General features: G+C 36.9%; 4 protein-coding genes and 1 pseudogene across 8 annotated transcripts; 3 read left to right on the top strand and 2 right to left on the bottom strand.

Moving 5' to 3' along the window:
* Positions 1-29,231: 29,231 nt before the first annotated feature.
* On the top strand, positions 29,232-72,003 carry DHX40 (DEAH-box helicase 40). 3 transcript variants are annotated; one of them, XM_058560515.1, is made up of 18 exons: positions 29,232-29,387; positions 30,214-30,381; positions 31,643-31,788; positions 33,472-33,591; positions 33,786-33,854; positions 34,231-34,297; positions 35,250-35,381; positions 45,504-45,603; positions 47,872-47,958; positions 48,094-48,276; positions 52,354-52,434; positions 53,070-53,227; positions 65,975-66,089; positions 66,620-66,728; positions 67,426-67,520; positions 69,929-69,998; positions 70,270-70,498; positions 71,493-72,003. In XM_058560515.1, the coding sequence occupies exons 1-18, from the start codon at positions 29,276-29,278 to the stop codon at positions 71,630-71,632; spliced, it is 2,181 nt and encodes a 726-aa protein (XP_058416498.1). In that variant the 5' UTR covers positions 29,232-29,275; the 3' UTR covers positions 71,633-72,003. The 3 variants fall into 3 exon arrangements, with proteins under 3 accessions (XP_058416498.1, XP_058416499.1, XP_058416497.1); XM_058560514.1 differs by having other exon boundaries at positions 29,233-29,387; positions 33,786-34,013; XM_058560516.1 differs by lacking the exon at positions 48,094-48,276 and having other exon boundaries at positions 33,786-34,013.
* Positions 72,004-81,963: 9,960 nt separating this feature from the next.
* CLTC (clathrin heavy chain) lies at positions 81,964-147,414 on the top strand. 2 transcript variants are annotated; one of them, XM_058560512.1, is made up of 33 exons: positions 81,964-82,289; positions 103,985-104,192; positions 106,963-107,231; positions 107,814-107,975; positions 110,184-110,297; positions 110,727-110,900; positions 114,414-114,611; positions 115,367-115,567; positions 117,688-117,840; positions 118,337-118,459; positions 119,157-119,294; positions 119,517-119,681; positions 119,837-120,017; positions 121,617-121,780; positions 126,638-126,763; positions 127,405-127,547; positions 130,347-130,581; positions 133,124-133,246; positions 134,283-134,428; positions 134,647-134,830; positions 135,021-135,213; positions 135,693-135,850; positions 136,040-136,204; positions 136,330-136,437; positions 136,518-136,685; positions 136,810-136,959; positions 137,047-137,178; positions 137,296-137,406; positions 138,504-138,674; positions 139,049-139,270; positions 140,521-140,541; positions 144,475-144,550; positions 146,377-147,414. In XM_058560512.1, the coding sequence occupies exons 1-33, from the start codon at positions 82,248-82,250 to the stop codon at positions 146,499-146,501; spliced, it is 5,049 nt and encodes a 1,682-aa protein (XP_058416495.1). In that variant the 5' UTR covers positions 81,964-82,247; the 3' UTR covers positions 146,502-147,414. The 2 variants fall into 2 exon arrangements, with proteins under 2 accessions (XP_058416495.1, XP_058416496.1); XM_058560513.1 differs by lacking the exon at positions 140,521-140,541 and having other exon boundaries at positions 81,969-82,289.
* Positions 147,415-151,642: 4,228 nt separating this feature from the next.
* Positions 151,643-158,468, bottom strand: PTRH2 (peptidyl-tRNA hydrolase 2). Of its 2 annotated transcripts, XM_058560519.1 has the most exons (5): positions 157,609-158,468; positions 157,295-157,457; positions 154,797-154,831; positions 152,445-152,838; positions 151,643-152,288 (listed from the first exon to the last, which is right to left on the bottom strand). In XM_058560519.1, exons 4-5 carry the CDS (start codon positions 152,445-152,447, stop codon positions 151,749-151,751), a joined length of 543 nt encoding a protein of 180 aa, XP_058416502.1. In that variant the 5' UTR covers positions 152,448-152,838; positions 154,797-154,831; positions 157,295-157,457; positions 157,609-158,468; the 3' UTR covers positions 151,643-151,748. The 2 variants fall into 2 exon arrangements, with proteins under 2 accessions (XP_058416502.1, XP_058416503.1); XM_058560520.1 differs by lacking the exons at positions 152,445-152,838; positions 157,609-158,468 and having other exon boundaries at positions 157,295-157,549.
* A 2,273-nt stretch (positions 158,469-160,741) lies between these two features.
* On the top strand, positions 160,742-284,829 carry VMP1 (vacuole membrane protein 1). Its single transcript, XM_058560517.1, has 12 exons — positions 160,742-160,867; positions 184,321-184,422; positions 187,542-187,677; positions 188,791-188,881; positions 189,704-189,814; positions 214,210-214,377; positions 222,246-222,377; positions 255,819-255,899; positions 259,249-259,365; positions 264,382-264,443; positions 281,227-281,329; positions 282,420-284,829. The coding sequence occupies exons 2-12, from the start codon at positions 184,347-184,349 to the stop codon at positions 282,561-282,563; spliced, it is 1,221 nt and encodes a 406-aa protein (XP_058416500.1). The 5' UTR covers positions 160,742-160,867; positions 184,321-184,346; the 3' UTR covers positions 282,564-284,829.
* LOC131417291 (large ribosomal subunit protein uL15-like) lies at positions 174,473-174,908 on the bottom strand (annotated as a pseudogene).
* Positions 284,830-288,358: the final 3,529 nt, after the last annotated feature.

Genomic DNA, 288,358 nt, shown 5'->3' with positions numbered 1-288,358 from the left:
CATAATTAGAATTTGGGTGGTGAACATGATGTAATTTATGCAGAAATAGAAGTATAATGATGTACACCTGAAATTTATACAATGTTATAAACCAATGTTACTGCAATAAACAAACAACCAAAAATAATAAAAAACAAATAAAAGCATTCTCAGAGACATAAGGGAAGATATGCCCTCATGAAATAATGAAGAGCCCTTGGAAACTTAAAATATTATAGCAATAGCAAAATATATAATAAATGATTTGGAAGATGAAGTTGAGAAGTCTTCCAGAAAGATGAAAAAAAAACACAAAAAGATCAAAATTGGAGAGGAAAAAAAGAGAAAAGTATAGGATCACTGCAGAATGTCCACTATCTACTTACAATGTGAACACCTCCAATGCAAGGATTTTTTTTTCTTTTTTTTTTTTTGCTGAGGAAGATTAGCCCTGAGCTAACATCTGTGCCCATCTTCCTCTATTTTGTATATAGGACACTGCCATAGCATGGCTTGATGTGCGGTGCATAGGTCTGCTCCAGGGATCCAAACCTGCAAACACTGGGCTGCAGAAGCAGAGCACGCAAATTTAACCACTATGCCACTGGGCCGGCCCCAAGGCAAGGATTTTGTATGTTTTGTTCATTACGTAGAACAAAACCAGACACATAATAGGTCCTCAATAAATATTTTTTAATGAAAGGGGTTGAAGAAATAAAAAAACAGGGAAACAAAGAAAGGAGCAAATTATTAAAGATGTAATGCAAGGAAATCTCAGCACAGTAGGAAATCAATTTCCAAAGTGAAAAGATCCACTCAGCACAAGGAATGGGGAAAAACCTACATCAAGATACATGATTTTGAAACTTTAGAACACCAAAGACAAAGCTTCCAGAGAGAAGAGGAAAACACAGGTAAAGAATCAAGAATCAGAGTGGCTTTGAACTTCCCAAAAGCAAAGGTGGAACTGTATTAGACATCAGTTGGGAGTCCTCATCATGTGGTTTTTATGCGTTCTTTCAAATGCCCTATGATACAGAGAAATCTGCTTCATTCATGCCCAGTGATAGAGACCAATCTACTTTAATATCATGCAAGATTAATCCTTACTTGTAAGCACATACATGAGCCAAATTCTTTCAAAATACTGTCATCAAAGATGATCAGGGGGCCGGCCCAGTGGCGCAAGCGGTTGGGTGCGCGCGCTCCACTGTGGTGGCCCAGGGTTTGCCGGTTCGAATCCCGGGCGCGCACTGCTTGTTAAGTCATGCTGTGGTGGCGTCCCATATAAAGCAGAGGAAGATGGGCACGGATGTTAGCCCAGGGCCAGTCTCCCTCAGCAAAAAAGAGGGGGATTGGCATCGGATATTAGCTCAGGGCTGATCTTCCTCACAAAAAAAAAAAAAAAAGATCAGAAAAGCAAGTTCATGTCTAAAGTTTTGTGGCTTGATATTAATTTCCTCGTGCTAAATTAAAATGGAACCCGTTAACTTTTCAATCTATTTTATGTGCCCTCATTGCATGCAATTGCAACATGTAGAAAATGGAGGCAAAAACTGGAAATTATATAACACAAAATTGATTCTCAAATGTCCCTCCAAAAAAGTGAAAACTAATAACGCTTACCTCTGGTCAGTATTCATGCGGTGACCAGGGCTGGTGATAGAGGGTCCATGTGGCTGCATTGTTGATTTTTGAATGTCCAGACCCTTTCAACTGTAAGTGATAAAATCTCAATCCAATTTAAGCAACAAAGAGAATGCATAGGATCCCAAAAATGGGAAATCCAAGGAGTAGGTCCTGTTTCGACCATATCTGGATCTAGAAGTGCAAATCACATCATTAGATCTCTCCTTCTACCTTTCTCTTTGTGTCTCTCCCTCTTGCTTGTTTTTCTCTGCGTGGTTTCATTTTTAGGCAGGCTTTCTCCATATGGGGGCAAAGATAGCCAACAAACAGTCCTGGCTTATCTTATTCTCACAGCAATTCTAAAGAAAAGAGTGCAGAGCCAGCCCTGATTGTCTAGTGGTTAAAGTTTGGCATGCAATGCAGTGGTGGCCCGGGGTTCAGTTCCCGGGGCGTGGAACCACAGCACCTGTTTGTCAGTGGCCATGCTGTGGCAGCAGCTCACATAGAAGAACTAGAAGGACTTACAACTAGAATATACAACTATGTACTGGGGTTTTGGGGAGGAAAAAAAAGGGGAAGATTGGCAATGGATGGTAGCTCAGGGCAAATCTTTCCCAGCAAAAAAAAAAAAAAAAAAAAAAGAGTGCAACCTTGCTGCCCCAGCATTTGCATCAATCTTTGGAAAGAACTTAAATTATGTCACTTGCTCCCTCATGGACCAAGTGTGTGTCTAGGGGAATTAAATACTTTGATTGGGCAGCCTGGTTCATAAACCCACCCCTGGTTCATAAACCCATGTAACTGACAGGCCCACCAAAATCCCCTGGAGTGGGAGAGTGACAGCTTTTGAAAGGAAAAGATAGAAGACTCCTGCACGCTTCGCCCTAAAAAAGTAACAGATGGCCACTTACATGAGATTTTCCCTAGGAGTCAAAACTCTTCAGGCTGTAGGAGACTAAATAAAAGTCAGCAGTTTTAAGAAGAGCATACTTGAGAAAACTGTCATTTTGAAGCGATGGATGGCTTAATTAGAATTTAAAAAAGAAAAAAACTCAACCCACAGCATTATCCAAATTACTGGAGGTATAACATCCTTGGTTTCTAGGAGATATGTAAATGATTTGCTTGTATTTTTAATTTATGAGTAAATTGGTGCCAGGTTTCCAGCCTGAAACTGAAGTCACATCTTTTTCTATAGAACTTCACAAAGAGAGGCACATCTTAGAGATGAACACAAATCTTAAATTATTCTTATCCAAATATGCCCCAACGTCGTGCCTAATATTTGCTCGTCTTGATATTCTCACAGCCCTGGGTGCTTCAAATCAAATGTGGATTCTTCCTCTTTCTATTTTTATTTTTTTGGTTTTTGTTTTTGTTTTTGGTGAGGAAGATTAGCCCTAGAGCTAACATCTGTTGCCAATCTTCCTCTTTTTGCTGAGGAAAATTGGCCCTGGGCTAATATCCGTGCCCATCTTCCTCCATTTTGTATGTGGGACGTCGCCACAGCATGGCTTGATAAGCGGTGTGTAGGTCCGCGCCCAGGATCCAAACACGTGAACCCCAGGCCACCAAAGCAGAGCTTGAGAACTTAACCACTATGCCACCAGGTGGGCCCCTATTACTCTTTTTAAAAATATCTCCCTTGTAGTACTTTAACACAGCTCTGGGACTTGAGAAAGTGATGGGTGGTTCTGGGAAAACCAATCACCCATCCATTTAACTGACTAGATTGACCTTAAACAAACATTCTTTTATATCCAATCTAAAAATGATTAACCTATTTTCCTATAAAATATTTCTAGCAACAGTGAATCTTTGAATTGGTCTGCCAGAAGCCTTTCTCTTGCAGTCAGATTGTAATAAAACTATAATGTGCTTATAACGAAATCATCTGAAAAGCTTTGCTTCCTTGCTTTTTTTTATGGAGGTATAATTGACATAAAACATTATCTTAGTTTCAGGCGTGCAACATAATGATTCGATATTTGTATCGAATCATATTGCAAAATGATCCCCACAATAAGTCTAATTAACATCCATCGTTATACATAGCTACAAAATTTTTTTCTTATGATGAAGACTTTTAAGATTTACTCTTAGCAACTTTCAAATATACAATACAGTATTATTAACTATAGTCACCATGCTGTACATTACATCCCCATGACTTATTTATTTTATAACTGGAAGTTTGTACCTTTCGACCCCCTTCACCCATTTTGCCTACCCTCCACCCCCCACCTCTGGCAACCACCAGTCTGTTTTCTGTATCTATGAGCTTGATTTTGTTTGTTTGTTTTTTGAGGAAGGTTAGCACTGAGTTAACATCTGTTGCCAATCCTCCTCTTTTTTGCTGAGGAAGATTGGCCCTGGGCTAACATTCATGCCCATCTTCCTCTACTTTATATGGGATGCCGCCACAGCATGGTTTTGGTAAGCGGTGCATAGGTCCACACACGGGATCCAAACTTGTGAACTCCGGGATGCTGAAGCAGAGTGTGCAAACTTAACTACTACACCACCAGGCCAGCCCTGATTGTTTGTTTTTAATTCCACATATAAAAGAGATCATACAGTATTTGTCTTTCTCTGTCTGACTTATTTCACTTAGCATAATGTCCTCAAGGTCCATCCATGTTGTCACAAATGGCAAGACATCATTCTTTTTTATGGCTTAATAGTATTCTATTGTATATATATACCACATCTTCTTTATCCATTCATCCATCGATGAACACTTAGGTTGTTTCCAAATCTCGGCTTTGTAAATAATGCTGCGATGAACATGGGGGTGCATATATCTTTTCAAGTTAGTATTTTCATTTTCTTCAGATAAATACCCAGGAGTCGAATTGCTGGATCATAAAGTTGTTCTATTTTTAATTTTTTGAGGACTCTCCATACTGTTTCCCACAGTGGCTGCACCAATTTACATTCCTACCAACAGTGAGCAAGGGTTCCCTTTTCTCCACATCCTTGCCAACATTGTTATTTCTTTTTTTTTTTTAATAGTAGCCCTTCTAACAGGCGGGAGGTAATATCTTGTTGTGGTTTTGATTTGCATTTCTCTGATGATTAGTGATACTTTGTGGCTTTTTAAACAAAAAAACAACACGTTATAGGGGCCAGTCCTATGGTGTAGTGGTTAAGTTTGGAGCGCTCAGCTTCGGCAGCCTGGGTTTGCAGCTTTGGATCCCGAGTGCGGACCTACATCGCTTGTCAGCCATGCTGTGATGGCAACACACATACAAAAATAGAGGAAGATTGGCACAGATGTTAGCTCAGGGCTAATCTTCCTCAGCAAAGGGAAAATAATAATAATAATAATAATAAACATGTTACAGTACCTTTACTTGCTATATTGATTCATAACTTATTTTGAGTCTTGTCCTCCCACTAGACCCTAAACTATTAAACTGTAAGTTCCTACTAGAACAGGGACCAGGTTTGTATTAGTGCTTAACCCAAGAAACAATTCGCACAGTAACCGGCAAATGGTAGGAGCTGCAGCGATATCTGTTAAATTAATGAGTAATGAGTGAGTGAGTAACATTTAAATGCGTGCACATTTATAGACTAGATACATTTAAACAGAAATAAGTATGACTCTCCTCTTTGCGTGTGATGAGGTTCACAACATGCTACTCCAAAATATAGCACCTTGGCATACTGCATATTTTAAGCTGAAGGAGTTTGAGAACACAGCAGAAGCAGGAAGTCCCCTCTGACCTTCCCCTTGCTCTTCTCCCCTGAAACAGGTCATACAACCCTCATGTGAGACGTGCCCTCCCTATACCCAGAGGAAAGGAGCATCCTTCTCTCTGACGACAAAGGGATGCCAAGGAGAATCCTAACAAACAGGCCTTGCTAAATTTCCTGCAGTTTACCACACTTACCTCATATCCTAACCTATCACATTTCTACACAACCACCCACTCTTCATCAAACCCAGCATGAATATACTCAGGTCTATTTGTTTCTTTGGGTCTTCTTTTCCTTATGAAGGCTCCCATGTCACATAAAACTTAAATAAATCTGTATGCTTTTCTCCTGTTAATCTGTCTTTTGTCACTTGAACTTTCAAACCCAGCCAGGGACCCTAAGAGGGTTGAGGAAAACTTTTTCCTCCCCTGCACTTGTGAAAATAAACATGAAAGAAAGGAGTCCTTTTTCTCTCCGGCCTGTAACATGAACGTACCTCACATTCCTTGGCCCTCTCTGACTCCCCACGGCGGCCACTCTCAAATGTTATCTCATCCAAACAACAGAAACAGCAAAAATCTTGGCGAGCAATACTTTTTTACTGAAGGTTTCAAGGGAGGCAGAGAGGTGGTTATGTCACACACTGCTAGCGGCACCTTTTAAATACCCGTTTGAACCTTTCTCTCCCTCAAGTTTCTCAAACATCAGCCTCACGTCTTTTTCTTTTCTCTTTCTCAAATCTGTTCAACCTCCCTCCCTGTCTTAAGACTCTCATTTCCTCTCCTCCTCCTCCTCCTCCTCTTTCTCACCAAGATCTTCCCCTTTTGGTCTCTTTCCCTTTGTAAAGCAGAACAAGTGGCCCTCTTTGGGCTTCTTCAGGTTGCATCCCCACCTCCTCAGCAAGTACTCTGAAGAGAGGCTTTTCTCAGGCTACACCATTAACAGAAGATGGGAGAGAGGAAGGGATGGCAAATAATTAATCATTTTCCTTTTTCTTTTTCATATTCCTTCTGTTTGAAATTGCACAAAGGGGAAAATTAATTGAGTCTGCAACACAGTAGGGAATACACCAAAATATGAAGCCTACACCCAAGGGGTCTGCAGGGACAATCTTTTTGTACCTAGATAGATTGTCTGTTGGGGCACTAAAAGGATTAAGTGATTTGCCTTGGATTTTGCACTTCGTTAGTGCTAACATGGCTAGTTATAAGTCATTAACAGCTCAAGTTGTTAAAGCTTTTCGGTTTAACTTCTGAAAGAATGTATTGCCAATACTGTATGATTTTTAACTCAATGCTTTCTCATTTAAGGTGTCTTTGTGTGTGTGTGCGTGTGTGTGTGTGTGTGTGTGTGTGAGGAAGATCAGCCCTGAGCTAACATCCATGCCAATCCTCTTCTTTTTGCGGGAAGGAAGACTGGCCCTGGGCTAACATCTGTGCCCATCTTCCTCCACTTTATACAGGACGCCGCCACAGCATGGCCCGACAAGCGGTGTGTCAGTGCGTGCCTGGGATCGGAATCTGGGCTGCCAGCAGCGGAGGGCACACACTTAACCGCTACGCCACAGGGCCGGCCCCTTAAGGTGTCTTTTATTGTCTCCCAGGTGCAAGTTTTCTCCAATTAAAAAAAAATGTATTGCTAAATCCTTCACTGAACTAGTAAGTGCTCAAGATGCAACAGGCCTCCTGCAGCATTTCCTTCCTTTTGCCTGTGTGGGCTGTCAATTATATGAATGTAGGTCTAAGGACTCTGGAGAAGAAATTTTCAGCATTGCACTATTCAAGCAAATGTTCAGTGTCCAACCAAATAGCTAATTCTATATGGGACAAAAATAGATGGAAATGTGTTGTTTGTGGTTCAGCTTAGCTTGCTTTTTTGATTTAGCAAAGAACTGATTTCATTTTTATATCTTGCTCTATTCTCTACAGTGACTTAAAAACATAATCTAGAAACTTTAAAAAGAGTGTCTGTGATTCCCAGTGGCCTAAAATGGATATTTAAAAGAGCCTAAAAGCAAACTATAATGCAATTCACTGTAGTGCTGCTTTCAGTATAATTTGGGTCTTTTTTTTTTTTAAGACATATACTCTTTTTTCACCAATTATAAAAGTAATATGTGTCTATTGTGAAAATTTATAAAACACGTGAAATAAAAATCATCATTAATCCCAAAACCTAAAGAAAATCTCTGTGGACGTTTTGGGATATTTTCTTTCAGTCTTTTTCTATAGACAGGGCCAATTTCAAGGGCAAGGGACCTGTGCAGTCACACAGGACTCATGTTCAGAAGGACCCTACACTTGGTTTAAGTCTCTACTGTTGCTGTCTTGGAATTATTAATAATTTTTGAACAAGAGGTCCTGTATTTTCATTTTGCACTGGGCCCTGCAAATTATGTAGCCAGTTTTGTGTACAGATGTTCATGCACACACACATACTGATTATATATACATATACATACGTTATATATAGGTACATATACTATATACATATATAATATATTTATAATCTGTCATTAAAATTCTAAAATTCTTTGTAAATAATATTTTAATACTTGCATAATATTTCATCATATGGAAACATAATAACTATGTTCCTATTTTTGAAACCTAGATTTTAAAAAATTTTGTACTTTTATAAATAATGGTGAGGAATATCTTTTTATATTATTTTGTACTTTTATAAATTTTGTACTTTTATAAATAATGGTGAGGAATATCTTTTTATATTATTTTTTATTTTATTTATTTATTCATTGGTTTTTTTAAGGAATTATTTTTTGTTTAGGAAGAGTAGCCCTGGGCTAACATCTGTTGCCAATCCTCCTCTTTTTGCTGAGGAAGACTGGCCCTGGGCTAACATCTGTGCCCATCTTCCTCTGCTTTGTATGGGATGCTGCCACAGCATGACTTGACAAGCGGTGCGTAGGTCTGCTCCCAGGATCTGAACCTGCTAACCCCAGACCACTGAAGCAGAGTGCACGAACTTAACCACTACACCACTGGGCCAGCTGCTTTATATTATTTTTTTTTAATTTATTTCTAATTATTTCCTTAAAATAACATCCTAGAAGTAAAACTGAAGGGATAAAGTGATATGAACATTATGGACCTTTGTATTTAAATTGCCAAATAGCTTTCCCAAATGATTATTACTACTGGTAGAGAGCAAGAAACTCCCTCTTTATACCCTCAGCAGCAAAGAATATTATAATTTAAAAACATTTGGTATTGAATAAGTTAAAATATTATCCAATTGTCTGAATTTCCATTTCTTTGACTACTAGTAAAGGAAGTTTTCCAAAAATATATTTACCAGTCATTTTTATTTCTTTTTGGAATTGCCCTAGAATGTAAACTTCTCAACGTGGGTTTTGTTTTGTTTTGTTTTGGGGGTTTTTTTTTGTGAGGAAGATCAGCCCTGAGCTAACATCCATGCCAATCCTCCTCTCTTTTTGCTGAGGAAGACTGGCCCTGAGCTAACATCTATTGCCAATCCTCCTCCTTTTTTCCCCTTTTTCTCCCCAAAGCCCCAGTAGATAGTTGTGTGTCATAGTTGCACATCCTTCCAGTTGCTGTATGTGGGAGGCCGCCTCAGCATGGCCGGACAAGCGGTGCGTCGGTGCGTGCTGGGATCCGAACCCGTGTCGCCAGTAGCAGAGCGCTCGCACCTAACTGCTAGGCCACGGGGCCGGCCCCTCAACGTGGTTTTTAAGGCGCTTTGTGTCCTATCACTCTAGCTTTATCTTCCACCACTCCTCTCCTCCTTGCCCACCCCACCCCCCAATTCTAATCTCCAGCCATACTGAATTTAATTCAATTCCTGGAATTTGTCGTGCTTTCTCTTTCTTCTTGCGCTTTAAACACTCTACGTACAATTTCTGGACATCTCTTCCTATATCTCTTTGTTTGGTTAACTTCTATTTGTCCTTCAGTTCTCAGCTTAAATGTTACTTCCCCTGAAAGCCTTCCTTGACCCTCAAATTAGGTTGGATGCCCTTGCTAAGGGGTCCCAAATCTCCTTCTCCTTTCTCCTTTTAGTAAACTTTTTATTTTGGAATAATTTTAGATTTACAGAAGAGCTACAAAGATAGTACAGAATTCCCGTATACCCTTCACCCAGCTTCCTCTAATGTTAACATCTTACATAACTGTGGTACATTTGTCAACTAAAACATGAACATAGATATGATACTATTAACTAAACCACAGACTTTATTTGGCTTTCACTAATTTTTCCACTAATGCCCTTTTTCTGTTCCAGGATCCAATCTAGGATATCATATTGCATTTAGTCATCATGTCTCCTTAATCTCTTATACTTATTACGTTATAGTAATTATTACATTTTATTCCAATTGCCTCCCCTTCTAGAATATAAACTTTATGAGAGCAGGGACTGTGCACTTTTCACCATTGCATCCCCAGTTCTTATAGTATCCATTGTAAGCAGGTGCTGTATATACTAAACATAAAGCAAGATTTTAAAAAAGAACCTCTCAAAAAAGGAGAAAGCACCTTCCATTTAAGTTGTTACAAAATCTCTTATATCGTGGTACATTTTCTCAGTTATTATTTAGAACAAATAACTAATGGTCAAGGGACACATAATAGCCTGAAATAACCTTATTGAATGCTTGGATGCTTGTAGAGATCATCTGTTGGAATCAGTAAAAATGGAGGCAAAGACATTTAAAACCATTTAGTTATCTGCATTTTAGGGGTTGTGATCTCACAGTTGTAAAGGCTGGATGTCCTTACAAACAATCTTTTAAAAGGAGATGGGGAAAAAAAAAAAAAAGGAGATGGAGATTGAAGGACAAAGGCTTATTATAAAGTTCACTTTCAAAAGCAATGCAGCTATTCAAGGGAGAAGTGGAGCACTTCCCTGGTCAAAGCTACTATCTCTTGCCTGGAACTGCTACAATGGCCTCCTAAATAATGTCTCTGAACACTCTCTTGTCCATCTACAATCTGTTCTCCATCAACATCCACAGTGATCTTTTCAAAATTCAAGTCTCCTACTTAAAAACCTGCAATAGTTTTCCAATTGATCTTTGAATAAAGATCAAAATCCTTAATGACCTACAAAGCCCGAATGCTCATTCTTCTGATCACTCTTTCCACCCTCAGCCTGCAAATCTCAGCCCAAGCCTGACCATATCTGTCCTCCACGTATATGCTCTCAGCATTCAAATGAGCTTTTCTTAATAGTCCTTGTTAGAGTTATAGTTATAACTATAAACTCTATGAGGGCAAGACCTAGGTCAATTTTTGCTCACCTTTGTTTCTCCAACATCTAGCAAACTACCTGGCATAGGTAATATGTAAGCACTTGTAATCAGCTGAAAAAATGAATGAGCCCCTTCCGCAAGAGTGAATTATCTACCCAGTGGTCTAACACAATAACCTTTAATATTTGTACTTTTCAATTTCTGGACACCCAAACATTACTTTGAGTCCTGATATCATGAGAATTGACCATCTAACCTGGTTAAGATTATTCTGCTTAAAAATTCTGGGATCAAATGCCTGTTCAGCTTAAGTGAAGTCTTACTTGGAGATCCTCATTTTTAGGTGTCTATATCAAGTTGGTCATCAATAACTGACATCTGCTTTCTGATTCTCTGAAAAGTCTTTCATCTCCACCTAATTACAGCCTGATATTTACCACATCAGAGCATTTTTTATGGCTTTCCAAATTCTTCCTCTGGTTAAGAACATTTCAGGTGCCCTACTTGGAAATGAGGGCTCACTTTCTAGTATTTCTATCTAACATAGAGAAGGAACATATAACTCTGTGCAGCATGTACATCATGAAATCTCCTTGAAGAATAAATTGTTGCATCTCTGTACCTCACTCAGTTCTGTAGCTGCATACCTCTTGTAAGCATGAAGAGTAATTCGGAGTTACCAGGCAGCTGTATCTCAGTTATATAGAAGGAATTACCAGCTCTCTGTAGTGCGTACTTCATGTACGCTGTGGAGTAAAGCTGAGTTAACAGCAATTGTGTCTCCTAGGGATACAATGCTCTACACAATGTGTCCTGCTTATGCCTTTTGCTTGGAGAAAGTTGTTTCAGAAGTCGTCTTGCACAGAGAAGCCATGATACTCTACATCCCCCAGGCTGCTTCCTTAGTTCTGGCCTCAGGCCTAACCAGAGTTCAAATCCTACAGAACGCTTTCTTCCTAAATGCCCCACTCACATCTTCTTCCTCTCTCTCCTTGAAGGTTGTCATGGTTTGTCTATTTAAAAGATCACTCAGTTTAAAAGAAAACCTCCCTTCTTTATTTTTTCCATAACACTTATCATCATCCAACATGATAAATATTTATTTGTCTATGGGTTTTGTCTGTTTCCCCACACTAAAATGTATGCTGCATGATGCAGGAATTTTTCTGTTTTATTCACTGTTGTAGTCCTAGTGCTTAGAACAGTGCCTAACATGTGTTAGTAGGTGTTTAATAAATATCTGCTGAAGGAATTAATGATGCCCAATCTATAAAATAAAGAATATTCAAGAATAACGACATCATGCATAGAGTTTTCTTCATTTCAAATTGCTGAACAAAATTCTCAAAGTTAAAAAAAAAAGCAACACACTACTTTGGAAGAGAATGTAGGCAGGCAGAAGAAATGAGGTGCAGAATTTAGACTAGAAATACCACTGAGGAGTGAGCACATAGACACAGGCTAGATGTAGCCACATATCACACATGTGACGGGGGCCTTGGTTGCCGGAAATAATTGCCCTGAATAATTTCTGGGAGTTTATGCCATCCCTGATCTGCTTGGTTCTCCTGCCTCTGGGGGCCTCAGACACCTGGCTTTCTTCCTTGCCAGAGAGGTATTAGGAGACGATAGCAGAGTCCCAGGCTTTTTAACCATGGGAGTGGAGTGAGGCAACCTCCTGGGGGTGAGGACTGGGCTGCAGCAGCAGTTTTAGGAAGCTGGTTCCACCCAACTGGACCCATGCAGTCTCTGGCTTCCCCAGAGGCTTCTTCAAGAAGCCGGGGAACACAACTCAGAAATACATGGGAGAAGAATTATTTGCCCTTCTTTCCTGCCCTCCAACAGATTGTTCTGAGACCCATACAGCCTGTCCAGAGATGTCATATGTGACCAAGAAACCAGTTGTATCTCATTGAGAAGCAGGGGCCCTTTTTTCCTATTCTTCCTTCCCCAGAATTGCATTGGTCTCCCCCTCTTCACCTACCCCACCACACAATGAAATGAGCTCTATAAGCTTTATCTCAGGCTATGTTTTCTAGAGAACCCAGGTTAAGACAGAGAAGAGGGAGGAGTTGTCACAATTCAGTTTCAGAAAGATTACACTAAACCATAGATGTACCTTAGAGTTCAAATCTTTCTCTTATGAGCCTTGCTGCAAAAAAAGCATGTTTCTACTTCAAAATAGTTAAAATATTAATATCTAGCAAAAGCCAAATAACCATAAAGTGAGAAATTGGTAGAACTTCAAGTGAGGACTGAAAGGCATGGAGATGAGTTATTATAATCAAAAAGACTCTCATAAAATTCCTTCCTTCCTTCCTTCCTTCATTCATTCATTCATTCAACAAAGAGTGTAGAGCACTAATCTAAGTGCTAGAGTCACAATACTCAACAAGACATGTGGGCCTTTTCCCAAGGAGCTTAAATACTACTGGAGGAGATAAATGGTAAACAAATAAGAAATATTTAATATAATGTCAGATAGTAATAAATAATACGAAGAAAAGTAAAGAGGAGGGGATAGATAGGTAATGAGAAATACCCTTTTAGTATGGTCAGGAAAGGCCTCTCTGGAAGGAAACCTAAGCAGAAACCTGAGTGAATTGAGAGGTATCCATGTGAAGTCTAAAGAATAGCATCCAACGGTGCACACTCATAGGTCATTTGTTAGATTAGCTTTGAACTGAGAATAAATACATAGAGCAAAGGAAGGAGACACGATTTTGCCTTTTTTTTTAATCTCAAAATCATCTAAGCCTGCACCTCTCCTAAATTCCTTTTGGTGTCTGTCGTGTTTTTTATTATTTTTTTATTTTTATTTATTTTTTTGGTGAGGAAGATCAGCCCTGAGCTAACATCCATGTCAATCCTCCTCTTTTTGCCGAGGAAGACCGGCCCTAAGGTACCATCTATTGCCAATCCTCTCCCGTTTTTTCCCTTTTTCTCCCCAAAGCCCCAGTAGATAGTTGTATGTCATAGTTGCACATCCTTCTAGTTGCTGTATGTGGGACACCACCTCAGCGTGGCCAGAGAAGCGGTGCGTTGGTGCACGCCCAGGATCCGAACCCGGGCCACCAGCAGCGGAGCACATGCACTTAACCACTAAGCCATGGGGCCAGCCCCTGCTGTGTTTTTTAAATTAATCAATTTAGGGGAAGTTGAAGATACTTCCTTCTTCAATGCAAGATTGTTTCTAATCTCATTCTCACTTCACACTTTGCCTGATACTATTGTTATTTATTTATGCATGTCATCTCCAGGTAATATGCTATATACTTTGAAAGCAAAGTCTATATATTTCAGTCTTACTTTCCCTGAAATATCATGCATGGTGCCTGTCACAGAGTAAGTAAATAATTATTTGCTGAATTTAAATTTTTATTACCATAGGTACTTTTTGGACAAAATCATCTGACTCCTCAAAATTCCTAAATCTCAAATGAGTGTCAGTTTAGCCTCTTTGAAACTATATTTATGCATGCAGTGATTTTTAAAAAATAAAATATCTGGACTTGCACAAGTTTACCTAACCTCTCTGAGCTTCAGTGTATAGAAATAGGAACAACAATTCTTACTTGACAGTACTTGTAGTGCAAGAATTTATTTATTTTTTATTTTTTGGTGAAGAAAATTTGCCTTAACTAACATCTGCTGCCAATCTTCCTCTTTTTGCTTGAGGAAGATTCGCCTTAAGCTAACATCTGTGCCAATCTTCCTCTACCTTGCATGTGGGTTGCTGGCCACGGAATGGCTGAGAAGTGGTGTAAGTCTGCGTCCGGGATCCAAACCCAAGAACCCCCACTGAAGTGGAGCACACCGAACTTAACCACCAGGCCACAGGGCCGGCCCCTGGTGCAAGAATTTTAAAAAGAACATAAATCTTCTATTATAGGACCAGACACATGGTAGTATTTAATAAACTTGTCATTCAATCAAGAAATTAGGAATTTTCAAGGTTGATCTAAAACCAGGTTATTTGATCATGTAAAGAATGTGCTAGTTATTTAACAGCATTTGTTATTAGTTATTTCCTATAAGGAAACCATGATATTATCACAAGATCCTTTCTTTAATTAGCTTTATTGGGATATAATTTAAATGCAATAAAATTAATAAATTTTCAGTGTACAATTTATGACAAATGCATACAATCGTGTAACCACCACCACCATCAATATGTAGAATATTAACATCACTGTAAAAAATTTCCTTAACACTCCTTTGCAGCCAGTTTCCTCCTTTTACCCCTAGACCTGGCAACCACTGATTTGTTTTTTGCAAAAGGTACTTTCTATTTATTAAGCAAATATTTATGAGGGCCTTCTATTTGGAAATCCTTGAGCTAGATACTTCATAGAATACAAAGATAAGTAAGACACAGTTTGTGTCCTTAAATAGCTTAAAATCTAGCCTAGTTTTATATAATTTTGAGATTATTCTGCCTACAAATAATATGGGACTGACTTTCAATATGAATTATGCCTACTAAAGAGGAATAGTAAGAAAAAATATTGCAAATGATTCCCTAACTTTTGGAACACTGAACAAAATCACATCTCTTCATAAATGCCACTAATTATGATTTCTTTAAAAAGCCACAAATTTATGATTGCGTGTTGTTTCAGATAATTATTAAAAAGTAAACTATTTTTAAAATTAAGTAACATACATCTAGAAAAAAATGCAGAAATCATAAATGCACAGCTTGATCTTTCAAGATTATTTGATGTCAACCTAGACCAGCTCTCTGACCAATACAGTAAAAAGGCAACATCCTGAAGCCTTTTGGTTTAGATACAATAATTACATCATTAGAGAAAGAAAGAGACAAGAGAATAATGTTCTGCGAAGGCTCTCAGAAAATTGTGGGGATAAGTAGTGAGAAAATGGACGGCACATTAAAATTCATGAGGGAATGCCGTTAAAGTTCCCTGAATAACAAAGCGATTATTATGCAGGATCAGGTTTTTCTCTCATCATTACAGAAAGACACAAAATCATTATCATGATCTGCCATGTGTTTTTCCTTTGTTATTAGATGCTGGGACAGGCTTATTAAATGTTCTTTGTTACCCAGGGGAATGGTCACAGTGGTGAGTAATGGTGGCCGAGGTGCACATGGCTTTCTATGGTCCTCATTGTAAGTGCATTTAGCCCAGAAGAAAGGAACAAATGAAAAAGAAGGGCAGAATGGCTGGGTGGGCATTTTCTTGTGATTACAAAGAACTGAGTCTATTCTTAACTTCACTGCCCCTTGCTTCATGCTTACACCTGCCAATTCCAGAAGAGACAAAGCTGATATTTGCATTTGGAGCCTCCTTGCTCAATACAGCGGGGACTACAGTTAATTTCAAAAGGGGTAATACGTGCAAATTGAGGAAGCATATTAACGTCAGGAGAAAGAACAAACTGGAAAAATAATCCTATAAAAATTTGTCAAGTGGGATCAAAAAATTTACCAACACTATAATTCTGATATGCAAAGAGAATATTGCTCTTTATTTTCTTTAATAGACCTAATTTCTCTTGCCAGCTTCCATAGCGGGAGGGAAAAAAACCCCAAACTTTAAGCTTGTCAATTCAAGATAACCTTTTTCAGTTTAAATAGTTGCTTTTGAAAAATACATTTTCTTTTGGGTATGTGCAAAATCTTGCACATTTCTTCCACCTTACCCTTGTTTCTCTTCACAATAGTATCTGGCTGTACAGAAGGATTTGTGACCTCATGGTGGCAAGAGAGAAGGGGCCTCAGATCCCTGTAAAGTCTCAGGATGCAAATTTCTCCCTGCGGCAGAACGGCGTCTCTATGAACTGGTGGCCACCGAGGGCCCCTTTGAGATGTGGCAGGTCTTACCTGGCCTTTGGACGGTGTGCTGGTATCATCACTGGGTCTGTGGTTTAGGCCATTTGCTCGACACACTGCAGCTTCTTAGTTTCCACTAGACTCTTCCCCATGTTTGTGCTCCCTCACTCGGATCTCCTGCAGGCCACACAGGAGCCAGGACCACTGCTTCAGGCTAATCCATCCACCCACTTCTCTCTGTCACTGCTGAGCGTGACAGAGAGAGTGAATCACTGTATTAGATGTTGCACCAAGTCAAATAGAAGCAGGCATGAACCCTTTTATTTTCAGCTTTTTCCTCATGCTATCTAACATATCTTCCTTCTCTAGAAAGTTCCCTGGAGAAGAGCACTCAAGACACAGGTACCTAATTCCTTTTTTCTGTTTCAGGGCCACTCTTCACCCTCTACTCCCTCTTTCTCTCTGAACAGGCTTTCTCTACATCTTCTTGCTTCACTAGAAGAGGTGGGCACTGTATGGCTCCATCCACTTAATGGCAGACAGGGCATCATTTCGGCACTATGAAAGAGACCATTAGGAGTGGATCCTGATAGAGTAAGTTGTCTTCCGCTGCAAGACAACTGGGATCTGGGGTTTACAAAATACTTATTTATTTTCCCCAAATATTGTTCCAGTTTCTTTTTGAGGGAGCATGGTCAATGCTCCCTAATTATATATGCCACAATGTTAAAAAATTATAACCATCAAGGAGAGAAAAATGAAATTTGTAATTTCATATTTTAGGCTGCTCGTTATTTAGTCCTTTTACGAAAACAAAATTTCAAAATGACTTTCAAAATATTCGTATTTGAAGCTTGAGATGGGTTATGTAGAGGAAGAGTACATTCCAATTTTTATTTGGAAGACTTTAATCTCACTTCATTTTTATTTGGCCCCTTCCTTTCTTCTCTGTCTTCTCCAGGATCAGACAAAAATTCGTCTAATTCTTCTGAGGACAAAAGACCCACATTGCCTCGAATCTATGGACAGTCAGAAAAACAAAAATGTAGAAGCACCAAAGCTCCCACACGAAGTGTGTGCCTTACATATGCTTCTAATTCATCCCTTCCTTTAAAAAATACTGAACATTGGTGAAGGGAGTGTTTTGGATGCCTCATAATATGTACAGAAATACAGTCTTGGATCTCAAGGATCTTCTACCTTCAACCTCTCTGTGGTAGTTAGAGGGTCATAGAGATAACCAGAAGACATGTGGTGTGGTATATTGCCTTTCCTATAAGCTATGTTTAGAATTGATATAGAAAAGACAATTTTGTAGTCTCCTTCAATGTCCTCATAACCAGTGAGAAGATGTTTATAAACACTTAATTATTTATTTGCACAAATAGGCTTATTTATTGAGTTTTTCTGTGAGATAATGTTTTGGGAGTTTTTAATGTAGAGTCAATATTGCAGATATACAGAAAAGTATAGAAAATAACATGATAAACATCTATGTGTCCAATAGCAAATCTTAACATGTTGCCATATTTGTTTCAGATCTTTTTAAAACAAATAAAAATTACAAATATAGTTGAAGCAACCGTCTCTCATTCCCTTCCCTACTTACCACAGATAACCAGTATCCAGAAGTTGGTATGTATCCCATGTTTTTATAATTTTACTACATAGGTATGTGTCCATAAGCAATGTTATTATTTTCTGTGTTTAAATTTTTATTTAAATGGTATCATGCTGTAAGTATACTTTTGTAACTTTACTAATATAGCTGAATTTATTTCTACTATCTTATTTTGTGCTTTCTATTTACCATTCTTTTTCTTTACTTCTTTTTCTATACTTTCCAGCCTTCTATTGAGTTATTGAGTTATTTTTCTCCCACCTCTACTGGCTTGGGCATTATACATTAAAAAATATTAACCTTTATTTATTATGGAATTAAAAAGGAGTTTGGTAGACAGATGGGGTTTCAGATTTATTTACATAAAGCTTTACGTGATATAGAAAAAGTATCAGAAAACGACGTTTGCTATTTTCTTATAGGCTTACACAATTTTGAAATCTATCTTTTCTTCATTGTAATTATATATAAGCTTTAAACATTTTTTGTTGTTGTTTGTTTGTTTTATCCATTTTTCCTTGGATACTTTCTCTTTGGCAAGAAGTTCATGGTTGTCAAGCATATTTTCTTCATAGTGGTAAAATTAACAACTTACTTTGCTTCTCTTTTACATTTATAAAAACAATATACACTTTCATTTTATTCACTCAGTGTTTACCCTTAAATTTATAACATGTACACTCAACTAGGTCTCAGATATCATCAGCATCTTTTGAACAATACACAATCGTAGAAGTTTCACCCCTCCTCTCATTCATATTATTATAGTAATTTGGTTTCACCTTTTCAAAAACCTTCTCAACTTAGAATATTTATCATTATTGCCTTTTAACACTAAATATTAATCTAGGTTTACCAGTATTTTTACTAACTTTCCTGTTCACACTTAGTACTTACAGCCAATCCTTTTTCCAGGGTTCAATTTCCTTCATCTTGAAGTATATACTTGAGTATATTTTAAGCAACAATTTATTGCTAGTAAACTATTTTAGTATTTGCTTGAAAATATCTTGATTTCAGTCTCACTCTTGAATGATAGTTTGAGTATAGATTTCTTGATTATTTTCCGTTAATGTGGTGATGCCTACCATTCTATTGTCTTTTCTCCTCAATTTTTATTGATGAGAAATATGCTGATAATGTATTATTGTTCCCTTGTAAGAAGTCTTCATCTTGTTGCTTTTAAGATTTTCTCCCTTTCCATTGTGTTCTATGTTTCACTTTGTTTAGGCGAATATGATTTTAATTTTTTCCTGTGTAGGGCTCAGCGATTATCTACTTAAATATTGCTTCTTTCCTATTCTGTCTATTCTATCACTCTGGAACTCCCTTTAAACATATATTGAGCCTTCTCATTCTATCCTCCATATCTTTTAATTTCTCTTTCGTATTTTCCATCTCTTCATAGTTATGTGCTACATTCTGGTTGATTTCCTCAGCTCTGTCTTCTACTTCATTATTTTCTCTTGATTTGTTTAAACTGTCCATTGAGTTTTTAATTTCAATGAAGATATGTATATTTTTACTTTTAAATGTTTAATTTTATCGTTTTTTCAAATTTCTCTGTTTGTTTTATAATATTCTCTTGTTTCATTATGGTTTCTATTCTTTTATCATTTTAATAGTTTAAAACATTTATTTTATAGTCTCTTTCAGATTTTCCTATTATTTCTAGTTCTCAGAATACAGTTTTCCTGTTTGTTCGGTTTCCTGATCTCTTATGATGGTTTATTTCTTCACATGACATATAATTGTTGTTGTGAGCTCATCTTCAGGAGGGGATGTTTACTCTATGGGAATTCTTCACACCCTGAAAGTGTTCTCATAGGAGACTATCCCCACAGAACAGTATTTATTTTCCTGTAGATCTGCATTCCCTATTTCCAGCATCTAGGAACTTCTCTTTCTTATATTTTATCAAGCATGTGTATGTTTTTGTTGCATAAGGCAAGACTGGATCATTCAGATTTAATCCACCAGGTTGCTGAAAGTCCCATGAAGTAAAAAAGATGAATTTTCTGTCTAATTTACAATTAAATGAAAAGAGAAATAGCTAATTTATTTATTTATTTATTTATTTTTGAGGAAGATCAGCCCTGAGCTAACATCCATGCTAATCCTCCTCTTTTTGCTGAGGAAGACCGGCTCTGAGCCAACATCTATTGCCAATCCTCCTCCTTTTTTTTTTTTCCCCCCAAAGCCCCAGTAGACAGCTGCATGTCACAGTTGCACATCCCTCTAGTTGCTGTATGTGGGATGCGGCCTCAGCATGGCCGGAGAAGCGGTGCGTCAGTGCGCCCCCGGATCCGAACCCGGGCCGCCAGTAGCAGAGTGCACGCACTTAACCACTAAGCCATGGGGCCGGCCCAGAAATAGCTAATTTAATGTAAAGTAAAAATTATGCATCTGTGTAAAGTCTTAGAATTATCATCTAAAATCTCAGCATTTTAGTAATCTCTAGATTACTAAATTAGATTTGTTTCCTTTGTCTAAATTATGTTTCCTTTGTGTGTGTGTATTTCCTTTGTGATGAGATTTGTAAACCCAGTGGCATTGGATAAAGCTTAGAGGTGTTTTGTGAGAACTGGGTATAATTTTTCTTCGTCAAATTTCACATACTAGATGGAAAAGCACTGAAAATGAAATTTTAGACAAAAGCTTACTGTTGCAGCAAATATCTATGTTTAATAAATAGAAGTAAAGTTAGTGACACCTTCAATAAGGAGGCTACAAACAGTTGGTGAAAAGAGCAATGGCCAGAGACTTGGAAAGCTGTACCTTGGACTTTGCTCTACCTCTGTCTAGCTCTATGACCTTGGGCAAGTCACTGAAGCTCTTCAAGTCTCAGTTTCCTCATCTTTAAAAAGGGGGCTGGCACGCTCTACAGTTTAAAATTCCATAATTCTAGATAGTGCAGACATAGATAGTATCATCTGAAAATGCCTCAAAATCCTGACACTGATAAATGGAATAAAATGAGAGATAGAAGAACCAGGACACAAATTGTTCTCTTTAAATAGGGTGTAATATTTGGAAAATAAAATGAAAAAAATCTAAAAAAAAAAGTTGAAAAAACTCTCAAACAAGATCTATCACACATTTTAACTGTATAATTTAAAAGCGTTAAGTCCCTTCCTTTGCCAAATTTTTCTCCTATGAAAAAATGGTGCTTGAACAATGGGACATCTATATGAAAAAAAAAACCCTTGACCCATACACAAAAATCAGCTCAAAATGATTTATTGATAACCTAAATGTAAAACTTAAAACTATAAAAGCTTTAGAAGAAAACATATGAGAAAATCTCTGGGACCTTTGATTAGGCAAAGATTTCTTAGATACTACCAAAAGCACAATCAAAAGAAAAGACATTGATAAATTGGACTTCATCAAAATTATGAACTTCTCTTTCAAAGACACAATTAAGAAAATTAAAAGAAAAGCCGTAGACTAGGCCAAAATATTTGTAAAGCACATATCTGATAATGGACTTGAATCTAGAATCTGTAAGGAACTCTCAAAACTTAATAATGAGAAAATAAGCAATCCTTCCCTCCCACACACAAGTTGGTAAAAGATTTGGACAGACACCTCACCAAAGAAGATGTATAGACTACAAATACATACATAATAAGATGTTCAACATCATTGTGATAGGGATATGCAAATTAAAACCATAATGATATACCACTATCACCTATTAGAATGGGTAAAACAAACAAACAAAAAAACTGACAACACCTACTCCTAGCAAGGATGTAGAGCAACTGGAATTCTCATACATGGCTGGTAAGAAGTGCAAAATGGCCTAGCTCCTTTGGAAAGACAGTTTGGCAGTTTCTTATAAACATACATTTATTATTCAACCCAGCAATTCCACTTCTAGGTATTTACCCAGGAGAAATGAAAAGTTATGGTTACTCAAAAACCTGTATGTGGGGCCGACCTGGTAGAGTAGCGGTTAAGTGCGCACACTCCGCTGCAGCAGCCCGGGGTTTGGATCCCGGGCGCGCACCGATGCATGTCAGGCCATGCACTGGCAGCGTCCCATATAAAGTGGAGGAAGATGGGCAGGGATGTTAGCCCAGGGCCAGTCTTCCTCAGCAAAAAGAGGAGGATTGGCAGATGTTAGCTCAGGGCTGATCTTCCTCACAAAAAAAATAAAAATAAAAATAAAAATAAACCTGTACGTGAATTTTCTTATTTTTTTTTTTTTAGATTTTATTTATTCATTTTTTTCCCCCCAAAGCCCCAGTAGATCGTTGTATGTCATAGGTTCACATCCTTCTAGTTACTGTAGGTGGGACCCGGCCTCGGGTTGGTCGGAGAAGTGGTGCCTTGGGGCGTGCCCGGGATCCGAACCCGGGCCGCCAGCATCAGAGCGCACGCACTTAACCGCTAAGCCACGGAGCCGGCCCTGTACGTGAATTTTCATAGTGACTTCATGCATAATCACCAAAAGCTGGAAACAACATTAATGTCCCTCAGCTAATGAATTGATAAACAAATTGTGGTACATTCCTACAGTAGAATACTACTTAGTAATAAAAAGGATTGAATTATTGATACACACTACAACTATATTCAACTATAGATGAATCTCAAAATAATTATGCTGAATGAAAGAAGCTAGACCAAAAAAGAGTACTACATACTACATGATTTTATTCATATGACATTTTGGATGAGGCAAAACTATAGAGACAGAAAACAAATCAGTGGTTGCCAGGGCCTAGATGTGAAGGAAGAGGTTGACCACAAAGGAGCACAAGGGAATTTGTTAGAGTGATGAAACTGTTTTATGTCTTTATTATAGTGGTGGTTACAAACCATATGCACTTGTCAAAATTCATAAAACTCACAACTATACACTAAAAAGGATGAGTTTTACCGTTTAGAAATTATGCCTCAATAAACCTGGCCACCCCAAAAGACTTCTTTTTTTTTTTTTTTAATTTTATTTATTTATTTATTCCCCCAAAGCCCCAGCAGATAGTTGTAGGTCATAGCTGCATATCCTTCTAGTTGCTGTATGTGGGACACGGCCTCAGCATGGCCGGAGAAGCGGTGCGTTGGTGCGCCCCCCGGGGATCCGAACCCGGGCCGCCAGCAGCGGAGCGTGTGCACTCAACCTCTAAGCCATGGGGCCGGCCCAAAGATTTTATTTATTTATTTTTTCCCCCCAAAGCCCCAGTAGATAGTTGTGTGTCTTAGCTGCACATCCTTTTAGTTGCTGTATGTGGGACGCGGCCTCAGCATGGCCAGAGAAGCAGCGCGTCGGTGCGAGCCCGGGATCCGAACCCGGGTCGCCAGCAGTGGAGCGCACTCACTTAACCACTAAGCCACGGGGCCGGCCCACCCAAAAGACTTCTAAATAATGCTTATCATAGATTTTAATGATAATCCTCAGAGGTATAAGCTCCTTTTTTCTCAAATGAAAAAACTGTATCATAACTGAGAAATCAAAAGGAGAATAAAAATTAAAATATTAAAATGAAATATATTTGCAATATAAAATCTATGTGCCTTAAAATCAACAATACTAAATATATACAGTATTTAAATGATTATGTTAGTAATTTTTGGTCTTTTTCACTTTTTCATTTTATGAGTTAAATGTCAATGAAAAAAATTTTTTTCAGAGAAATAGTACTGTTTCATTTTTCTTTCAAATAATGTTGATGCTGAAGTTTCTCAAATAAACCCAGCTTGCCACCTTCAGGCAAGTGAAAGATTTACAGAGATCATCACCAGAGATAGAACATTAATTTTGCAGATTTCTCAATAATTCATATTAATATTGTGATCACTCTATTAGTGCCTTTGTGAGATTTCCTCTATTTAGGATCTTTCCCTGGCATTTATTAGAATCTTCCCAACTTTCAAAGCTCAGTTCAAATGTCACTAACTCCAAGAAGTCTTCCCTGATCACTCTAGCTAGTTTTTCCTCCTCTAAATATTTTCTCTTTGAATACATGTAATGTCATTGAAGGTAGTGATCATGTCTTACATTTTTAGGCCTCTGTACGGCTACTAAAAAGGGTGCATATGGGCTGGCCCCGTGGCTTAGCGGTTAAGTGTGTGCGCTCTGCTGCTGGCGGCCTGGGTTCGGATCCAGGGCGCGCACCGACGCACCGCTTCTCCGGCCATGCTGAGGCCGCGTCCCACATACAGCAACTAGAAGGATGTGCATACAACTATCTACTGGGGCTTTGGGGGGAAAAAATAAATAAAAATAAGTAATTATAAAAAGGGTGCATATAAGAGTTATGCATTCTTTTACTTACTGAATGAATACATGAATGAATGAATAGGAAGTTAGAGTAATCATTGAGCCTTCATTTGAAAGAGGCCCTATTTTACTAATAGAATAATAAGAATTCCACACATTTATTCAAGATTATATGCATATGTGTAAAGCATCAACTTTCATTGACAATGGCTAGAAGTGTCTCAATCTTTATTAACCACTCAATTAAATTATATCATTGATGAATGATTTAATGACTGCTTTGTGACTGGCTCTGTGATACTAACTCAAATCTTAATATCTGGATACCTGAAAAGAAGATTAAAAAGAAAGAGAAAATGATAAAAAGGAAAGAAAGATGTCTTTTCCTTTTGGACTGGAAGGTGGCTGCTTCTCTAAGTTCTATGATATGACCATCTAATTATTTTCCTCCAAATATCCAAATTGCTAACATCCTATTGGCATGTTAATAGACTATGTAACAGAGGCATGGGGTCCACCAGCACTTCTATCATAGAAAAATTCCCAATTGTTTCTGTCTAGGTCTACCTGGTTTAAGGAGTGAGGTTCTTCTTCATGCTTCCATTCCCTCCAGAATGTAAAGCTCCCCTCCCTCTCTTTCCAGGCCTACATGTATCCAGGACTGCTAAATGACAAACTGGTCATAGGTCTTAGTTTTTGATTTAATTTTAAAGGAGGAGTGGTCCACACTTGAGGATGGCTCATCTTCTTGAATTCCTTCCATCAGAACTTTCTCACATAAGATACTCTTTCTCTTGCCCACTTCGAGGGCTCTTTATTCCCTCTATCAGTTCTTCCTTTCTCATTACATTCTCTCTTCTCTTTGCCCTCTCTTTAGGCCCAGTCTGATCTGTCTGGGAGAGGAAATAATCAGTTCTTCAAGAATGCACAGGAGGCTCTGGTCTTGGCCCTTAGGTTAGCAGTGTTTTTGGATCTTTGTTTCTGCTCTGGTGAGGGCTGGGCAGAAAGAAGCATACTTGGCTTACAAGCAAGATAAAAATAGGGGAGGGAAATACAGAGAAACAATCAGAATCATATTTTGGGATACAAATCTGCCACAAATGCAGATTTATAATACCTACCTTGACTAGAAGTTTGTTCTCTCTCCTCCAGTCCTTCATCCTTTCTCAAAATGTGAACCTGCGTTTTCTCCCTCATCAGTCTCTGTGTTTCAACTCTCCTAAACACACCTTCTAATTGTACCCCAATAATTTCATTGACCAAGTCTTTTTTTGGGGGGGGGGGAGGAAGATTGGCCCTGAGCTAACATCTGCCAATCCTCCTCTTTTTGCTGAGGAAGACTGGCCCTGGGCTAACATCCATGCCCATCTTCCTCCACTTTATATGGGACGCCGCCACAGCATGGCTTGACAAGCGGTGCCTCGGTGCGCGCCCAGGATCCGAACTGGCGAACCCCAGGCCGCTGCAGCGGAGCGTGCACACTTAACCTCTTGCGCCACCAGGCCGGCCGGACCAAGTCTTTTTATTTTATTTTATTTATTTATTTTGTGAGGAGATGAACCCCGGGCCGCCACAGTGGAGCGCGTGCACTTAACCGCTTGCGCCACTGGGCTGGCCCCTGACCAAGTCTTTTTAAAAGCATCATATATACACGGTAGCAATGGCATCTTTTTCTGGCTATTCTTTTCTCTCTCTTTCATTTACCTTAGTTGATTCTAACCAGACATCTCCAAAGGCATTAAGTACATTTTCAGTTTGCTCTCTAATTCTCTTCTCACTCACTTACAATCTGGCTTCTATCTGCTTCTCTTTACCAAAATAACTATTGCTTTGGTCAAATTAATGAATTAAAAAAAAAAATCCATGTACTTTGACACCATTGCTCACTCTCTTTCTGTGACTTCCTGTTGTGATTAGCTTTCTACATATTGCTACTTGTCTGGAGTTTTTAACTTTCTGGATTTTATTTTATTAATATCTTTGATAATTTTCCTTTCTGCTCCAGTTATTTCTTTTAAATTATAACAGTGGTTCTATGCTCTCCTTTAAAATAGATTTAAAAATTCTATTCCATTTTTGTAAATTTTTACTATTAAGCCTCCTTCCTGTATTTTGGATGCTCAGAAACACACTGCTTGGATCCAAGAACATTTTGAAAGACTGCTTATGAAGCAATAGCAGCAGGGTGCAATTCATACTTCTCACACTTCTCTAAATATCATTTCTTTCAGGTTTTTCTTATGACCCAAAGATAACAGGAAATAGATTCGATGTTGTTGAGAACACTGACCTTTCTTTTCAGATTCAACCCACATATTTTTTATTTTTACTCTGCATTTGTATCTTGAGCCAGCCCTGGCGGTCTAGTGGTTAAGATTTGGCGCTCTCATCAGCCAAGCCCATGTTCGTTTCCCAGGCAGGGAACCACACCACCTGTCTGTCCGTTGTCATACTATTGTGGCTGCGTGTTGCTGTGATGCTGAAAGCTATGCCGCTGTTATTTCAAATGCCAGCACGGTCACCTATGGTGGACAGGTTTCAGTGGAACTTCCAGACTGAAACAGACTAGGGAGAAGGACCTGGCCACTCCCCCAAAAATTGGCCATGAAAACTCTATGAATAGCAGCAGAACATTGTCTGATATAGCTCAGCAAGGTGAGAGGATAGGGCAAAAAGACCGGGCAGGGTTCTGCTCTGCTGTACACAGGGTTGCTAGGAGTCAGAATTGACTCAATGGCACTAACAGCAATTTCTATCTTGTTTGCCATTTTAATTTGTAAACTCACTGAGCAGGAAATAATTGTTGATCCTTCAATTTGGAATAGCCCCGAGCACATGGTTGTTAATGGTAATATGTTTTAAATGTCCTTGGCTTTAAAATCAACAATGTTAAACAACATTTGAGTTTTTCACTTTTACTTTTCTTCATTCTTGGTTTGCAGGTTTTATTCTGGATACTTATATTAGGTGGTTCTCATACAAGAATGGAGTCATTCTATTATAGTTGATTTACAAACACTGAAAGAAAATATATTAGGCACCAAGATTTAGATCATTCCATCTCCCACTACAGTATAGGGGTTATTAGTGTGGCTTTGAATCCTGGTCCTATTACTTCTTTGTTCTGTTGTCTTGGGCAAGTATGTGAGCCTTGATTCTCACATGTGAAAATTAGGATAGCAATAACCTACTTCTCTGGGGTTTTGTGAGGAATAAATGAAAAAATTTATATTAAATATTGAACTACTAAGTGCTCAATAAATGGTAACTATCATTAGTTTGAAATGATTCTGTTCATTTTCTTAGAAAGTGACTTTATTATGTCACTGATATAGCTATCCTGTACTGAAATACCTTGCCCTGTACTCACCAATACCTTGTTTGTACTACAACTATATTTTTGCTTTTTTTGGCTTGTTTTTCTTTTCTTTTTTTTTGTGAGGAAGATCAGCCTTGAGCTAACATCCATGCCAATCCTCCTCTTTTTGCTGAGGAAGACTGGCCCTGAGCTAACATCTATTGCCAATCCTCCTCCTTTTTTTCCCTTTTTCTCCCCAAAGCCCCAGTAGATAGTTGTATGTCGCAGTTGCACATCCTCCTAGTTGCTGTATGTGGGACGCCGCCTCAGCATGGCCGGACCAGCGGTGCCTCAGTGCGCGCCCAGGATCCGAACCCAGGCTGCCAGTAGCGGAGGGCGCATACTTAACCGCTAAGCCACGAGCTGGCCCCTTGGCTTGTTTTTCTGATTTGTAATATTTTGAATTTCTAACAGAATCCAGAAGGTTGGGAGATTCCCATTACAGAGGAGAGAAATCTGGCATGTTCTCCTATTACCAGATTTATTCCTGGAGCACCCAGGTTTTGGAAATATAAAGTTCTTAGGAAGTTGCACTTCATTTGGTATCAATCAAAATCAGATAAATTTGCATTTCAGGAGATGTTACTCAGTCCCATTTAAAAGGAGTTGGTAAAAGTACATTTTTAACAAGCACAGAAAAATCTTGGGGTCCAATAACATCTTTTGAAGCCTCGTCAGTTAGTGAGTTAGGAGAGTTAATGGTGAAGTGACAACTTTGAGTTGTCTTCTTTGGCAATAAGTGTTGGTTAATTCTAACAGCAGGAATGGTTGAAAAGTCCAAGAAACAATTTTCTTCTTGCGTTGATTTGTTACAATTGACACTATTTACGAAATTGGAAAGTTCTATTAACAGAAAGATCTGCTCCCCAAAGTACCTTTTCAGAAAAAGTCATCCCACTTCTGATTGTTATATATCTGTTTAACTTTTCAGCTATTGTGGTTTCCAAGGATTCCACATCCATTAAAAGTGAGCTTAATTCCTCTGGAGATCAAATATTCACTCATCCATCCAGCAAATTCAACAAATATTGATGGCCCACTTTGAATCACTTTGCTTGGCTCTGAGCGGACGGTGGTTTTCTAAGTTCCTGTCCTCGTGTCTAGCTGGCGTAAAGGGGAAGAAAATAAACATGGAAATAAATTAAAATGCAGGGTCCTATGAAAGAAACGCACAGCATGGGGGACCTAAGTTTTGGACACTACAGAACTATAAGTTCTGCTCTGCAACTCAGTAGCTGGGTGACTTGAACAGGTCATTTGAGGATGAGCAAGGTGACAATGTGTTGCGGAACGCCGTACTCCAGGTAAGTTCCAGCTCCTCGGCAAAGGATCACATCCACGTTAGGCGTGTGAAGTCAAAAAGCTCTGCAGTGATCACAGTGGCTGAGAAAAGGGGTGTAGCTTGGCTCTTCTGCACACAAGAGGAGAAACAGGAGGGGGCTCTTCCGGACCTTGGCGGAGACAGCTTCGCCACCCGAGGCGCAGCGCACACCGGCAGATGGAGGGAAACCCTCGGATCTGCGCCCGGCCGGGTCGCGGGGGTCGGGGAGCTTTCCGGCCGCCGCGCGCCACGTCATCGAACAGTTCCCCCTCCCCTCGCTTCGAGTCGCACGCGCGGAAGTAAACACCTCAACGTCATCAGGGCGCGTCTTCTCCTTTCCCCTCCCACCTTCCTAGATCGGTGGACGTGCTCACCTCCGCTCCGGGCCAGGTCTATGTCCCGGTTTCCCGCTGTCGCGGGCAGGGCGCCAAGGCGGCAGGAGGAGGGTGAGCGGTCAAGAGACCTCCCCGAAGAGCAGCCTTCGGCTGTTTCCATCGCTGATAGAGGTGCGGTCCGCGGGACGCTACGGAGGCCAACGGGAGTTACGGCATGGGGGCTTTGGGGGGATAAAAGTCCGCCTTCGGCAGGCAGAGAAGAGTGGTGAGGAGGCCGCAGCGTTCTCCTCATCCTCCAAGCCAGAGGCGAACTTTGCGTCCAGTGAGCACTTGGGTCTAGAGGGGGGCGGTCCCAGACCCAAGTTGGGTGAAAACCTTGCCGGGGGACAGAAAAGTGAACCCCAACGCCGAGACGCGTTCTGCTCTTAAACAGACGCATAAAGCCTTTGTTCTCTACCCATCTATACCACCCCCCCACCTTCGTGGGGCCGCCAGCCTGCCTTTGGGTACGGTATGAAGGGAGCCAGTTTCCAGGAGCCAGTTTCCATGGTTACCCACCACTTGGCCTTCTGGGATATCAGTCACTCTGAACAGGGACCTAACTTGAACCATGAATCAGAAGCAAACACAGGTGGCTTTTAATTCAGCCGAGAGTTTTCTACTGTTTTCCAGTTTGTGGTCTGTTGTTTCATAAAATTGGGTTTTGTGCTTCTGTATAGGTATGCTTGCATATACGTTGCCTTGTGCTAGGCTTACTTTGTCAAGTACTTTGAGTCATGCATTAGCATATGCTCAAGTTGTTAGCTTTCACTAAAAAGTTAGTTTGGGCTTATAAATCCTCACTTACAAATTGGACATAGGTGATTTAACTGAGAAGTCATGGATTGATCCCTTCCAGCCCTAAAATTCTATTGTTTCTCTTTTCATTTCTGGGAAATTGATTCAGAGATATCTTTACAGGCCTTTTCATTGCACAATTGTTTTTCTGTTATTACAGAAGATAAAGGATGCACATCACAGGAGGGAGGAACTACTCCAACTTTTCCTATTCAAAAACAAAGAAAAAAGCTTATACAAGCTGTGAGGGACAATTCATTCCTTATTGTTACTGGAAATACAGGAAGTGGTAAAACAACTCAACTCCCAAAATATCTATATGAAGCAGGTAATTTTATTCTGGGATAATATTGTGAGTATTTAAAAGATATCCTCTTAAAAGCTAATAGGACTTTTGTATTGCACAAATGCCCACTATTTATTTTACAGCCCCGATTCTTCTCTTGGCACACCCTTGGGACATCTTCCCTGCTTCTTTATAGTCTTATTTCAGATTCAGAAATTAGTTGAAATGCAACTTTTTCATTTTTAATTACTGTAATAATCCCAACTAGAATTATAGGTAGGTATTGATTCTCTGCCATAGAATAAGTTTGTCTGGCAGTAGACTATTAACCATTGGGTATTGAAATAATTTTCAGGGGAAAGGGATATATTGATATTCTTTGTTGACATTAGTATTTTTAGGTTCTTTCTCCAGATCATTATCAGGTAAATATTCCCTGATTCTGCTAACACCAAGCCAGCTAACAAATTATCCCTAAAGTATCTTCCTCTTCAGTATGGTGAAACTCTGTATCATAAGGTTAGTATAGATCAAAATTGTATTGGATATTCATATAAAAAATTTAAAAAATTTCTTAGCTTACACTAACTTACTCTAATGCATCAAATCTAAGATGCCATCTGTTAAGACATACCACTATTTTACATACTGTTAATGAAGAAAAAATGCCATCAAATTGTAAGATGCATCTCCCTTTCAGAGATATTAAAATAGTACAAAATGCCTATAGAATCTATGAAAGGTGGTATATTTAAACTTCTGTGGCAAAGGTAAATCTATTTTATGAAGTGTGTGGAATTTTATGGATTCCTAGGGATTGAAAATTCTTGGCTTACTCTTTAGAGTAAATCTTTAGACTGAAATTGGAAAAAAACAAACCTAATTAAAATATGTACCTTTTTTTTTTTTTGCTGAGGAAGATTCACCCTGAGCTAACATCTGTGCCAGTCTTCCTCTATTTTGTATGTGTGTCACCACCACAGCATGGCCACCACGGAGTTGTGTAGGTCTGCACCCTGGAACCGAACCTCTGCTGCCGAAGCAGAGCGCACCGAACTTAACCACTAGGCCATGGCCATGGCCCCCTAAAATATGTACATTTTAAATGGTTGTTAATATGTGTTCTTATTTTTAATTAATACTTAAATTTCTATGGTTCAAATGTAATACAGTATGTTGTTAATTTGCAGAGTTTTGTTTGGGAAACACTCGAACAGTTTACATTGATTGACCAGAAACAATTTAGCTCTCATAGGAATCGTTGTTTACATTTTTGTGTTTTTTTTACCTCTGGTTTTGTTAGGGTTTTCACAACATGGTATGATTGGTGTGACTCAACCACGAAAAGTAGCTGCCATATCAGTGGCTCAGAGGGTTGCTGAAGAAATGAAATGCACTTTGGGATCCAAAGTAGGATACCAAGTTCGTTTTGATGATTGCAGTTCTAAGGTACAAAAGTTTTGTTAGTATTTGTTTAAGTACTATAAACTTATAGAAAGAGTGGAGAAAGTTATGAAAGGTTTTAACCTCAGAATTCCATTTATATTTTAAAGAAACAAAAAGCCTCACATTGGAATTAATTTTTGTTGTCTATTGTTAATGCTTTAGCTCTGAAGTGTCTAATATTTATCCCATTTTCTCCTTTCTCAATTAGTTTTTAAGGGACAGTTATATTTATTTTTCTTAGAATTCTCTTATTTTTTTAGCTGTAAGGATCCTTGATATATAACTTACATTTGTATTCTTTTAAAAAAATTTATTGTAGTAAAATATAACATAAAAGGTATCATTTTAACTGTTGTTAGGTGTACAGTTCAGTGGCATTAAGTACATTCACAGTGTGTAACCATTTTCACTATCTGTTTTTGGAACTTTTTCATCATTCCAAACAGAAACTCTGAATCTATTAAACAGTAACTCCCCATTCCCTCCTCTCCCTAACCCCCGGTAACCTCTATTCTACTTTCTGTCTCTACACATTTGCCTATTTTAAGTACCTCATGTAAGTGAAATCATGCAATATTTTGTCCTTTGTGTCTGGCTTATTTAATTTAGCATGATGTTTTCAAGGTTCAGCCATGTTGTATGTTTGTATTCTTGAAGTCAATGGAAAACTGACAATCAACAGAGTCAGTAAGCAAGTATTTATTGAGCATCTTCTATATTCATGGTACTAGCAAGTTTAAAATTGTTTTCTTTTTAATAGTTAATAGTTAAAATTTACATTCCCTTAGGATTTCTTAATCCTGTACCAGATACAAAAGAATTCGTGATTTACGTATGGTACTTAGTAGGAATGGCCATCAATTGTGGCAGAGAATGACTCTCCAAAATACTGTCTTTGCCTTCCTAGTGGTCACTGCTGGGGACTTTTCTTCCTTTTTTTCCTTCTCTTGTTTTATAGATATTACTACTGTTAACTCCTAGCCTTTGGACCTTGTTCTCACCTGTTTTAATGCTGATTGACTGACACTTTTGTTAATAGGAGAATGGGCAGGGAAGAAGAGAGTGAGAGGAAATTGTGCACCTAACCATTTCCTCCACGTTTTCTCCTGAGTCCTCTAAAATAATAGCTCAGAGGGAGATGAATCCCATTTTATTGTTGTTTCTCACAATTTGCTCACCTGAAGCCATTATTGTCTTACCACTTTCGACTGACTTCATTGTATCTCATTGGTCACTTTTGTTGCTTTATCCCAGAACATCCACCTAGTTACTTATCCCTGTCTCTGTATAGATCACAAGTTTCATAATTTACCATCCTTGTTTAGACTACAGTCATGCACCTCATAACGATGTTTCAGTCAATAACAGACCACATATACGATGGTAAGTTCTATAAGATTAGTACCATATAGCCTCGGTGTATAGTAGGCAATACCATCTGGTTTTGTGTAAGTGTACTCTGTGATGTTCGAACAATGACAAAATCGCCTAACGACACATTTCTCAGAACGTATCCCTGTTAAGCGACTCGTGACTATAGTTTTATTTTATGTATTTTATTTAGTCAGATTAGTGTGATCACTTAACGTCTGTACATTTTGGGGGAAATTTTAGTTGCAAAGCTGGGGTGAATTTCTGTGATACTATATATATATAAGTTGATATACTCGACTGTTTGAACATTAGGAAACAGCAATCAAATACATGACTGATGGATGTTTACTGAAACATATTCTGGGAGATCCAAATCTTACCAAATTCAGTGTCATTATTTTGGATGAAGCTCATGAGAGAACTCTAACTACAGTGAGTATTTTAATATTTTGGTTATTAGACAGTTTACTTCTTTGAGGTAGCTTTTTACAGTATAGAGAACTGTATCTTCTTACTTACAATTTAATCTTTGAAATAGGAATTCTTTGGTTGGGAGAGCAAAATATTTAAAATAAGTTGGTTGTTAGGTACACTTGTGACTTATTAGAAATTTGCTTTTCTTTCAGGACATCTTATTTGGTTTATTGAAGAAGCTATTTCAGGAGAAGTCTCCTAACAGGAAGGAGCATTTAAAGGTTGTGGTGATGTCAGCAACTATGGAATTAGCCAAACTCTCTGCATTTTTTGGAAATTGTCCAATATTTGATATACCTGGAAGGCTTTATCCAGTCAGAGAAAAATTCTGCAATTTGATTGGCCCACGAGACAGAGAAAATACTGCATATATTCAAGCGGTACTACTTAGCATCCTTTTTATGTCTTTTTTATATCTATGATTCTAGTTGACTGAGAAGTTTGATAATTCCTTTGTTCCCTATTATTTTAATGGCAGCTCTCATAGGTCCTAGGACTTTTGATAACCAAATTTAATGCTTCTGTGGAACAAGGGGAGGTTGGGGACAGGGAGGCTGTATTTCCACCAGCTTATTATGCTTGTGTTTCTTGCTTTAGATTGTGAAAGTGACCATGGATATCCATTTGAATGAAATGGCTGGAGACATCTTGGTTTTTCTGACTGGTAAGCATTCAGTATCAGGTTTAAAATTTTTACTATTTCTAACGGGAATGTGGCACCACGATAGAGGGTTACCTTTTTTGGGAGATCTTGGTTCTACTCATGTTGCCCTAGCTTTTTATGATTATCTGAATAGTTTCAGGTATTGTATCTTATATAAGAAATATAAGACAATTCTACACTGCCATAAAAAACGCGTCTCATTAGTAAACATGTAAAATATGCTGTCCTTTTAGTAGAAAGATGTTAAATGGTCAAGTATTAATATTTTTATTAGTATGTCTTACATAGAGCTGTTACCACACTAAACATTCCCGGATCTGAATGATTAATTCCATTATTTCAAAAGACATCCTACCAGCTCCTTTCTTCTTTGAGTGGTGGGATGGTACCATGTGATAGCAGTACATAAGGTGTGGAATCCATGTCTTATAGATGTGCCTTTTTTGGAGGTCAAAAATAGAACAGTTAAATCTCAGACTAGTGTGATTCTTCAAGTAGCAGCATCCTGCTAACAGAAATGAGTCATTTCATCGCTCACCTCCTACTCTGCCTTGTACTGATGTCAGAAGTGAGACATTGTAACAATCTCTTGCCTTTTTGAGATTAAGTATTTTGAAATACACCTAAATGCAGTGTCTCCTGGACTAGCTTCCTCTATAGTATTGAACTTTATTGAGTCTTCCTCAAATACTGTGTTAACAAGATGAAAGGCTTGAAGAGTATAAACATTTTTCATTTTTTAGAGATTTCAATTCCTTGGAAACTAATGTTTCTTCTATTTTTAATTTTATTGTTGAGATTTGGTACAACTTGTATGTTCATCTCCTTTAGCTCAAATGAGAGATTTAAAATAACTGTTATGCAAAATGATTTTAATCTAGAAGGCATTTTTTTCATTCTTACATTACTTTTGCTGTTCAGTTGCTGACATTATTTTCCTCCCTTATTTCAGGTCAGTTTGAAATCGAAAAAAGTTGCGAGTTACTTTTTCAGATGGCAGAGTCTGTTGATTATGATTATGATGTTCAAGATACCACTCTAGATGGCTTGTTAATATTGCCGTGTTATGGATCTATGACAACAGGTAATTCCTCACTAGAAAAGAACATTTGATTTTTAAAAAACTTTTTACTGAATAATCACATATGTACAGAAAAGTGCACAGATTGTAAGTGTTTTGGTCAGCGAATTTCACCAACTGAACTCACCTTTGTAACCAACCTTACCTTTGTAACCAACCAACCAAGATCATAAAACAGAACATTAAGAGAACCAACATCCTTTGAGAGAAGTGATTTTTTTCTTGAAGTCTTTTCACATTCACTTTTTCATAAGCCTTGGACACATCCCCCTTAGTATTAAGAGTAGGCTATGTCCTCTCCCAGCAGAACAAAAATATTGTTGGTAATTTTTTGAAATGAGAACTATAATTTCATAAGTAAAATCTAATTTGCCACTGCCACAGAATTTCTAGAAATCATATATCCAGATATATCTGAGACTAAGCACAGTGGATTGTTTTCTTTTTAAGTAGCTACACAGTCCGCTTTTCAAGAATAATGCTGTTCTTTTGTAAATTCAAAAAGCAAATGCAAATTCTTATCGTTCTGATATTTGTTCATAGTAAATGTTGAATGAGGTTTAGAATTTGTTTTCTAAAACTCTTATTACGGAATTTGACTTGTAAAACTAAAGGGAAGTCAACTATAGCCTCCTATTTGGAGTTTGATTGGGATTAGCATTTAATGTAATGTAAAAAGCATTTAAATGTTTTTATATTTTATGTGTATTTTTGTTTTTGTTGAGTTGGTGGTTCTTATTCTTACATTAACAAAAAAAATTCAGGAATATATGTGTTGGTATATAATCATACACCACGTGCTATTCTGGAAATCTCTTTTGTGATGAGATTAGGCCCTTGCTCTCAATATTGAAATCTATTTTTAGATTTTTGCATCTTCAAGGGAATTCTTAAGGTCATTATTAGATATTTAAGGTTTTCGTTGTTTTCTGGAGATTTGATCTATTGACTCTTTTTATAATTTACTTTGTAACTGATAAAGTAATTCAAAACCCATTATGGTTGCTTTGTTATTAACCATTAACTGTATATATATATATTTTTTTCTATATAAAGTAAATTTTATTTTTTCCTTTTTACTACCACATGTTCTGTGTCTGCTATTGCTTTTTTATAATTTTATTTATTTATTTATTTCCCCCTCGCAAAGCCCCAGTAGATAGTTGTATGTCATAGCTGCACATCCTTCTAGTTGCTGTATGTGGGACGCGGCCTCAGCATGGCCGGAGAAGCGGTGCGTTGGTGCGCGCCCGGGATCTGAACCCGGGCCGCCAGCAGCGGAGCGCGTGCACATAACCGCTAAGTCACGGGGCCGGCCCTGCTATTGCTTCTTGTTTAACTTCCTGAAATCCAGTTTTTATACTATTAAAGGTTGCTAGGGAGCTATTTCTCAAATCTCATGGGTTTTTTCCATTAGTTTGTATTTTGGTTTTGTGATAATAATAGGTCTCCTTCTTGAAATGTTGTCCTCTGGGATAACATTTAATTATCTGGTTTTTCTGACCACTTTTTCTCTTAAGTGCTGCCCTCCCATCCTCCCCAGCCTTTGTTTACCTCTAAATGTTGACTGTTTCCTATGGTTTCATCCTTAGCTTGCTGGTTTCTTAGAATTCTCTGCTTTGGAGAGGTTGGCTCCTGAGACTCACCTGTCACTTCTCTGTGGATGACTCTTGAAAGCTGTCTCTAGTTCATTCTCACTCCTGCACTCTAGTCCTTCTAGGTCTCTTCACAGGGCTTTCTGGTCTGTGCATCATATCATCCTAGATCATTCAATCCAAACACGTGACAACTCCTACAGGTTTTCTTTTACTCTTGTCTTGTCCAGATCTTCTTTGCCTGTTTTTATTGTCACTGTTAGAGTTCATATCCTCAATTTGCTTTCCTGAGTTTTCAACATATCCTGCTTAACCCGTTTTCTCTCATTTAGTTTACCATTCTGCCTGCAGTGGTAAGCGTAACCTTCCAAAAGCACAGCTGTAATTGTGTCAGTCTCCTGTTGGGTAGCTTTAACCATTCCATATTACCCACTGAGTTAAAATGCCAACTTAATAACTTGGCATTCATTATCCTTCCACCGTGACTTCAACATGCTTTCAGCTGGTAATTCCCAGTGTATGTGATTTTCTGTGTTGGCACAGATATGGGGCTGGGTGAGTAGAGCCATTACTGAAGGGTTTTGTTTGTTTATTTTAGTTTCTTTTCTGGTTCCAAGGGCACTATAAGGGTGAGCTACTGATGATCCATTAGGAGCGTAATACTATTTATTGCAGCAGTTTATAACAGTGCAAAGAGGCATTCGATAGAGCTGGTGAAGTACTGAGTAATGGATGAGGTGGAGTTGGATGAAGTAGGGAGCAAGTAGCTGGTTTCTGGGATCTTAGGCTTTCTTTTTAAGCCTGGATAATACAATACAGCACTTATTTTCTTTATTATTGCTACTTTGGTGGTTGGGAGAAACAATAGTATAATGTTATTTTCTTTATTTTCTATTATGCTTTAGGAACAGAAAACTTGCACTTGGGAATGAAGAGAGGGAAGAAGGGTTTTCTGCTTGTAGCCTGTAGTGAAGGGGGTTCTAAAATGACCCATACCTGGGTTTAGTGAATAGGTAAAAATTATAAGGTGGATATTTTATATTCGCCCTTATTTCTGGACTAGCCATGAGGGTGACTGACTGTTTTAAAGGGAATTCTTAAAATATCTCCCTAATTGACATAAAAAATTCTTATCTGTCAAATGTGAAGAGGTGCTATGCTATCCCTTCTACTGCCAAGGTTATATGATCCTGCTCTCTGGGCTGAACTCCCTCTCACCCCTACCCTTTGTCATGTTCTGTCAAGCTCAAAATGTAGGAGGTATTTTTGATTCCTTTTCCTCACACATTTTTTTGGTGACTCTGTGTTTGCTATTTCCTTAACTTGAAGTCCTCTTTTCCCTTTTAGTCTCCCCTCTCGCTAGCTAAAATCCTGCTATTTCATTTCATGAGTGCAACTAACTTCATAAAAACCTTCCCTGATTTCCCTCCTCGAGACTGGCTGTGATCTCATCTTGATTTGAACCTCATTGTGCTTTACTGTACCTCTTGTGGCACCTAACACATTCTACCTGGTATCATGGTTGTCTCATCCGCTCTATGAGATCGTGAACTTCTTGAGGGCAAGTACTGTATGTTGAAGAAGTCCGATTCAATATTTGTTGAACTGAATTCCAGATTTTTTACTTTCTGCTGGCTGTTCTGTTGATGTCTTGCATCAAACACTATGTCTAGAACGTTATTCTTGTTTCTCTCATACCTTTCTGCTCTTCGGACTTCCCTCTTTTGTTCAAGATATTGCAGTTCTCCAAGTTTGTCATGCATCTAGGGAAAGCTGAGCCCCACAAAAATTTATGAACCGAAATAGATCTGTTACTTCATAAGTGACAGATATTTGCACAGACTTAGATAATTACTTTTTTAGCACTGAAAGTCATTATCTAATTCAGCCTTCTTTGGAGGGTGAGGTCTCAGATTCTTTTAAAAAGTTAATGAAAGCCATGGCTTCTTTCTCTAGAAAAATGCACATATACCCATATATATGTCTTTGCATAATCAGATTTCTTTATTTTACAGATAGAAGCTAAGTGATGTTCTTGAGGTCACATGGTACATCTGGTTATTTGATAACTGGTTATTTATTCAGTAGTGGGTGATATGATAGTACATATGTTTCCAGAATACATGAAGAAAAGGAAAAGAGCTTTACCTTTGATTAGTGTACAACATTTTAAAAGAGGAAAAACTCCTTATTTAGATTACTGCATAAATCCAAAAACAGTTTTATTTTCTTCCTTTCTTCTTTCTGCAAAACAAAGATATTACCTCATATGGCAAGTAGCTAGAATTTGACTTTGTCTATGACAGTTTCCTTAAAAGATTAGGGGAATAAGGCTAGTGAACTTAACATAACTTTATGTGGAATCTCTCTAAATGGGAAAATATTTCTTTCACCTTATGAAGCAATATATACTTTTAAAAAAAATAAAATCAGCAAAGTAAGAAAAATAAATTTACTCAGATCCCAGCAACATGATTTAGTGATAATCACTATTAATATTTCGAGGTATATTGTTGTGAACTTTTTCTTTATACATTTAAATATATTTTTATCTTTTAGTTTTTTTAAACAAAAAATGGAGTTATGTTATATATGCTCTTTTACATTTTTCTTTTTTACCCTTTGTAGAAATTTTAAAAGTAGAAAAATTTTAAAAGTAGAAAAGTACAAAAAAAAATTCATTCCCCACTATGCAGAATTAACAGTTAGTGTGTCAGCATATTTGCTCCAATTTTCTTTTAAGAAAAATTACTCAATTGAGGGAAAATGATACAGTTTCATTGTAAAGAATTCAAGCAGTGTACAAAGTTACAAAGGTAAAAGTAAAGAAATCACCTCAAATTCCTCCATCCAGAAATAACCATCTTTAATATTAGGAAAAACATTATTCAGACCTCTGTGTATGTGTACATATAGAAGGATAAGTAAGTAGATAGGTAGGTTGATAGAAACAGATTAAAAGTGAGATTATACTATTAGTTGCTTTTCAAAAAAGTATTTAATTTTACTTGAATTTACTTAAAGTTATATTAAACTTCAAGTAAATCTTTTTTTTTTTGTGAGGAAGATTAGCCCTGAGCTAACATCCGATGCTAATCCTCTTTTTGCTGAGGAAGATTGGCCCTGGGCTAACATCCATGCCCATCTTCCTCTATTTTATATGGGATGCCTGCCACAGCATGGCTTGACAAGTGGTGTGTCGGTGCACGCCCGGGATCCGAACCCAGGAACCCTGGGCCGCCGAAGCAGAGCTCGTGCACTTAACCGCTATGCCACCGGGCTGGCCCCAAGTAAATCTTTCTTTACCACATGAGATAATATTTTATAAAAGATTGCTTTAAAGTTTAAAAAGATGAAAGTGTTAAGAAGCTGAGGTTAATATCTTCTTTTTAGATCATATTTGATTGGAGATCTTCTCTGTTGACTCTGATTTGAAAAATGAGAACTTGAGTACTTTTACTCTTCTATATCCTCCCCTTCTGATTTTTGTTAGTTATTTTTACATTGCTCAGATGTATTCAGTGTTTACCATCAATCATTTTACCGTGGTTTTTCCATTCCTAAGTTACTTTTGGTTAATTTTAGATTAGCTGGATTTTCACTTTTTTTTTTTTTTTAACAGAAGGGCTCTTGAGTGTTATTTTTTTTGTTGTTCTTTTATGTTTGACAATGTCTGGCTTTTGCCCTTGTATTTGAACTACATCTTGGCTCAGTTTTTTGTTCTTGGGTCACACTTTCTTTTCCTTAGAACTTGGTAGACGTTGTCCAGTTGTCTTCTGGCATTGAATGTTGCTGTGGAGAAGTCTGAGGCCAGCCTGATTTTTTTTCCCCTCTTTGTAAGTGATTTGCTTTTTCTGTCTGATTGCCTGAAAATTTCTAATTTATCCTTAAATTTCAGTCGTTTTTATTAGGATATTTTTTGGTGTTGAGTGTTTTATATTAAAATTTCCTGCAATTTGATATGCTCCTTTTAAAAATCAACTTTACTGAGGTATAATTTACATACACTAAACTATGCCTGTTTTAAGTATACAGTTCAGTGAATTTTGATAAATGTACATACCTGTGTAACCAACCCCTACAAATAAGATGAACTTTTCTGATGTGCTCTTTTGATCTGTAAATTCTACTGTTTATTTCAGGGAAATTCTCTTGTGTTATATTTTTGAGTATAACTTTTGTCTATTTATTGGTTTCTGTACTTCAGGGATACCAATTATTCTTATGTTGGATTGCCTGTCTTCCATATTTTTTAGCTTCCTTCTAGTTACTTTATCTTTTTCAACTGCATTTACTGATTATCTTAAGCCTGTTCTCTGTGTCAGGAATTTGATTTTCAGCTGTATTAGTGAGAATTCTCAAGACATTTTTGACTCACTCAAAAATGACTTTGAGGGTGAGGGGTAGAGTTTGAGCTGAGCAGTGTTGTATCTCTTTGTTCTCAAAAATACTCATCTTTTTCCCCCTTTGATTGACAGTTTCTGTTTATTGCTTTAAGGTAGGTCCTTTTACACACACACACACACACACACACACGTACGTATACAGACTCTGTCAGACATATTTCTGCTTTGGGGGGAATTGGGGACAAGAAATTCTAAGAGGAAGTTTTTGGTTTGTTTGTTTGTTTGTTTATTTTTTTGTGAGGAAGATCAGCCCTGAGCTAACATCCATGCCGATCCTTCTCTTTTTGTGGAGGAAGACTGGCCCTGAGCTAACCTCCATGCCAGTCTTCCTCTACTTTATGTGTGATGCTGCCACAGCATGGCCTGACAAGCGGTGCATCGGTGCACACCCGGGATCCAAACCCTGGCCGCCAGCAGTGGAGCGTGTGCACTTAACCGCTACACCATGGAGCCGGCCCCCTAGGAGGAAGTTTCATATAATATGTTGTATACGTGTATTGTAGGAGCATTACTGCTTTAAGAGTGTTGAGTGATCTCTCCCCAATATCCTTATTTCTTGGTGGACCTGGAGCATTTTTCTGCCTTTTTGCCAGTTTTTTCCCTCCTGTTAATAACATCCTAGTATCTTATTAGGTACTGGGATAGATGGGGTAAGTTATGTCAGAATCTTTCTTCCTTAGGAAAATTAGGAAATGGAGGTGGTCATGGGAATTGCTACATCTTAATGAAAGTATTCAATCTCCCTCTTCCCTTCTGGAGAATGAGAATGTACTTTAGGATATATGTATTTAACTTTTTTCCCAACCTTTATAAACAAACATAAAACTGGCATGTGTTTATTCTTGTGGAATATGGTTTTAAAGTATGTGGGTGAAATGTAAATGTGAAACAAAAGTGAGTCTTGTCAAAACAGCAGTTTCAGGACTTTTTAATTGATTGTAGTGAACAAAATGGTAAATGAAACTAAAATTTTGCTTGAACTGAAGACTAAAACAAATTAGGTACGTTTAGAAATGGGTTGATTGAAAAACAGACTTGATTATAGATAAATATATTCAGAAGGGACATTTCTAATTTATGTAAAATTTTAGGGTAATGTGGAATTTTAAAGTAGAAGGATCTTTTTTTTTTTTTTTAAAGATTTTATTTATTTATTTATTTTTTTCCCCCCAAAGCCCCAGTAGATAGTCGTATGTCATAGCTGCACATCCTTCTAGTTGATGTATGTGGGACGCGGCCTCAGCATGGCCGGAGAAGTGGTGCGTCGGTGCGCGCCTGGGATCCGAACCCGGGCCGCCAGCAGCTGAGCGCGCGCACTTAACCGCTAAGCCACGGGGCCGGCCCATAAAGTAGAAGGATCTTAATTTGTTATTTATATAATGCATTTTTTATTTATCAATTCATTCAACTTTATTGAGCACTTTCTGTGATCCAGGTGTTGTTCTAGGTACTGGGGGTATTCTAGAATAAAAGAAAGTCCTTGTTCTTATAGAGCTACATTGTAGTAGAATAAATAGATAATAAATAAATGTATAAATATGTAATTTGAACTTTTGTTTGTTGTTAGTGCCATTGAGTCGATTCCGACTCCTAGTGACCCTGTGTATAGCAGAGGGGAACTCTGCCTGGTCTTTTCGCAACATCTTCTCACCTTCCAGCGCTATATCAGATAATGCTCTGCTGCTGTTCATTGGGTTTTCATGGCCAGTTTTTCCAGAAGTGGATGTCCAGATCCTTCTTCCTAGTCTATCGTAGTCTGGAAGTTCTATTGAAACCTGTCCACCATGGGTGACCCTGCTGGTATTTGAAATACCAGCGGCATAGCTTTCAGCATCACAGCAACATGCAGCTACCACAGTATGACAACCAACAGATGGGTGGTGTGATTCCCTACGCAGGAAGCGAACCCAGGCTGTGATGATGAGAGTGCTGAATCTTAACCCCTAGGCCACCAGGGCTGGCATAATTTGAACTACAAAGTAGTATATAATTCCTTTGAACCATCTGGAAGAAATGAGCTACCTAAATCTAAGAAATACCTAAAAAATAAAACACTTTTTATAAGCTGCCTTTCTAGCACTTTGTTACTTGTGAAATTAATTTCAGAATGATGTGGAAGAATAGCAACATTACTCAACTTGGTTTTAAATTTGCTATGTGTAAATCATGGGCAAGTCACTTGATCGCTCTGTGCTTTAGTTTTCTCACCTATAAGATGAGATGGTTGGTCTATTTCCATGATTTTAAAGCTGTGCTCATCTGTGCCACTTCTTTTCTCCCTCATGATAGTTCAACTTTGGTCTGTTTTATATATTGGAAATACATGGATCTTTGTAAGATTTTATTTGAAAACAGATTTTGTACTTTATTTATTTGTAAACAGGTTTTGTTAAGATTTTGTTGGCTGCTGAAAAAAAACAACTTGAGGTTGCTCGAGTAGAAAAAGTGAGTTTTCTAAACAAATACGGGCATATCTCATGGAAATCAAATGCAGCCAGGCATTTAAAAATTTTTTCTTTTTAAAATGTATATATGTACTTATTGTTCTAATATATAAGATAGAATATTAAACACACAAAATAAGTTTAAAAGATGTTATGAAAAATATAAAGAGAAATGCTAATCATTTCTTTTCATACCCCAGTAGACTTGTGTACTCTCTGGAGTGGTTACTCCTAATTTCTGGAGATCACTGGAATAGATGATCCACCCAAATCTCTTGCTTTGAAGTTCCTTGACCTCTTTAGCTTAAGTGATCTTTTCCTTCATCGCACATCAGCTACCCATTCAGCTACCCATTCAAAAGCTTACATCCTTGACTTTGTCATTAACATCATTTCTGATCTCAGTTTTAAACATCTTTCCGTTGATTACTTCATGTTTCTGCCAATTCACTCTACTGTTCCTAATTCGACAGTTTTCACAATGCATTGAGACTTGTCCTTTACTAGCCTTAACTGTCTCATTTTGCCCTTACTATAATCAGTTCCTTGTATACATTCTTTTTTTTTTTTTTAAAGATTTTATTTATTTATTTTTTTCCCCCCAAAGCCCCAGTAGATAGTTGTGTGTCATAGCTGCACATCTTTCTAGTTGCTGTATGTGGGACACGGCCTCAGCATGGCCGGAGAAGTGGTGCGCGCCCGGGATCCGAACCCGGGCCGCCAGCAGCGGAGCACGCGCACTTAACCGCTAAGCCACAGGGTCGGCCCCTTGTATACATTCTTAACTCTCTTGTCCTGTTCTCTTTTTAACCTGGTAGGAGAGCAAGTCTAGCCAAATCCATGTACTTATTTTGCACCCAGGCCTCTTAAGACCTAGGAAGTGCCAGGAACCCAGAAATATGCTCTTGTCAGCTCTCATGGCTGATTCATTCTTTTCTCTCTTTAGACTAGCTTTCTCTCCTCCATGTACATTAGTCACTTCCCTGTGGTTTACAAGTTTATTTTTCCTCTTTGCAAGAGACTAGCCTAGACAAATTGAGCATCTCTTGGACCTTATTCCAAATCCACAGGAGAATCAGATTGGCCCAGTTTGGGGGAGATGTTTTTATCCTTGGTGCCATAAACTATGGCCAGAGGAGCAGGGTGTACCATACTCTCAGCATTGCTCTTGGGGCCCACCCTTCAGAATGTGTGGGTAATAGAAATGGTGTGGCATTACTTGTTTAGAGAGGTAATCGTGAGTTGGGCAGACACCCAAAAAAGTAAAAACTGCTTAGCTAATCAATCTTTCAGGCAGAGAGAGGTCTTTCATCTGTAGTCCATGGATGGGCTTCAGAGAGTCCCTGAACACCTTGAAATTGTTTGAAATTTCTTTTGTGTGTGCACATATGTGCCTTTTAATGGAGAAGAGGTCCATAGTTTTTAAATATTCTCAAAGGGAGCTATGACCTACATAAAGGACTCTGCCATAGGGTTTATTTTAGCAGTTATGATCTGTCAGTCCATGGATCTAGAAATCTTAACAGTGAAAGGTGAGGAAAAAATAGTTTTTGCTATTATATTTTGAATTCAAGGTAAAGAGGTAGAGAAAACATAACTTCTAATGAAATGAGTTTTTCAAAACTTGAGTTTGACAAATGCATGTTGTAAATTAGTATTTTCTTTTTACATATATTTTAGATCAACAGAGGAGAATATTTTTGCCACCTCCACCTGGAATTAGAAAATGTGTCATATCCACCAATATTTCTGCAACATCTTTGACAATAGATGGAATCAGGTGCAACTTTTAACATTTCTTTTAAAGCCAAGGAAGCCACTTAGCTAATCATAAAACATTGAGTTTGCTTCTCTGTGCCCTCCACTGATTCCCTTCTCACGTACTTAACTTGTAATCACCTATAATTTTTTGTAATTATTGATTGCTATAGATAGGAAATGGAGAGGGACGTGCACATAGTATTTCTTTTCACACTTTTTAACTACTTGTACTGGGCAACTTGTAGCTTTCTCTTCCCAAATTTAAAATTATGTGTAATGCTTCATGAGTTTCATTAAATAGGAAGCCAAACTTGTTTTTCTGTACTTCCATTACCAGCATATACCTAAAATGATCTGATATTCCCTTCTCACCTGACAGCTCTACTTGATAGAGTAAGCTTTGTATATCCAAGTGTTTATCTGGAAATACTATTTCTCACTTTTCACCTTTTTGTGAAATGAACTATGATGCAGGTCACTTATTGTTTAGTGTAATCAATGATACCATCAAATTTTTGAGTAAATTTAGTAGAGAAACACTTGGAAATTTTAAGTTTAGACTGATAGCTAATGTGAAGTTCTTTCAGACGTGAAACCGCATCCCTTTTGGATATTTATCTTTTACCCAATATATTTTATATCCTTAATTAAGTCTGTCTGTCTGCCACAGGAAGGTTGGACCTAAATCCCAAAAGATCCTATATATTTCTTTTGGGTAAAATGATCACACAGATCTGAGAGGAAGTTTAATTTCCTCTGCTTTTCTCCTTTACTTTGAAAATAATGGATTCACTAAGGGTTAGGGGAGCAGCTTTCCTGAGTAAATTAACCTCTGTAATTTTCTGTTTCCAGCAAAGGCAAAAGTCATTAAATAGCATGTTTCAGAATGTTCCCTTAGTGAATGATAGACTTACTACTGTTCCTAACTTAGTTTTTTACCTAACGTGTTCTCTATGTAATTGTCTTAAAATGGTATTGTTAAAGGGCTAGCTGGAATCAGATTCTGAACCTGTTAGAATGGTCTAGAGCTGACTTCCGAGTTTGTTTTTTCAGAAGAGAAATTTACATAACATAAAATTAACATTTAAATTCCGCCCCCCCGAAAGCCCCAGTAGATAGTAGTACGTCATAGTTGCACATCCTTCTAGTTGGTGTATATGGGACGAGGCCTCAGCGTGGCTGGAGAAGTGGTGCGTCGGTGCACGCCCGGGATCCAAACCCAGGCTGCCAGTAGCGGAGTGTGCGCACTTAACCGCTAAGCCATGGGGCTGGCCCTAAAATTCTTTTTTTTTTTTTGCGAGGAGGACTAGCCCTGAGCTAACATCCTATGCCAATCCTCCCCTTTTTTCTTGAGGAAGATTGGCCCTGGGCTAACATCCATGCCCGTCTTCCTCTACTTTATACGGGACGCTGCCACAGCATGGCTTAACAAGCAGTGTGACAGTGCGTGCCGGGGATCGGACCCTGAGAACCCCGGGCCGCCGCAGCAGAACACTCGCACTTAGCCGCTGCGCCACCAGGCCGGCCCCAAAATTAACATTTAAAAGTGAACAATTAAGTAGTATTTAGTACATTTACAGTGTTGTGCAATCACCACCTCTATCTAGTTCTAAAATGTTTTCATCACCCCAGAATAAAACCTTGTATCCTTTAAGCAGTTACTCCTCATTCTCCCCCAGCCCCTAGCCACCACCAGCCTGCTTTCTGTTTCTATCTCTGTTTCTATCCATGTCCTATTCTGGATATTTCATATAAATGGAATCCTATAATATGTGTCATTTTGTGTCTAGTTTCTTTCACTTGGAATGTTTTTGAGGTTTATCCACATTGTAGCATGTGTCAGTACTTCATTCCTTTTTATGGCTGAATAATATTCCATAATATGTATATACCATAATTTGTTCATCCATTCATCCCTTAATGGTTAGTGAACATTCAGGTTGTTTCTACCTTTTGGCTCTTATGAATAGTGATACTATGAACATATATGTCTACAAGTATTTGTTGAGTACTTGTTTTCAGTTCTTTGGGGTGTATACTTAGGAATGGAATTTCTGGGTCATATAGTAATTCTCTGTTTAACATTTTGAGGAACCTCCAAGCCATTTTCCACATTGGCTGAACCATTTTACATTTCTACCAGCAATGTGCAAGGGTTTCAGTTTCTTGACTTAACAGAAGTCCCCGTGTAGTTGTTATTTTGATAGAAAAGGAGAACCCAAGTGGTTAAAAATTAAGAAGTTTTTTCTTATTTTCTAGAAACTTAACTTGTTTTCATTCTCCTTAGATACGTGGTAGATGGTGGCTTCGTGAAACAGTTAAATCACAATCCCAGATTAGGGTTGGACATCCTGGAGGTGGTTCCAATTTCAAAGTAAGTGTCTATGTCAGGGCTTTTTGAGAATTGAGAACAATTGATTAGATAATTTCTAGCTGGTTTGGGGTAGGTATTTAATTCCTTAGGAATCCCAGAGAACATTTTGGGGACTTTCTTTTCTTTCTTCTAAAGGAGTGAGGCGTTACAGCGAAGTGGCCGAGCTGGCAGGACTTCCTCAGGAAAATGCTTTCGGATCTATAGTAAAGATTTTTGGAACCAGTGTATGCCTGACCATGTGATCCCTGAGATTAAGAGAACTAGTTTGACATCTGTAGTTCTGACCTTAAAGTGCCTTGCCATACACGATGTTATAAGGTATGTAGATAACTTGAGAAAAAAAGAAAAATTTGTTAGAATGGAGCCAGGTTATTCCTCAGAAGTTCTTTTGAAATAGTTGACTCATACATCCCTACATTTCAAGGTTCAACTAAACCCAAATAAAAGGCTCTTTGCATTGCTTTATTGGGCTTTGATCTCTTGCTCATATTTTAACCTTGGCTTAAATGGGTATCTCATGTTGATGTTTATTTGGATCATTTAGTGACCACTGTTTATCTATAATGAAAGGTATATAATGACCCTAAATCAGTCAGAAATTGTTTTTTTTTTGCAGCATCTTTTGTATGGCCAGCATTGTAACTAGTACTATGAGAGAGAGTAATACTCGGTAGAAGTTTTTTGCTTTCACTAAGCTTAAGTTATATTGGGGAAACAAGATTCAGACACATGAAGCACTGTTAAATTAGTCAAATGTTAAACTATGTAATTAAGTGGTATAGGACACAATATTGTTGTAGGGGCTTGAAATTTCATATTATACATGGTAGAGGAAGTAATGAAGGAAAGTACTGTCTTGGTCTTAATAGTCTGGGGATGTAAAAGTGTCAAGAACTTTGAAAGAAGATGACCATGCATTCTTTAAATTTGTAATAAGAGGGGAAGTAATTATTAGGGGCATCCAAATATGTATTGTATACTCTTGGAAAGCCAATTTAAAAATTTTTTGGATAGTTATTGTAAGACTAGAGATTTTCTAAATGAGAACATAGATCCTAGAGAGAGGCAAGCATGTAATATATGAAATTCTAAGTGTAATCTTAAATGATACCAATGAGAAAGAAGAGCCATTTGAAGAACTCTAAAAGGCCAAATAGAAAGCTTTCAGATGAACCCAGATTTAAAAATAACATCACAAAGGATAGCAGAGCAGCATATAACCAAGAATAAATATATACTAGAAAAATAGGAACAGTAATTACTTACTATCCTCTACACTGAGTTATTTTTCCATCTTAAGTTTTAAGACTTAGAGTATACTAAAAGTCCCCAAAATGGTAGAGATCAAAAAAGAAAAACAAAAAAAAACACTTCTCTCCCCACCTCTTTTTAAGATGTAGATAGAATAAGGAGAGAACCAGTATTTGAGATAGATGGTATAGTATTTATAGATGACAGAAAGAAAAGGGAGTTTTTCAGTTATTATTTTTCTTCCCCTTTCTCATCCATCAAGAATGATTTTAGAACTTGAAAGGTAAGAATAAGTCTGGGGGCTAGCCCGGTGGCACAGTGGTTAAGAATGGCGTGCTTTGCTTCAGCGGCCTGGGTTCATGCGTTTGGATTCTGGGTGCGGACCTACACCACTCATCAAGCCATGCTGTGGCACTGGACCCACATACAAAATAGAGGAAGATGGGCACAGACGTTAGCTTAGGGCCATTCTTCCTCAAGCAGAAAGAGGAAGATTGGCCCTGAGCTAACGCCTGTTGCCAATCTTCCTCACCAAAAAAAAGAAAAAAAAAAAAAAAAGAACAAGTCTAGGTAAGAATGAACTGATGACCAATATGGATTAGGAAATAATGAGAGAAAACCTAATGATCATAAATGAGTTTATCTTGACACTATTTCCGTGGTACCAAAAGAACTTGCAGATTTAATGTCAGAGGTATTGTGGGTTGTTTATGAGAAATTATGCAGAACAGGTTACCAAAAAATTGTGAGAAATGCAAATGTCTTGCTTTTTCCATTTAGAAAAGGGGCAGATTCTGGAAACAACTGCCCAGTAAGCTTGACATTGATTCTTAGTAAATTTTAGCATAGTTTACTAGAAAATGGTTTTAGAGAATTTAGAGATTTATAATAATCCACATGAACCAAAATTGTTCACAAAGAATATGTCATTTTAAACCATTTCCTTTTCAGTTTGAAGACAGGACCATCCACATAATGGGTGCACCACAAGAATTTATTGAATGATAACCTAATGTCTCGTTTTCAATACAGTATTTAACAAGATTACATTTGACATTTTTGTGAATAAGGAAGTGACAGTACTGCTGAATGGAGTATAGTTGCCAAATAGCCAAATCTGGAAAGTATTGATTAACTGCTTAGCGTAGCCTAGATGGAGGTTTTACTTGTAGCATGCTGAACTTTGCTCTTTTCTGACAAGCACTTTTAATGAAAATATTAAATAAAGATATTGAAGTTCTGATTATCGAATTTCTGGAAAATGTCTTGATATCTAATTGGTAGATGATTAAAACCAAGATTTAGAATGGTCTCAACAGGCCAGAACCTTGGCTAAAATCAACAAGGTAAAAGTCTGAAAGGATACATCTTCTGTCCTTTGTTTTGATTGCACATTAAGGATATTCATGTGGAAAAGATCTGAAATTATCAGATCACCACAAACTTAATTTGAACTTGCAATTATTATTCTGTAAAAAACAATTTTAAAAAATCCCATTGGCATAGACTTTGGTTATATTAATAGACTGCAGTGTCCAGATGACTGGGAATTATAGCACTCCTGTTCTATGTTGGTCACGCTACTTTTGGAGTTAGTTTTGTTTATTTTTTATTTTTATTTATTTTTAATTTTTTGTTTATTGCAGTGACATTGGTTTATAACATTGTGTAAATTTCAAGTGTACATCATTATACTTCTGTTTCTGCATGGATTACATCATGTTCTGGAGTTAGTTTTGGACATCATTTTTTGTGAGGAGTTTGACCAACTAGAGTGTTTCTAAAAGATGCTAATTAGGTATAGTGGATCTCTTAGAAACCAAATAATACAAGGAGTGCTTGACAGAATTGGTAATTGATATAATAAAGAGAGAAAAATATTTGTAGTTTTTACAAATCTGAAAGGGCTTTTATATAGAAGAGGTAGCTGACTAGTTTGGTATTGCTCTAGGACAGGGGTCGCAAATATGGTCCAGACTCACTGACCATTTTTGTAAATAAAATTTGTTGGAACACAGCAGAGTTGAGTGATTGTTGAGAGTTGAGGCCATATGGCCTGCAAAACCTAAAATATTTACTATCTGAGCTTTTACAGAAAATGTTTGCTGACTCTTGCTCTAGAAGAAACCAGGACTTGTTGGTACAAGTTGTAGGAAGCTGACTGTAGAACAGTCTATGAGATTTTTGTTTGTTTGTTTTTAAATAGAGCTGTCAATCCTGGAGTAGACTTTTGTGTAAAGTATTAGACCTTTTGTCCTTTGTTGGACCTTTTTCAAGGTGAGAAATGGGAACAGATGATTTATCATCTCAAGACCTGTGGTGGAAAAAATAATCCAGTGCAGATAATATTAAATAATTATTGTTATTATTAAAAAATATATATATATTCATGCTTGGTTATATCCCACTTTGCTATCTTTGTGAATATTATTAATTTTCTTATGTTCATTAATGGTATCGTGGTTGTGTAAGATAATGTCCTTATTTTCAGGAGATGCATGCTGAAGTATTTTGGGGGTAAATTGGTATTGTATTTGCAACTTGTTTTCAGATCAGGAGAAAATAAGTGCATACACATACGTACATACATAAAGCAAATATGGTATAATTAATTGAATATACTTACCATTTTATCAAAGACCATTTTGAGGTACTGTTAAATAATTTGTAATTTTTTGGCCACTTTCAATTAATTTTTCTCCATTGTCTTATAAATTGTAATAAAAATTGTGGACTACAGAACAGAGTAGACTTGATACTGGCTATGAAGAATGGTGCAGGATTACGATAAGTAGAGAGGAATGGCAAGAGTGTTCCAGTAAAGGGGATCAAAAAGAAGTGCTTCTTGAATTAGATAGAAGGGTGTGATTCAGAAAAAATTATTTCCTCGTTTGCTGAACGCTGGTCACAATCATAGAATGCTTAAAAAAATGCTTAAAAAAAAGAAGAGGAAGACTTGAAAAATAGGAGAAGTAAAACCTTTTAAATAAATTTTCAAGTCTGTATAAAATTTTACCATGTTCAAGAAATTAATCTCAGAGGAAGATTAGCATGGATGTTAGCTCAGGGCTGATCTTCCTCACAAAAACAAATAAATAAAATAAAATAAAAATTCATCTCATTTCATATCATTTAAACACACAGGTTTCCCTATTTGGATCCACCTAATGAGAGACTTATTTTGGAAGCTCTTAAACAACTTTACCAGTGTGATGCTATTGACAGGTAAAAAACAAAACAAAAACTCCAACCACAACAGATGTTAATTTCATTTTAAAATAGGGTTCTTAATATTGTCTTTATCAGTAGAAAATGATGTGTTTGAGTTGAATGGATTGTTTTACCTGAAGTTAGAATTTGTCCTCAACCTTTCTTCACCACAATTCTGAATTTGAAAATTGTACCATAAAACTATTTTTGTTTAATATTGGTATTATTTAACAAGCAATTTTCGAGTACCATTTCATTGCCAGGAATTATAGTGGGTACATCAAAATGATAAGAGAGCCAGAGTCTTTGTTCTCATGATTGTATGATAGGGAAAGATTTGATAATTATCATTCTCTCATTTCTTCAAGGACATCCTCTATGCTTCTGTAGTATTTTGTGTCTTTTATTATACTACTTTATTCTGCCTCGCTGTTTAGCTTTTTGGATGTATTGTCCCTTGACAGTGGGAGTTTATCATTTTTATGTTTCTTCTATCAATGACCACAGTGTATCATGTTTCTTATATTGAATTGAATTTCTGGAGCTGATTTAAGGTAGTCTAAATTATATCTGGCTTATTCTGAATGATGAACATTTCATTTGTACACTCTCAAGGTAGAAAGACTTAAGAACTTTTTCTTTCTATTAAGGAGTGGCCATGTGACCAGATTGGGTTTGTCTATGGTGGAATTTCCTCTCCCTCCACATCTGACATGTGCAGTAATAAAGGCTGCTTCTCTGGACTGTGAAGATCTACTACTTCCAATAGCAGCAATGTTGTCTGTGGAAAATGTCTTCATTAGACCTGGTAAAAAGTTTATTGATGAATGTTTTTTTTAAATTAATAGACTTGATTTTTTCGAGCAGTTTTAGGCTTATGGAAAAATTGAGGGAAAGTACAGACACAGTTTCCCCTATTTTTAACATCTTTCATTAGTGTATTACATTTGTTACAATTGATGAGCCAATATTGGAACATTATTATTAACTAAAGGGATCACTGTTTGTGTTATATATTCTGTGGGTTTTGACAAATCTGTAAGGACACATATCCACTGTTACAGTATTATACAGAATAGTTTCACTCCCCTGTGCTCCACCTATTCATCCCTACATTCTTTCCCTCAAACCCCTAGCAACCACTGATCTTTTCACTATGTCCAAAGTTTCGCCTTTTCCAGAATGCCATAGAGTTTGAATCATACAGAATGTAGCCTTGTCAGATTGGCTACTTTAACTTAGCAATGTGCATTGAAGGTTCCTCCATATCTTTTTGTGGCATGATAGCTCATTTCTTTTTATTGCTGAATAATGTTCCATTGTGTGGAATTTGTTTATCCATTCACCTGTTGAAGGACATCTTGATTGCTTTCATGTTTTGGCAGTTATGAATAAAGCTGCTATAAACATGTGCAGGTTTTTGTGTGGACATAGGTTTTCAACTCATTGCTGAATCATATGGTAAGAATATGTTTAGATTTGTAAGAAACTGATCTTCCAAACTATCTTCCAAAGTGTCTGCATAATTTTTGCATTCCCACCAGCAGTGAGTCTGAGAATTCCTGTTGCTCCACATCCTCACCAGCATTTAGTGTTGTCAGTGTTTTGGATTTTGGCCATTCTAATACGTGTGTGGTGGTATCTCATTGTTGTTTTAATTTGCAGTTCTCTGACGAACTCAGGTCTTTTTTAATTGGGTTGTTTGTTTTCTTATTGTTGAGTTTCAAGAGTTCTTTATATATTTTGGATAACAGTCCTTTATCAGATATATCTTTTGCAAATATTTTCTCCCAGTTTGTGGCTTATCTTCTCATTCTCTTGACATTGTCTTTCACAGAGCATAACGTTTTAATTTTAATGAAGTCCAGCTTAACAATTATTTCTTTCATGGTTCATGTGTTTGGTGTTTAACTGAAAGTCACCATACCCAAGGTCATCTAGATTTTCTCCTGTGTTGTCTTCTAGGAGTTGGATGTCTATTTGTTCCAGCTCCATTTGTTCAAAAAACTGTCTCCATTGAAATGCCTTTGCTTCTTTGTCAAAGATCATTTGACTGTATTTGTATGGGTCTATTTCAGGGCCTTGTATTCTATTCCATTGATCTATTTTTCTGTTCTTTGTCAATACTACAGTGTCTTGATTATTGAAGCTTAGTAATAACTCTTGAAGTTGGATAGGGTCAGATCTTCCAACTTTGCTCTTCCCCTTCAACACTATTTTGGCTATTGTGGGTCTTTTCCCTTTCTATATAAACTTTAGAACCAGTTTGTTGATACAAAATAATTTGCTGGGACTTTAATTGAGATTGTGTTGAATCTATAGATAAAGTTGGAAATAACTGACATCTTGACAGTATTGAGTCTTCCTGTCCATGTACATGAAATCTCTCTCCACTTCTTTAGATCTCCAGTAATTCACTGAGCGGGTTTTTTTTTTGTGTGTGTGAGGAAGATTAGCCCTGAGCTAACATATGTTGCGAATCTTCCTCTTTTTGCTGAGGAAGATTGGCCCTGGGCTAACATCCGTGCTGCTCTTCCTCTACTTTATATGTGGGACGCCTGCCACAGCATGGCTTGATAAGCAGTGTGTAGGTCTGCACCTAGGATCTGAACCTGTGAACCCGGAGTCACCAAAGCACAGCATGTGAACTTAAATACTACGCCACCGGGCCGGCCACACTTTTTTTTTGTGAGGAAGATCAGCCCTGAGCTAACATCCATGCCAATCCTCCTCTTTTTTTGCTGAGGAAGACTGGACCTGGGCTAACATTCATGCCCATCTTCCTCTACTTTATATGGGACGCCGCCACAGCATGGCTTGACAAGCGGTGCCTTGGTGCGCGCCCAGGGTTCGGATCCCGGGGCCGCCAGCAGCGGAGTGTGCGCATTTAACCGCTATGCCATGGGACCGGCCCCCACACTGCGTGTTTTTTGATTACCATAGACCTGGCCCTATGGGACATGAAACTGAGGATAAACAATGTTTACATTTTGTTATTCTTGAACTTAGTTGTTTGAAATAAGGAGTTTATAATGTTCCTGGCTGAGAGTTAATTTCTTTTCACTGGTAAAGAAAGATAGTATGGTGAACCTTTGCCCTGTTATAATACATTAGTAATATATTAACCTTTTTTTTTCTAGAATCAAGAGAAATGATAGTTCTGCCCTTGTACCCTTAGAGAATTGTTTTGAGATTTCCACGTCTTTAAACTTCTGCTTCTTTCCTTTCTTGGTGTGTCACTGTGGGACACAACTTAGTCACATGTCAGTTTTGCTTTTTTTAGTGGAGTCACAATTTTTTTTTCAAGGAGCATCTGAGTAGACAGTATATCTTGCCCGCAGCCAAGACTAACAATAGAGTGTGCTATCTCACTGGTCATATCCCTTTATAGGCTGTGAGTGTTGGATCTAGATTGGTTTATTATTGTGATGATTATAATGGAGGATATATTTTTCTATAAAAATACTCTTGTAGTTTAATCAGTGTGCTGCCTATCCCAAATAGATTGTAGTCTTAAGTGTCAGAATTTTGATTCTAGTAATACCCCTATTTGCAATTGTTTTTTTCTGTAAAATACTGTGTGCAATAAATAAGCTTGGCTGATTTTCATTAGGTAGTATCAAAGCTGAAAATACTCTAAAAACTATTACAGAGTATTGAAGTGGGAGTCAAGAGATCAGGGTTCTAACCTGACTCCACTGCTACCTAATTATCTGACTATTGGCCGGGTTTTTCTGGACTTCATTTTTCCTTTGTAAAACCAGGGCGTTAGATTAAGGTAATTCAACTCTAATAGTCTTCTAAGGCCAGAAAAAGGAAGTGTTTTTCCTTGTTGGAATATTTAAATAGATGAAACGAGTCTGATGTTAGCCTTTTTTGGGGGGTAACATTTTATTGTAATACAATTTCAAACTTACAGAAATGTTGAAAGACTAATAAAGGAACTCCTTTATGTCTTTTATCTAGTTTCAGCAGTTTTTAACATTTTGCTGCATTTGCTTTATTATTCTTTCTCTCTCTCTATGTATACATACATTTAAAAGTATGGATTTTATTTCTTTTTCTGAATCATTTGAGAGTAAATTGGAAACATGTTCCGTTAACACAAAATATTTACATGGATATTTACAAAGAACAAGGGCAATCTCTTATTTAACCATAGCACATGTATCAAAATTAGGAAATTTAACATTGATACAATACTATTATTTAGTCCAGAGTCCATATTCAAATTGTCCATTGTCCCTAGAATATACAAAAGTAGTTTCAGAATTGCTACGCTATACCACTGTGCAAGGCACCATATATACCTAGAGTTCAATATTAGCTTACAGTTTTTTTTTTTAAGTAAAATTCACATGTAGTGAAATATGTAAGTCTTAAGTGTATAATTCAGTGAATTTTGTGAAATGCATACACCCATATAACCCACACCCCTGTCAAGATATAGAACAGTTTTATGACTCCAGAAAATTCCCTCAGTTCCCCTTCCCAGTCAGATGGCATCCTGCCTCCCTCTAGTCAGCCATTTTTCTGATTTTTTTTTACATAGTTTTGCCTCTTCTGAAACTTCATATAAATAGAATTATGCAGTATATACTTTTTTGTGTTTGACTTCTTTTGGTCCACATAATGTATGTGAGATTCATCCATGTTGTTGTATGTATCAGTGCTTTGTTCTTTTTATGTTTGAGTGGTATTCCATTGTATGAACATACTACAGTTAGTTTATCCGTTATCCTATTGATGGACATTTGAATTGTTTCTTGTTTGGTGCTATTTATGAATACAGCTGTTTCAGACATTCTTCAGCAGATGTATTTGTAGATGTATATTTTTATTTCTCTTAGGTAAATACCTAGGAAAGAAATTGGTGCGTTATTGAATAGGTGTATGTTTAACTTGAAGAAATTGCTAACCCTTTACCCAAAGTGGCTGTACCATTTTAAATCCCATCAGTGATGTCTGAGAGTGCAGCTTGCACTACATGTCCCCTTAACATTTGCTGTTGCCAATCATTTTCATTTTGTACATTCTATTATATATAAGTGATACTTCTTTGTGGCTTTCATTTGCATTTTCCTGATGAGTAATAATTTTGAGCACTTTTTCATGTGGTTATTGGCTGTTTATCTTCCTTTGTGAAGTGTCTATTAAAATCTTGTGCCCATATTTTATTTTATTTATTTATTTATTTATTTATTAAAGATTTTATTTATTTATTTATTTTCCCCCCAAAGCCCCAGTAGATAGTTGTATGTCATAGTTGCACATCCTTCTAGTTGCTGTATGTGGGACGCAGCCTCAGCATGGCTGGAGAAGCAGTGTGTCCGGTGCGTGCCCGGGATCCGAACCTGGGCCGCCAGCAGCGGAGCACGCGCACTTAACCGCTAAGCCACGGGGCCGGCCTTTGTGCCCATATTTTAAATTTTTTGAAAAATTATTGAATCTGGGAATTCTTTATTCTAGATACAAGTTATTTGTTAGGTATGAATTGCACATATTTTTTTCTCAGTCTGTGGCTTTTCTGTTTACTTAACAATGTCTTTTGATGAGAGAGATTTTGAATTTTGATAAAGTCTAATACATCAATTATTTTTTTGTGTGTGTGGTTATTGCTTTCTGCACGTTAATAAATCTTTTCCTGCCCCAAGATTGTGAAAATATACTTCTTTCTCACATCTCTATTGATATTTTGACCTAAAAGCTTTACAGTTTCTAGCTTTTAAGTTTAGGACAGTGATCCATCTGATATTAAGTTTTGTATATGGTATGAGGTAGAGGTCTAGGTTACTTTTTTCCCACTTGTTCCAGCACATTTGTTGAAAAGATTTACTTTTCCCCATTGAATTGCTTTGGTACCTTTGTAGAAAATCTGTGGACTGTATATTTGTGTGTGTCTTTCTGAACTCTGTTTTATTCCATTGATCTATTTGTCTATCCTGATGTCAGTGCCACTTTGTATTGATTACATAGCCTTTATGATAAATTTTGAAATCAGATAGTGTAAGTCTTTCAACATTGTGTTTCTTTTTTGATATTTTGGTTATTCTATATTCCTTGCATTTCCATCTAAATTTTAGAATCAGCATAGCAGTTTCTTCAAAAAACGCCAGCTAGAATTTTAATAGGGATGTGTTGAACTCTTTATTGGCTTTTTGCTATCTCTTAACATATTCTTGCTCTAGGAATTATAATATACATTTTTAGCCAATCACAGTTTACTCAAAATTAATATTTTATTGTTTCATGTAAAATACAAGAAACTTTGCAACAGTTTAGTTCCATTTACTCCTCCGTCATTTGTGCTCTTGTTATCATAGATTACATTGATAAATATTATAAACCCTACAATACAGTATTATAATTTTTCCTTTAAACCTTCATATGTCTTTGAAAGAAGTTAAGAGGAGAAAAGAAAAATTAAGTCTTTTCCAGAGCTACAAGTAGAAGTCCAGGTATTGGTTTTTAATTTTTTATTTAGAATCCTCTGTCTGCAGATGGTCTGTTGACTCTTAATTTTTTAGTTTTTTAGGTTGTTCGGGTCTTAGGTTTTAATTATGTGTACTTTGTTGTTTTCTCAGGTTTTTGAGGTGGTTTTTGTTATCTTGAAGGCTCTTGTTTGGGACTCACTTCAGCAGAACATTGTTTCAAAGTATACTATATTTGTAGGCACTCAGAGAAAAGGGAGACTTCCCTTTGCTAGCTAAATACTTGGCCTTAGATATCTATGGACATGGGTCAATTCTAATTCTTTAGAATATTGAGATAATAGCCAATAGGAGTATGTCTTGTATTCTGTGCTTTGATTTGGTGAGAAAGTTTTAATTAGGTCTTACCTTTGTGAAGGACTTGATGTCAGTGATATTAATGGATATGAAACATGAATTACCCCCAAAGCTCAGAGATTTATCAGTGTTTCTAAATTCCACACAATGAAAATGTAACTATAAAGCAGTGGCCTTTTCTACTGTTATATCAGACGCAGGATTGAGTTTATTTTCCTTAGATAGTGACATAGGCCTCTTTTGTAAAAAATAGAGAATACATGTGTTGTTACTGTCAGATACAGTACTTTTCTTTGTTACAGGCCAAACAATACAATTTTATAGATAATGTTTCATGCAATTTCTTTTTAAGTCATGTAAGGAAATCGACTAGAAGAAATAATCATTACTCTCTTTTTTATTTACCTACATATTTACTTTTACCAGTGCTTTCTCTTTTTTTTTTTTTTTTTGTGAGGAAGATTAGCCATGAGCTAATGTGTTGCCAATCCTCCTCTTTTTGCTGAGGAAGATTGGCCCTGGGCTAACATCTGTGCCCATCTTCCTCTACTTTATATGTGGGATGCCTGCCACAGCATGGCTTGATAAGCAGTGCGTAGTTCTGTGCCCGGGATCCAAACCTGTGAACCCTGGGCTGCCGAAGTGGAGCATGTGAACTTAACCACTATGCCACCAGGCTGGTGCCTACCAGTGCTCTTTTTTAGTGTCATTCAAATTACTGTCTGATGTCACTTCCTTTCAGCCTGAATAACTTTATTATTTCTTGTAAGGCAGATATGCTAGCAATGAATTCTCTCAGGTTTGTTATCTGGGAATGTCTTTATTTTGCCTTGTTTTCTTTCAGCATTATGAATATATCACCCCGCAGTCTTCTGGCCTCCATCCTTTCTAATGAGAAGTCAATTGTTAATTTTCTTGGAGTTCTTTTGTGCACAATAAGTCATTTTCTCTTGCTGCTTTCAGCATCTGTGCTGTTATATGTCTGTGGTTTCTTTGCTTTCATTCTACTTAGAGTTCACTAAGCTTTTTTTTTTTTTTTGTGAGGAAGATCAGCCCTGTGCTAACATCTGCCAATCCTCCTCTTTTTTTGCTGAGGAAGACTGGTCCTGGGCTAACATCCGTGCCCATCTTCCTCCACTTTATATGGGACACTGCCACAGCATGGCTTACCAAGCAGTGCGTTGGTGCATACCCGGGATCCGAACCTGTGAACCCCGGGCCACCACAGCGGAGCACGCGCACTTAACCGCTTGCACCACCGGGCCGGCCCCTCACGAAGCTTCTTGAATGTGTAGATTAATGTTTTTCATCAGATTTTGGAATTTTTTTCATCCATTATTTCCTCGAAATTTTTTCTTCCCCTTTCTCTCTCTCCTCTCCTACTGGCACTCCCATTAAGCATATGTTGGTGTGCTTAATGGTGTCCCACATTTCTCTGAGACTGCTCATTTTTCTTCATTCTTTTTTTCCTCTGTTCTTTGGATTGCATAATCTCTTTTGATTTATATTTCATTGATTCTTTCTTCTGCCAGATGAAATCTGTTGAGTCTCACTTAGTGAAGTTTTTATTTTGTTTGTTGTATATTTCAACACCAACAGTCAGCTACTGATTGGTTGGAGGTTGTACCTAAGCCCCTTAAGCCAGTGATGTTTTCACCCTTTACTGTTGGATCTGTGTTGTGTGGTTAGGAGACTGTTTTCACAGTTCAGGGAATTTATGAGTTTGCCCTGTGTTCAGCCAAAGACCAGAGGCTCAGATGTTCCCTCTCCTTTTGCTCTTCAGAAGGTACAACCTTGGGCATCTGCACAGTCTTCCAGAACATCAGGACAACTGTAGTTTTAGCAAGTTTCTTTGATCTCTCTGCTCAGTTTTTGGTTGATCTGCCTCAATTTTTTGCTGGTCTGCCTCTACTGGTATCACACCAAGCTATTAGTCTCTACTGATTGCTAGCTGATTGCTCTGTTGTTTTTGACAGTGCCCTGGGGCATAAATTGCTCCATAGTCTGATCCAAGTTAAGTTGGGCACCTTGACAAAGCAAAGTATTACCTGTCTTTGACAATGCTTGTCTCTACCCTCCCCTGGGAAGAACCTCTGTGATATGGAGCAGGAGCTAGGTGTTGATTGGGAACCTGCTCTTCACTGGCTCCTCTACCTGAACTCTCCCTGTAGAGCAGAAGCTTGGGGTGGGAGGTGGTGGGAACTGGTGCTTTAGCTACTACCACTGTCCAGTATGCATCTTTCTTAGCACAAAGCCTGGCAAGACGGGATCTGTGAGTATTCACCAACTGCCGCCTGCCCCCACCAAATACCTGGATAGCTCTAGGAAACTGGGAGTAGTAGGAGCTACTGCTCGGCTGCTGAACTCACTGGAACAGCTCTTCTACAATATAGAAGACTGCACTGTCATCAGCTGTTCCCCCATTCATTAGCTGTTCAGCCTTGATCTTCCCTACAGAGTAGGAGCTGGGGGTGAGGGAAGGGTTGCCACTTTCAGTCTGCCAAGCCTTCTGGAATAGTTTTTCCATACACAAAGCCGGGTGGAGGGGGGGGGGTGTAGTTCCTACTCAAATGCAATACTTCCTACTGTTCCTACTGAATTCCATAGATAAAGTCAATCTCCAGAGACTTTGAATGATTGTCTTGGGTAATTTTGATTCGTTTAATAGCTGTCTCTCTGGGAAAGAGGTTTCACCTAACTCCTCACACCACCGTTCCCAATATATGTGTATAGTTAAAAATTCAGGGCCGGCCCCGTGGCTTAGCGGTTAAGTGCGCGCGCTCCGCTGCTGGAGGCCCGAGTTTGGATCCCGGGCGTGCACGGACGCACCGCTTCTCCGGCCATGCTGAGGCCACGTCCCACATACAGCAACTAGAAGGATGTGCAGCTATGACATACAACAATCTACTGGGGCTTTGGAGGGAAAAAGTAAATAAATAAAATCTTAAAAAAAAAAAAAATTCAAATACTACCAAAAGAATTAAGTGAAAAGTAAATTTCCCCCTCCTAAACATGTCCCCAGGTCTGATTCCTAGAGGCAACAACTGCTGCCAGTTTCTTATTCATACTTAAGAGAGATAGCTCTTGCTATATATACATATATGACCTAGGCTTAATTTTTAAACCTGGATCATCAAGACCTTCAGCTGCTGCAAAATGCAGCTTCAGTTTTTGAGCATGTGAGTCGCTGAGATCTTGTTACACCCAAAATGTGTATTAGCTTTCCAGCTGCTTCTAAGTGCATTTATAATCTTCAGAGGTTAAGCAGTTCTGTCTGGCTTGGGTCTTAGTCATTGTAGATCACTTAATTTAGTTTATTATATACTTATTGGTAAAACTGGTTAGTATTCTCAGATCTAAATTGAATAAAGATTTTAAACATCAAAATGATGATACTGTCAACATTTTTAGTAATCTCTTTTGCTGTAGTAAATTGTGTACACAATGTCTGCAAGTATAGATATTGCTTTAGAAGTCAGTCAGTGGAGTGAGGGCTGTTAAATATTTTTTAGGTGGTAAACGACATTGCCTTAAAATCGAACACATTTAAAATAATGTGGAGTTTGTTTTAAAGTTTTTATTTTAATTATTTTAACGTGATATTTTTAGAAATAAAGGGCACTTTATGTGTATGTGACACTTATATAAGCCTTATTCCTTTGCTTCAGCCCTGAGGACTGTTATTATTGAAACCATTTTTGTGTAACACTTTTGTTTTCTGATTGATTGCCCTATGGAAAGTATTGAATTATCTTCCCAAAGGGAGAAGTTCAGCTGATATAGCCTTGTTTTGCTGCTTCAGCTTCTTCTTTATAGTTTTTGCCTCGGTAGCATCGACGTATTTGCATGAGGTAAAACTGATAATAGAATTTCATCTGGGGAAAGATAATAAATTAAAGAAAATGACAAGTCTACTGGAAAAGTAATTAAAGATGGATAGTCAAACTATGGTTTAGTCAGAGGATAAACTTGCTGAGATTGTAGGAACTGTGTGTGATATGGGTTTCAACTTTCCTGTACATATCCTGAATTTACTATGGGACTCTGCCAGTTTTAACTTTAATTAATTAGGTTATTTTTGAGGGAAGAGTTAGGGAAAAGGAACAAAAATATGCTCTGTCTTTTCTCTGGACTTTGAGAATAATGGGCGGGGGGAGAGAGAGACAGAGACAGTGAGAAGGTAGCAATGTGGGAAGGACAGCCAGAGAAGCAATGTGCTCTCTACATTTTTTAAAGTATGAGCAGGTAGCCACTCGAAACAACAGAGACCCAACACTAACCATGCAGAGTTAATCTTCACAGAATATGAGCTGAGTTTAAAATTGTAATCCAGTAAAATTTATTCATTTATTCCAACATTTGAATAAGAGATGGTAAGCCATCTATGTAAATTACTGTAGCGATATTCCAGCCAAATCAGACGTTTCTAGGGTCAGCTGGAGGCAGAGAAGGGAGGAACTGAACCATAGTAGAAGCTTCTCTGAGGCTTCATAGTCCAAGGGTCCGAGGCAGCTGGGGCTCTGCATTTCTATGGCAGGGAACACCACAATTCAGGGATCCAGGAGCCCTGCCTGATAGGCTTGTCTGCTGACGTTGGGAGCCAGGACAGGGTTGATGCTCAAGTCTGGTGCAGTTTGACTTTTGGCATACTACTTTCTGGGCAGTGGTGATTAGGTGCTTGAAATGAGATGTTTTGGCTTAAAAATCAGTATCCCTGAGAGGTTCAAGACATGGGCATTATATCTTCACCTTGCCAGGGCCATATATATGGCCTGTGATAAATCATCTTCTCTCCCTTTTTGTCTCTAGCTGCTTCTTTCAGTTGTTACTTAGGTAACATAGGTGGAAGCTACTTAAAGCCTGGGAGGGAAGACTTTATATCTTCATTAGTGTTTTATTTAATCAGATTGCTTTCCTCCTGATACCAGGAACTGCTGCTTTGCAGATTCAAATTGTAATCTATATAAGTGCTGCTCCCTGGGATCAGGCAACATGGTGCCTCTGCTAAATCTAGCTGTGATGGGTATACTAAAGGAGTAGGAATTGTATGATGTGGTATAATGAAGGAAGGAGCTCTAGAAAATTTTTAAAAAATGAGACTCTGAAAGAAGATTAGCCTGGGTAAAGTGCTATGTGGGGAACTTAGGCAATCAGAGAGCACACCAGTCCTGAGAGGGATGGAGTACAAAGTCAGTAAATCTCAAAAACTTAATGTTGAGCAAGAGAAACTAGACACATAAAGTTCATTTATACAAAGTTTAGAAATAGGCAAAACTCTTCTTTGGGGTTAGAGGTCAGGATATACTTACCCTTGTGGAGGGGAACAGGTAGTTATTGGAAGGAGAGCAAAAAGAGGGCCTCTGGCATGCTGATAATATTCTATTTGTTGATCTGGGTGTTGGGTACATTGGTATGTTCTGTTTGTGAACATTCATTAAGCTGTACACTTATGACCTATGTAGTTGTCTGTCTGCATGTCAATACATATAAAGTTAAGAAAAGAAAAAGCTTGTAGTAGTTTAGTTCTGCATATATGGCAGTTCTGTCTAATCTCCCATAATTAGGAATTGGATAAATAGGGACTGGTTAAATTACGTTATGTTCCTTATACCCCTAGGGAATACAAAGTAGCTATTTTTGTGTGTGTGTGTGAGAGGAAGACCAGGCCTGAGCTAACACCCGATGCGAATCCTCCTCTTTTCGCCGAGGAAGATTGGCCCTGGGCTAACATCCGTGCCCATCTTCCTCTACTTTATATGGCACGCCACCACAGCATGGCTTGATGAGCCTTGCGTTGGTGCTCGCCTAGGATCCGAACCAGCGAACCCTCAGGCCGCCGCAGCGGAGTGCGAGCACTTAACTGCTGCACCACCAGGCCTGCCCCAGTGTAGCTGTTTTTGAGAATAAATAATTCTATGTCTACTGCCCTGGAGCTGTTATTAAATAAAGGAAGTTTCAGAATATATATCCCATTTGTGTAAAAATAAACCACTATGTACATGTGCTTGCATATACATAGAAAATATCTTGAAGGACACACTAAATAATTAACAGTGGGGCCGGCCCCCTGGCTTAGCGGTTAAGTGCGCGCGCTCCGCTACTGGCGGCCCGGGTTCAGACCCGGGCGCGCACCGACGCACTGCTTCTCCAGCCATGCTGAGGCCGCGTCCCACATACAGCAACTAGAAGGATGTGCAACTATGACATACAACTATCTGCTAGGGCTTTGGGGGAAAAAAAGGAGGAGGATTGGCAATAGATGTTAGCTCAGAGCCGGTCTTCCTCAGCAAAAAGAGGAGGATTAGCACTGATGTTAGCTCAGGGCTGATCTTCCTCAAAAAAAAATAAAAAAATAAAAATAAAAAAATAAAAAAAATAAATAATTAACAGTGGGTAGCCTTGAGGATTGGTTTATGGGTAAATGCAACAAAGTGGAGAACGTTGAACTTTTACATAATTTTTTTTTACTGTGAGCATGTGTTACGCTTATGATAAAAACAAATTTAAAAAATAAATGCCAAATACTATTTTAGAGGCAAATGGATTGGGAGAAGTAATGTTGCTATTCTGGTAAAATCTCTGAAGTGTGGTTAAAAGAAGAAAAGGAGTCGTGGGAGTAATTAGAGCCCCTCCCAGAAGAGTGAATATAGTTCCATCCTTATTCCACCCCAGAGGGTGAGGGGCTTTTAATGAGCTTGAGTAAACAAAGTAAATGTAGGCACTTGATATAAAGTATGACTAAATTGCCTTTCCAATTGTCATTTTAGTTGATCCAGAGTACCAGAAGGAAGCAGAACAGAGACATCGAGAACTGGCAGCTAAAGCTGGAGGATTTAATGACTTTGCAACTTTAGCTGTCATTTTTGAACAGTGCAAATCAAGGTATGTCAGATAGTTCTATGTACTGGAAAGTGTCAGTTTGAAATATAGCTCCAACGTATACTTACTGTGTGACTTTAGACAGTAATGTTCAGTGTGGATGATATTGACCTCAAGGTATTTTTGTGAACGTTAGTAAGATTTATCTGTGTCAGGTGCTTGTTACTTAGTAGGCCTTTATTATGTAATAATAGTTCTCTTCTTTTTTGTCTCCCTAAACCTATCCTGAAAATGACCTTATAGAATTTTGGTTCTATATAAGTAGCTTAGATGAGAAAATGATTGGATATTTGTTAAGGCATACATGTATAAAAAGAAATCCATTTACAAATTATTTTTTAATTCACTCAGAGGCACCTACATTAATTTGTTTTTTCAGATTCCTTAAAGTGCTTTTTCGGTAATTGCACCGGTCTCATAAAAGAGCTGACAGTTGCTTATGGGTTTCTAGTTTTGTAATAGAAATGAAAATGTTAGACTGTCTTTCACTTCTAGAAGATATTTTTGAGATAACCAATAATGTTGTTTTGCAGTGGAGCTCCGGCTTCGTGGTGCCAAAAACATTGGATTCATTGGAGGTGCTTATTTTCTGCATTTCGTGTTGAAGCTCAACTTCGAGAACTAATCAGGAAGCTTAAACAGGTGATTGCTGTAATGGTTTTTATTCTTGAGTAACATTTTGACAAGACCTTTTGAGTATTCTACCCAAAACCATGTAAGTTATGAGGTGTTCTAGTCTGGCTTGTAGGAACAAGCACCATTCTTAACCTTGTGTGAGCACCAAGCACTGTTATCTCTTATCCTTTTGGGAGGTTCTTTTCCTGGCCTTGGCGTAGTGTCCTCACATTCATATGCTAATTAGTATTCAGCTGAACACTTGAGGAGGCCCTTCTGCAGATCTCTGGAGTTCTCTCCCTATGCAGTTCTCTTCTCTCCTGAACTCTTGCCATCTTGGTCTTCCTGGACTCTCAGCTCTGTCTCTCTTTTAACTCAGGGAGTTCTCCAGGTTCCACTTGGGTTTTTCCTTGCGCCGTGGTCCAGAATCTCTCTCAAGATTGATTGTAAGCTGGGGTAGTTGTTGGGCTTATTTCATTTATTTCTCTTACTTCATTTATTTCTCAGAGATCACTCTCTCTTATTACTTGATATACAGTGTTTTGGAAATCTTTTTTCATATGTTTTGTCTCGTTTTTGTTTTTTTCAAGCACAGGGGTAAATCTGGTCCCACTTAGATGCCATATTGGCCAGAAACAGGTGTTTAGAAATGTGGATTTTTCACAATAGGAGATTATTTGAAATTGTTCTGAGATTTACCAGTGTATATATGTTCTTTCTATAGCAAAGTGATTTCCCAAGAGAGACCTTTGAAGGCCCTAAACATGAAGTACTACGAAGATGTCTTTGTGCAGGCTATTTCAAAAATGTAGCTCGAAGGTAAGCAATATGAGCTTGAGAGATGGATAAAGAAATACCACTGTATTTGACTACAGTATTGAACTATTTAATATTAAAGATTGACAGTTTAATTTAAGCGCCGTGATTATGATGACGTCAATTACAATGACCCTTATTTTAACTGTCACTTGTGCAGGGGGAGCTGCAGTGGCTCAAAGAGGGATATTGGAGCTCAAGTGGAATAGGAGGGGAGTCTGTAGGACAGCTATCTAACATGGGGTATCTGTGCCTAAGTTGAGTCACAAGGGTTTTCTTGCAGAGAGGTGGCTCTGTATGGAGTGTGAAAGCCAAACAGATTGAAGGTGTCATCCCTGAGGAAGGGTAGTTTGGTGTGGAGGGTCAGAGCTTGAGTAGGATGGGGAAGGCACTCACATGGCAGTTGGTTGGTGTTGAGGGTCAGAGTCTGAGTGTTGTCAGGAATGGCACCCTTGTAGGGAAAGGGGTAAACGGTGGTGTCGGACATTCATTATATACAGAGGAATTGATCACATAATTAAATATATTAAGGCTAATGGTGAAGGGAGTTAGAAATACTGAAAGGGTGAAAACAAGAATGAGCTCGGTGTTGTTGGATTGGAATTTCAGGGTATCATTATGAACTTACTGTTTTTGGTATAGTTGGATGGATAGATAGATATGGGAATAAAAATAGATGTTACTTTGTATATATATATTTATTTGTATGTGTGTAAATATTTATATATATATATAACCTAGCTCTGAGGGGGACTCAGAGCAATGACACCATAATAGCAATGAATATACTTAGTGCCCAGATCTTGACTTGGAACAGCCACCTGCCACATAAAGGACTCGGGGCTCTTTGGAGAAATAGGGCTGGAAAAGTACAAGATGAGCCTGGAACATCTTATTTTGCCAGCGGGCAAAGAAGTGATCAACGAAGGTTGAGACCATGTCAGAAGTATACAGGAGCCAGCTTGAATAGGCCCCAACTGATCAAATATGGGACATTTTGAGTATCAAAATAAATAATGATAGTAATGGACTATATATAACCCACTGAATAAAATGCGAAATCATGGGTCTATCATCATATAAATTAATTAAAAGTTTAACGACATGGAATTTTTTACATAGTTGAGCACCTCTCCACAAAATTCTCGTTATTTTTGAAGGGAAAAAGTCACTTTTCAGTGGAGAAGCCTGCCAGATGCTATCTAAATCAAGCAATCAGAGTGAACATCATCAGTAACGAAACAAGTCGAAATCATGTTCTTCCTGATAGGATGTAATGAAAACACAGCATCACTTCTGTGATATTCCTGGCAAAGATGCATAACCTGAATCTAGTCATCCTGAAACAGATAAACTCAAATTGAGGGATGTACTACAAAATAACTAGCCTATAATCTTTAAAGGTGTCAAGATCATGAAGGTCAAAGAAAGACCAGGGGAATATTCCAGAATGAAAGAAACTAAGGGGATATGAAAATTAAAGGCAATACATGATTCTGAACTGGATCCTTTTGCTGTAAAGCATATTGTTAGGACATTTGGTAAAACTTTAGTGGGGTCTGAGAATTAGATGTTAGTAATGTATCAGTGTTAATTCCCTGGTTTTGATGGTTGTATTATGGTTATGTAGGAGAATGTTATATAAAATTATGAGGTAATTGGGGATGATCAAGCATAAGGTTGGCAACTAACTCTCAAATGGTTCAAATAAAAAATATTTTTTACTGTACAAATATATACTGTACTGTATAGATATATAAACATTATAATGCAGTCTGATATGGGTTATAGTACTTTATATATAAAGTACTATAGGAAGGAAAGTACTATAGGAAATCAGTTGTGGTAATGATTGAACTAGGGCTATTATTTTGACACGTTTTTGGAATAACATTTATGTAGGGAAGTCTAGAAAAGAGGATAAGAATTTGAAGTTAAGAATATAAATTAGTGGGCCGGCCCCGTGGCTTAGCGGTTGAGTGCGCGCGCTCTGCTGCTGGCGGCCCGGGTTCGGATCCCAGGTGCTCACTGACGCACTGCTTCTCCAGCCATGCTGAGGCCGTGTCCCACATAGAGCAACTAGAAGGATGTGCAACTGTGACATACAAGTATCTACTGGAGCTTTGGGGGAAAAAAAAAGGAGGAGGATTGGTAATAGATGTTAGCCCAGGGCCAGTATTCCTCAGCAAAAAGAGGAGGATTAGCATGGATGTTAGCTCAGGGCTGATCTTCCTCAAAAAAAAAAAAAAAGATGAATTGGTAGAGAAGTTATAGTCACAGATGAATAAATTTAAACCTCTGCTTATAGCACTCTTTGTAGTAGAACATATTATAATTGTGCACTGTAAGACTACTTACTTCATTGTTTTACCTTAGTTCTTGTCTTTATCCTTTGGTTTTTCGGTTTTTAGATCTGTTGGGAGAACGTTTTGCACAATGGATGGGCGTGGAAGCCCAGTTCACATTCATCCTTCCTCAGCAGTAAGTACCTTATTTTTAGTAAAGAGAAGAAATTTGTAAAAGTGTACGAATAAGTAATATACAGATGTCTTCTGCTTTTCACTTGAGGTTAAGTTTAGCATATGTCTACATTACATAAAGCTATAAAGGTATTGGTTAGCACATGACTCCTGTTTGATTGAAGAATATAGGAATTAACTCAGAAGAGTTTGGGCTTTTAGTATTTGGTTGGCCTAATGTGGAATAAGGCAGGTTATTGAGTTATCATCCTTAAATGAATTCTTTTATATAGCTTCATGAACAGGAAACCAAACTTGAATGGATCATTTTTCATGAGGTATTAGTTACCACCAAAGTCTACGCAAGAATTGTGTGTCCAATCCGTTACGAATGGGTGAGAGACTTGTTACCCAAGTTGCATGAATTTAATGCACATGATTTGAGCAGTGTGGCCCGACGTGAAGTGAGAGAAGATGCAAGAAGGAGATGGACAAATAAGGAAAATGTAAAGCACCTAAAGGGTGAGTGAATTACTTGTTCTAGCGATGTAAGTCCAGGGAGAATAAATGTCCAGATTTTCATATAATTACAGAAATATTGTTACAGGGCTTAGAATCTGGCTCTGTCTCCTCAGAAAGCAAAGAGTTGTTGTGAGTCTCAGACTTAATTATTTTGACTTCCTTCTTTCCTTCCAATTAATCATGTTTTCCTTAACCTCTCTGTCCAACAACATTATTAATAACAACAGTATCTATTGAGTTTTTCCTTTGTGCTAACAACTTGCATTACCCTACTGAATTTTCACAATAACCCTATGAAGTAAGTACATACCCCACTTTATAGATGAGGAAGGAATTGGCAGTTTACAATAATTTGCTGAAAATCCCATAGCTAATAATTGGTGAATCTGGATTTTGAATCGGACTCTGTGGCCTTTCTCTTAACCATTATGCCATACTGCTTCCCAGTAGTGCCTTATTTTTATTTTTTTTATAAAATTTTCTGAGTGATTACCTCAGAACATCTTTTTTTTAAGGGAATTTTTCCATGAAATATTAGGTCCCTAGTTGGGAGGCATAAACAGTTGTGGTACTGAACGAGGACAGAAAGCTTATTAATTCTCAGCTCACAGGTACAAAAAGCTTTTCAGTAAAGCTTTTTGAGGCTGATTGATGGAGCAGATTGTATTATCCTTATTTAACATCACTGAGAAATAGAATGGTAAGGAATTTTGCCCAAGATCGTAGAAGAGTCTATAGAAATGTTAGCTACTAGGTGTTTTGTTGCAGTGTATAACTGCACTATGTGCTTGAATTAGGGTCTATTTTTCTGACTCCCTAGGCCTCCATGCTCTTATATTTTCACCATAGACTACATCATTTCTTTTGAAAGGGCAAAATTTAATTTCCCTTTTTGCCCCTTAACATTCAAACATCAGGGCATCTCTTTCTCTTAACATTTCTAGTACTGAATCTCAAAACGAAAGTTTTACTGATTAATTTGTAATGTTTTCAGATGGAATATCAAAAGAAGTCCTAAAGAAAATGCAAAGAAGAAATGATGATAAATCCATATCAGATGCACGTGCTCGTTTCCTTGAGAGAAAGCAGCAGAGGTCCCAGGATCACAGCGACACACTGAAGGAAACAGGCTAAGCAGTGACCCCTCCAATTCAGGAAGTAGGAAAAGCAGCCAGGAAATGTGCTTCGACTTTGCAATTTATGTCAGACAGCACTACCAAGAGGAAGTGGTCAGCAGCTGTTATTAGCATACTAGCTAAAAGCAAATCAAAGCTCATCAATACCAATAAATGGAATTTTCAAGGAAAAGATTGGGTTGCCATAGTCATAGGCAATGATATATGAAACCAATGAAAGACAATACATGTGACATTTTCCTCACTTCTATTTTGCTGGCCTTAACTGGTATCAAATGCTGTCATTGAGATATTTTCAAAGAACATCGAATTGTATTTAATCAGCGTGTATCCATTTGCATTGAAGCATTAAAAATTATTTTCCTTAAATCTCTTTAAGGCCTTCTTGTTGCTATTAGAATAGTATTATATCAGGTATCAGGTACGTGACTATTTCCTTCAGAAGGCTGAACATAAGAGGTTTTTACTCAGCAATACTTAGATGTCTAACCGTTTAACTGCTACAGAGCTTTATAGATATTTAGAGAAAAGACTTAATCAATTAGTAAATAAGAAAATTGCCTATGGCAAGATTCTTTGTTGAATTAATAGTAATCCTTAAATTGATTTTTCTGGGATTATACAAATTCCTTTTTATATAAAAGTATATTGTTTAAAACAGTAGCTATAGCCATTAACCAAAGGACAGATGATATATATATGTTCTTTTTTATCTGTCCCTACATACTTGTATCAGCACCATGTATGTAGGTGTGACAGTGTTCCAAACAGCCCCTCCACCTGGCCTACTCTCTTGCCTCCAGCTGCTTGGGTAGGACCATTTAAACATCTATTATGCCGATCTTGAGATGGGATTTTCAAAGCAGCCAACACTACATCACCAGTGTTTCAAATTGGAACCTTGAGGCTAGTTAGTATCACACTCAGGCCACACTCAGCACTTGCTCACTCTCTTGTTTACTGCCTTGTATTCTAGTTATTTGTGTATTTGTCTGTCTCCCCTGCTAGATTATACGCTCCTTGTGGGCAGGGACCATGTCTTTTTCATCTTTGTATCTTTCATGGCACCTAGCACAGTGCTTTGCACATAGTAGTCACTCAATGTTTGTTAAATAAAGCTATTAGTGTCATTAAAATTCAAAAGGCAGTATAATGTGTGTTTTTAGATATTTTTTATAAAAATTAAGAATCTAAATTTTATTTTATAAGCAACTAACTCGTTTGCAGTTATTTCCTTTGCCATCTAAACAGTTTTCTGTTCAATATTAGAAACTTGAAGGCTTTATTGAAAAATCACACGAGGACCCATGTGTTTGTTCTTAAAGTAAGGTGAGTGGTGATGGTTTCTCTGAACGTTTCCAGCATTGTTAATTTGCTCATTTTAATCTTCAGTACTCTAGACACTGTTTCAGACATTAGTCCTGTTAGTTTCTCTTCTCAGGTATATGTATCAGTGTGTTTCCCTAGATGTCATGGGGGTGTATGTGGATTCTTGGAATTAAAGCTCTTTTATTTCAGTAATCATTTGTTAAGCACACATTCTAAATCTATAGTCCATACTGAAATTTTATCAGTTGTCTCAATAATATTCTTTATATCATTTTTCCCAGTTCAGGATCCATTCAAGAATCATGTATTATATTTAATCTCTTTTAATCTGGAAAAGGTCCTCAGTCTGTCTTTCACATTTAACATTTTTGAATAACATTTTTTACATTTTTGAATAATACTGGCTAGTTAGTTTATAGAATGTCCTCAATTTGGGTTTCTCTAATGTTTCCTCGTGGTTATGCATTTTTGACTGGAATACTGCATAAGTGATACAAAGGATTATACAAATTGCTTTTGATCCTAAAGCATCAAATCTGGAGGTACATGTTATTTGCCGCTTATTGGTGATATTAATTTTGATTGCTTGGTTAGGGTATTTTTTTGATTTCTTCAATCTAGTTACTCTTATAATTAATAAGTAATTTGGGGGAGGCATACTTGGAGATTATGTGAAATAGCCTGTTCCTCATAAATTATCACCTTCTGGATTTATCATCAACTGATGATTCTTGCGTGAATCAGTTTTATTGTTATAGTTGCAAAATGATTTTTTTCTAATTCTTTCCTATATTTATTTGTTGGCATTATATTTTAAGGAAGAGCTTTCTTTGAAGAAGAATTTCCAATAAACAGATGGGTGCTAGGAATAGCATACATCTAAACAGAGAATTAGAAACTCGAGGGAGTATTTGAGAAGGGGGGCAAACAGTCCAGTTTATTTAGTGCACAGAGTATATATAGAAGAGTAATAGGCTGAAAATGTTGGTGGAGGACACATTATGGAAGGCTTTGAAAGCAAAACTATGGAATTTGGACTTATTTTGTACTGTATACAAATTTATTGGAAGGGAATGACATCATTACAGCTTTAAGGTAATTGTGATAATGGTGTCGATAAGAAGAATTGGTTTCTGGGCCGGCCAGGTGGCGCAAGTGGTTAAGTGCGCACGGTCTGCTGTGGCAGCCCGGGGTTTGCAGGTTCGGATCCTGGGCGCACACTGACACACCACTTGTCAAGCCATGCGTGGCAGCGTCCCATATAAAGTAGAGGAAGATGGGCACGGATGCTAGCCCAGGGCCAGTCTTCCTCAGCAAAAAGAGGAGGATTGATAGATGTTAACTCAGGGCCGATCTTCCTCACAAAAAAAAAAAAGAAGAAGAATTGATTTCCATTGAGAGAGCTGTGTGAGAAGTAGTATGAGAGGAATGTTGGATTTAGTTAACAAGGTGGAAGGAGCCTTGGAGGAAATGTGGTGGTTATGGAGAAGTTTGTTCTTAAAAAAATGAGGATTCACCTTCAAATTACTAAATGAAACAAAACAAAAAGAAACAAATGAAGACAAATGTTATCATAGAAAAATGGGCAAAGGACGTGGTCAGTCATTTCATAAAAGAGGAAACACAAATGGTCAATAAATAAGATACTGAATTTTACTAGTAATTTGGAAATGCAGTTGAAAATAATAGTGAAATGCCATTCTTTTCCATCAGATTGGCAACAATTAATATGCCTGAAAAGTGTTGGCATAGAATAAATTACTCTTATTTTAGAGTACATTTTGGCAATATCTAGTAAAGTTGAAGATGTGCACAACCTGTGACTCAGCAAGCCCACCTTTAGATTAATATCCTAGGATCTCTTTGAGATTATATAAATTTGACTCCCATAGATTTAGCATCAGTTGATGATTTATGTTAATAAAATGTTAAATACAGCATTCACAAATGTGTTATATACTCCAATATACTCCAGTGTTTTTAATAGTAAAAAAATGAAAACAATATATATAGCTATCAATAGGGAAATGGTTGAATAAATTGTGATATGTTCTTATGGTTGAATTCTTTACAGCACTGAAAGTGACTTTTGAGACTCTTGATATCTACTTCTAAACTGCTTTGCAGAACAGATGAACCAGTTTACATTCCTAACAGCAATGTAGTAAAGTGCCTTGTAGTCCCTTAAAAATATTATTCTAACTATAGACCCAAAAAAGTGCCTTATTATATTATATATAATTATATTATAAATTATATATAAAATATATAATTTTTTCTAAATATTTATAATAAATTATTGAATATCTCATGTACTTTATTAAATACTGTACCAATATTTAGATATTCAACTCTTTTTCCGTATGTTCAAATTATCTACAGGAAATAAAATTAACTGATTTGAATTTGATAAGGCCAGGTAGTAAATATTTTAGGCTTTCAGGCCATACAGTCTCTTGCAACTACTCTGCTGTTGTAATATAAAAGGAGCCATAGACAATACATAAAGAAATGGATATGGCTGTGTTCCAATAAAACTTTATTTATGGACAATGAAATTTGAATTTGATATAATTTTCATGTCAGAAAATATTATTCTTTTCATTTCATTTTTTTGTGTATGTGAAGAAGATTGGCCATGAGCTAACATCTGTGCCCATATTCCTCCATTTTGTATATGGGACGCCACCACAGCATGGTTTGATGAGCTGTGTGTAGGTCCACGCCCAGGATCCAAAACTGCGAACCCCGGGCTGCTGAAGTGGAGTGTGCGAACCTAACCACTTCACCACCGGACCAGCCCCTTGATTTCATTTTTTTACCACTCATACTTTAATCCAGGAAAGATACTTTTCACATTCCCATTCTAATTTATTTCATTTGAAAGAAAAGATCTTAATTTCATGAAATACTGAGATTTTTCTGGTTTTTCCTTTTCTTTATAGCAGAGCTGATGGGATTGAGCATAATGTCAGGAATTAATCAATTTAAATTGTAATCTTTATTCTCCCAAAGATTTTCAAAGTAATCTGTATTGTTAGCAGTTCCTTTAACCTTAAAATATGAGTAATACAAAACTTTTATGAAGCTATTGAAGATTTTTCAAAGAAAAGAATCACATTACAGATCTTCCTAAACTTATGATGGGGTTACGTCCTAATAAACCCATTGTAAATTGAAAATATTGTAAGTCAAAATGCATTTAATACATCTAATCTACTGAACATCTTAGCTGAGCCTACCTTAAACGTATTCAGAACACTTACATTAGCCTACAGTTGGGCAAAATCATCTAATGCAAAGCCTATTTTATAATAAAGTGTTGAATATCTCATGTAATTTATTAAATACTGTACCAAAAGTGAGAAACAAAATGATCGTATGCGTACAGAATGGGTGTAAGTGTTATCGGTTGTTTACCTTTGTGATCATTTGGCTGACTAGGAGTTGCGGCTCGCTGCCGCTGCCCAGCATCACAAGAGAGTATTCATACCACATGTCACTAGCCCAGGAAAAGATCAAAATTCAAAATTTGAAGTACGGTTTCTACTGAATGCATATTGCTTTTACACCATGGTATAGTCGAAAAATCATACATCAAACCATCCTAAGTTGGAGACCACCTGTACTTGTCCAGATAAAATCTACATGTTTCTTAACCTAATATTACTTGGTGCTGAGCTAAAACATAGGAAATGAGATGAGTTAACCCAAAATATAGCCTAGCACCCAGTTGGGTGCTTTCTGTATATAGTAGGTATTTATAAGTGATCACTGTGCTAACTCCAGGTGTGATTATTAACAACATTAAGTTAGCCTAGGCTTCAAATTAAGGAAGTGGTACAGTCAATAAAGGCTAGAATAGCTTAAGAAGTAGGGTAGATAGATTTATAAGCTGAGTTTTTAAGGAAGAGTAGGACTTGGACTAGAACAAAAAAGGATACAGAATTTGTGTGGTTTGGGACAGGAATCAGAGTTAAAAATTGGAAAGATTATCATCAGTGTCACCTCGAGAAGGGCTTTTTTGAAGGGTCTTGCATCTTCCAGTCTGTAACTTGGGTTAACATTAAGTAGGTCAAATGAAGAATAATTTGAGTGCCATTCATTCTTGCAGAAAGAAAAATTTGCAAGTTGGCTTGGACTGGGGTATTCCTTTTATAGTTTGGGGCACTTATAGACTGCCATTGTGTGCCAGTCTGCTGCTCCATTTAGTTCCCTGTTCAAGAAATGAAATTTTTAAGCCCTCCTCAGTAATGAGTATAATCTCATCTCCACATCTGATCTGATGGCTTAGCTAGATAGTCTGAAAATATAGAGACAGTAAAGGGCTGTCTTTATTAGGTAGTTTTTATTTTCAGCCCGTGGAAAGCTTTATGTTTGAGTGATTGGTAGACCTAACCTAAAGAGATCTTTTTTTGCCTGTTGGTGCTATCAGGGCTGGCTCAGAAATAAATTAAATCAATAAATATGAGGTAGGCTCATATGAATGCTACATATTTTTCATTACTGGAATATTACAGAATGAATAGTAGTTGTATACTGTTCAACATTAAACTCACAGTTATTTGTAATATGAACAACCAGGAAAAGGAAATAACCAGGTTTTTGGTTAGTTTTACGTAATACTCTTTTATCAATCATGACACGTTAAGGTAAGGCATTTAAAAAAAAAGTAATTTCTAGTGTGTCCTAAATTTGGTACATATTCAGGTAATTTGCAGGACTATACAAAAAACTTCACAGTAATGAATCTGAGGCTTTTAAGATTGAGAATTACTTTCCCCATATAATTTTTTTAAAAGCTTTTTCAAAAGATTTTAACACTGAGTATAAGTATTTTTCATACTGAAAAGTGTTGACTGAGTAAATTAGCTTATACTTCCTTGAAACTTTATTACTGAGTTAACCAAAACTTTGTTTACCAAATCTCAGTCCTTACCCATTCTGTTCTGAGGAAGAGTTTACTACCATAACAAGGCTGCATATGTGCATTGCTACTGATAGAACTATCCCTGGAGTGTGACAGATTTTTAAAGTTGCTGTGGGCCGGCCCCGTGGCTTAGCAGTTAAGTGCGCACGCTCCGCTGCTGGCGGCCCGGGTTCAGATCCTGGGCGCACACCAACCCACTGCTTCTCCGGCCGTGCTGAGGCTGCATCCCACGTACAGCAACTAGAAGGATGTGCATCTATGACATACAACTATCTACTGGGGCTTTGGGGGAAAAAATAAAATTAAAAAAAATTTTAAATTGCTGAGAGAACATAACATGTTTGTGGGTCATACTTTGCTTTGAATTGGAGACAGTAATAACTCTAGATGAAGAGAGACAGCTCTACATATTTAGAAAGAAGGAAAAAAATAGCCCATAACAATCATTCCCACACCTTGACCCTCATTGCCCCCCTTCATTTTATAGAGCCTCTCAAGCTTTTTGTGACTTTTGAAAGGGATGTTGTGATGTGGCATCTGATTCCCTATTGATCGGCAGGGTTTTTCTGTCCATAATGCTCTGTGAATCACTATATTTGAACCAACTTTCCTCAGATGACTTTTTAAGGTAATGTTATGAGCCACTTCATTCCTCTGCTTGGATCTGATTTAACCTTTAGAAAATATGGGAGGGGCCAATATAATATTACTAGATTGCAGATTTTATTCCCACAGGGCCAGTCTTGGCTATTCATTGGAACATGCTCAATCCTGACCCAGAATAAAGAGTCACTATAGATCTTACTGCTATCCATGACACATTATAAAACCTGTCTATGAAATTAGGTTTAGGACAACCTGAGCAGTGAATGATATTAGGTGCAGGTCCATTTCATACTAAAATAAAAGGCCATGAAAATTTTTTCATGCTTTGTGTTTTTTTTTTGGTTGAGCTTTGCCTATAATCAGTGCCTTGTACAAAATAAAGTGGGCACTGTGTGTTGACTGATACCTGAGCCATTTACTGGTATTTGATATTCTGCTCTTTATCTAATCCTGCTAGTATTCATATGAGCGGCCCGAGGGGGCTGAAATGTTTCAGAGCTGCTGTATAAATGGCAAAACCACTTATCTTACTTGGGTAATGCTAAAGTATATCCCTCTTGGTTTCATTAAAATCTGAATTTTAAATATTTGGTACTGTGGATTAGGTTTAAAGTTCTCCTTTAAAATTAATCTCAGTGTTTGAGAAATGCCTTTACTTTGTGGCTTTTGCAATGCAGCTAGCTCACGCTCTTTTTAAAAGGTCAAGTTAAAAGGCAGGGGCCTTAATTCAGGGGCTGCTTGAAGATTAACAACTACAGAGGAATCATGCAATGAAAAGTTTTTCTCAGGTGTCATTCTCATTGGAGCTAATATGTATATATATATATATAAATATCATAGTTCCTGTCATAAAATATAAAATTAGGGGCATAATAAAGGTTTCTTATGTAGGTTTTGGGAAACTGGCACTCCTCAAAATAGACAAGCAATGCAGTTTTTGCTAATGGCACTTCCTGTGACTCACAGCAAGGACCTTCTATTGAACATTCTGATAGAAATAACTTCCAATTAAAAGAACGAGACCAATTTTTTATTAATATGGCTGCCTTACTAAAACATTTTCTGAACCCAAAAGCCGGGATGATGATACATTTATAGCAGTAGCCTTATTAAAAGACTTTGTCATAGTTAGAAAAAACCCAGCATTTGTTTTCTGGTTTATTAGGTTATCTATCTTCTCTAACTTAAGGTAGTGCCTGATAACAAAGCCATTCAATTACTGCTCAGGTAACTGTTAACAGTGACTCAGCCTTTGGGGCTTCTAAACCAAGGATTGACAACCTTTTCTCCTGCCTCCACACCATTTGCAAGAACAGCAAACTACTATAAAAAGCTCTTATTACCTCAGGCAAAATTATTGTTAAAAGGCATAGGTTTGGTTTTTTTTTAGTGTTTATCATCTGGACCATTTTTTTCTCTTGAAAAACTTTGGATTTATTAATTTGAAGGATACAGTATTCAAAATGAGCTGGTATATTGTAATCTATTCTCAAATGATTTCTGAAAACAATGCATTAGATTTCCGTGTGATGACACAGCAGTCACTTGAACAGAACCTCAGTGCACTTTTGGTTAGACATTCCATACCAAATATCCAAGCTAAAATCAATTGCTTTATGGATTCTAAATGTACTTAAAATTACAGGTCTGTATGAAAATTCAAGACAGTTATTAATAAAGAAAATTTTGGTGGCACATTCATGATATAGCTCTTGTATCCCAGATTCTGAGATTGGAAATGTAACTTGATTAAGTTACTGCTTTTACTTTAATAAAACAATAACTTCTTTAGATTTTTAATTTAGAATTTGTCTACTTCCAAAAAGGGTTGAAAGCAGCTATTAAACTGGTATTAGAAAGATCATTTCAAATGTTGCAGAATACAGAACATCTTCAAGTGTCTGGCTTAACAAAACAATGAAATTTTGCCAAGCATAAATATTCACTCTTATGACATGGTGGCAAGGCTTTTCTTTGCAGAACACTCTGCTCTCTTACCTGCCAAAGATTCTTCTCTCATCCTCAGTATGTGAGATGTATTTTGGGAAAAACATTAAATGCAATTTAAATGATTAAGCAAACTAAGCAAAACTACATGGCACAAAATTACTGTATACATAATAGGGTTTTATGTTTAACTGAAAAGGGAACTAAAAATAATTGTGTACTTGTTTTTTCTCAAGATCTTTTTGGAAAAATAATCACATCTCATAAAGATGAGAGGCACAGAACTAAATTCTTTTATCCTTTATTGTATTTGTGCTATTATGAAATATTACATCTTATACTTTAGCAATAAAGTACTACAGTTATTAATTGATAATGAATACTGAAGATACCTTAATTATGTTAGAAGACACGATGCTGCAGCTTTGAAGCGCTTACATTCCCAAACACTGCTAATTTACAGGCAATGTCGAAGTGGTCCCACCGAAATACACCGCTAATAGTTAATCCCTTTCTCCAAGAGTGGACATTAGCCACACGAGGAAGAACCTTAAGGTTTTACAAACCGCCCTTAACGTAATTATCTAAATCTTTGAGACTCTTAATTATTTGATGTAGCTAAAAAATCTTCCTGCTACAATTTTGGTCTAATTCTTTAGCGTATGTATGATACTCAAATTCTTTAACACCGCATTTATTACTAAGCTAGACCGATATACACGTCTGCCAAAATGTCCGCAAAAACGTTAAGAAAAACCATCACTAGGCCAGCTTGAGATACCTCATAAATGGCCCTCACTGTCCTTTGAGCCAATTATTTAACATCCGAAGAGACCGCTAGTTCTAGTTAGAATCCAAGTGTCAGCTTCTCCAACCGTCAGAAGGGCGTGCATAAGTGCAGCGAGGATTTTAAATCGCATTTCATTCCCCCCTCCCTGGGATGTAAGAAACCACCCACTGTATGAAACTAGGTGGGGTAAAAGTGCTGCAGCCGGCTGCCAAGACAGCGCTCTGCAGGGAGGCCGTTTCCCTGAGTCACGGAGAGGGCGGGAGGCTGGGCCCATCTGCCCACGCCACGTCCTCTTCGTAAGGGACTCAGTTTAAATAGGCAGGGCCCACAGAGGAAGGGAGCAACACCGCTATTCCTCAAGGCGGCCCAACAGCCACCACATTCCCAGGAGACACCTCACTCCCCTAGAACTCGCTCGGCCTTCTGGTAGCAAACAGCCAACCCTTGCCGACCAGCGTCACGTGCAGCCGGAAGTAGGTGGGTGGGACCTAAAGCGCCCACGGAAATGACGTTGGTGGCCCCTAGTCGCATGATGTGGCAAAATGCAAAAAAAGGGGGGGGAAGGGAAAAGCAGGAGGCTGGGGAAAGTAATGAGTCCAAAAAAGTAGTCCCTTAGATTCTTCTATTTACCCCCGTGTCGCAGAAGTGAGCGAGGCCCGCGGCGCACTGCGCCCCAAATTCCTGCGCTTCGCAGCACGGGGGCGCTCCGTGGAAGGGTACATAAAGCGGAGGGGGTGAGGTGGCTTGGGCGGAGTTCCGTCGCCGGGATCCCTCCGCAGGGCTCAGCCGTTTCCGGAGTCTGCGCTACGCCGGGTTCCGCCATTGCGGCTCTCCTGGCTCCTGGAGCCTCCGCCCCCGACCCGAGCTCTTTCGTCTGCCTGCCAGTTTCCTGCGTCCCCGGAGAGTATCCTGCTGAGCCCAGCCCCCCCTCCTCCTCTCCCTTGGAGAGCCTGGGCAGCCACTGCCCCGCAGCCCCAGTGACAGGAGGAGACCATACCCCCCGACAGCGCCATGGCCCAGATTCTGCCAATTCGTTTTCAGGAGCATCTCCAGGTGCGGCTGGGCCCGGGCCGCGGAGGGCTGTGGAGAGGGTGGTAGGAAGGAACAAGCTGGAGTCTGGGCCCAAGCAAAAAGAACAGGATCGGAGTGGGTGGGAGGTCGGTGCCTGGGGTAGATGGAGGATGGGGGCGCTATCTTGGAAAGCTCAAAGGGTTAAATGATGTGGGGCTTGGATGGAAAGGACGAGAGTCGGGTGCAAAGGGCAGCGAAGCCAGGCCTGGGTGCGAGGGCCTGTCTGTCTTCGCTTCCTGGATGGCAAGAACTGCGCGTACTAACCTCCCCCTCCCTGTTTTATTCAGTTCATTCATTTGGATAGGTTGGGGGAGGGGGGTAGATCTCCCGCGTTTCTTCCCGAGCCAGGATTCTCATCCCCTAGGCTGTCACTTCCCATTGCTCTTCTTTTCCCTTTCCCCCACATAGTGTCTGTACTCAGGAGTTGTGGGGCGGGCTGGTTGGGGAGGAGCAACATTTTTTCTTCTTCCCTCTGCGGCTCTCAACTGAGAAAGGCACCTTCCCTGGGGGCTGGGGGGAACGGCAGTGGCTTGTCTCTTGCCTTCCCTGAGGCGGTAGGAACAGAAGGTCAGTAAAGGAACAGAAGGAGGATAGAATGGGGGAACGTATTTCTCAGGGCGGTGACAATCTCAGAGTGCATGGGTTCAAGGTCCCTAGGGGAACTCGCCTTTTTTCTTTTCTTGATTTCTCTGGGTATTCTGCGGTCTTATCCCCTCTTTGGTTCTAGAAGGTAGAACTGGGTTATCCGGAGGTTATCTTGAGGTCTGGTGTAGTCTGGCAGGTGGGCTTGGCTTGAGTACCTGCTTCAGGATTGCTTGGAATTGAACAGAGCTCTCAGGATAGAGCACACCTGCTCTGAGGTATGCGAGGTTATTTGGTCTGTAATTGGCTTCCTTTTAGTAGGTTCTAGAGTTCTTCCCCATGGTGGTGCATGATCCTGTAGGCAGCATACTGTCTTATCTGGCAGCAGGCCCATGGCGGGCCCAGGCAGGTGATCGTTGGGGAGCTTGACTGAATTAAGTCTCTTCTGGGCTTTTGATTTCCTGGTTCACCAATCCTGGTTTTATTTTGGCTGAAATAATTTATTCTTATTAATTTGCTTTTTTTTCAAATACCCTTTAAAGAGGCCTGCCTCAGCTCAATCTTCTGAAGGGCTAATTTCATAATGATAGAAGATGCTGTGGTTTGACATGATGCCAACTAATGTTAGTGACCTATCGGACACTTGACCATTGAAAGCTATTTTACTTTCTCCCATTGGTATAACATACATAAGGGATTTATTTTAATAAAAAGGTTTAATATTCAGGCTATCAGTAACATTTCATATTTCTTTACAGGTATTACCATCTTGGCTTGCATCAGCAAGAAATTCTTTTCTTTAAGTTTTGAAATGTACTGAATAATAAATATTTACTCAAAAAATGAGTTGAGGAATGCATTTTCTTCAGTTATCTATAGTTGTTAGATAACTCATCTGAAGTAATGGAACACTTACAAAAGGTTAAAAAATGTTAAGTGACAGAATGGACACAGAAGTTATTGTTTATGCTCAATCAAGTTTTAATTGCTGTGGTTACTTCTGTTAAAGTAGGGTGTAGATCAGTGTGGAGGGTTAGGAAAATGTTCTTGGGTGTGAGGCTTGTCCTCACACCAAAGTGCATCTGAAATATCTTTCTACAGACAAATGTTTGTAAAATCATACACAAGAGAAGTAGGTACATTTGCTGTCTACATGGCAGGAGTATAGCACACTAGTAGATCTTATTTCTTGACTAGAGGTGTTTTGAGCAATAGCTTTGCATTCCTATTAAAGAGAAGACAAGAATTGTGAAATAATCCCAAAGATTGGAATCCAATCTTGTCACTAATTGAAGGCAGATTTAATACAGGTCTGATTTCTAAGTGGTTCGAAGTTTCTGCAAATACTTGAGTAAAGCCATTTCCTTCTCAAATAATTTGAAGATGTGAGTATAAAGCAGCTTTGCAAGTATACTTGAAGAATTTAGTAGACTATTTTTTGGAGTATTATGCAGTGCCTAAATTTAAGCTTCCTGTTGTGACTGTATACTCCAGCCGATAATGATTAATTGCACAAAGAGCCCCAATCACCAACCTCTTCCAGGGTAATATATCTCTTGACTTCTCATTTTTATCCTTTCCCCTTTTTTTTTTTGGTGAGGAAGATTGGCCCTGAGCTAACACCTTTTGCCAATCTTCCTCTTTTTGCTTGAGCAAGAGTGGCCCTGAGCTAACGTCTGTGACCATTTTCCTCCATTTTCGTATGTGGGATGCCACCACAGCATGGCTTGATGAGTGGTGTAGGTTGACACCCATGATCCGAACCTGCGAACCCCGGGCTGGCCCCTATCCTTTTCCTTTTTAAAAATTAGTAAAGATTATTTTAATTGGCCCCTTAGGTCTTTGACCTCGGAGCCTCTGCCAGTTTGCTAAGCAGCATAAAACTTGCTGAAACACTTAGGATAAAAATTGGGAACAAGAATTTAGGAACTTGAGTGTCAGGTTAGCTTGTGAAAGCTTCAAAATGTGAACTGTAAATGAATTTATTTTTATACCATATAACTACTTTGGCCAACTGAAGGTTCTGTCATCAAAGCTCAGAACTACATCACATGAATGTTAGTATTTTAAGTTATGAAAGATTTATTTTTTAAAGCATGTTTAGGCTGAGAGCAGTCAACAGATGAGTGCCTATTTGAGCAAGACATTACTAGAGTTTCAGATTCTGAAAAAAAAAACCTAGGTTACATATAAAATGTTGCCCACAATTCTTAATTCTTGGCACATTAAGAATCCTTATGCCAATTGACACATTCCACTATATTCCCAGGTTTTTTGGGTCTGTGATTAAAAATCTCCCACCCTGTTCTTTTCCCTTTGATCCATAAATGCAGGCATGGAATATGTTGCGAGTTGAATGATAGGGGTTCTTGCTATGGTTATTTTGGTTTGCAAAGAGAGAGCAATGCTAAGTATTACTGGCATATGCTATATGCTTAACTGTACTGCCTGGAAGAGGCATATTGCCTGGAATCATGCTGCAGTTTACCCTGGGAATAGCTTCCAAGCTGAAGATGTATCATGTTTTTCAGAATTTTCCTAATGGCTAATTTACTTGGTTTAAAAGGGTGTGGCTAATTCTAGTGAATGTGCTTTCGCTCTGTTTAGGAAATAATTTAAGACATGGAACTATGTGCATGTGTGTTCATTTTAGTGTGTAGTGAAATACATGATCTCCGGAACCTTAACCTATGATGTTTGAATTACATTTAACAAGATGTTTTTTATGTCACTGTTACTGATGTATTTGTTTTGTTTTGTTTTCTTAGTGAGGAAGATTGGCCCTGAGCTAACATCTGTTGCCAATCTTCCTCTTTTTGCTAAGAAAGATTGGCCCTGAGCTAACATCTGTGCCCATCTTCTATTTTGTATGTGGGATGCTGCCACAGCATGGCCTGAGCAGTGGCGTGTAGGTCTGTGCCTGGGATTCGAACCTCCGAACCCCAGGCTACTGAAGCAGAATGCACATACTTAAGCACTGCGCCACCCAGCTAGCCCGTGGTTTTTGCTTTTTGAGAGTTACAGCCCAATAGAATTTTCTACCATGATGAAAATTTGTGCTAGCTACATAGTGATGTAGAGCACCTGAAATATGGCAAGTGTGATTGAGGAACTTAGTTTTTACTTTTCTTTTTAATTAAATGTCAATAGCCACATGAGGCCATTTGCTACACATTGGACTGGACAATTATAGGCCATACTGATGTGCTTTTAAGAGTGAAATTTTATCTGACCATCCATATATATATGTTTAGAACGTTTTGTTAGCTAAAATTAAAACATTCGTTATTTGACAGTGTTAGTTGAATACTCTTTCTTTGGGGAAGTAGTGATGATGAACAATGACTAGTGAATGGAGGGAGCAGCAGACTTGTGAGAGCCTGTATGATCTGTGAACGTGGCTGGGTGCTTTCAGGTCTTCACTTGATCCCCCCAGACCTGCTTCTTAAACAGTTGAAGAAAGTGAAACTCAAAGTAGTGCCCAAGGGAACACCATGTCAGAATGGGATTTGAACCTCGGTCTTCTGACACAAAATATTTCAAAGAAATAGTATGATTGGTATTAAGAGGAGAAGTTATAGCGTATCCTAGTGTGCTTTTTTCTGTTGAACTTTGCCTCAAGAAGTGACTTCCCTACTGGTTTAAAATGTGATTAATGATGTGGTATAGTAGACAGATTGGAGGTTTGGGGGTTGTTGAGATCAGTGCTGTCGAACAGAAAAATAGTATGAGCCGTATATGTAATTTTACATTTTCCAGTGGCCATATTAAAAGTAAAAAACAGGTGAGATTAATTTTAATGTTTTAACTCAATATACCCAAAATGTTATAATTTCAACATATAATCAGTATAAAATTTTCAAATGAGATATTTTACATTCCCTTTTTTTGGTACTGAATTTTCAAAATCTGTTGTGTATTTTATACTTAGAGCACATCTGAGTTCAGACCCTGTTTTCATTGGAAGTATTTGATCTATTTTTAAAGCTAAATTTACAGTTGGAAAAGCAGATTTTGCATACGTAGGTTATTCCAAACATACTTAAGTTTTCCATAATTGAATTGATTATGATTATCAGTTACTATTTAATTAATTTAAATTTTAAAATTTGTCATGACATTTCAAGTGCTCACTACCACATGTGACTTGTGAAATGTGGCTACAGTATTGAAGAACGCAGGTTAGGACTACCTTCCGGGCCAGCCAAGTGGCGCAGTGGTTAAGTGCGCGCACTTTGCTTCAGCAGCCCAGGGTTCACATGTTTGGATCCTGGGTGCGCACCGATGCATTGCTTGTCAAGCCATGCTGTGGCGGTGTCCCATATAAAGTAGAGGAAGATGGGCATGGATGTTAGCCCAGGGCCCATCTTCCTCAGCAAAAAGAGGAGGACTGGCATTGGATGTTAGCTCAGGGCTTATCTTCCTCACCAAAAAAAAAAAAAAAAAAAGACTACCTTCTTGCTTCTTTTTCTCTGTAAAATAGGTGTACTGCCTCAAGTTACTGTGAATGTCTGAGATCATGTATGTGAAAGTACTTGGTGTAGCACTTTAGGAACATTAATTGTTAGCTATATAATTTTTGTCTAGTACGTTTTATTCAGGTGTCTCTCAACCAATGCCACAATATTTTATTTGCAGAGCTAGATTTTTATGGCTTATAAATATTTGGTACTCACCTAAAATTTGAGTACTTACTTGGTGTCAGCCACTGTGTTGGACTAGGGACAAAGTGGTGAACAAGACTGATGGCAGTTTGCATTCTTGTTTGCATTGATTGGTTGGCAAAGGCTGTCCATACATAATTGCAACCATGGATGTTATTGAATGTTTGATATTGTGCAGGATTTAATACAAATATTCCTGTGATACAAATTGGATCCTACTCTGAAACTGTGCCCAAAGGAAAGAAATTTTTGAATTAATCTTTTATTATATCCCTTAAGCACTCATTGTGTGCCATTGGTACATTTCTACTTAGTGTTCCTTCATCAGATATATTTGAGAAACCTAATAAATTGTATCTGACAAAATACCCACGTGGAATACCAGTCAGGCATTTGTTATATATGTTCTTCTATAAGATGGTAGTGTTGAAGTGAGTGTTCTCACTCAGATAAGAAATGAGTTCATAGCCGATATATTAGTCCTCCTTTATGTTAGAATGAGGCTGTTTCTCTAAATTCATTTACATGTATGCCATGCTGAAGCTGCTACGTAAAATCGAACTATAAGCTGGAACAAAGTTTACAGCTCTAGGTGTCTTTTATTCCCCTCTTGGCCTAGTGCCTGTGGCTAATGCTCTTAACTCCAAGGGCTGGCTGGATGCTTGGATCTGAATGTATTATGCAAAACCCATCTGTCAGACTTGGATTTTGTGTCTCTTCTTTTGTGTTACAAAAGACGTAATTTAAGATATTTTGTCCTTGGGCCGGCCCGTGGCTTAGCGGTTAAGTGCGAGTGCTCCGCTACTGGCGGCCTGGGTTCGGATCCCGGGCGCGCACCGACGCACCGCTTCTCCGGCCATGCTGAGGCCGCGTCCCACATACAGCAACTAGAAGGAGGTGCAGCTATGACATACAACTATCTACTGGGGCTTTGGGGGAATAAATAAAAATTAAAAAAAAAAAAAAAAGATATTTTGTCCTAGTTTAGAGGGAATAACTATGCATCGAATCATAATTGTCCTGAAATCTACAAGATCAAAATTAATTGACCATTTAAGTTATTTGAGTACCTACTGTGTGCCAAGAACTCTGCCAAATATTTTATATTCGTGATCTCATTTAATTAGCAAGAGAATCCCTTCAGGTAGGTAGGGTTAGCCTTATTTTGCAGATGGGGAAACTGAAGTTCATAGGAGTTAACTTGTAGAGTCACGCAGCTAGTGAGTGGGTGGTCAGACTTTAATATTTCTTTCAGTGTGACACATTGCCTCATTTGGTGAATGATCTGTATAATCCCAACTGCAAAATATACCACAATTTGTATCTGCTGGGATGTTCTTTGATGTATTCATTCTAGTAGTAGTTTTTTAGGTCAATAGTTTTTATATTATAAGAAAAATAGGGGCCAGTGAACCAACATTTGATTTTCTATAACTTAAACAGTTATTTAGGTGTTTTTAAAGGGCTTTATCCAAGTTCCCAGTAGAAAATTGTGCAGAATGATTGGGATCTGGTTAACTTGTAACCAGGGTTATCTGTATCCCTCTCATAAGGCTGAACTTCTCAAACTTCTCTGTAGATTTTTCCTTAGTGACGAGAGAGTGATTCCAGTCTGAAGTCACTTGTGAAAGCAGGAAACTTCTGCTTTCTATTTTACTATGTGTTCATGTTTTTGTGTTTATACTAATGTAAACCTTGAATAGAACTCAAGGACAACAATTATTCCTTGTGTATTGGGGGGAGGTAAGGAAAGTGGGAGTAGAACATGCTTGCTCAGTTTGAATAGCATAACCATAGAGGGGAAAATGGTTTCAGACTTGTAGGGTTGTGCTTTGGAGGCAGAACTGCCAGTAATATTACTACTTCCTTTTGTGAATCATTGGGTAAATAAGAACTTTTAAGTTCTGAAGTAAAGCAGAAATTAAAGCTTATTTCTGAAAGAATAGGAACTGAGTCATTAAAACCATTTCATCACGTTAAAAAATTTAAATTCTGTCGTGTGCTATTGTGGAAAATGTCTCAGATGTTTAATCCGAAGTCTATCTTTTTCGCTTTTCTCAACTTCCTCATTTATTAAATTAAAATAATACTTTCTGGCAATGGTAAAGTTAGACTATAGTATGTGTTTGTGTTTATATCATAATACTTGGCCCAGACAGACACTGAAATATTAGTTTTTAACCCCCGATGCTGGAGGGGAGTCTCCCTTTATCCAGTTAAATTGGAATGTATATGCCATACTAAAGGAAAAAACTACCATCTACCCAGTTATGGAAGCCAAGATCTTGGAGTTAGACCAGGCTCTCTCCTCTTTCTCTTTTCTACATCCAGTCTATTTCTGGAGCACATCATAGTGATGTGCACTGGGGGTCCTGACTATGCAGTTTTTGATGACCCCCATCTGTTAAAACTGTGGGAATCATAGTGGATGAAAAAGAGGAATTGGGTTGCGAGTTGCTTTCATCTATTTCTAACCAGCTGCTCACCTGAGAAGGGGCTTAAAAATGACCAAAGTGGACAGAGTGAAGCCAAAGACTATCCATATATGCTCAGCTTGAGAAACAGCTGACTTTAGCTACATCTCATTATTTGAGGATGAAATAATTAGGAAAAAAACCTATAGGGAGAACGTGGTTTATAAAATCCATCTCTTTCCCCACTCGCTACAATACTCTATATTCTGCCCTATTGAACTATGCAAATCTAAGGCAGGTTTCTTTTTTTTATTGTAAAATATTCCTCAGGAAAGAGTTTCCTTATACGTATTAAAAACCTTACTGAGTCTCCATATTATTGAGTGCTCTCACAGTTACTTATGTTTTCACTATTCAGTGAAGGCTGCGATAGGCTTGAAATCACCTGGATTGGTAAGAGGTAAATTTAACACATCTTATAAATTATTCCTTTCTTGTAACATCCAAGTTACAACTCTTGGATGTTATAAACACGCATTTTAAATATTCCTCAAAAAAGCAATCCATTAAGGATATGTTTCTGGAGATCATAATCCAAAAACAAGTGAAAAGACAACTCTCGTATTATGCAAATAGAAATTTTAGGCATGTTATAAAATTCCCATGATTGCACCATAATAGATTAAACAAAAAAAGCACTTTGATGGAACGGAGATGACTTTCCAGTGCTAATGAAGACACCGATGTAAAAAAAAAAATACAGGGACCGGCCCGGTGGCGCAAGTGGTTAAGTGCGCGCGCTCCGCTGCGGCGGCCCGGGGTTCGCTGGTTCGGATCCCGGGCGCGCACCGACGCACTGCTTGGTAAGCATGCTGTGGAGGCGTCCCATGTAAAGTGGAGGAAGATGGGCACAGATGTTAGCCCAGGGCCGTCTTCCTCGGCAAAAAAGAGGAGGATTGGCGGATGTTAGCTCAGGGCTGATCTCCTCACCAAAAAAAAAAAAAAAAAAAAATACATGTGAAGAGTTTAAATAAAATGGTTTCTGAAATAAGTAGAAAAAGTTCCAAGTTAATAATTTTATAATTTTAAATAGCTATATAAACTAAATCAAATGACTATTTGAATTGTATATTAAGCATATCTAATCTCTAAGAATTTATAGTTTAACAGGATCAAATGCCTTTTTAAATTGACATAAAAAATCATATAACTTAAAATTAGCCGTTTTAAAGTGAACACTTTAGTGGTATTTAGTTCATTCACAATGTTGTGCAACCGTCACCTGTATCTAGTTTGAAAACATTTTCATCACCCCAAAAGGAAATCCCATACCCGTTAAGCAGTTTCTCCTTATCATCTCCTCCCATCCCCTGGCAGCGGCTAATGTGCTTTCTGTCTTTATGGATTTACCTATTCTGGATATTTCACATAAATGGAATCATACAATATGTGACCTTTTGAGTGTAACTTTTCACTAAACATAATGTTTGAGGATCATCCATGTTGTAGTATGTATCAGTACTTTATTCTTTTATGGATGAATAATACTCCATTGAATGGATGTGCTACATTTTGTCTGTCATTTCATCGGTTGATGGACATTTGGGTTGTTTCCACCTGTTGGCTATTACGCATAGTGCTGCTATGAACATTAACGTACAAATTTTTCTTTGAATACCTGTTTTTAATTCTTTTGGATATATACTTGGGAGTGGAATTGCTTGGTCATATGTAATTCTGTGTTTTAACTTTTTGAGGGATTACCCAACTGTTTTTCACAGCAGCTGCAAGATTTTACATCCCCACCAGCAATGATATGAGAGTTCCAGTTTTTCCACATTCTCTCCAACACTTTTCCAAAGTGTTTTTTTGGTGTCCGGGGAATAGTCCGCTTGGGGAAATAAGTAGCCTCTTTGGGCATATATGGTATTTTTAGTGCTATGGGTTCTCTCCCAAGCTTTGTAGCCTTGCCCTCCCCTAAATCGTGTCCTGCTTTAGTTGCATTTCCATTTCTTCTGAGACACTACGTATACCCCCACATATATCTGGGCTAGGTGTGCATTCCTGTAATGTCATGGCACCGTTGTAGTTGCTGTGTGCCTGTTATGTACTGAGTAGAAGAGACCATGTCTCATTTACTGTAGAATTCCTCTGTGTCTGGCACATAGTAGCTGCTCGGTAATTGTTTAAATGTGTGATTATTGGAAAATCTGCAGAACTAGGAAGAGACCTGAGGAAATACTTAAAAGTTTTTTCTACTAGAACTGGAAGAAAACTGTTTATCATCTGTGGTGTGCAAAAAAACTTGATATAATATGAGCAGAAAGACTCGTGGAAATAAAGGGTTGCAGTAACGGAACATATACAGAAACTGTTGATCCTGAAGGCAATTAGGAGCAGAATTGCTCCTGTGGAAATCAGCATTGTGGAAGAGTAACTTGATTTTTTTGTTGTTGTTGAAGATTTTTAGTTTAGAGAGAAATCACAGAATTAAATACAAGGCCTCGGAGGTGTACGGAATAGGTTACAAATCTAAGAATTATAGAAACCAAAATAATAAGCTCTTTTCAGACAGTGGAAGAAAACTTACCTGATATGGAATTAGTAAGATTAAAAGTTGGGTGTTTGAGACAGGCCTGGGGAAGTTTTAGTACCATTAATTAAAAAAAAAAAAAAATCTGCAGGATCCAGGGCACATCGTCTCCTTGACCAAAAAATCAAGGCAATCTTAGTTTTTAAACACTGCGTGTCAGACAGTGAAGCAGTATCTATAGGGTTTTGAGATAGAAAGGTTTTTTTCCTGTTTTTAGAGGACATGAGCTACACAAATTGACCATCGAAACTTGCTGAGCCTAACGTGTTTTTCCCTATAGGTTGTTACCTCAGTAGTAATGACAAATTTATAGTTTAACACAAAGTAAACAAAGACAATTTCACACAAGACTTGTACTTAAATAACAGGTTATAAAATATTGATGTTAAGTTGCCAAATAATAGATGCTCAATAGGTGTTAATAGAAAACTAACTCGTAGTCATTTAGTCATTTTAATGTTGTTTTGAACTCCCTGATTTTATTGATATTAAATGATTTTGAAATAAGCCTGTAAGTCTTCATGCTGAGTGTTAGTTATTTCATTCACTCAGTTGAACTTGAAATTTTTGGCATTTAGCTTCATGAGGAAATATTGCAGCGACTGAAATGTAAAATAAAATGGTTCTGGTCTTTAGCACCTGGATGCTGATTATGCTTTAAATGATTGATCCAACTGAAAAAATGAGCGATACAGCGTGTCTAATTTGCTAGCATATCTGTCTGTATAGAGTAGAAAAATTCAGGAAAATGTGCAACAGTGATGGGGTTGAGCTGAGTCACTGGGCTCCCACTTAAAAATACATTTCGTGAAGTTGTGTCATAGAATGAAGTTTCTTTGGGCCCTTTACAGTTTTAATAGTAAGGCAACTGACCAGATGTTTTAGTTATTCATTCCAGGAAACGAAGCCCTTGGTGTCTGCCCAGGGATGTTCAAGTCATCTTTTGAAAGTCTTTATGTTGGGCCGGCCCCATGGCTTAGCGGTTAAGCGCGTGTGCTCCGCTACTGGCGGCCCGGGTTCGGATCCCGGGCGCGCACCTACGCACCGCTTCTCTGGCCATGCTGAGGCCGCATCCCACATACAGCAACTAGAAGGATGTGCAACTATGACATACAAGTATCTACTGGGGCTTTGGGGAAAAAAAAGGAGGAGGATTGGCAATAGACGTTAGCTCAGAGCCTGTCTTCCTGAGCCAAAAAAAGAGGAGGATTAGCATGGATGTTAGCTCAGGGCTGATCTTCCTCACACACAAAAAAAGAAAGTCTTTATGTTAAGGCAGCACTAAGTATTTATTATAATCTTGAGCCCTCAAAGTAAGCCTTATTTCTGGTTCTTTGAAAAGAATGTTGGGATAAATTCTGCCTCGCCCATCCCCCCAATACACATGCCTATAATCAGTCATAGCTTTGATAGCATTCAGTTGTTTTGTGCCAGCTGAATGCATTTATATAGGCAAGGGCATAACCTTGGAGAGTCATACCTGTCTGCAAGATTTGGGGCATAAAAACTTCCCTATATTCCCCTGCAGCTTGGTCAAAATTGATATGTAATACTTCATCTAATTGGATTATTATTTTTTAAGAATGAGTCAAATTTAAAGTTTTAAAATTTTCCAGTCAGTAGTTGGCTACAAGTAGGAAAAATTCTCTTTGAGTTTCCTGGTAGTTGACCAAAGCTAAGTCTTAACAGTTCCTGTAGCCAGCTGTGGTTCTTTCTGAATGTGTTCCTTAACAATTTGGAGTGGGTGACCAGAGTCAAAAATTCTCCAAAGAAGGGCCGGCCTGGTGGCGTAAGCAGTTAAGTGCGCGCGCTCTGCTACGGTGGCCTGGAGTTCACTGGTTCGGATTTGGGTCGCGCACTGAAGCACCACTTGTCAGGCCATGCTGTGGTGGCGTCCTGTATAAAGTGGAGGAAGATGGGAATGGATGTTAGCCCAGGGCCAGTCTTCCTCAGCAAAAAGAGGAGGATTGGCAGATGTTAGCTCAGGGCAGATCTTCCTCACACACACACAAAAAAATTCTCCAAAGACAGTGATTGCCTCAAAGGCTAACAGGGAGAAGAAATAAATGTATATATTTAAGTGTGGGGTAAGCAAGAGTTAAAGGCATTTTTATTTGTTGCTTGGAATGTATGGAGCACACAGAAAACAATGGTTGGTATCCTGTTGATGGAAGAACTAAAGGAATGCTGCCTTCTCAGCATTTTTCTTCATTTCCTGTAGAAGATAGCAACAGCAGTTTTTATTTGACATTTTGCTAGTTTCCTGGAAGGGCTCGATGAAGTGACTGCTGTCAGCATTTTTTTTTTCACTGATTGATGCTAGTGAAGGTAGAGGACATTTTGGAACTTTTAAAGGAAATTATGCTGAGTGAAATACTTGGGATGGGAAGTTAACCAAATCTTCAGGCACTTATTTAAAAATATCTGAATTGAGTGACATCCAAGTATCAGCAGGTCTCTCTAAAATTGTTGACTTAACTCTGTTGTGGCAACATCTATTAAGTCTTGATCAGAATATAAGATTCCTTTACAGAAAAGATAACTGAAATAGGACTGTACATAGAGCACTTACAAAATAGCCTCATCTGAATACATACTTCCTTTACATTCTAACTATTCAGATGAAACAAGGAGGAAGGATCTGGAAATTGTAAAGCCAAGCACTAATTGTGAAACCCTAAGTTCTTAGTAATGCTGTCCTAAACACAAGTTTTAATGTATTTTGGTTTTCAGCTGATAAAGCTGGTAAATGAGTTCACCAGTCATTCATTAGGAAGCCAACTCCTTGGGTATACGTATAAAAAAAGTCTGTTTCCAATGAGTATTCCTTTCTGATCAAATGTAAGAACTGCTGGTTGAAATTAGTAGGCTCAAAGCAAACCTCTTACTCCTTTACTTATGTGGTGTTTGTAGGCACAAACACAATTGTGATTGATTGCTGAGATAAGAGACTTTGTGCTAAGGGAGAGTCTTGTCTTTAGCTAATCAAAGAAGTGGGCGTTGAAAAATACTGTGGTTTCACTTGGCTGTATTGTCTTATGCCAGCATTTTCTGCCCTTTTTAATAAATGTATACTATTGGATTAAATATATCCATAGTCCATTTAGTCCTTTTAACAATATTTTTATAGTTTGATCAGTAATATATTCTAATAAGTTGCTGACTCACTAAGTTTCCTGATGCCTTGATATATGAAGATTTTTTCCAGCTGTCTTTAGTAACGTGTTTTGAACAAAGCAAATTGGCCCACCCTAGGTTCGATTATATAGTGTTAGTCGCATGACGTCAGAGCCAATCTGTTTTAGAATAGTATATGTCATGATACCATAGTCTCAGAGTTAGATAACTGTAAAAGGACAGCAATCCCTAAAATTGAGTGCTTATGCGCCCGCACACTGTTCTAAGTGCTTGGTGGGTTAAATCACTTTAACCTTTGATGCAGTACCTAAGTGTGCTTTGTTCCCCGTGGAGCAAGAATGGACACTTTGTCTTTTCTGTTTGCCACATTTACAATCAAATCAAGTTTCAAAACCAAGCTAGGAATAACAACGCCTAAAGCGTTAAAAACTGATGAGCATTTAGATTTCTGAATCTAATATTGCTGAAGTTAAAATTTTTCTTATCATATTTCTTTGATTTTAATACAGTCACTTTCACACTTACCATTTTTTGGAATTGGGATTCATCTTATAAATGTCTACTCTTTCCCTAAAAGCTTTATGATATTGATGAACATCTTAGAAATTGAGGCAGTGGTAGTTTCCCAAGCACAGAGACAGGCCTCTTTTTTCATACTCTTTGAAGAAATTGCATCTTATTACATCTATATTCTCAGTTGCTTATAACCCCCAGGCTTTATATTTGAATGTTCAGTGATTTCTTGAGGGGAAAGAGGCTCCCAGACTGAGGAGATTATCCTTGGGCTCTCACTTCTGCTAGCATTGAACTTTGCAGATTTTTTTCCCCCAAGCCTCCTGCAGATAATCTGGACTCTGAAACCTGAAAATTCTGTTTTCAAGACAAGCTTCTCCTTGTCTTGTCTGAAATCCTTGTATAAAATGAGTGTGCCTCTTTACCCTCTGTCCTTCATTTTTGCTAGAGTTTAGTGTTAAAATTTTCTCTTTGGTGGACTCCCAAGAAAAACTTCTGAAAACAGTGCTCTCAATGTGCAGTGATGGAAATGTTCTATATTCTGTGCCTTCCAATACTGTAGTCATGTGACTAGTGTGACTGAGGAACAGAGTTTTAAATTTTATTTACTTAACAAAATCAAATAGCTGCATTTTACCGGTAACTACCATATTGGACAGTGCAGCAAACCTCTCAGGTCTGATTGGGCAGATAGATATCCAGGGTACAGCTCCTTTACAGAGCATAAACTCTTGCACCTGAATGATGTCACTCTTTGGTTTGATTTGCATCTTTACCTTTTGAAGTTGTATTCTTCCTTCCTCCCCTACAGGTAAATTGGCTAATAAAAGTTTGATCCTTATAATTTAATTTTCAAGTTCTGTAACCTAAAGAAGAGCAGAGATTAATCCTTTTTTTAAAACTTAAAAAAAAAAAAAAATTTGCCAGCCTTCATAAGACTAGGGAGAGCCCTATACCCAATCATCTAGATTTTTAATAGTATTTTGCTATATTTGTTTTTTTTAATTTTACTTAAACATTTTAAAGAAATTCAGGTTATCATGACATTTCACCTCTAAATACTCCAGCATGCATCCTCAGAATATAAGGAAATTTTCTGATAATCACGATATCATTATACCTCCTTATATTTAACAGTCTCTCAGTATCTAAAAACCAGTCCATGTTCAGATTTCTCTGATCTGCAATGTTATTTGGTTTATTTAAATCAGGATCCAAGCAAGATCTACACATTGCTTTCAGTTACGTCTCAAGTTTTTTTTAAGAAATATTTTATTTTTAATGAGTTTCAGATTTATAGAAAAGTTGGAAGAACAGTGCAAAGAATTCCCATATACACACTTTACCCAGATTCACCAGTTAACGTTTTTTACTACGCTTGATTTATCCTCTTTTGTCTGTGTACAGAAATTTTTTGCTGAACCGTTTGAAAGTAATTTGCAGACATGATACCTCTTTACCTCTACATGCTCTAGTGTGTATTTACTAAAAATAAAAAAATGGTTTCATATAATAGCCACACCACAGTTATCAAAATGAGGACATTGACTTTGACAGAATACTGTCATGTCAGGCTCTATTCAGATTTCGTCACTTGTGCCAGTAATGTTCTTTATATCATAAGAAAATCCAGGATCATGAGTTGCGTTGAGTTGTCCTTTCTCTTTAGGTTTCTTTAATCTTGAACTCGATTTGTATTTCAAGACATAGATATTTTTGAAGAGTACAGATCATTTATTTTTTGGAATTTCCTCATTTTGGATTTATCTGATGTGTCCTTATGATTAGATTAGGTTATATACTTTTGGCAGGAATACCACAGAGTCGATGTGTCTTTGTAGTGTATGCATCAGGAAGTACATGCTGTCTGTTTGTTGATACTAGGTTTGATGGCTTGATGAAGGTTGTGTCTTGACAGGTTTCTTCACTGTAAATCTCTTTTTCTCTTTGTAATAAGTATCTCGGGGGGAGATACTTTGAGACTGTGTAAATATCTGTTACTCCTCAAAATTTCATCCATTCAGTTTCATCCATTAATTTTACTATCTTCATCCATTAATTTTAGTATCCATTGATGGTTCTTGCCTGAATCAATTATTGTGATGATTGCAAAATAGTGACTTGTTAAAAATTCCATCGGTCTTTCGCCACTTTTAAGTTGGCTTTCTTCTGTAAAGAACAACTTTTTTTTTTTTTTAAATTTATATTAGTGTGGACTCCTGGATTTCATAAATCTCTTTTAATCTGTAATTGTCCTGAAAAGTAATTAACAGTATAAATATAGTGAAAGGAATGTTGTCCTTCTGTGTAAGATAATTCTGGCCTGTGTAACTTTAGTTACGCATATTGAAGAGCAGAGGTGGAAGAGACTTTGGTTCTTTAAGAAAGTTCTTTTACTTGAGGAGCTTAAAGTTTAGTTGGATAAGTTAACCTGGAATTGTGGGGCATGGGCAGATTAGGAAACATTGGGAAACTTTGGTTTTGGAAAGGTGTAGTATAGGGGGGTGTGTGTGTATGTCTTTGAACCAGGTGGCACTCAACTCTTTTGCACATTGAGGAGAGAAATGCTGTGCCTGCTTTCCATTTTACCTTCTATTGCATAGTCTTGAGCTCTTTAGGATAAAGAGAATTTTTGATGATACTGACCTCATGCCATCTGTTTGCATTTAGCTTTCCCAGCCTGCTCCCTCAGCAAAGGTGTTGGGGACATATTTGCCAAGTTTGTTAGAAAGCCTTAGCAATACTGTTCCATGATGCCCCTAAAAATAGGAATTAAAATAAAATAGGGTTACATAACAGGAACATATTATGTGGTTCCATGTTGCATTGTTTTGAAGATTCTGGTTTCTGCCTAACTTTAATTAGGCAAATTAAAGAGCAGAATTGGAAGTTTTTAAGTGTAATTTCCTTTTCTCAAAAAAAAGCATTTCACAGTGTCTGAATAAGTTAAGCACCCAGAAACCACTAATCTATTATCAGTAGTCAAAAGAAATTCACACCCAGAGTTTCAGCCAAGTTTGGGACAGCTGAATTAGGCAGATAATAAATGCAAATACAAAAAAACTAACCTTGACCTGGCCTGAATACTGGTGTCTTGTATGTACTAATAGTATTGGTTGAGCCTTTAGTATGTGTCAGGCATTGTTCTAAGCACTTGACATTAAATCCTCCAACTCTGGGTTGGGTACTGTCATCTCATATGCTTCAGATGGGGAAACAGATACACAGAGGTAACTAATTTGCCCATGATCACTTAAGTGGCACAGCTGGACTAAACCCAGACATTTTGGCTCTTGTGTGGAATCCACAGAACCAACTAATTCTGGATGGCACTTGTACTTTATAACCAAAGTTAAAAATTAGTACAGTAATTGTCTACTTGAATGAAGAACCTTCTGTGTTTTCTAGATTATGGGCAATCTGAAATACTATTTCTCGCTACAAAAACTAAAATGTAGTTGTCTAACATTTTTCCCAAGGCCTGTTAATCCAAATTGGGGTGAGGAAGGGAGAAGAGGAAACATTTTTGTATCATTTATAACATGTAACTCCAGGGCACTTCAGAGTTTTGGGTTTACTGATTAACAGTAAATCTGTTTATTTTTTGGAATCTAAACTAGGCTTAAGTGTCAAGTCCTAAAGTAGTGCCACTTGCATACCAGTGTCCAAAATCTAGTCTGGAAACCAAACGAGGTACAGAGTTTGGGTGATTTTCTTTAACAAGGTAGCAGTTGATAACTTATATGCTTTTGTGCATGTGCCATTAGTTTTTTTTTTTTTTAAAAAGGGAGGATGGAAATACATACTTTCATATGCATAGGATATCTCTAAGATGGAAAAGTCTCTAGTTGCTGGGGGTGAGGAGGTATTACTGGAAACATGGAGTAGGTGACTTTTCATAGTAATACTCTTGTACAGTTGGAATACCCTGCCATATGCATGTAATAAATATTCAAAAAAGTAACCTTTTTTCTTGGACATAAGTTTATTGACTCTATTGGTTTTTATATCAGCAAAATAAAAGTTGTTTGAAGTTAAAAATTAAACACTTATACACTTCCAAGCATATCTCAAAATAGAATATCCCCAGCTTCAACAGTAGCAACATTTTGCCAATTGAGAGGATGAAAAATGTGGCTGGAATTCAGATATTGTGTATTCTCTGAAAATAGCTGCAAGTTAGACTCTTATGTGTCCTCTGAATTTATTAGTGGTTTGTTCCACAGTCTGTAATTCATCTTCTGTGGTAGATAGCTCATATACCATCAGACCTTTATAATTGACTACTTTTATGGTTGGTATGTGCTGCCATGAAAATAAAATGTTTAAAAACATTATTGCATTTAAAAAGTTTTGATCTATTATGAATATTGCTAAACGTAATTATCTAGTATGATAACCCTTTTATATGGTCCTATTTTAAGAGTGCACCTAAACCGGAATTGAGATTAATGATGGTGACTTGTCCTATTCCTGTGTGTTTTGGGATGTTTCCCTTTTGAAGATAGCTTAGGAAAATATGAGAAGAATTGGTAAGTGCTCTGGGCATTCACACTAAAAAGTATCACCAGTAGGCAAAAAAATCTTACCTTATTTGAAGAGGTGGAAGCAGATGTAACTTTTTGTTAACTGATAGGAATAGATCACTTGAAGTTCTGTCAGTTATCCTAACAACTGGGGAAGGCTTTTTAGGAAGGAGCAGTTTCCTGTTTGGTTGTGTAAATGGGCATCACTTTAGTATGCTTTTTCAAATGTTGAAACATGTAGAATTGGTAAGAGTTTGCCACTTGCCTCTTGTTTAATTTTGTGTTTTTTAAATAAAGGATATATGTCTATTTCACATGGAGTATTTTGAATAGTACTAGTACATTCTTGTTAGAGAAGATAAAAAATACATATGTGTAGCTTTCTTGGTAGAATGTGTTTAATAAGAAAAGAGTATAAGGATTATATAGATTGCAAGCAGTGCAGAAACCCTACCTGTTTTTAACCAAATCTTTGCTTTTTCTGCAAATAAAACAGCCGTGAGGCTGAAGGTCAGTGCTAACTGTTGACAGCATGCTTTTCTTACTGCCTTGATCTGGGGATCTAGCCAGGAGTCAGAAACACAGGTTTCTTGACTTTGCTTTTTTTTTTCCTCCTCTTGACTGGCCTTTCTAATAGTGTTTTCTTTTCTTACAGTTGTCTTGCACCTGCCTCTGAATTGGAGGGGTAAAAAGGAATCTTTTAGAATCATTTGTGGGTTCACTTAGTTGTGTTTGTGGTTTGCATCTTTGTTTTACTTTTAATTTTACTATTTGACTAACACTATTTTTACTCTTTCTCAGACATTGTAGGACTTAAGCTGTGATAGTAGGAACTCAGAATTGCCTTAGGTGAATGCTTGGTAGTGACTTAGAAACATAGAATTCTTATTTTACAGAGTAGTTTAGAAGATAACTTGTTGCTTTTATGTATATAGTTCTAGAAACTCTGTGAACCACTGGAATATTTTCTCCAGTTATTGCAAAGGTAACTGTTGATTAAACTTACAAGTCTGAGGACCATTTACTCGGAAAAATAGATGTAACTATATCCCTCCCCTGAAACTAGACCGACAGCTTGGTTTGTATAAGGCCTCCCTGAAGTCCAACCACAGTCCCTTTGCGTGTTGTTGGGGACTGTTTATGTTTACCTTGCTCCATTATTTGTGGAACTAAAAGTCACTACGAAAGTTAAAGTCAGGAAGAAATGAAAATTAATAATTCATAAAACTTTATTGTAACCAAATTCATTCTAAGTTACGTGTCTCACAGCTTGTGTACTTGCCTTGCATTGCAGCATATACTTGAGCTTGTAAAGCTAGTTAATCTTCTACTTTATTACCACGTTTGTATTAATGGTTAGACAATTGCTTTACTCCTTGCGTTGATATTCAGTGACTAAGTTATTGTAACTACACTTTATAACTGATTGTGTCTGCAATCATTGAGGTATAAAAGGGAAGTGAAAGTAAAATGTAGTCTCTTGATCTTATGTTGTATCTTATTCAGATCCTGGCCTGGCTATAATTAAGCACTATTAGCAGAAGAATTTGACACAAGAAATTAGATAAAATACATTTAACTTGGCTCAGACAGTCCATAAGAGAGTAGTGACAGTGGTGATTTCTGGGGAGAGAAATTGGATATCTGGGGGACAAGGGCAGGAGGAAGACTTGATTTTTTTTTTCTGTGCTTTCTCATTTTTGTTTATATTTTGTTCTGTGTGAATTTATTATCCATTGGAGGAAAGAAGAAAAATAAAAGTAGCCTGGCCAAGGCTAATAAAGCCTTCAGGTAGCCTGTTAGTGGGACTTAATCTGTTATACTACATTGAGTCACCCAGAGTAAAAATGACCCGCTCTGGTAGAGATCTCCATCTAACAAGTGACTTTTGATCTACACTTAATTGGTTTGGATACATCTTTGGAGCCAGCCCTGGGGGTCTAGTGGTTAAGATTCAGCACTCCCGTGGGTTCGTTTCCCAGTCAGGGAGCCATACCATTCATTTGTTGGTTGTCATACTGTGGTGGCTGCGTGTTGCTGTGGTGCTGAAAGCTATGCCATGGGTATTTCAAATACCAGCATGGTCCCATGGTGGGACAGGCTTCAGCAGAGCTTCCAAACTAAGACTAGGAAGAAGAACCTGGCCACTCACTTCTGAAAAAATTGGCCATGAAAACCCTATGAATAGCAGCGTAGCATTGTCTGATAGAGCACTGAAAGGTGCTGGGCAAAGTTCCTCAGTTATGCACAGGGTCACTAGGTGTCAGAATTGACTCCATGGCACCAATAACAAAACCATCTTTAGATCCTCTCTACTTGTTTAGCACATAATTTAATATCTTCCAACTAAATCTGATTCCATTATTTTTCCTGTTAAAACCCTTAAGTAGCTGGCTTTGTCTATAGAATAAATTCAGAATTCTTACTGGGGTACATTTAGCTTATCAGTTTGGCCTTTGCTTACTTTATAACCTTAATTCTCCACTCCGCAAGCCTTTCATAGTCAAAGCGCTTGTAGTTTCCTTAGCAGATCACACTTTTCATGTCTCTGGGCCTTAGCATTTGTTTTTCCTTCTGTGAGCGTTCTGTAGTCTACCTCCTTTGAACACATTCCCTTAGCTGTGGGCCTTCTTTGACAAGGTCCCTCTTACATATCTTTGTCTTGGCAATTTTTGCAAAGTATTGTAACTTTGTTTACTTGTCTCTCTGCTCTTGCTAGTCCACGTTCCTTTGGATCAAGAATTCTATGAAATTTTAAATCTTCCTCTTTTTATGCTGTAACTTGATTTTCAGATTCCTGAAGTGCATTGCATGGGAACAAGTAACTACTGAATGTTAAAGGGGGTGAGAGAGGACAGATTTAATAGTTCAAAGATCTTAGACCGAGAAACATTAATGACCTCAAATCCCTTGAACCATAAAGGCTAGCTCTCAGATGTAACTCTTTCCTTTACTTTTATCTCTGTTTGTTCTGCCTCTTAGTTATAACCACAGGGTTATACATCTCTAGTTATAACTACAAACTATAACAAAAGAACTGAATGCCATATTTGTTGGAAGAACAGAAGGTCCATTATTTGGCTATTAATGGCCTCACTGGAATCAATGTAATGGAGTTGTCACTGTTGACCTTGAAGTATTAATGGTTAAATAAGGATTTGTAATGATGACAATATATGAATATCAAGTCTTTCTAATTCACTTTGTAACATGGTTTATTAATGATTTTGTTTTGTTTTTCCTCCAGCTCCAGAACCTGGGTATAAACCCAGCAAACATTGGCTTCAGTACCCTAACTATGGAGTCAGACAAATTCATCTGCATTAGAGAGAAAGTAGGAGAGCAGGCCCAGGTGGTAATCATTGATATGAATGACCCAAGTAATCCAATTCGAAGACCAATTTCAGCAGACAGCGCCATCATGAATCCAGCTAGCAAAGTAATTGCACTGAAAGGTATAAATATTGTGGAGTTTTTTTCTTAAAACTCTTGCTGTGTATAGTTTATTCAGATACAGTAATTAGGACCTACCATTTTTGGTATGTTGATTAAATTTGGCTAAATAGATCTGCAAAGTTAAAGCTATTACTCAATTTTATTTTAAGTATCTCGACTTTTACTTGGGATGTGTCTGTGAAATGTCTTTTTCCTCATCATAGATCTATTTGGAAAAATTTTAAGTTTTAGATTAAATGAATTTAAATTTTATACCTACAGTGTGATAAGACTGTGCTAAAAACATAATTCCATATACAGAAGAAGTAAGAAACTAGAGATTCATGTTCTGGAATAAAATATACTTTATTAATATTAGCATCTAAATGTTGCAGAATTTTGTTATGATGATAAACTTGGTGTTCATGCTGTGCCTTTTTTATACTTCAGGGTTGTGTTTCATTTAGATTATCAAATTCTAAAAATGGCTTGAAATTTACACTGATTGTTAAAAGTGTGTATACATATAGATGGGTATTAAAGCTTTGGAATCAAGGGTGTTAGAATTTATTTAGACCTAACTTTTTAACTGTCACTGTAGGAAACTGTACAACCTATCAGTATCAGTAACTGTTTCAACCTCTGTTTCCTATCTAAACAGAGTTGGAAGAACCTCTTACTGTCTCTGGGCGTATATTAATTTGTTTCCTTTGAATTTTGGTTGAGAATGTAATTGACCCTTAATAATCCTTAAATGCCTATTTTAGAGTCAGCCAGTTTGTCACCTACCCCAACTGAAAAAAGCATTTAATTGCCTATTTTTTGCTTTGTTGTTTTTCTTCTTGATAGGAGGAAGAGTTCAGGTGCCTAGTAATTTCTTGATAAATTTGCGAGTGAGTTGTTAGAAGTGCTGAAGTTTTTAAACAGACTTTTCTTTACATGATTTAAACTTTGTATTTAGTAGTTATACTGGTTGGAGATTAAAAGGAGGAGGAGAGGACAAGCATGTTCAAACAAATAAGTCACTATTACATGTCCAAGATAGGAGTTGATCTCATCGCAAGGAAAGATGGTCCAGCTTTCACCTAGGACCACATGCTTTCTGGCAGTGAGCTTTTTGCTTCCATTAGACAGTATATTTTATACTTTAAGGTATTAAGCTCCCTTCAGCCTCAAAGAATTTAAATTAAACTGCTTAGCAACTTACACCTCTCTTAAAAGGCCATCATTTTAATTTTCTCAAAATTCTTTTCTATTTTTAATGTTATTGTTATCTTATCACATTTCTTAATGCTTTCTTATGTGTGCAGATGGTGAGTTATCTTAAATTAGATTGTATTAGTTATTGTCCTGTTCTATAAAAAGAATACATTGAAAAGATTGTCAGAGCATTGTATAGTAGCAATATAGATTTGTGCCTCTATGTCTACACTATGGAGTTAAGCTGTCATCCCTTGCCCTCCTCCCCAAACCACCCCAAATACATATACTCCAAACTCTTTCATGTAAAAAAGAATAAAAGTCTAATTATCTGGGGGTTGGGAAAGGCAACAGAGGAAAATAAGTCATTCCCCAGTAGTGTTTCCGTCTGAAGCCAGTTTTAAACCCCTTGGCTTCTTTTTATAAACAGGACTGTAACTCTCACAATTGTTCAAGTTTGGTTGTGGTTTACATATTGTGTGGGATGGGAATAACATTCTTGTTTTATGGAAGAAGTTTTTACACATGTGGTAAGAAGGGTCACGGTATAAAGCTGTATGTTTTGTGTCCCGTCCCATCCGTCCCCTCTTCCCCCCAGTACTATCTTACAATTTTTATTCTTCAGGAGCCAGATTCTCTGTGGCTCAGGAATGGAGTTTCTCTTAGTCTCTAAGGACAAATCTTGATAGCCTAGTGATAGCTGTGGGCTTTGATCTCTATTAATTTAAAACAAATCACTTTTCCGACTGTGATGAATTTCAAATTACAAGTACAAGCCTTTGCATCTGACTCAGTGAACTCTTTAACACTCAAGGCAAATCTCATCCTTCTTTTACTAAATGTTTGCTGTCTTAGTTGGATGAAGCTTGAACTTTGTTCTTATCTCCAGTGTATTAACAGCATCTGAAACTGTCCTCCTTTGTCTCCCTCTCCTTTCCTCCAGCACCTCTACCTTTCCCTTTGTATCTTAAACCAATTAAATGTAGCATGCACTTCTCTTATGTGCTAAGGACTAATCTTGATAGCCTAGTGATAGCTGTGAGCTTTGATCTCTATTAATTTAAAACAAATCGATTCGTACAAGGCAAAGTTAAAGTAGATCCTCTTCCGAAAAGCAGTTAACATAAGATTTAATTGGATGAGGGGGATGACTGCCTTTTAAAAAGTAGACATTTTCCCCATGTCTTTGTATCAGATTTGCCTTGTTCTGTGTACCTACAACTAACTTAGTTTGTATGTAAACATACTTAATTACGAGTATGAAGGTTACAACCTTGTTTTCCATCATTAAGCAAACTGTTCTTTAGACTCCTTTTTAGTTGAGGTTTAGAATTCTGTGGAAGTTCTACTCTCTGTTTAAAATGTCTTTTATTAGAGGTAATATAGTTTTTGCTTCAGATGTAGATGTAGATTGCCGAGTCGCAGCTATCTGTTCAATGGTTGCTGCTCTATCAATGTGACTGCTATAGTTGTTTATTAGTCTCATGATAGAACCATTTTGTTTGGAAGTTACAGAGCTAGTCTAGCTAGATATTAATTTATCCTGAACTTTGCTTTATTAGTGATTCAAATTCTTAATTTTGTTTTTAGCTGGGAAAACTCTTCAGATATTTAACATTGAAATGAAAAGTAAAATGAAGGCCCATACCATGACTGATGATGTCACCTTCTGGAAATGGATCTCTTTGAATACGGTTGCTCTTGTTACGGATAATGCAGTTTATCATTGGAGTATGGAAGGAGAGTCTCAGCCAGTGAAAATGTTTGATCGCCATTCTAGCCTTGCAGGGTGCCAGATTATCAATTATCGTACAGATGCAAAGCAAAAGTGGTTACTTCTGACTGGCATATCTGCACAGGTAACATTTTTATAGTTTTTATTGAAGAAAAGGTCTAGAGAACTAATGTGCCCAGGATGCACAGCAGCACATTTTGAAATTAGGTGTTCTATATTCAGTCCTGTTGAATCTGACTTATTTTGGAAGACTTTCTTTTTTCTTTTTTAAGAAATAAGGGTTGCTGGCTTAATGCCTTTATCCTGACATATAGTTTGGTTGTATTCTTTCCAAGTGTTTTTAAGTTTTACTTGCAGGTTGAATGGATATTGAGTTCCTGTATGAATGGTTTGGAATTTATTATGGATATTAACTGCAGAATGAGTAAATCTTTCTGATAAAAGGAGTAAGAAAACTCCTAATTTTTTTTTAAGACAGTGTAAAGAGATGGGTGTATATGAGGCTCATTTTAAACATTCATTTAGATAATGTTTGGAGCCAAATTTTAAATTAAAAAGTATCAAATGTACTTTGAGAGACTAAATAACAAGGAATTATAAATCCTGCTAGAGATGAATAAAGCATTTTAATTATTTCATTGGTTGATTAATCTGGGAGTTATTGGTTCATTGGGTCCCCAGACTTTTTCTCTTTGATCCTTTGTAGCAAAACCGTGTGGTTGGAGCTATGCAGTTATATTCTGTAGATAGGAAAGTGTCTCAGCCCATTGAAGGACATGCAGCTAGCTTCGCACAGTTTAAGATGGAAGGAAATGCAGAAGAATCAACGTTATTTTGTTTTGCAGTACGGGGTCAAGCTGGAGGGAAGGTAAGTTTTGGCTTTGGAAATTATTTTAGTGAGAACTCTTCTTTGTCTTTCTGCTATTAATTAGTCATCTAATTTCGAAATAGTCTTCTCCCTTGTTAATTTGTTTTTAGCGTTCAGGTTTGTGGTGACTTTGTTTAAATTTTACTTCTAGTGGTACTTGTCTAAAATGAATAATGTTTTCTTGTGATACTTGTCTAAAATGAATAACGTTTTTTAACAACTTTTTGTATCAGCTATTTAAGCTATAGTAAGACTTTATTTAGATTGCCTTTACCAAAGGCCTTAATGTTTTTCAACTTTACTGTGTATAAGATTCATTAGGGTTGCTAAAATGTACATTAGTGTGCCTTACATCTAGAGAATCTGATTCAGTAAGTGGAGCCCATAATCTGCATTTTAAATACCCTAGGTGACTTGATACAGATAGAATGTGGACCATTGCCTTAATCAGAGCTTCTCAACCTGGCTGTACACTGGAATCACTTGGACAAATGGAAGTACTTTGTATGTTAGTGTTCTTAGTTACAGACAACAGAAACAAGGTCTGGTTGATTAGAGCATAAAAATTTAGTAAAAAGATAATGGATAGTTGACAGTAGTTAGGAAGGTTTAGAACCAAACTTGGAAAATGAAGAGGAATAAGGGAGAATGGGCAGTAGCCAGGGCCCCAGCCAAAAGCCCTGCCACAGAACTCTGAGGACTCCGTTGCTACTGTGACTGCACTGCTGGATGCCACAGTTAGCACTGCTGCTCCTGGGAACTCAGTTTGATACTGTTCTCACTACCAGAGTAGAGTCTCTGAAGTCTTAATATTTTTCCGTGGTAAGTAGTTAAAAAAATTAAGATAGAGATTGCTTAAAATATGATCATCTATAGCCTCTCGGCAGGGAGGAAACATTCACAGGGACTTAAAATTCTGCCTGAAATTTCAGAGTAAGAATCCTTGAACTAAGGAATAATCCTACCAACCTCAATATGACAAGGAGGGAAAACACTGATATTTAGATCTGAATTGATGGAATTTAAACAAAAAGACACATAGGTTTTAGAAATTAGATATCCGTAAGACATAAGGCTGAGACATTTTTTGAAAAGTCCTACTGGAAAAAAAAACTTCAGTATCATTTTTATGGTATCTGAAAACCTGTTTATAGGTTCTTGAGCCTATTTGATACACTGTACTTGATCTCTTGTCATCTGCCGTGGCTTTTGAAGGAAGACAATTTTTTCATTATGGCTAGTCATCTTAATTAAGGATGAGACCCTATAGCTGTCATATGGTTTATAGCTTACAAACTGAATTATTTTTTGTCTGAGTCCATTCCTAACATGACTAAGCAAAATATATAATACTTTTTCATTGAAGTTATTTATTTTCTCTTGCCTAGCTGATCTGCAGCATCAGACGTTTTAAACCAAAATGAGATTAGAGAGACAACTGAGCTTAGATGTATACTGTCCATCTCTGTAAGAGTAGATGTGTACAGGCATAGAAGACTTTAACAACTTAAGTTAGGTTTCTATTTGGAAATACTAAATTCTAATTGAAGGCCATGAGAAACCACCTTTGTGGATAGTGTATTACTATTCTGTGTCCTTAATTTAAGGTAGATTGAGGTGTGATTATTTTAGCTATTCAAGAGACTTTTTAAAGTTTTTATCTTGAGATAATACACATTCATAGGAAGCTGTAAAGACAGTACAGAGAGATCACCTGTGTCCTTTACCTAGTTTCCCCCAATGGTGATTACATCTTATATAGCTATAGTACAGTAGAAAAACTAGAAATTGACATTGGTACAATTGTATAATTCTGTCATTTTGTCGTGAGTAGATTAAAGATACATACTATTCCTTCACCACAAAGATTTCCCTCATGTTAACCCTTTATAGTCACACCCACTCCCCTCTTCCCCGGCATCTCTAACCCCTGACAACCACTAATTTACTCTCCATTTCTGTAATTTTGTCACTTCAAGAATGCTGTATAAATAGAATCATATGGTATGTGACTTTTTGAGACGGACGGTATTTTTTTCACTCAGCATAGCGTCTGTGAGAGTATTCCATGGTATGGTTATACCATAATTTAATATTCACCTATCGTAGGACATTTTGGTTGTTTATAGCTTGGGGCTACAAATAAATCTGCTATGATCAATTGCTAAAAGATCTAGGTTTATATAAGTTTTATTTTCTTTTGAACAGTTACATATCATTGAAGTTGGCACACCACCTACAGGGAACCAGCCCTTTCCAAAGAAGGCAGTGGATGTTTTCTTTCCTCCAGAAGCACAAAATGACTTTCCTGTTGCAATGCAGGTATTTTAAACAAAACAGATGGACTTTTTAAATCTCTCCTCTTAAAATCCAAAGCTCCTACTCACAGTCGATATAATTTAAGTGGTCCTTAAAAGAATACCCTTTATTTAAAAATAATTTTATTAGTGAAACTTTGTGAAGTAATACTCTTGCATGTAATACATAAAATGGGTTATCCTAAGTTCAAAATTATGTTTTCTCTTTTGTCTTATCCATTTTATTTATATTCTTGTGTTTTTTGTAAGAGCTTGGGATAGCCCATATTTAAATATGCTGTAAAAATGAGGAAACCATAAATACTAGCTTTTAATTTTTCATATAAGCCTTTTGTCAAAGGTCTAGAATTTCACCATCTCTAAAATGAAATTGGACTAAATTTTCTGTTTGTAGATTAATTATTTTACTGAAGTGTTGATTTTCTTTATACAGATCAGTGAAAAACATGATGTAGTATTCTTGATTACTAAGTATGGTTATATCCACCTGTATGATCTTGAGACTGGTACCTGCATCTACATGAATAGAATCAGTGGAGAAACAATCTTTGTTACTGCACCTCATGAAGCCACAGCTGGAATAATTGGAGTAAACAGAAAGGGACAAGTAAGGAAACCTTGAAACTTAAATTAAGCAATAAAATAAAATAACACTTATTACCATTAGATTTTTTTCCAAAAACTAAATAGTAACTTTGGATGTCAAAATAATATATACCTAAAAATACAGAAGCATATGATACAAAGTCTCTCTTTAATGCTGTTTCAGAGAGAGAAACTGTTTGGCATATAGCCACCTAGGATTGTGTATATGTGTCTTTATTATCAAAAGAAGTGACTCTTCATGCAAAGAAACTATTAGGGTCACATTTGACAGACCGTATACTTTTTATAGGAGTTTTCTTCCTGTGATCTCTAAGATTATCAATGACAAGGAAAAGAATTCTTCCTATGTCTCTTTTCTTAACTCTTTAATGTTGGAAGGTGATACGTTACAGTAGCTATTGTGGGGTACCTCGAAAGTTACCCAATTAGATAGGGAAAATATTAGCTGTTCTGAATTTGTCGCATTTGACCTCTTCACACCACCTAACAAGTGATCTTTTTTCTGTATTTTCTTAGTATTTTAGTGTTTTTCAACCCAAGCTATCTTATTTTCTAAAAAGTAGTTAAAATTTCAACAACAATACTGTTATTGGTCTTGCCTTTTACTAGTTTTCCTCTAAATTAGTATATTTCCCAAATAGTAAGCAAAGGAGGTAGATAGGTTTTTTCCTCCTTTGTTCTGTTAATTTCCAGAAAATAGTATGTATGTGAAGAGGCAAATACTCTAGGGGAAAGGGAGTCTTTCCCTACCTCTCCGTCCCCTACCTCAGCTCCACACCTGGTTAGGTGCTTCTGCTTTATGCCCCTAGAACTTAGGTAGCCCTCCCCATAACGCTTAACCACGATGAATTACAATTGCTTGCTAAACTGCTTCAGTCTCTATTCTTCATTAGGAAAGGGGTTTTTCTTTGTTTAATTGTATTTCTATATCAGTTGGTATCTGGCACAAAAGCAACTTTAAAAATTCAGCAGCTTTCATTTATTCAGTTTTATGTGTCTCTCTTGGAAAAATCAAGAATAAATTGGCCTTTTGGTGAACTAGATTAGTGATAATTTAATAATCAATGAAGTTGTCAAGCCAGAGACCTTTTTATTTCCCTACTGTAAGATACGGCTTAAACTGAACTATCTTGAATAATTTCACCATACATATTTGATACTCTTAAGTCTGATTCTGGGAACTTATTGATTATTCCGCTGCCCTTCCCCCACAAATTTCTATGCCAGATGCTTTGAGTAAGGAGATGGGTATTTAAAGTAACGTTAGGCCTCAGGGATTTTCTCTACTCTTTTGATCAAAGCCAACTACAGTTGGACATATGCCCTGAAGGAATGAATGTGTGGTTTCTGTTGGTTGAAAAACCAAAGCGATCAAGATGACATTATTGCCAGTATCTAGCTTAAATTCTTTTTTTTTTTTTTTAATTTTATTTATTTATTTTTCCCCGAAGACCCAGTAGATAGTTGTATGTCATAGTTGCACCTCCTTCTAGTTGCTGTATGTGGGACGCGGCCTCTGCATGACCAGAGAAGCAGTGAGTCGGTGCACGCCAGGGATCCGAACCTGGGCCGCCAGCAGCTGAGCGCACGCACTTAACTGCTAAGCCACGGGGCTGGCCCAGTATCTAGCTTAAATTCTGAACTTGGTAGAGCTGAGTACTTTAGAAGATACAGAAACCTTCTCTGTACCCTGTAGATCTTAAGTACTGGTTGCTAGAAATCTGCCAGGACAGTCTAAAAGTAGGATAAAGATGAAACTGGATGTGTTTGGGGAAGACTAAGGTAGAGATCAGGAGGAAGTTTCACAAAGTGTAGTTGGAACTGGATCTGTTCCTCTTTCTTATTTTTCCTAGGAGATAAGCATTAAATTAAGGGTGGGGGTCAGGAATGCAAATAACTATAAAGTAATTCCGTCCTTTAAAATATGTTGTAGGGGCGGGCCCCGTGGCTTAGCAGTCAAGTGCGCGCGCTCCGCTACTGGCGGACCGGGTTCGGATCTGGGCGTGCACCGACGCACCGCTTGTCCGGCCATGCTGAGGCTGCGTCCCACATACAGCAACTAGAAATATGTGCAACTATGACATACAACTATTTACTGCGGCTTTGGGGAGAAAAAGGGGAAAAAAAAAAAAAAGGAGGAGGATTGGCAACAGATGTTACCTCAGAGCCAGTCTTCCTCAGCAAAAGGAGGAAGATTGGCATGGGTGTTAGCTCAGGGCTGATCTTCCTCACACACACAAAATAAATAAATAAATAAATAAAATAAAATAAGTTTTAATATGAAGTAGAAGGACACTTTGCAGATACAGGATAGCCTAAACTTTGGGGATGGGGGTCTGACCTGTGGAAATGAAAGAATTTTGGAGGTTATAATTTCTTCATTTTCTTCAAAAGAAATAATAGATAACAGTGTATCCTGCCTGTTCTATCTATTTGATTATAGAGTTCTCATATTGTATTAGTTTCTTCTTGATTTGGGGGCAGAAATTTCCCATTTTCATTTATTTAACAAATATTAAGCATATACTTCATGCTAAACACTGCCTGGTGCTAATAATACAGTTAAATGAATTATTAAATAGTATTCCACACAGTCCTTTATGTGGAATAGTGACTAAGAAACAGTTAGACAAGAAATTATAATAGTCTGAGAAGTGCTGTTGTGGGTAATGTAAGTAGTTTAAGCTGCGATGTATAACCAGCTCTGGCGTTGGGGAGAGGAACGGATGCATAGTGAAGGGCTCCCTTTCCCCATGGCAATTGATAGTAATTCAGCTTTTAGGCAAGGAGGGCAGCATTCTATAGCAATGACTTTTTAGGAGGACTGAGGGTGGGTAACTATTCTCCAAATAGAAGCAATTAGAAATTGCTCTTTACTGATGCCACATATATTAAGCACCTACTGTATACCTTGCATTATATTAAGTGCATGAGGATTTGGTCGTCCCTCCCCTCGTTGAGTATATAATCTGGTCTCTAGGAATGTAAATTTAATTAAAGAAAATTACGGAAAAGTTGTTGTAAAAAAACAAAAACAAAAACTAGAGTTAAAGGAATATACCTTAAACTTCTTCCAGGCCAGCCCTTAGATTTCATAGCTTCTTCAGAGTCATTTTCTGTAGGGTGTCAAGATTGTGTTCCCCAAGAATCTATAAACCATATGGAATTGTCTTTCAGAGCTCAATTAAATGGGAGCCTTAATCTTTGATATTAACCATATTAAGAATGAATGGTAGCAAAGCAGTTAGAGTTTGGACAGTATGGAGTAGGGAGTTATTTATATTACAGAATGGCCATATTTTAGGAACCCCCAAATGGCTTTAGTACTCCTTAGTCTTCTCCTGGCCTCTTTTTTATTCCTTTTTATTTAATTTATATATTTTTGGACAACAGGAAAGCAGCTGTAACAATTTCATTACCTTTGTGACTCAGTAGTAGTCAGCTCTAAAGAGATTTGATATCATTCATATGCAAATAAATGCACTGCAGCTGTTCATTAATCTTTAAATTGTAGGTTCTGTCAGTATGTGTGGAAGAAGAAAACATAATTCCTTATATCACCAATGTCCTACAAAATCCTGATTTGGCTCTGAGAATGGCTGTACGGAACAACTTAGCTGGTGCTGAAGAACTCTTTGCCCGGAAATTTAATGCTCTTTTTGCCCAGGGAAATTACTCAGAGGCAGCAAAGGTGGCTGCTAACGCACCAAAGGTAAATAGTTATGAAGATGAAGTTGACATGATTGGATTAATGTTAATGTGCTCTATTTCTAATACTGTTAGAAGAGGAACCAGCTTTCCACATATAATCTAATCTTTTAGGTTACATTTTCCTGTAGTAGAATATAAGTTACTTATCAGTGCCTCTAGATTTGGTTAATTACTTTTCTGTGCTCCAGATTTGATTAGATTTTTAAAACAGAGTGTTAGAAGGATATGTAGATCTATTACATAAATGTAATAAAGTTTAGTTATTTACTTTGTAACACTGTTTGACCTCATCAATGATAGCTATCAAGTGTATTCCAAAAGCTGAAGGTTAAACAGATCCTGTTCAAATTATGGTAGGAAGAGTTGTCTGAAATTGAGCTGAATTTATTCTCATCACCTTTGTATTATGTTGGACTGAATTAACGTTTTACGTCCTGACCAGCATTATGAAATTGGCACTTAATGTTAACCTGGAATAATGGCTAGCTATAACTACTTTATGATTATGCTTATTTTCTTATACATTGGCATTGTAATTAGGTTGGTATATTTCTAATTCTGAATAATCTCTTAACATTGAACCAGAGGTGTAACAGATGTTGACTGAATCTTTACTATTCAGTATATTGAAGATTTGAAATTTAGTGTTAGTAGATGGAATCATGTGTTTAAGATTGATCTAAGAGACCCATAGAGTTATTAGTGTGATGTTGGATCACCTTTAAAAGGAGTGTTTAACATTTCATTTTCTTAAAGGGAATCCTTCGTACCCCAGACACCATCCGTCGGTTCCAGAGTGTCCCAGCCCAGCCAGGTCAAACTTCTCCTCTACTTCAGTACTTTGGAATCCTTTTGGACCAGGGCCAGCTAAACAAATATGAATCCTTAGAACTGTGTAGGCCTGTACTTCAGCAAGGGCGGAAACAGCTTTTGGAGAAATGGTTAAAAGAAGATAAGGTACGTTAGCTTTTGTTAGCATACCTTTGCTTTGATTGCATTAAATACCATGGTAGCAAGTTAAAAACATCTAGGCTGCACCAAAACATCTCCGTCCGTTATTTATTGCATGTAGGAACAGAACAAGAACAGACATTGCATGAGATGCATTCACTTATTTCCTTTTCAAAATATTTATATTTATGGCATATCAAGGCAGGATATCTTTGTTTAGTTTTCTTAAATGGAATCCAGGATTCTTGCTTGGTGGTTAAAACTACTAACCTGGAAGCAAATTGCTATCCTGTTGCTTTAGGAAAAGCTTAGTGTGAGGCAGTTACTTCAGTACGCATTCATATTTGTCAACATAACATTCATTTGAACATAAGAATATTTTCCTGTCTTCCACATCCCACACTTGACATGCACAGTAGTTTCAACCATACAAAGATCATATCTTTTCTTTTAGAACTTCCCAAGTATCATCAAAATTGTGGTATTTGCTGTTAGTAACCATGTTTGAGTATGCAAGGGAAACGTGTTATATAAAATGTTGGATCATAGATATGTCAATAAGACAGCAGGACTGTCTAATTAGCAGTGATAAAGATTCCCAAAGTGATTTCACAGAGTGTTAATGGGCATTACATGGAAAGGTATTTAACTCAGTTTCTTGAAATTTATGTAAATATGAACCTTTAAAAAATGTTGTTAACCAGCTTTCTTTACTGTGGGATTTCTCTACGCCTTTTATAGTCTCTCAGTACTTACTAATTTCTTTTTACACAGAGCATCTAATAAATGGTACTATGTTTTCTAGAACACATTATGGAAAATGTTGCTTTTATTTGTAAGGTAACTAACAAATTTAAACAGTCTATTAGTGTTATTATTCCTTTCATACCACTGTAAAAAGCCTTTCTGCACAAAGTGGCAATATTGAATTGCCATGCCTTATGTCGCTGTCAAGAACTGAGGTGGTACTGTTTAAAGCACTCTGAGTAGTGAATAACTTTTAATGTTGTTATACCTTTCAGCTTTAGTGTATATTGGTAATATTTTTACATTACTAATTCTAAGTCCTTATTTCTTGACCCAGCTTCTGGCAATTTTATAGGATGCTGGAGAATAGTACTTCAGAGTTGGAATGCTTGGACAAGAGTCTCTGCTGAAGAATAGTTACTAGCCACACTAGCGAGTATTTGAGACCATCTAGTGTTTAAGATAAGGGAGGATGGGAATAGCTAAGGTAACTGAGTTGACCTGTGTAACAGTGTGAAAGCTTTTTGGGTGTCGTTACCTTTTTTTTATGAATGGTCATATGGAATCCATTAATGATAAAAGGGACACTGGTCAACTCTCCATTGGCATGTTCAGTTCAGAGGTATAAACTCAGATAGAATTTCTTACTTCTTGGTACTGAATATCAGTGATAAGGGCTATTCTCTGACATAACGATTAAAAGAAGAAAATCAACTCTAGTATATAAAGCAAAACTCTTTTAGGGAAGCTGCGTTCCAGATTGGGCAGCTCACTAAGGCAGGTTGAATAGTAGCGAGGAGGGTGGATGCTTGTATACCACCTATGACCTGTGTGAAATTAGTGTCCTTCTTTACAACCTTAAATCCAAAAGTCAAGAAGATACTAGAGCTTAGATCCTTCAGACATACAGATTATACCCTAATTTTAATAACGATCCTTAAGGTAAGCCTCATCTGGCTCCTTAAATATAAATTTTCATTTGATAACATTACATTAAAAGTTGTATTATTTTTGAAAAATTGGGACCATGTGGGTCTGATATCTGAATATTATTCTTAGTAGTTAGAAGTACAAGATTCTGCTTTTTAGTACTGTTATTCCTAATAAGGTAGTTGATAATATCTATAAGTGTGAAGTCTTGATGGACTGGTTTTTATTTTTAAATAGGATTTGTGGAGAAGTCTAATGAGACATTGCTATGAATACAAGATCAAGAGTCTTTACTAACCACAACCCCTGCATATTTATAATATATTCTGGGAAAGTTGAGTAATTGAGTGCCTATCATATTAATTTTTATTTATAGTAGAAGTAGTATCAACTGCTCATTTATAAAACAGCTCATGGATTACTAAACAATCTCTTTTTCCTTTGGACAGCTGGAATGTTCTGAAGAACTGGGTGACCTTGTGAAATCTGTGGACCCTACACTGGCACTTAGTGTGTACCTAAGAGCTAACGTCCCAAATAAAGTCATTCAGTGCTTTGCAGAAACAGGTCAAGTGCAGAAGATTGTTTTATATGCTAAAAAAGTGAGTTCAATGAACCAAATTCTCAGTGTAAATTCATTAAAACATTAAGAGGGCAATTAGCCTATAGTAATTCTCAATAACTTTAATAGTGAATTTCCTTAAATTTTGAGTTGCTTGGAAAAGTATAAAAACCCTATCTTAGCTCTCACATTTAGAATTACACTTTTTCAAAAATGGAAACAGTTACTCTTGCATGGCTTATCAGAATTTAAGAGGGCAGGGACGTGTTTAACCTGGTAGAATACACTTTTTGAAATGGTCATTCATTGAAAATAAGCCAATTATAAAAACTTACAACTATTCATTCAAATATGTTATGACCAAGGTATCTATTTGCCTAATATAAGCCAAAGTCAAATTGAGCATCTTAAGTTAAAACTGAATTTGTACTTTGACTAATAGTTGTATATTAGCAAGATTCTATTGTAGAAAAAGCCTTTAAATGATATAAAAATGAAACTTTGCAGCAGGGTTTAAATTTTTTGTGTATTTGTAGGTTGGATATACTCCAGACTGGATCTTTCTGCTGAGAAACGTCATGCGTATCAGTCCGGATCAAGGACAGCAGTTTGCTCAAATGTTAGTTCAGGATGAAGAACCTCTTGCTGATATCACACAGGTAGAGGCATTAAAATGTATTCTGTAGAAGTTGATTTAGATAGAGAATGGGGTAGGGGGGATCTGAGTTGACACAACTTTAGAGAAGAATGGGTTAACTTTTTAATTTGTAGAAATTAGAGCTATGTCTATCTACGTGGATAAACCTCAAGTGTCTTACCAATAAAAGCAAGTTGCAGAAGAAGGGACAATAAGATACCATCTATATACAGTTTTAAAACATGCAAAACAAACACTGTCTTGTTTAGAGATGTATATGTATTAAAAATAAGAAAAATATATGGGAATAATAAAACACAAAGGTTAGTTGCTGCCACTGGGTGTGGGGAGAAGGAAGAGATGCATGTATGAAGTCAGAGTCACAGACTCCTTCATATTTATGCTTTTGTATATTTTAATTAGTTAATCAAAATTTTAAATCTATTGATTTGATTGTATTTTGCTATTAAATAGTATTTTAAAATATTTTGTGGTGGTTTTTACCAGAACAAAAAGTAACTCCAGAAAACAAAAATTTATTCCTAAATTGTGAAATTATGTTGTCCAAATAGTATTCTTTAAATCTGGGATTTGGTCTGGCAATTTTTTTATATGTAAAGAAAGATAATGTTTAATTTCTTTTCATTTACATACTGTCAATATCATAAAGCAATTTTTAAACATCTTAAAACAATTTCCTTTAAATCTTTTTTTTGTAGATTGTCGATGTCTTTATGGAATACAATTTAATTCAGCAGTGTACTGCGTTCTTGCTTGATGCCCTGAAGAATAATCGTCCATCTGAAGGTCCTTTACAGACGCGGTTGCTTGAGATGAACCTTATGCATGCACCTCAAGTATGTGTTTTCGTGCTTTTCAGGCATATTTCCAATACTGTTTTAGTAGTTATTCGAAGCTTCTTAGATGCCTATTCCTCATTTGAGAAAATTTAGCTAACATTCCTTTGTACTCTCTGTCCTTGATCAATTCACTATTGAATCTTAATATGTAATCTGCATATAGACTTACTGATATAAATGGGGTGGTAAAATAAACTCATTCTATTTGTGGTTTTATAGGTTGCAGATGCTATTCTGGGGAATCAGATGTTCACGCATTATGACCGGGCTCATATCGCTCAGCTGTGTGAGAAGGCTGGCCTACTGCAGCGTGCGTTAGAACACTTCACTGATTTGTATGATATAAAGCGTGCGGTTGTTCATACCCATCTTCTTAACCCTGAGGTATTTCAATCTCTTACTTAACAACAGATGGTGTTAGTTATGATTAATTGGTATACTGAAAATGTGTTTGTGGTACTGAATGATAGTAATTTCATACCACCGTTAGGTTCAACATTATTCCATTTATTTATTTACTTATTTGTTTTGTCCTCTAGTGGTTAGTGAATTACTTTGGGTCCTTATCAGTAGAAGACTCCCTGGAATGCCTCAGGGCCATGCTGTCTGCCAATATTCGTCAGAATCTGCAGATTTGTGTTCAAGTGGCTTCTAAGTATCACGAACAACTGTCAACTCAGTCTCTGATTGAACTTTTTGAATCTTTCAAGAGTTTTGAAGGTAATTAGGAGTTTGAGTAGTTTTTAATTACCTAAGATAGGCAAGAGGGGTATTTATGACAACAGGCCTGTTGGAAATTCTGTCTTTCTACAAGATTAATTTTATGGGACAGTTTTAAGTTTTATTCAATAAATGTTGTCAGACGTCTTTTACGTCAAGTCCTAGGGGTGTGCAGTGAACAAGACTATCTGCTTGGGTATTTTATAGGTAAATTAAAGGCAGAATTTTAAGATAGAAATATATGTAGTAGCTTTATCATACATATAAGATGAAAATACTAATGATCAAGTATAGTAAGATTTCATGCTTATATCATCTGTCTCTTGGAATGGCAAATGTTTGTAGTCAAAGACATTTTGTGACTTGTTTTCTCAACCTCAGCACTATAGACATTTTGGGCTAGATAATTTGTTGGGGGTGGGGGGCATGGGGTCAGTTGTCGTGTGCATGTGGGATGTTCAGCAGGATCCCTGGCTTCTACTCACTAGATGTCAGTAGCATCAGCTCCACTGGTTGTGACCACCAAAAATGTCTCCAGACATTGCTGACTGTCTCCTGGGAAGAAAATCACCCCCAGTTGAGAACCACTGCTGTACTAATGTAATCACTGTTGTGTGGCTCTTAGGTTCATTAAACTTCTGGTCTCAGTTACCTTTTCTTCCTTCTTTTTGTAGTATTGCTCTAGACAGAGTAAGAAATTTCTACTAGTTTTCTTGATTTTCTCAGTTTCTGCATGTTAACAATGCACTAAATTTATACTCTTTTTATTATTCATTTAGTACAGCAGCCACTTGCCACATGTAGCTATATAAATTTAAAGTAATTAAAATTGAATACAATTAAAAATTAGGTTCTTCAGTCACACTAGCCATATTTCAAGTGCTCAATAGCTGTATGTGGTTAGTGGCTACCATATTGGACAGTGCAGATAATCAAACATTTTCATCATTGCAGAAAGTTCTATTGGACAGCACTGCATTAAGTTCTTTTCAGACTACTTTTGTATGTTTCCTATTAACTGCATGTGGAAAAACAGCTGCTATAAGGGACTTCATTTAAAATTTCTCATATGGAGTGCCCGCCCTGATGATCTAGTGGTTAAGGTTTGGCACTCTTGCTTTGGTGGCCCGGGTTCGTTTCCTCGTCGCAGAACCACACCACCCATCTGTCAGTTGCCATGCAGTGGCGGGGGCTCACGTAGAAGAACTAGAAGGACTTACAACTAGGATATACAACCATCCGCTGGGGTTTTGGGGAGAAAAATAAGTAGAATTTCTCATATGGAATAGGGTATGATAATTAGATTTGGTATTAGGTAGCTGCCTCCTAACTATTTCTCAACTATTAGAAAACAGTGGATTGAATTATCTGTTCTATAGGGATTGAAGTGCAAATCCATTTTGTTGAACTGATTACTAGATTAATTAGTATTCTTACTGAGCTTTTTGAGCAACCAGTTTTTATTTGGGAGTGTTCAGTATAACTTTTTTTTTTAAAGATATAATTGACATAACACTTCTTTAATTTCTTAAATATTTTTCAGTTCTGGCATTCTCCAGGGTGCACCTGTACTTAATTTCAATTATTTGTTTTTTTAAGGTCTCTTTTATTTTCTGGGATCCATTGTTAACTTTAGTCAGGACCCAGATGTGCACTTTAAATATATTCAGGCAGCTTGTAAGACTGGGCAGATCAAAGAAGTAGAAAGAATCTGCAGAGAAAGCAACTGCTATGATCCTGAGCGAGTCAAGAATTTTCTCAAGGTAAGTGGTTTTGAGTAATGCATTTTCTGGTTGGGTTGAAGATCAGCAGTTCTCCAAGGATTTGATCATAGTTTTAAAATGTTTTTTCCACAAATGTGAAATTCTTAGCCTTCTCAGATTGTGTGCTGAATTATTTCTTCCAAATTTAATACTGTGTGGTTTCCTTTGAAATAGGGAAGGAAATTGCTAAGTAATACTTAGGAATGACCATCTGTTTAAAAGAAGAAAGAAATTGCACTATCTCAAAGGAATTTCCTTTCTTTCACTTTAATTTCTGAAGAAAAATTTCGGAAAGTGGTTGTAGACTCTCAGTGTCATTTTAGAATATCGTCTAGGCTCCTTTTGAATTTTGATATCAGCTTGCCCTCCGTGTCATTTTAAGGAGCCTCTGTTGTATGCAGAGGATTCTGTTGTCTAAAGGACATAGATTTATCTCTGTCATCAAATTAGCCTGCCTTAAGAAATTAATCGTGTATAATTCATAAATCAAAGATAAGATCAAACAGCTTTGGGATACATGAATTTAGTTATAGAGAAGTAAGAATTGCCTATGTTAGAATGAAGAGTAATGGTTTAAAGATTCTTAGCTTATTAAAACATTCCTAAGGGCAGTTAATTTTGTTTAATGTTTAACTTACTTTAGGTTTGTTCTCATACCTACTAGTTACTTTCTGAGGAAAATAAAACTTTAAAATTGACAGTTGTCTATAAAAATTAGGAAAACTAGAAAATTCATATTAGCCCCCAATATATATATTTTTATATATTTTACATTTGTATTTTATACATATGAAATGATTCCAGAGACTGTATATAAAGTTCTTAAGTATTGTCTTCTGGAAGAATTTTAGATTGAAACTAAAACCAAAATATTTATTGTGTAGTTCAGTAGAAAAAAATAGGTTTTTCTTACTCCTACACTGGCATAATTTTTAGATAATCTATAGTTGCATTAGCTGATTGTTCTTTTGAAGAGCTTAATACCTGAGCTCTAGATTAAATAGCTAAACCTTTAAGAGTTTTAGTGTAATGAGATGGTCAAAGTGCTGAAGTCGCCCTACATTTTAGATTGAAAGATAAACTTTTCCCCCCAAAGTATAGCTTTATAATGTCTTGGCCATCATGAACATTCTGAGTAGCCTGACTAATATGATTTGTTTGAACCCAAGACTTTCTGGTGTTAAAAAAAAAAACCTTCCAAAGTAGAAAGATTTGATGCTCTGTGCTTGACTAGTGTACCCGTAACACCAGTTCAGTTCCTCCTTTGAGTATTAGTACTGTTTCCTTTTTTTAAGAATACTACTAGATTCTTACACTGATTTCTTTTTGTTTTTGTTAAGCTCTCAGTTTTTTTGCTGCAGGTGTAATTTCTTTAGCATTGGGTTTTAATATTTGAGTTATCATATACATGTGAAGTAGGACTAAATTAACTACGTTCACTTAATTATGCTCTTCTTGAGCTTCAAAAAAGATCTTCTGGATACTAGCATGGTGCAGCCGTAGGTTGCTTAACCCATGAAGCCTAATTAGATGAGGATTCCCCTTCACACTTGTGAATTAGGTGCAAGTCTGACAAAGTAGGGGAGTGGATGTGGATTATGGGCTTTTGAACCAATCAGACCTGGTTCAAATTCCATTTCTTTTATTAGCTATTGTTTATTCATTCAGTATATGTCTAGCTGTTACCTCAGGCAAATTAACTAATGTACCTCAGCCTCAGTTTCTTCAACCACAAGCTGTGTTGATCAAGTACCTTGAATGCCGTAGGTGTTCAAGTGATAACCATTGTTAATAAGCTGTGTTGATGGGCCTTGGAAGTAAGGTAGAGTTGGCCTACATGTGATTTCTTATTAGGCAAGTTTTGTTTCTTTTCGGTTTTAAGTTTTTCTTGACTCCTTGAAGGAATTTTAATTTCAGCCTGAGTTGGAGGTAAACCTAATGTCTTATCTTTAAATAATCTGAGATGGGGGCTCAATACTAAGATGCTACTGTTGTGTTCAGCCTCACCCCAGTAGTGAGAATGAACGTACTAGACCATTGACTCACTTTCCTTATTGACCTGTAGCTTGTAGCTGCAATGCCGCATCTCGTCATCACTATCATTAAACTTCATTTTGGAAGTACCAGCTGTGTAGTTGACTGGTGTTGTATGTAAACTCTGTGATAAGAAAAATACTTTTCTGAATCTGGTCTTGAACATTCAGGTGCCAATTATGTGCTAGCCACCAGGAATACAGAGATTGGTAGAAGATGACTAATCCTTTAAAGTAGCCTGTGAGCAGGATGAAATGGTGTCATTAGTATCATTTGGCTCATGCCCTAACCTTGTAGAACTGGAGCTTCCCATAGACAGCATGGAACTGTTCTTCAGACCCATCATCTGCTTCTTGCTACCTTTGATCTTATTTTCTATCATTTTTCCGTTCCTGGTTTTGCTTCAACCACATTGGCCTGCTTGCTATTTCTGGATCTTCCCAAACCCTCTCCTGCCCCAGGGCCTTTACTTGTGCCCTTTTCTACTTTTCTGTCAGACCTTCATGACCTGCTCCCTTACCTTGCTTTAGATTTCTGATCAAATGTCCTGAGAAAGGATGTCTCAGATTACCCTATCTAAAATAAAACCTATCCCTATCTCCTTGTCACCTCCCCCATATCCTGCTTTATTTTTCTTTATAACACTTAACACTATGAGACATGGTCTCTTTCCACTACAGTATAAGTCCTTTGAGGGAATGCATACTTTATTCCCTGCAATATCTCCAGTATGTAAGAACAGTGTATACAAGGTCACTAGGAGTTGGAATTAACTTAACAGCAATATCAGCAAGAATATTAGTTACATGAATAACTTCATGTTTAAGAAAACCTCTGGGCCGGCCCAGTGGCTTAGCGGTTAAGTGCACGTGCTCCGCTGCTGGCGGCCTGGGTTCGGATCCCGGGCATGCACCGATGCACCGCTTCTCCGGCCATGCTGAGGCCGTGTCCCACATGCAGCGACTGGAAGGATGTGCAACTACGACATGCAACTGTCTACTGGGGCTTTGGGGAAAAAGAAAGAAATAAATAAAATTATAGAAAACCTCTGAAAGTATTTATATAATTTCAGTTTTGATCTTAAAAATCTTTAACCATAATAACTAAAAGGTAACCTTTTAGTAAATAGTTTAAAATATTAATAACATTACTTTCATGTATGAAATGGTGCAAATTTAGGCAATCAAGAAAATATCCTAGTTTTTGTCTACCTTTTTTTTTTTTTTTGCTGAGGAAGATTAACCCTGAGCTAACAACTGTGCCAGTCTTCCTCTATTTTGTATGTGTGTTGCTGCCACAATATGGCCGCCAATGAGTGGTGTAGGTCCGTGACCCGGAGCCGAACCTGGACCGCTGAAGTGGAGCACACTGAACTTAACCACTAGGCCAGAACAGCTGGCCCAAGTTTTTGTCTGCTTTTTCAGTCTTGAATTTTCCTTGGGAATGTAGTATAGTTGTCTTTGCCAGCAGAAATCTTAAACACACATGCATGAGAATAGAATACCTAAGTAATCTTAGGTTACTTACAAGTGTGTTTTTCTCCCTAAGTGGTAAAATAAAGTATGTAATATTTTATATGTATATTAAACAGGATAAAGAAGATTAGTGTGTTGATCCACTAACTTTTTGATGTTCACTTAGTAGGAAAAACTTGGCCTACTGAAATCTTTTGCATGGGTAGATTAAACATTCTTTCTAGAAGTGATTTTAGCAGCTGTTAGAGTTTCCATGGTGCTAAATAATACTTGCTTTAGACTTTCCTTAATGTGAAAAATCTGCAGCTGGACTTCCACTTCAGATTTACAGCCATTTTGGTTTTTTGTTCAAGATTTCTCATAACTCTCAGATTTAGTTTGGTGTTCTCTGAATACTTCATAGACTAATCTTCAAGTTATTTATAATTGAGTGACTGATATGCGCTAGACTCAGGAAGTATTTTATTCGAACCTTGCAAATAATGTTCTTAGTGGCTGTCATTGGGGAAAGTTCTGTCCTGCTTAGTTCTCCTTCCTTAGTAGACGGTCATAGAGGAATCATTTATTGAGGAATGTTTCACTGTGTATAAATGAATTCCTGATGGAAACTGTTGTTTTTTGTGCTGTACCTTGTGTCTGTGGAATGTAACAGGACATGTATCAGGTAAATGCCCAGTATAGGTCTTGCCTACCTGTCTCTAACATCTATGTCAGTCTATAAGTAGGATTATAGCTTGGTATTTGTAGTGGTAAAAGCAATTGGCAATTTAAAGATATCTTTTCTTTAAGTGCTTTTTTTTTTTTTTTTACCTTATTATAACAACATATGGTGTATTTATTAATTCATGGCCATCACCATCATGCTGCTCCTTGTAGAGTTTGTTATAAGTGTTAGAGGTTAGCCAAATAGATTGGAATTGGGGAAGGGTAAAAAATAAGTCATTAGTTTGAAACAAATGTGAGCCATTTATGCCATAATTTTGACAATGTGACTGTAGTTGTTAAATCAACTCCAAATTCAATTGTGTTACTATTAATGAAAGTCCCCGTGTGATGATTTTATGTCTTGAGTGCCACTGGTGGCTCTCAGATCTTAATTTGTTACTTTTTTTGGTAAAGAATGTGTGTGGGAACGACCTGGTATTTTGCTATGAATCTAAGTATTGCTTAGTAAAAATTTCCTGAAACTGGGATGGGCACTCTCCAGCTATTGGGGCATGATTCTTTAAGAGAAGACCCAAGTTTATGTGAACCTCTCCCACCAGTGTAGAACAGATTGTCATATTTTTACATAGATTTGATACCTCACAGAAGGAGAAAATTAAGGCTTCTTTTTTTCTTTTTTCAGGAAGCGAAGCTAACAGATCAGTTACCACTTATCATTGTGTGTGATCGATTTGACTTCGTCCATGATTTGGTGCTCTATTTATATAGAAATAATCTTCAAAAGTATATAGAGATATATGTACAGAAGGTAAGTAATACTTAGATAACTTAAAAATGTGATCTTATTGTAGATTTTTCTTATACTCTCTAAATCTTCATCCTTTTGAAATTCTGTGCCCAATGGGAATGGTCTGCTGCAGTGGCTTTCAACATTTTTTTTTCCCCAACAGAATCCTTTCTTTGATTAAAATTTTACATGTATGCGAAGTATGTAAAGTAGAATATAGAACTGCTGTAGTTGAAAAAGTTGGGTGGCCTACACCCTACTTACTTGGTAGCCCCTGAGGTATCTGTAAAGAGGCCATAGACTCCAAAGTGGTTTTAAAACCATCTTAAATATAGACATTAGAAACTTTGCCTTCTAATTCCAGAAATAGAAAGGCAGTTTTGCTCTCGTGGAGGACTTTTTTCCGACAGTCTTCCATAGTCATTCTGTCACTTGAGCTTCTTTGGACTTATTTATCCTTTGGAGCAATGCTGAGGTAATTAATTAACCAAGCCAGACTTCCTGCTAAATTCCTCTGTCTAGTTGAAAATTTAGACTCAATTTGTTACTGAATTTTAAAACTAAGTTTACAAGAGGGAAATGAGAGTTTTTTAAAACTCATTTGTGCTTTGCTTATTAATATCATAATGACATTCTTCTATTTTTTTGTTTTTTTACCATAGGTGAATCCAAGTCGACTTCCTGTGGTTATTGGAGGGCTACTAGATGTTGATTGCTCTGAAGATGTCATTAAAAACTTGATTCTTGTTGTAAGAGGTCAATTTTCTACTGATGAACTTGTCGCTGAGGTTGAAAAAAGAAACAGGTGTTGTACCCTTTTAACCTTCATAACTGGGATAAATTAGTAGTCTCTCTTAGCATGGTAATGGAAAAAAACATTAGCTTTATCGGTTGCCTAAAAGCTACTCAGTAACACATGGACCATAATTTCCTGGAGACACCTAATTGAGAAATGATAAGCGAGTTATGGTGCTGAAAAAAATCTCTTTTCTGAAACATTACAACTGTCATAGAAAATATGTTAACCTGCTTGGTCACTTTTTTTGCATGTTTGTAATTACAGCTACGTGGTTTGACTTTATGTCAAACTGTGTAAAAAGCCCCCCTGTATAGTTAGATATGATACTACTATATTTAATAACTAATTCTTTGGGGGCCAGCCCCGTGGCTTGGCGGCTAGGTGCTCACGCTCTGCTGCTGGTGGCCCGCGTTCGGATCCCGGGCGCGCACCAACGCGCCGCTTCTCCGGCCATGCTGAGGCCGCGTCCCACATACAGCAACTAGAAGAATGTGCAGCTGTGACATACAACTATCTACTGGGGCTTTGGGGAAAAAATAAATAAAAATTATAAAAAAAAAATTCTTCTCTGATAAATAGTATGATGTTTCTTCAAGTATAATGAGAGAAAAGAGTTCCCTTTGTAACTCTGGGTTAAACTTATATTTAATTTGAACTTTAATATGCTAATATGAATTATAGATTTTCAATAGAGGAGAATACAGTGTAAGTGCGTCTAATACTTATACCACGAAGTCTCTTTTTTAATGGGGATGTTTTGATGAACTACTGTTCAGAAAGTGCTGATATAGTAAATGAGGTTGGTGGATTGGTATATCAGTGGGAAGTTACTCTAGCTATGAAAAGACACCAAAAAGGCCTATGGCGTTTAATTTTAACCTGAGTTGGTATAGGTGTCTTACTAATGGTATTCATAGAATTTGTATTTGAATGTTTCAAACATGGAAAAATTCATTTAAGGACAATGGAGATATAGAATATAATACTAATTTTAAAAGTTTGAGCCTAGTTTGAATCATTATAGGTCGTAACAATTTAACATTTAGAAAGAGATTTCACGGGCTGGCCCTGTGACTTAGCAGTTAAGTGCGCATGCTCCGCTACTGGTGGGCACCAACACACCGCTTCTCCGGCCATGCTGAGGCCGGAGCAACTAGAAGGATGTGCAGCTATGACATACAACTATCTACTGGGGCTTTGGGGAAAAGAAAAAGGAGGAGGATTAGCAATAGATGCTAGCTCAAAGCCGGTCTTCCTCAGCAAAAAGAGGAGGATTAGCATGGATGTTAGCTCAGGGCTGATCTTCCTCACAAAAAAAAAAAAAAAAAAAAAGAAAGAGATTTCAGTTGTCTTAAGTCTAATACTGAAAACAGTCTCATTTATTGTATATTCCAAGCAAATAGCCAGATAGTTATAATTAGACAATTGGTCTTTAACTGACAAATTATATTGTAGTAAACTAGATTCACATCCAAGTCACTAGTCTAGATGTGCCTTAGCTAATCTATATTCTTTCAGTTGACATGGCACATCTGCTTGGGTTGCACACGTTTGTAGGAGCTTGATTTTTGCCTTTATTAATAAAGCTAAGTGTCTTTACCCTAATAGGAGTGTGTTCCTAATAACTACATGAATTTGATAGGCAAAATGTTGGCCTACTGCTCTTTCTCTTGGTGCTTTTGATTTTTTTTGTGTGTGTATGTGAGGAAGATCTGCCCTGAGCTAACATCTGCCAATCATCCTCTTTTTTTTCTTTTTCTTTTTCTCTCTCTTTTTTTTTTTTTTTTTGGCTGAGGAAGACTGGCCCTGGGCTAACATCCATGCCCATCTTCCTCTACTTTATATGGGATGCCGCCACAGCATGGCTTGACAAGCGGTGTGTTGGTGCATGCCCGGGATCCGAATGGGTGAACCCTGGGCCGCCGCAGTGGAGCACGCGCACTTAACCGCTTGCGCTTGCGCCTGCGCCACCGGGCCGTTCCCGAGTGGGTGCTTTTGATATTTAAACCATGGTAAAAGAGTGTTGGTCATCAGGACCATTGAAACATAAGCTATAGCTTAGAGAAACCATGACCCTTAGCGGAGTGATCATATGAGCATTAGAATAATTAAAACTAGAGCTTCTAAAGCTACCAGATTTTGTTCCCTGTATGTATTTAGGGTACTGCCCCGTTTGGCTGTGGGTAATGTTGTATGTTAATTGTGTTAAAATTGAAAGGATCCTCAGATCATCTGGCTTGTTTTCTAATACCACATCCCCATCCTACCCCTAAACAAAATTTTTCTAAAGTCTAGATTTTTTGTCCAGTATAAAAAAGAACAATCTGTGAATCTATAATCTCTTCTTTATATATCCTATCTAGATAACGTAGCAGATAGGTCTGGGGGAGTATAAAGATAGTCTTTTTTTTTTTTTTGTGAGAAAGATCGGCCCTGGGCTAACATCTGTGCCTATCTTCCTCCACTTTTATGGGATGCCACCACAGCATGGCCTGACAAGAGGTGCCTCAGTGCGTGCCTGGGATCCAAACCCGGGCCGCCAGCAGCGGAGCACGCACACTTAACTGCTACGCCACGGGGCCAGCCCCCTAAAGACAGTCTTATATACCTTCTGTGTTAGCTTGGGCAAATCATTTAACCATCTTTGAGTCTTAATTTCCCAATTTGTAATAGGATTTTTGAGAATTCAAAATAATGCATGGGAAAGCACATTATAGACCGTAAGGTACTTATCTAGTTAGCATGTCAAGAGTGTATTATTTATAATACAGTATGTGTGTGTGTGGTTTTGTTTTGTTTTACTAGGTTGAAATTGCTTCTACCTTGGCTAGAGGCCAGAATTCATGAGGGCTGTGAGGAGCCTGCTACTCATAATGCATTAGCCAAAATCTACATAGATAGTAATAACAACCCAGAGAGATTTCTTCGTGAAAATCCTTATTATGACAGTCGTGTTGTTGGAAAGTATTGTGAGAAGAGAGATCCACATCTGGCCTGTGTTGCTTATGAACGTGGCCAATGTGATCTGGAACTTATTAATGTGAGTACTACTAGCTGAATGTGTAGAGAGAAGGCTGCATTTTTTAAAAATCTTGTTATATAATGTTAAATTAGTGAATTTTGAGAGTTTCAGGTAATAATGGAATATTTTTGGAAGACACATGCTTTTTTTCAAACTTTATTTTCTAATAATTGTGAACTTAAAGTGGCCAAGATAGTAGATCAAATCTGTATTCACCTGTTAACATTGTAACCCCACTAGTTTTATCACTTGTGTTCTCATACGGTTTCTCATACATACATACATATATATGTATAAGTATACACACATATCTAATTTTTTAGCCATGTGAGAATAAGTTGCATACATCATGGCCTTATACCTCTTCAGCGTGTGTTTCCTAAGAATAAGGATACTCTCTTTCATAACCATATTGTAGATACCAACTTCAGTCAGTTTGACACTGATAGAATTCTTTTTAAAATCTCTTTTATTCCAATTTTGTCAATTGACCCAATAATGTCCTTTAGAGCAATTTTTTCCGTCCACTTCAGGATTACATACTGCATGTAGTAGTCATGTCTCTTGAGTCTTTTTATTTTTTATTTTTTTTTTTTGGTGAGGAAGATTGGCCCTGAGCTAACATCTGCCAATCCTCCTCTTTTTGCTTAGGAAGACTGGCCCTGGGCTAACATCCATGCCCATCTTCCTCCACTTTATATGGGATGCCGCCACAGCATGGCTTGACAAATGGTGTGTCGGTGCGTGCCTGGGATCCGAACTGGCGAACCCCAGGCCGCTGCAGTGGAGCGCACGCACTTAACCACTTGCACCACCAGGCCGGCCCCTAGTCTTTTTAATCTGAAATAATTCTTCAGTCTTGTCTTTTATGACACTGATATCATTGTAAAAATAGTCTTTTTTTCCTATTTTTAACTTTTTTGAGGTGAAATTCACATAATGTAAAATTAACCATTTGAAAGTGAACAGTTCGGGGCTGGCCCCGTGGCTTAGCGGTTAAGTGTATGCTCTCCGCTACTGGCGGCCCGGGTTCGGATCCTGGGCGCACACTGACGCACTGCTTCTCCGGCCATGCTGAGACCACGTCCCACATACAGCAACTAGAAGGATGTGCAACTATGACATATAACTATCTACTGGGGCTTTGGGGGCTTTAGGAACTGTTTACTATAAAGTAAACAGTTCAGTGGCAATTAGTACATTCACAATGTGTAACCACCGTGTCTATCTAGTTCCAAGTTTTCATCACCACATAAGGAAACCTGGTAGCATGTTCTCCCCGCTCCCACCCCGCTCTTCCTGGCCCCTGACAACCTCTAAGCTGCCTTCTCTGTGGATTTACCTATTCTGTATATTTCATATAAATGAAAAGTTTCTTTTTAAGAAATAGAATGTTCTTCATTTTGAATTTCTCTGATGGTTCCTCCTGATTTGATTTAGATTATACATTTTCATCCAGAATATTGCTTAAGTGATATTTTGTCTTTCTCCTGCTATTATATGCAGAAGCACCTGATGTCCTTTTGTCCCTCCTTTGTAGAGTCATCTTTATCAAGTTGTCATTTTCTCCATTGTATAATTATTATATTTCCCCTTGCAGATATAAGTAGTCTGTGAGAAGATACTTGAGACCATGCAAATATCCTACTGCATCCACCCACCCCTTAATTTAGAACCTATTGATTCTTCTTAAACCATTCTTAATGTGTGGGTTGCAAAATGATGATTTTCCAACTCCAGCACCATCTCCACATTTATCAGTTAGTGGTCATGTATTCATGCACTCATGAATTCCTGTTTTATTCAGTAGGTTATAATCCACTACTGTTGTTTATATTGATTCTCAAATTGTCCTAGTTTTGGCTGATAGAAATCCCTTCTGCCTGCCTCCTGTAGCTTTGTGTCATGGTTTCATTGTTCTTTGAGCACTTCCCTATTTTCTGGCACAAAAAGTTACACCATGCTCCTTTTATGCCCTCCTCAGCCCTGGAATCAGCCATTTTCCCAAGGAACTCTGATCCCTTTTAGTGAAGAATGCCATTAGCAACCCTGGGCTCTACGTGTATTTGCTTCTGGGATCTTTTAGTGGTCAGAGCTAGGAAATATATGCATCTCTGTACGTACATACATTCGTATACATATGAATATATACACATAGAAAAATAAACACAGAAGAATAGCTAGTAAACTGAAAGCTATGAAGGTGGACTAGCCCTACCAGATATTAAAGCACATTACAAAGCCTCTATAATTAAAACACAGTACTGGTGCATGAATAGACAGACCAGTAGACTAAAATATGAAGTCCCAAAATAGATCCACCATCGGGCTGCTTTTTGAAACTTCCAGAAATGAATAACTATGTTTTTTTCTGTTGGTTGAATTTTAATAAGAAAAATTTGGTTGTGACCTGTTGAAGATTATATGTAAAAGTAATAGATTTTTTCCTATAAATCAATACACAGAGTATAAAGGATAGGAAATAAGCCTTAAAAGTAAAGTCAGTCTAGAAAAAGTCTTTACTTCTTACCTTGAAATTAATCTTTGATATCTTATTTAGGTTTGCAATGAGAATTCCCTCTTCAAAAGTCTTTCCCGCTATCTGGTACGCCGAAAGGATCCAGAATTGTGGGGTAGTGTGCTACTGGAAAGCAATCCTTACAGGAGACCCCTAATTGACCAGGTAAAATTGGCACATGTGTTTAAGGCTTATCTTTTTAACTATAAATAAAACCTTTTCCTTCATCATGTACTGAAATACACTCAAATGGATCATATTTACCTGTGAGAGAAGGTAGTAAAAAGTAGAAGAAAATAAAAATTATACTAAAAATGTATCATAAATGTTAACAAAAGTAAAATACATTTGTCCCTAGAAAATACATCCTAAAGAGATAATTTAATTATATAAACTCTCAATTCATCATAGTTAAAAGGAAAATAGCCAATTAAATATTTTAATAAAGTGATTAAGAATTGCTATTATTAATACCTGAGAAGTGACTAAATTGATTGGAAACATTCAAGACAATGATAAGTCAGCAAAGGATAAGAATTGATGAGAAAATACAGAAAACCAAGTAGGTAAATGTTCAATCTCCCTAGTAGGCACAGACCTGTGAATGAAATGTGGGCTTATAATTATATAAAATTGAAAACATTTATTTAAAACCCTAAAAATTGAAAGTTGTTGTAATGGTTCTTAAATTCTACTGGTACAAGTATAAATTTGGAAGAGAATGGATTGAAGGCTATTAATTTTTCATTCCTTTCTAGGAAGCATTTCTAAGGGAGATTCTCAAGTAGATACAAAGCTTCCTGGAAAAAATATTCATGGCAGCATCTGGGAACCATGCAAATAGCCAAAAATAGAGGAATTACTGAGTATATGATGCCACATCTATTTAGTTGAATTATATGTAGCCATTAAAGTGATAATGAGGAGTGGTTAGTATGGATAATGTTTAAATCAGGGAAAAGATAGAAATTATATAATTAGAGTGATTTTTCTACAGAGTGGAAAGTACACGAGGTATAGGTATATGTGGATTTGTTTAGAAAGACCTTTGAGTGGGTGGTAAATTTAAAGGTGTTTTTTTCTCCTTCATTCTTTTTTACTTATTTCAAGTTTTCTACTGAGAGGCCAACTTATTCTTATTAGATAATATCTTCAAAACCACCTTGATTCTCAGTGCTTACTCACTGTACATCCTCTGTAGGTTGTACAGACAGCCTTGTCTGAGACTCAGGACCCTGAAGAAGTATCAGTAACTGTCAAGGCTTTTATGACTGCAGACCTTCCAAATGAACTCATTGAACTGCTGGAGAAAATTGTCCTTGATAACTCTGTATTCAGTGAACACAGGTATGCTGTGAGAGGGGTCCATTGGCTATTTATATTCAGTCTTTGGTTATGGCCTGTCAGTTTGGGAAGGAATTAAGAGACAAAGATTAGAGAATGTTGTCTGAATTCTCTCTAATACTCTCCTCTTCTCACCACACTTCTTGAGACAAAAAACTCTTTATAGCCACAGTGTTTATTCTTTATGACTAATGATTACATTCAAATCTTTTTTCTTACAGGAATTTGCAAAACCTTCTCATCCTCACTGCAATTAAGGCTGACCGTACGCGTGTTATGGAGTATATTAACCGCCTGGATAATTATGATGCCCCCGATATTGCCAATATTGCCATTAGCAATGAGCTCTTTGAAGAAGCATTTGCCATTTTCCGGAAATTTGATGTCAATACTTCAGCAGTACAGGTAAATCTGTGATTATCTAAGTTGATTTACTAACTAAATGTAATGCCTTCTCTTGATTCAGTGTATGCATTGTCCCGTGAGGATATTTCTATGGCAATAGAAGAGCAATAAAATTTTAACCATTTACATGTAATTGCTATGTAGTAAGACTCATTTTACTGTAACCCTAATTCAAAAATTGGTTGCTTAGGTCTTGATTGAACATATTGGAAACTTGGATCGGGCGTATGAGTTTGCTGAACGCTGCAATGAGCCTGCAGTTTGGAGTCAGCTTGCGAAAGCCCAGTTGCAGAAAGGAATGGTTAAAGAAGCCATTGATTCTTATATCAAAGCAGATGATCCTTCATCCTACATGGAAGTTGTTCAGGCTGCCAATACTAGTGGTACGACTTCTTGCTTTTATGTGTTTGTGACCTCAGAAAATGTACCTAAGCTATGTGCTTAAGCTAAGCATTAAGATACCTGTCTATTATGAATTATGTAGGAGTTAGATAACTGCATGGTTACCTGTGAAAACATTTAGCCCTCCATCTTAGTCTAGATAAAGAGAGGCTGCATTTCGTGGACTCATAAGGTCCATGGGAAAGATTAGTTTTCTGTTTTGAAGTTTAATAAAATTCTGATCGATCTCTAATCTTATAACTGTAAGGAAAAAGGGAATTTTAACTATTCATTTGGCCGATGATAATACAGAAGTGTAATAGAAGTTTTGCTATTTTAGATACATTTCACTGTTTACATTTGTTATTCTCTATAATGTTTCCTTGAAAAGGAAAGTAATAGCAATTCTCTTTGACTTGGGTGAAAAGATAAATGTTGAGATGTTAGTGCTTGGATTTATTTTTTCTTTTTCTATACCTAGGAAACTGGGAAGAACTGGTGAAGTACTTGCAGATGGCTCGTAAGAAGGCTAGAGAGTCCTATGTGGAGACAGAATTGATATTTGCATTGGCTAAAACAAACCGCCTTGCAGAGTTAGAAGAATTCATTAATGGGCCAAATAATGCTCATATCCAACAAGTGGGTTTCCTGTTCAGATTTTTTTAAAGCACGTAAAAATAGTTGAGCAACTTTATTAGCTTAGTAGGGTCAGCATATCACAACTGAAGATTTCTAGGGAAAAATATTGTTTTTCAGTATTAAATTGAGTTGTGACTGTGGAAAGAGGACTGACTTTAGGCTTACTGAAAATGGATTGTCTTTTTCCAGGTTGGTGACCGTTGTTATGATGAAAAAATGTATGATGCTGCTAAGTTGTTATATAATAATGTTTCCAATTTTGGACGCTTGGCATCTACCCTGGTTCACCTGGGCGAATATCAGGCAGCTGTTGATGGAGCTAGGAAAGCTAACAGTACTCGAACATGGAAAGAGGTAATCTAAATACCAGTTTGAGTGAAGAATTAAGATGCTATTCAGAAATGTTCTTTAAACTGACTAATTGAATTAACCAGCCATGTTTACATTTGAGTTCACCTAATTGAAATGTTTTATTGTAGGTCTGCTTTGCCTGTGTAGATGGGAAAGAGTTCCGTCTCGCTCAGATGTGTGGGCTTCATATTGTAGTACATGCAGATGAATTGGAGGAACTTATCAACTACTATCAGGTAATGAACAGGAGTCTTTTTTATTAATTAAGACCTTTGCCACATATTCTTATCTTTAATTGCTTATTTCCCTTATTTAGGATCGTGGATATTTTGAAGAACTGATAACCATGTTGGAAGCAGCATTGGGACTTGAGCGAGCTCATATGGGGATGTTTACGGAATTAGCTATTCTATATTCTAAATTTAAGCCACAGAAAATGAGGGAGCACCTGGAGCTGTTCTGGTCTAGAGTGAATATTCCTAAGGTAACCAACTTTAAACATTGTGAGGCAGCTCTATAGCTAAAACTAATAACTTTAAATTTTTTTTTAAGGCTGTTAGCTAGAATTAGAGACTTATATCTAAAGCAATTAAATTTTTCTTATGCAGGTGCTAAGAGCTGCAGAACAAGCTCATCTTTGGGCAGAATTGGTGTTTTTGTATGACAAGTATGAAGAATATGATAATGCCATAATTACCATGATGAATCATCCAACTGATGCATGGAAAGAAGGACAGTTCAAAGATATCATTACCAAGGTATGTACCTTCTTCAGAAGGTAAAGTCTTCAGAAAGAGAAAGCTCATTAGGAAATAACTCTGACTTTTGGATTTTTCCCATTTTAGGTTGCCAATGTGGAACTATACTACAGAGCAATACAGTTCTACTTAGAATTCAAGCCTCTGTTGTTAAATGATTTGCTGATGGTGCTGTCTCCACGGTTGGATCATACTCGTGCAGTCAATTATTTCAGCAAGGTAATGATTTTTAAATCTTCAAAACTTCATAGCAAGGAACTAAGACATACTTGGATTACTTTTGTCCTTGGAACTTGAATGATGAGCTACATTTGTAACAAACTCTTTATTTTAAAGGTTAAACAGCTACCACTGGTGAAACCATATTTGCGTTCAGTTCAGAACCACAACAACAAATCTGTGAATGAATCACTGAACAACCTCTTTATTACAGAAGAAGATTATCAGGTAAAATCTTTTGGTTCTTGGGGCCGGCCCCGTGGCGTAGTGGTTAAGTCCATGCACTCCGCCACTGGCAGCCCGGGTTCCGATCCCGGGCGCACACCGATGCACCGCTTGTCAGGCCATGCTGTGGCAGCGTCCCATATAAAGTAGAGGAGGACAGGCACAGATGTTAGCCCAGGGCCAGTCATCCTCAGCAAAAAGAGGAGGACTGGCATGGATGTTAGCTCAGGAGTGATCTTCCTCACACAGACAAAAAAAAAAAACTTTTGGTTCTTGCATATATTCTCAAAACTCAGGCTATGATTAGGTTGTAAAGTTGGGTATGTTTTACATTTTAAAAAGTCCATTATCCTGTAGGTTTGTAAACAGTAAGTACTTGTATGCCTAGGATCTAAATTTAGTGAGGTTTTCAATATTCACAAATCTGACTTCTAATTAAGTGCCAAGTTTGCAGAATTTTGCTTAGATCTTGTCTAAGTTAATGCTTTAGAAAAAATGTTATGGTTACTTCATCCCTAAACATTTAGATTGTAGTTAGGGTCGAAAAAGTCTTTGATCTCTTAAGTAATCCATAAAACTTATTTGGTATTAACTGTATTTATTCACTACTTTTCTTGCCCAGTACCATATTAGCATCTGTCTTGTAACAAAATTTCCCTTGTGAAGGATTTCAAACACAAAAAATGAGAGTTAAGGTTGAGCTAGTTGCTTTTCTTTCTTTTACTGTCAACATGATTTTCTTGTAGGCTCAGATCCCATGCTGATATGTATGACTGAATATCATGTTCAGTTGTATCAGGAGTTTCCCTAGAGCATAAAATCTTACCCTCCAAATTACAAATTCTCTCAATTTCATAACCATTCGAGTTAGTTCATGATACTGAAAACCTTAGAGAAAACTGCACCTTTAGAAATTTCACAGTACCTTCAAGGACTTTGAAGAACCTTGATACTTGTTCAGATTACAACTCTGTGGTTTGATGCTTGAATCTAGGCTGTCATATTACTATAATGGCTCACTGATCAAGAAGTATAGAACATAAATTTTAAACTAAAATGAAACACTGATTTGGCATTTGTATGGCTTTTTTTTTTATTAGGCTCTGCGAACATCAATAGATGCTTATGACAACTTTGATAATATCTCGCTTGCTCAGCGTTTGGAAAAACATGAACTCATTGAGTTTAGAAGAATTGCTGCTTATCTCTTCAAAGGCAACAATCGCTGGAAACAGAGTGTAGAGCTGTGCAAGAAAGATAGCCTGTACAAGGTGGATAAATTTGGTGGGGGTGGGGCTATTAATCCAAGTACTAGGTGATCTGTGTTAACTCTAAAATGGTGTATTACAAGTGATTATGGTCTATAAAAGTATTAGTTTTGTGAATATGAGAATTACCTTTAGGCCCCCATTTGAGGAGATGGTAATTAAGTCAATTTCTTGAATCTAGGGGCTGTCTTATGTTTATGTTACACCTCTCTTTGTTTAAAAGAAAAAAAAAATGCTTTACCCTGTTTTTCCTTTTCTTTTAAAATTTTAATTTAAATGATATAACTGAGAGGGTTTTTTTTCCTTCTGTATTACTTGGTTTACCAGTTCAGTATGTTTGAGTTTAATGTTTGACCTTCATACTTTCCTTTGAATAGGATGCAATGCAGTATGCCTCTGAATCTAAAGATACTGAGTTGGCTGAAGAGCTCCTACAGTGGTTTTTGCAGGAAGAAAAAAGAGAGTGCTTTGGAGCTTGTCTCTTTACCTGTTATGATCTTTTAAGGCCAGATGTTGTCCTGGAAACTGCATGGAGGCACAATATCATGGATTTTGCCATGCCCTATTTCATCCAGGTCATGAAGGAATACTTGACAAAGGTAATGGCACCTCTTGAGTATATTCTGAATTAATTATCTTGAGGATATGTAAAATTCCATGGGCATACTTATTTTTCTAATATTTTTTTTCTAGTAGAAGTCATTTAGTTGATCATAAAATATTCCTTCTCTCCAGAAATTTTTAATATCTGACAAATGACATTGAATGGAAAGCAAACTCAAACATAACTTGTCAGAATGTTTACCCTCAATGTGTTTCTGAGGGTGAATAGTATTACTTCTATATTGTATGTTTGGTTTTCTTCTTTTTAAACATTTGATAAAATTTTTTTTTTTCAAAATAACATCTTTCTCAAATCAGTTCTTGTAACTCAAAATGTCCACAACTAGTAGTGTAGATTCCCTTTTATTTGGTTGGTTCTTGACTTTAATATGTATGCCCATTTCCCCTGGGGAAGCTACATATATATTCTTAGCATCCTGTTAATCTTTCTCAATGTTTTGATAGTTTAACCCCTAATTTAAAAATATCATAGGTTAACAATTAATGACACATTTCCTAAAAGCGCATAAAACAAGCTGTGGGGGTATAATCCTCTTATAAAATTCACTTATTCATCTTAGTGTCCCTTTTTGGTGTTAGAATTTTTTTTACTTACCCTATTCTCAAGTTACTAGCTTGCTTGCTATAGAACATTTTAAAGTGGTCTTAAAGGATCCGTTTCGTTAAAGCAAAACTTACTTATTAAAATCAGAGTTTCACATCTGATCTCTTCAGCATGCCTAAGTAAAGGGGGAAAAAGCACTAACAACCCCCAGTACACTGAATATTTCCTTAGGCTGCCATCTAATTAGATGCCATTGTGTTCAGTTATAATTTTGTAAGAATTAACATTTTCTGTGTATAAACTTCTGAAAGTCCAATGTAAGAGAAAAACCAGTTGCCTTATCTTCGCCATAGCGAGAACAGCTTCTTTCCTTATGCATAATGCCAACTTGTGAGACCTGGCTCTAAGCTTCTGTTAACCGAAGTGCTGTAAATTTTACTAGCGATTAAGCTGCTTTCTTTCACACTGACTCTAGCATAAATTCTTCTGCAATAAGCTCTGAAGTTAAAAAAATATATATTCTAAAATTTGCTTCCAGTATGCCCTTTATTTTCACTTTTCTTATACCTTTTTTAGTGGTTAGATGTTTCTCCCCTAAACTTTTGTTGCTGATTCTACCTTTTTATGCTCAATATGGAATTTGATTTTTTTCTAAGCTGCACCTTCTGAATTCCTTTGCAGGTTGATGCAATAAAGGAAAAGGTGAAAGTTGATTCTTTTCCATCTTTAAGTCTGGAGGACTAAGTCTAAGGAATTTGCATGATTTTTTTTCCTTCCTTTTCTACACTGCTGCTGCTGCTTTTTCCTCCCCAATAAATTTCCACTAAAGCCTCTGCAAGTCCCTTGAAACATAACTACAGTAGAGCTATAGGACATTAGTAGATGTTTGCTACTAATCGGCTAATAGGCCTTAGGAAGGGCAGGAGGCTAATCAGTAGTTGGTTCACAGTCTCTCTTAAATATGTTATTTAAAACTGAGCATGGTGAGTTTCCATATTAATTCCAAAGTTTCAGGAAATTTCTCTTCCCTGTCAGGGTATCTGGACCATAATAGGATTTTCTTAATACTCTAAATAAATTGAAACAGCCTCTGGTGTTATTTTGTTAGCTTGCCTGACAGTTGCTGAATTTACATATGTATATACATGCCCTAAAAGGCTTTTTGGTTTTTTTTTTTTGGTATCGAAGGACTGTGATCCAGTTTCTGATCTCTTGATTCTTACTAATTTTTTGCTGAAAGTAGATACAAGAGATACTAGCTGCTTCCGAAGAGACTTTCCTCATGTTTCTCCAGGTGTCCAGTTCTTATGGTGGTAGTCCATATTAAATAGGAATCAAAACTTTTAATCATGAGAGTAGCTTGCTATAATTGTTGCTAAGCAACATGGATTATTTCTGTATATAATGAAGTAATATTAACATCTACTTTCTGTAATAAGGCATACCTCTGAAGCTACCTAAAATTTGCTCTCTTATTCATCTGTTGGCTTGTCCAAGGTGAAATTTAGGTACCTTTTGGTTGCTGCTTCCTTTATTGGCTTGTCTCCATCCCAATATAAATGAAACAAACTTACAATCTTATGTCTGGTATCAAATTGTGGTAAGAAAGGGTGGGACGGTAAAGGAGAGTTGAAACAAATTTAAAAGAACCAAATTGGAGTCACCATTGGAACTTAGGGCAAACCTGAGTAAAATGCATTGTGTGTGAGGCCCTTCAGCAGCTAGTAAGCAAGGCAGTTAGAAAGCGTGTGTGTGAAAAACAGGTAATTGAACTGCAGTGTAATGCATCGTTTTAAATCAAGCATGTACAATAGTCATTGCAATTACATCATACTACTTTTGAAACTCTTAAAGCATTGCTGTGGGCTGTGTGTGTTTCTTGAGAGCCTGTATAGCAACAGTCATCTTCAGATCTCACTTCTTGCTTCAGTACTTTTGCCTTTTTTTCATGCACACATACACCAAAATAACTGACTGCATGTTAACTTTTCCTCTGCAGCATATTGCAGTCTTTGTGGAAAAGCCTTTTACATTTTAGTGAATTTTCAGTAGCACAGATGGAACTGAATTCAGTGACATGCTTACCTGTAATTTTTCTTTTTAAATCCAAGGATCAGAAACTTTTGTTACAGCTCTTAACAAAAGCTTGTGTTCATAAAAGCCTTCTCTGCTTTTCTTATTTGAGCAATCTAAATTGGGTCAGTGGAAACAAATATTGGATGTTGCTTTTCCAGAGGCTGTCCCATTATATAGAAAAAGCAAAAATTTTTGCTTAGTCTGATGCTACTCCTTCAGAGTTCTTATTTTTTGTTTTTTCCTATGCCCAACCTGCCTATGTCTCTGCCTGGGCATTGTGATATTGCTAGCTCTTCTGTGTCTTCAGTGTACTTCTGTAATAGGACTTGTCTCTTCAACATCTGACTCAGACATTAACTTTTAAACATGAGTTCACTTGAGATTCTTTTCCTTAAAGGTCTGGAAATTTATTATGCAGTGGTGGCTTTTTTGTTGTTGCATTTTTCTTCTTAGAAGTTATTAATGTACACTCATCCGTATATTTTTTTGTATAACCTCTTTAGCTCACTCTTGGATACTGTTTAGGTTAGCAAACTCCATCTGACCCTTGATGGCACAAACTGTGCTTTAAAGTATATAGCTGTAAAAATTTTTGTTTTAAGTTTGGATGCCAAACAGTGGGTATTTCTCATGGTACTTATACTCCATAGTAGTCTTTAATTTGATATTGGGGTAATTCGTAACTCATGAACACTTAGGCTGTAAAACAGGAAAATAGTATACAAAAGCAAACGAACCCATCTTCCTAGGGTAGAAAAACCACATTTTACCTGAAGGTATCTACAGTCTGCCTCAGCATACTTTTCTCAGATTTTGTTCCCTGACACATTAGGATGGATTAGACCCATATTTATGATGTTTAGTATGAAATAATTAAAATATTTATAAAATACTGTCCTAACCTTAATGGCATATTTGAAGACTCAGACTATTTTATTTTATTTTTTGTGAGAAAGATCAGCCCTGAGCTAACATCCATGCTAATCCTCCTCTTTTTGCTGAGGAAGACTGGCTCTGAGCTAACATCTGTTGTCAATCCTCCTCCTTTTTTTCCCCAAAGCCCCAGTAGATAGTTGTATGTCATAGTTGCACATATTTCTAGTTGCTGTATGTGGGACGCAGCCTCAGCATGGCCAGAGAAGCGGTGCGTCAGTGCGCGCCCAGGATCCAAACCGGGGCCGCCAGCAGCGGAGCGCGTGCACTTAACCACTATGGCACGGGGCCGGCCCTCACTCTATTTTAAATAGTTTCAAATAGAAACTAGGGGCCGCTTTAACCTTTTTAGGACCTTTCATAGCTTTTTCACTGAAGTCGGCATGTCTTTTTTTGTGAGTGATTTTTCGCTGTTGACCTTTCTGAAGAACATGCAGTGAACATTCATAAAAAGTTCCTTCCTGCACTCTGCCCCCCATCTCATCCAGCACACTTACGACTTTTAAAACCACTAGTAATAGATAACACTGAGATTTGAAGTTTAGTTTTACTTCAGGTATGATGATAGACCAATTATAAGGCTTTGGAGATTTCAACTTTTAAATATAGTTTAAAAGATAGTATAGTTTAAAAGGTAAATGGAAGTTGTACAGTGGAGATTGCCTAATCCCAGTGTCCTAATGTCACCTCTCCCCGGTTCTTCACGGAATTACAGAATCAAATCATTTTAATGTTAGTCCTAGAAGAAAGTTTGCAGATGATCTCCTTCAGCCATCTCATTATATAGACAAGGAAATTTGAGAGTCAGTGCAGTGGTTTGCCAAGGTCACACAACTAATTAGTGGAAGGACCTATGTATTGCAGCTCCTTTTTTTCACCAATACATTTGGACTCCTCTACAGTATTATTTCTGTTTGATATTATCCACTTTAGAGTAGCTAGCATATAATAGCCATTTACTTCTTTGGCTTAATAAAAGCAAAAAATTTCTTCCTCAAAGAAGTTGGGGCAAAATCAGGCATTCCTAGGTGGTACTTAGAAAATAGAGCATTAAAACATGCGGCCTGTCTTTATATAATAAAGATCAAATATGGAGCCATTTGAGTCTTAAACTTCAGTCTGTACCTGTAACCAATATCGACAGAAGCTGTGCACAATTGGCAAAAGATAGCTTATTCTGCACAAGTACCTGTTCACTCATCAGACTCACTTCACTTTTTTTGAATTCCATTTCCTTTGGGGAGGGAATTTTTGCTGGGTCGTGAGTTCATTATTATTACTATTATTATCTTTGGTAGGGTTTAAACGTCATTTGAAAACGTGGTTCCCTCTCGTTATCTCCCTCCCTCAGGCCGGCTGCATCCTAGCATGCCCAGTTTTAGCCTGGCGTGAGCTTTTATGGCATTTATAAATCCCTCCTTCCTGAGGGTTTATAATGACAGTGCTAAAAATCACCTTGACTCAAGTGTGAACATTGCCATTGAATTTGAGGGGGCCTGAGAATGTTCTTTCTGGTCTGTTTTATTTTGACAAAATTTAACATACTAAGGCTTTTCCACTTTCTGCCATAAACCTAGGTTTAGAATACTTTTGAGGTGCTAAGTAATACTGCCTGTTTTTCTCCAGGTGGATAAATTAGATGCTTCAGAATCACTGAGAAAAGAAGAAGAACAAGCTACAGAGACACAACCTATTGTTTATGGTAATCTCTGTCTTTTTAACCTCACAGAAATATAGTAGACAAACTTTCTACTTTCATTCTTTAGGGATTCTACGTCAAAATAGAAATATAAACTTGTAAAGTGCAAAAGCCTCGCTGAGTTAAGGAATAATTCCCTCTACCGTCATTTTTTTCTGAAAACAGTTTGAAAGCAGGCATTGACATTCAGTAAGAAAATCTTAAATGCAAAGATAATCTCAGTAGTCACTTAAGATCATAAGTTTTCCTATGGCCTGGTCACTGATTGATTTATTCATAACTTACTAAAAACTTATTCATAAATTACTAAAAAAGAAGTATTGATGAATTGAATTTTCAGAAGTGTGAAAGGTGAGAGATTATGCCAATGCTGTCTTTATTATGCTTTATGTAAAGAGTACATCCTCTCTTTAGATTCTAACTGGGACAGAGAACTGGGTCGAGTTTCCATTTGAGAACTTTCCAGAGAGATAGGATAGTCAAACTCTCAGTGAATGTTTAAAGCATTTTAATTTCTTACACATGCATGTCTGAACTACTTCCCCTTTCCATTTCACTCTTGCTGAACAAATTCATTTGAAAAATGAATTTGAAGGGTATAGGTTATAACACTATAACCAGGTGTTCTTTGGAGGAGGGCATAAAATTATGGCCACTCTATCTCAACCTGCTAAAGGAAATGATACTATACAAATATAGCATTATCTCCTTTTTACCATAGACAAAAAGGACTTTGGAAATTTAGTGGACCAGGGTAGTTTTGATCAAGTTGGAGAAGATATAGTAGATTCTTAGGGATGGGAGCAAGATGTTTGACATATTTGAGATAGGAAACAGTAAGAACAAAAACAGGGTGGGTTAATAATTTGGGGGCATCTACTGAATTTGGCTTGCCCTCAGGGTGTTTAAATGGATAGTCCTTGTAGGCAGTTGAAAATGGGGTTTGAATTTCAAGATAGATGTCAATATCACGGTTAGAAGTGATTTTTATAAACTGCTAGTTTCCAAAAAGAATTTGCTCACTAAAGACGGGTTTTGGTTGTTATTCAGAGAAAGGAGAGACACGAGGTCACTTGTGCTGGGAGAAATCTTGGTCTAGGTTTACATTCTAGTGGGAGATAGAGTACTTTTTTGAGGGGAGTGGGGAGAGGTGTTATGTATTTTCTCCCTCTAAATAAGCCAGGTTCTCTACAGATTGTTTTCTTGGTGTGGTCAACAACTATTTAAACTTCATAAGAGTATTAACGTAGTATTTGAAAGAGGTTGTATGCTTTAATGTATTTCATACCTAATGCATAGTTGAGTGGGTCTTGTTATTTTTGATTGCTTTCTCTAAGTTAGTACTGGATTCTTTGCTAGAAATGTGTTAGGTTTCATTACCATTTAGACATGCTTAAACTAGAAATGTAATTCTAACTTTTTAAGTTGAGTTGTGTTAAAAGCATGTCCATTAAAAAATTAAGTTTTCCTGTGCTGATTATATTTCACCAAATACCATGGGGTGATAGGCTTATTGGCAGATGTCTTGCCCAGTCATGTCAAGCATGCATGTGCATATTGCTTTAAATGATATCAAGTAACATAGTTACTGTTAGAGTTCTGGCCCTCCGCCCTGCACTGTTTGTTGGCTTTTTTAGGCAGGACCTTTCTTAGCGTGACTGTCATGCCAAAATTGTGACAGTGAAAAGTGCCCCTGCAAAACTCATTCTAAATAAGTTGTGATTATGTCACTAGAGTAGGGGAGATTGGAGTGTGATAGTTTTACAATACTAACAGTTTCTCCCACCTCCTTGTCCCCTACCCCTGCTCCTTTGTGTTTTCTTCTTTAGGTCAGCCCCAGTTGATGCTGACAGCAGGACCCAGTGTTGCAGTCCCTCCCCAGGCACCTTTTGGCTATGGTTATACTGCACCACCCTATGGGCAGCCACAGCCTGGCTTTGGGTACAGCATGTGAGACGGAAAGCTGATCCTGTAGTCACCTATTTTCGTACTGAAACATCGTCTCTACCCACTTCTCAGTTTATAATGGGAAAAACAGGCACATGTTCTTGTAACCTTTATTTCATGAAGGACTACTTTTTGTTTCTAACTATAAACTTTGATCACCTATGTTAAAAGCTTATTTCACATTCCGCATCATTTTAGAATTTATTTTCAAAGGGGAATAGTTTCAATGTTTTATTCACTTGCGCTTTTTTTCTTCCCCCTCATTCTTTGAAGAACTGCTTAATATTCAATCTGTTGTGAAGAACCTGATTTGCACTCTGTAGTGTTTAAAGAAAAAAAAAACTCTAATATTGAATCTCTTAAATTTAGTGTATGTAAACAGCTTACAATATGTATTGTCTAAATGCATTTAAATCTTTTATTCAAAAAAAAGCTAAAGCAAAAATATTGGTATGTGACCATGCAAGACTGTCAGTGCTAACAAAGACAACACTAATCAGCATATCCTACATTGGATTGCAGTGCTCTCCAAATTATTTGAAAAATGCATTACAGACAACTTGCCTGACTTAAATGAGCATAAAAGGCCCTCTAACCTATGCAGGTTTCCTCATTACGCATATAGAAAATGCTAGTGTGTTTTTGCTCACTTCATATGTAACAGGTGCCCTTATATTGTGCTGTATCCTGTGCTTTTTCTGTGGGACCATTCCATTCAGGAACAAAGAGCACCATGATTCCAATCTGTGTGTATTTACTAACCCTTCCCTGAGGTTTGTGTATGTTGGATATTGTGGTGTTTTAGATCACTGAGTGTACAGAAGAGAGAATTCAAACAAAATATTGCTGTTATTCAGTTTTGTTTGTGGAATTTGAAATTACTCAAATTTAAAATAAATTACTGGACTGTGGAAATAACATGTAGAATGGCAGTTTTAATTAAATACCTCTCAAACGTAAAGCAAAAAAACCATGGTTTTGGTAGTTTCATATTGGATACTGAGGCAGTATCGGGAGGTGTGAAAGCAGAAGTGGAATGAGGATTGGGACATGTGAAAACACTGCATTACATCATGTACATTTGTGTAGTTAATAAGGTACATGCAGTAGTCCTAACCAGTCAGTACTATAGTGGGCTGCATTTTGGCTAACACCATCATTTTAAAAAGTGGCACTTTAGGTTTTTATCTAAGCATTTCATTTAAATGAACAGATCACAGATGTTAAATTATAGTAACTGGAGATAAAAGTATATAAGCCTGTAGTTAACATGCTGTTCCTTGCCATGAATTGTAAGGGTCCCCAAATTACGAGAAGTTTAAGTTGATTTTTTTTTTTTTTTAACTAGTAGTTGTTTGAACCCAACCCTTTCTGCTTATGGCTAAGAATGTTATTTTAAATTCATTTCACTGTTAATCCTCAGTAGAGTTAGAGAGCCCCCTACCTAGGCTTGTATTGCTCTATAACTCTAATATTTCAGGCAAATGACCATAAGCTCCACAGAAGGGTTTTTAAAAACTTAGAATTCCTGCCCTTATCCACCTTTCATTCCCCCTCCCCCCGCATTTTCCTATAGGAAATTATAGTATCAGTGGGAAAACCCCATTTCCTTTTTTGGTTTGTCATGGTGGAAACATCTTGCTGTTCAGGCCCTGTGTACTTCTGTTTCTGCTGGATCTCTGCCCCCTTTCTTCATTGTAATCAAAATCAAGAGGGAGAACAGTAATGGTCCTTGGGAGCTCACTGTTTTCAGAGTCAAGATTTGTTCTCCTGGACCTTTCCCATACTTGCAATCAACTGGTTTTTATCAATGGAATAATAAGTCTCTCTTTTCCCTTCCCTGATAGAAACAAGTTTAAATACCTTTTTTTTTTTTTTTTTGGTGAGGAAGACTGAGCTAACATCCGTTGCCAGTCTTGCTCTTTTTGCTGGCCCTGAGCTCACATCCATGCCTCCTCTACTTTGTATGTGGGATGCTGCCACAGCATGGTCTAATGAGCAGTGTGTATGTCCAGGCCTGGGATCCAAACCCGTGAGCCCCGGGGCACTGAAACAGAGCGTATGAACTGAACCACTATGCCACCGGGCTGGACCCTAAAATACTTTAGTAAAGGTTTTCTTTTAGCATACTTAAGAAATTTTTTTTAAACAACAAAAAAGCCCCATTTTAATCTGATGCTATGTCCTGTGATACTGAGTTGCCGCTTAAGTACCATCTATAATGGGCTACACGGTCGGTCATGCATTGCTTGACAATGGGGATACGTTCTGTGAGATGCATTGTTAGGCAATTTTGTTGTTGTGCGAACATCATGGAGTGTACTTACACAAACCTAGATGGTATAGTCTACTACACACCTAGGGTACTAATCTCGTGGGACCACTGTCGTATATGCAGTCCATCATTGACCAAAACGTCATTATATGATGCAGGACGATTCTTAAATAGCCTTTTCAGATACGGTGGTTAGTTGAAATGTGGAATCTTAAACCATAAATGAGAAGTTTTTATTAAAATCCACTGATCTATCTTTACTTTGATCTTTTACCCATGCATGATTTGTACCTTCATGTATAGATTGTGTGGAAAACACTGATTTCCTAAGTTACACAGTTCTAAATGTTGACACATTATATTTTTAAAAACCTTATTTGTGAGGAACACTAATCTTATGGGAAAAATCTTAAGTTTTGAGAAGCTTGGAGGAGAGGCAGATACAAGTTTTCCAAAATACTGTCAGTTGTTTTCCTTGAAGTGATTGGCTTATTTAATTTGTGAGGAAATATCTGCCAAACACCTAGATCTGGACAGCTAGACTTTGTCACTTCTTGCAAGTAAAAATGTTTCATGACAAAAGCAGCTGGTTCAGCTCACGACTCAGCCACACAAGTCTTTTTCCTCAAGACAACAGTCATACTTCGGAGTGCACCAGAAGTGTTTGTTACACAGAATATTAAGGCAAATAGTCAAGGGTCAAATTTAATGATAATTTTGTTACTGCTTCAAGGACATGTAAGTGAAGCTTTTTTTTAGTGTGAGTGTAGGGCAGTGAAAATTACAATGACTACTTGTACAAATAGGTGCCCCTGCCTTGATTTGTGAAAGGTCCCAGCAGTTTTACCCACCATTGCTTTTGTATCATCGGTGCAAATGTCAACACAGTGAAGAAAAAAATAATGTTAGTATTAGGAAAATAGTTTTGACCCCCAGAAATTGTCTTAGAGGCCCCAGAGGCCCCACAGGTTCTGTAGAATAAACTTTGAGAACTATAAGACTATGAACCCTATAAAATAAATACTATGTACAGATGAACTAGAAATAAGCATCACATATTTCCAGAACTTGTATACTATTCATCCTAGTAGATATGCCATGACTTATTACAATTACTTGAATCAGCCACAGCAGGCCATCCTGTTGGGAATGCGCTTTGAACTTGGAGCTATCAGTCTCTGAGGCAAGCCTCAGAAATTACCTGAGCCAGAATCATGCATTTAGGATTGATTTCTCTTCAACTCAGTTACATACTGTTGCATCACTTTCGAATTCAGTATAAACATTCTATTTAGAAACAGTTGCTACTGTGGCATCATTCACAGTTGCAACTTCTCCTGTGCTGTCATATATATGCCAGTGTAAACTGTGAAACTGACCAAATATCAGCACCTTTAAGACTAACTGGCCACAGTAGTCTTTAGTGTTCTGCCCACAGACTCCACTGACCTTAGACTTTGAAGTTGTGCTATCATGCTGCTTATGTCGAAATTTAACTGCTAGCTGATGCTAATTGTTGAAGTTAACCATGGAGAGTTGGAGCCACTTCCCATGTGGCTGTTAGCAAAATTCGCCCTGGCATCATCATAGTTCTTAGGGATATACTGAATTTAGAAATACTGTCGGGGCCGGCCCCATGGCTTAGTGGTTAAGTGCACGTGCTCCGCTACTGGTGGCCCGGGTTCAGATCCCGGGCGCGCACCGACGCACCACTTCTCCGGCCATGCTGAGGCCGTGTCCCACATACAGCAACTAGAAGGCTGTGCAACTATGACATACAACTATCTACTGGGGCTTTGGGGGGGGGGGAGGAGGAAGATTGGCAATAGATGTTAGCTCAGAGCCGGTCTTCCTCAGCAAAAAGAGGAGGATTAGCATGGATGTTAGCTCAGGGCTGATCTTCCTCACAAAAAAAATAAATAAAACTGTAAAAAAAAAAAAAAAAGAAATAACTGTCAGGATCCTCCTAAAAGGTTTTCAGGAAAAATGGCTTTTTGCAAGAAGTCAGAAAGCTATGTGGCTTTTCAGAGCTGGAAACTTCTTCATATTCTGGGCAGCTGTATGGTAATTATTGGAATTATGTCATGCTAAGTGTATAAAGAGGGAAATAAAAGTGCCCTTAAATAATTGAATTGTCTAGTTCTTTAAGTTCTAGGTAAAGAAACAGTGAGATGTTGGGATGACACTACATTCACTTCTTCCCAATTACCATAAACTCATACATGGGCCCATTACCACCTTCAAGGTCCATACACGTCACTTCACAAGTTTCAATGCCTTCACTGTTAGGAAAGGGGGGAGGCAAAGGAATTTTTATAGGCTATGATATAGAACCTCTGCGGAGAACATCTGGCCAGTGTTGGTCAGGGGAAAAGAACATGAAACACCGCACAGGTGGGTTATATCAATGCTATAAAACCTCAACTCTGATACATAAAGAAAAAATCCAGGAAGTTACATTCTAAACCACAACACTCTCACTGTGGATGGCTATAACATGATCTATTAATAATTGTGGGTGGCTATACTATATCTATTAATGAAGTAGGCTATCAATCATGCAAAAAGTGACAGCAGGAAAACAAACGGTAGTTTGCATTCAATGGGAATACCCTTGAATCCCTGATCCTCCGAGGGGTACAGCAACATAGTCTCGGGGAAGAAAAAGAGCTCAACACAGAAACCTAACCACGCATAGGAAATTTTCCTGTTCATAATCTAATTTTGTTGTGACCTGTTTCTCTCATCTTAAATATTTTTGGTTTAGCACCTATCACTTGAACCACCAGGACCATTTAACCAACTTTTTTTTTATTTTTACCCAAGGTAACTTAACTATATCATGCCAAGTACATAATAGAAGAACACAGAAATGGATTTTCATCTCAAGAATACTGAAGTTGGGACATTCAACTTTTATTGTTAGAATTTGACAGTTTCAAACACTTGTGGTGGTGGGACCATCATACAAAATTCCACCTAGTAAAGTTTTAGGTGACCAGTGACTTTGTCAATTAGGTCTGCTGGTCCTGGCCCAATTCCTAGGACAGTTCGAGAGCCTGGTGCAATCTGAGTACGTCCAGCATCTTGGATTAAACTTACAGTCAGTCCCAGCATTTTTGCATGGGTCAATAATTCAACCAGAGTTTCTTCATCAGGGGCTTTGACTACCACTTTGGGCTGGCCACAGTATTCCCACTGTTGAAGCAATTCAGGGTTTCTCCTTTGAATTTGCTGGTAGGCAGAAACAGCAGCATGAGAGCACTGGGCAGCCACTTTCCCTTTTCCCATCTTCAAGTCATTTCGAACCACAAGAATCATTTTGTACTCCCCACTCTCTCCTAAGATGCTTGCTTCAGTTCCAGTCTCCATGTCTGTCTTGCTCACCGAGCTTTTGGGGGTCAGCCCAAAGTGTGCACGGAGGCCCCAGCCCAGGAACATGCCACAAACAACTCCAGCAGCCAAGCTGAGTGCACCAGGATGAGCCAAATATTCCATAACCAAGGATCTGGAGAGCATCTTAAAGGAAAGGAAAAAAGCTCACTATCTAGCAGTGAAAAGTTAGAGGCTTATCAGATAAAACACCCTGCCAGTATATACAAGCAGCAACATTTTAAAACTATATGAGGTCACCCAGGAAAAAGGCAAAACATATTTTGGGTCTTATGAGTGTACCATTTTTTCTCCTCTGTGTACTAGAAAAGATTCAAGAATACAGGTGAAGGGGGCCGCCAGGTGGCGTAGCGGTTAAGTTCGTGTGCTCTACTTTGGCGATTTGGCGTTCGCAAGTTCGGATCCCAGGTGCAGACCTACTCCCCACTCATCGAGCCATGCTGTGGTGGCATCCCATATACAATATAGAGGAAGACTGGCAACAGATGTTAGCTCAGGGCAAATCTTCCTCACCAAAAAAAAAAAAAAAGACAACAGGTGAAGCAGTTTAGGTCATTTTGAATCTCAAAGTGAAGAGTATCTCTGGTTCTTGGATACAACAAAGCTCTGTTCCTCAGTCTTCTCTAAGTCGTGTGGAGAAAGGAAATGTTCTGTTTTACCAAGATGCCTAAAGGATCTAAAGAAACCAAAAATAACTCATCCCTTTTCTGGAATATAGTGCTTATTTGTGTCTTTGTAACGCAGTGGGTCTCAATTGGGGATGGTACCAACCCCTCAGACAAGTTCCTGGCTGTCACAATAATGGGGCTAGAGTGAAGTGCACTGCTGATATTTACTAGACCTGAGCATGGAATGCTAAAAGTCTTACAAAGTGCAGATTTATCCCACTGGACATTATTGTAGGTGAAAAACTGTTAATACTTGAGACTATTAAAACCTGAGTTTGATATATGAACACAAAGTATTTTTTGCATAGTTTTAATATACACTGAATTTACCAAAAGTGTAACTATCATATAAAACAAAGGAAAATCATCCTTTATTATTTTAGAAATTCCTGTTACCCCAGCAAAGCTGTTCATGGTATTAGAGTCACCACTAAAACACCTATATCAGTCTACATTTGAGACTGTTGGATTCATAATGCTTTCTGTGTATGTATAGGCACAAACAACCATCAGTTTTTTCTTTTTCTAGTGGAATAGTATCTAAGCATCTATATATTGAAATACATGTGTTGTATGTGGGACGCTGCCACAGCATGGCTTCACCAGCAGTGTGTAGGTCTGCATCTGGGATCCGAACATGTGAACCCCAGGCTGCCGAAGCAGAGTGCGTGAACTTAACCACTACACCACTGGGCCAGCCCTGTTTTTTTGTCTTAAGATGGAAAGATGAGGGCCGGCACAGTGGCTTAGTGGTTAAGTGCTCGTGCTCCGCTACTGGCAGCCCGGGTTCGGATCCCGGGCGCGCACTGACGCACTGCTTCTCCAGCCATGCTGAGGCCGCGTCCCACATACAGCAACTAGAAGGCTGTGCAACTATGACATACAACTATATACTGGGGCTTTGGGGGGGAAAAAAAAAAAAGGAGGAGGATTGGCAATAGATGTTAGCTCTGAGCCGGTCTTCCTCAGCAAAAAGAGGAGGACTAGCTGGATGTTAGCTCAGGGCTGATCTTCCTCGTAAAACAATAAATAAATAAATAAAACTGTTTAAAAAAAAAAAAAGATGGAAAGATGAGTATATTTAAATGTTGAGCATATTTAACTGTCAATGGATAGAGCCAGGGAAAACGTAGGTAGATGCTCAAGATAGAGAAAGAATATTTAACTATACAAAGCACTACAGGGCCAGCCCTGTGGCTTAGTGGTTAAGTGCTCGCACTCCGATGCTGGCGTGGCTTAGCGGTTAAGTGCTCGCACTCCGATGCTGGTGGCCCGGGTTCAGATCCCGGGCGCGCACCAACGCACTGCTTCTCTGGCCATGCTGAGGCCGCGTTCCACATACAGCAACTAGAAGGATGTGCAACTATGACATACAACTATCTACTGGGGCTTTGGGGGAAAAATAAATAAATAAAAAAAATTAAAAAAAAAAAGCACTACAGGGCCGGTCCAGTGGCACAGCGGTTAAGTGCGTGTGCTCTGCTTTGGTGGCCCGGGGTTCACAGGTTCAGATCCCAGGCACACACTGATGCACCGCTTGTCAAGCCATGCTGTGGCAGTGTCCCATATAAAGTAGAGGAGGATAGGCACAGATGTTAGCCCAGGGCCAATCTTCCTCAGCAAAAAGAGGATTGGCATTGGATGTTAGCTCAGGGCTGATCTTCCTCACAAAACAAACAAAAAAACACACACAAAGCACTAGGGTGGGAGGAGACCTAAACTCCGTACAGAGGGATTTGGTGTTGCAAAGAAGGGGCACCTTTCCCAACTTGACAGTTTTAGATGCAGGTAGGACTGTGGATTTGGAGGCAGAAGTTGTTCCTTGGAGGGAGGTATACAAAAGTCAAGCTGGAGTTGAGAAGAGGAAGACTGAAATAAAAGTTGCAGCAAAACACGGCAGGATTGCAGAGGAATGTTGAAAACACGGTTAAGATTAACGATGATTTTATAATGGTACCATACTGACCTCTTGTGATTTTCTCCAGCAGTACTTAGCAGCCTCTGTATAAGTACAAATAAAGAAGAGATGACTTCATACTTCACAGAGAAAATAGAAGCCAAAAGACTAAAACCACCCAATCACTGCCTCCAAACATACAAACAAATCTGGCCACATTCTTCATTCATCCTCCCCTTCTATTACAATGGATAGTTGGATTTATCCAGGTTTGAATTTTGCTAAGAGTAAGCACCAGGACACAATGGTGTAAGGGAATTTAGAGTGAGGGCTAGAATGTTTGAAATGACAGACCACGAAATTCATATTCTTAGAGAATGATTTAAAGACAGGACGGTGATATAGAAGGATATCCATATGCTATTAAAGAACAAGTGTGATGAAGTAAGCTGGAAAGGCAGATGGCTGTGGTTAGAGAGATGCCTGGGGTTTTATTCTGGAAATGGAACATTGTAAGGTGATACAAATTCCAGAGTGTAGCTACAGGAATGGGTATCTGAAGTATAGTCAGAAGTGTGTCACTAAGCTCATATGCCTTCTCAGTTCTTTTATTTTTATGATATATTGCCGCCTTCCTTCCACAAATATTGATTGGCCCTGCTCCAGGGTCTAGGGGATACAGGAGTGCACAAAGCAGGAAAAGTCCCTTCTCTCACAGAGCTTACTTTCTAGTAGTGGTTTGGAAGTGGCCCAATCCTAATTTTGAATTTCCTTCATTTTATTTTAATAAAACTTCATGTTTTCATAGCTCAAAGCTCATTGATACTTTGAATGTATATGTCATTTGATCCACATAACTGGGAAGTTAGGATTATTTCTATACTGAAAATCAGGAAACTGAGGCCAAGAGAAGTTAAGTTAAAAAAAAAACAAATGTTTGCTGGCTTCCTATGTGCCAGGCACATACCTTGTTAGGCTAAGTATATAGTGATGAACAATACAGGCCACTGCCAGTTGTTCATAGATGGGTGGAGGAGACAGACAAATAATTACAAGGGTGGTGAATGTTATGAAAAGGTGTTGGGAAGTACATAAAAGGCTTTAGCTCAGTTTAGGAAGTCAGAGAAGGTCTCCTTGAGAATATGATACTTAAAATGCAACAAACAGTAAGAGGATAGAAGGAGGAAAGATCATTTCAGGCAGAAAGAACACCAAGTGGGAAAGCCAGAAGAGAAAAATATGGTATGTCAAATGACGTGAAAGCCGTCTAGATAGCTGAAAGATGGAGGGGAAAAGTGGCAGAGAATAAAGTGAGAACGAAGGGCAGGATACAAATCATAGAAGGCCTTCTACGCCATGTTAAACAGTTTGGAATTTACCCTAAGGACAATGGGAAGCTGCTGCAGGAAAATGATTGTTTTCTAAAAGATCACCTGGGGCTTCAGTGTAAAGAATGAATTAGAAGTTGGCAAGAACAGGTACAGGGGATCAATTAGGAGACTGCTATAATGTAATAATCCTAATAGTTAATAATTGCGAAGTATTTTGCTATTTATTAGGCATTGGCTAAACACTCTATAAGAACTGTCTCTTTTAACACCTAGCAGTCCTTTAAGGTAAATATATAATTATTATCCCCATTTTTCAGATGTGGAAATTGAGGTACAGAGACTATAAGTAGCTCACCCAACTTCACAGAGCTGGTAAGTGGTAGTCTGATTCCAGAGTCTGTGTTCTTAACACTACTCTATTTTGCCTTCCCCAGTAGTCACGATGAGATGACAGTCACTTGGACAACAGTAGGGGCAATAGGAAAGGAAAGAAGCAGCCAAGGCATGTCTCTATGATTTGGTGACTAATTGCAAGTCTGGTGATACAAGAAAGGGAGAAGTTTAGAATGACACTTAGATTTGAACAAATGGAGAATGGAGGTACTATTTACTGATGAAGAGCATTCTGGTGAAATAGCAGGTTTGAAAGTAAAAGATACTGCAATCAGTTTTAGATTATTACATTTGGTTTGACATCCTGGTTAGAGATGTCCAGCAAAAAAGAAAAAAAAAGGAGATACCATTTTAGAGGTCAGAAGAGATAAGCTTAGGCTAGAAATACAGATTTAAGAGACTTTAACATATAACCGAGGTCACCAAAGTGATGAAAGTGGATGAGACCACTGGGAAAAGTATATAGAGTAAAGAAAGAGCTAAAACAGAATCCTGAGGAAATGAACATTTAGGGACACTCAGGGATCAAAGCACAGTGATGTGGAGTGGCCATAGGTTAAGAAGGTCACATATGGTAAGCTATCAGCACCTAGTTTCAGTCCTCTTTCACTGGCATGCCTGATACGCTGACAGGGCTGTACTGACATAGTACTTTATGGCTCTAGATGCCTCTGCAGCCAGAAAAAAATTTTTTAATTCTTATTAGAACACACATTATCTCATAATGCATCTGTCATTTAGTTACAACATGATGCTTACATATTAGCAGGACTTCTCTCTGATAATGTAACAACCAGACTCCAAATTGAACGAATATTCAATTATATAAAAAAGTATACTAACCTCTATGTCAACAATTAGAAGGATTCTCTGCACCACTTTCCAGTTCACAAAGTAACCAAATATCCCATATACTAGATTTGGGTATATCTGGAGAAGGGAACTACATATAGAGGACTATAATGTGTTGGATGACAAGTTAAACCCTTTACTTCCATTATTGTTGCTATGAAAATAAAAGGAAGATATTATTAGCCTCATTTTAAAGATGAGAAAAATAAGGATCAGAGAAGCTGCTTATTCACAGTAACATAACTAAAAGAGCAATATAAAATATACTCATTTAAAGGTCATGATAGAAAACTTCTCAACTTTACCTAAAAACTACACCAAAAAGAGTCAATGGAAAAGAAAGCAGAGGGGCCGGCCCCATGGCTTAGCGGTTAAGTGCACGCACTCCCCTACTGGTGGCCCAGGTTCGTGTCCCAGGCGCGCACCGACCCACTGCTTGTCTGGCCATGCTGAGGCGGCGTCCCACATACAGCAACTAGCAGGATGTGCAACTACGACATACAATTATCTACTGGGGCTTTGGGGAGAAAAAGGGAAAAAAAAAAAGAAAGCAGAGAAAGTTTCAGAAATTTTCAAGTTTGTTTATTGCTTCTGTCTCATATCTCATGAGGTCTCTAATTCTAAAATGTTAAAATTAATACTAACATCTTTGTTCTTTAGGATGTTCTAATCTCATCAGCCTAATCAGATTATCATCTAACTCCTCTAAAAGGTGTTTCAGCCTGTCCCCTTTTCTGTGTATCTACTATACACATATTAATAAACCCAGTGCTTGAGACTAAAGTAAAAATATTCATAGCCTAACAGATAATCCTGGGCAATGATGGCACTGCAAAACAAACATGTCCTATAAAAACCTCCTCCTGGTGTCTCCTAATTCCTCTGCCAGACTGAACTCCCTTTCACTAATGCTCTTGACCCCTTTACCTCCTGAACCATGCTCCACCCATTAATCTGACTCCACTGGCTACTGCTCCTTGGTCTTTTCTAACCTAAAAAAACTTCTCCAAAATCCTCTTTGACCCTTAAACCACTGCCTCACTTTTCCTCTTCCCTTTACCTCTACACTTCAATTACCTGCCTCCCTTCCCTACTCAATGAAATTGCTAAGGAATCAGACACTTGCTAATTGCCAAATGTAGTTGCCTCATTTTAGGCCTCATCTTGAGTTTTCTGCACTACTCACTGATAACTTTAAAAACTTTCCTCCTTTGAATTCTTTAACCCAACTTGCACCCCTTCATCATCCTGATAATAGCTGATAGCTTTTTTCCACAGTCTCCTCAGGCTCTACGTCCTCTGTTTGCCCCTGATGTTACATGTTACCCAAGCTTACACATTTGGCCCTTTTTCCAGTCTATACCTACATCGTCCAATATAGTAGCCATTAGCCAAATACAGTTATTTACACTTAAATTAATTAAATAAAAATTCAGTTCTCTAGTTGCACTTAGTCACACTTCAGGCGCTCAGTAGCTCATCAACTTAAAAGCAGCTAGCAGCTACTCTATCAGACAGCGAGATACAGGATGTTTCCATCACTGAAGAAAGTTGTACTGGACGGTGCTGGCCTATATACTCTCTTTCCGGTCAATCAATCAATCAATATTTATTGAGGGCCTATTGTGCACCAGGCACTGTTCTGGATCCTGGAGATAGAGTACTGAACAAAAAGCAGTCCCACTCTTCATGGAGATAACATTCCAGTATGAGGAGGCAGACAAGTAGTTTGTCAGATGAACCATCTCATTTATTCCCAAATCATCATATGCTGAGGATTCCTAAAGCCTTTCCTGGGTTCTAAACTTGAATTTCCAGCTTCTGCTAGATATCACCACTTAGATGTCTATGAAGTACCCTAAACTATGTCCTAAACTGAACTCAGTATCCTCACTTCCCTCTCAAACTTCCTTTTTCTGTATTCTTGATTTTTGAGTAACCCTGGACTTTTCCTCCTCTGTCCTACCACATCCGGTCACCAAACCTTGTGGAATTTATCTGTCTTAAACCAATCTCCTTATCTACTACCAGTGCCCTAATTATCTCTTGGCCAAAAATTAACTTCTCTACCTCTAATTTTTCCACATTTGCTTCACCCGTGTGTGACCTAGTTCATCCTAGTCCATCTGCCCCTAAAATTATACTTCTAAAACACAAATCTGATTCCATAATTTCCCTACTCAAAAATCACTGGCTAAATGCCTAAAGAATAAAACATAAATCCCTTAGCACGAATTCAAAGCACTACACAATGCGGTTATAAGCTACTTTATCCTTCTAACCCGCTCTTCCTGCTACATACTGTACTATCCAGCCACACCAAATTACTAGGTCCTTTCAAGCAGCAATCTCTCCCTGAAGTTATTTTCTATTTTTCTCCACTTAAACACACAGTCACAAACAAAAACATCCTTTTCACCCCTGAAGGCGTAGTTCAAATGACACCTGTCTCTGAAGTCTTTACCATCCTCCAGTCAGTCTTTTTTTTTCCCCCCAAAGCCCCAGTACATAGTTGTATGTCATGGTTGCACATCCTTCTAGTTGCTGCATGTGGGACGCGGCCTCAGCATGGCCAGAGAAGCGGTTCCTCGTGTGCGCCGGGGATCCGAACCCCGGGCCGCCAGCAGCGGAGCGCGTGCACCTAACCGCTAAGCCACGGGGCCGGCCCCAGTCAGTCTTAATTATTTACTCTTCAGAGCTGCTGTAGCACTTATACATAACCACTGTACATCATATTCTCAGTGTCTATACAGTGCCTGGGGTATAATGTCAAAGGATTAAATACTTCTCTCGACATTATGTCTGTGTGACACAGGGGGGCAAAATTTTCGATCATATTCTTAGAAACCTTTTCTGTCCTCGTAAGACTCAACAAGTTGATATGCTGTAAGTATTCAATAAATAGGACAGAGAATGTAAGGCCTGCCTGGTATTCTCTCACAGTCGAGGCGAGCGCATCGACGCTGCCTGAATAAAGGCTTTCCCTAGGTCCTGGCCCCTTCTTTCAAAGGACGACTGGCAGAACAGGAACAGAGGATCCAGCGACCACTGGGCGCAAGACAGTTTAGGAAGGAGAAGATGAAGGGGGGGGGTATGGAATGAGGTGGGAAGAAATCTTCCAGCTGGAGAGAGAATGGTGATCGACATCCCTCTCCTTCGCCCTGTGAGGGGCCAACCTACCTAGAGCACCTCTCCTCCGCCTCACTCGCGCCTCTGCGTTCTTCACTTCTCGGTAGCGAACACGTTTCTATCGTGCGAGCTACCTCTTCCGGGGTCCCTTGACAAGAAGTTCCGGATCAAGCACCGCGCAGAGAACAGTCATCCTTCCTCTCGCCCCGCCCACAGGTCCCGAACCCAGAGCCGAACTGAAATCCCGCGACGAACGACTTAGGTTGCCGAAGGGTAAGGGGAACGTTTCTCTTTTGGAGGCGGTCTCCCGGGGGGGAAACGGACCGGAAGTGACGTGAGAGAATTCCGGTTGGCCGGATCCCAGCGGCGCGTGTGAGAGTCGGTCGGGAGCCGCTTCCAGGATCCTGAGATCCGGAGAAGCCGGGATCAGAGCGGGTAGGTAAACCAGCGCAGAGAATTAGGGACGGAAGTCTGAGACTGTCCTCAAAGCTTGGCTTCTTCCGGAGCTCTCCTACTTAGATCTTGCAGGATTGGGGCACTGTGCAAGCAGTGTTTTAGGGCGCTGCTGACTCTAGATCTCTCAGTCTGGCGGTAGCCGGGTTATTTGGGACAGCTCCCCGTGGTTGTCCACCGGTGCACTGAACCCGTGCACTGGTCTCCGGATGATTCGCTCTTACTGCCGCGCACTTGGAAGCCGTTCGAAGCTTCTGTAGAGTACCCGTCTGCTCTTCCTCCCTGGGTGTCTAGGACCTTAGAGTAAATGGAGAAGAGCTTCCCTGCTGATGACCAAGCTGTTTCTCAGGATGTCAGTTTGCGTTCTTGTCCTCCCCAACCACTAGCGCATGATGCTAAATGTACCCGCTTTTAAACAAAATTCAGGCGTGCAAGTGCCATCTAAAGCGTTGGTGGCCAAGAGGGTGGGGCCTTCGCTCCGTAGATCTCTTGCGGAGGAACTTCACGTTATGTCCCACTACTTTCATGAGGAATAGGGTCCTCTGCGTTTTCCAAATCCCTGACTCCTCCGACCCGTGTATTTCATTACAGTGGAGGGTTTGCAATAAAACGTGAAGGTCGGCTTAATCGCTAAAATTCCAGGAAGCCGTATGTGGCCCTGCTAAGATTACTTATGACCTCCAGTAGGTTTTACACTATTATCTTTTGTTTTCCTGCAACTCCATGCAAAAATCTCATAATGTATAGGCTCTGGCACTGTTTACCTATCTCAGCAACATAGCTCTTTTTCCTAACTTTAATGTTTTTCAGTTCTCTTTCGGGGCTTGTCAGAAATTTTGTAGACACATTGCACTGATTCTTTGGAGAAGCTTGTGCAAGTATTTCTAGTGTTGTAATGATAGAGAATTTAATGTTCTGACTGCTAATATCTATTAACTGTGTTATCATTAGTTCTGATTTTAGTTGTGTATTCTTAGTATAAGTGATGACAGTGAGAAACTATTATTTACTATTATTTACTAGGCAACATTTTATTCTTTCTCGGTTATGTTTTTATTGACCTTTGAAAGAGAAATGATGGTTCCCAGACAAATGTGGCCAATTTGTGTAGGTGTGAAATGATTCTACAGTAGAAATCTTTTATATTTTACTTCTTTGCCTATATTATTTTAAAACACTGAAGCATTTTTTTTTCCTTTGAGGGATGTATCCTGCTTGATTAGTAAAGTTTAATTTCTGTGACTCACATTCCAGAATAACTAAGTTTCTGATTTACTTCAGTAAATGGTTTAATGCCTTTTAGTGGTTTACCTATAGCTACTTTAATCAGTTTGTTGTTTAATTTACATATTGTTCTTAGTTTTGAGTTAGAAAATTTTTTCACACTTGTCTTTGAAATAAGGTGACTAGATTTTTGAGATGTAGAATTATATAAATTAGATGTTATCATTAATTTTAATGTTTGGTAAATTTGCTTATTGACTTTATAACTGCCAAACTTGATCTTAAATTCTTTTTGTTCAATTCAGTTATCAATTCAGTCCGGAAAATCTGGACTGATTATCCAGATTTTCTCATTTTTACAACTTCTTCCTACCTTTGGCTTGAATTACTGCTTTTTAGGATTTTGAAGAGCATTAAATTTTAAATCAGAAGACCTGGATTGAAGTCTGCGCTCCAACACTTACTGAGTGCAAGTTGGCAGGTTATCTAACTTTCTGAGCTCTTCTGGATTGTGTTGATAAACTTACTGCTCATTTTACTTCATAGGATTGTCACAGTGATTAAGTGAGATAGTAAATGTGAAATCACTGTAAAAATGAAAATATGGTGATATTGTCATTTTTACTCTGAAAGCTGGAAATGTATCAGTGCAGAATACTGTTACTTTGCATCATTTCAAAATTTGATCTTTTATATTGTGTGCTATTTATCTGAAAACATTATTACACACTCTTCTAAGATAATCTTTGCCCTACTTTTGAACACAATAAAAGCTAACCAAGAATAGTTTGATACTGTAATCCACTGAATTAGTCATCTTGGTTAATAAGTAGGTGACTGGAAAATGAGTATAGTTTCGCATTTGGGAGTTTAAATCTGATCTGTCTTGGTCATCATGTATTGTCACTTAAGAATTTCCAAGTGCAAAGGAAGCTGAAGTTTTTGGTGCTTACGTATAGTTAACTAAAGGTTAGAAGTAGCCTTATTTATTTATATTAAGCAAGAAACTATGATTTCACTAAAACCTACTGATAGAAATATTTAGAATTAGAAGCAACCTCTATGAACATATAGTGAGATTCTTCTCATATAACAGAGGAGAAAATTGGGACCCAGAAACAATCAGTAATTGGCTTGCCTGAGGTCATATGGCTTAGGTAGGGCCAGAACCTGAACTGGAAATGAGGCCCAAGTGTTCTTTCTGTTCTGCTAAAATTGTCTCCAGCATGTTTATATGGTTTGGTAATATTTCCTGTTTTGCATGACACTGGTTTCTCTTATATATTAAAGGGATCTATATGTATTAAAAGGATCTATATAGTGTATATTTTTTTCCTTTCCTAAATTAGCTGATTTAGTCTTGTAAATTCTAGGAAAACAAAAACACTGTGCTTGGCAAGATTTGCAGTGGAATGGAATAAGGAAAGAGAAAAAGAAGTTAGTTCTATTTTTCAGAATAGTTATTCTGAGTTCGTGCTTCATTGCTGTGAGGTATTGAGGTGTCTTCTTTCTGGCAAGTGGAAAAGACAGAAAGGATCTTTGTAACACATGTCTCTGCTGAGTGAAAGTTGTTGCTAATGAGTAGGAAGAAGCTGTATTAATTTCTTTGCTCCTGCTAAAAAAATTTCCCCAAGCTGCTTGTAATTTTAATATTCTGTGTTAATTGTCTATTAATCTATGTAGTCATTTCTCTAATTATTTCATCCTGGGTAAATAGCTACTGTAGGAAAGTTAATTCTTTGACTTGTTGGGAATGCTTTGCTTCCACTGATTTCACAAAACCTGTTTTGTCCCTCCCCTTTCTTGGAGATTATAGTGCCAGGTGCTTATTATCATTGCTGTTTTGTCCTAATGCTCTTTGTTGGTGTCTCTCTCTCTTTGGTATGGAAATAAACTCCAGATTAGAGAATCTTGAGTAACCTCAGAAACAAACTGGATGAATTGAAGTGATAACTTGTTTGGTGCTATATTAGTTAATAATCTGCTTTCACAAAGACTTGCAAATATTTTGGGGGGTAATTTCTAAAGTGTTTATTGCTTCAAGAAACTCCTTGTTTTGTCTGGGAAAGCAACTTTGTGTAGAGTTTGCTGAACTGATATTATGTATTATGTAAACTCTTATGTAAAGCTCATTTAAAAATGTTATGCTCCTTGAAGGTTTTGGAAATTTGAACAGGAGATACTTTTCTGTGTCAGATAAAAGATGATACTTAAAGCTTAAGGCCTTTTTACATTAAGCAGGGGCCACCCATTGAGTAATCCTATCCCAGCTGGTCTAACTATAATTGCTCAAGAGTTTGGCCTTATCCAGAAATATATAGTCTTTTCAGTAGTTCATTGTTATGTTTTCTTTTGTTCTCAAGGTTCTGTAATAATAACCTTGGTCTTTATAGATTTTTCTGGAAGGACCGGATAGCTAATGTTAAGAGCCAGGGCTATAAAGCTAGATTGCCTTGGTTCAAATTCCAGCTCTACTAGTGCAGTCCTTGGACTAGTTACTTAACCTCTTGCTATCTCAGTTTCCTCCTAGACAGTGAAGTCAGTACCTTTATTGTTAGGGTTAAATGGATAAGTAAAGCATTTAGAACAGTGCCATGATCGTTATCATCATGTGGTCTGCTGAGCAATTGCTAACAACTCTTTCCCAACCCTCTTTTGAAATCATGTCTTTATATTGCTGCTTACTTGATTATTGTTTGCTCATTATTAATGAAGTTTCAATAAATATATATGTATATTTCATTTTGTGAATATTTTACAACATATGTGGGATTCTTAACCAAATGAGGCATTGTAGGCTATTATCTCAGCCTTTTGTGTATTATTGTTAACAGTTTACGTTATCTGTGTAAACTTTAACACAGAATTTGAGAATTGAAATTTGGGAATTTGATGTTTAATGATGTCTTCTAGCACTTACTTTTTTTGCATCAGAAGATCCTTTTTCAATGACATCTATCGCTGTATCTGTTCATTCATCCGATCAGTAAACAAATATCTTGTGTCCTAGGCTTTTTACCAGGTTCTGGGGAAAACAATGGGAAACAAAGACAAAAACAGATATTTTATTCAGGAGCCTGATAGAGAAAAAAATAAATACAGAAGTGAAAGAATAAACATAGTGTAATAAATGTTATGAAGGAAACCAACAAGGGTCTGAGAGAGAGTTAATGTGAATATGTGCCCGTGTGAGACTTTAGCACAGTACTTCTGGAATACAGCAACATGAGATTAGGTAGGAAGCATACTCATGGTGCAGGTTATGTAGAGCTTTGCAGGCTGTGGAAATGAGTTTGGATTTAATTTTGAGTGCAATAGGAAGTCATTCTACAATTTCAAGTAGGGGAGTAATATGATTTATAAGAAGTTCACTCTTGGTCATATGTGAAGGATGAATTGAAGGGGACAAGAATAGAAATGGAAAAAGAAGTTAGGAGTCCATTGCAGTAGTCTAAGTGAGAGATGAAGATGGCCTGAACAAGAGTAGTGGCAAAAAAGTGGAGAGCAGTGGGTGGATACTAAATATATTTGGAATAGGACTGGGTCCTGGATTAGATGTGAAGAGTAAGGAAATGAGAAGAGTCAAGGATGACTAGGCGTCTTGATTTAGTAACTGAGTGGAGGGTTGTGCCAAGTACTGGGAGAGGGAAGGTTTGGGGAGGACCAGGTTTGTTATGAGAAGGGAGATGGGGATAGGGAAGAAAGGACATGTTAAATTTGAGATGCTTAGGAATCATACGAGTGGTGCTATTAGGTATACAGATCTAGAGGTCAGGACTAGAAATACAAATTTAGGCTAATATTTTAAACTATGGAATCAGGTAAGTCACTTGGGGAGATAAGGGAAAAGAGAGGGCCCAGGTGAGATAAAAGAGAACTGGCAAAGGAGGCTAAGGAGTGTTTGAAGAATGATCAGATACACAAAACTAATAAAAGTGGTTACATCTAGCAGAGAGAGTACTAGACAGATGAGGGGCAGAGGGGAGCAAGATTTTTCATTTTTTCTCTTATATAGTATTTATATATAAAAGCATGTGAAGGTTTTTACTTATTTAGAATTCTTTTAAGAAATGGTCAGCTCTGTCAAATGCTGTCCTGTGGTCTAGACGAGGACAGAATAAAGTCCAGTAAAGTCAAATTGGTTGATCTGACTAGCCGCTTCTCTCATTCTTGAGTCTAGTTCCTTCCAGAAGCTTTCAGGTCTCCACATTGCCAAAAGCATTTAATCAAGAGCATATACAAGGTTCTTCTGCCCGTAATAAGTTTTTGAGATCTATCTGTAGGAGATTTCCATACTATTTCTATGGGGTGGAGAAATTTTCTTTAGTTTTTATTAAATAATCATAGAGCTATCCCTAGGATCTCTATACCTGCAAAACTCTAATATTTAAGAATTTAAATATTTGAATTTATCAGTATCCTTAATAACTATTGGTAAGTGAAACATGCCAGGCAGGCTCCTGCCTCAAAGTCTTTGCACTTTTTTTTCTCTTTCCCTATAGTGTTCTTCCTCATATTTTTACATGGCTTTTCTCTAATGTCAGATTCTCAGAGAAAGCTTCTCTATCCACTCTATTAAAAATTGTGCACAAACACATACATATGCACACATATCAAATGTCTTTATTTTTCACTGTAGCACTTATCACTGTCTGTATGTGTCTGAATTTTTGTTCAGTGCTATCTCTAGCATCTCAAACTATGCCTGGCACATACTATGCCTGGCACATACTATGTACTCAGTAAATATTTGTTAAATGAGTAAATGAAAAATTCATTTTCACTGCTATATAATATTTCATCATGTAGCTCTACCCCAATTTATTTATTTGTTCTCCAGACAGTGGACATTTGAGTTGTTTATAGCTTTTTTAAGACCAATGTTACTAAAAATATTGTTTTACGTATCAGCTCTTCACATGTGCAAGACGTTCTTTTGGCTATATACGTAGGCATAGAATTGCTAGCATTAGAGTATGCCAGTATTCAACTTTACAAGTTGTTTCCCAGACTTTGCTGTTGTGATCCTTCCTAATTTTTGCCAAAGGACTACATGTAAGAATGGTGTGGTGGAGTGTAAAATTGAGTGATGGATTGCAGAATAGTCACAAATTCTTCTCATCGTTGTATGCATACCCCTTTGCAATATGATTTGCTTCTAGAGTCTGTTACTCCATTCCTTGACTCTGTCCCTGGCTATGTGACTTGCTTTGGCCAAGGGGACATTAGCAAGTGTGACACAACAGAGGCTTGAAAAGCACTTGCACATTGGGTCCTGTCTTCTCCTACTGCTCTTTGGAACGCTGAGCCCACCATATGAAAAAAGTCCAGGCTAACCTACTGGGACATCGGCGACCATGTGGAGCAAAGACAAGGCACCCCAGCAGAGACCTGCCTAGCTCAAGAGCCGAGCTAGCCCAGACCAAAACTGCCCAACCTAACTTATACAATCATGAGAAGTATTAAATGATTTTTTAAGTCGCTCAGTTTTGGAGCTAAGTTGTTATACAGCAAAAGATAATGGATACAAATGGTATCTCATTGTGATCTTGATTTATGTTTTTTAATTGTCAGTGAGGCCAAGTAGATATCTTCATTATTGGCCATACATATGTCCTCTGCTATGAAATACCTCTTCATGTCTTTTGCCTATTTTAGTTTTGTAGGGTTGTCTTTTTCTTAATATTTTAAACTCTATATAATCTGCCTACTAGTTCTTTTCAGTTATGTGTTTCCCTGGTTTATCTTTTCACTTAAGATATCTTGGGATGAATTTAAGTTTGAATTTCAATGTTGTCTAATTTATCAGTCTTTCCATTATGGATAGCTCTTTTGTGTGTCTTATGAAATCCTTCCCTACGCCAAGGCAGAAAGGTATTTATGTTTTTTCCTAAAAGTTTTGCTTTTTGACTTTTAAATCTTTAATCCATTTGAAATTGAATTTTGTGCATGATTCGAAGTAAGGATCCAAATTTTCTTTTCTTGTATGGATAACCAATTTGAACAGTCTCTCGTTTCCCCACTGATCTATCTTGCCATGTCTGTCATATAGAGTTCCAAATATACAAGAGGCTTTTGAGGGGCCCTCTTTTCTGCTTCTTGATCAGGTTTTCTATCTCCATACCTATATAACACACTTTCATTATTTATTACTATTACATACGTATAAAGAGATATATACTCTGGATACAAGAACTTTGTCAGATATATGTGTTGCAAGTATTTTCTCTCATTCTGTGGCTTACCTTTTTGGTTTTTTAAACAATGTTTCAAAGAGCAAAAGGTTTTAAACTTGATTAAGTCCAATTTATCAATTTTTTCTTTTATGCTTCATGCTTTTGAAGTCCTAAGAAATATTAGTCTACCCCAAGATTGCAAAGATTTTCTCCTGCTTTTTTTTTTCTAGAAGCTTTATAGTTTTAGTTCTTACATTTAGATCTATGATCCATTTCAAATCAGTTGTTGCATATGAGAGATGAGTCGATGTTCATTTTTTCATAAGAATATTGTTATTCTAGTACCATTTGTTGAAAAGACTTTCTTTCACCATTAAATTGCCTTGTGCGTTTGTTGAAAATTAATTGACCATATGTGTGTGAGTCTATTTCTGTATTCTTTCTTCTGTTCCACTGATCTAGGTCTATCCTTTTGCCATAACCACACTGTCATGATTACTACAGTTTTAAAGTAAGTCTTGAAATCAATTAGTGCAAGTCTTCCAAGTTTGTTCTTTATCTAAATTGTTTTGGCCATTCTGAGTTCTTTGCATTTCCATATAAATTTGAATCCAATTATCACTTTCGACTTAAAAGAAAAAAGCCTGCTTGAGTTTTGATTGAGATTGTATTAAACCTATATATCAGTTTGAGGGAAATTGACATAGTAACAATATTGAGTCTTTCAAAGGATGGACATGGTGTATTTCCCCGTTTGCTTAGGTCCTCTGTAATTTCTTTTCTTATTTTTTAGAATAGATCTTGTACATATTCTGTTAAACTTATCTCTAAGTATTTCGTGTTTTCAGATGCTATTGTAAATGAAATTTTTTAAAATTTAACTTTCTAATTATTTATTCCAAGTACATAATAGAAAGAGTATTGGTTTCGATCTTTCATCCTGTGACCTTGCTAAATTCACTTATTGGTTCTAGTAGTTCTGAGCAGTTTTCAATTTTCTCTTATTTTGCCCATAGTTACTTAGAATTCTGTGCATTAACTTCTAAATATGTGGAAATTTTATATTTTTGTTACTAAAGTTGGATGTAATTTCTGGGTTATCAGAGAATGTGGTCTGTGATGCCAATTCTTTGGAATTTGTTGAGACTTATTTCTTCGCTTAATCATAAGTGGCTTATGAAAAAATCTGTATTCTCTAATTGTCAGATGCTGAATCTTATATCTATCCCTCCCTACATTTTGTTTCTTAATTGTGTTATTAAAATCATCTGTCTTTGCTGAATGTTTTGTTTTGTTTTCTGTTTGGTTTGAAATATCAGTAATTAACAGTTGTTTTGAAATCTCCCAATAATGTTGGATTTATCCATTTCTGCATATATTTTTATCAATTTTTATGTTATAAATTTTGATGCTGTATTCTATTAGGTGCATTCAAATTTAGAATTGTTACATCTTCCTGGTGAGTTGAACCTTTTATCATTATATTCTCTGTCCCTAATAATGACATTTGTCTTTTCTCTTTCTATGTCCTTATGAAAAAGCGTGGATTTTTTTTTTCCCCCTGAGGAAGATTAGCCCTGAGCTAACATCTGTTGCCAATCTTCCTCATTTTTTGCTTGAGGAAGATCAGTCCTGAGCTAACATCCCTGCCAGTCTTCCTCTACTTTATATGTGGGTCACCTCCACAGTGTGGCCTGATGAGTGGTGTAGATGTGTGCTTGGGATCCAAACCTGCAAACCCAGGCCGCCGAAGCGGAACACACTGAACTTAACCACTACGCTATAGGGCTGGCCCCTGGATTTTTAAAAAATACAATTTTCAGTCTGTTTCTAAAGTGATGAGTTTAGTCTGTTTATGTTTTTTTTTTGATTATTGACATATTTGGACTATTTGGACTTGTTTCTATCAAGTACTATTTTTATGCTCCCCAGCTTTAGAACACTTTAGCTATCTTTTCCTGATTTATATACCATTGTCCAAATTTCAGATCTTTTAAAAATTATAGTCACAAATTAGACACTTTTATTATTTTGTACAATACTTATTTTATTTACTTTTATATTTCACATTTTATTTTTCTACATTTCTTATATCTCAGCCAATTTGGGGGGATCATTACTTTCTTCTTATAGAATATTCTTTAGAAATTTATTTTTTTAGTAGATCTGGTGCTCCCTCATTTATTGCTTACTATTAATGTCTTTATTTTGGGCACAATTCTAGACTAGCAATTTTATCTCAAAAATCTAATGATATTATTTCCTTGTTTTTTGGCTTTCATTGTTGCTGTCAAGAATTCTGCTTTCAGGGCCGGCCCGGTGGCGCAAGCGGTTAAGTGCGTGCGCTCTGCGCGACGGCTGAGGTTTGCCAGTTCGGATCCCGGGTGCGCACCGACGCACTGCTTGTGTAGCCATGCTGTGGCGGTGTCCCATATAAAGTAGAGGAAGATGGGTACGGATGTTAGCCCAGGGCCAGTCTTCCTCAGCAAAAAAAGAGGAGGATTGGCATTGGATGTCAGCTCAGAGCTGGTCTTCCTCACACACACACACAAAAAAATGAATTCTGCTTTCGTTCTGTTCTTTCAGTTTCAGCAATCTGTCTCTTCTTTTTGGTTTCTTCAGGATCAAAATCTGTTTGCTTTAGTGTTCTGTGGTTTGATTGCAGTGTTTCTGGATAGAATATATTTTTATTTGTTCTACTTGGGATATATTGTACTTCCTAGATTGATGGACTCATTTCTGGAAAAATTAGGCCTTCATCTTTCCAACTCTGGAAATTTTAAGCCTTTATCTTTTTGAATTTACATTTCCTCCATGCTTTCTGTTCTTCTGGGATTCCAATTAAACAGTGGTAGACCTTCTCACTGTGTCTTCTGTGTCTCTTATTCGCTTATATTTTCCATTTTATCTCTGCTGCATTCTTAATAAATTCCCTGGATAGCTCATCCAAGTCACTTCGTCTGTGTCTGATCTGCTGTTTAATCCATCCACTGGTTTTTAATTTCAACAGTTAAATATTTTTTACTTCTAGAAGTTCCATTTGCTTTTCCTTCCCTCAAATTTATTTAGTTGTGATAGTTTTTATTGTGTGCTTGTCTTTGTAATTGCATCCTTTGTTCTGTAAACATTTTTGTGTGTGAGGAAGACCAGCCCTGAGCTAACATCTGTTGCCAGTCCTCCTCTTTTTGCTGAGGAAGACTGGCCCTAGGCTAACATCCGTGCGCATCTTCCTCTACTTTATGTGGGACGCCGCCACAGCATAGCTTGACAAGCCGTGGGTCGGTGCGCGCCTGAGATCCAAACCTGCGAACCCTGGGCCACCGCAGCAGATCGCGAGCACTTAACCACTACACCACCAGGCTGGCCCCCTGTAAACACTTTTATACATAGCTATTCTATAATATATTTATTCTGCACTTGAATCTCTAATATCAATTTTTCTTGTCCTTCTGAAGGGGTAGGGGATGGTGGGGGGGTCTATACTCATAATGGCTTGCTTTCTGGTACCTTTGTGAGTTTATTGATTGATCTTATTCTGTGGTAATCTAGTGGACCTAATTTACAAAGAGGGTTTGCTTCTACTTCTGTTTAGAGCTAGAAAGGCACCTCTGACTTGAGACTACATCAGTGGCCCCTGTGGGTGTAAGGAAGGAAAAATTCTCTATCCTTTTTGGGTCTCTGACTGGACCTAAGAATTAAACTGACGTAAGACAGATTAACAGGAGAAAAGCATACAAATTTGACTAAATTTCTTACATGTAAATGGGAGCCTTCACGAGAGAATGAGGACCCAAAGAAGTGACCAGAGCAGGAAGCTTTTATACCTTTTAGACAAAGAAACACTAAATTTGTGAAGAATTGATAAGACAGAGAGGTTTGGGCTAAGGGTAGTAAATGGTGAAGAAATAACTAGGAAGATAAGGGTTAGTTTAACAGGGTTTATTTGTACAGATTTATCGGCTGCAAATTTGCTGTCTCTGGTGATGAGTCTCTTCCTTCCTCCTGGTACAAGGAGGGTACCTTTGCTATAGGAGTTTTATCTCCTGCTTTCAGGAAGAAAAAGGAGAGTCAGAGTATCCTTCTTGTACCTGCTGTTTCTTAAGCACCTTTAATTCAAAATATTCAATATGCCAAAGTGGCGTTTTTGGGGTGACATATTCTGCTTTTCTTCATGGGTTTTAGCCCAGAGAGAAAAATCACAAATTCAGTTTCCCACCTCCAAAGTTCAGTCTTCCTACAGAGATGTTCCTATAGGAATCTTGTCTCAGGGTGGCCTTGGCCATCCCAATTGCCAGTTGCTCCTACTAGTTTCCTTCCCACTGCTCAGGTTCCCTTCCGTTCCCACCATGCCTTACAACCACCCTAGCTCGTGGACCATCCAGTCTGTCTGAGTCTATTGTATAGTTTGCTTATTTTTTGGAGGAATAGAAGGGGACCTTGAAGACTCCCTCTCCCCTTTATGAGACCAGTGATGTCTCAAAGAATATTCCAATCCAGGGTCTAGTTTTTATGGAGAGGAAGGGTCCCTCAAAGTTCCTAGTACACGTACCTGACTTCACATAATAATCGTTACTGAAAAGTTTAATTTACATTTTCCAAGTGCACTATTTTAGTTTATTATTTTATAGAACCCTATCATGAAGCCATTTGGTTGCTAAGAATTCGTTGATACAAATAATTACACCATAATTTATCTACTCAGTAGGTCCTAATTTTCTTAAGATAGAAATGAAGGTCCTTAGTGAATATTATTGGGAAGCTCTTGCATGTGTAAGAGAAAATGAAACCCAAAATATCCTTTAGAGTGGGCAAAGAATGACAGTTCAACAGTGTAAAAAGTGCTGCAAGTAATTCTGGTTTCAGTTAATGTCGAATGACCAAGTTATCTCCAGTTATCCATCTTAATGGGCGGAGTAGAGACATTACTACCATTTTAATAGATGGAGAACATGTAGCAGGTTCTAGTGTTTTTCCAAACAGTGGATAATAAAAAAATTCTGTTTCATAGATCATAAATTTTAGAATTATCTGGATCAAACTCTTTTTTTTTTTTTTTGTGAGGAAGATCAGCCCTGAGCTAAAATCCATGCCAATCCTCCTCTTTTTGCTGAGGAAGACTGGCCCTGAGCTAACATCTGTGCCTGTCTTCCTCCACTTTATATGGGACGCTGCCTCAGCATGGCCTGACAAGTGGTGTCTCTGTGCGTACCCAGGATCCGAACCCTGGGCTGCCAGCAGCGGAGCACGCACACTTAACTGCTATGCCGTGGGGCTGGCCCCTGGATCAAATTCTTCATTTTGCTATAACTAACCTGAAGCATGTACCTTTGTCATTTGAAAATTTTCTGTGATTTAACTTATTTTCTTATTAATGACTTGTATAGGCCAGTTTATATTCCGCAGGTATTTAGGGGTGATAAAGTAGGGAGGTCTATTAAGCAATCTGAATTTAAAATTTTGTCAGAGAAATACACAAACAGTAATAACCTACAAGGAAATGACCAAAAGAGGCAAAGATGAAGTCATCTGATTTTCATGACAGTCAGTTTAAATAGCGAGAATCAATAGAGATGAGTGCTTTCTTAATTCTAGTAATGAGACACATTTGTGAATACTAGGACAAGCTAAACTTTTGGGACTATTTCTTTGTCTTTTTTTTTATCTGTGACTCCAGAATTCCTTGGTGAAAACTGAAAATGCTCTCACCCGACTGTTTTGTGTAGTAGAAGAAACACTGAATTGGGACTTGGAAAAGTGAGGTTGAACTCTCACTTTGCCATTTATATGCTGCTGAATCGCTATTTGGTGCCCTTTGAGCCCTCAGTTTCTCATTTGTAGAAGGTAAGGATAAAGATAACTGTTCCCTAGAAATAATTCTTAGCATCATCTTAGCTAATCTATATGTAACCTGTAAATCTCTATACGGAAGTAGTTGTTATTACATAAATCCAAAACTCCAGCCTTGGGCTGGGTAGAATTCTTAGACTATTAGTACAGAAAGAAAATAATGGCAATCATTTACTCCATGTGCCTGATAATTGGAGGAGGAAAGAGAGAATCTGGGATGTGAAGTGATATTCCAAAGGTCTCACAGCTAAATCTCCCAACTCGTGACTGTTACTCCTTTTACTGTCTTAATTTTATTTTTTAAGCTGTTAGCATTTAATGAACCTCCCTCCATGTGGCTTCAAGCTACCAGGACACAGCCCCCCCGCCCCCCCCCCCATACACCCTTAATCGTCTCACCTCTTCTGCTGAAGAATTTGACCTTCATGATGACAGGCTGTTTTAGGAGCTTTCCCTACCCCAGAACTTTGTAGTAACCCCGATCGTACCCCATCAGTGATAGGAGCAGCTTCAGTCTTGTTTTTGACAGCATTTACCCATATCTGCTCACTGACCAAGGTCCACAGTTTATCAAGGTTGACAGCTGGGCAGAAGCTCTGCTTCCTCTTTAAGTAGTAATGCCTCATACCAACTTTCCTAGAGTAACCTGGTGGGTGATATTTGTCGAAGTTGATCCTGTGGTGATGCATGTCACCAGCATTGCTCCTGCCTGCCTCCTGGGTGCTTCTGGTGCTTGCCGATGCAGGTTTCCGGGTCTTCCTCAGTCTGGATGGCATGTCGGCAGCCAAGATGAAAGAGCTACTATCTTAATTCTTGACCTTACTCTTACTCCCCCATCTTTTTGGTGAAATTGTTTTGCTAAGATTGCATTGGTTATGAAAAACTGAATGAACCTTTAGAAGTAGATTGAGAGAAAATGAGAAATGGGATTTTTCAAGCTGTAATTTTACAAGTTATGCATTTTTCCCATGAAAATAAAATCGTGTTTTTACACAAAGGAACATAAAACAATATTTTTACATATTGGAAGAGAGAGATGAAGAAACCTTCCCCAAAACCTATCAGACTCTCAAAAAGAGAGTCCTTCAAGTGTCTTTAAGGTTCTATCTTTTTAAAATTTGGATTCTTACTTAAAATTTTATCTAATTAAAAATCAGATCCAGGGCCAGCCCCATGGCTTAGAGGTTAAGTGCACGCGCTGTGCTACTGGTGGCCCGGGTTTGGATCCCGGGCGCGCACCAATGCACCGCTTCTCCGGCCATGCTGAGGCCGCGTCCCACATACAGCAACTAGAAGGATGTGCAACTATGACATACAACTATCTACTGGGGCTTTGGGGCAAAAAAAAAAAAAAGGAGAAGGATTGGCAATAGATGTTAGCTCAGAGCCGGACTTCCTCAGCAAAAAGAGGAAGATTAGCATGGATGTTAGCTCAGGGCTGATCTTCCTCACAAAAAAAAAAAAATCAGATCTGGAGCAGTGGCCTTTTTCAGCAATTTAAAGGCTGTGATGAGTTGAATGTATTTTACACTTCACTAAATTAAATTACACTTCACTTTAAATTTTAGGCCAGAAATATATACCTGCATAACTTGCTAACCCATTATTGGGAGATTTATTGAGATTTTGAATGCTTTTAAATTGTATACTAACTTGGAGTTTAAATTTGTCTAATTCCTCAAGACTTTAGAAAGTTCAAAAAGATTCAGGGAATTTTTTTCACATATTCTCACTCCGATAATGAATTTTCAGAGAACACATTCTGAAACTGTCACAATTGTGTGATAGATACTCTCTGACTCTCAGAGTCAGATGATCTGATAGTCACTCTGATATTGTGTGTGGTATTTGAATTATCTTTCGCTTTATACCCCTGCACAAGTATCAGAGCCTCACTGGTCAAGATATATTACTCTTCGCTTAAATTATTTATTAAGTTTCTGAGAATAAATGGCAATTTCTTAATAGTTTTAGGGAAATCTACAGCTATTTTTGGAGTAGTCTGTGCTGAATGTACTAAATAATCCAATTAAGGATACAGACTTCTGAAAGCAAGAAAGGTTACTGAAGGGTATAATACTCAAATTGGCTGTCTTTGTGTGTCTTGTATGAAGAACAACGTGTTTTATTGAGAAAGCTGACAATAATTTCGTGAGAAAGTAGAATCATTTGAATAGATGATTTTCTTGAAGTGAAAAAAAATAAAGGAAGTATGTTCATTTGATTTTGGAATACAGTGGCCAAGAAATTAGAATCAATGGCTTTACTGCTCTTATTTTCTTTTCCTTTTCATCTTGTTAAATTCTCTAATAACTCTTATATTACTCAGGGAGTTCCTATTTTCATGTCATCCTTAAATGTTTTTTGTGTTGCTCTGGGGAACTCACAGTAATTTAGTTTCATATTGTTTTTGCATTACAAGTGTAGCTGATGTTTAAAATGAATGGAGTATTGTAGTCTTAGCACTGGATGTACAGTCTACAAAGAACCTTTGTGAGCTGATTTTAGCAATATTTTCTAAGCACTTTTGCCAGAAACAAATAAAACCCCCCACATGCTTTAATATCAATCTTTTATTTTAAATGCTTGAGCTATATTTAATACCTGCTTATTTTACAGCCTTATGAAATATTTCTTGTATCTAGATATATTCACAATGAACATTATTATTTGATGTTTGAATTATGTTTCTTTCCTATTTTTGTCTTCTCATCCCATCCACAGACCTATAGAGTTTATTTCAACAACTTTATTCTTACAAACAAAACTAACTTAGATGCATGCTGTTAAATTCGACATTATAACATTCTCGCTGCAAAGTAAACTCCATTGAATGTCAGGAATATGTGTTAGATTCCTGTTTGAGGAGATTTCAATCCTTTAAACAGGCTAGGAATACTGTGGATTTATTCTCACATCCAGGAATTTGTTTCATCACAAATTTCCAAAATTAATGCTACTTCACTGAACTGGGAGAAGTCGCTGTCCTTAAAAATGATTACTTCATCTTACCTTAACTACATAGGCTGGAGCCCTTTTACTCCATAATAATTTTTAACAGATTGTCCTTTTAGTACTTTTCAAAATGTTTGAATGGATGAAAAATAATTCATTTTTGTTATCCAACGTAACAGACTAAGCTTTTTCTGATTCTGTGGATGCTTCTGTGGAAACCAGTTATGCAGGCTCTTGTATAGTATAGAAATATGGAAAATAAGTACCTCTAGGTGAATACTCAGGGTAGTATTTACTATGATTATTTTGGAAAATTGTGACTTCCATGAAAAGGCTGTGGAGAAGCTAACATTAAGTGTCTGCTGTGTGCCAGTCACTGTCAGGACAATTATATGTAACTTCTCTTGAAGTAGAGAAACTAAATTACTGCGAGTCCCCCAAAGCAACACAAAAAACATTTAAGGATTACATGAAAATAGGAATGGGGATATTTTACAAATAAACTCAAATGCAAAGGCTTAAATTACTTACCCAAGGACATGCACTAGTAAGTGATGTTGGTAGGATTCTTTTAGCTCCGAAGAAATAAAGCTACTTTCATCTGGGAATGAAAACAGAATTAGAATACAGTGGATGCATTCAGTCCTGGAGGTGTGGAGTACAGGTGAAATACCTAGTCCAAGTGCTGCTTGGCCTGATAGGGCCTTGAATCAATCAAGACATATTGGCAGCTTTGGGGCACCAAGTTTTCCCGTTTCCCTATAAAACTGATCATTTTATAATGATAATGAGTAAGATTAACAGGGTATGTTGATGCTAGATTAAGTAGTCACTGTTGCAGTTTAAAAACACATGCAATAAAGTATCTAGGTTATTTCTTGGATAAAAGGCTGGCTTACACAGTTAAGTCCACTCAGGACATCTGGATCTTGGTATAGATGCCATATTTCAGTGTCTGATCCTCAGCTTTGTATGTTAGAAATCTGAAGAGGTAAACATATATCTGAATGACGTCCGGAGGATGGAATTATCTAACCAAATTCACAAACCAGAATACTAATTCATTAATATTACCAAGAGAAATATTACTATCCTGTGGTCTGGTTCCCCTTGTTTATACTAATCAGCATTGTATTAGTCTGCTAGGGCTGCCATAACAGAATACCAGAGACTGGTTGACTTAAACAACAGAAATTTATTTTCTCACAGTTCATGAAGCTGAAAGTCCAAAATACAGGTGCTAGCAGGGCTGGTTTCTGATGAGGCCTCTCTTCCTGACCTGTAGACAGCTGACTTCTTGTTGTGTCCTCACATGGCCTTTCTTCTGTGTGCATGCAAAAAGAGAGGTCTCTGGTGTCTTTTTTCTCCTCTTATAAGGACACCTGTCCTATTGGATTAGGACCCCACCCTTATGACCTCATTTAACCTTAATTACTTGCTTAAAGGCTCCAACAACAAATACAGTCACATTTGGGGATTAGGGCTTCAACGTATGAATTTTTTTGGTGGGGGGCCACAATTCAGCCCATAACAAGCATATTCTCTCCTTATAGAGTAATTGTGGCATAATAAGAAATATATATTTGGTCTTTGTCCCTGGTTCCTGACACAAAGGTCCTAAATCCTTTGGAATTTTCCTGAGTAATAGGAGCATCTTTTGTTCTAATGAGGCAACTTTTGGTGGGTCCCTAGATACCTCCATGATGGGGGCTGGTCACCAGAAATACCAAGGCATGATTAGAGGTTTGGAACTTTTGACCTCTGGGGAGAAGTAGGGGTTGGAGATCGAGTTATTCACCAATGGCCAATGATTTCATCAATCAAGTCTACGTAATAGGGCCTCCATAAATCCCCTAAATGATGGAGTTTGGAGAGCTTCCAAGTTGGTGAACACAATCAGGTCATGGGAGGAGGTGTGCCCTGGAGGGGGCATGGAAGCTCCAAACCATCCTCCTATACCTTGCCTTATGCATCTCTTCCGTTTGGCTATTCCTGAGTTGTATCCTTTATAATAAATCGATAATAGCAAGTAAACTGTTTTCCTGAGTTTCTGAGTTTGTTTTAGTAAATTATTGAACTGAACAGAGAGGATTGAGGGAACTCCCAACTTTGTAGCCAAGTTGGACAGAAGGATGGGTACCCAATACTTGAGACTGGCATCTGAAGTGAGAGAAGTCTTGTGGAACTCAGCCCTTAAGCCTACGGAGTCTGATGCCAGCTCTGTGTAGTTACTGTTAGAATTGAATTGAATTTAGGGATACCCAGTTGGTGTCTGGAGAGTTGGAAAATTGGTTGTTGGTATGGAAAAAAACCACACATTTGGTGTCAGAAGTGTTGTGAGTAAAAACAGTTCATGCTAATCTAAGGATTAGTATTATACTAAACCAGGATATAATTAAAATATTATTTGGTGAACATGCAGTAAACAAAAGTGGATGGCAAGATAATCAAAGGCCTGTGATAGTCATGGTGCTATGTGTCCCACAGACATGAGATTTATAGGTCTGCTGCACTGTGCTGGAGATATATTTACCATTTTTGTCTTATTGAACCTCCCTTTTATCATAAAGTCTGCCACCTTAAATTATTGTTTTTTCTTCATACAGTGTAGTTAATAATTTTATAGTTATTATCCCAGTCTAGTAATACCTCCTAGTTTAACATAGAAAACTCACACCCACCCCTATCCCAACTTGATGAGAGTTGAGTTGAGCCTTCAACTCTTAAGTCACATTTGTGGACCAGCTCATAGATTATCTACCTCACTTCTCTTGATTGAGCTTGTCTCTTTCAAAATTCTCAGCAAAATAATCTTAAATTTAGTTTTGGGATTGGGGGTATCTTACCAATAGGTCAATGTACTTCCTACTAATTTGAGACCACCCTGTATCTGGATCCTACCTCCAGGTTTGTCACTAACTTGTTCTGCGACATTGTACAAGTCACTTGACCTCTGAGACTCAGTTTCTTTATCTGTGAACTGTAGGGGTAGGATAGGTTTGGATGCTGTAAGATCTCTTCTGTGATTATAATTATTTTTACAGAATATTCATAAACCATTGTCACATGGAACATCATTCTACTTTGAAAGACAGAGAATTGTAGAGTATATTTAAGGCTGTATGAATAGATGACATCATTAGGAAGAGAATGTAAAGAAAACCCAAAAAGAAGCCTAGGACTGGGCTTTGAAGAACTCCAGGAAGTAGAGCGGGAGGAGCTGTCAATGGAGTAGCCAGAGAAATAGGAAGAAAAACAGGAGAGAGTATTTCAAGAGAGAGTAGTTATTTGTGTTCAGTGAAGGTTAAAAGGTTAAGTTCGGCATGCTCCACTTCGACAGCCTGGGCCTGGTTACTGGGCGCGGACCTGCACCACTTGTCAGCGGCCATGCTGTGGCAGTGACCCACATACAAAATAGAGGAAGATTGGCACAGATGTTAGCTCGGGGCGAATCTTTCTCAGCAAAAAAAAAAAAAAAGATGTGTCCATTGCATTTGGGAACATGGAGGTCATTGGTGACCTCGACAAAGGCAATTTCTTTTGATTTGTCAGGACAAAAGTCATATTGCAATGGATTGAGCAGAGATTTGGTGATGAGGAAGGGGAAACTGTGTTTATGTAGGCAACTCTTTTGAGAAATCTGTCTATAAAGAAGGACCGAGAAATGGGAAATGCTGGATAAAACCTGTTTGCTGATGAGAATGATCCAATAAGGGGGGAAGATTGATGACGCAGAAAGAGCTAACTGAAGGAGTTAAGTCCCTGAGAAAGTGAGTGGGGATGATATACAGAGTGTATATTGACCTAATAGCCTTTGCTGGTAGAGGACACTGCCCCAGTTGCAAAGAGAGGAGGAATGCTAACATGGCTCAAGGTATAGATAATTTAGTAGATTTAATAATAGAAAGACTGGAGAATTCCCTCTCTGCTTTCTTGATGAAAAAATGAAAGTCAGTGTCTGAGAGTAGGAAGGGAAAAAGTTTGAAGAGAAAGAACAAGTAATGAAATAATTTTTAGAGTGAAAAAAAGTTTGTTAGTTCCAGGAATGAGCGTCAATTTGAGGTTTGAGATTTGGCGTCTCAAATAGTAACTGCCACATAATGGGTACTTGATAAATATCTGTTGAATAAATTAGTGAATTTAAAGTGACCATGCAGTTGTGTGATTTTTCTCTAGCTATGTTCAGCTGATCAGACAGACCATAAGGATGCAGGTTGTTCCAGGGGCGTTGCTGCTTTGCAAAGTGTATATGTGATTGAGGAAGATAGGGACAAAGGAATTGAGGATGTTTTCAAGGGAATTTTAAAAGACACAGAATAGTGTAAGGTATTTTCAAATATGGTTAAAATTCAAGAAAGTTTTGATGCTTTTATAAGCTTAACTAGTTAGAACACAAGTGGTTCTTTACTTTGCATGTTTGGCTTGATATTATAGTTCTTTCTTTTGAGAATGGCATAAGTTTTTCAAAAATTGTTTTTAAAACTGAATTTATTTTGTCTGTGAAGAAGTAGACTGATTAAAAGAAAATAACTTAGTTCCCTAGGTTATTTCTTACAAAACAAAATTCCAGACTATTTTGTTTTCTAGAGAATTTTTTGAGTAGGAAATGTCAGTAGGCTGGGTGTTTTTTTAGCATATTGTGTAAGAACATTATTTTCTCAAATGAAAATTCATGTTGCAATATCTTTAAAAATGTCTTCAAATAATTGCATAATACCATTGTTATAAGTAGGAACTCAAATGGACTCAAGTTGTTTTGGATAAAACTTTTTATCTCTTAAAGATGATACTATTGAAAGAGTAGAACTGGGAAATAAGCTTAATTATCACAGTGTTTTGCAGGGGGAAAGGTTTAAGAGTGTTTTCTTTATGCCATAAGCCCTTTTGTGCCCTGTTCGTCTTTGTGCCACAAATTAATTAAATTTTATTTATTATGATGAGGGTGAACGGCTATTCATCCCTAAAATGAGTTGCCTACAGAGTTTGGCTGAATATGAACCCACACAGTTTTAAATATTTACAGAACTTAACTATGTCTTCAAGTTGAATGACTGGAAGATGGAAAATATTTAACTCCTTTGATTTATGGTCCATTTCAAATATCCTCAGTTACCTTTACTAATAAAACCCAGAAAGCGTGATTTGTGGAATAGATTTACATTTTGTGAACCCTTTGTGATGCTCTGGTCTTACATATTTTCACAAAATAACTTCATCTTTTTTTTTTTTTGGAATTACTTGGGCTAGATTGTCTTTCGGAAACATCTTCACAGAAGTATGATTTAAGTTTGCAGGATCAAATTTTCAACTTCTACGAACTCTTCTGAATGTATTGTCCTCTGAGCTCCCATACTTTTTCCCGTAATTTCTTCCTCCTCCTCATAGTTATGACTAGTATATATTGAGTTCATACAAAAAGTGAGACTATATTATTATTTTATATACATTACTTTGTTTAATCCTCATAGTAACCCTTTGATATATGTTGTATTATCTTTATTTTACAAATTAGAGAAATTGATGTTTAGAGAGATTTAGAAACTTACCAAAGCTCATAGGGTAGACACTTATGAAGTTTGAGTTTGAACCCAATTCTGTTAGACTCTAAAACCTGTTTTCTTCCCATTAAGTTATATATTGTATATCTATTTCATTGTATTATATTATAATTGAAGTCTTGTGCTCATCTGGCTTCCCTACCAGACTGTGACCCTCTGGAGGACACGGACGTTGTCTCATTCATATTTATATCTTCAGTGCCCGTTACAGACCCCAGAACTTTTTAAATGAGTCTTGTAGCAGTGAGGCATATGCTATGAAGTAGTTTCTCTAGTATAGGCAATTTCTAGGTTTACTGCTTCACGTACCTCATGCCCTTTTGATGTATTGCCATTTATAGTTATAAACACACGTGTGTGCCCAAACATACACACACGCTCTCTTTCATCTTCATCAGTCTTGTGAAATTGAGAATGTTTGTTCTCATTTTGTAGATGTAGAAAATCAAGATCTAGAAAAAATGAGACTTGGTCAAGATCACACAACTAGTTAGTGGCAAATCTGGGAAGCAAATCCAAATTTTCAGACTTTAAGTCATATAATCATCTACTCCAGGCTATCCATTTATGCTGATGGAAATCTCTACTTTATTTCTCTGTGTTTATTTGCTTATTGAGAAATGAAGGCAACAAAACAAAGATGTCCACAAATAGATTATGTCTAACAGAAGAGACCTTGTGTTCGAGTGATGAATGTGTGCTCTTTTTTCAATCTTTTTAGATAGTCTTTCACTTATTTTCCTTTATGAGGCATAAATTTTGAGAAAAGTAATTATAGTTAGAATTTTATTCAAGGAATAAAATAGCTCCAACTAACAAATATAGGAAGATTGAACCCAGGACCATATCATATTCTAATCACCTCAGTACAAGTCTAGCAGGATTCCTGATACGCAGAGTGTATTGAGGACTCAGCATTGTAGACTATTGAAGTGATATGCTTTCTGAATAGAAAGATTTGCTTTACTAACACCTGAAAGAATGATACAGTTGCAGGCAATCTGGTGTTTTTGTGTAGAATAATTATGTCAGCATAATTTATACATTGTAATACAGGGATTTAAAGTCAAAATTTACACCTATACCTGTATTATGAAGCATGATATAAAGAGTACATTTAACATATCTTAAACATTTAAAAATTTTACCTACTATGCCCATATCATTTTTTTTTTCAGTAGAATTGTTTCCTAAATGAAATCGATCTTGGATCTGTGTGTCAGCGTTTTTGACATGTTTGGTAATATAATCCATTTTTTTCTAATCATGCTAAAATGACTGTGAAAGATTGGTAAAATTTGAGTAGGTAGTGTGTATGGTATTAAATTATGAATTAGAAAGACTTTAGACCTTATTGCTTATCAACATTTGAAGGTGCTAGTATTTGATCTTCTGTGGACAAATTGCCTCCAAATTTTAATCTGGAAAATCACTGGAATAGCTGTTTGGAGAAGGTTTACAACTACATGGCTTTTATAATTTTACTACTTCTATTAGGATTTCTATGCAAATGATTCAAATGTTGATTATAAAAGAGAAAATTGAAGTGTAAAAACATTATTCAAATAGCATGTAGGGTATTACCGCCATGTTGTTTCTGTATTTAGTTTTATTCATTCATAGATGCAAAGCAGAAGTATGTAATGTATCACTGGATTTTATTTTGCTTCATTAGCTCCTCAAGAGTTATTGATCTATGAAATGGCAGAGAATGGAAAAAATTGTGACCAGAGACGCGTAGCAATGAACAAGGAACAATATAACGGAAACTTCACAGGTAAAGTAGGGTGGTTTGGAGGGAGAGGGTCTACGGGTTTAAATGATATCCTTTTCACTGGAATAAAATAGAAATATATCTAATATTTATTATCTTTTGTTATTAAAATAATATATAAGATTAATTATCTTTTATCGTTATAGTAAATTAAATTATGGATTAGGGCCTATAGGGTGATTTTTCACAGTGATAGCAGAAGCAGCCTGGCCACAGTCATATCAGTAGTGCTCTAGGTACAAAATTATTATTTGTTTTTTTTTTTGTTTTTTTGTGAAGATTAGCCCTGAGCTGACATCGATGCCAGTCCTCCTCTTTTTGCTGAGGAAAATTGGCCCTGGGCTAACATCCATGCCCATCTTCCTCTACTTTATATGGGACAGTAGCCACAAGCATGGCTTGACAAGCGGTGTGTCAGTCCACGCCTGGGATCCGAACTTGCGAACCCCGGGCCACCAAAGCAGAGTATGCAAATTTAACCGCTACGCCACCAGGCTGGTCCCAAAATTATTATTTGTTAATCTTATGGTATGGTAAGTATTTATTTGGCTTTGTGTGGTGCTCAATTTTTTCATGCTATTTTGTAACTTTAGAAGTAGATTACAATTTACTTATTACACTAATCCTAAATATACAATTATCAAAAAACTCAGAATGTGATTATTGTAGGTTTATTTTAAAATTTTAGTTTGAGACAAATACATTTATATTTGAACCAAATTTGGAATTTGTGGTAAATTTCAGTATATTTGACTCATTCATACCATGAAAATTATAGCTTTTATTTATATAGATGATTTAAGTAGGAACTTTCCTTTATGTTTTTAAAGAAAATGAAGGTTTTCCTTTTCTGTTAATTGTAATGGTTTTCTTTTTAACTTCTAAATTGTTTGGCATCTCAAACACATTGCAAATAATACTCCACCATGGTAATAGTATATCATAGAAATTCTCTTCTATTGGAAGAAATGCAAGCTATCTGAAATAGTTTTAGTTTGTTTTGATCACTACATTGTCTTGCATAACATATTTTGCAGCACTTATCTGACTTTTGGGTTACTTTGATTGTCAGTACCTTTTGCATCATTTTACCAAGAGTTTCAAGATTCAGAGATACGCATTTCATATGTCATAGTCTCTTCCTATTAGGAGCTTTTGCATGTTATTTTTTCTTTCCTTTCTTTCAACAAGCACATACATTTATATATTCTTCCTCTACTGCTCACCCCTTTGGAATTTCAAATTAGTGTTAGTATAACACACTAAGTATAACACACTGTACCATGGGTTTTTTTTTTACTTAATATTTTCTAGAGATTGTGCTATAACTGTACATGAAGAGCTTATTCTTTTTTATGGCTGCTTAGTATTCCATTGTATGAGTGTACCATACTTGAATCACTCCTCTGTCCTCTGTTTGGTAGCATTTAAGTTGTTTATAATCTTTTGCTAGGACAAATAACGCTGCATTGAATAAACTTGTTCATTTCACTTTACACCTAATCATTCTTAGAAATGGAATTATTGGGTTATAGGATATATGCATTTGTAATTTCCATAGATGATGCCGATAACAACTAACCTTAATTGCACACTTACTGAGTGTCAAACTGTATATATCAATTTCTATATAGACTGCATCATGTTCACCCCCAATAGTCTAGTTTTTATCCGTTGCCATACATATGTGCTCCTTTACCACTTGCACCCTCCCCCTGCCCCCTTCCCCTCTGGTAACCACTAGTCTGTTCTCCTTATCTGTGTATTTGTTTATCTTCCACATATGAGTGAAATCATACGGTGTTTGTCTTTCTCTGTCCAGCTTATCTCACTTAGGATAATGCCCTCAAGGACCATCTGTGTTGTTGCGAATGGCACATTTTTGTCTTTTTTGTGGCTGAATAGTATTCCATTGTATATGTATCCCGCATCTTCTTTATCCATTCATCCACTGATGGGCACTTGGGCTGCTTCCATGTCTTGGCTATTGTGAATAATGCTTCAGTGACCATAGGGATGCATAAATCTCTTTGAATTGTTGATTTCATGTTCTTTGGATAAATAGCCAGTAGTGGGATAGCTGGATCATGTGGTATTTGTATTTTTAATTTTTTGAGAAATTTCCGTACTGTTTTCCATAGTGGCTGCACCAGTTTGCATTCCCACCAGCAGTATATGAGGGTTCCCTTTTCTCCACATCTTCTCCAACATTTGTTGTTTCTTGTCTTGTTTATTATAGCCATTCTGACAGGTGTAAGGTGATATCTCATTGTAGTTTTGATTTGCATTTCCCTAATAATTAGTGATCTTGAACATCTTTTCATGTGCCTGTTGGCCATCTGTATCTTCTTTCGAAAAATGTCTGCTCATATCCTCTGCCCATTTTTGATCAGGTTGTTTGTTTTTTTGTTGTTGAGTTGTATGAGTTCTTTATATATTTTGAAAATTAACCCCTTGTAGGATATATGATTTGCAGATATTTTCTCCCAGTTGGTGAGTTGTCTCTTTGTTTTGTTCATGGTTTCCTTTGCCTTGCAGAAGCTTTTTAGTCTGATGTAGTCCTGTTTGTTTGTTTTTTCTTTTGTTTCCCTTGCCTGAGTAGACATGGTATTCGAAAAGGTACTGCTAAGACCAATGTCAAAGAGTGTACTGCCTATGTTTTCTTGTAGGAGTTTTATGGTAGTAATTACTGTTTTTAATCTTCATTTTAGAGAACAGAAAACTGAGGCATAGAAAGGTTAACTAACTTGCCCAAGGTCACATGACTAGTAAGTTCCACAGCCAGGATTTAGGACCAAGTAGTTTGCCTTCACATTTTGAGCTCTAAACCACTTTGCTCTATGATACGATGCTAAATTGTCCTTCATAGAAGGTGGTCCAATTTAGTATTCCAATAATGTACAAGAAGAGAAACTTGTGTCCTGACAATAAAATAATTGCAAAAATAATGTTAAGACTAGAGCAGAAGCACCTAGCCAGACTTGTCACAATGTGAACCCCATTGTTTGCTTTTTGAGGTTTGTATACAGTCTGTCAAATTTGGGATGGGAAGGTAGATGAATTTTGAAAGTGATTGGAAAAAGTGAGCATTCTCTTTTATCTTCTGCGCTGATGTTTTTCAGACCCCTCTTCAGTGAATGAAAAGAAGAGGAGGGATCGGGAAGAAAGGCAGAATATTGTCCTATGGAGACAGCCACTCATTACCTTGCAGTATTTTTCTCTGGAAATCCTAGTAATCTTGAAGGAATGGACCTCAAAGTAAAGAGTCTTCCATTATCTTTTATATAAACCAATTTACTGATTTTAGAAATCTTCAGCAATCTCCTACTCCCTGCCACCTGCTCTATCAAAATGGATTAATTAAATTTAGAATGTTATAGGAACATATTTAATTGCTTTTCTATAGTTTGAAGAAAAATAGATTAGGGGAGCAAATTGCTATTTGCTCACTGGATTATTACAGTTGACCATTGTCTCATGTTGAACCTTTTATGCAAAGGAGAACACTGAAAGCAAGATTTTTTTCTTCTGGCTTTACCTTCAGGAGAAATCAGGCGCATGTACTTTAGATAGATTGATTCTTTAGTAGGACAAGGTTCAGGAAACGTGGCACTTTTATTGATAGTTTGAGCCAACGAAAAAGGACTCTGCTGTGGAAACGAATGCTATCTTTAAATTTAGTACTTTTAAGCCCTGTTTCAAATTTCATAAAGAACAAGTTGAACTTTCACATGCCTTATCATTAGCTGGCTTGCCATTCCAAGTTATTATCTGTAATAATATCTTATGTTTTTATGGCACTTACAGTTTATAAAACATTTGTAATTTTTTTTTAATTTTTATAAAAATTTGTAATAAATTTTTCAGTTTATTTCATCCTTAAAGCAACTCCATGAAGAAAGTAGAACAAGTATATGATTATTATATGATTATTATGAAATGATTGTGATGATTGTTATGATTTTAAAAGCAAGAAACAATCAGATTGGTTAAGTGTCGTGCTCAAAGTGCAATATTTAAGGGACTCTGACCTGGATCCTCTGACTTGAAGGCCAGTGTTCTTTCCATTATATTATAATGTCTCTCCCCATTAGAAGTTGGGGTGTAAACCAGATCAGTCGTTGGTAAAGGAAAGGCTACGATGGGTTTATGCTAAGAAATTGGGTTCTAAACCCATATATCTTTCCTTTACCCCCTTCGGCACCCCAAGAGACCATATTTTTTAAGGGCAAAAGAGCTCAACCCAGAAAGAACTGATTCTCTACCTGAGCTAAATAACCCAACTGCTTCAACAAGAAATGATTTTGAGAGTGATGAACCCTGAAAATTAGACTGTGAGATATTTCATTTTTTTTTTAATTTGTTTTTAAGATTATGGCATCGTCAAAGCGTTGTGGTGTCTTTTTTACTGCTGCTTGCTGTGCTTATAGCTACGTATTATGTTGAAGGAGCACATCAACAGGTAAGAGGTTCAGCAACTCTGTTTCTATTCTTGTGCCTTCCCTAATCCCAAAAAGTTTTAAAATGGGACTATTGTGAGTGTCATAGAATTTCTACCCTCAACATTTTTAGGCTTGGTTTTGCTTTTTCAGTTTATCTCGTAACTGGTATTTTAATGTCTTACTTTTAAAGCCACATATTAAAAATATTTTTATAGTAGTTCATGGCTGCTCAGTATTTATATTTGGTATATATCATTCCTTTTGACCTTCAAGGATTTAAATATAACTTTCCTGACAGTGTTTAGTCAAAGCAAAATGAATCCTTTACTCACTACCAAAGTCTTCCTATTTTCTATAACATATTCCTGTGATCCATTCAAACAGATATACACATCCTAGATTGAAGGTTAGGTTTTATATATATAAAAAGGAAACTTCATTTGCCTATGGTCTGTAAATACAACAAAACTGAAGAGAAAACAGGACATTTTGTTAATAACTTTAATAAAAATTTTTGTAACTTTTAAATATCTTTAAAGTTTTTGTTCTCATAGTTATCTTATTAGTAATTTGCATTCTTCCTATAAATGTCATTGTAATAGTAGGACTTTAAAGGTCTGGAAATAAAAGCTTTATTCCAATTAGATCAATTTTTTGCCATCTCTGCTCTTGCTTAGTAGAGGAATTAGGCCTCTTCAAGGGGTTTTTAATCTTAATACTATCTTCCTATTGGAAACTTCTTTTAGTTAGTTTGTTTTATTTTGATTGTAGTTGATAAATATCACATTTCTGTTTAAGAATTCTGGTTTTGTTTTTTTCACTTCATCCCTTTTGTTTTTCAGTATGTGCAACGTATAGAGAAACAGTTTCTTTTGTATGCCTACTGGATAGGCTTAGGAATTTTGTCTTCTGTTGGGCTTGGAACAGGGCTGCACACCTTTCTGCTTTATCTGGTAAGAATAACTTTTAATAAGCAAGATTGAAAGAGATTATGTTTTAATTGGTGCTTTTACTTCAGAAGTTAAAATTTTAAGATTTTTATTTAATTACCTTTGTGTTTTATAAGCATTCTAATCCTCAAATCAGTGCTTTAAGTTTGATTTAGAATTGTTTTGTTTTTCCTTTGGGGTTGAGGATTTGAAAAGAGAAGGGAAAAAAAAGCTTAGGCAAATGAGATTGTTTACTTAAATTTAATTCAGCCAGCAAATGTTTTTCCTTCTAGATTTTGGAATAATAGTTCTCTTGCTTATGTAATTGTTGTTTTAATAGTTGAAGTTATTTAAGTGTAGAAAATTCCATGTAAGGCTTAAAACTAATTTAGACAGTTTACTTTCTCTGTTAATCAGCAAACAAGAAATGGTGTCTTCCCTCCCATCCTCAAACACCCTGTACACACCTGAATAGTTATTTTGGTATTCTTATTAAATGTAGTTGATGAAGTATTACATATGTAGAACTGACTGCTTTCTTAAACCCTTTTAAACCAAAGTTTAAAATGTAACCCTCCTAAAGAATATTTTTTTACTTAGTTGAAATTAGAAATATAAAAGGTCAGTTTTCCTTTGAACATTGACAAATATGCTGAAATAATAGCAGAGCTAGGACTAGGAGGTGATGAGCAAGACATCTAGGGCACAGAATTTAAATAGGCACTTTCAGGGTCATGTAAGTGTTGGGTGATGAGTGAATGCCTCATTAAATTTTGTGCCCTGGATGCCTCTCTAGTTTTGCTCTCTTCCTGTCCCTTAATAATATATTAAAAATAATTCCATATTTGAAAACAGCTTGATCTTGTTTAGGGAAAAACAGATGAAAAGGTATCACAGCAGTGGTACTGATTGCTGAATAAAGTTCAACACTGCAAACACTTCCAGTCTCTTTGCTTCAATGAATTAATTTCTGAAGAAGGAGTGATAAGAATTGAGGGATGATTGTTCAGAAAGCTGCTGAATCAATGGTCTGAAGAATAACTTGAGAATTAATCTATAATACATAACTTCTTCAAGTTTATGGGAGTTTAAAACCTGGAATTTTGGAATTCTGTTCATGATTGTTTGTTGATTTTATCCCAAATATAGACATAAATCCTAGGGAAGTAACCCATATCGTTGTTTCTTTAATAACTACATTCTTAGAAGTATAATACTACACTAGAGGTTGAGGCAGAGGGGAAAAGAAGGAATTACAGCTTACGCATTACCTTTCTGTCCTTTTCTAGACCTGCCCTCTAAGATTCCTTGGGAAAACCAGATTAAGGAACTCATTTGTAGCATTTGATTAATTTGGAAATATGTAAAAAGCAACCCAGATAACAGATTCTGCTGAACCTTAAAAAGGATTCTAATGAACCTTATAAATTGCACAATAAATTAGAATAAAGAAATTTGAAACGTGGGAGTTTCATACTTCCTGTTTCATTTCTTATCCATGAGAAACTTTATAAAATGACATTTATAAAATGTCTTGATGTGAAAACATTATTTAGTTCCATTGATCCATGTATCCAGTAAAGGATTTAGAAATATACAAGTAAGCATTTATTGCAAAATTCATTTGAGTGAAAAATCAAGTCTTTGCTTCCATAAATTAAGTAGTTATTTCTGCCACTGATCAGAGTGCAGGTTTAATGGAATATGGTTAGACTTTTCACAAGTTTAGAAGGAATTCTTCAAGAGCTATTTGAAGGAAGATATCACTCTCTCATTATACATACTCAGTACTATATATATTATACTGGTTCAGCAAGTATGACATAATCAAGGAATATCTGAAACTGTGTTGTGTTATGCATAGAAGCTATATAAAAGCTTTGTGGCATTATCTCTGCTCGTAATAAACTGGGGTCCAGGCCACTTTTTTCAGCATTAGGTAAATTTGATTTTTGTTTGTTTGTTTGTGAGTAGCATTTAGAATTATTCTGAATGTCTTAAATTAAATACAAGTAAAATAACCAGATCTGCATTCTATGAATATATAATTCGGGCTATAGTGTAGGAGATAGATTGAAAGTGGGAGAGAAGATGGGCAGTTATGATAATGCTTCTGAGAGACATGGGCTTCCATAGAGGTAGCAGGAAGCATGGAGAAGAAGGGGTATTTACAAAAGATAGTTTGCAGAGAGAAGTCAAGCAGAATAAAGACAAAAGATGGCATAAATCTTTAATATTTCAAAAGAGTAGTTGGAGTGGCAGTGGCATTGGAATGAAACAGGACAAATCTTAGAGAAATTTTATTGGTGCAATTAACAAGATGTTGTGGTTCAGTATGGGGGAAGAAGGAGCCAAAGATAACTGTTGGTTTTTGACTTGAGAGAGGAGATGTTGATACCATTAACTGAATAAAAAACAGTTATGTGTTCACTTGTTCATTCAATACATACTATAAGTATCTAAAAAGAGAAATTTAAAGAGATAGTGTAGGGCCGGCCCCGTGGCTTAGTGGTTAAGTGCGCACGCTCCGCTGCTGGCGGCCAGGGTTCGGATCCCTGGTGCGCACCGACTCACCGCTTCTCTGGTCATGCTGAGGCCGCGTCCCACATACAGCAACTAGAAGGATGTGCAGCTATGACATACAACTATCTACTGGGGCTTTGGGGGAAAAAAATTTAAAAAATAAATAAATAAAATTTTAAAGAGATAGTGTAATTATGTTGCAAGGTAAAGGAGATCTTCACCTGATCCAGGTGGGTTGCTGGTGCCAGTAGCTGGATGGAAAGAAAAGGGAAATTTGTAAAGAACTAAGAATACTTTCTTTTCCTTTTTCTTTTTTTTTTTTTTAATTTAATAGGCTTTATTTTTTAGACTAGTTTTAGGTTTACAGAAAAATTGAGCAGAGGGCCGGCCCCATGGCTTAGCGGTTCAGTCCGCGCGCTCTGCTGCTGGTGGCCCGGGTTCAGATCCCGGGCGCGCACCGACGCACCGCTTCTCCGGCCATGCTGAGGCCGCGTCCCACATACGGCAACTAGAAGGATGTGCAGCTATGCCATACAACTGTCTACTGGGGCTTTGGGGGAAAAAATAAATAAATAAATAAATAAAATTAAAAAAAAGGCTGGGGAAAAAAAAATTGAGCAGAAAGGATAGAGAGTTCCCATATAGCTTTACACATACATAGGCACGCACACATATCTTTTTAATTGTGGGGGTTTTTTTGATAAACTTAAAAATCCCCTTTTTAAAAAATTTTTTTAATTGAGGTATAATTGACATATTATATTAGTTTCAGGTGTACAACATAATGATAGTTTCCTGTATTATTAACATCTTGCTTTAGTGTGGTACATTTGTTACAATTAGGGAACCAATATTGATAAATTATTAACTAAAGCCCATTGTTAGATTAGAGTTCATTCTTTGTGTTTTACAGTTCTATGGGTTTTACATAATACATAATGTTACGTTATCCTCCATTACAGTTATCATAAAGAATAGTTTCACTGCCCTAAAAATACTCGTGCTCCATCTGTTTATTCCTACCCTCCTGACTCCACGACCCACTTAGCAACTACTGATTCTTTTACTGTCTCTAGAAATTTTGGCTTTTCTAGAGTGTCATATAGTTGGAATTATACAGTATGTATCTTTTTCTGCCTGGCTTTTTCACTTAGCAATATGCATTTAAAGTTCCTCCATGTCTTTTTGTGGTTTAATATCTCATTTCTTTTTATTGCTGAATAATATTCCATTTTCTGGATGTACCAACACAGTTTATTTATAATTTCGCTTATTGAAGGACATCATGGTTGTTTCCAGGTTATGGCAATTATGAATAAAGCTGCTGTAAACATCCGTGTGCAAGTTTTTGTGTGGATATGAGTGTTCAACTCATTTGGGTAAATACCTAGCACATGATTCGTGGATCATGTATATTAATTGCTGGTATATAGGAAAGCTTGACTTTTGTGTATTAACCTGTATCCTACAACCTTGCTATAATCACTTAATAGTTTTAGTCCTTTTTTGTCGATTTTTTGGGATTTTGTACATAATCATTTCATCTGCAAATAAAGACAGTTTTATTTCTTCCTTCTCAGTCTGTATACCCTTTCATTTCCTTTTCTTGTCTTACTGCGTTAGCTAGGTCTTCCAGTATAATGTTGAATAGGAGGGGTGAGAGAGGGGCATCCTGCCTTGTTCCCCGTCATAGTGGGAAAGCCTCTAATTTCTCACCATTAAGTATCATGTTAGCTGTAGGTTTTTTGCAGATGTTCTTTATCAAGTTGATGAAGCTAACTTCTATTCCTGGTTTGCTGAGAGTTTTTATCATGAATCGGTGTTGATTTTGTCAAAAGAACACTTTTTTAGACAGTAGTGATCAGAAATGGATAAAAGGCCAATATAGCAAACATATTCAGTATGTAAAGGATTGGAGAGTAATATGTTAATGTTAAAAAGAAGTATGAAGAGAGACCTAGTGTATGCCATTTCCATTTGACCAGATTATCTTTAGTTCTTAGATCTTTTCATTTAGTCACAGGCTTTCCTTCCAGTATTCCCTAGGTATAACAGGGAGAATGAAGAAAAATGAGCATTTACAAAAAATAATTTTCGGAGAAGTCAAGCAAAAGGAAAATAAAAGATGTCACTGGTCTTTGTTTACTTTTCAATCACCTGGTTGGGATGGAAGTCAGATTGCAAGAAGTTAACTACTACTAATACTACTACTAATGACAATAAACATTATCATCGTTACTGTCATTGTAGTAATACTAGCTAAAGTCAATTCTATTATTTTTTACCCATATTTGTTGTTCATTTTTGTGGTATCCATACCGGTGAGGAGATTTTGCCTCCCCATCCTATTGAACTCCAGCCATAATTTGCTTTGACCAATGAAATATGAGCATAAATGATAGGTGTTGCTCCCTGGCAGAAGCTTTAAGGTTTGTCGTACTCTCTTTCACCTACCTATTGTGTCAAGACGGAGCCTGAGTCTCTGAGTATGATGAGTAGATTCCCTTTTCCAGCCTATGATGGATATATAGAGTAAGGGAGAAATAAACTTTGTTGTTTTAAGCTACTGAGATTTTTGGATTGTTTGTTATTATAGCCCATCTTGCCTAATAGACTAGCTAACATTTATTGAATGTTTACTATGTGTGAGGCTCTGTGCACAGCACTTTACATGAATTATCTCATGTAGTCTTCCCAAGAGCCAAGGTAGTCAATAACCAATAGTGTAGCAGATGTGTAGTAACAAATTTCATCAATAAGTATAGACTATCCACCTTTGAATTTTGGCAATTATGGAATAGAGAAAAATAACCAGGAAACCAGAGGCAAAGCAGAATCAAATAAAGGTTTAAAAGTTTGATCTGTTTTATTATTTAAGAAGGTATTCCAAATAATCCCTGGTTACATTTTAAAAACTTAACATTTTCTTCGTGATAGTCGATGAACTTTTATCCTTATAGATCACCACTCCTTTTGTTTTATATCTGTGAAATATGATTGTGTTTGGAAAGTCCTAAGTATATCTACCTTTGTTTATGAGCTTTTACATAATCCTCACTTAGGCAGATGTGACATTAACATTCTCATGTCATACTTTTTTGTGCTCATGGAACAGGTACCTTTTCCATGCGCTCATTTAACTCCTCAGTCAAGAAAACAACTGACCAAGTTAGGAGAGTAGTCTGTTCAGAAATAAAACTCTCCCTTTGACAATAATTACAGTAAAATAGGTGAAAAAGAAATGAAGTTTAACAGAGGAAGAAGACTTAATTCATTCTTCATCATGGTTTTCTTTAGTGGAAATCATGGCTTAAAAGTGGAATAGGGAAATTTTTCCTGAATAGGCAAAATTTCTCCATTACGTTCTTCCCAGTGTGGCAGTTACCTCTTTTGGGAGTATCATTTAGTTAATTAAAGCTCATTGTACAACTAAATGGTGATCTAAAATTGTTACTATATTTCCTAAAATATTAGATACCTATGTATCTGCCTTTAAAATGGAAAAATTATGTTGATTTTTAAGTTCATCAATAAACAATTTCATTTATATTTTTAGATATAATTGAAAAGTTATAACTTAATTCAGATGTCCTAGAAGTCCTCGTCACTTCTTTAAACATTAGAAGGAAGAGTAGTTGTTTGATCCACATTAAATTTAATGAAAATCAACAGGGAAAAAGACTAGTTTGGGTTACCATCAAATTTTGTAAATTGATTTGAGAATAGTGAAAATCTAGTAGTTTGCAGAGAACAGATATCTAGCCACAAGGGAAAAGTTAGATAGTTTATGCAGGCATAATGACTGCTAACTAGAGAGGAGGAGATGAAGGGAAAAGTGAATGGCTCAAGGAGAGTTAGTTGGCCCTCTACGTTAGTTAGTTTGTTCCATTAATTTTAATAGTCAACAGATGACTTCAGAAGGTCTGTTCATTCCGTGAAACACTATACATGTTGTTATGTGTCTTTGCAAAAAAATGCATCTTTCTGGCAAAAAGGACCTGTAGTATTCGGTTCTCCAAAGACTCTGTAACCCATAAAAGGTTAAGAACCACTCTTCCAGAACTTTTTTTCTAAGTATGTCTATATTTGGCTGCCACTAGGTGGCAATGCTAATACAACCAATATATGTACTATTTTTGCAGGTTCTATTCTGGATAAATATGAAAACCTCAAGTAGCTCTACTTAGATGAGAGGCATTCTATTATTTATCTGTATTTATGCCTACATGATACCAGGTAATGCATCTGAGTGAAAATAAGTTTTCCTAACAATTTCTCACATTCGCTAGTTAGTTAAACAGTTATTGGTCAGCCTTTCTTTCCATTGTGACATATATTTACTTGCAGGACATATTCTCAGGGCATGCCTGGTTTCAGATATAATGCCGTAATTCCATCCTTTTCTTTAATATTCAAGAATATGCAAGTGATTGAAGATGATTTTGTTATGGGACTAAAATTTTTCATTCCTGTTATGGGAGGTGATGGGGCATAGCCAGAGTCAAACAGCTGGGCTTGAATGTGTGGTCAAATATTACTATGTGATGTTTGGCAAATTTTTTAACTTTTAGACCTCAGTTTATTCAACTATAAATGAGAATGATAATAATGGTACCTATCTCATAAGACTGTTTTGAGGATTAAATGAAATAACACATGTACACTTTTCAACTCAGTGGGTAATGTATATAAGGTGCTCAACAAATGATAGCTGCTATTTTAATTATTATTTTCATTATTCTTACTCCAATTTTACTTTTAAAGAGCAGTCATTTTCAATTTATATGCTTTAGCTGTTATTCTTAAGAAATTGTAAGCAGCATTTCCCACAGTTGATTTTAATATAGCAGTATGTCATTGCGTAGTTGAAGACCACTGATAATTGTTCCATTTCCAGTGATGATAGGTTATGCAGTTTGGATCAACTCTCTCGAGAAAGTATTTTTAAAAGGTTGATAAAATTTAAAAACATCTTTTTAAAGCATCGTAGAGATAACAAGAGAGCAAAGAATTACAAGCCAACATCTAGGTTAAAGAGGAAACCCAGAGAGGTGAGACTGGCTAAGAATATGCCCGGGTAAACCCACAGGCTTTGGATTCGAACCCTAAGGGGCCACACTTTAAACATAAGGCTGAATTAGATATAAATCAGCCCTTAAAGGGACTGATGCTCAGGCTTAAATTTTAAGTCTGGAGGAAAATAAAATCATCCTAGGCTTCACATTAACTTTATATTTTTTTATGTGTAAGTCTAGCACTCAATCAAAAGTAATCAAGTATCCGAGGAGACAAGATAATTTGATGAAAACAGAAATAATAGAAACAGATCCACAGGGGATCCATTTAATGACATTATTAGACCTGTACTTTAATCCAAAATCAGTGTGTTCAAGGAAATAAAAAACAAGTTTGAGTATTTTGGCAGAGAATTGGAAACTATAAAGGAGAGCCAAATGGAAATTCTAGAATTAAAAAAAAACATAGTAACTGAAATTAAGAACTCAATTAATGTTCTTTCAGTAACCACAGCTAAGAGAGGACTAATAAGCTGCATAATAGGCCAGAGAAAAATATCCAGAACAAAAAAGGAGAGATGGAGGAAAAGACATACTATCTTCAAAGGAACTCCAGTAAGACTGATTTCTTGCTGTCATTGATTTTGTTGAGAAGTTAGCTTACAGTGGAATGGTATCTTGATTTATTTATTTTTTTTGTGAGGACCATCAGCCCTGAGCTAACATCCGTGCTAATCCTCCTTCTTTTTTTTTTGCTGAGGAATACTGGCTCTGAGCTAACATCTATTGCCAATCCTCCTCTTTTTTTTACCCCAAAGCCCCCGTAGATAGGTGTATGTCATAGTTGCACATCCTTCTAGTTGCTGTATGTGGGACGCGGCCTCAGCATGGCCGGAGAAGCAGTGCGTTGGTGCACACCCGGGATCTGAACCCCGGGCCGCCAGTAGCAGAGCGCGCACACTTAACGGCTAAGCCACGGGGCCGACCCTGGAATGGTATCTTTAAAGGGCTAAAAGAAAATAGCTACTAACAGAGGATTCTATACTCAACATGTCCTGTGAACAATGTAAAATAAAGATATTTTCAGAAAAACAGAAATAGTTGTCAACCATCAGACGTGCTCTAAAGGAAGTACTAAAAGATGTTCTTTGAATGGAAAGAAAGTGATTCTAGATTGAAGCCCACAGAATCAGGAACAGATAAAGAGTAAGAAAAGGGTAAATTTAAATTAATATTAACATTAAAAGTAGTAGTGATAATGTCTTGAGAGAGTTAAAATTTATAGAGAGAATTAAAATAAATGATCTGCAAATCAGAGGTGGAGTGATTGAAATTATTCTAAGGTCTTTGCATTGCCCTTGAAAAGGTAGGATAGTCATTTCTATAAGAGTTTAATAAACAAGGATTTATATTATAATCTTTAGGGTAAGCACTACAAGAATATATAAATATCAAGCTAATAGGGGAGGTAAAGATTGAGTAATTTTTAAAAAGCCAATCCAAAAGAGGGCAAGAAAGGAGAGAAAAGGAGCATAGAACAGGCAGGATAATTGGTAAGCATTAGATGGTAGATTTAAATCCAAATATATCAATAATAATGTAAATGGAATAAATGTTCCTTCCAATTGTCCAAATAAATGTAAAAAAATTCAACTATTTGCTATATACAAACTACATACCTAAAATATGAATACACAGAAAGATTAATAGTAAAAGAATGGAAAAAGATGAGCCATTCAATGTCAACCAAGAGAAAGCTTATGTAGCTATATTGAAATCAACATAGAGTATGAGACAAGAAGTGTTACTAGATAGAACATGTCCATTATTAATAATAAAAGATTCAATTCACCAGGAAGATGTAACAGTTCAAATTTGTATTTATCGAATAATATATACTCAACATATAAAAAACAAAACTTGGCAGAAATACAAAGAGAAGGGGATAACTTCCACAAACTTGGAGAATTAATAGGGGAGTGCAGCACAGTTATTGGATACAAGATGAACATATACATAACAGTTGTATTTGTATATGCTACAATAGACATTTGAAGAGTGAAATTTTTTAGAAGGTACCATTTATAATAGCTTTTTTTTAAAAAAAAAAAAAGCAAAAATCTAGAAATAAATCTAATAAAAGATGTGCGTGGCCTCTACATAAAATTGTGAAATATTATTGGAAGCAAAAAGATCTAGATAAAAGAAGGGATATATCATGTTTGTAGATTAGAAGACAGTATTGTAAGGTATTAGTTCTTCCCAGTTTTATCTACAGAATCAGTGCAGTATCAGTCAAAACTTGAGTAGGAATTTTTGTGGAGATTGACAAACTGATTGAAAAAATTTTTCATTACAGCCGCTTTGTAGTAAATCTTGACAACCAAGAGAATATGTCCCTCTATTGTGTGTGTTTCTGTTTCTTGATCTGGATAGAGGATACCTGTGTCTGCAATAATTCATTAAGATGTTTGCATTATGCACTTTTCTGTATGAACTATACTTAAGTAAATATTTAATATACACATTCTTTTTTGTGTGTGAGGAAGATTAGCTCTCAGCTATCATCCGTTGCCAATCCTCCTCTCTCTCTCTCTTTTTTTTTTTGCTGAGGAAGATTGGCCCTGGGCTAACATCCATGCCCATATTCCTCTACTTTATTTGGGATGCTGGCACAGCATGGCTTGACATGTGGTGTGTCGGTCCACGCCTAGGATCCGAACCTGCGAACCCTGGGCTGCCGAAGCAGAGCGTGCAAACTTAACCACTATGCCACTGGGCCAGCCCCACACATTCTTTTGTTTTAGAATTTTATAGTCATTTTTGCCTAAGTACATCTGGGTAATATCTACTGTGGTTACTTTATTTATTTATTTATTTATTTTAATAATTTTATTTATTTTTTTCCCCCAAAGCCCCAGTAGATAGTTGCATGTCATAGCTGCACATCCTTCTAGTTGCTGCATGTGGGACACGGCCTCAGCATGGCCGGAGAAGCAGTGCGTTGGTGCACGCCCGGGATCCGAACCCAGGCCGCCAGCAGCGGAGCGCGCACACTTAACCGCTAAGCCACGGGGCTGGCCCTGCTGTAGTTACTTTAAATTGGTGTCTAACTACTTCCTAAAATCAGAAATGTTACATTAAGATATTCATTTTTCTGAGACTTTTTCAAACTAGGACTGAGAACAAATGGGCTGTCTTACATATTCTCAAAAGATTGAGTTCTTTCATAAAGTCATCACTGTAGTAATTCATTTCAGTTCACTTCAAAAAGCTTGAATATTTACTCTGTGCAAAAGACTCTGAAAGACTGTGTGAATTACAAAAGGAATTGGACAAATAGAGCAGCAGATATATATTACATAAATATACTACAGGACGTTGTGATAAGTACTATCATAGTGATATGATAAATTATTATGGGACCCCTAAATTAGGGGGGAATTCTCTTGGAGGAAGAAGTAGTAGGAAAAGTTCATGAAAATGGGTTCATTGAGGGAAAGGCAGTCAATGCAGAGATGTGAAAGTAGGGTATCTTGGAAAGGGAAAGAAAACCCATGTGAGAAAATAGGTGGTGCCAAATTGTGGAAAGCTTTGAAAGTCAGACTTGGGAGTTTAGGTTTTATATGTCACAAAGAGTTATTCAAACAAGTATTAACATATGTGTTTTAGGAACGTAACTCTGGCATCATTGTGGAGGGTAGATTTGGTGAGGAAGCGACTGAAAGTAAGGAGTAGGAGTAGAAGGCGGTAGTCTGGTTGAGAGGTAATAATTACCTTATGTAAAGCAGTGACAGTAGGAAGGGTTTCAAATTTGGGGGATTGGATAGTGTGTGGGAGTACAAGTAGCTGAAATAAGAAAAACTGTACTAAAAATATGAGCTTCACTTCTAGAAGATAGGCTCTTTGACAGCAGAGTCTTTATTTTTTTCTACTTTGCTTACTGCTGAATCCAAGAAGCCAGAACAGTATCAGGTGCATATCAGGCGCTCAATAAACATATGTTGAATAAATTAATGTAAAATAAAATCTTCGAAAAATCCTATGGAGGGGAGGGGTAGGCAGAATAATTGGACTTCTTTTATTAGGGAAACAGTCTGTCCCTAATATGTGAGTACTGTTTGTGACTGTTGATAAAAAATGGCCTAATCCAGGGGCCGGCCTGGTGGCGTAGTGGTTAACTTAAGCGTGCTCTGCTTCAGCAGCCCAGGGTTCATGGGTTCAGGTCCCCGGCACAGACCTACACCTCTCATCAAGCCGTGCTGTGGCAGCGACCCACATACAAAATGGAGGAAGACTGGCATAGATGTTAGCTCAGGGCCAGTCTTCCTTAAGCAAAAAGAGTAGGATTGGCAACAGATGTTAGCTCAGGGCCAATCTTTCTCCCAGGGGGAAAAAAAAAGCCTGCTCTGTATATAGCTTTTTCTTACTTTGCATAATAGTTTTATATTAAACATCAGTACATCCTCATTTTTATTTCCCAAGCAAATAAAACTGAATATACTCCCTGCTTTATAAACAACATTTTTATATGCTCTTTGCATTAAATTTAGTTAAATTTAGATAAATAACAAATACAGTGAATGATTTAAAATGTGATTTTTTTAATTTAATGTATACCAACATCCTTATGATCTCTGATATATCTGTATAGTAAGGTATGTTATATTTTGATATAAGGAAGGAATCCTTATTAAATAACAAATTAGAAATTAAATAGCATTTGTGAACTGCTTTTCTTCTGATTTTATTTCTTATGCAGGCACATCTTTTTGTTCTTTTATTTAATGTCTATTCCATGAGCAAATTTTGCCTGGTGAGTAGTGCAAGTTACTGATTTCATTTGTTTACTTTACTCATTTTTTTTAATAAGTAGATCAGATGCAAAAAGAGCTTCTGTGGTTGGCAGATTTTTCTAAGATCGCACCTTCTAGGCACTCTTCTATTGGATGTTAATTTCCAGAAATCCATTAACAAATTTATTTTGGTCTTAGCAAGCATGTAGCAGGTTTCCTTTCAAAAGATCCAGGGTACGAGTGATCCAGGAATGCTAATTTACTAGTGGAAATTATGCCGAGTAAAAACAGTAAGTTAATGAAGGGAACATGGCTGCTGTTAACCTCTTTGATGCATCTCTGTGTTTGGATGAGTCAAAATTTCCACCTTAATAATGGTCTGACCCAGGGCTAGACAGCCGAGGGTCAGCACTTTTTCTGTAAAGGGCCAGATATAAATGTTTTAGGCTTTGCAGGCCATACAGTCTCTCTTGCAACTCCTCAGATCTGTCACTATAATGAGAAAGCATGCAAGGACAGTATATAAAGGAATGAATGTGACTGTTTTCCAATCAACTTTTATTCACAAAAACAGGTGGCCGACTGGATTTGATTGCAGGCTATAGTTTGCTAACCTACTTGCTCTAACTCGTGGGGTGACAGTAGTACACCAGAAGAAGGATATCGTGCTTAGGAGCCTTAGTGATTTAGCTACCTTCTAAGGATTTTTGCATGATGTTGTGCATTTGATTCACCCATTTGCCAAAAAAAAGATGATCTTTTCTCTCTTCTGGGTCATAGTATTAGATTTAACATGATGTTTTAGAAAAGAATATAGTTGTGCGAGTGCTTGAGCAGTCTAGAAAACCATCAAGGGGAAAAAACCCACAACTTTTCATGAAGAGAAAAGTGGAAAAAATTATTCCAAGTGAGCTGCCTGATGGCAGCAAGATTTAGTTCTAATTTCATGTTTTAACCATTAGTGTGTGCAGTTGCTAAATACTGGCTTTCATAACATTGTAGTCATTTTGAAAAATAATTTATGGACTAAGTTTTGTGTTTTTTTTGTGAGGAAATCAGCCCTGTGCTAACATCTGCCAGTCCTCCTCTTTTTTTTTTTTTTAATGCTGAGGAAGACTGGCCCTGGGCTAACATCTGTGCCCATCTTCCTCCACTTTTATATAGGATGCCGCTATAGCATAGCTTGCCAAGCAGTGCATCAGTGCGCAGCCGGGATCCGAACTGGCGAACCCCGGGCTGCCACAGTGGAGCGCGCGCACTTAACCGCTTGCACCACCGGGCCAGCCCCTTTATGGACTAAGTTTAGATTGTTGTAAACAATTGGGAGAAGTGATGGGGTTGTTTTATTAGCCACCTTAGAATTATTTGCCATTACTGGAAAAATATGATTTGTAATTCTGTAAACAACCAGGTTAACAAAAACAGGAACTTTGGTACTTGATAATGAGAAATGTATCTCAGACATGCTCTTATATGCATGTACATTATTATTCATCAAGTTACAAGATAAGCAGATGATTAAAGAGCCATTTGTAAGCTGTATGTGCCATTAATGATTTATGAAGTCTGTTCTATTTAACAATAACAAAGAGAATGAACTCTTCACAATTTACAAGTCCCAAATAATTATGAACAGTTTTTGACACTAGGTGGAGCAGTTTCCTGGCGGAAGGCTTAACAAGCGTTATATTATGCGTTTCAAATAAGCCCGGCTCCTAAACAAAGAACTCTAATGAGAACAAAAACTATCAACAATTATTTTATAATTTTAAAAGGCACCCAAATATTGAGCTATAAATAGAAGGCTGAATATATTTTACTGGTAAATTTTCTCTTTGGCATATATTTTAACCATTGAATTCCCTAACCTTTGGGGATCAAAATGGGAGGGATTTTCACAGATTGAAAGCATTAGACTTGTCCTATCTAGATGCAGTTGGGATGTAGAAGAGTTTTGGAAGTATTCAATTACATTGTAGAATAGATTAGGTTTTATTAGAAACTATAACATCAAGGCATTATCATCTGAATGGTATTTATGAGTCATCTATTTAATATGACCATTTTAATAGAAAAAATATTTGGCTCTTTGTTATAAAATAACTACAAAGAAAGTTGTGAGATTTTTGCCTCTGTGTAAGATTCAGAAGCTATTTCTGCTTTAAAGTTTAGGATTATTTCTGGGCCAGTCTGGTGGCTTGGTGGTTAAGTTTGCGCACTCTGCTTCAGCGGCCCAGGGTTCACGGGTTCAGATCCCAGGTGCGGACATACACACCGCTCATCAAGCCATGCTGTGGTGGCATCCCACATACAAAAAATAGAGGAAGATTGGCATAGATGTTAGTTTAGGGCCAATCTTCCTAACTAGAAAAAATAAAAAGGGTTTAGGATTATTTCATCACTAAAATACTGGTAAAAATTATACATTTAAAAAACCTGGGGGCCAGCCCGTTGTAGTGGTGAAGTACGCGTGCTCCACTTCAGCGGCCCGGGCTTCACAGGTTCGGATCCTGGGCGTGGACCAATGCACGGCTTGTCAAGCCATGCTATGGCAGCGTCCCATATAAAGTAGAGGAAGATGGGCACGGATGTTAACCCAGGGCCAATCTTCCTCAGCAAAAAAGAGGAGGATTGGCATTGGATGTTAGCTCAGGGCTAATCTTCCTCACAAAAAATATATATATAAATAAAATAAAAAATCTGACATCTTGACTGCTATCAAATATTTATGGAACACCTCTATATAGTACCCTGTTTCCTTTAATGAACAAGTACTTTATAGTATGTATATAGTACGCTATTATAAAGCTGTTTTCTCCTTAGGTACAGACATTTCTTATAGTTTTTGACTCTTGGCTATTTATTGCCTAAAGTAAGTGTTATTTCGAAAACTGCATGAATGTAGATTGAAATGAAATAGTGAAGTAATTTCAGTAAGAGAAATACTACTGAATTCAAAAATTCAGTAGTAATTGTTTAATATCATGAGATGGAATAATTCTTTTAAAAAATTGTTAGCCAACGTCTTCACTTTTTTTTTCTGCTTGACTTCTGATTATTGCTTCATTGCTCACTTTTCTATCCCGCTGTAAGGCAAACAAAGGGAAGACATTGCCAAAAGTAAGGTTCTGGTGTGACTTGATATTGCTCTATATAGGTATAATGACTCTGGCTATAAGCATGCAGTGACTCAGGGTTCTTGCGGGAAGACCAACAGGCCCTTCTTAGAAAAGTTCTGTTTGCCTTTTTTTTTTGATGAGGGCATGATCAGCAATACTCCCTATCTTTCCCTAAGGAATGACTCATATGTTAACTCTTAAGAGCATCACCACATCAAAAGAAGAAACCAACGTCTTCAGGACATAGGGCTGGGTTTTCACCAGACAAAAGGGGTATGCACAGACTGGATAACTTCCTGCCCTTAAGTCACTATTTATTAATGTGTGCTTAAATAAAAGCTAAGAAGATTCAGTTTAGCTGAAATCTGTTCCCTTGGGTATATGTTTTAAACAATTTATAATAACCTTTTTTAAGCTCTCTCTGTAAATGTGTCGTCCATTTCTCCTAAACACTTGAGTCAACTTTATGTGTGAAGGTTGCTTAGGTTTAGAGAAGAAAAGTGAAACATGTCTTTGTTTATGGATTGATTCAATATAATAAAAATGACTTCAAAGACAGGTCCTTAAAACTTGAAACATGAACTATAGAGTTTATACATTTTTTGTTTTGGTTAGTAATTTTATACTTATCTTAACACTTACTATATAATCTCTTATATAGTCTTACTCTGTTACCTAGATTGTGCAGGCATTATTATCATTATTATTGTTTTATTACTATTATTATTAGGCTTTAGAGGAATGTGAGATAGAAGTCTGATTACATCTAGTAAGTTATTATTAACAGATTCAGAAAACTAAAACCCACGTTAATTAATGCCTAGATTACTGCTTTTTGACATACTGTACTACATTTTATGGAGAGTGGCCAGAGGCTTAATTTGTAAACTTGGGACCTTTTTCACAAAAAAGAATATAAACACTAGTTAAACTTCATAGTTAACTGAGAAGTTAGTTTTATGCTCTAACATTTTAGAATTATTTGCTTTACACTATAACCTTAGATAAGTTGTTTTCTGACTATGATGAGAAAAGCAATGATTAAAAGAATTTGAGGAGTAGAATTCCTGTTTGCAAAAGCATTTCTAAAGTCCCCTAAAAGTTGGACTTAAAGAAAACAAAGGTTTATGCAAGTCATACAGACAACCATTTGTCAGCTCCTTTCCTTTATTTATCACCCAGATATTCCTAGTGAATCACATTCTAGACTAACCACTGACTCCTTTTGTTCCTTAGTGAAGGAGTGTGGCAAACAAATGTTTTCCCAGTGAATCAGCACAGGATTCTTGATTTTATTACCTTTGCCCTAAACTTTCCAGACAAAACTAATTGGAAATTTTGCCTTTGGGATCTCACTTGACTTCTGTGTATGGATGATGGATTAGGCTATGAATTGACATTACAGATGTTGTGCAAACAACTGCAGTCTTTAGGAATGTTTTATCAGTTCTCAGGGAGCCGCCTGGAGTGGAAGAATGTTTGTCTGTCTGTCTGCTCATCTTCCTTACAAAAACTCATATGTACACATACACTCTTAATGTGACATCATATTCTTCATCTTGGTTGATAAAGAGGCCTGACTAAATCAAATTAGGCTCATAATTAACTATTATGACCATTTTAAGTTTTTACTTTTTAAAAAATGTCTCTGGAAGAAAAGGCCCCAAAATAAATCCAACAGTAAAGTTCAAAATCCAGAAAACTGTTATTTTTAATGAAGTAGCAATGCTGCACATACTAGTGTGTCATTTTACTAATATAATTTTTTTAAGGGATTAAGGTATGAATATCCCACACCTTCCGTACAAAGACCCTAATTTGTGTTTGAGGCACCAGGACTTCTTTCTCAAGGCTTATATAGTACTGCATTATTATCAGGGCACTACGTAGAACTTCTGTTCACTAACAGATTAGGATATTTTTGTGTGGTATAATTTCAGGAATGATAATTTTATCTCTTTAGGACAATTGTTTTTTATTCTAAATTTCTCTCAATTAGAACTATAACTAATAGTATATTACTATTCCTGAAGCTGGAGTAAAATTTGATCCCATAGGATTGTCTCTGTTAATTTTTTTCAGTCACCAAAATTAGTGTTTTACACTGCTCATGAAAGAATATAAATTGTAGAACTGTAACTTTTAAAATTTATCTAAAAAGAATATTTTAAAATTTAAAATACTTTTTCCACAAATACCTATATCTGCTCTTATTAGAAATCTTACCCCTACAATCTAACTGTGGTTTTGCTCTTACCCAGACATACTCTTGCTTGGCCAAGCACTATATCTTTTATCCTAGACAAGGCAAAATTATCCCATTATCAAAACTTTGGAAAATATAATGTAATACAGCTCATGAGACTAGATATATGAGACTTTGAACTGAAGCAAAACCAGATGTTCAATATGTCACAAATAGCCGAACTACCTTGTTTTGTTTTGTTTTTATTTTTTTTTTGGTGAGGGAGATTGGCCCTGAACTAACATCTGTGCCCATCCTCCTCCATTTTATATATGGGACGCCACCACATCATGGCTTGATAAGTCATGCATAGGTCCGTGCACGGAATCCGAACGTGCAATCCCCAGGCCGCTGAAGCAGAGCATGCAAACTTAACCACTACACCACCGGCCGGCCCTGTAAACTACCTTGTTGAGTTGACTTCACTTAGAATGACTATAATGCATTCCACCACCACCCCCAAAAAAAGACCCTAAAACCTGTCACTCTGATGAGAGTATAACGTTTCATCACAGTCATGAAGTTCAACCTTCTTATCATTAAAGGGAATTTTCATTGGCAGTAATTAGGAACTCTCAGGGGCTATGTGTGCAGTTAGTGACTGTTACTTGTGACCTGGTCGCTAACTAGGGAATTTATAGGGCTTCCTGTGTTGGGGAATAACAATCTAGGCTCTATATAGCTGTTTAGCTTCCTTTGATTGCCACTACATAGATTAAAGGGCACTATTCTTATCTGGAAAAATTAACCTTTGAAGACCTTCATTTGCCACTTTTCCATAGGAAGTATTCCTTGTATTGATCTTTACCTTGCCACATGGCACATTCTTTTAAATGTGCTGAAGGCTCTCTTTATACCACAACATGTGATCTGTCTTGGTGAATGCTCTATGTGTACTTGGAAAGAATACGTATTTGGCTATTGTTGGGTGGAGTGTTCCATATTATTTAAATCTTCTATATCCATAGTGGCTGTCAGGTTACTTGTTCTATCAGCTAAAAGAGAAAGGTGTTGAAATTTCCAACTATCGTTGTGGACTTGTTTATTTCTCCTTTCAGTTCTGTCAGTTTCAGCTTTATGTATTCTGACACTGTTATTAGGTGCCTACACGTTTAGGATTGTTCTGTCTTCCTGAGAATTAGCCCTTTTATCATTATGAAATGTCCTTATTCATCTCCAGTAATATTTCCTTTTCTGAAATCTACTTTTTCTGATATTAAGATAGCCACTCCATCTTTTTTATGATTATTTTTAAATGGTGTATCTTTTTCATCTCTTTACTGTTGAGTCTTGATGTTTAAAATAGGTTTCTTATAGACAGCATGTACTGAGGTCTTGCTTTTTAATCTGGTTTGACAACCACTTTTTCACTTGTATGTTTGGTCCATTTACAATTAATGTGGTTATCAGTATGGTTGAGTTTAAGTCTACTCTCAAACTATTAGTCCCACCTATTTTTTATTCTTCTTTTCTTACCTTCTTCTGGATTCCACATTTTTTTTTAGTATATACAGTGTAACCACCTTACAATAGTATACTCCATTTTCTCTCTCCCATACTTTATGCTGTCGTTGTCATGTATTTTGCTTCTGCATATGTCACAGTTTTTGCTTTAAACAGCTGGTTATTTTTTTAAGAGATTTTTAGAAGAAGGAAAGGTCTTCTATATTTCCACTGCTCTTCACTCCTCTGTGTATATTTAAGTTTCCATCTGGTATCACTTTTCTTCTATCTGAGAACTTTTTGAATTACATTTTCCCTGGATTCTAGATTGACAGATTTTTTTCCATTCAGCATTTTAGAAAAGTAATTCCATTGTCTTTTGGTTTTCACTGTTTCTTGTGAGACGTCTTATCTATATTTCCCTGTAGGTAATGTGTTATTTTTATCCCCTCTGATTGCTTTTAAGATTTTCTCATTATTACTGAGTTATAGCAATTTTATTATGATGTGATTATGATAATTTTCAGCAGTTTAATTCTGTGTTTTATTTTCTTTGTGTTGATCCTGACTGAGATTTGTTGTGTTTGTTAGATATGTGAGTTGATGGATTGATATTTTTCATCAAATCTTGAAAATATTTGATCAGTATTTCTTCAAGTATTTTTCTGCACACACTCTTCCTCCCCCTTTTCCTCTCTTTCTGGGATTTCAATTACATGTATATTAGACTGGTTGGTTGCACTGAATGAATGCAAATAACTATATTTTTTGAAACTTTATAAAATTGGTGGAGGGTTGAATTTGGTTCATGGGCTGAAGTTTGTCAGCTGCTGCTTTAAATCCTTGAACGTATTTATATTCATTATTTTTAAGTCCTTGTTTGCTAATTCCATTATCTCTGACATTTCTGGGTCTGTTTCTATTGACTAATGTTTCTTCTGGGTATGGGTCATATTTTCCTGTTTGATATCTAGTTATTTCTTACTGGATGCTGGATATGTGGTATTAAATTGTTGATTGTATGGATTTTGTTATCTTCCTTTACCAGAGCATCAATGTTTTGTTTTGGTGGACAGTTAAGTTACTTGTGGATCAGCTTGATCTGTGTAAGGCTTTTTTAAAACTTTGTTATGGCCTATTTAGAGTAGCTTTTACTCTCGGCTCTTTCCAGGATTTTCCCTGAATGCTGAGTCTCTCCACTCTAGCTGGTTGTAGCTCAAGTGTTTCCCAGCCCTGTGTGAACTCAAGGAATTGTTCAGCTTACAGCTCCCTGATAGTTGTTTTTTTCCTGCTAGTTATAGTTTACCTCGCCTTGTGGAAATCTCCCCTTAGCATGCAGTGAAGCTTTGTATGCCAAAGTCTCAAGGGGACCCCCATGAATATTTCTAGAGTTCTTTCTCTGCATAACTGTCTCTTCACTAGTATTCTACCCTACAAATTTCAACTACTCAGCCCCCCTGAACTCAAATTTTCTTCTCAACTCAGCAAGACCACCATGCTTTGCTTAGACTCTTCCTCTTTAGACCACAGATTTTGCTGTAGACACAGAATGTGTCTACAAATGAAAAGTCAGAGTCATCATAGGGTTTCCTTATTTGTATCCCATCTCTCAGCAGTCAGAAGTCCTGTACTACCTGTGGTACATTGTCTAAAAAGAACTGTTCCATATTTTTTGTCCAGTTTTCTAGTTGTTTACTGTAAGAGTGAAAGTCTATACCAGTTACTTCATGATCTGAGGCGGAAAACCCTCAGCCACAGGCCAGGATCCCTAGCTCATACATATCATCTGCATGCTCCCATGAGAGCTGGAACCTCCTGTTCAGTACATTGTGTTATTTTTATGTTTTATGGTGATTCTGTCCAGGTAGCCTTTTCTACTTATACTGTAGCTGTTTGTCTTTATCCCTTGTTTCTTTTGATACATTGCAGTGGGACTTGTAGGTTTTAGAAAATACACTTAAAAGGTAATTTGAATATATGTAACTTCAAGATTTTTTTAATGAAAATTATTATTTTTTTGGTTTTATTTGAATTTTTCATGTAAACTGATATTTATTTCAGTCAAATCAGTTATATTTAGGAACGATTAACCTGTAATACTGAAAAGAACTTGTTAGGTTTCCTATCTGTTACCGTAGTTTAAACTAAAATATCAAGGTACAGGCTAAGTGGGCTCTTGAGCGTGACAAAGGACAAGAAGCTCAGTGATTCGCGTTCACTTTGTCTGGGAACCACCACATCTGCCTCTGAGGCTGAGTAATCATGACTTATTACTGTGGTTATGGAAAGTATATGTCAGTTTAGTTGTGTGAATGAACCATCCTTTCTGCAGGGAAAAAATTCTCATAGGATTGCTGAAAATTTCCCTTTTTAGAATCATTTAAAATTAAAACTATGAATAAGTCTTTTATCTTGTTGGATAATGTATTTAATCTGTCAGGGTGCATATTTTATCTATATTTCTGGAATAGAAATGTAGTTTTTTCCTTGCTATATATCCCAGAAATCTCATTTTAGCATCCAGTACAGTTTGATTTTTGTTCACTTAGAGTTCATTTCTAGAGTTGAGGGGTAGGCTGTTTCTGCAGCTTACAGGGGATAGTTGTGTGGGGATATTGTGGACATACTCTTGAATTTCTTGTCTTTCGCTTACTGATATCACATTTCTCTTTTGTGTTTTCAAACAGTAAAGATGGAAGTTATAGTTGTTTTTTTAAAATTGCATCTGAGGGCCGGCCCCTGTGGCTTAGCGGTTAAGTGCATGCGCTCCGCTACTGGTGGCCCGGGTTCGGATCCCGGGCACGCAGCAACGCACTGCTTCTCCGGCCATGCTGAGGCCGCGTCCCACATACAGCAACTAGAAGGATGTGCAGCTATGACATACAACTATCTACTGGGGCTTTGGGGGGAAAATAAATAAATAAAAATTTTAAAATTGCATCTGATACTTAGCTGTAAATGTACAGTGAGAAATTTTTCACTGATTAGTGACAACTTTAAACTTGTGTTTTGCGTGTGTGTGTGTGTGTGTTTGTAGGATCACAAAATAATCTTTTTTTCTCCTCAACTGTGAAATCTCTTATCTAGTGTGAAATGTTTTATATCTAATATTCAAAGAAACAGTTGTAGATTTCATGATTAATCATAACTTTTTTTTGAAAACCTGAATACTCAAAAGCGTTCCTTTTTTAAACATTCTATAATTATTTTTAAAACTTAAATGTTACCATTTATGGATTTCTATGAATTAAAACTCAAGAAAAAGAGGGACAGACTAAAAATTCACATAAATTTTTTTGGTCATGAAAAAACCTAATTAATTGATTCAGTGCTAAGTGTAAAACTTCATTTTTTAGATTTTATCTAAACACAAAGTACCTATTACATTTAGGGAGAAATGTAGTCTAGGTTTTTCTTCATAACAGCTAATGGCTAGTACTTTATGAGGGCTTACTATACGCCCAGCACTGTTCTAAGCTGAGCACTTTCTAAGAATTGACTAATTTAAACCTCACAATATCCCCAGAATGTAGGTCCTGAGGGTATTTTTTTTTTTTCCTGAGGAAGATCAGCCCTGAGCTAACATCCATGCCAATCCTCCTCTTTTTGCTGAGGAAGACTGGCCCTGAGCTAACATCTATTGCCAGTCCTCCTCCTTTTTTTCCCTTTTTCTCCCCAAAGCCCCAGTAGATAGTTGTATGTCATAGTTGCACATCCTTCTAGTTGCTGTATGTGGGACGTGGCCTCAGCATGGCCAGACAAGCGGTGCATCGGTGCGCGCCCGGGATCCAAACTCGGGCCGCCAGTAGCAGAGCGCATGCACTTAACCGCTAAGCCACAGGCCGGCCCCCTGAGGGTATTTTATTATTCCCATTTTGGAAACAAGGATAGCAAGATTCAGAAGGTTAAGTGGCAGAGGCCAGAACCGGAACCATAGCATCTGGCTCTAGAAGTTATGCTTATGTCCACTGTGCTATAAACTTTGTCTATAGTATGCTTTAAAGTGAATAGTTATACCATGTGTGTTAGAGCAACATGTTAAGAATGTCCAACTGTTAGATCTTATACCTTGTGAGAACTTTGTAAATTAGCATTAGATTTTATTGACATACCTCATTATATTTGGAGTTTTTGAATTTTGGAGCTGGATAAAACCATTAGTCTAATTCTTTTGCCTTGCAGAAGAGTAAACTGAGGCCCAGAGAGGTTTAGTAACTTGTCCCAGGTCACTTATTTTCTGACCCTTAATTTATTGTTCCCCCAGTGATTCTTAAACCTAGGCTATTGGAACCTAACTTATTTGAAACTCTAAAGGATCTTGTTTAAAACATACGGGTCCATCTTCACCGCCCCCCCCCGCCCCACCACACACACACCATGACCATTCAATCAATCTATGCTTAGGAAACCCAGGAATTTATATTTGTAACAAACCCCCTAGTTGATTCTTATGCATATACCTCACCTTGGCGTACATATGCATTTGGGAAGTGTTGTGTTTAAGGCTTTATCACACATCTTAATATTAATCCATTTTAATCTATATGATTATTATTAATTTGTAATATTTCAAAATAAAGGTACAAAGCAGCACAAAAGTTTCCACAGAAAAAAATTACTTTAAAAGAAAAACTCACTGATATTGGTTCCACAGTTTTATTTTTGTTTTAGGATCTCAGTGGCAGAGACAAGTGAGGTAGTTACTTCACCAACTGTTTTTAAGTAAGGACAAAAAGTGGTCTTCTCAAATTATGCCTAAAGGAATTGGGGCATAGGAAGTTTTTATCACAGGGGATAAGATTCTTACAAATGAGAAATATGGATAAATAAAATCAGAATCAAGCTAGAAATCATATGGTTTCCAGGAGCTAGTGTTGGAGGAAGGAGGTTGACTACAGAAGGATAAAGGGAACTTTTTGCAGTGATGGAATGTTCTATATCTTGATGGTTGTGGTTATATGGCTGAATATGTTTGTCAAAACTCATTGAATGATAGACCTAAAAAAAGTGACTCTTACTGTATGTAAATTGTACCTCAATAAATCTGAATTTTTTTTTTTTTTTAAATAGCAAGCCAGGAAGAGATTCTGGGAAGGGTTATTTTTTCAAATTACCAATTGCATCTTGAAATATCTAATTAGATGGATTCTTGTTCATTAAAAGATAAGATTTTTTAATTAATAAATAGTGATTAAGATGCCATTAAATTAACATGTGTATTGATAATTCCTTTTTCATTAATATTTCTCATCAGAGGTTTCTCATATTCGTTTTATAGGGTCCACATATAGCTTCAGTTACATTAGCTGCTTATGAATGCAATTCAGTTAATTTCCCTGAACCACCCTATCCGGATCAGATTATTTGTCCAGATGAAGAGGGCATTGAAGGAACCATTTCTTTGTGGAGCATCATCTCAAAAGTTAGGATTGAGGCCTGCATGTGGGTAAGATGTCCATTTTCATATTGGTCTGAAATTAACCTCACTAGCTTGATACTTTGTTGTCCTTAATTGAAATTGAATCCAAATATATACCAAGTTAGTAGATAATTAATTCATGAAGTCACCAGCTACCTACTTCCAAGTAGCAGAAACCTTTTAGAGCTTCTTCTGTTCGTGAATGACGTTCAGAAGGAAGACATGAAGCCATAGGTACCATGAAGCAATTGATGCCAAGTAGACAACAGCGGGGAAAAGGAGTATAGGCGATGCAACTATACTACTTTGTAAAATTTTACAAATGTTTAGGGGCTGGCCTGGTGGCATAAGTTAAGTTTGCACACTCTGCTTTGGCGGCCCGGGGTTTGCAGGTTCAGATCCTGGGCACAGACCTACACCACTTGTCAGCCACACTCTGGTGGTGACCCACCTATAAAGTAGAGGAAGATTGGCACAGATATTAGCTCGGGGCTAATCTTCAAGCAAAAAAAACAAGGAAGATTGGCAACAGATGTTAGCTCAGGGCTAATCTTCCTTAGGAAAAAAAAAATTGACAAATGTTTATATATTTGGTAAACAAATAGCAAGTGGTTATATATCAGTCCCAGATTGGTAAATGTTACATGTTAAATACTCTGTGTTTATTCTTAGAGGACTCATTTTATTTTCTGAGTTGTTGTAATACTGAAGTATGGTCAGACGTTTCTTAATAAACCAAGCTTTACTGTAGTGGAGGTATCAGACTATATGGTCATATATGGTGATATTACTTTCACTTGTACCAAGTACTCTTTTTATGGTTTGCTTAAGCATATCTTGGGAAGTTTTTGGACTACATGTTCAATGGCAGATGTATTTTAATCTGCACAAAGCATTCTTTTTTTTCCTATATGCCTAAATTCATTCAGGTGTCTATCACTGAGGAATAATTCATTTGCTAAAGACTTCCTATTACCATTTGAATTATTTTTTAATTCATTGTTTGGATTCATTAAGTTATATGTTTCCTGTGATTTTTTTTCCCTAACAGTTTTATATAATATAAAAAATGTGGAACAGATCACTTAAAAATTTTAACTGAAATGATCATGAATACCATGCCCACAGAAGAGGCAGAGTTTTCAAACACATTTAAGTGTTAGCAATTATGTTGTGTTTTAAAAGAATTATAAGGGAAATGCCACACATTGAATTTGTCGAATATGAAAGACAGGAAAAATTGTCATGTTTCCTGTTAGTCTTTTATAAACACTGGAAACAAATTCATTGTACTAGTTACATATGTTTTATAAATATGACCACATTAGTCTTTTGATGAAAAATTATTATTAAAATAACAGAAAATACTTGTAACATGCTAGAAGGGGACTACGTATATAGACTTTGGTTTTCAGTTTTTGTTTTGTTCTTTCAAAAATGATTTACGTGGCTGGATTAACATTAATGGCAATAAAGAAAACTTCCATTCCAGCTGGCAGTGATGACTGCCTCCTCCAAATCCCATAGTGCCTATTGTCTGAAGTGCTCATTTGGCCTGGCTCCATGCATGCCTTAAATTAGTTAACTCGGCTGTTGTAGTGGCTTACTTCCCCAAATAAATTTTAAGCTCCTAAAAAAATACAGACTGTGTGTTAAATTTACTGCCCTCACAGCAATCAGCATTAGGCTTTGCAGATAGTACAAGAATGTCAATAAATACTGATTAATTGGCTGAGTATCTATTTGCTCTTTATATGTCCTTCTTCAAAACTTTTGTCGTGTAAAAAATGTAGCATATAATCAAGTTATGTTTAAATTGGTTTCTATTCTCAACATTTACAATGACAGTCCTTTCCACAAAGGATGCTGGGAAAACTGAATATCTACATGCAAAAGAATGAAGTTGGACCCTCACCTTATACCATATGTAAAAGTTAACTCAAAATGTATCAAAGACCTAAACTTAAGAGCTAAAACTATATAACTCTTAGAAGAAAATATAGAGACAAATCTGTATGATGTTGGATTTGCCAATGGTTTCTTAAATATGACACCAAAAGCATATGCCACCAAAGAAAAAAATAGATAAATTCAACTTCACTAAAATTAAAACCTCTTGTACATCAAAGGACACTATTAAGAGAGTGAAAAGACAACCCACAGAATGGGAGAAAATATTTATAAATTGTATATCCAATAAGGGTTTAATATCCAGAATGTTTAAAGAACACAACTCAACAACAGAAAGACAAACAACCTAATTAAAAAATGGGCAAAAGAATTGAACAGACATTTCTCCAAAGAAGATGTACAAATGGCCAATAAGCACACAGAAAGATTGTCAACATCATTAGTCATTGGGGAAATGCAAATCCAGACCGCAAGGAAATACTTTACACACATTAGGATGACTATTATTTTTTTAAAAATGGAAAATAACTAGTGTTGGTGAGGAGGTGGAAAAATTGGAATCCTTATAGATTGCTGGTGGGAGTGTAAAGTGATTGAGCTGCTGTGGAAAAGAGTTTGGTGGTTTCTCAAAAACTTAAACATAGAATTACCATATGACACACCTTTAATTCCACTCCTACGTAAATACCCAAAAGAACTGAAAACTGGGACTCAAGTATAAGTACAGATTCTTGTACTTCACTGTTCCGCAGCATTATTCACATTATCAGAAAGGCAGAAACAACCCAAGTGTCCTTCAACAGATAAACGGATAAACAAAATGTAATATATACATGTAATGGAATATTATTCAGCCATAAAAAGGAATGAAGTTCTGATACATGCTACAATATGGATGAACCTTGAAAACATGTTAGGTGAAATAAACCAGACATAGAAAGACAGATATTGTATGATTCCACTTATGTGAACTATCTACAAGAGTCACATTCATAGAGACAAAAAGTAGATTAGAGGTTACCAGGGGTGTGGGGAATGAGAAGTTAATGCTTAATAGTTACAGAGTTTCCATTTGGATGATGAAAAATATTGGAAATAGACAGTAATGATGAGTGTACTGTGAACGCAGTTAATGCCACTGAATTTTATATTTAAAATTGGTTAAATGGGACACACTCATAAAAAGTCAATACTACTGAGGTTGAGAAGCCTTGATTTAGAGTGTATTGGCCTTGATTCTTATAGTTTACCCTTTTATAAATTTTATCCCATTTGTGTTCACATCCATATGTTTTTTTCAGGGAAATATCTTGCTTGATTAAAAACTGATATCTGGGGCCAGCCACATGGCATAGTGGTTGAGTTCAGCGCACTTTGCTTCAGTGGCCTGGGTTTTCGGGTTTGGATCCCAGGCACAGACCTACACCACTCGTCAGCCATGCTGTGGCAGTGACCCACATATGAAATAGAGGAAGATTGGCACAGGTGTTAGCTCAGGGCTAATCTTTCTCAAGCAAAAGAAAAGGAAGATTGGCAGCAGCTGTTAGCTCAGGGTGAATCTTCCTCAGCAAAAAAATAAATAAATAAAAACTGATGTCTTATTTAAAATTTTTATCTAATTTGTACTTTGCAAAGTAAAATATCTTTACAGACTTTACTATCATTATAACTATAGTGAATCAGTCAAATCATTAAAATATGTAGTACTTCCCATTATAGGGTAAAGACCTGAGTGAACCTCAGTTTCAGCTCGTTCATATAGGTCTTTGGAGCGCATTAAAATGAATTGTTTGATACTGTTGATCAGTAGGTTACCTTTTTTCAATTTGCATCTTTTTGATCTTCCACAATTTGGCTATATCACCAGTGCAAATCTCCACAAATTTTCTTTTCATTCATGAATTCCAATAATAGTTATTAAGCATCCAAGCACTAGAGATTCGGAGTGAACAAAACTTAACAGGTCTCTTCCCTCCTGGAGCTTTACATTCTAGTGACAGAAATAATTATCATGGAAAAATGTAGATATAAGTATCATAGAAAAATTGTATATATAAATATTGAACAAGCTGTGATAATGCTATGAAGGAGAAATCTACTGTGTAACACAAAAATTTTCCTTAGTCTGTGATTCAGGAAGATTTCCATGAAGAAGCAGTGTTTCAATTGAGATCTAAAGATAATAAGGAGTAAAGTGGGGAGGAGAGATGGCAGCAGGGCAGGGGAGAGAAGAGCATGTGTGATGACTTTCAGATAAAGAACATCACCTTTTAAGGTCATTTGTTTGTTAAGTTCATGGTTTTGTTTTTGGGGTTTTTTTTTGTTTGTTTTTGTGAGGAAGATCGGCCCTGAGCTAACATCTGCCAGTCCTCTTCTTTTTTTGCTGAGGAAGACTGGCCCTGGGCTAACATCCATGCCCATCTTCCCCTACTTTATATGGGATGCTGCCACAGCATGGCTTGACAAGCGGTGCGTCGGTGCGCACCCGGGATCCGAACCGGCAAACCCCGGGCCACCGCAGCGGAGTGCGCGCACCCAACCGCTGCACCACCCGGCCGGCCCCTGGGGTTTTTTTTTTTTTGTGGTAAAATAGACGTAACATATAGTTTACCGTTTTAACCATTTTCAAGTGCATAATTTACTGGTATTAAGTACATTCACAATGTTGTGTAACCATCACCATTATCTACTTCCAGAACTTTTTTGTCATCCCAAACAGAAACCTGTACCCATTAAACAATAACTCTTCATTCCCTCCTCTCCCCAGCCCCTGGTAACCTCCATTCTACTTTCTGCCTCTATGAATTTGCCTATTCTAGATACCCCATATAAATGGAATCATACTATATAGGTCTGTCTGTCTTTGTGTGGTTTATTTCACTTAGCATAATGTTTTCAAGTTTAATCCATGTTGTAGCATCTATCAGAACCTCATTCTTTCCTAAGGCCGTTTTAAAACTGACCTCAAGGGAAACTGGAAGCAAATTTTCTTTTTTTTTGTTTGCAAAACAATCTGATAATTTTACTAGAATTGGTATAGTTATTTTTTAAATATTGCTTGTAAGAGCCCTGAATATCTCACTGGTTTCAAGCTTATCCTCCAAACTTCTGCTTTTAACCTCTGATTCATGTTTGTAGTTGGAATATTTAATAGAAAAGTGATTTTGTTTTTAAAGATTATTAACACACTGATAATACCACGCTACCATAATTTCGGAGTAGTCAGTATATTATAAAAATTTTTGCTCTCCAGATTTTTACCATTTAACTTAAGATTCCCAACATAGAAAAGCAAGATGCTGCTGATTTCCTTGTGATTCCACTTGACAAAACTTTAAAAGCACAAAAATCCAGGATTTTTCTGCTCCCAAAAATCTTTGAATAAAATTGACACTCCAGGAAGATATTGTGTTTTTCTCTTGCTTTTGCATATTTTGTGCATATTGAACTCTTTTCCAATACAAGATGCAAGGACTTTAGGGTAATAAATTGATTTATAGTAGATGATTTTTAGAAGAGCTTTCTGAATTATTGCTTGACTAAATGCCACTTGTCTTTCTTTTGCAGTAAGGAAGCCAGTCTTCTTCTCTTTAATTAAACCTCTGCTGACAGTTTTTAGCGTTCCACAGTTTTGTTTTGGTTTTTTGTTTTGATTTTGCGAGAATTATAAAATTTTGTAAGAATCATGAAATTATGGGACCTCAGTATCTAATTTGAGATAACTGACTAAATAAACTTCTATGTCTAGAATAGAATGTGTTTTGGGGGACCTGCCTGGATGACTATATTTCCTTTTTACTTATTTGCATAAGAAATAGAATACTGACTTATGAGCACCATTCTTGTTCCTTGCTAATATGGGAAAACATGAGCAGAATTAAATTAAAATATAACAATAAATATAGTCAGCCAGGACAGTATGTAGCTCTTGATTTCATTTTAGTCTATTATTACTTCCTTTTTAACTTTGAGGAAACTTGTCATGAGTTTGAATCATATGATTGCTTTCAGAACTATTGAACATTTGACTTAACAGGTTTTAAGAGAAGTTCATGTTTTGAATAAAATGTTGCAATTAACTTTTCTTCCTACTTTTTTGTTATGGAGAACTTTTTAAAAAGTACAGAGAATTATATAATTAATTCAATATGTTATCACCCAACTTCAGCTAATATTAACTTCTGGCTAATATTGGTTTATCTATACCTCTCCTCACTCTGCTTCCAATTATCTTGAAGCATATCCCAGAAAACATATCACATTTCATCTGTAAATGTATCAACCATAGGACTTAAAAAACGTTAGCACACTTAAGAGAAATTAGAAATTGTCTCTTCAGATCAGTTACCAAGTTAGTGTTCAGATCTTTCTGATTGTGTTTATTTCTTTGTTTTTCTTTTCAAATTTATTTGTGGGTGAAACCTGATTATTTGTCAAGTCGTTTCCCACAGTCTGGATTTTACTGATTGTATTCCAGTTGATGTAGTTTAAATACATTTCTCTGTTGCCTGTGTTTCCTGGGAGTTGATAGTTCAATTGAGAGGCTTGAAAAAAATTTTTTTTTACAAGAATACACTTCACAGTCTAGTGTATTTCTATCACAGGGTACAATAATGTCTAGTTGTCTTTATTTTGTAATATTAGCACCATTGTTATATAAGTCCATTATTTTATGGGGTTATAAAATGGGGGTATTCCAATTACATCATTTTTTTCTTTAGTTATTGACTGGAATACTTTTATAAAGAGAAACTTCTTATCACCAGTTTGGTTACCCTGAGATATTTTTCATATAGGTAAGACAGGATAAATAATTTATTCTTTCTCTGTATGTACTGGTTTTTAAAATAATAAGTTGGTTCTCTAACATCCTCCAAAGTTGACAAACATTAACTTTTCTTGTTTAGCAAAATATGATTTGTGTTTTATTCTTATATCCTTCTATGTATATGTTTCTCCTCCCTCCCTTCTCTCTCTGTTATTTAAATATAACCTTATGTTTTTGGCAGTTAAGTATGTTCTTTCTCAGAACTGTTGTTTTACATGTGGATAGTGCAGTTTCACTTGAAGAATCATTGACTCCACACATTGGAATATAACACTGTGGTCACAAAATGTTTGGATTTGATAATATTCCTTGGGATTCTTTTCAAGGAACTTGCAGACAGCTATAGGACAGAGCAAACAGAAAGGCCTAAAGTTGCTTCTGAGAACTAGCAAAGCTTTTTCATTTACTATGACTCAGGGCAGAGAAGGATGGCTCAAAGTTGAGAATTTTCCTAGAGATTATGTGCCTCTTGCATTGTTACCTCTCCTTTATTTAAGCCATTTAATCCCAAACCAAGTTCCTGATTCTTTTACCTTTGTTTTCATCTTTATGTCCTAAGTTGATTGAAAAAAAATTCTCTTCAAAAACAAGAATCCACAAAATGACTGAAGCGTGAGTCACTCAATGTCCTGAGGAAATAAACATTTTTCCTGTGGTGAAGATTTATCCATCCTAATGTTGAGTTTTCAAGGGGCTTCCTGACCACAATTTGTTAAAGTTTTAACTATGCACAAAAAAGTTATATTGGAATTAAAGCAATGTCCTAAATGCCAGAAGATTTCCTAGAAAATATTTATCTAGCAGCTATACTAATGAATATTCATTACCAAATTATTTGAATATTTGAAAAGGAAAAAACTGATGAAAACAACAGAGTATAACTAGAGATGCTAGAGAACTAACATTAATTTAGTGTCAGCAATGCACCAGGGATTGTCTAGGAGTTTTATGTATATTATATTGCCTAGTGTTGCATAAGTCAATATTAGGGCCGAGATTCAAACTCACGTCCTCCTTGTTATGTAGTATATGCTTTCCTCTCGAATACATACGTCTTAACATGCTTTGGGTGATATAGAAAAATATAGATTTGATCTGTTTAGTGTCACTGTGTTGAGAACAGAATCTCATGTGAGTATTTTGGTTTTTTGCATAGGGTATTGGTACAGCCATCGGAGAGCTGCCTCCATATTTCATGGCTAGGGCAGCTCGCCTCTCAGGTGCTGAACCAGATGATGAAGAGTATCAGGAATTCGAAGAGATGCTGGAACATGCAGAGACTGCACAGGTGAGAACAGTGGGGACAAAAATGAATAGAATACTTCATCCCTAAAGCAGTTATGATTAAGGTGAAATTGTGAATAGTTAACTCTGAAGAAGAAAACTGCCAGTGTAAAAACAAAATGATATGTGGTTTGGGATAGAATATTCAGAAAAGCTGAAATATCAAAGTGTTTATAATCTTGATCTTAGAATAGAGAAATGCAGAAAGAGTAGACAAGACACCTCAGACTAAGCTAAAACACCTTACTAGAAGATCAGAGTAAATTAGTGTTGCCAATGAGATTAAGGAGCTGAAACATTCTTTTTCCATTATGTGTTTAGAAGCATTACCAAAGGGGCCGGCCCTGTGGCTTAGCGGTTAAGTGCGTGCTCTCTGATGCTGGCGGCCCGGGTTCGGATCTCGGGCGCGCACCGACGCGCCACTTCTCCGGCCACGCTGAGGCCGCGTCCCACATACGACAACTAGAAGGCTGTGCAACTATGACATACAACTATCTACTGGGGCTTTGGGGGGAAAATAAATAAATAAATCTTTAAAAAAAAAAAAAAAGAAGCATTACCAAACAGACCACTGAGTAAATAAGGGGGACAAATAAGTTGACCAGGCTGAGAGTCCCAAAATAGTAGAACTTCTAAATTAATTTTTTGAAAATAACCTCAAAATAGTTTACCATATTTAGAGGAAACTATTTGGAAACTCCTAATTAAGAAAGGACCATTATGATAAACTTATCCTTTATCAGTGGGGAGAAAACAGGCTGAGGCCTTTTATACCTGAGCACAAACTATATGTTACAAAATAGTTGTTTTTTTATTTGCAGGAAAATTCCTCAGAGTATTATTAACTGTTTGAGTCTCCATCTTAGAGATGACAGTAGAAATCAACTGTGATCCTTTTTATCATAAATAAAAAGGATATAAAAGATTTTTGAAAGATTATATATTAAATACATCTCCCTCCTCAGATTTGTTCATTAACCTATGAAATTGTTTGAAAAATTGTCTTCTTCTTTTGTGTTTGTAAGTGCACTTGTGCCCACACAAGTGCACACACATTTTTTTGAGGAATGAGTTCATAGTTTTCTTCTCAGTGGAATCTGAGACTCAAAAAACCATTACCCGAGGGCTGGCCCGGTGGTGGTTAAGTTCCCATGCTCCGCTTCAGTGGTCTGGAGTTCACAAGTTCAGATCCCGGGCGCAGACCTATGCACCGCTTATCAAGCCATGCTGTGGCAGGCGTCCCACGTATAAAAAAGCAGAGGAAGATGGGCACAGATGTTAGCCCAGGGCCAATCTTCCTCACCAAAAAAAAAAAAAAAAAAAAAAACTATTACCCTGGAGAGGAAAAACAACATCTTTTAATGACAGATGGGCTTTTTTAAAAAGCATTATTAAATGGAAATCAACTAATAATAAGTTACAGTTTTTAATTGAAAACAAAACTTTCAAATATGAACATAGAATAGCCAAATATGAAACAAATGAATCAAAGAGCTACAAACATCTGCTGTGCATGGAAAGAGGCAAGTTATCCTCGTATCTGTTTTGCCTTATCTATCAACCAAATTTTATACCTCTCTTCCTCACATTATAATGCTTATATTAATGCTAATAATTATTACTAATATAAATAACTTTTTAATTATTTTTACTGCTTTTTAAAATCCAGTATCTAGGGGCCGGCCCCATGGCTTAGCGGTTAAGTGCGCGTGCTCCGCTGCTGGCGGCCCGGGGTTCGGATCCTGGGCTTGGATCCCAGGCTCGGATCCCGGGTATGCACCGCCACACCGCTTCTCCGGCCATGCCGAGGCTGCGTCCCACATACAGCAACTAGAAGGATATGCAGTTATGACATGCAGCTATCTACTGGGGCTTTGGGGGGGAAATAAATAAATAAAATTATTTAAAAAAATAATAATAAAATCCAGTATCTAATTTGACCCTTGTGTTAACTCTGAGGTAGTATGGAAAGGTATGAGTCCCCTAAATTTATAGAAAACTGCAGATCTAGAAGTTGTTACCTCCCTAATTTTACATGCTTAGAAGTAAAGCTAGAACCAGAACTCAGAATTCCAGCATCACTGATGTATTCCAATTACTGAAACCATGTCCATTTATAGATGTAGATGGCGAGGATCCCCACTTGTGACAATTGATACCTCTGTTATTTGTGGCACTAATTAATGTATGTCATTTAACATCTCAGAAACTCTTTTTCATCTACATAAAATCAGCAACTTGAAGTAGAATAAGTGTAAGATATCTTGCAACTTTAAATTTTTATGCTATGGTTTGGATGCCAAACAGGTATAAGTATTGTTCTCTGTTAAACCAACTAATGTACTGTGTTATTTTCCTTTTTTTACAACTTCTTGTTTTGGAATTAACATTTTTTTGTTTGCATAGTTCTTTAAACTCTTCTCTCCCTTCACTTTCCAATTGGTAACACCTATAGAATAATATCAATTCGTTTTTTTTCTTGGAGTCATCACTCTGGACCTCCCTATGTTCCCACTGTAATCTGGATTTGTGTTCTCTCCGCCCCCTGCACAGTTGCTTCTCTCTTGATGTGGATTCTTTGTCTTCCTCTTTCTTCATTTACTCCCTCATTTTGGTTGAACACATTCTGCAGTAGCTTCCTGAGAAAGAATGAGTAGATGGAAAATTCTGAAAATGCTATGTTCTTCATTCATACTTAATCAATTAATGGAATATAGAATTCTAAGTTGAAAATCATTTTTTTAACTTTGAATTTGAAAGGCATTGCTCAACCGTCTTCAGGCTTCTGGTGTTGATATTGATAGGGCTAATGCCTTGCTGACCCCACTCTATAGGCAGTCTTTTTTGGTGTTTTTGTTTTTTTTCTCTAGAAGCTTTTAGATTCATTACCTGAGGTATGGGTCTTTTTAAAATTTATTCTGCTAGACACTCAGGAAACTTGTCAATCTAGAGTCCATTCGTTTTGGGAAACATTCTTATATATTTTCTAGTCAGTTTACCCTCTTTGCTCTCTATTCTTGTTTTCCAGAATTCTTTTTGTTTTGATGTTGGGCCTCCAACACCCATCATTTTAATTTTTTACCATTTAGCTCCTAATACTTACCTCATTTTATTTTGTATGCGATTTCCTCAAGTTTATCATTCTAATTCTAATATTAAAAATTTCCATGGTCGTATATTTATTTTCAAAAAGCAACTTGCATTATATTTCCAAGAAATGGTTTATCTTATCTTTTTGAAGGTATTTAGTTTCTTCAAGTTTTCTGTTGCTCCAGGCATTGTGTTTTTTCCTTTGTCTGTTCTGCTTCCTATTTGAAGCTTTCCTCAAAACCTTGTTTTTTTGTTTATATTAAGAATAAGGCAGGGGCCGGCCCCGAGGCTTAGCAGTTAAGTGCGCGTGCTCCGCTGCTGCCGGCCCGGGTTCAGATCCTGGGCGCACACTGACCACCACTTCTCTGGCCATGCTGAGGCCGTGTCTCACATACAGCAACTAGAAGGATGTGCAGCTATGACATACAACTATCTACTGGGGCTTTGGGGGGAAAAAAATAAATAAATTTATTGAAAAAAAAAAAAGAATAAGCCAGGGGGCCAGCCCTGTGGCGTAGCGGTTAGGTGCGCGTGCTCCGGTGCTGGCGGCCCGTGTTCAGATCTGGGTGTGCACCGATGCCCGGCTTGTCAGGCTGTGCTGTGGCGGCATCCCACATAAAGTGGAGGAAGATGGGCACGGATGTTAGCTCAGGACCAGTCTTCCTCAGCAAAAAGAGGAGGATTGGCATGGATGTTAGCTCAGGGCTGATCTTCCTCACAGAGAAAAAAAAAAGAATAAGCCACATAAAAGTTGGATGGAAGCTGTGTGTGTGGAGGCACAGTGTAAGAGTAGCAGGCGGCCTTGTTTTTTGGAACTTCCATATATCAGTTTCTGTGGATCTCTCCTTTGGGATATCTCAGTTTCTTTAGTGATGGACCCTCCAATTTCTTACCCAGGGAATACGGACCTAGCTGCTGACATTCTGAAGCTAGGCTATGGAAGGGGGGTCAGAGATCTCCATGTACCATGTAGACTTTCACTTAACCTGCTTTGTGTTTAGTCTGTGGATACCTGCACAAACATGTCCTGAGCCCAGAACCTTTGGTTCACTTTGCTTAGAGACTATACTTGATGTCTTCTATGGGGCTAGGGAAGGAAGTTGTCTGGCTTTGCTAAGTAGAAGTGGAACCTGGGAGTCTACTTCTTATACAGTCTCCTTGTTTTCAGCCCTACCCCAACCTCTTCTGCAGTTCTGCTGAAGATCCTTTTTGGAGTTCTGTAGTGCAAATCACTTTGCTTCTCTTCTATATGCACCACTGTAGGCTCTCAGGTATAATCTTTTCTTTCATCTGCCCCTGTATTCTTTTATTAATGTTAGTTTCATCAAAGACAGAGTTCATGTTTCTACTTCCTATATTTTGGGGTTATTAAGATACAGGGTGTTCTAGTTATCTATGACTAAGTAACAAACTACCCCAATATTTAGTGGTTTAAAACAAGAACAGTCATTTATATTGCTCACAGAGAGGCAATTGACTTGGGAAAAATGGCTTGACTGTAAGCTGAGGTTCTACTTCCAAGATGATTTACTTACATGACTGGCTCTTGGCTTGGAGTTCAGCTGGACTGTTGGTTTGGGACCTCAAATTACTCTTCATGGGGCTTTTTGGGCTTCTTCATGTCATGGCACCTGAGTTCTAAGAACAAGTGTTCCGAAAGAACCTAGGTGGAAGCGGCAAAGTTTCTTGACATAAGCTCAGAAATCCCAGTCACTTTGCTGCATCGTGTTGGCCAAGTAGGTCACTAAAGCCAGCTCAGATTCAGAGAGAGGAATTAGACTCTACCTCTCAGTGAGAAGAGTAAGCAAGAATTTGCAACCATCCTTAATATACCACTGGGGGGCAAAGATCTTATTTGGTCATCTTGAAGTGGGAAACGTCTTGTAATATCATTTTTAATAGGATAGAACATTGACAAACCAGAATTTCTCTTTAGGAGGAGGAATGAGATGGTAATTGATCTTGAAATCATATAATCTGAGAAATTGTTGAAAAGAATTTAGACATGTTTCGTTGAAAGGGGGAAGTGATGAGCTTGTCAGATATGCAAAAAGTTGTCTCTCCTGTGGCAAGAAGATATACTCATGCTGAGAAATTACAGAGAGGCAAGCTTTGTCTTAGAATTAGTGGGTGAAAGTTTTCTGAGGCCCACATTGGCTCAATATTAAAAAACAGAAACAAAAACAACTTCCTATCAATTTTAATTGTATACAAATGTAATTGCTATTTCCAAAAGAATGAGTGCCTTATTTCTTCTGTATGTGATATCTTTCGTGGATCCATGCATAGCACTCCTTGCATTGCGTAGAACATTAGCTGAATGACTCACTTCATTCTTCACAGTTTTTTGATTCTGGGATTATAAATACATTCTGTAAACTTGTTACCATCTAAAAGCTCAATTTGCAAACACTCAGATCTTCCAGAATTCGATGAAGTAAATTATGCTTCATCTTGTACATATAATTTGAGCTCTTGAAGACTTTTGAGTCTTGAAGACTCTTAGTCGTTTTCTACCATTAGAGTAATAATCTTTTTCATTCATCTCTTGTGGCATTGATTATTTTAGTTACTTTTTGACTGAATCTTCTCTAATTCTACTTTGTCTGTTTTTGGTAGTGGAAACCAGACTGCACACAATATTTCTGATGGTTATGAGGTTTGGCTGTTTTCATCCTATAAAGCCAATAATTATAATCACTATTTTAGGATAAACTATATATTTCTTATTCCCTGATTTCATATTTACTTTGCTTATATTGAAAAATCAAGTAAGCAAAATGTGCACATTCTCATTCTGTTTCGTGTCCTTTAGTCAGGAATTATATACTTTTTATGAACATTTTATTTAAAATGTTTACCCAAAATTACAATTATATGTACTGTCAACTGATTATGCAAACTAGAAAATAAAGTGAAATAATATGATAAAAGATTAACTCATCCCTGACAACTTTGAGATCTTCCCTATTAATTTTATTTCTAAGGCCAATAAAAATCTATGTAGAAGGCACTCCATGAAGTAGAAGATATTTTCCCTAATTTGAATAGGAAACATGCTCAGGAACACACAGCCAGTGAATCTCAGAGCCAACACTGAACCCAATTTTGTTCAAGATTAGTGTAGTGCTCAGCTTACCATAGCACAACATAGCAACATTTTCATCCAGGTTAACACAGTAAAAAATGAGGAACTAATTTAAAATTTTTTTCCTGCTATATTTGATTTGATTTTTCTCTTCTTTGTTTATTGCTTTTCATGCTTCTTTCACCAGTTTCCATCAGCTCTGTGGCTTATTATAGATTTCAGTGTATATGGATATAATCATCCCTACATACTTTTCCCAGGTTTAGACAAGAGGTTGTGTGAGGTTTTTAACTTTTATTTATTTATCTTGTGGTTGGAGGGGGTGGAGGAAGAATAGTTGGGAAGGGGACTGTTGCCAGTTTTCCATGTTATAAATTATTTGAGAGAGTACTAATGTTTTAGTTCGTTATCAAAGAAGAGTTCCTTGCTATGGCTTGGCAAAAATAAGTTTTTTATAACAATTTAAAAGGATTTTTTGTCATTTTTTCCCTAAATCAGCTATCTTACATTTTTTATGTTTTTAGTGACCAATTTGTCTTAGGCTCTTTGCTTCTGTTATTTTTTCCAGATTTGCATATTTTACATAAATGCTTATAGTAATAAGATTGAAACATTCCAGAAGTATTAAAAGTAAAAAGTGAAAGCTCACACACCTAATCCCCAAAGTAAGATAATAATCACCATATTCTAGACTGTTTTCTTTGCATATATAACTTTTTAAAATAAAAACTAGACTCATACCATACATACTAGTCTCAAGTTCCTTTTTCACGTGTATATCATAGACATTGATACTGATTTTTAAAATGTGTTCTTGTTGTGAAGTAACACAGCTCATTGCAGAAAACTGGAAAATATATACTTAAAAATAATCCCTCTATCCTTCAGTCTTTTTCTCTATAAATATTTATAAGAGTGAATCATATTCTATTTATTGTTTTGCAACTTGTTTTGAATATAAAAACACTGAACATTTTTCAGTGTCATCAAATATTTTCCACATCTTTGCTTTTTATAACAACTTTCTTTTGGATTACAGAGTATGTTTATTGTATAAAATGTTGAAAATACAGATAAACAAAAGAGAAAAAACTTCAACTAGCTGGTTCATTCACCCCTTTATGTTTAGTGTATTTTTCATTTTCTTATTGATTGACATTTTTAAAGAGATTCCTTTTGTCATATGCTGCCAGTATTTTTTCCATATTGTTTATTGTGTGTTTTATTATGTTTTACTTTTTGGATAAAGAAGTTTACATTTTTTCTTTATTCCAACATCTTAGACTTTTCCTTTTGGAGTAATGCCTAATCTTAAAATTATCTTCCTGAACACTTAGGATTATGTAGTAAATATTCACTATTTTAGTATTTTTATGGTTTTATTCTTTTATCTTTAAAAAAATCTTTAATCTATTAAAATATTTTTACCTATCGTATAATGTAGGAATCTGACTTCCTCTTTTTCAGGTAATTAGCTATTTGTGTATTGTTCCAACACTATTTTCCCAGTGATTTTAATATGTTAGTTTTGTCTTACATTTTATTGTTGTAAATTGGATATTATATTTTTGTAAATAGTTATTGATGATAAATAAAAAGATACTAGGTTTTTATTTGGTAAGCTATAACTTTACTGGCATCTTTTTAGTTATATCTTATTGATTGTGATTTAAAAGTTCTTACAGTAATCAGTTTCACAAGGATCCAAAAGTTTATCTGACTTTGGTGCTGGAATTTCTTCATAGATACATGTATTTTGTAAAACTCCCAATTTGATACAAGCAATAAAATGTAGAAAAGTTGGATCAACTGTAGCTAAAACAGCAAATTAAGAAAAATGAATAACTATGAGTGGGTATTTAAATTTTAAGATCGCCTGAGACTGAGGTAGAAAATGTGTTTTTTATTCTTGAAGGTAAAGCCCTTTGGTAGAATAAGTTTATCAGCAGGAAGAGTGAAAAAAAAAACACTTGGCTCTCTCTGCTTTACCATTTGCTTTCCAACTAGGTTAAAGGTTATATATGCTTTTACTAGCAAATTGTTACTAGGTAACAATTTTAAAGCTAAGTATTTGCTTAAATTCCAAATAAGCAGTGGTTGGATTTTGTACTGTAGCTATTTTGAGGGGGGGAACATTATTAATGCATTTATTTGAATTCTGATTCCTTATATACCTAATTTATTTTCATGAGTGCAGTAATGAGATTAGGCAGTATTTTTCCACTAAGCTGACTTCCTTTTGCTCTTGGCTTTCTATCATGTTTTCACTAGATAGATGTCTGTGGGAGGCAGACATGAATGAATGTAGCTTCCTATGACCTTGAGAAATTCTAGCATCATTTATAAAAGTTAGGTCTAGATAGCTATTTATGTGCTTTGTGGACTATTTCATGCAAAGTTTAATTATTCTCTTTATGTTCTTTTTCTCCTTTGTTCCTGATTTCTGTTAATGATATCACCATCCTCATAATCCCTTGGGCTCAAAATCTTAGTCATCTGACTCCCTCCTTACCTCCCAAATTCAGTCATTCTTCAAGGCCTATTGATTCTACTTCCGTAGTATCTTCATTTCTGCCCTCTCCTATCCCTTCCCACTACTGTTTCAGACCTTTATCACCTCTTCCCTGAACATTGCCAGTGACTTCCTAATACCCTTCCTCTTTACTAGTCTATTTTTTTTTCCAATCTATTCCCACACAAAGTAACAAAAATAATTTTCTGAAAAATACCTCTGGTCATGGAACTTTGCTACTCAAAAATCTTCTCAATCCTCAGAAATTGTCTCTTACTATATCTTTCTTGTGTCACTGTGTTCTACCTTCTTTTAAAACTATTTATGGACTTTTCTTATCTCTCTCAAGAGTTTGTAAATTCCTTGAGAGGAGGCTGCAAAAATGAGTGTATTTTCAACAACACCTGCCTGGTCTTGCACATACTACTCATGTGCTAGATATTTTCAATAAACTAAGAAATATCAATTAAGAGAGAAAATGTAGCATTACATGAAACATGTTCACTTAATGTTCAGTCTTACTCCACTGCAAAATAAAATGTAAAATGCAGTGAACACAGAAATCATTTTACATAAGAAAGATCTATCTGTTTTGCATCTTTGAGTTTAATAGTCACCTGAGAGCAAGGGTTGAAGAAAATATAGAAGACATTTAGTTAAACGACCCATAATTTTTAATTCACATTAAGTGAAACAGTGTTTGTAAAATTCTATACTTTAGAAACAAATGAAAGTTCTTGTTTATTCTATAAGCTGCATAACTAAAGAAACAGAAAAATTAAAGACACGTGAGGAATAAAAGAATTTGAAAAATAATGTAACTTATTTGCTTGATGTAGCCTTAAAGATTACGGCAGCCAGTATTATTGAAGTAATGGGGAATGGGAGCATGGGGGTGGTTGTGGTATTTTTGTGTTTAAAGCTTACACAGTAGAGTAGGAATGTTGTACATATTTACTTGAAAGAATATGGTTTGAATAAGTTTGCTTTCCTAAACGCCATCTGTCCAAGTGACCTAGCTACTTGGATTCTTTTTCACAAAATGTTAGGTTGCCGACTATGTGAAATTCACTGTTTTTTATTATTCCTATCAATATAGGAAGTTGAGAATTAAGTCAGAAATAAGAAATTTAAATTTCTTAAAATGTCATCTTTTAAAAGAATGCATTTTTTCCTCCATGTTTATACTGATTACCTTGTCTATATATTGAGTGTAATCCATGAGTCTCTGTATACCATCTTAGGTTAAGTATTTCTTCAAAGGCTATTTTATAGTTTCTGAATTTAATCTTATTTTAAGGGAGCATTTTTTAGCCTCTGTTTAGGATTGCAGTATTTAAATTAATTAATACTTGCTACTTAATCTGATTTATTGAAGCTGAATCCTCAAATTAAGTTTAAATACTAATATCTTTTACCTTACTAGTTTGCATTAAATATATTTAAGGCCAAAAAAAACTTTTTTTTTAGCTTAATAGGCTCCTTATCCTATTTAGAAATTTCAAATTATTTACATTATTTTATTAGTGAAAACACATAACACCAAAAAACATTCATCAGTTATAATGGTAGTTCCCATCCTTATGGGCAGTGCATTTTCTTTTTCTGTAGTAGAACAGATTACCCAATGAACATCCCCCCAAAGTACAAGGTGAAAATTAAAGGTTCTTTTGGTATTCTTACAATAATGATAGAATATGTGTTTGATCATTTGAGTTTAGAGACTATGGGAAAGCATTTAATAATGATTATTTATGCACTCACTAAAGTGCTTTAACATTCCTTTGATGCTATTCTCTGTAAAGCATATTTTCCTGTGAAGTGTTTGCAGTTGCCCACACCATGTCAATGCCTGCTGGTTTTTCCCCCTGTAAAGTATCTGTTCCTTTACATAGAGAGATTTATGAAAGAGTTCATGGTGTGGATGATCTGAAACCCAACAGGACTCATTTTCGTATAATTTAGTGCCAGTTGAACACTCTGGGTGTCAGTTGTTACTGGGACCTGTTTTTGACTCTGTTGAACCTTTACTGGCTGTGGTTTGTCTGGCCATCACATGACTTCTCTGAAAATTCCCCCTCCCCTTCATTTCCAGTAAACTGTTTGAGTAGGAGTGAGTCAGAGTGAAACCAGCTTCCCTGTAACCACAGGGCTTGTTAAAGAATTTGTCAACGTGGACTCTAGAGGGTTTGCATTAAGCTTTGCAGTAACTGCTATGGTTTGTGTTGCGTCAGGAGTTCCACAGAAAAGCTTCCTGCTCTCAAGATCTCTTGCTTGTTTGCAAAGGGTTAAACTGATAAACTTTGCCATAATGAACATTAGAGACACATGTTAAACACATTTATTTATCATTTAAAGGCCGTGTCAAAGCTACCAAGAGTTACTGTAGTTTTCTTTTCAGAATCAACCAACCACACCCAACAACGTTTAGTTTTTGAAAAGACAGGCCTACTAGATCTTCTTTCAGAGCTGGCTCATGATTTTACCACAAAGTACCATCAAGATTAAGCAATTTTAAGTGGTCTCTTTTGAAGGATTCTGTTGCAGGATATGGCGACTGCTAGCACAGTTAGCTTTGGTACACAGAGGTCACTTACTTGCGTTTGGTTCAACGAGAAAAGGTAGCACTTAAACTAGTTCTGTAGTTGTAGTTTCTAAGTACACTTAGCATGATTTATGGTGGAATTCTTAATGCCTCATTTTATTTGCTTTCTCAAGAAACTTTTACTTTATTTTGAACTCTTCTCTTGACACCTCACTCCCAGACTTGTAATCTTTATTCATTTTCTGACTCTTCTCTATTTCTTTAACCCATTCTTGTAGAAGTGTTAACTAACTGAACAGGAAAGAGAGTTGCAACTTGATGCAAGCTGCTGAAGGAATGGGCACTGGGAAACTTGTCTGCTCCTTGTGCATTCCTGAATCCATTTGTTTTTATGTATACATTTCTGTATTTAATCATGTCATCTCAGTCAAACTTTTATTTAAAAAATAAATTTAATGAATACATTTAAATCCAACCTGCTAAAAGTCACTTTTAGTTCTGCTTAATTTTTTTTGTAACAAAATAAATTTAGGGAAAAGGACATGCTAGAAAATTTTGAGCTAGTTATTCCTCACAGGAAAGAATAGAGAATAATGGAAGTTTAAAGTTGTTTATATTCTAGCAATGCTCACTCACTCTCAATGATCAAATTAAAATAGAAAAAAAATTTGTTTTGATGAAGAAGCAATTCTAATTGAAACTAGATGATTTTAAAATGAAAGAAGAGGTTAATACAGCCTAGTCATTAACAAAGCACAGTAAGTAATAAATGTTTAAAATTTTCCTGTTAGTTTGCTTTGGACATTGGAGTAGAATATAGTTTTGTTTTATGTCTGCTTTGTTCTTTTCATTTGCACACCTGTTTACAGATATGGAAAAAAACAAGCAGTGTGTAGGCATTAGGTTACCTTTGTTAAACTAATTTAAAGGCTTTTTTCAGGTTTGTGTTTCAAACACCTTTTGTAAAATGCCTTTAGAAAGGCCCCTTTTATTGAAACTTGGACCAACAGACTATGTATGCTGTGCTTTTGCTCATGAGTTTGCAAATCAGTAACACCCTCAATACAAACCTACCGTGTATTGTAACTGCTGAGTGCTCCCATGGGTCCTGGGCCAAGATCAGAGTTTAATGCAAGATGTGGACAGCAGAATAACTATTATGCTCATTTCCTATTACAAAAGCTGTTTTTGTTTCTAATTAGCCAAGATGTTTGGTTCGTCATAGTGGATCTGTAGTTCTCCCTTGCTGAGTATTTAAGGAGCTTTCTCTTGGTAGAATGTTCTTCCTCTTTTCCTGTCTTGGGCCTTAGAGTGTAAAAACATGACCGTCATGCTTTTAAACTAAAGCACTGTGTAGCAATCCTAGGAAATGGTCATGATAATTAATCCTGTGCTCTCCTAAAAAGTAGGGATGTACTTTAGACTTCTTTGTCCCTTTCCCTGATATGGGTCTGCATCAATTAATTTATCAAAACTTGCAAAAATTTGTATTTTTACTACTTCTTGAGGTAAAGACTTCAGTAAGCTCATAGCCTGTTACTTAAAGCAGTGTTTTCATTTGTTTTAAATTTGCCTCTCTCACGTTATAAAGGGTGCCACTCTCATTCTAGTATTGTAAGATTTTTTTAACACTTCCCCTTTCTTCTTTTCATAACTTTATAGATTTGAGTCAGTTCCCTTTTCAGCCTTTCTAGAGAAAGTAATCATTTACTTTTTATATATAACAGCCTCCAAAACTCTTTGATCACTTTTTTTCATGGATCTTTATCTAATTGTTTTGTGTCTTTCCTAACATGAAGTTATCAGAACTGCACATGATTTTACATTACTATACTCATGTTTTTCAGATTTCTACAACTATGGTCTTGTTTGGCAATGCATTTTGCTGATGTTTTTAATAAATTGTTTATTTCAATAAACTGTTTACTTGGGAGACTATTCCTAGTTACCTTTTCTTTGTTCATAACTTAAACTTTTGTAAACCATCATTTTATATTTAAATAATTTTTCCCTAAATGCATTATCTTAGTGTTTTCACATTTAAACTTACCTGCCACTTCTTACTTGCTTAAGTTTACATGATCTTTGAATTTATTGTCATGAATTTGGCACTTCCTACTTTAAAATGTTAATTTCAGTTGTAGATTTGGAACTTAAACTCTCTGCTTCTTTTTCCAGGGCCATTTATAAATTTGTTAAGTAGGATCGGTTCTATCTTAGGAAAGAATCTCACTATTTACATTTCTTATAATAGAGAAGTTTCCATTTATCTTTATCCTGTGTTTTCAGTCTCTTAAGTTTCCTGTTCCTGACAGTTTTGTAAATTCTATACTGACTTAGTTTTCAGAGCTTTGGATGTTTAAGTCAAGATCATCTCAACCATTTTTACTTTTCTCTTTTTTTTTCACCCACATTCTAGTATTACTGTTGTCTTACATACCTAGCAGATTATCATATGCTTTTTGTTTTTTAAATTCCAGTTTGAATCTGGAAATAAATGTTATTCATTAGTTACTTGTAACCAAAACACAATCAATTATAAAGGCTAAAAATGGAAGCTGATTTTTCCCCCCTAGCATCAGCTAAGATTTGGTAAATACCCTTTCTGGTGAGACATGAGATCACATGAGATATTGGCTTCAGACAGAATAAAGAGAGAGAAGAAAAGAAAAATGCATTACTTGTATAATGTGTCATTTCTAATTAATCTTGCATACCCAGACGTTTTCCCTGACTGTCCAGAGCACTGTTGTTCTTCTTGGACTGCAGAGTCCCTTCTTATTTCAAATAGAGACAAGGCGTAGGCACTGATAGAAATGGATGCCGCCTGCCTGCCTTCCTAAGAATTACCATATGGTTTCTTTCCAACAGAAACCTAAGCAGGGAGAGAGAGAGAAAGGAAAAGGAAGCAGCAGATACTGGCCAGTTTTAATGCTGGTAACTTGGATTTTAATTTTAATTTGACTGGACTGTGAAAAGGAGGGAAAAAAGCACTGTATGCTTATCTGAACTTCCAAAAATATTTCTTTACTTTTTATCTAAAAATGTTAACAAATGCTGATGATCAGCCCCGTAAAAAGCCTCCTGAAACCTTCCTTCTTCCATTTCTTCTTTCCTCATAGACTACACAAGAGATATTTTATGTTATTTGTGAGTTTTAAGATTAATCATCATAGTGAGATAACTATTACAGGTACAAATAACTAAAGAATTTCCTCTTATTTTCTGGAGACAAGAATACGCTGATTAAGAACTAGAATTCAGGAGTAGTAATCTCATCCGTTTCTACCTTCTTGTGATAGAGGATTTGGTAAACTCATTGGTGGCACTGCAAGGCAGATTTGATAAATTTTCAGTTCTTAATGCATTTCCTTCCTTCCCTCCTTCCTGCTTTACAGCCCTCTTCCTTCCTTGATGTTAACATGTTTCTTTTCTCTTTCCGAAATTAAATGCAAAACAAAACAAAAACCTCTTCTCCCCTTAGTTGTGAGATTCCACTAGAACTGAGCTCATCATAATATCTGACTAGGAATTCTAACAAGATATTTTATTTCATTGAGTCTCAGATTTTCTCATCTTTTGGTTTTGACTAAGTAATATAACTTCAGTCTAAACAATTTTGTCCCATAATCAGTTTTGTCTCTTATTTATCATGGTGGTAGATATTATTATCACCATTTTACAGAAAAGATGAAGAAACTGTGGCTCAAAAAAGTTTGAAGACTTAACGCGAGCCGGCCCCGTGGCATAGCGGTTAAGTGCGCACGGTCTGCTACTGGCAGCCCAGGTTCGGATCCCAGGCGTGCACTGACGCACCGCTTCTCCAGCCATGCTGAGGCCGCGTCCCACATACAGCAACTAGAAGGATGTGCAGCTATGACATACAACTATCTACTGGGGCTTTGGGGAAAGAAAAAAAAAAGGAGGAGGATTGGCAATAGGTGCTAGCTCAGAGCCGGTCTTCCTCAGCAAAAAGAGGAGGATTAGCATGGATGTTAGCTCAGGGCTGGTCTTCCTCACAAAAAAAAAAAAAAAAAAAGCGGTACTCGGTGCTCTATCATTTTGATGTTGTGGGAAGTCTATAGAATTGATGTTTTTATTCTGTTTCTCTAAGCACTTTTTGTCTTTTTTATTTTTCATGCTCTCCCTTGCACTGAAGGTTTCCTGAGTCATTCATTATCTCTTTCGCCTTCTCTCTCTACCTATTGCAACCCATCACCCACATACACACACTAGATTATTTATTTATCTCTCAACGGAAAAAATTTGCTAAAACTCACTTCCCCTAGATTCTTAGCCTGGATTATTCACTCACCTCCTTTAGGATTTTGATCATACATCACCTTTTCTGTCAGGCCTTCTGTGACCATCCTATTTAAAGTTACACCTTCCCTGCCAGCCCATTCTATAGTTTTTGTCTCCTTCCACTAAAATGTAAGTTCTATGAGAGTCCAGATTGTTACCAGTTTGATTCAGTGTTGTATCCCCTGCTCCTATAATAGTGTTTGGCATGTGGTAAATACTTGGTAAACATTTGTTGAATGAATGATTGAACCACTATGTCCTCATCTTTGTATTCTTTATTACTTTGCATATAGTAGTTACCATCTTTATTTGGTTGTATTTAGTTGCTTTTAAATAAAAATTCTCGTTTTTGAAAAAGATTACAATTTTTTCTTCTAAAATTCTGTGTGAGTGAAAAATGTATGTTGTTTTTCCAAAACTTAGCATTTAAAATAATGTTTTTCTTTTTTTTATTCAGTTTATTTAATCTTCATTTGTTTGAGTTATCAAAGCTGCTAATTACCACAAACACACTCAGTAGAACCATCTGTAGGAGAGGAAAAACTTGTAGTTTTTTTTTCAATTGAAATTTATTATCAATTGGCAACATGGAAGCAACATTAAGAGTAATTTATGTTACAACCACTTTTGAAGTGTTTGGCACTATCTAATAAAGTTAAACATATACATACCCAAGGATCCAGCAATTCCATTTGTAGATTTATACCCAAAAAAAACATGTACCAAAGGACTTGTACAAGAATGTTCATAGTGGCGTTATTCGTAATAGCCCTAAACTGGAAACAACCCTAATGTCCACCAACAGTAGAATAAATAAATTGTGTTATATTTATGCAATGGAATACTATATAGCAACAAATTGATTATGGCTACATGCAACAGCATAGATGAATCACATGGACATAATGTTGAGCTACAGAAGCCAGACATAAAAGAGGACCTACTATATAATTCCATTATTTAAAGGTCAAAAATAGGCAGATTACATCTGTGGTAATAGAAGTCAATGATAGTGGTTATTTTGGGAGAAGGAGTAATTACTGGGAGTGCCACCAGAGGAGTTTCTGGAGTTCTGGTAACATTCTGTGTCTGGATCTCAGTGGTAGTTATATGGGTGTGTTCGTTGTAAAATTCCATCAAGCTGTACATTTTAGATTTGTATATATTACTGTATATCTGTTGTACCTCAGTTAAAAAAATACCTGTACCACCCTCCCCCCAAAGTAAATTTGGTAACAAATACATCAAGTACATGCAGAAATCCATTTAATCCTGATGTTGACCCAGATATAGCTGATAGCTTCCTTTTTTGTTGTTGTTTTTTGTTTTGTTTTGTTTTGTTGGTGAGGAAGACTGGCCCTGAGCTAACATCTGTGCCAATCCTCCTCTGTTTTGTATGTGGGACGCCACCAGAGCATGGCTTGATGAGTGGTGCATAGGTCCGTGCCCAGGATCCAAACCCACGAACCCCAGGCTATTGAAGCGGAGCATGTGAATGTAACCACTACGCTACTAGGCTGGCCCCGATAGCTTCCTTTTTTTGACACAACTCTCTGAAATGTGTGTTGTTCGCAGTAGGTTATATATTCCATATGTATATTGTTATGTGAAAAAAATCTTGCTGGGCCGGCCTGGTGGCATAGTGGTTAGGTTCGCACACTCCACTTCAGCAGCCCAGGGTTCACAGGTTCAATCCCGGGCACAGACCTATGTACCGCTTATCAAACCATGCTGTGTCAGGTGTCCCACATATAAAGTAGAGGAAGATGGGCATGGATGTTAGCCCAGGGCCAATCTTCCTCAGCAAACAAGAGGAGGATTGGCAACAGATGTCAGCTCAGGGCTAATCTTCCTCACCAAAAAAAAAAAATCTTGCTGATCATTCTCACATAATTTTTGAAAGGTACAATTTGGATGAAGTGCCACAGAACCTACTCCAGGCACAATTGCCTTTAGATCAATGACTTTTTGGACCTTTATTTTTACTATACCCCGTGATACAAAATACATTGATTGTAATTCACAAGGCAAAGCTTATGCATATGTAACTGAAATAAATGTTTCGTGAAACAGTATTTACTTGTATCACATTTATTGATCTCACATTCTTATTCTGTTCATTAAAAAACATGATGTTGGGCCGGCCCCGTGGCTTAGCGGTTAAGTGTGTGCGCTCTGCTGCTGGCGACCCGGGTTCGGATCCCGGGCGTGCACCGACGCACTGCTTGTCCGGCCATGCTGAGGCCGCGTCCCGCATGCAGCAACTAGAAGGATGTGCTGCCATGACATACAACTATCTACTGGGGCTTTGGTGGAAAAATAAATAAATAAATAAAATTTAAAAATTTAAAAAATTTAAAAAAAAAATAAAAACATGATGTTATTTGTGACCCACTAACTTTTCACAATATGCAGTCTAATGAAACGGCACTAAATAATAAAAATACATGAGTATGAACAGAATTAAAATCTAAATTTTCTTTTCAGATTTCTAGATGGAACTAGTTTTTTAGTACTTATTAAATTTAGCTAGTTTCCAAAATAAATGTTTTTACTATTTCCAAGAACGGATTGTCTTTGCTTGTGTTTTTGTGTTTCTTTGCTTGTGTTTATATGCTTTATATATAATCCAATCTTTTTTTCTGAAGGGGAAAAGATAGTCTTTATTTTATGTTCTTCTATTTTATTTTTAATGTGCCAGAGAAAGGGAAACCATAGTTCCATTTTTAGATAGTGATAAAAGCAATCAGTAGATAATTCTAGGTAGAAAATCCAATACTGTTTTATAAAAATTATTATCTTTAACCCTCTAAAAAGTTAGTGTACTGGCTAGGATATGAAGAAGACAGGAGAACTGTTTTCTTATTACGCATTGGAATACACGGATTTCTCATACTTGTCATTTACAGTCTTGATTTTTTGCCACAACTGTGAACCAGTTGTACCATTAGTCTTTTTTTCTTTTTTAATTGCTGACTTTTTTTTAAATTGAGTTATAATTGACATATAACATTGTATTAGTTTTAGGTGTACAGCATAATGATTTGATATACGTATATATTGCAAAATGATTACCACAATCAGTTTAGTTAACATCCATTACCACACTTGGTTGCAGATTTTTTTCTTGTGATGAAACTTTTAAGATCTTTTCTCTTAGCAACTTTCAAATATACAATACAGCATTGTTAAGTATTATCACCATGCTGTACATTACATCCTCGGAACTGATTTATCTTGTAACTGGAAGTTTGTACCTTTTGACCACCTTCACCCATTTCACCCACCCCACACACTCCTGCCACTGGCAATCACCAATCTGTTCTCTGTATCTATGACTTCAGGGTTTTTTTAAGATGCCACATATGAGTGAGATAATACAGTATTTGTCTTTCTCTGTCTGACTTATTTCACTTCACATAATGCCCTCAAGGTCCACCCATGTTGTTGCAAATGGCAAGAGTTCCTTCTTTTTTATGGCCGAATAATATTCCAACGTGTGTGTGTGTATGTGTATGTGTGTATCTATATATATATATGTGTCACATTTTATTTATCCATTCATCCATCAGTGGATACTTAGGTTGTTTCCATGTCTTCGCTATTGTAAATAACGTAGCAATAAATTTGGGGGGAGGAGTGCAGATATTTTTTCAAGATAGTGATTTCATTTCCTTTGGATGTGTATCCAGAAGTGGAATTGCTGGATTATATGGTGAGTCTATTTTTTATTTTATGAGGAACCTCCATACCGGCTGTACTAATTTACATTCCCACAAACAGTGTAGAAAGGTTCAGTTTTCTCCACATCCTTGCCAATACTTGTTATCTCTTGTCTTTTTGATAATAGCCATTCTAACAGTTGTGAAGTGATATCTCTTTGTGGTTTTGATTTGTGTTTCTCTGATGATTAGTGACGTTGAGCACCTTTTCATGTACCTGTTGGCCATATATATGTCTTCTTTGGAAAAATATCTATTGAGATCCTCTGCCCATTTTTTAATCAGATTGGTTTTTTTTTCCTGTTGAGTTGTATGAGTTCCTTATGTATTTTGTTTATTAACCCCCTATCAAATATATGGTTTGCAAATACTTCCTCCTGTTCAATAGGTTGCCTTTTCATTTTGTTGATGGTTTCCCTTTCTGTACAGAAGCTTTTTAATTTGATGTAATCCCACCTGTTTATTTTTGCTTTGTTACCTTTGCTTTTGGTGTCATATCCAAAAAATCATTGCCAAGACCAATGTCAAGGAGATTACCCCCTGTGTTTTCTTCTATGAGTTTTATGGTTTCAGATCATATGTTTAAGTCTTTAATCCATTTTGAATTAATGTTTGTGTACGATAGGGGTCCAGTTTCTTTCTTTTGCATGTAGGCTGTCCAGTTTTCCCAACACCATTTATCAAAGAGACTGTCCTTTCCCTGTTGTATATTCTTGGCTCCTTTGTTGTAAATTAGTTGACTCTATATGCCTGGGTTTGTTTCTGGGCTCTCTATTCTTTTCCACTGATCTATATGTCTGTTTTTAACCCAGTCTCATACTGTTTTGTTTTGGTTTTTTTGCTGAGGAAGATTTTCCCTGAGCTAACATCTGTTGCCAATCTTCCTCTATTTTGTATGTGGGTCACCACCACAGCACAGCTGCCAATGAGTGGTGTAAGCCCGTGCCTGGGAACCAAACTGGGGCCGCCAAAGCATAGTGCACCAACCTTAACTACTAGGCCATGGGGCCAGCCCTGTTCCCATACTGTTTTGTTTACTATAGCTTTATAATATAGTTTGGAATCAGGAAGCATGCTGTTTCCAGCTTTGTTCCTCTTTATCATGATTACTTTGACTATTTGGGATCTTTTGTGGTTCCATACAAATTTTAGGATTGTTTGTTATATTTCTGTGAAAAATGCCATTGGAATTTTGATAGGGATTGCATTGAATCTGTAGATCAGTTTGGGTAGTATGTACAATTTAACAATGTTAATTCTTCCAGTCAGTGAGCGTGGAATGTCTTTCCATTTATTTGTGTCTTCCTCGGTTTTTTTCTTCAACATCTTATAGGTTTCAATGTACAAGTCTTTCACTTCCTTGGTTAAATTTATTCCTGGGTATTTTATTCTTTTTGGTGCGATTGTAAATGGAATTGTTTTATTAATTTCTCTTCCGATAGTTCATTATTAGTGTTACCAAGCAAAGGCTCGCTGCCCAGTGCGTGTAGAAGCCAATACTACAGCACCAGGTTTTGTTTGTTTGTTTGTTTATTTTGGTGAGGAAGATTTGCTCTGAGCTAACATCTGTTGCCAATCTTCCTCTTTTTTTTTTTTTGCTTGAAGAAGATTAGCCCTGAGATAACATCTGTGCCAGTCTTCCTCTGTTTTGTATGTGGGTCGCTACCACAGCATGGCTTGATGAGTGGTGTAGGTCCACACCTGGGATCTGAACCTGCATACCTGGGCTGCTGAAGCACAGCATGCTGGACTTAACCACTATGCCACAGGGCCAGCCTCTACAGCACCAGCTTTTGAGAGAAGAAAGAGCTTTATGCATGGCCTACCAGCAAAGAGACAGGAGGCAAGGCTCAAGTCTGTCTCCCTGAGCTGAAGCGGTGACAGACTTTTAAGGAGTTGGGAGTGGGAGTAGTTATACAGAATGCTAACTTGGTGGAATCTGATTGGAGGGTGGGAGTGTAACAGTCTTATAAGTCCAATGTGCTACAAATCAAGGGACCTCTCGCTTCTTATTAGCTTCCCTGTTCTGCTTTCTCTTTATGTTGAGTTCTGTAGTTGGGGAACTTTTGGTTCCTAGGCAGCTCAAGGTCATCTGAGGACAAGATTTCCGTCTCTGAGTATGCTCCAGCTACATGACTTACAGTTTTTGCTCATTATGCCTGCAAAACAACTTTTGGTAAAACACTGTTATTGATACAATAGGATACAAGATGGCCAGTGTGAATTGGCCTTTGATGGTTACATTAGTGTATAGAAACAACTGATTTTTGCGTATTGATTTTGTATCCTCCAACTTTACTGAATTTGTTATTCTATAAGTTTTTTGGTGGAGTCTTTAGTATTTTCTATATATAATATCGTGTCAACTGCAAATCACTTTTACTTCTTATTTTCCAATTTGCCTTATATTTCTTTTTCTTGCCTAATTGCTCTGGCTATGACTTCCAATACTATGTTGAATAAAACTGGTTAGAGTAGGCATTCTTGTCTAGTTCCTGATCTTATTTATTTATTTTTTTGTGTGAGGAAGATCAGGCCTGAGCTAACATCTGCCAATCCTCCTCTTTTTGCTGAAGAAGACTGGCCCTGGGCTAACATCCATGCCCATCTTCCTCCACTTTATATGGGACGCTGCCACAGCATGGCTTGACAAGCGGTGCGTCAATGCGTGCCCGGGATCCAAACCGGCGAACTCCGGGCCACCACAGCAGAGCGTGTGCACTTAACCGCTTGCACCACCGGGCTGGCCCCCTGATCTTAGAGGAAAAGCTTTCAGTTTTTCACCAGTGAGTGTGATATTAGCTGTGGGCTTGTCATATATGGTCTTTATTATGTTGAGGTACATTCCCTTTATACCTTTTATTGAGAGTTTTTATCAGGAATGGATGATGGATTTTGTCAAATGCTTCTTCTGCATCTGTTGAGATAATAATGTGGGTTTTATCTTTAATTTTGTTAATGTGGTATATCATATTGATTGATTTGAAGATGTTGAATCATCCTTGCATCCCTGGAATAAATCCCACTTGATAATGGTGAATGATCCTTTTAATATATTGTTGAATTCAGTTTTCTAATATTTTTTTGAGGGTTTTTGCATCTGTGTTCATGAGGGATATTGGCCTGTAATTTTTTTTGCTTTATAGTGTCTTGGTCTGGTTTTTGTATTGGGGTAATGCTGGCCTTGTAAAATGAGTTTGGAAGTGTTTCCTCCTCTTCTGTTGTTTGGAAGAGTTTGAAAAGGATTGGCATTAGTTTTTCTTTAAATGGTAGAACTCACCAGTGAATTCCTCTGGTCCTGAACTTTTCTTTGTTGAGAGGTTTTTGGTTACTAATTCAATCTCCTTTCTAGTGATTGGTCTGTTCAGATTTTTCTGTTTCTTCGTGATTCGTTTTTGGTAGGTTGTATGTTTCTTGGAATTTATCCATTTCTTATAGGTTGTCCAATTTTCCCACATATAATTGTTCAAAGTAGTCTCTTAGGATCCTTTGTATTTCCATAGTATCAATTATAACGTCTCCTCTTGCATCTCTGATTTTATTTATTTAAGTCTTCTGTCTTTTTTTCTTGGTGAGCCTAGCTAAAGGTTTGTCTATTTTGTTTATCTTTTTAAAAAACCAGCTTAGTTTCATTGGTCTTTTTTATTGTCTTTCTAGTCTCTATTTCATATATTTTGACTATGATCTTCCTTCCTTCATATATTCCCCCTATGATTCCTTCCTTCTACTACCTTTGGGCTTAGTTTGTTCTTTGTTTTCTAGCTCCTTGAGGTATAAAGTTTGGTCGTTTATTTGAGATCTTTCTTGTTTTGTAATGTATCTTAATTTATCTTAATGTATCTTTTTTTTTAATTTTATTTATTTATTTATTTTTCCCCCAAAGCCCCAGTAGATAGTTGTATGTCATAGTTGCACATCCTTCTAGTTGCTGTATGTGGGACGCGGCCTCAGCATAGCCAGAGAAGCGGTACGTCGGTGCGCGCCCAGGATCTGAACCTGGGCCACCAGCAGCGGAGCGCACGCACTTAACCGCTAAGCCACGGGGCCGGCCCTATCTTAATTTATCACTGTGAGTTTCCCTCTTAGAACTGCTTTTGCTGCATTCTGTAAGTTTTGCTATGTTGTATTTCCAATTTCATTTGTCTAGAGATTTTTTTTTTTCACCTTTGAGTTCTTTGACCCATTGGTTGTTCTATAGCATGTTTGTAAAACTCCACATATTTGTGAATTTTCCATTTTTCTTTTTGTAATTGATTTATAATTTCATACCATTGGGTCAGAAAAGATGCTTGATATGATTTCGATCTTCGTAACTTTACTAATACGTGTCTTATGTTCTAATGTATGATCTGTCCTGGATCATGTTCCATGTGTGCTTAAAAAGAATGTATATTCTGCTGCTTTTGGATGGAATGTTCTGTAAATGTCTGTTAAGTTAGTCTGGTCATTTAAGTCCAGTGTTTCCTTATTGATTTTCTGTCTGAATGATCTCTCTGTTGATCAAAGTGGGGTATTGAATTCTCCTGCCATTATTGTATTGCTGTCTATTTCTCCCATTTGCTCTGTTAATATTGCTTTATATATTTAGTTGCTCCTATGTTGATGCATAAATATTTACAAATGTTATATTCTCTTGTTGGGTTGACCCCTTTATCATTATATAAGGACCTTCTTTGTCTCTTATTACAGTCTTTGTCTTAAAGTCTGTTTTGTCTGATATAAATATAGCTACCCAAGCTTTCTTTTGGTTTCCATTTGCATAGAATATCTTTTTCCATCCTTGCACTTTGAGTCTGTGTGTATCCTTAAAGCTGAAGTGAGTGTCTTCTAGACAGCATATAGATGGGTCTTATTTTTTAATCCATCTAGCTTTTTTATTGGGGAATTTAATCCATTTACATTTAAAGTAATTATTGATAGGTATAGACTTATTGCCATTTTGTTAATTGTTTTGTGATTTCTTTGTTCCTTTTTTCTTCTCTTGCCCTCTTCCTTTGTGATTTGATGATTTTCTGTAGCAGTATGTGTATATTGTTTTCTCTTTATCTTTTGTGTATCTCCTATAGATTTTTGCTTTGTGATTACCGTGAGGCTTACATAAAACATCTCATGTTTATAACAGTCTATTTTAAGTTGATAACAACTTCCGTTTGAACACATTCTAAAGCTCTGCCTTTTTACTCTCCCCCTCAAATTTTATGTTTTTGCTGTCACAATTTACATCTTTTTATCTTGCTGCCTTTAAGAATCTCTCCTTGTCGGGCCGGCCCAGTGGCTTAGCGGTTAAGTGCGCACGCTCCGCTGCTGGCAGCCCGGGTTCGGATCCCGGGTGCGCACCGACGCACCGCTTCTCCGGCCATGCTGAGGCCGCATCCCACATACAGCAACTAGAAGGATGTGCAGCTATGACATACAACTATCTACTGGGGCTTTGGGGGGAAAATAAATAAATAAATAAAATCTTTTAAAAAAAAAAAGAATCTCTCCTTGTCTTTAACTTTTAACAACTTAATTATAACGTGTCTTGGTGTGCATCTCTTTGGATTCATCTTATTTGGAACTCTGGGCTTCCTGGATCTGGACGTCTGTTTCCTTCCCCAAGATAGAGAAATTTTCAGCCATTATTTCTTCAAATAACTTTTCTTGGCCTTTCTGTCTCTCTCTTCTCCTCTGGGACTTCTATAATATGCCTGTTCATCTGCTTGATGTCCTGTAAGTCCCTTAAACTATCTTAACTTATATTCATTCTTTTTTCTTTTTGCTCCTCTGATTGGATGAATTGCACTGCCCTGTTTTCGAGTTCACTGGCCTTTCTTCTGCTTCATCTAGTCTACTGTTGAACCCCTGTATTGTTTTTTTGTTTTTGTTTTTGTTTTTTAAAGATTTTATTTATTTATTTTTCCCCCCCAAAGCCCCAGTAGATAGTTGTATGTCATAGTTGCACATCCTTCTAGTTGCTGTATGTGGGACGCGGCCTCAGCATGGCCAGAGAAGCGGTGCATCGGTGTGCGCCCGGGATCCGAACCCGGGCTGCCAGCAGTGGAGCGCGTGCACTTAACCGCTAAGCCACGGGGCCGGCCCTGAACCCCTGTATTGAATTTTCCAGTTCAGTAATTGTATTCTTCAGCTCTGTGACTTCTGTATAGTACTTGATTATATTTGCTATCTCTGATGAAATTCTTGGTTTGTTCATGCATTGTTCTCCTGACCTCAGTGAACATATTTCTGACCATTATTTTGAACTCTTTATCAGATAAATCACCTATCTTTGTTTCATTAAGACCTTTTCTGAAGTTTTTATCTTATTCTTTTGTTTGGAACATATTCCTCTATTTCTTCATTTTCCTTGACTCTCTGTGTTGGTTTCTATGCATTAGATAAAACAGCCACCTCTCTGTTTTGAAGGAGTGACCCTGTGTAGGAGATAAACCTGATTTTTCAACCCTGCCCTAGCTCTTGGTTGTCTCTCAATCCTTTGTGATTGTGTAAGCAACTTTCTTTATTCTTAGTGGTTCCCAATAGTTGAGGGTGTGCCAAGACGTGTAAGTATGCAAATATACCTCTTTCAGGAGAAGACTGGGAGGTAGGCATTTCTGTCTCCTTCCTCTGCACTGAGGCCTGGGGGAAGAGCCATCTAAGAACTGTTTCTCTGTTTACTACCATCCCACTGAACCCTTGAACACAAGCCCCAGTGGCCACCAAAGCCAGGCTGTCAAGGGATGTGTCCTCTGGTGGCCACCACAAAAGCCAGGATACCAGATGTATGCCAAATCTCCTTTCTCAGAGACACTAGTATTCTGGGGTGGGGCAGAGGGCAAGTGCAACAGTAGCATCTGCCAGCCTCTGCAGTCTCTGGAGAGGATTGCAGTGGGCCCCTAGAAGTGTGTTAAATTAGAAGCCAACCCCTTAGGCTGTACCTTTTAAGATAAACAAAGATAGACCTCATCCACATGGCATGTCCATCTGCTGCGTCTGCGCTGCACCTTGGGGATTAGGCAATTAAGATCTGTTTCTCTGTTTGTTGCAGTCCTTTATGACCTGCAAACTGAAGCCCCACTGGCCACCAGAGCCAGACGATCCAGGAATATCCCTTGGGCAGCCTCTGCAAGGTTTGGGGCACCAGATGTGTGTACAAACATCTTTTTGGGAGATACCGGTGTCTTGCAGCAGGGCAGAGGGAGAGCATGAAGATGGCACCTGCTAGCCTCCACAGTCTCTAGAGAATATTGCAGCCAGCCCCTAGATGTGCGTTAAATTAGAAGCCTGCCCTTCAGGCCAGAGGTTTTAATCAAATAGGTCTCTTCATGGGAAGACTGGACCTCTGTACTGCTGCCTCTGTACTGGCCCTGGGAGGTGAGCTCCGGTTAACCCATACCAGCCGTTTAAGAACTGTCTCTTAGTTCACTATAGCCTTTTGGGTCTCATGGACGCAAGCCCCATTGACTTTCAAAGCTAAATGTTTTGGGGGCCCATATCTCAGGTTGAAGTCTTAAAAGCTGGAGTGCCAGATGTGGGTTTGTGGGGAGCCAAACCTTTCCCTCCTCAGGAAGAAGCTGGGAGTTGTGAGTTCCCTCCTAGTTGTGTGTCGCCACACCAGGAGTGAAGTTTATGGTGAGATTGTTTCTCAGCCTCTCCTACCCTTTTGATGTGGGTTTTTTCTCGTTCACCCAATGTGTAAGAATTGCTCAGCTAGTTTCTGGATTTCTTTCAGAGGGAATTGTTCCATATATAACTGTAGATTCTGTGTGTTCCTGGGGAGAGGTGATTTCAGGAGCCTCCTGTGTGACCATCTTGAATTGGAACTCTTGTAATCTCTTCTTAAAACTTCTAAATCTCTAAGTTATTTTCAGGATAAAATTTCTTTGCTTTTCTGAAATATGTTTATGTGATGTAGTCTGTTTGCACTATTATAGAATTTTATCCTAACTTCCAATGTAAATAGAAATTCCTGATGTAATAATGTAAAAGGATATTTTACATTACAAATTTTATATTACAAATATTGGATATTTATTATGATCCAATATCATAAATTGGATATCAAAACATTTCATTTTCAGAAGTAGTTGCACAACTCTGTCTGATCACTTTTTTTGGTAAATGTGTGTGCAGTTTGTAATCCAGCATCCTATAGGTACTAAATTTAAAGTTTATGGTGCCAGCCCCATGGCTTAGCGGTTAAGTGCGCGCGCTCCACTGCTGGTGGCCCGGGTTCGGATCCCGGGCGCGCACCGACGCACCGCTTCTCCGGCCGTGCTGAGGCTGCGTCCCACATACAGCAACTAGAAGGATGTGCGGCTATGACATACAACTATCTACTGGGGCTTTGGGGGGAAAATAAATAAATAAAATCTTTAAAAAAATAATAAAATAAAAAATAAAGTTTATTAACTACTTCCTACTGTCACAATCACTTATTTCGTGAAGTTAATATCTCTACTTTTTCTTATAATCTTAGCATTTATTTCCTGAGAGTCTTCATCTCGTGTGTTTGAGTCTATTATAATTCAGAAACACAATAGATGATATGTGACTCTTTTGAAATATACCTCATTTGAAGGAAACCTACTCAAATATTCAGTATTAAAACATAGCAGCTACATTAATGATATTGTTGAGGAAGTCAACAGTAAGAAAATATTTTGTTCACTTTGAATTCAATGAATTAATGCTCTATATTTTTATATATCCCATAAAGAGTCCTGACAATAGGTAGAAAATTACAATTAAGACATGTTTTAGTCTGTTTTTAAGAGGAGAAAGATTGAAAGATTATGAATTATGTTTCATTGCAGTTTCTATTAAGATGATAATTAATTGTACTCTTTAATTATGTTATTTACCATGTGTAATATGATTTCATTGTAGGAAATATTTACTCACTTGGTTATTAAGATCTTAATAACAAGTTAATATTTCAGAGTCATTGTCCACAATGCTGAAATAGCTTTTAATTTAAGTCATCATTACTATTAGCTCCATTTCTGGTTAATAGAGTTTTACTTGCTTGATACAACATATTTAACTAGGACACAGGAACTAGCAAGTCATTTTTAGATGGCAAAAGAACTTCACAAATACAGTATATTTTAACATAAATTCCCCTTATATACAAGGAATTATTACTGAAATGGTTGCTCTGAAGTTTTTCATATTGGCTGTGGAGCCGCTTCAATACCAAATCCCAGAAGAGCATTAGTTCAGCAGAAGTTTTAACATAAAATAGGTTAAGAAGGCAGGTAATTTATAAAACTGCTGACCAATTACCATCACATTGATGGTAACATAAAACTAGCATAAGCTATTAACAAAATACATATTTGCCTCCAGTAATATTGCATTCATTTAACATATTTAGGGATTTCCTTTGCTTTTAAATTTTATTTATTTATTTTTCCCCCAAATCCCCAGTAGATAGTTGTATGTCATAGCTGCACATCCTTCTAGTTGCTGTATGTGGGACGCGGCCTCAGCATGGCCGGAGAAGCGGTGCATCGGTGCGTGCCCAGGATCCGAACCCGGGCCGCCAGCAGCGGAGCACGCGCACTTAACTGCTAAGCCACGGGGCCGGCCCCTCCTTTGCTTTTAAAGAGATCTTGAAATTTAATGAAAATGAAAAAGTTTGCTGTTACCATTTGAATATAAATGTTATTTCATATATTTAGATCCAAGTTGACGTACATTCAGAGATTAGTATTTTGTAAGCCGATTACAATTAGTTTGACAGTTTCTCTTCTCCCTTAATCATAAATATCTTTCTTTGGAAAGAGAAATGTGAAGCAAAAGTAGTACAGGAATATTCATACTTGAAGGCTTTATCTGTTTTTCTTTCTTTAATCCTTGAAATCTCAGTAATAGGACTTATTGTAACTTTTCTTCATCTGTCTTCTTGTGGTCACTGGGGAAATGTTCCTAGTAGCTCTCATTCTTACTTTCAGAATCACTATCGGTGGGAGTGGGAAAGACAGTATTATTTATTTATATTTTGTTTGTTTATTTAAAAAAATGGAAAATGATATATGGTTACTAATTGTAAATGAATGCTACTTATTTAGGTAGAGCTAGAGAATGAAACTTTTTTCTCAGGCGCTTAAATTGTGAAATAGGTAAATGTTGTGAAATGTGAATCCAGAGAAATGAAACTATTAAAAGGAATTTGGTTTTAGTTGTACAGATTTTTTTTTAAATGAAGAATGACAATTGAGGAAGTAATCAAACTGAACTTGCTACGTTGTTCCCACAAATATACCAAAACCATTAAAATGAAATATTAGTTTCCTTTGATATTTAACTTGAATATTGAATACCTAACATACTAATTTGTTAATTTTTTTCTTTAAAATATTGTTGTTTATTATTGATGCACTTTTTTTTCTTGGTTTATTTATTTTATTTGATGGCCTGAAAAGAATAGCAAATTTTGTTTGAAATGGTTTTTTTAAAGTTGAGTAAAAGATTTTTTTTGCTGATGTTGGGTATATGTATGTATGTATGTATTTCAGTTGGGTTTATTGTCAAATAATATACCTACAGTACAATTCTCTCTATTTTAAAAGCAATTGGAAATATGAATATTTTAATGCATAGACAATGTTACTTTAAAATCCGCATGATCAGAAAGAGGTGTCAAATTATGCAAATAATGAAAAAATACTGAAGTTCTTTGAAAAAATACAGAACTTTTAAAACTACAGAGCAACAAATGAGGAAAGTACGATTACATTTAACATGTAGAACATTTTAGACAATAAAAGAATGATGTTTTCAATAAAATTATGTTAATAAAACTTTTAAAGCCATAGCAGTAAGTTTTGAATATATGGCTTTAAAGGTGAAATAAGTTTAAAATAAAAACAGCATAATATAGTTGTGTCCATGAAATCTAAACATGAGTTATTTTACTATTGTAAAATATTGTAGATTTTGTACAAATACTAATACAATGCTTCCGAGTTTGTTTTCATTACACCGACAAGGAAAAACATCAAGAAAATACTCCCTCAAGCTGCATGTTCTGCTACTGTTGGTTTCTTATAATGAAAACAACTGTGCAGACTTCGTATTAGTTTAATTGAAATAAATGTTTGTGGATTGTTTAATATATAAATGTAATTTTAATTCCGAGAATATTGCGAAAGACCTGGAAAATAAATTATAGGAACTGAAAGTAGTGTGGTCACTGTGTATGTGTGTGTGTGTGTGTGTGTGTGTGTGTGTGTGTGTGTGTGTTAAACACATAAGATTTATGAAATCCATTTTCAGTGGATGACTTGCAAACTTTTTAAAAAGTAAAACTCTCCATTAAAAAGGCTGTTAACTTGTTTTCCTTGTAAGACATGCCAGCTAAAAATTAATTAAAAAAAAAAGGTAAAGGGAGGTTTCTAGTTCACTTATTTGGGTACAGTAACTCTTTTCCCTCAAATAAAGATTCTTGAAGCACCCTTAAGGATAATTGATGATGGGCACCCAGGCATCTGAAAGAACAAGGAGTCTCTTTTCCTTTGTTTGTCTAATTTCTGTTAAAGACATTCTGCCCCAAAGGGATAAAATGGCTCCTTACTTTCATGATGTTCTTAAAAACATGATACCTTGAACTTCTGCAGGCTTAAATATTTTTATTATTTTGTATGTTAGGTGATCTGCATAATGTTTAATCATATTTTCTTTATATAAACCAATTGGTATAATCATACCCCTTTTCCTATTTAAATGTGTGTGTATGTATCTCTATAGTAGAAAAATACTATCAGTTTAAAATGATGGCACTATCATAGCCACTTGGTTTAAATAAATATGAGATTCTAAAGCCTTGAAGTTAAGATAAAAGAAAACAGGACACCACACCTTCTAAATACAACTCTTTGATAATCTTGAGTATACCATTTTATGCAAAAAACTAATTTTCTGTAATTTATATATTGAGGACTACATAAATGCTCTGATAGAAAAATGTTCCCATATATGTCTGATTTGGAAAATACAGTTATAGGAAGTATTGACTTTAAAATAAAATTTGTATAGGTTTTTGTTTTGTTTTGTTTTACTTTTTCTTAGCAATTGCATACCTTCTTACCTGTTATTAAAGTGGATTTGCTGTGAAGATAACAAAAGCTGTAAAGAAAGGCATTTTCCTGACTATATTTTTAACTCTTGGGCTATATTAATTAAAATTTCATAACTAGTTTGTAGTCTAATAGTATCATTTGATATTTTAAAACTCAAAACATTTCTTTTTATTATGGCTTGGCAGTTTTTATTTAGTGTTTCTTTTTTTTTTTTTAAGATTTTATTTATTTATTTATTTTCCCCCCAAAGCCCCAGTAGATAGTTGTATGTCATAGCTGCACATCCTTCTAGTTGCTGTATGTTGGACGCGGCCTCAGCATGGCCGGAGAAGTGGTGTGTTGGTGCGCACCTGGGATCCGAACCCGGGCCACCAGCAGCGGAGCGTGCGCACTTAACCGCTAAGCCACTGGGCCGGCCCTATTTAGTGTTTCTAATGAATTACAAATTTAGTAATTTGGGGATTAATTGTGTAAGTTGTTCAAAATAACTGGAAGTGTAATTTGTTTTAAAATAAGTTATATACGAATACTCATTTCATTATGTATTCTTAAACGGGTTTTTAATCAATAAAATCAGTATTACACACTTAATGCAATGGGTGTTAAGAAAAAAATTAAATCTTCACTTAGAAATGTGAGTAAAAATAGACAGTGCCCTTTGCTGTAGTAGTTCTGTTGTTTAAAAATATTAAATCTGATATAATTAACTTACTAAAAAAGCAAGCCTAATACCCAAAAGGAAAATTCTCCCTTTGGAAATAAATTGTAAAATTACAAAATTGCATTGTAGAATTTAGTTAATGATTAACTTTGAGAGCCTATATATTTAAACTTGCAAGTGTTTATGTTGACCGTCAATATCTTTTAAAATGTACCTTATTGGTTTAATTCCTTTGACTTTCTCACCATCCTCAGCAAATAAGTAGAAGGAAGGTTTTTTTTTTTTTTTTTAATTTCAGCATTCACTGTTGTGGTAATTTGACAAAGCTATTCTACATAATATTATTTGTTAAAGTGTTGTGTTGCTGTTGTTTTAAGTAGGAATACACAACTTCTGTTGTGGATTGGAGAAGTGCTTTGAACTCTGTTCCTATTCTATGAAGGAACCTTCTATCTTTTATATTTTCAGCTTTCTATAAGATTGTTGCCTACTAGAGTATTGAACTAAAGAGAGAAGAGGTTCTATGATATGCATACTTTTTAAAAAGATATTCATACATTAGATAATATTTTTTATCATATCAATTATTTTCATTGAAATTTTGTTTGGAGCATATACCATTTGAAAACCAGAAGAGAATTAGAGTCAAATTTCAGATTGGTACTTTTAAGAAAAAGTATATACGTAAATATGATTGTAGCATCAACATGCTGGAAGAAGAAAAGCATGGATATAAACTAGCCAACCACATGCATGTTTCAGCATGGGAGGTGGCATAGTGAAATAAAAAGAGCACTGATTTCAGAGTCTGAAGAATCTGCTCTAGCTATACCCCAGGATTATTGAAAGGCTCAAGTAAAATGTTTATGAAAACATTTTATAAAACTAGCACAAGCTGTGCAAATGTAGAATGTTATTTTGCTTTTGGGGGTAATAAATGCTTAGTTATTACCACATAACTGTTTTGTGCTTTTTTTCCATCTTCTGGCTAGTGATTAGCAGAGGTGTCTTCACTGGCTGTCTTGAAAAATCCTATGATTTCCTACCCTAATATTAATCAGGGAATAAATCTGGCAAGTTGAGAAGGAAAGAGAGAGAGAGAGATGATAGGCCAGTATTTCCAAAAGAATGAGTTGGTTCGTGATTAGTTTATAACATTTAGTTCATCCCTAGATGATCCAGAGAGAATCCAAAAAATAAAGTAACGATGTTTTGGCTTATTCTTGAAATATGGTATAAGTTTATCTTTAAGGATGTAATTATTGTTCTGTCAAGATTTTATTTGCATGTTTACCAGTGCAACCTGCTGTGATTTTTTTTAAATCATTTATCTTACTCATTAAATGAATCAATGCTTTCAGATTGTGAAACATTTAATATTATAAACTCTATAAAAAGCCATCTTTCCTTCTTTCTTGTACTTTTCATTAATGTTTTGATATCTTCCTTTTTTACAGGACTTTGCCTCCCGGGCTAAACTAGCAGTTCAAAACCTAGTACAGAAGGTTGGATTTTTTGGAATTTTGGCCTGTGCTTCAGTAAGTACATTGTATTAAAAGTGAGAAATTCCAGTAAATGGTAGGTTTATGTTTTGATCCAATTTGGTTTTAAAGATACATGCCTGAATGAACAAAAATACTTTCACTTTTAATAGGTATGTAATTTTAGTAATCATTCATCTTATTCATCAAATGAACTATTTTCTGTTGGATAGGTTCATATCTTGCTTATTGACTTTTAAGCACTTCATCATGCCATGATGACTTCAGACCTAAAGGGCTTGATTCAGTGAGAACAAAAGACAAACTCCATCCTTCCCATGAAGAATTTATAATGAAGTGCATTTAACCAAATAACAATGACTTCATTCTTTCCAGAGTTACATATAGGTAGTCTTTTTCCAAAGTTTCAAGCATTAGCATTACTTATAAGGAAGAATTCATATAAAACCTGTCTTAAGTGACATTTACACCCAGATAGGTAATTGAAACATCTGTGTCAAAGTTAAGGGCATCTTTGGCTATAGTGAACTAAGAAGCCATTTTTGTCAAAAACTTAATGTCTCAAATTGCAGATTTGTGAAACTCACATTCCTTGATGAGTTAGTGTTTATCCTGGTTCTTTTCTAATAAAATAGAAAGTTATATTTGAAATGGAGCGTTTTGATTAAAGTTTTCTTTGGTAGCCTGTACACAATTGTTGTTAGTTCAGTGGTGGATTTGGCCAGAATAACTAGGTGCACCTAGTTGATATGATGAAAAAGCTGCAATTATAAGTAAAATTCCCAAAATTATTGTCCACTGGAACAGAGCTACTTTATCCATTATGTACTAGAACATGAATACATCTTTGAGTATTCCCTTTCCCCCTGTTTCTAATGTGATGGCAACATTCTAGAGATGTTCTAAAATATACGTGTGCTGAATTACTATCCTTTGACCCTGGCAATACTAGAAATTTTCATAATTAACTTCATTGATCTCAACTATTTGAGCAATTTATAGGTATGTTGTAGTGTGATGATATATAGTGAAAAGAGAGTTGGCTTTAGAGTCAGGCTTACTTAGGTTCCTGAACCAGTTTTGCTTCTTATTAGCTATATAACCTCAGTCAGGTTACTCCCTTTGAGCCCTAGTTTTCTAATTTTTAAAATGGGGCAATAAGACACTCATTGCAAAGGCTAATGTAAGGATTGGAGCTAATACATGTGAACTAACACAATGCCTAAAATATAAATGCTCAATCATTCTTTATTGTTATTCATTAGCTTTGTATCAACCACTGAGTGCTTGGAATAAAGAAGCGAAAAGTATATTCCTTTTCCTCAAGATCCTGAAGTCTAGTGAGGGAGACAAAATATAACGATTAGTTAAAAAGGGGCTGTGGAAGCCCAGCAGAGAGGCCTAATGGATAATAATGTCCGTAGCTTAAAGGCTAAGAGAACAAGTGTGGAAGCCACGTTGCCTGAGTTGAAATCCTGCTCTGCTGCCATTTATACTGAACAAATTGCTTAACCTGTCTGTCTCACTTTTCTTATTTATGAAATGGGTATAATGGTATCATATAGCATTTTGGGGGGGATTGAGTTGATGATGTAGAAACCTTAGAAAAGTATCTAACAAGTCAAAGCATTCAATAAAAGTTAGCTTTCATTATTCTTGGGGAAAGTACAAGTACCTTTGATTTATTAAAGCAGAAATTATTTATTCTTTGGCACTCATCTATGCCTGTATCCTAACTGCTAAAAGTCCACTTTCTGTACTAGCTGGTCTTCTTTATATTTGACTAGGAATAGTCAATATTTAACACAAATTGATATAGCAATTTGGTCCTTTAGGAACTTTTTTCTAGGAAATTTTTAATACTTATATTTCTATATACTTGATTTAAGATAAAAAGAAGTTTATTAATTAGTTATTTTGTTGTTAACATTTAAACTAAGATAAATAAAACTAGTTGAAGGAAAAATCTCAAAGCTACTTAATAATAGTTTTTTTAATTCTAATCTTCCTTTCTGTGTATTTAGTTAGCAGTTGAAAAAAAAGAATAAATAACATGCACTTGTAACAACAAATTCATTGATATGCTCTTCTGAGAATATCCAACATACACTGAGGCGTCCAACATGTTAACATAGTCTAATTTTTATCTACTCTGATTTACGTATCTTACATACTCTAATTTTTATTTCGACATGAGGTGGAGCCTTATAATAAAAGAAAACAATTCAAATTGTAATTCATGGAGTTTGCAGGGTCACATGAGAAAATATAATGACAGATATAGGGCTGTGCGAATGATGTTGTTATTACATGGTTGTAAGACAAATGAAATTGCATAAAGCATTTGAATTTGGATGAGAAAAACTGAGTTACTGAATCCAATTCTTTTGTTATTAATGAAAGAATCCTTGAATTCTAATTTAGTCATGGCATTGTTTTTAAAAGAACATATGTGACAAATATCTTTTAAACAACTAGGCTCTTCTTTGAAAGTTCAAAAATGAAATTATATAAGTTAATTAGCTTATAAATAGTTTGGCCAATAGCCACAAGGATAGAGTACTTCTATAGGAGAAAAATGGATGAAGTCCTCAAAAACAGCTTGTAGTTTCTTTGCATTTTTACATAAAATTGTCTTTTAGCATTCCTGAAATGTAGGAATGTTTGGAAAAGGTATTTGTTTTGAATAACTTCTTTATCTGAGACTGAGTATTCAAAACATCTGAATCTGAGCTCTCGTATTTCCACACTTCATTTTCTTTCTAAATTATATCACATGGCCCCACGGCCTTAAGTTTTCATAAAATAAAATACAAATAATGAAATTTTTTTTATCTTGAGAAATAAAAGTACATTCACCTATAAATGTATTTATGAATTAACAAGAATGTTTGCTATAGATACAAGCACTTTCTAGATAATATTCTTATTTCAGGCTAAAGTTTTTAGAACGCTAGTAATCACTGAAATAAGGCTTTTTCTTCATTTATACATCACCTTAGAAAACGGCTACCAAATGGCCAAGGATCTACCGAATGGGATTAAATTCCCATGGATCCATTGGCTTTATCCAATTCTAACGTTATGGAAAAAGTATATTTATGGGGCATTAGAGACATAAGTAATATAAGCAAAAGGACAACTGAGTTTGCTTTGAACAGATTGAACAACAGCCTAAGATGAATATGACACCCAACGTATAGAGACAGAATACTTGCCTAACCTTCTGAACAGTCTGGTACTGATCAGGAAACCCATACCTCTCTTTGCAGTGTAAGCAAGGCTTACAGTGGAATTCCACACACCTATAGGTGGTAAAATTAAACTGTTCTTTGGATGATATATGGAAGTCCCATTTCATTTTATTTATTTATTTATTTTATAGATTCCAAATCCTCTGTTTGATCTGGCTGGAATAACATGTGGACACTTTCTTGTACCTTTTTGGACTTTCTTTGGTGCAACCCTGATTGGAAAAGCAATAATTAAAATGCATATCCAGGTAATTATATATACCCTCTGATTCCCTGCTTGATGATGAGCACGTTAAAAGTCAATGAAACATATTTCCCTTGCTCATTCCAAAGCAAATTGTTAAGATTTTGGTTCTCCTTCTTTGGGCTGGTAGTTTACTTAGGTAGTCAACCATGGACCATCATTGGAACGTAGTGAATTTGGGCCAGGTTTTTCTTGGCCCTGTTGAAAAATTGTGCCCTTTTATTATTTTTCTCCTTGTTTTCTTTCTTTCCTTCTTTCTTCCTCCCTTCCTCTCTTTCTTTATTTCATTTTTGCCTCGTAAAACTGTTTAAGACTTTTATCAAACAAAAATAGTGTTCCTGTATAGGAAAATGTATATCATTTTCATACACATAGCCCAAAAATGTTGTATGTTTACTGACCATGAGCTGAGAGAATATTGCCTTTCACTAATTCTACTTTTCTTTCACACACTCTATATAACACTTCCTCTCAGGCACCAATATCTTTTACAGAAAACCAGCCAGATGTTAATGTGGCAGAGAATGGGGAAGAAAAGGGGTCTCTGAAGAGGTGAAGAGATGTGGGTTGTGGTTAGAGAAGTGAGAAACTGGTAGTCTTCAAAGCCACTCTTAAAATCTTTAGGATAGTTATGTGTGTGTATATATGAGTAGAGGAGAGAAAAAAGGCTAAGAACTTAAATGAGGGGAAATGGATATGTGCTTCTAGGACTATGATATGAATTGTTTCCTTCTAAGGGCAAATCTCACTAGAGTAAAATAAAATTAACCTGAAAAGAATTTCTTAATCAGTGAGGTTTGCAACAGAGGCATTCACCAAAAGAAAGGCAAGAGCAGTGAGTAATGTCTATGCCCTGCTTTGATTCCTTAATAATTAAAAGCATGTCTATCCCCCAAGTTTCTTTTTGACACCTTTCTACCTCCAGATCTTAAAAGAGAAAGAAACAGGAAAACTTCAGCTGCTTCTGTCTGCCCCATTTCTAATATTAGATTTTGGCATTTTGGATGGGTTTATTGAGCCTGTCCTCTACTCCCCTCCCGTGATAATCAGAATTTCAAGGATATGTTTTTCCTCCTTCAGGGAATATATTTTCTCCCACTTATATTAAGTATATTGTTCAATGAACACAGGTTTTTAAATATTGGAATTCTAGTTACTTTGGTAGAGATTTAAAATGCTATAGCAGGATTTTTAAAATAATAAAATATTATAGTGAGTAATAAATGATTTTGCAATGTATCTGAAGATAATTTTTCCTTTAATCTTTTTAGTTCTTTCTAGAGGAAGAATGAAGCTATCATTTAGCGTTTTGGAGTCCTTTGAAAGTATGAATACCTAAGGAAAAATAACAGATTATTTTGATTCCCTTTATAACAGCAACTTCTCTGGGAATCCATAAACTTTATGCATCCTGCTTTATGTGGTAACTTTCTATAAATTATAGTAAAATTTATTATGCTAAAAGTACCCTACAATGATAGGGTAGGCAACTTATTAGACCTTTCATTACAGAATATTCAAAAATAGTATATTTTTTAAACATTCTCAGTAGATTTTTTCAAGTTGTGATGCTTAGTTTTTTTATATAGTACTTCACACTTTAAAGCACTTAGTGTATATCATCTGATTTAATTATTATAATCCTGGAATAGAGAAGTTACTACTCCCATTTTGTAATTGTCAAACTTAGAGAGGTTAATAAGTAATAGTTGCCTAAGAGAGGAAGTAACAGCTGGAATTTGAACCCAAGTCTTTCGGCTTCAAGTTCAGTGTTCTTTCCGTTCTTTTGCATTGCATTATATTCTTAACTATAAACTACTTATATGATGAAGGAAACTGAATTGTTTAATGCCTGCTGTTTATCCAGACCTATGCCAAGCAGTTCGCGTTTGTTATGTCAGAACAATCCTGTGAGGTGGTTATTATCCATGTGTCATAGATGGGGGAACTGAGTGTTAAAGAAGATAAAATACATGCCTAAGACCCTGGAATTCAAACCAAGCTCTACAAAGTCAAAGCTCATACCCTGTATCTGTGTGGAAATAAAAAAAGAAAGCTAAAATCCATCTGTGTTTCTAAAAGGAAAGAATCTGAGTTCCTTCACTAAACTGAGACCATGGGATATGTTTGCTATGTTCCATTGTATCAGAGGGACATACTTTCTAAAGGCATGTCACTTGATGTACATCCAGATGTAGCTCAGGGCAACAAACATTTCTCATTCCTTGGGTAAGCAATATTAGTGAGTAATATAAACATTTTAACTATTTCTGAAATAATAGGGGGGAAACCCCACACACATATTTTTCTGTAATAGTAAATCTATCTCCTCTTCTGGTTCTCTTTTCTTTTTCCTCAGCTTAAACTAGACAACCTTCTTGATAAATGTTATTTTTATTGATATCTTACTATCTGTTAAACTTCCCCTAAAAATTTCAAATCAGCCCAGCTAATAATGTTAGACCAGGATTTCCCCTTCCACTGGACAAGTTCAAGTCCTCTGTCTGTAACCTTGCCTTTCTCCCAAATAATGAAAAACATGAGAAGTCAACATACTTATGTATAGTATTTCATGTACCATATAATTTACTTATCATGTGTATTGTTTATTGCCTCTCTACCTTGCCATCCACCACCACACACACATATACAGAAATATAAGATCCATGAGGACAGAGATTTTTGTCTCTTGGCTCACTGAGGTCTTCTAGTGCCTAGAATAGCATCTGGCATGTAGTAGGCACTCAGTAAATATTTAATAAATGAATCTAAGATTCTTCTTTCCATTGAAGGAAAGGATAGTTTCTTTCTTCCTATCTTTTATAGATAGTTTCTTTGTTCATTCTGGCACCATTAGTTCCCTACACCCATATCTTTTTTTCTTCTTATTCTGCTCTTTCTCTTGTTTCCTCTGTGCACATGGTTGAGTGGGCCGTTTGGTGGTCTGTGCCTTTTGTTAATGTGGTAGAATCCCCACTCGGACCTCCATCCTGAATGACTCTGAGACGTGTGTTCTTAAATGTCTGACACATTTATGTCTTGCCCAGTACAGTGAATTTTCAAGCTGTTACATATAAAAGGAAAGTCTTGTGTTGTTTTCAAGCAATGAAATTGTGCAATTATCTGAGCATTGGCTTATTTTGAATGTTAGGAAATGGTAGGGAAAGCTCATGGTGGTGAAATCACTGCGAGGCAAAACCATTAGCTGTGTTTCTTGGTAAACATTTCTAGCTCCAATTAACTGGCTTTTAGTATGGATACTAGAAGGACCCCCATATATTAATGTTTTCCTCCCTAATGATCTGTAATTATTGTCTTATTAGCTTCATACACCATTTGTGTAACATTGTTCATAAAATCATCATCCATCTTGTAACTGTTTGACATCTAAATATGCTCGCTTTTTTCATGAGACAGGTAAATATCTTTTTAAAATTAATAGATGCATAAACAAACACCAAAAAGGACTATGAACTTTTTTTTTCCAATCTTATTTCCTTACACAAAACCAGCTATGCAACTGCCAATGTCTCTGTTAACACTAGGATGTCGATTAAGAAAATGTCATTGCCTTATTAGTCTTCTACATGAAATAATAAGCTTTAGTCTAAATTAGCCACTTCCCTGAGATTCATAATGGGTGAATAAAAAGAAGACTATTGTTATTTGGTTACATAGGCTAAAGTTATTATTTAACAAACAATAACAAAGAGCTGAAGAGTTTGTTATCAGGAATTTGGAGAGAGAATCTAGAATTACTCATATTTAATCAGAGAATTATTATCAATCCCTTAAAGCTAAACTTTCATATTGTCTTCTTAAATCTCTAATTAATCATACTTAAGTGATCTTTTCTTTCTCTGAACTTCTGTAACACATTGTTCTTACCACTAATGGCATTTACAGTTTTATCTTTTTATATATCTATTTTTTGTACTTAGCTATCTTTCTCCTATGTATTGAAAAATTTGTAAATTCTTTAGGGCATTGAAGAAATATATTTCCCATCTTTGTGTTCCCTGAAAACTCTTAATAATGCCTTATATTATCCATAGTAAGTACTTTTTGTAACATTCATTAAATTGAGTTGAGAATATTTGCTACCTACTGGCCATAAAGGCATCTTTACTTGTAAGTAAGGTAAGGAATCAACATCTTTAATTAATGGAGTGTACCTCAATAACACCAAATTGATCTGGGCCGGCCCCGAGGCGTAGCGGTTAAGTGCACACACTGCACTTCGGTGGCCTGGGGTTCCCAGGTTCGGATCCTGGGTGCGCACCGATGCACCGCTTGTCAAGCCATGCTGTGGTGGCGTCCCATATAAAGTAGACGAAGATGGGCATGGATATTAGCCCAGGGCCAATCTTCCTCAGCAAAAAGAGGAGGATTGGCATCAGATGTTAGCTCAGGGCTAATCTTCCTCACAAAAAAAAAAAAAGAAAGAAAGAACATGACTCAGATCTGATAAAGATCCTCAATAACCTGTTGATGCCTTTGCTTGTACCCTAAGCCTGAAAGTTCAAGCTTCAGGATCTGAGAATGGAACTTTCATGATATTTCTATAAAAAACTTTTCCGTGAAGGACGTACAGTCTTTGCAAGATCCTCTGGATTACATTTAGCCCAGACTCCTGTCATCAAGCTGATCAGCTTCAATTTCAGTGGTGGGGGCTATATGGGAACCCATGACTTCAGTTGTGTACACCGTTCTAAGATACATAGAACACGTGGAATGTCCACCCAGTCTTGGGTTTCATGACTCACATTTTTCCCTCAGACATGGTCATGTATCCTAGTAAGACTAGAACTGTGCTTAAGGAAAAACATCTTTAAAATACAAAGTAGGTAGCATTTGTCAGTGAAATGGTGTTTTTTATTTTTTATTTTTTAAGAATTTTAAAAATTGCCTTTAGGAGCAACACCTCATCTTTTTAGACTATTATCAGAATTGTGGATTTATGTTGTTTTTTTTTTTTTTGATGAGAAAAATATTTATTTTAACTGGTTTTTTTTTACAGAAAATCTTCGTTATAATAACATTCAGCAAACACATAGTGGAGCAGATGGTGGCCTTCATTGGGTGAGTAATTGTTTAAGGACTAATATTAATATCATCACTGTTTGAATGGGAGGAAATGTGTAAGACTGTATTGGAATAGAATTTTTGTGATAGCCCTGTTTTTTGAGAAGGAAAAATCTTTTGCCCTTTTATTAGTTAAATTGAAAAAGACCTTCTTGCCCTACAGCAGGGGAGGATGAAGCTCAGATTATCCTTGTTTATTTTTAAATCAAACATGTATCAATTCTTATAATTCTTGATTTAAAAGAACATTTGGAGTTTGAGACTGTTGCCCTGCCAAAGAAATAAGAAATTCTTTTTATGTAAAAGACATGTGTGTGTCATTACAGTTTAATGGTGCTTTCGTACAATGCTATGACTTTTAGCCAAAATCAGATGCCAGATACACAGTTGCATTTAATTTAAATACAAATCTTACATAAAATAGTAATATTTCATTAAATAAGGCATGATAAGATGGTGAAATATTACCAAAATATGTCATTAGGAACCTGTTGCTTCACTAGAGAAAAATCAGGCCATTTCAAAAGGCTAAACTATCCAAAGCTTTTATTTTTGTGTTTAAAGAAGTGAATAAGACCAGATTTAAGATATGCTTTAAATGATAATGTCACAAATTTGTGGAGTTCACTTAGGTAAAACAGTAAAGAAAGACTCATTTTGTTTGGTTAATCAAATTGACTGTCAACTGGAATGTGAATACCGTCAGATATTAAATGCAACTTTTTCTAATATATGATTTTTTTTATTGTCTTTACAGATGAGAGGTTTTCTTTTCATTTAATAGTATAACTGCCCGGTGGTAGAAAAGTGTTAAGTTGAAAGTGCACTTGATGTAGTTTTAACATAAGTCTTTATCTTAAAAGCCATTTGTAAAACAAAACATTTATGAAAATTTTTGCTGTTTAAAACAAATTGTCACTTAGAAGTGAGTTCATGAGTATTAGTTTTATTATTCTTTAAACCATACATTATATATTATATTTAATCTTTATATGATATGTTTTATGATAAAATAGTTTTTAACATTTTCTATTTAGATTTTAATGTGATAGTTGAGGAAAAACATGTTCTTGAGAATAGACTCAGTAGAGCCAGTCATTGGTTTTATTACTTCCTAAACTTCTGATTATAAATGTGGATATAGCTTGTACATTCAAATTTAATTACTCCAGTTTTTTGTTGCCTGAATCCTTACAAATCAAGTGGTTTATAAGTCCCCATACATCACATTCAAAAAGAAAGAAGGAATATTCTTGTGCCTTATTTTTCAAATACAAAGAAGACATTTCATCTGTTCTTAGAGATTACTGTTCCACCTTAAGAAAATTCTGAAGGACATAGAGCTAACTACCACACCAAGCTACATATTGCAGGAGTGACTGTGCACGCAGCACCCTACATTCTTCCTTTCTCCTTTTCCCATACTGAACATTTATGGAAGGAAGTTTTTCAGCTACTTCGGCATCCTCACCACTACCGCCTTCTATTTCCTCAGCCTTTGGAATTGCTAAGAAGTTAGATTAGTTAACTGGCTATCTCACCCACCCACATCCACTTTCATTCCCTTCCAATCTGTTTGCCTTGCTGCAGTTAGTAACTTTAAAAATCTTAATCTGAGGGCCGGCCAGGTGGCGCAAGTGGTTAAGTGCGCGCGCTCCGCTGCGGCGGCCCGGGGTTCGCTGGTTCAGATCCCGGGCGCGCACCGACGCACTGCTTGGCAAGCCATGCTGTAGCGGCGTCCCATATAAAGTGGAGGAAGATGGGCACAGATGTTAGCCCAGGGCCGTCTTCCTCAGCAAAAAAAGAGGAGGATTGGCGGATGTTAGCACAGGGCTGATCTCCTCACAAAAAAAAAAAAAAAAAATCTTAATCTGGGCATGTCACCAGCAGTATCCTCACCCCCTAGCTCCTCGTCGTCTTGAAACCCTTTACTTGTTTTCTCCTTTATTCTTAAGATACAGCTAAAACTCCTTAATATGGTCTATAAAGCCTTGTATGATCTCTCTTTTGTAGTTTTGTCTGACTGAGTCTCCCACCACTGCTTATGCTTGTGCTTTTCCCTTTGCCTAGTTCAGGGTTTCTCAACCTTGGCACTATTGACGTTTTAGGTCAGATAGTTCTTTGTTGTGGGCGACTGTCCTGTGCCTTGTAAGATATTTAGCTGAATCCTTGTCCTCTGCTCACTACATGCCAGTAGTGTCTCCCAGTCGTGACAGTCAAAAATGTCCCCAGACATTGCTAAATGTCCCATGGCAAGTAAACCCCCACTACCACCACCAACGCCATTGAGAACCACTGGCCTAGATAATATCCTTTAGATGTCAGCCATGACATTCACAAAACACCTTCCCTGACTAGGTCAAATACACTCTTTCCTAGGGACCTCTGTTCACAGCAGCATGTACTATATGCACTGATAGTTGTATTTTTACATTTATGTTTGAAGGTGTATGATTATTGTCCTTCTACCACTAACCTGTGTAGCTTCTTAATGGCAGAGACCATGCCTATTTTTGTTCACTATTGTGTCCACAACACCTGGCATCTTGATTGACACATAGCAGGTGCTCGATAAATATCTGGTGAATAAATGAACACATCGTATCCAAATAAAGATCTATCCACTAAAAAATTAGCAAATCATTTGTATAGCCCAGATTCTTCTGTTTCCCCAGCCTCTGGAGTTTCTAAGAAGTTATATTACTTATCTACAGTAAATAGAGATAAAAGTGTCTTTAAGCTTAGGCCAACATATTAAAGTTAGAATTTCTTTTGTTTTTTAAAATCAGAAGTTCCTTCCCTTTAGTATCTCCACTAGCACAGACCCTCAAAAAAATCCAATGATCCTTTCTTCTTAAAGATGGTTTTGCATAAAATTATTCTAAGATATTCAAGACCTACTGGATTCTGATTTTTGTTGAATTATATGGGTGGTGTCATATTTTTAAAATTGTTTTCAGGAGACAGATTTTGGAATGTCGTGATATCTTCATCTTTTCCCCAGCGCTGTCTACAAGGATTACCTCTTCAACTTCTTTTCTAGATAATATATTAAATAGTATAAATAATCAGACTGGGCAGGTGATAGTTCTTTATTACCAGATGCCAATTGGTATCTTTTTCATCTTGGTCAGTAATAACATCTTTTGATGAGATTTTCCAGTTGAGTTGGACATGATTTGTTTTCCTACATTTTGAAGTAGGAAATGCTTTTAAATATGTGTTCAAATGATAATTAATAAATAGACTTGCCAAACCTAGACTGAAAATTAAGTTAAACAAGGAGAATGAATTTTTAGTAGACATAAATTTATTATTTCGTATCATAATTAATAGCTTAGCAGTTTATTTCAGAAAAGGGAAGGAGAACAGTCAAATTGATCCCTGGACCCGCTGTTGAGTTGAACTGAAAATACTGCCTGTGGCCTGCTGTAGAAACATTCTCCTTTGATTGTTAGTTCTCCCTCTTCACACTGTTAAAACTCTAAATGGGGTAGCAAATCATCAAACTAAACTAGTAAAGTTGGGAATACAGACTTTTGAAAGATATTTAAAACTATATGCCCACAATTAAGGGAGTGATGAATTACCGTGGTAGAGAAAATAAAATCAAAAACAAGACCAAAACAAAGTCAGCAGCAGTTCAAATTTAAAAAGTAAAATTATGAGATACTAGGCAAGGAAGAATGAAAAATGAATCCCAAGAGTAAGAACAGCTAGGGAATGGAATATGAAAAGAGTATACAGGCCTTGGACAAAACAAATCTAGATTTGAATATGAACTCTGCCGCAGGCCAACGCATTCAACTTCTCTCTGTGTCCACTTTCTAGTTGCTCTTCTGTATTTCTTTGAGTAGTATTTCTTCGCCAGTTCAGGAGGCCACTGATAACCTTTCCAACTTTCAGTCAAAATGTGAAATGTTCTGTATCAAAATATTTTGCAGTTTATTTGAAACATACTCATATCAGTGATTTAACATTCCAGGCATGTGGATTTTTAAATGCCTTTTGTCTCAATTTTTATGTAGCCTATGTTCTCAAAGCCTCATTTTCCAAAGTTTCTACTGACTGTAGATGGAAAGGTAGACTGCTAGGTGACTATTTTATGTGCTCTCAGGGAAGATTGAGGGAAGGCCTGTTTCTCCTTCAAGAAATTACCCATTTCTCTGCTTTCTTTACTCTCTGATCAGTAAAATGCCTTTAACTGGGACAAAGCTTTTCATCTAAGATTATTACTGTTTATTTCTAATTGCAGTCCTATATGATGGGTATTTTTCTCCCTTTTATTGATAAGGAAATGAACTCTAAGTGGTTATAAATAACTTACTTATATAGTTTTTTATTTTAGTTTTTTTAACTTCATAAAAAGAGTATCATACTGCTATATATGTAATCCTTTGGGATTTTTCACTTATTATATTGCTAATATTGTGTTGCTGAAGATCATTCATTTTGACTGCTGTATATTATTCTATTGGATAATTATTCATCCACTCTCCTGTTAATGGACACGTGGAATATTTCCATGTTTTTTGCTATTTTGAATAATGCTTCTGTGAGCATTTCTTAGTGCAAGATCGGTGAGCACATCTAAAGAACCTAAGAGTATGGTGAAAGGACAACACAGAAGAGGGAAAGGTGAATAAAAGGAAGATCAGACAAGCAAGATAACTCTTAGTTTTGATAAGTTAAGATAATTTAGTTTTTTCTAGGGCCAAATTTGGGCAAATTCTCACCACAGGTATGCCCATGGCCTGCCAGGCCAGGCTGCTCACCACCTCCCAGGTGGCAGGGAAGGAGTTAGTGTTGACCATTACATATCTCTGGTGGTGAGGTTTAGTATTAGTTTTATACAGGTCTGAATGCTATACTGATGACTAAAGGAAATATCCTTTCCCCAAAGGGCTTCTAGTCTCAATGTAGCCATGTAGCGGCCCAGCTAAATATGATACTCTAAGTATGTCTTTAGCCTGTGGTATTTTTAGTACAGTATGTCATTGTTTGACAGTCCTAAGGTCCCAGAGAGACTGTAAGGCCTATCTCCAAAATTTACTGTAATTTTTTTTTTGTAAAGCCAGGATTCCTTTATTGTTTATTTTTTTATTTTATTTTATTTTTTTGTGTGAGGAAGATCAGCCCTGAGCTAACATCCATGCTAATCCTCCTCTTTTTTTTTTGCTGAGGAAGACCAGATTTGAGCTAACATCTATTGCCAATCCTCCTCCTTTATTTTTTCCCCCAAAGCCCCAGTAGATAGTTGTATGTCATAATTGCACATCCTTCTAGTTGCTGTATGTGGGACGCGGCCTCAGCATGGCCGAAGAAGCGGTGCGTCGGTGCGCGCCCAGGATCCGAACCTGGGCCGCCAGTAGCGGAGCGAGCACACTTAACCGCTAAGCCACGAGGCTGGCCCCCATTGTAATTTTAAGAGTAAATATTTCCCCTCCCTCAACCAGAAATAATTAGTAGATTTATTTTTTGGACAGTTCTAGAAAGTAATCTCCAGTGTCATTAGGTTTAGGGAAAGGTATCCCTATTATCTATTCCTAAATCAAAGGGTTTGTTTAGTTGTATATGGAAATCTGAACAAATGTAATGAATCAGTTATATATTCTGAGAGAGGTTAGAATACAGATAATAGCCTTGAGAAAAAGCCTTTTGGTTTATGGTATGTTTGGCAGGAGGATAGAGAAAAGTTTCTGAAAAAAGATTAGGTATGTAATGGAGTTTTTCGCTTGTTGGCATCCTAGGTTGAAATAAGTCAGGGGACAGAACCAAAGAACCAGGGAACTGTAGAGCTTCAAAGGCATTACATTTGTTGCAGTCTTTTTGTTTTGTTTTTTTTTTTAATTAAGATTTAAAACTAATTTTTATTTAATTTTAGACTTTCTCCAATGAGAGAAACCTGGACATATTTCTTAAAGAGCATGACCAAGTCTAACTTTAAAATCATGATTAAAATGACATGTTCCAGTATTCTCACCAAATAGAGGATGCGAATTCCCAGAAAATAACATTAAGCATGTGACTCGTAACAAACCATATGCAGAACATTGGCTCATTGTCAGGTTGCCAGGGTCTTATTGGAAGACAGAGTCCCCAGTTTTACCACACAAGAAAGTTTCCATAACTCAGTCATTGAACTGGGGGATGGGGTTGGCTGGAGCAGGGACTTTTTACCAGATACAGAATGTTCCATGCTCTTCTTCGCTGTCTTCTATTTCTGAGTTAACTTGATATTTGACCTCAGAGTCAGACTTGCCTGTGGCAAGAGAGATCATTTTAACCAGTGAGTAATTAAGTGCTTGAATCTTCATGTTATTTCTTGTTCCTCACTTTATGGCAAGTGGTCAGAATGAGCTATGTTGGCCTGGACTTTTTCTTCTGCAGAAAGAAAATCTATCCTTTCATTTAAATTATAAAATGATTCCTATACTTGATTCTCTTTGACTTTGATCACTGTGAAAGAATCATAAAAAGTTATGGAAGTATGAAACACAAATATTTGTATTAACTGAAAAAGGATACATAGGCTTTAAGACCCCAGCTGCTGAGACTGTGTTGATTTTAACATAATCTTCTGCAGTTTAGGTAGAAAACTGCTTTCTTTTCATGTCTTCTTCATGCAGTTTCTTATCTTCCTTTTGACTGGTAAGTTTTCTATTCATTTTTTATAGATATTGGGAGGCAGCATTAAAGGTTAAAGGAGGAACTCTGGAATTAGACTGTTAGATGAGAAATGGATGTTGTATTAGGAAGTTGCTATCAACCATAATTAGAACATTTCTATAGAATGACAAAAACTAAAACACAATTATATTGGATTACACAGCATTGTTGGGTAAAGGAAAAAGCCGACCAAGGTCATGCCTGACACATTTTAAGTGTTCTATAAATATTTGTTGACTAAATGAATTCATTCATTCATTACTAGGAGAGACCTCTGTGTATTTTAGGCTGAGGGAAAAACTCTAGTAAAAAGCTAGAATGGAAAATACAAATGAAAAAAGGAAGGATGTGGGTTGGAATTTAGCATTTAGTAAGCACCCACTGTGCCAGATGCTTTACATATATTTTTACTGAAAATGCATAACAAAACCCGTAAGGTACTATCACTGTGCAGATGGGGACTAAAACACAGAGAAGTTCAATTTATATAAATGGTAAGAGATGAAGGGGGATAGGATCAAAAGCCTGAGTGGATTGATTATCCTCCTTAACCACTTCTTCCTTCAAAACTGGAGTAAAGACTCCAAGATCACTTGAGATAGAGAAGAAGGGACATTGAGGGAGCCTACAGAAGGCAGTGAGATAATCTGCTTGAAGTTGGAGATTTGGACGAGAGTGCCAGTTTTTTTTTGTTTTTGTTTTTGTTTTGTGAGGAAGATCAGCCATGAGCTAACACCCATGCAAATCCCCCTCTTTTTGCTGAAGAAGACTGGCCCTGGGCTAACATCCGTGCCCATCTTCCTCCACTTTATATGGGATGCTGCCACAGCATGGCCCGACAAGCGGTTCATGGGTGCGCGCCCAGGATCCGAACCCAGGCCGCCAGCAGCGGAGTGCTCGCATGTAACCGCAACACCACTGGACCGGCCCCTAGAGTGCCAGTTTTAAATGGCTGCTTTGTGAATTTGATAGGGAGTCATCATGAATTTTTTCTGTTCAGGCTCCTTGCTGAAACTACTTACTACCGGTGTTACTTTGAGTGAAAAACCTACAGATTTTCGTTCTGTATCTTTAAGTGCATTTTTTTCTTTCTCATCACCCTTCTGGTTTAAGTTCATTGAGGGCAGAGATCATGACTTTTTTTTCTTAGTTATCTACTGCATTTAGTGATTTTTCTGCCTAACTAATGGTTGGAATAGCTAGATTGTTCTTAGGTGAGATTGAACTCCAATCAATACTGTTACTTTTTTTTTTATCCACTCACCTTCATGCCACTTTGAATGATCTAAAGCTCCCATGCCATTTCACCTTAAATTTAAAATTCTGCAAACTATTCTTTATTGTGTGTGTGTGTGTGTGTGAGGAAGATCAGCCCTGAGCTAACATCCGATGCCAATCCTCCTCTTTTTGCAGAGGAAGACTGGCCCTGGGCTAACATCCGTGCCCATCTTCCTCTACTTTATATGGGACGCCGCCACAGCATGGCTTGACAAGCGATGCGTTGGTGTGTGCCCGGGATCCAAACCTGGGAACCCTCCGGCCGCCGAAGCAGAACGGGCGCACTTAACCAATACACCACCGGGCCGGCCCCTATTCTTTCTTCTTGAACTTTGGGTCTCTGGGTCCCTGTTGCTGATCTCATCCTTAGAACACTCAGTGGATCTTCAAGCCAGCCACAGATTGATTTGGCACCGTATAAAGCTGCTACCAGCCTGTCATTTTCTATAACTGAAATCAGTTGATTTTTAACAGGGTTTTGTTTTGGCAACCAGTCACTTTTTCTTGGTTCCTGTAGATCACTCCTTTAGCTCTGGCCTCATTCATTAACATAAATGCCTGCCTGGCTCCTACTGCTCAAGTCTGCATTCTGAAACGAGGTTTTGTTTTCAAAAGCTTCTCTTTAATGATAGCATATTTCAAAGAGTAGCTGCTAATTATAAGGAGGTCTTACCTCCATTCTGATTCTTATAGAAAACAATTCCAAATGTTCAAAAGCAAGGGCAATTGCGAATTTTTTCTTTGAAAGATGCCTGTGATAGAAATATGCTGTGAGGCAGCAGCAACAATACACCTGAGGTTTCTGGATAAAGCAGTGGTCTTCCTTCTACACAGCTGCTAAGAAATGGATGGTGTCATGTGTTTATAATACCACTTAGCACACAATGGACCAACTTGAGTACAAAAGAGGTTTTAATCATTTGAAAGGGGCACAGATGCGAATGAAATACAAGATGTTTTAATCTCAGATCCTGAGGTTGAATCACAGCGAATTTTAGACGGTGTCAGAGACTATCAAGCAAACTTGTATATATGAGAAAGTCCTAGATTTTTTTAGTGTAGTGCATAATTTTCATTCTGAATTTCTTTTATGTTGGGGTAGTCTTTCAAGATCCTAAGATGTAAAAGAACTTGGTTTGGGTGGGCTGCCACATTTCAGATCCAAAAGCAAGTAGAATACATCAGTTACCAATTTTTTCTTATAATATGAGCCTCAAAGATTCCGATTCTCCATTCAGTTAAATGAAAATTATAACCCTTTCATTCCAGTCACGCAGGATTACTGGCTCTCATTTTTACTAGGTTAAAAATAAATTGATTAGCACCAGTTCATTTACTTGTCATATTCCTGGGTTAATTAGGTATCAATTTGTTTCTCTTTTTTTTCTTTTTTCTTTCTCTAATCTCTGAGGACTAGAAGGCTATAAATATTAATGGGAGTCAGCATGATGGCCTTTGACTTCTTCAGAAAGATTGCATGATAAACTCTCCTCCCTGCCCCCCTTCTCCAGAGCAGTCTACCTTAGGAGGAAAGACAGTTTCATTTGGAGGGCAATCCGTCATTGTTGAATCAGGCCAGGAGTCTGAGATCCATTCTGAGTCACTATGAATAGAGCTCTAGTATTGGTTGGGCCCCAGGGAAACTGGTGGTTAAATACTGTGAGAATCTTTATCAGACAGGAAATGACAACTCATTAAAATACTAACCGTTAAGCCTGTTTAGATCACTGCCCAGGGCTTGGAGAGGAAAATTTAACTCTACAGTGTTTGAGTAAAATGTGCACATTTCTGAAAACAGAGAATTAATTATAAGACTGTTATCAAGAAAAGGAATTGCCAGTCCTTCTTGTTACAGAACTTCTACCATACTGTCATTGCCTCTTTTGTACAGAAGACAGATCAGCATGTAATGGTGGTGAGATGGGGAGGGGCTTTTATTTCATCCCTGAAAATATACCCTACTAGTACCTTAATTGTAAAATTCAATCTCTTCAGCGGAAGAGTCTGTTGGCTTCGGTGTAGAGGAGGACCATTTTCTATTTAGAGCTCTACTCCTATGCTCCTGGGCCAAATCTCAGTTGATAGAAGAACTCTCTGGAGTCAGAGGATAAATTGGATTTATTGATTTACATACAGTGATCCTCACTCAATCGAGAAAATTCTGAATACCTTGATATTCATTTGAAACATAATTATAAGTTTGAACTGTGGGCACAGGGTTTCAGTCTCTTGAGGTTTGGCTATCCAGAGCCTTAAAAACCCTCTATAAAGTGGCCCATTAGAAGGATGAGCAAAAGAGAGACATCCAGTCTGCTTCTTTGTAGAAATAGCTTTTTTTTGCTCTGAAACATTACCTAGGAGTCCTGCATTGAGTTGGTCTGCTAACTAAGCCTTAAGACATATTTTACCTTTTGGGAACAAGATATAATATTTGTACCCCTTGCTGTTTAGCTTCATGGTCTAAACCAGTGGTCTCTACCATGGGAGTGGGACTAAAATAATAGAACTTTCATTTATATTTATTTTCATCTTTGTTATTTTCTTTTTTGTATATTTTTTGTAACATATATAACATTATTATGGTAGCACATATATATAAAAGTTATATGGCTATACATACATGGAACATATAGGTTACCATCAGTCTGATTGACACTCCCTCAATCCCCATGTCAGAAGATCACATATCATGGTCTACAAAAATAGGCTAGGGGAATAGTGGGAGTTCCACATTATAAAAGGGGCTTACAGTGGGCATGCTGCATTTCATTGTGTTTTTTTCTATGCCCCATTAATCAGATTTACAATTTATAATTCCTAGTTTTAACTAAACTAACCCTCACAAAACAGACAGGTGGCTTAAAAAAGTTCCTATAAACAAACAGTAGAAGTAAGATAATACTAATAATGCACTCATAAGGAACAGCAAATAAGTTGCAGCATTGACGTTTCAACCTGTTCCTAGTATATATCTATAGAAATCAGCCAAAAAATTTAGAAATTATCATTCTTGATAAAGAACAAGTGTATAATATGCCTTGAAATTTTCATTAATGATAGCATGAAAGCCATCATAATTAGTGACATTTAAAGTAAGAATTTTCTAAATTTAAAAAATTTCATCTTTATTTTATCCTTTTTAATTTGTGTTTGTACATTTTACTATTTGCATAGGTAACATATACATATGTCAAAAACGATTGCAAACCATTGGTCTAGGCTCCCCTGCCCTTAAAAGCCGCTTTTGGTGCTATCAAAAAGTACCAGTTGTCAGTAGTCTACTTCAAAATATCTCTATTATGCTTTCTGAATTATAGCAGCAGTAGAATTGATTAAACCCTTCTTGGGGCTGGCCTGGTGGGGTATTGGTTAAGTTTGCACTCTCCACATTGGCAGCCTGGGGTTCACAGGTTCAGATCCCGGGTGTGGACCTACGCACCACTCATCAAGCCATGCTGTGGCGGCCTCCCATATACAAAATAGAGGAAGGTGGGCACAGATGTTAGCTCAGGGCCAATCTTCCTCAGCAAGAAAAGAAGAAGATTGGCTACAGATGTTAGCTCATGGCCAATCTCCCTCACCAAAAAAAAAAAAAAACCTTCTTTTCTTTTAATACTACCCGACTTGAATCTTATTCCAAAAACATTTTCTCCCATTTATAGGCTTTCAGAGGCTTGACTAATCACACCCTGAGAATGTTAGACAAACAGTGCAACAAAGGTAAAACACCATTGTGCCCACACTTTTTTCTAAGAAAGATAAAGGCTTATTACACTATAGCCTTACTAGGAACCCATGTCACACAGTTATGTTTTCAGGAAAGCCAGTATAACCTACACGATCACATTAATGCTAAGATCCTCAAAAAAGTGGTTAAGAAAGAAGCTGAACCTATATTAAATAAAAAATTTCCTTTTTTAGTACCTTTTTAATTCCCTTAGGCATTGCAACTGCCTTTATATAGGCCCCGTGTAAACAGGGCTAAACAATAAGACAAACCAATTTTTTTTTTTTTTTAAAGATTTTATGTATTTATTTTTTCCCCCCAAAGCCCCAGTAGATAGTTGTGTGTCATAGCTGCACATCCTTCTAGTTGCTGTATGTGGGATGCGGCCTCAGCATGGCCAGAGAAGCAGCGCGTCGGTGCGAGCCCGGGATCCGAACCCGGGTCACCAGCAGTGGAGCGCACTCACTTAACCACTAAGCCACGGGGCCGGCCCCCAAACCAATTTTTTTTTAAGTTCATGTTATTTCTATATTATTAAGTACTATGCCCCAGTTTTTTGATGGCACATAGTAACAAAAAACACACACTTGGTTGGAAAAATCTAAACAATCATAAACAGGAAAATTTCAGGTCTTCTAATGGCGAGTCTTTAGTTTGATGACTAACTATCTGCATGATGGAGAAGAGATTCAAAGTAAATCAGATGGTGATATTTTTATATCTGGTGAACCAATTTGTTTGAGGGTTACACAGTTTGAAAGGAGTCCTTTGAAAACAGGAATAATAATGACCGATGAATTTTTGGAATGGGTGTTTGCTTGGGACTAACCAACAAATGAAAACTGAAGCATTGTGAAAAACTGAAGTAATCACAGCACCCACTCTCTGTGCAACCTCTGCTAATTGTGATGCTTCCTCTGGAAGATTTTCTGGCTTTTGTGGGCAAAGAAAATAATGCAGACCTTTATTTATAATGAGTCAATATGGGGAGAGCTTAAAATATAGATTTCTTATCAGATAAGTGATTTCCAGAAGCAGAGTCACATATGTATTAAAAACTATAGAAAAATAATAGATTTTGTTTGCATATTGGTCAGGGCTCTTAACAGAATTTTGCAAAGAAGTTTGTCTTGTTTCTGCTTTAACACATACTTAGGTATGTAAGCATGGTAAAATATTGTTCTCATGAAACCACTTTTGAGCTCTGGGTAAGTTTGGACTTTTGTGTTTTCTTTACTTTTTTTCCCCTCTTTTGTTTGCATTTTCTGGGGGTTGTTTTCTTTTTTTGCTTTATTACAATTAGTAACAAAAGTTCAAAATTTGCCATGAGAGAAGTTTGTTGGAAATGTTTTTTAATGAATTATATTATCTGAAAAATGTTTCTGTGTGCCAAGAAAATAAATATCAAAATATTGCTATCCACATTGCTTTTTCTACCCACCATATTGAAGGTCTACAGCAAGGAAAAGCAGATGAGATCAATTTTTGTCTTTTTCTGTTTTATTTTTCTTTATTTAAGGCTTTCTCATCTAGAGAAAGTGGCTATTTACAAGGCTGGTTGAAGCATATTTAAGTCCAACAGTTGACTGAAAAATAGTTCTGTGTGTGTTCTTTATCCTCCCACTTTATGTTCTTCTATATCACAAAACTGTAATACTTTGAACTTAATCAGCACCTAATGGCAGATGGAGGACTTCACCCACTCGCTATGGGTTGAGATGAGAGTCCTTAGCCAGGTGCACAGGGTACTCTGAATTTAATGGCTTTCAGAGAATGGCATTTAAGCTATTTCCTAAGCCAACTATAAAAAGCCACTGAACCGTATGCAAGTTATTCTTCCTCTACCCCCTCCCCTAAATCCCCCCAATGTATGTACCTTAAATTAGTGTTAAATGTCAGAATGGACTCTTCTGTCTGCTGCTTGAAAATAACTTGAGTGATGAGGTTGTGTGCTGGTATTATTGTTTGCCTTAAATGCATGTTAGGAGTGACAGCTGTAATTTCAATTTTTATCTAGTCCATTACTAAAATAGCTTTAGTGTTAATTAAGAAAACTTTAGTGTAAGAGTGCTTTGTATAAGCTGAGACGTCTGTGGCCTAAGTCATTGTTTATAGAGATAGAGAAATGAAAATAAAATTTTGATGAATATATAAAAAAGATTTAGAGGATCTGACAAATAATTGGTTATATAACACTTAGCTAGATTTCAAATATATTAACTTTATTAGTTGTTCAGATCATGTGGCATTTATTTGTTCTTGATAGTTTTAGTTAATATATTGCTGTAAAAAACTTTTTAACTTCTCTATTTTCAACTGTTTTCCTAGTCTGTTATTAGACTGCATAGAGTCTCTATGTCTGCATAGAGACATCTCCCATCCCACCACCAAAAGCTCTCCAAAGGATTTAGTAACACCATAGCACCTTGAAAAATTAATCTCAACATTAGCCCAAGATAATTCTTGGACAGTTGCAATATTCTCTATCAGCTAAAGTGTAGCTCTTAATGGACTTAGAATAATGGCAAATCATTTATCTTTTCAAATTATTTTGAAGGGAGTCTAGAATGATTGTTGCCAGTCCCTTCTTCATGCCCCTCAACAACAACAACAACAAAGTAGAACTTTTCTAACATATGGGTGTTGGTCCGTAATTTTCTCTTTAAATAATGGCTTGACCCTGGGGCCCAAGAATGATTTGAGGGAAACCATAAGCCATGTTTCTGCTCAACTCCAGTCTGAAGTTAGAGGTCTGAAGAAAGAATAAGGCACATATAATGGAATCCAGCTCTTGGAGGACATGAAAAAGGGAATTTTCACATCATTTCTTGTATGACCTAGCTGTCCAAATTAGCATACAATCATTTCAGCCTTTCTAAATAAAAGGTCTTTTTAACCTTCAAAAAAATAATGTGTACAACTATGACCTACAACTATCTACTGGGGCTTTGGGGAGAAAAAGGGAGGGGGAAGGGAGGAGGATTGGCAATAAATGTTAGCTCAGGGCCCGTCTTTCTCAGCAAAAAGAGGAGGATTGGCATGGATGTTAGCTCAGGGCTGATCTGCCTCACACACACAAAAAAATAATGGCTTAACTATGGCTATCCTTGGGAGTTTAAAATAATGACATAGGGTATTGTCATTAAGGGTGAAGGAATTGATTTCTGAAGGAAAGTTCTTATAAATCTGCAGTCCTCAAAGCCTATCTTTTTCCACATGTATTTTACTGGAATTGTGTTTTTACATTTATGTAATTTATTTCAAGTGTAAATGAATGAGCTAATTGCATTCTCTTATGCATTATATAAGGAACTGCCCAAGGAAAATTTCTCTTCTAAAGAGAAAGTTTGTACTATTGTTGCTCCTTTGTAGTCAGTCTTTACTGATACACAACAACATAATAGCTCAGATGCAGCTCTTCTGGTTTACCCCACTAATGTAAGGCCACTGAAAAATCTATGAGAGAGAGACTGAGACTAAGACTGTAGGTTAAGAGACTTCACCCTTCTCCATCTTTGATGTCTGTCATATGGGTCTTCTGGTCTAATCAGTGCAGCTACTACTTATGTCTATTCAGGGCTTTTTACATATCCTTCCATATTCATTAGAGGACGTTTTTGACAACCTCACCCCATACTGATTTGTCCTTTCTCCCTGCATTTCCTTGGGAATATACCTTCTGTACCAAAAAATTTAGTATTGATTTGTAAATTGTTTTGTTTGCAAATCAGTTCGTGTGTGTGTGTGTGTGTGTGTGTGTGTGTGTGCATTGAATCCTCATAATGACTTTAAGTTTCTTGTGGGCTTGGACTATTTCTTGTAGTTGTTCCCCCCCCCCCCCCCATAGCACTGTTTACAATATTGGACACAAAGTAAGGCCTCCATTAAGTGTTTGGTGGTTGATAATTAAAAGGATCAAAGAAAAGTGTCAGCCAGGAGTTATGTATTTTTTAGCTTCTGGTAAATATAGTAGCAAAAAATTTCTCTTCCTCTACTCCTCTGCTTTTTATTACAGAAAGCAGCAACTGAATTGTTCTAGAAAAGAGGAGGTGAAGTTAATACTTAAAAGGGAGAGCATTAGGCACTGTTACAAATACATAGTGAAATACCTTTTGCTAGCCCTGGGAAAGATATTGGGCTCGTTTACCTTTTAGCCTGGTTATGACAGATTAGAAAATAAAGGGTACAGAAAATAGAATGTTTGATTTTCTAAGTTGCCCCAAGTTACCATTTTAAAAAACGCCTGCAAGCATTTCTAAAACAGGAGCCTGGTAGCTACAGTTGCCAAACTGGTTTAACAGCGCTGCCTCTACGTATTCTGGGTGAGAGGGAGCTCCGAGTACATAAACTTATCAGAGATCACTATCCCAATCATCTCAGAACAAGTTGTTTAGTAATGTACTGTAGTTTCTGTGCAAACCATCTACCATAAACCACGAAGTGATTCAAGGTTCATAGTTCCTTCTTTGTTCCTTTGTTAATCACTGACTTCTGACTAGTGGGAGGTGCCTCCCAAATTTGCTAATGCATTCTTTTTGGATAAGGATGACGCACAGATTGTCCTAATAAGGACTTAGATTGAGAAAGGACGGCCCCCTCTGAGAAGATGGGACAAGTCAGAGAGAGGGCGGGCAGTTTCTTTTTCAACTAGGGATGACACAAGCATAAGTCATTTCCTTATTAATCGGTTCAAACCAGTTCTTACAGGAACTGGTGGTGATAAATGTGGGACTTCTCAGAAGTCATTCATTTTATTCTTTGTACCACACCAGTGTGCAGCATCAGCTGAGCTGGCCTCACTCTGAGGACGAACTCTTCTGCTAGAGGGGGCTCCGCTCCTAGATTCTCCCAAACGTGTTGGTGGGAGAGATTTTTCTCCTTTAAGGAGATGAATTTTATTACTAAAAATCCATTAAAGGATGAATTTTATTCACTAAAAAGAGTTAACAGGATTTCACCAGCTTTGCTGATTGTTGTATTTTTTTCCTCTTTCTATCCAAGACTTGCTTTTTGAGTCCAGGCGGTAAGTGGATTTTTCTTTAACATTTTTCCTGCTTTTCTTCCCAAATGTATCTTTTTCCTTGGGTTGCTGTACCCTGCTTCCAGTGCTGTCCCCGGCATAGGTCCATCTCTGCAGAAGCCATTCCAAGAATACCTGGAGGCCCAGCGGCAGAAGCTTCACCACAGAAGCGAAATGGGCACACCACAGGTGAGACTTTACTCCGTTTTCTTCTCTTCCCCACCCCCACGGCACTCACTGGCATTTTTAGGCAAATAGAGTGAGGTTTGTTTGTCAGTCTTAACAGAAGTTGAGGCTCTGTTTACTTTCTACTGGGAAATTTGGCTTTGTCTAAATCAGAAAATGTAACTTCTATTTTATACATCTCCCCAAAACAAGGGTAGGGCTAATGGAAAATAATAGGTCTATTATGTAGAATGAATTAGTGCCTTGATCTTAAATGATTTATTGACAAGTATACTTCCCAAGTAGATTAAAAAGTTAAAATTTATAGCATAACAAAGTATTGGACTTATTGAGGTCATTTGAATATCTCCCTTCATTTTTGCTCCATTTTTCTTTTCAGAGGTGGGAAGATCGTTTTTTTTTTTAATCAACCAAGGCTCTTAACATAGCTGAACTTAAAAACTTTAACTTAAACTAAGCCTGTCTTTTCTGTAAACAGTTCTGTGGCAAAGGGAAGTGACTAGAAGAGGATGAGTAAGCAGTAACTTGAAATGGGCATCTTGAAGGACGCATGGTTGTTTTTTTTGCCATTTCTTTTTTTATGGTTTTACACTGCTTATGTGGCCCTTTGCTGCCCTCAGTTGACTAAACATGACTTCAGAAACAGATAGCATTTATATTTTAAAAGCCACTCCCAATACTGGAACAAGAATATATAGCTATCTTGACACTACTCTCTACAAGTAGTAGAATTTAATCAAAAATTTATTTTTATATAGTAAAGTAGAATTTAATTTCAGATAGTAGAATTTAATCAAAAACTTTTTTATATAGTAAAGATGAGATGACCTCACACTTGTCCCATTCTAAACTATATGAATCAACATTGATTTTATATGTAACAAAGTGAAATCTTAATAACTGGGTGTAAAAAGGCCTGAATATAGATTTCAAGGTAGCTGGAGATGTAAGACTTTTTCATTTTTAATTGTTTAGGCTTTATAGATTATAAACTCCCAGTTCTTACTTTCCTTCAAACATTGTGTATGATTCCCTTTTTGCTACTGAACTAATGAAGTGTTTCTCGTGGATTGTTCTGCCTCTGTTCTTGCAGGGAGGAAACTGGTTGTCCTGGATGTTTGAGAAGTTGGTCGTTGTAATGGTGTGTTACTTCATCCTGTCCATCATTAACTCCATGGCACAAAGTTATGCCAAACGAATCCAGCAGCGGGTGAACTCAGAGGAGAAAACTAAATAAGCAGAAAAAGGTTTTAACGGCAGAAATTAGAATGGATGGGTTCTGCCTTAAATTGGGAGGACTCCAGGTCAGGAAGGAAAATTCCCTTTTCCAACCTGTATCAATTTAAAATTTTTTTTTTTCTTGAAAGCAGTTTAGTCCCTATTTTGCACGGACATACTTTTCCTTTGTGTGTTAAGGTAAGGTGTCCACCCTCAATTGGTGGAATGTGATGTTCAGCAGCAGACTTGACAGAAACTGGCCTTCTATTTGTTACTTTCAAAAGGCCCACATGGTACAATTAAAGAATTCCGAACACCAAAAAAAAAGTTCCTAAGTATGTTAAATATGTCAAGCTTTTCAGGCTTGTCGCAAATGACTGTTTTGTTTTTCTAAGTCATCAAAATGTATATAAATTATACTAGATTGGATAACAGTCTTGCATGTCTATCATGGTAAAATTTAATAGGCCATCCTGCCCAGCCCTTACTCTCCCACCTTCAAAACAAGGCCATTTTATGATGCATTACACATCCTCTTTGGAAGCTGATCTTTAAATTTCGAGACAGTATAAGGAAAACTGGTTGGTGTCTCATGAATGAGCTGACACCATTTTTTATTCTGTATATTTAGAATGAAGTCATGAAAAACCTTTATAAATACATCTTGATCATTCCAAAATTGTGTCCGTTTTCTTGAGCGTTTTGATTTTTTACTTTCTTTTAGCTTCTACCAACTAATGGCAGCCTTGTCAAATCCACCTCCAGCCGTAATTCCTTAAGCCTTCATTTATTTGCATGAAAGAGCCACCACCAAGGCATTGTTTCGTTAGGCTGGAACTGGGCAGCTAATTACCCACTGCTGAAATGGCACCTTAGGGACTGGCATAGCGAGGGGATTTCTTGCTTGTGAAAACAGGAGAAATGATAGTATACAAATCAAAGGACACTGAAGAGAGAAATAACTTTTTTTAAAACTGCACTGTCTGATATCTGTGATAATTTTAGCTCAGCTACGTGTACTCTGGTTTTAATAGACAGAAATTGACTTGTATATGTAACCTAATTTTCTCTCCTTCTAGTAAGTGTTTTGTTCTTATGTGATTTTTCCTTTGGGATGTTTCTGGTTGAACTTGGTTGTTTTGTTTTGCTTAGGAGGAAAATCAACAATTTCACTTTTTTCCCTTAGGAAAATTGGTACTGACATTACATTGAGAGTAGAATTGGGTTTAAATCTCAACAGGCCAGAAACACCTGATTTGTTTCATCAAATCCTGCCTAAATGTCTGCTTGTTTTGCCTACCGTCGTGACATCTCCATGGCTGTACCACCTTGTCGGGTAGCTTATCAGACTGATGTTGACTGTTGAATCTCATGGCAACAGCAGTCGATGGGCTGTCTGACATTTTGGTATCTTTCATCTGACCATCCATATCAAATATTCCCATTCAAACATTACCCAGCATCATGGTTTATGATCAGAAACTCGGGTCCTTATGTCTAGAAGCACTGAATCTTTTATGCCATGATATTGCAGCAGTATCAAGAAGATTTTATGGAAAATTGGGATAGTCACCATGACCACAGCTAAATAAATGAAGGACAAGCAACCTGCCTTGGGGTTGAAAAGGTTATTACTTCTTAACAATCTTTTTTTTTCCCGTCCAGGGACTCTCTGACAGTTATGACTATTACCTTACTTGAAAAGCAGTACCCAAATGCTTTAATTTAAATAGATTCACATCAACCGACAATTTTTTAGATTCTTTAGGGTTAGCCTGAGTTTCTAAGTCAGCTTCCAGCCATGTTTCATCTCCTTCACCTGCATTTTATTTGGTGTTTGTCTGAAGAAAGGAAAGAGGAAAGCAAATATGAATTGTACTATTTGTACTAAATCTTTCAGATTTATTGGTAAATTTATTTCAAGGTAGGGTATTAGAAAAAGAAAAACTTTGTTTCTTAGGCTGAAGGTCTCAATGAATAATACATTTGACTTACGATCACAGTTTGTTCACTCCTTCAAATGAATTTACTTTGAAAACAAAGAGCAGCTCTCCTTTCCTCCACTGAGCAGATGATCCTGCTGGATTCCTGCTGGAGCAGTATGCTACCCTTCTGTTCCAGTGGTTGGTTTGTTCCTTTCCTGTATCCACCAAAGTGGACATAAACAGCTACATGATCCCAAAAACATACCCAGTTAATTCCAGCTGACGGGAGACCAGAAAATGTGTAAATGGATGGTTTGATATTACTGCAAATAAAAAAAGGGCCTGGGAATTCTGATTGCATCTCTACTTCACGTCTTATTTTATGCCTTAAGTATATGCAGTGTTTTATGACACAACTCAGTGAGTGCCAAGCAGTACAATGCAATACATCAGTAGTTTATACACTCAAGTGCTGAGGAGCAGCCCCCTTAAAACAATTAACATAATGTGGAAACATGCAGTGTTTTCTGTGTACTCTATATACATAATCTGGAGTGTAGGGCTTGGAAGAAAGGGAGATTTTTACTTTCATTTGCATAAGGGCAACTATTCCCACTCTCTAAAAATCCAGAAAAAGACGAGGCCACAGTGAAGTTTCTGAAACACAACTATTTAATTGAGTGTAGGTAGTGGCGAGTGCTCCTATGTAAAGAAGCTCAGCCCGTGTTCCCAGTGTGCTCTGTGCTGTGCATAGCTTCAGTAGGACAGCATAAGGCTTATCTCCTCCACTAGTCACTCAGTAGTGTCTTCACTGAGTACAGGTAGTTCATTAAGCTAAATAAAATAACCAATTGCCCTCTTGTACCCTCAGACAAATTGTGTTTTGACTGACCCATGTGTAATGAGCTCATAGAAGTTCCCAACATTTTAGTATCAAAAAGCCTTGCCATATATTTTGAAACCTACTTGCCCCCATGTGCAGTAGTCTTATGTTAATGATGGTTTAGGTTTCTATCTCATAAGTGACCTCGAGAAAGTTTTTAACTCAGAGCCTAGGTTTCATTTATAAAAATAGAGATGGGGGCTGGCCCCGTGGTGTAGCAGTTAAGTTCTCTCGCCCTGCTCCAGTGGCCCGGGGTTCGCTGGTTCGGATCCCAGGTGCCAGCCGACGCACTGCTTGTCAAGCCATGCTGTAGCGGCGTCCCATATAAAGTAGAGGAAGATGGGCACGGATGTTAGCTCAGGGCCGATCTTCCTCAGCAAAAAGGATTGGCATCAGATGTTAGCTCAGGGCTAATCTTCCTCACACAAAAAAAATAAAATAGAGATGGCCAGGAGCCTGGCCCTGTGGCCGAGTGGTTCAAGTTCCTTGCACTCTGCTTCGACCACCCTGGTTCGAGGGTTCGGATCCTGGGCGGGGACCTACTCCACTCACCAGCCATGCTGTGGCGCTGTCCCACGTACAAAGTGGAGGAAGATTGACACAGATGTTAGCTCAGAGTGAACTTCCTCAGCAAAAAAAAAACAGATGGCCAGGTTGTCTTAAGGATTAAATCAGATAAAATGTAAAGTACTGCCATAAATGTTAGTGTATTCCCAGTTTTTACTTCATCAAAAACAGAGCATTTGATACACATGCAAGAATTTTACAACATTGCATTTACTCCAAAAACGTTTTTAAATGCTGTCAGCATATATACCCTTGTTTTGCAATAGACACACTGTCTAAAGAAGTGAAAACAAATCCAAGATACAAATTAATAAAGAGAAAAGCAGAAATTAATGGACTAAGGACTTGATTAATAAGACCAAAACGTTTTTAAATGTGATTCTCCAGGTAGCCTACTTAAGGTACAACTCACAGATACTCAAAATTTACTATGAAATGAAAATACTTTTCTAACCACCCCACCTTAAAATGTTGACGGTTTCTAATTTCTTTTTATTATAAAGATAGTACTAAAAAATCTGGAAGGTAAAAGGAACATTCATTTTTAATACCTTATTAGAAATGCTCCATCTAGAATATCCAGTGAGATTTGCTGGATGTAAATAGATTTTAAACAGTAAAAAAAAAATTGATTTGGTGGCATGCAAAATCTTCCTCAATAGACCTAAAAGTCTCATTCCTGTTAGAGAAACACAAAAAAATGGTTTATTTTATTCATAAGTAATTAGTTATTAATGTTCTCACAGAAAGTTAACCTGAGCAGGGGTTTAATAGCCATTTTTGAAAGCCAAGTATCATTCGTCTCTAACTCACATTGATAAAGCTTCTCTGGTATTCACTAAACATGGTAAATGAAATGCTACACAGAACTGTTCCATTTGAAGTGTTTTGTTCCCTTATCCTCAAAGACAACAAGAAAAGAAAGGACATAATGTACTCTAAAATTCTGGTATCAATTGAGTCATTCGTGTCTGGTAGTCAGGGGCTTGGGTTCCTGTCCCTCCCTTCCCAAGAAGGCCAAGAGGTCACCTGAGGTAACGTATTTGCCTAGGGGTGAGGTCTTGAATTGCAGCAAATAACCTAGATGTATTTGCATATTTAACCACTACTCATAAGAGGATTAACACAAAAACCTGTTCTGGACAGCTGCTTACTCACTGCCTTTAGAATCGCGTGGTGCTGGGATAGGCAGGTGCCAACTGTTTGCTCACTCTCTTTGACCTACTAGCCTTGCACAGTTTGCTGTGTGGGTGTTGATACTACTAAATTAAAAGAAAAAAAATTGTTTTAGATGGCCCCCACTCTCCACCCAAACACCCTGGATTCATGTGAGATCTGTGATTCTAATTCTGTAGTGGGAGACTGGCCCAAACTGTGGCCCAGAGAGAGTGAGTCAGTTGTAAGTGGCTGGCTGACTCAATGGGAACAGAAATGAAATGCAGCTTAGAGGGTTTGTCAGCCAAATCCACAAATGTGTGGCTTTTTGAAACATTGGACATCTGTTCCTCTTAATTTAAAATAAACTTTTTTAAAAAGCACAAAGTTGTTTGGCTCCTTGTATCTTGGTGTCAGCAGCAGTTGCTGCTCTTACTTAGGAAGCCTAGAATCAAAGTTAGAAATTTTGTAATCTTTAGGGCACACTTCAGAGAGGGAGGAACTGACTTGCTTTGGGAAGGGAAGAGATGATTTTACAGTAAAGAGTTTGGAAATCCCCTTCAGGGGTAATCAGCCCAGGTGTTCAACCCATTTGTTAACCATTTCCAAATGACTCAAAGGACGTAGAGGGAGGGCTTGGACACACTCCAGCACTATTTCTACAATGTAGTCTTTATTTGCATTGGAAACCACATTTCCCGAATTCTTCAGGGGAAGGCTCTGGGTTATTCTAGGCATCTTTGACCAGGAGGGACCCCCTGAGCCACCTATCTAAGTTAACAGTCCCGGCCTTCTTTTGAGTTTCCAGGGAGGAGTATTTACAACTTGCTTTGATGGCCTTCCACTTAAAGCCCTTTGAGGAAAAGCCTTGTTCATTCAAGGAGGCCCTATAGGCCACTTTTCTCTCCCCCTACCTAATCCCAAATGTGGCGTTTCCCTTTGTTGCTGTCTATCCCGTTTAGGGGAGAGCATGAGCAGTTTTTTCCTTCAGGTCACTTTTGAGTGGCCCAGCCGGACAGCATTGCTTAATTGTGTCCCAGTCTGTTTCCGATGGGAAAAAATGTTTTCGTGGAGTGAGGCAGTTTGGGATTTGAAAAGAGGGATGGTTCCGCCTTTCCCTGAAGGTGGGGAATGACTGTTCAGATTACTGTTGTCTTCCTTTGGCTCCTTACCGGGTTGTGTTGGAAACAAAGAGCAGTTCAGGTTCACTCCTCTTGGCAGTAGTGCTGAAGCCCAGCATACCACGTCACCCGAGAACCATGTTGTTCTCAACCTCTTTTCATT

Source organism: Diceros bicornis, chromosome 18 (assembly GCF_020826845.1).
Source record: "Diceros bicornis minor isolate mBicDic1 chromosome 18, mDicBic1.mat.cur, whole genome shotgun sequence".
Taxonomy (NCBI): Eukaryota; Metazoa; Chordata; class Mammalia; order Perissodactyla; family Rhinocerotidae; genus Diceros; species Diceros bicornis.
The sequence above is the reverse complement of the archived record's forward strand: the minus strand, read 5'-3'. Positions and strand labels throughout refer to the sequence as shown.

Bases quoted from the DNA above. Each gene is read 5' to 3' on its own strand.
- DHX40 (XM_058560514.1), top strand. From the start codon at position 29,276: ATGTCCCGGTTTCCCGCTGTCGCGGGCAGGGCGCCAAGGCGGCAGGAG. The intron at 66,090-66,619 runs GTATGTCAGATA...GTTGTTTTGCAG, and splicing joins TTTGAACAGTGCAAATCAAG to TGGAGCTCCGGCTTCGTGGT. The intron at 69,999-70,269 runs GTAAGTACCTTA...TCTTTTATATAG, and splicing joins ACATTCATCCTTCCTCAGCA to CTTCATGAACAGGAAACCAA.
- CLTC (XM_058560512.1), top strand. From the start codon at position 82,248: ATGGCCCAGATTCTGCCAATTCGTTTTCAGGAGCATCTCCAG. The intron at 136,960-137,046 runs GTATGTACCTTC...TTCCCATTTTAG, and splicing joins TCAAAGATATCATTACCAAG to GTTGCCAATGTGGAACTATA. The intron at 144,551-146,376 runs GTAATCTCTGTC...TTTCTTCTTTAG, and splicing joins GACACAACCTATTGTTTATG to GTCAGCCCCAGTTGATGCTG.
- VMP1 (XM_058560517.1), top strand. From the start codon at position 184,347: ATGGCAGAGAATGGAAAAAATTGTGACCAGAGACGCGTAGCAATGAAC. The intron at 188,882-189,703 runs GTAAGAGGTTCA...TTTGTTTTTCAG, and splicing joins TTGAAGGAGCACATCAACAG to TATGTGCAACGTATAGAGAA. The intron at 222,378-255,818 runs GTGAGAACAGTG...CCTTTTTTACAG, and splicing joins AACATGCAGAGACTGCACAG to GACTTTGCCTCCCGGGCTAA.